Genomic DNA, 266948 nt, shown 5'->3' with positions numbered 1-266948 from the left:
GCTGAGTGGTGGATAGGGTGTCAGAAGGGGTGGCGTCCCCTCCACAGCTGGGACACTGTGCCACCCTCTGGACCGGGGCAGGGGACAGGCAGAGGCACCCATGTAGCAGATCTGTAAATGGAAAAGCCAAGTTGCAGCCCTGAATATGGGCCAGCACTGCATTCCTCTTGCAAGTGAGACAGTCGCAGGCTGGGCCGCATGAGGAGGAGTACGGCCAGCACATCAGGGAAGGTCTTCATCATCACCAGGGAGGCCACGTCTGGATACTTCAAGGCCAACTCCATGGTTGGGGCAGGGGTCAGCGTGCCCTTTGATCACATCCAGTACAGTCCCATGCTCACGGGAACGTAGGACTGGGGTGGTCCTGAGCCCCACACCACCTCACCACCCAGCAACCTTCACAAGTGCCACCTCCTCTCACCTGAACATTTTCCCCAAGGAGAAGCTCCAGGACACCAGAGGATTACGGACTTCCTTTTCCACATCAGATTATTCATGGCCAGTTAACATTCATTTCTTCCTGTGCCAAGACCAGCCATGTCCTCAGGCAGCTTTCATCCACGGCCACCTTCCCTCCCTCTGGCCTCTAAAGCCAGGCCAGTTTTCCCTGGCCGTCACTCCACTGCCCCTTCCACCTGCTGCCACGCCATGTGGTCCCTGTCCTCCTGCATCACTCTCAGGATGGGAACTATCACCTTTATGTCCAATAGGAGCTGGTTTTTGTCACAGCTTGTCTCCGTTGTTTCTTCTTCTTTTGCTGTGCACCTCTGAGGAAAGTCTGGCTTTATCTCTTCAACTCCTTCGGGGGACTCAGTCTCACTGCACCGTCTTTGGTCAATTTAGTGGTCATGCCATTGCAGCCTCCCCAGCCTGAGGCTCACCAGGCTGAAGAAGCCAGGCTCTGGTTTCCATTGCTCAGACGGGCTCCCCACTATGTCTGGTCCTCACAGCTTCTCTGTGTATCCTCGGTGCACAATTAGGCTGTGCCCCGCTTTACAGAGGTGTCAAAGCCAGGTATAGCGGCATTAACGCTCCTGTATCTGCTGGAAGATCTTCCTCAGCATAATTTGGGATTACTCACGCCTCTCCCAGAGGCACCTTGTGATCACCCTATGAGCAATGAATGCCTCTCCATCCCAATCTTTGTGTTTCACACTCTACTAGCAAGCAATGGAGAACACCCCAGTCTTGAGCAGTCATCACTTCCCTGTCACGGTGGGAACATGACACAAGCAAGGAACCAGGTCTGGGGCCCATCCAAGGAGTCCCATTAAGAGCAAAAGGAGACAGGGCTGGAGACATGGCTACAACATAAGCCAGCACCAAGGTCCATCCAGGAGACAGGGCTGGAGGCAAGCTGTTTACCACACAGGTCCAGGATCCCAGGAGATAGAGCAGGACACAAGCACACCCACAACACTACACAGAAAGACTGAATGCCCAGGGCTGAGCTTAAATGGTGCTCCTGGGCCATGGGCAGGGGTGTGGATGGGGCCCAGGTGAGGCTGGTCAGGGCAATTAAGGTCTATTAGTGCCCTCAGGCCCCTGACACCCTCCAGACACAACCAGGAGTGATGGTAGTAGGAGAAAGCTGCTCTGAGTGGGCTACAAAAATGGAGGCTGAAGAAGACCTCAGGCAGCATCTGCTTTTGCAAAGCTGCTTCTTGGCCTGAGATTTTGGGCTCCCATGTCGTTTGCACCAGGGCATGGTGTGAGGGCTTCATCCGTGCCATGCAGGACAAGCCACACACTGTCTTGGCTTGGGCTGCAGGAGAAATGCTGCATGTGCCCCCTCTGTGGGGTTCAGGGAATAACCCAAGGCGCTTGGACATCTGCAAGTGCAGGCTGGCACCATCAATTGGACGTCACCTTTGCCAGGGACATAAATCCCTTGGTGGAAGGAGTAAAGCCAAGTGCTTGCACCTCCAGGAAGTGGTGGGGAAGCAGTGGTCCTGTCTAAGATGCCGGAGCCAGCAACTTCCCTGGGCACATCTGAGAGCTGCGATGGGTGTCTGGGGAAGGGGCGCACAGCTGGGTGCTGGGAGAGCCCAGGGGAGTCTGGCTGGCAGCAACACACTGAGTTCAAGGCTCTGCCAGCACTCTTGCTTGAGAAAACCCTGTGCCGCGCAGTACTGCGAGCAGGCTGAGCATGTCATCCTGACCGCGGCAGAGGCCAGCTTTTCCCAGATGTGCGCTGGGTTATGCCTCAGCATCCAGAAGGAGCTGCGAGGCTGAGCCCACCCTTCAGCTGGCACTCCAAAACCCCAAATCTAGGGGTGCATCAGGTCCAAGCACTGTCCTCCCTTGCTCATCCCCATCCTCCAGGCTGCCACCTGCATCTGGGTGCCTTTCCCGGTCCTGCCAGCCCCTTTGCTCCCAGCTGGGCTGTACGGATCACGTCTTTGCTGGCTCGGTTCCCCTGCCTGCCTACTCCCCCTCTGCCCCTCGCCCCCAGTCCGCAGGAGCCCACCTTGTCCTGCCTCTCCTCACCCCTGCCCCAGGGCTTGCAGCCCCCCACCGAATGGAGATCGTGAGTCCATCACCCCAAACCATCCACTCTTGGAGGAGGATGAGCTCATGTTTTCTGGTCAGCTGTTTGAGGACAGAGGCTGGCTCCTGTCAAGCCTCCCAGATTTATGGTGGAGGTGATTTTGGCCCCCGCAGCAAGAGCTTGTGCTGGCCGACCCCGTGGGGATGCGAATGCATGGAAGCACCTGAGGTGCTGCCTTGTGCAGCCCCAGTGGGGCAGCAAGGCCCCCAGTCCACAGCCCAGCCTCTCGCCATGTGCCCCCAGCCCCGCTCCAGATCTGCCCTCCCGCAGCCCCACAGCAGGGCTCTCTGCTCCAGCCCCACAGCGGGCTGTCCCTTTCCTCCTCCAGTGCCCCAGGGATGTGGGGAGCGGGGCACATGGATGTCGCATTCCCACGTGGCAGCGGGGGTCTGTGACTCCTCCCCATGCCTCTCGCTGCTCCATTCACCCCACAGCACGGGCAGGGGACACCCCCAGGGTGTGCCACCACCCCTGCGACCATGTCCCTGACCCCTTTCCACCGCCCATGCCCAGCCCCACAGCACAGCCCTTCACCCGGCCACCACACATAGGAGGGGTGAGGTGTCCCCTCCACCTTCCCCGGTCCTTCACCGCTCTCAGTGTGGGACTCTCACAGGGCAACAGGGACATTGTGTTGTCCTGGCGTGGCGGCTGCCACTGGCTTGCAACCGGTATCCAAGGAAAGGAGCTGGGGAGCTCAGCCACCTCTGGGTATCCACTCCACAGAGTCCAGGATGCAACCCAGAGTTTCACCTTGGGATCCAGTCCTCTCCGGTCCCAGAGGACTGTCCCCTCCAACCAGGGAAGCAGGACATTTCCTTCTCCCTCTGCTCACCCCTGCATCTCCAGCACGGCGCAGCATCGCGACGCGTGGGATGCAGGGGCCAGGGAGGGCGTGCAGAGCGGCGGAAGCCACGCTGTGCCCGGCGGCCAGGACTCCACTCTCACCCCATCCCTCTTCCTCCGCTTGCATAACTGTGGTAAACAACTCCCCACATGAAAAAATGTGTGGGAAGCATGGGAAGAGAGGGGAGCTGTTTCCAATTCTGGGCCTCTTAAAACTTGTCCTTCCTGGAATGAGGAGAAAAATACGGTCTTGATCCTGGAGATAAGGCCAGCAACAGTCAACATGTGAGATGTCTGCAAGGATTTTGTGCCATCCTGGTCACTGAAGAGGAGTGAGGATGTCGCTAGCGCAACCTGCGTAGATCAACCAGCAGCTCAGATGCTGTGACGGGTGCTCAGGGTGGCATCTGCTCCTCTCCAGGGTTGCAACGGAAAGGTGACGGGGTGGCAACCTTCTTCAAGAAGTAGAGAAATTTGAGCATGGGGGAAGAGGCCTGAAGGTGTCTCTCAGTGGAGAGTTTGTTCTGTGCTGCCAAGAGGTGCCAAGCTCTCCTCTGGCAATGCCAGAGGTCTCTCTCAGAGCCTGTGTCTATAAATTGAACAAGCACTGAGCAGAGCAAGCATGATGACCGTTTCTTTCCTTCTTCTTCCAAGGCGGGAGCATCTTCAGAAACCCTGTCTCCAGGCTGCCGGCTGGGGGAACTTAAAAAGGAGAAGACACTCCAGACATCCTAGAGCCAGAGGCTCTGATGCTCCTCCCAAGCAGCAGCCCATCACGCTGCAGAGGGAGCAGACCACTTGCTGTCCTGGCTTCATCCAACACAGAGACACTTCTACAGTGTCTCACAGCAGTTTGGGGTGTTCTCCAGTGCTGGCACAATCACACCCTAAAGTGTAGGGAACAAAGAGCAGTCTTTCTCCATCCATGGCTCTGCCAACCTGTTCAAGGCTGTGTTATAGGCTGAGAAATGTGATTTTCCTTGATCTTCCTCTATCAGAAAACCATAGGATCAGAGAATAACTTCGTTTGGGAGAAACGTATGAAGTCTTTAGTCCAGTTGTGCTCAGAGCAGGGCTAACTCCAAAGTCAAATCCACTTGCTCAGGGCATTGTCCATGAGCAACCTGATCTGGCCCCTGTGCCAGGGCTGCACAACACATTTTTTCTTGTGTCCAGTGGTACCTTCCTTGCTTGGAACTTCTGCTTGTTGCCCATTTTCCCCTTATCGTTCATGTCTGAGAAGAGTCTGGCTCTGTCTTCTCTACAGCTCCCCTTTAGGCAGAGCAAGTTGCAATCAGATCCCCCTTTCGACCTCTCTTCTCCAGGCTGAACGACCCCAGCTCCCTCAGCCTCTTCTCATACATCTTCCCTCCAGATGTTGGCTATACTCTTGCTAACACAGCACACCAGTTGGCTTTCATCGCTAGAGAAGCGCACTGCTGATTCATGGTCAACTTGTTCACCCAGTCCCCATGTCCTTTGCTGCAGAGCTAATGCACCCAAGCTGGTTGGTCCCCAGCGTGTCCTGACACATGGGGTTGCTCCATCCCAGACACAGGACACGGTATTTGTCTCTGTTGAACTTCACGAGGTTCCTATTGTCCCATCCATCCAGCTTGTCAACAAGACAGAGGGACCTCAAGGTTCCCCCGACTGGCTTTATCTGAACCTCAATGACTGCTTCCTTCCAGCGCATTTTCCTGAACGAAGAGCTGCCAGACTATTCCCAGGAACATTGCTGCTGCCGTTTTTGCAGACCAATACAACATTTGCTTCACTCCAGACTTCTGGAAAGCAGTAGCTTTAATGTTAAATTGCCTGCTTCAGTTGACAGAGCAGCTGCTACATTCTTTGTCTCCCTGAGCACTCTCAGCTCTACCATGTGGATCTGGTGTTTTCTTTTTTAACGTATCATTTTGTTCCAGCACTTTTTCTTCAGCTAGCTCAGGACTAAGATATACGTTTGCTTTGCAAACATCTGGGATGGGTTAAGAACGTATTTCTCCCTGCTCATAGGATGGATGATGGAAGCACTCTATATCTGCTTCAGTGCAAAGTCACCCAAGTTAAGTTGAACTGTCAAAAGGAAATAGTCGGGTTTCCAGATGCCTCTGCTGCCCTAAAGCAAATCTAGGGGTGTTCACGTGTCCTTTTCTACTGCTGAAGCCATTGACAGGATCCTCCAGTGGAACAAGAAAGGAGACAGAGGCAGATTTCACCTAGATCTGATTTCATTTCAGTCCTGGCAAGTGTTCAACACTCCCTCTCGAGTTAAACTATTCCTCCTGCCCCAGGACCCTGGAGACACTGGTTTCTCACCAGTGCAGCCTGCCTAGAGGTGCTGGGAGTTTTCAGAGGGGATCAGACCCTCCTGTGAGTCCAAGCAATGCCTCTGCTGCAAGGAGGCATCTCGGGCTCACACTAGTTCCAGGAGGCTTGTGGTCTCCCCTTGGAGGCACTGAGGTCTCCCCTTGACTACTGGTGCCTTTCCCTGCTCCTCTAGTCCCTGGGTTGGGGACTTCAGTCAAAGTCAAGATGTTTCTGGATTTCCACCAATATCTTCTTTTCCCTTCGCCTGCTCATGGTTTCACAGCCTTTTCCCTCCTGACAGACTTAAAGTGATTTTTGTTCCTGCCCTCTTTCTTCACTCAAATTTTGTGAGCCCTTAGTGACTTGTATGGATGCTGAAGCAGCCTCTACATTCAGCTGAAGGACTTTAACTTAATTCCTTTTGTGCTTAGGGCATTTTTATCAGCTTCCTGATTCTCTTGAAAATTCCCCGTCTCCTACTCAGAATGATCCTTCTCATTTTTCCCATGGTTTCTCCACAAAACATTGACACTATGTTGGAGTCTCTGTTACTGGCAACTCAGTTTTCGTTGCTATAGCATTTTGTCTGTAGTTACTTGAATGTCATTCCTTGAACAAATGCCCCGTAGTTAAGAATCAGCACTTGGATGGACTTCCCTTGGTTTCTGTAGGTGCTGGATCAGGAATGAAGTCCCAGCCACGGCCAGGCGTTCAGGTATTTAATTGCTCTTCAGTCCAGGAAGAGGTGAGCACCCAAGTATCTTGGAGACCCTCACTCCTGTGGAGCACACCATGGGGGTGAACATTGCCTCTTCATCCCTTCATCCAAGAGTAAGTCCCACGAGCACATGGATCTGCTGGGTCAAGGCATCACCTCTACGCTGGCTTGGTGTGAATTCTTAAAACTTGGATGACAGTCTTCTCCAGTCTTGGATTTCAAGGATATTTCTGTATTCACCTCCAACAGCTCTGTCCCAAAGATGCTGGCACAAAGCCTTCCCAACGTCTGCCTCCTCCACCTCACCAAGGACTGGGCTTCCTTCTGCAGTGCCCATCACCAATAACTTCTCTGCACCTGGGCACGATCCTGGGGTGAAAGAGTCTCTCCAAGATTGTGAGCTCTTCTCCCTCACTTCTCCTCTCCTGAAAACACAATCCACCAACCAACGAGCATGGGCACAGCACAAAAAAAGCAGGGAGCAGCTACAGAGCAACCTGTGAGCTCTCATGGAGCTGGTAGGTGGGCAGTGAGACACACACAGCCCCTGTTAGACCACTGACCCAAGATCCCTCCTCTTACTGCGTGGTCTGTGCAACAGCACAGCGCTTACCTCCCCTTTCCACAAATGCTTCTGGCTCTTTTCCACATCCTTGTTCAATATCTATTTATTGAACCCTCAGCTGGCACTGGCCAACCCCTTCTTGCCGAGCACTCTCAGAAGGTGCCTGGCTGTGCTCCCCTGCCCCTGGAGACCACCTTTAAGGATGTCGAGCACCACAAGTAAGAGCTGTAGTCCTTTCTGGTTTCCTCGCTCCCTGAGGAGGTCTTGTCCAGCTGATGAACGGGTTGGTCCCTCATTGAGAGCCAGGCATGGTCTAAGAACAACACTTCCAAATCATGAAGCTGATTTTGAGCTATCTGACAGCTAGCGAGGATGAGAAAAATATCTGAAAAGAGGAAAACATATTTATTCTGATGCTTACATAACACAGAAACAGCTGAACGGATTTTGTTCAAACCATCCCCAAATAATTCTTCAGTTTTTTGGGCTGAGATCAAGCATGAACAAATTCAATCCAAAAGGATATTTTTTGAGCGATGTATAAACAACTGAAAATAGGGGTTTCGGCTGGAATGTGTGTCTCAGCCGTAACTCGAGTGTTGCAAGAGCGGTTCGTGTGTGCTTCTCCAGGGAGTGTGGTTTGGCGGCAACGTGCAGGATTTAGCTCTCCAGTCTCGCATCCTCCCCTATTGGAGAGGGCTCCTTTACTCTAAACTTAGAAGTATCTTATGGGATCTGTTCCACTCGTGATGGGGCCTCACTGGCAAGCAGCTCCAGTGTGTAATTGTCCCGTCTGGTAGAAATGTTCCCTATGTTTGACTTCAGACTGGCCCCTGCTTCATGCCAGCACGTTGCTGCGATACTGTCTGCAGCCACCCCGTCATCAGTGCCCGGCTGCATCCTTGCTGCTCTCCTTTTTCGCACGCCGACTTCAGATCTCCCTTCATCCTCTCCCCTCATCGGACGGTATCCAGGTCCTGGCTCGTCCCGCTCCCAGAGTCTCTGCTCCTCTGTGGTGATGCTGAAGCGGGCGGACGGGCCACATTAGAGGGGCAGCTGTCTCCCAGGGGGGTGGGCTGCCTGGTTCCTTGCAGCCAGCCTGCTGCCCTCCTGCCCCCAGCACCGCTGCAAGGAGAGGCTTTTGGTATCATGGACAGGGCTGATGTGGGATGGAGGATGTCCCAAGCTGCGGCCCCCTCCGAAATGTCCACCAGCTCACGGTTGGCCATGAGCTAGCCCAGAGAGCCTCTGATGGCTAGGAGGTCACAGCATTGCCTCCCCAAGTCCTTCTTCATCTCACTGGGGCAATGTACCACAAACCCTGCCCTCCACTCTGTCCAAGCAGATTCCTCTGCCCCTTCCCCAGAACAAGCGCAGAACGGTCCCGGCCACAATATTTTGCCTGGCATGGACATGCTCTAGACGAAAATGCTTGTTATTTCTGTCTGCTCATCCTGACTTTGTAATGGTGACTAATGCTTTTTCTGGCTGGAAGAAGGTTTAGGGGCATGTTAGCAAAGTGATTGCAAGGAAACAGGCAGCTCCTCTGATCCCCCATCACTGGCGACACCACTTGTCCCATTTATCCAGGCAGGAGTTGTCTGGTTGTTGGTCTCATTGCTGGGACCTACAGAGACCATGCTCCGGGCAGAGACCATGCTCTGGGGGCCAGCCGGGGACATGGCACCCCCCGAGCTGGCAGCCGGTCCGGTGTGGGGCAGCCTGCCCTCGGCAGCATGTCTGGGCAAACACTTTATTCCTGCGTCTGGAATCTTTCCGATGCATCCAAAGACACCGAGCATGGTCTCAGTCCAGTGCCGAGACCATGCTGGAGCCCACGGGCTGAACACAAGGGACGTACAATTAACGTTTCCAAGGAGAAACTCAAGTCACGGTGCTGGAAACCTGTGAAGCTCTCGGAGCCGCCTCCAAGCCCCGTGGAGGCAGCAAACCCTGGCACAAGGTGGGGAGGTGGGGAGGACGGGGAGCCAAGAGGCAGCATGGCCGAGCGTGTCCTCCTCCTGTGTTCCTGCCCTGAGCCCTGCTCTCTCAGACAGGCTCACGTCGGAAATGAGCGGTGCATCTGGGACAAGGAGAAAAGGCTGATCCCAGCAGAAAGGATCTGGCGGAGGGGGGTGTACAGCTATCAGTAGGTGTCCTGTCATGAGCAGGCATCCCGTCATGGTGGAGAGATCAGATTTTATTTCCCGTTTCCTTCTGTGAGCAACTTTTTTTGCTTCCAAACCTTGTAACCATTCCCATTCACAACTTGGGCTGAAACAGCGATGAATAAACATGACCTTTTTTCACTCAGAAGACTGCCCAGCACCACAGGACAAGGTGAATTCAGATGAAATCCAGGAGCTGGGGTTCATTGCCCCCTTGGACAGCGGGACGTCCAAGGTGCTCCAAGATGAAGCAGAGGAGGTGGAGTGCTGGGGTGCCTTGGTGGGGTCAGTGACTGCCCGCTTTCGAACCAAGGCTTCTCCAGCAAGCAGAGAGACATCGTTTTCCTGCATGGAGGACAAGACAGATTTGTCTCGTGTTTGCAAGGGTACATTTGCAGGCAAATGCCATGGTACGAGTGTTTTTGGACCCATCCACAGCCCGAAGCTTTCCCCAGCCCTTGCTGGCTGGAGGACCCTCAACCGTTGCTGCAAGAGCTGGATCAGGAAAAGCCAGCAAGAGCAGATGTTTCTGTATCGTCTGCCAGGATCCTAAAGTCTGGACAGGGGTCCGAGAGTGACAGAGGCACAGTTGTCCTTGGGCTACAATCAGTCAGAAAGCGAAGCTGCCAGCCACAGCCGTCCAGGTGCCGCCGGTGAAATCGCCTCTCCGGTGGCCGTCCTAGCACACCGGTGGCCAGCTCGCAGCCTGGTTTGGATGGTTTCTGCCTCCAATGCGTCTGAGGTTGCTCTGCTGTTGGTGTGGCCTCCACTGGCTCTGGATTGCTGCTTCCATTCCCAACTCCTTCTCCACAGAGGCCCACGCTGAACAAAGCCCTTGGCTCAGCGGCCACTTTGGGCTGTCAAGAGGTACACTCCAGGTCGTAAGGACACAGAGGTCAGGATCTGCACTGCTGCCTGATTGCCAGGGGTTTTGTCCAGGAAAGCAGCAGCCCTGTGCATGTCACCATCCAGGACAAGCTGGGAGTCCTGCAGCCCCCTCATCCAGCCAACTCATGCTGGTCTGTGCACCTCTGACCCAAAACCTGTGGGTGGTGATGTCCATCCCTGCTGCTGGAGACAAGCCCGCGCCCATCCCTGCCATCTTCTCCTCCTGAGAGCTCTCCTCTCCATCTCCCCTCCATCACGGCACATCACCTCGGAGCCAACACTCAGCTGGGCTGTTAGCACCTCTCTCCTCCCTGCAAAACAGGCTTGTTCCTGGCCAGCTTCTCTTCTTCTTATCTGCAGCATCCCTCCCCTCCCGCCCCTCCCAGGGTCCCCCGCTGCGAGGACCTCGGAGGCAGCCACAACCAGACCGAGCACATCCCTCCTGGTACGCTCTCAAACGAGCCCCACGGTGCTCACCGCTGTCATGCAAGGCCTTCACACCCACAAAAACTGGTTCGAGTTATTCCCTGCTCTCTTCACCAGTTCCCTTTTGGCACCTCCAGATTTATTCCTCCCATTGCAGAAGTGTTTGGGATTCCTCTTATCTCTGAACATGGACTGCATTCGTACGCAGGGGATGTCATTTGATTACATCCGACCCAAACTTTAATCCGTCTGTATAAAGTCTCTGTTGTGCTCAGTCTGTACTGTTTGCCTATGTTAGGATCTTTTCTGAATTTCATTAGAGGAAAGACTTGCTTAAATAATTTGGGAGACAATTTGGAAATAGTTTTACTTATAAAAGCAGTGAGTTCAGTGCGCTGTCAGTCGTGGATTTATATCGCCTTTGTTTGTGAACATCCAGATGGTATTCTCTGACTATTAAATTGCTTTTCATTATGTTCACAATGATTATTCACTTAGAAATTCCCACAGGAAGCTGACAACCCACAATTTGTCAGTCTCCTGCTTGAAAAGCCTCAGCCAGTCCGACGAGGGGCTGAAACCATCCCAGCCCACCAGGTGACACAACTCCTCTCGCCCGGTGGGGACACCTCGCAGGGTCAGCGCTGGGGAGCATCCCGTCGGCACCAGGCACCGGGCAGGCGTTTCGGAGAAGAGCCGAGCAGGTCAGGCACTCGGTTCCCCCGCGAGTCTATCCAAACACGTCTCCCGGGAGCCCCAGCCAGCCCCGTTGCAAGCCTGGCCGCTGTGGCGGCTCCAAATGGGAGCTGGCTTTTCGGAAAGCCTGGCCCCGGCTGTGGTGCCAAGCGCTGGGAAACCTGGCACTGAGCTCCTCTGAAATCTGGCTCTTGACACTTAATGACTTTCTCTCATACGACGTGCTCTGTTATTTAACTAGGAATAAAAGTCGGATGTTGATTGCCAGACGCTCCATCCTTCGCTGTTTCTGAAGCTGCTCTGCATCAGCATCCCTCCCACGTTCTGCTGCTTTCGCCATTGCTCATGATTTTACACAAGTGCAGCAATCAGCTCCTCAGGCAGTTTCTGTTCTCCTCCGATGCCTGTCCCTGGCCTTGCTGAGCTGCACTGGGATGGATCGTCCACCATCTGCCAGGTTTGCTCTCTGGCAGCCTGCCCGTTGTCCGAGCCAGGAGGAGGACAGCTCAATGCCACCTGGATCTTGTTGGGAAGCACAGAAGATGCCACATTGTGCAACAGCCCCGTGCCCCCTCCTGAGCCAGGCACAAGGAGCTGGTGGGTCCCCTGATTGCTCCTGCCAGGGCAGGGTTTGCTCCTGCTGACGAGTCACCCCTCCTTGTCTATACCAGGTGCCAAGCCCCTGCTGTGTCCCTGTGCTGTCAACCTGTCGTGGCCCCAAAGAAGCTGGTGGTCCCCGTGCTGCACAATTGGTGCTGATACCTCGGGATTTGCTTACCGTGCCCCAAACCCGGGGAGCGGGGGGACTTTGACCCCACTGCCTTTCTGCAGCACGCAGGAGAGGTGGGAGGCTTTTTCCAGGGTTATTCAGGTGCATCTCTGCCTCCTCTCCCGCCCTCTCCCCTTGCCTTCCCTCAGCCTCTCTCCTCGCCTGGGCTTGGGATGGCTGAACTTTCGCCAGCGCTGGAAAGCGGCTTCACCGCCACGGAGACAGCGTTTCCTCCTCTCCAAAGTGCTATAAAGCCGGCTGCGAGCCGGCCGCTCAATTCCCAGACTGGCCGTTTCTGTCCAAGACCCATGCATCCCCAGGCGCGGCGCGGAGATGCCCTACGCGTCGCCTCCCCGCCCTTCATCTCACTCCAAGCATCCCTGGACCGTCCAGCCAGCCCACCGGACCGCCCTTCCTTCCTCCTCGGGGGGAAAGCGAACAGCCCAGCGACCGCGCATTTATGAAGCGAGGCCTCGGATGCCTCGTTTTTCTGTCAGCTTGGCGGGGCTGGGAATTGGCTCCAGGTGTTTTCGCTCGGGTCTCGCGTGCAGAAAGGGTGCTGTGGAGGGAGAGGCTGTCTGCTGGGCTCAGCCACGGCCACCGGCCTGCAAAACATCGCACTTCATCAGCTCCCTGGGGAGTGCAGCGCGGTGGGGGGGCGGCAGGGGAGCGCCTTCCCCCCTTCACACATCCCGGTCAGGGTCAGCTCGGCGGAGGGAGGAATCAGGGACCACCGTCCTAGGAACGGCAGCCGCATGGGGAAAATGGTTTTCAGCCCCAAATGCGCCTCTGAAATGAGAACGGGTCCCGCAGCGGGCTGGCCGCGCAGCAGGCGCGCTTTGCCATGCGAAGGCGCGCGCACACATGGGCGGTGCTCGCGTGCACGAGCATCCCCGCGTTGCTAAACACATGCCCCGTTATACAAACAGCGCGCGGCCAGCCAGGGAACGCAGCACCACCAGCCACGGCATGCCAGAATGAACACACACATCGCCGAGTGCACCTCATTTACAAAACGCCACCAGACACACACTCTAAACACAAACCACATGTCGGCTGGCGCGCACGCCCTCCCCACACAGACCAGCACAACAACGCCCGCCGCCAGAGACGCGCATCGGCACATGCGCGCGCACATCCCGCCAGGCACATGCTGCCTGATGCGCTCCCCGCGAGCACACGCTGTGTCCCCGCGTGCCTCGTCCCCCCTGGAAGCATGCGCACCTCCAGCCAGCCCCACGCTGATGGTGGACCTGCCTTCTGCGTGGGGACAACGTCTCCTCCTGTCCTGTCCAGCTCCCCCATGATGGCAGTGCCAAAGGCTGGGGCTGGGAGGTGCCCTCGGAGGGTCCTGGGAGATCTCCTGCTCCCTGGTGTAGTTGGTGTGGCAGGGATCACCCATCCTTGGAGTGAGGGGCACCTGCTCCAACAGCCTCCAGGCATCAGGGCACCCTGCCCTGCTATGCTGCCCATGCCAGGAGTGACAACAGGGGTGAAGGACATCTCTGAAGAAGCAGCAGGAGCTTGAGGACCATTAGAACCTCAAGCAGAGGAGGAGGACCTCAGCAGAGGAGGAAACCCCAAGTCCCCCTGATGTGGATGCAGAGAAGCTGCCCCTGCAGTGGAAGGTTGGGAGCAGGTCTACACCCTCCACCAGAGAAGACCCCAGCACCAAGAGCTGGGGCTTGTCTTGCTGTGGACAGGACGTCTTGCCCTCCACACATCCAACACGCCTCAAGGTTGGGTCTTATCTGCTGCTGGGCATCACCTCAGCTCTCTTGGGTCATACGCATACACACACTGAGCCCAACCTCGGGGCTTCTCAGGCTTCTGGTCCATGCAGTCCTCCACTGCAAGAAGGGCTCCTTGACTCATGAGGCACACACGCCATGCTCCTCTCACGTCCATTTAGGGCTCCTCAGGCAGTCCAGCACTGGTGGGATTCTCCTGAGGCTCATCAGACCCCAGGTGGAGGGTCTGGACCTGGGCTGAGACAGCACAGTCACACCTACAGCATCCCTAGCTAGGGCTGTGTGTTTGAAGAGGTTTTTTCCCTTCAGAAACACAGCCAGGAGGAAAAGTGAGAAAGCCGCCGCACGAGAGTTGGTCAGAAACATTTAGACAAGACATTTCTCCATTGGAATGTGCTGGCTCATCGTGATGTTTTGTGGAGACGGTTTGATTGCAGTCGAACTGTGCCAAGAAACTGCCAGACCTGCTGCCTGGCAATCCTCCGCCTCCCCCTGCTCCTGAGCAGCTGCCCTGGGGCATGGGCAGCAACCCAAGAGCCTAGAGAGTCTGCAAGCCCCAGGTCTCCACTCACTGCTCCATGAGAAGCTCAGCTCTCATGGCTGGCCTGGGCTTTGGCTGGAGGACAGAGCAGCAAGAGGAGTAGCATGAAGTCAGCGTTCCCAGGAATTCCCTGGGCTTGGGCGTCAGGGCAGCCAGCTTCGGATCCAAGCCCCCCGCCCCTGAAAAAAAATTTGTCGACTGGAGAAGCTCTGTGTCTTGGGTTCATTCTATGTCCAAACAAAACCAAATTTCCAAATGTCAGATTTTTTTGGGAAACCAGACTTGCTACTCTCCCCGGACCCAGCTGCCATGAGTGCCGTGTCGGTACCAGGCTCCAGCAGCTCCAGGACCCTGGAGCAGCGGTGAGGGGCTCCGTCCCCAGGGAGAAGTGTAGGGACCCGATAGGAGAAAGCTGCCCCCCCCCCCCCGTGTCTGTCTGCCGAAGGAATGACAGTCCTCCCCAGGCAGGTTCAGAGACAAATTTTGGGGAAAAGGTGGGGAAAAGCTGTGCTAAGCATCAGTTATGTGCATAGATCCTTCTGACATGAAGAGGTGAAGTATATATGTTGTGGCAATGAAACAGGGACTGGATCCCCGACCAAAACTACTTCGCAGCACAGGAGAAAGATTTCTCTGCTCTTGGTAGAAAAGCAGAGACCATGCATTTTGTGGCCAAGATCTGTGGTATTTTTTCCTGTGCCCGAGATGCAATGTCGGCTCTTGGGAAGGATCCCAGTGTGGGGACAAGCAAAAGAGGTGGGGGATCTCCAACCTTGGAGGCTTTCAGGCTTCAGGTAGACAAAGCCACAGCCACCCTGACCTCGTGTTGGGGACGGTCCTGCTGTGAGTCAGAGACTGGATTAGAGCCTTCCAGAGCCCCGGTCCCACCAAACCTTGGGGGTTTCTGGGAGAACCACCCCAAGGGGATGCTTTCAAAGGCACTTTCCTGCCAGGAGATCCAGGTGCTCTGCACGCCGGCTGAGGACCATGTTTCATATGGCTCTTTCTCCACAGTCACACTCCTGCCAGCCTGACTCCGGTCACGGGCAGCCACAGACCAGGAAAAGAGACCATGTTTCGTTAGACATGTGTGGACGGCTGACAGCCTAGCAGCCGCTCTGCAATTACGGGTGAGGGATCGCCTCCAGCGAACACAAGGGCTCTGCGAGGTAATTCTAGAGGCAGTAGTTGTGTCAACGCTGTGCGTTGTTGTGGGACAGGTAATTCAATCTAGCCCCAGATTTCAATTAGAGACTAAACAATATAAAAGCCACTTGGCATACGTGAAATGTAATTGAACGCTGGCTGGCTGTCAGCCCTCAGAAGCAGCTGAGATGAGGCCCATCACTTGCGAGTGAGTTCCTGCAGTCCCAGTCCTCCGCTATTTAACGTGGAGACAACATGATTAATGTTATAAGTGACTGATGGATGAAAATCATGATTAATATTGCCTGCAGATGGCATGGGCTGTGGTGGGAGACAGCAACCACTATGCCCTGTGAGAAGCAGTGCATTTCTAGCCACATGTGAAGCCACTCCGGCAGGAGCAAAGCACGGACCAGGGGCTCTGGCCCCGTATCTGCAGACCGAGGGTCCTGACCCCCATTCCCACGGGTGGGGGGCTCCCTCCCAGGAGGCAGCTTGGGGGTCTGGCAGTTAATTTGTGATCACGCTTCCCAAAGCAGTGACACGGGGGAGCTAGAGCAGAAGTGGGAAGGCTGTGAGTGTCCTGGTGTGCCCCCACCGGGTGAGGCTGGCTGGAGGAAAGGTCAGGGAAGAGTCACAGAAATCATTATAGAGAAGAAAGCAGGCGGCATCAGGAGCCACTGAGCTACAGGGGACACTTTATGATGTCCACAAAGACGTTGTGATGGGCGGTATATGGGGGCTCCATGTCTTTATTCACAGAGTCGTGCTTGCAATCCTTTAAGAGACTGACTGCATTAAGCAGCCCCTCTTGAAGAAGAGGTCAAAACTATGTCCCTGGGGAGTGACAGGGAGGGAAGGTGCCAGGTACAGCAGGGTGGGCAGGAGCCTGTGTCCCAGCAGGGAGCCCGGAAGGGACCGCTCACCATGGTCAGCTGTCGGTGCTGAAACCCTCACGAGGTAAAGGGGAGAGAGATCATGGAAAACCTTGGGAAGGACCAGCAGGACAAGGATTCAGAGAGCAACGTCTGTTGTGTGAAACGCAACACCCTTTTCACCCAACAGTGCTTCAAGGGCTGAAAACAGGCAACCCCTCTTGGGAGCACTGGGTAGGTCCTGGTGCCCTGCGAGCGGTCCCAGCAAGGGAACTGGCCCAGCACCCAGGGCAGCGGAGGTTCCTGGGCTCTGGGAAGGACCCCGCATCTCTCGTTGGAGCAGAGAGCCCTGTGGGCTGGGGGGCAGGGGGACACCCCAGCAGTCGTGCTTTGCTCCCCCGGGAGCGAATGGGACCATCTCAGGTCCACCCGACTCCAGCAGTGACCGTTCCCCCGGAAGGTGGCCGGGGGGATTAGCAGCACATACCAGTCGTGAGCGACCACTGCGTCACCGTGGCGTGCATCAGCGGGGCTTTACCGGCTGCCCCTCAGGCATTATCATGACTCAGTGGCACACTTTAATACACAAATATTTTTCCCTGCAGAAATGGCGAGCTCGGCCAAGTCATGCCACAGGGAAGGTTGGCGGGGGGGGATGCCCCAGGGGGAATGCGCAGCTGCCTGGAGGTGGATGGCTCCCCCTCCCCGGGTGCCACCGGGACCTGCAGGAAGCAATCGTGTCACTGGTCCCCGAGGCCCCACAGCTCCTGGGGGACGACGGGGCTGCCGGCGGCCAGGGGAAGCAGACATGCGTGTGCGGGGAGGAATGTTTGCTCCGAGCAGGTCCAGCTCCTGCGCTATTTCTGATCCCAAGAGGCCCTGAGGGAGGGCTGTTTATCAGGGATAGACTGTACCAGATTGACTTGGCATCTTTAAAAAAAAAAATAAAGCTCATTTTTGGAGTTTTTTGGGGGTTTTTTTTCAGACAAGAGGTAATTACGAGGAAGGCTAGAGGAGAAGGAGGGTGACACGGGATCATTTGAGCTATAAGGGTGAGGATGGGGTGTGCTGGAGAGCCAGGCACAGCAGCTAGCAGAGCTCCTTACAATGCATTTTTGGAGCCAGGTCATCAGCATCCCTGAAGGACAAAAGGCAGAGCAAGGAATACAGTGGGTCAGGAGGCTTCAGGAGAGCAGCGAATGGGTGACATTGAGAACTGGCGTAAGAGAAAACGGGCATGGCGTGATGCTGCAAGAAGTTTTTGCGCTTAGAGCCATCCGTGGGAGCTGTGCCCTAAGAGGTGACTTTGTCTGGTGGAAGCCCCTGAGGCAAAGCCTGGCTGCAGATGTCAACCCTAAGCCAGCAATGTGAGCTGGCTGTGTCAAGAGGATCAAAGGGTCAAAAGAATCCTGGGGTCACCGAGGCTGGGGTCCTGGAATCAAGAAGACGGGATCCTGAGGGATGGGATCTGCCACCTCTGTGCTGCTGCTTGTCCACCATGTGCCCTTGTCCTCTCCCTCTCCTGGGAAGCACAGACCCACGGTGGAGCTGTGCACAGGCCTCCATGCAGTTCCCCGAGGTCCTGGAGGCTGCCCACTGTCTCATGACTATCTCCTGTCCAGCCACATGCTGGACTGGTTGCTGATGCTGTTGGTGGGGGGATCTGGACCACTCAGAGGAGGGGACAGAAGTACTGCGTGGTCTTGGCTCGCTGAAGGGACCTGATGGTTGGGGTTTCATCAGAGCTTCCAAGGAAACGGGACCTTGGCCACTGCCAAGGGATGTCTCAGATGGGGAGTAGGCACCTTTCAAGTGTCCGTGTGGGACTGGAGGTGTCTCTGGCCCATGGGATGGGCTCCTGGAGGATGCACACTGGTCAGCCCAAGCCCAAGCCCCTGGTGGGGCCAGGACAGGCTGGACTGCTCCCAAGTCGTGGGGAGACTAAAACAGAAGGAGACACCTACCTTTATCCCACTCAGAAGGAAGGTTGTGAAGACCCACCTTGCTGCTGGAAGCCCAAGAGAGCGCAAGGCATGAGAAGGAGCTAAAGGGCTATGAGCTAAGGGGCATTATCAGCCACAGGACATCCTGGCTGGCAGGTACCCGAGCCTGCGCCTGGGGCCGTCTCCCAGCCAGGGAACGGGGCCAGCAGAGGCACAAGGCTGGGGACGGGGACGGGGATGGCGATGTCGGTGGTTCTTGACCACACGTCTGCCAGGGCAAAGCCCGAGCACAAAGTCAGTTTCCTTTGGGAGGCAAGCTTGTGGCAGAGATCGTGGTGCTGGCTGCGCGCACACCACCTGCCCACGGGAGCAAGTGGGGACGCATGGGGAGAGCAGCCGTCCCCGCCAGGGCAGCCCACGGCGGGGCAAGATCTGGCATGGGGCGACTCTTTTCAGGAAGGCTCACCCATGCAGCTCTCCAGGACTCGCTCTCTGGCACCGGGAGCCAACTTTCAGGAACTCCTGGCTGCCTGGGAAAGCCTCGGCCGCCTGCACGTCTCCAGCCTTTTAAGGAGCTTGTTCTCCACAGCTGAACTCTGCCTGCCTTCTCTGAGCATCCCAGATGGCACGGTGCAGGCATGGCGGGCTGCACTCCAGCATGCCGTGCACCCCCAAACAGACAGCCCCTGCCATGGGGACTGGCTGCCTGCACTGCCAGGCACAGGCAGGATGATCCGGGGACCCTGCAGCACTTGGGCTTCAGAGGCAGCGGAGGGGACTACAGGATGGGAAAGAGCCTGGGCAGGGATTTGAGGGCTCTCCAGACCTGAGCCTGGCAGAAGGTGTTGAGGTGTATCACCGTGACACCTCCACTGAGCACCATAGTGTGCATAGGTAGAGCGTACGGCTGCTGGGTTGGGGCTGTGTGTCTACACAGGGGCAAACGCACTGGGCGGCATAGCAGGAGGGCATCCGTGGCTGTGTGTAAGCACACGCATGCACACACGCATGCACCGCTGCACCTCCTTCTCTGCACACATGCGTGTGTGTGGACATAGTCCCGTTGGTGCATGCTTGCCTGGGTGCTCCCGTGCACAGCTCTGCTTTGCGTCTGTGTCCTGAGACATGTGCACCACTCCTATCTGTCGTAACAAGCACGGCCCCCGTCTTCTTGTGTTGTGTTCCTGTGTGCATGCAGTCCTGCCGTGGCCAGGTGTGCGCAAGCAGGTACGTGCGTGCAGACGTGCACGTGTGGCTCTGCCATCGCCGCATGAAGCTGGTGCAGGCAGGTTTGTGGGGGCCCCCGCAGCAAGCACAGGGTGCTCGCTGGCTGCATGCATGTGTGCCCTGCAGTGTGTGCGCCCACCTGCCCACCGTGTCTGAACACCCCAGCAGGTGCAGGGGTCCGGGCAGGGGGCTGCCCCTGCAGTGGGGCAGGGGCGGGCACAGCTCCTGCTGTGCTTGTTGGGACTGTGCCAGTCCCCGTGTGCGGCGTCATCCCCTGCCAGCTCTCCCGGCAGTTGTCACTTCCAGAAGAAATCTCAGGGTTTGCCGAAGGACACGGCTTCCTCCAATTGTCCCCCCTAGCAGCGGTGCCGGGCTGGGCACGGGGCTGTGATTAGCCCATGGCCTTGGCACTGGGGACACCAGGGCCAGCACCGTGCTAGGTGGGACAGCGAGATAAGGGGCCCAGACACAAATAACAGCAAAGCCAAGGCTGCCAAGGCACCGGGACGGGAGATTTCAAGACATGCAGCTTCTGGACGGACACCTTGTCCTTAACAGGGAGGTCATGGCCAGGGGAGATCCCCACCCATGCCCTAGTGCTGTTGGAGGCACCGGGGCACCTTGCTGCAGTGTTCCCTGTGTTCTGCTGGTGCTGTGGGCTGCAAAGCAGCATTAGTGAGTGGCAGAGGACAGGGGAGCTGAGAAGCAAGGAGAGGCCATTGCTGCTGGCCTCTGCCTCCCAGCTTGCGGCACAGACATAGACCCCAGGGCTTGGCCACCTCTCCCAGCTCCTTGCAGCAAGAGACCTGGAGTAACCTGAGGTTTGAGCAAGCGCGTTGCAGCTGGACGGGAGCCTCCTGTGCCAGCAGAGCTGCCTGGGGCTTGCAACAGGCAGCGTGCCTAGGTGAGAGGCTCAGCCCCTGGAAAGCAGCACGGGACCCCTCTGAGCACAGCACAGGCTGGGTGGCTCCGCACCGTCCCAGCAGACCGAGGACCCTGGGTGCAAGGCTGCGGGGCAGCCCCCAGCATCAAGGGGGGTTTGGAGGAGGGAGAAAGCACTGGGTGGGCTGAGTCCTCTCCAGCCATGGGAGCACTGGAGCCACGAGGAAAATCCAGGATAGGGCCAGGTGCAGGGAACCCAGCCAGCACAGACCACATCTTCCCCAGGGCCGTGCCTGTTTAGAGGCACATCTCATGGAAAAAGTGACCTGTGAGGCTCCAGGTTTAATCTCTCACCACACATCTTGTACATTTTTCAACGTTACTTTGGTTTTTCATCAGCAGTTCGGAAAAAAGCTACTGAAAACTGTTTCATTGAAAACTGTTTATTTTGCATCACTCTATAACTGAGCATCTGGGTCCTCAGACTTACTCGTGACTCTCTCCATCTGACAACAGTTTGCTGGAAGTCACTGTGAGGTCTCTCTCTGGTTCTCCCGCTGGGATTTTCCGCGACCATGAGCAGAAGCCCAAGAGCAGCAGCAGCTCTCCAGGTACTGCCTTGCAGCACCAATTTGGCAGTGGCCAGGGATCCAAACGCTGTGCTGCCCCATCCCCGGGCAGCTGGGTCCAGACACATCCCTCAGAGCCTTGACACAGTATTTTCCAGCCTTTCCAGCTACTCGTTCCCTTTCAGCATCAGGAACATGTCCTTTAGCACCAGCTCCTGCCTCAGCCCAACCTCTGCTTGCTGCCAGGGGCATCTTAGGGGGCTGGAGGTGACCTGACAGTGCTAGGTCCTTCTGGCACACTTTGGGCATCCCATCCCATCTCATCCCATCCCAGCTCTGCTTCCTCTTAACGCTGCCCATCCCATCCCATCTGGCAGCCACTGCTGGACAATTTCTCATCCAGAAACAACTCCTGATAGTCAGGGAGACTTCTGGGCAGGGATAGCTTCCTGTACAGCCCTCAAAAGGCATTTTGGCCAGCCAAGGGGCCGTGGGAAAGCAGAAAGCCTGGAAAGACCCATCCTCTTCCAGTTGTGTCTCCAAGGCTGCTGTCCCCCGAGGTGCCCTCATGCAGACAATGGCCTCTTCATCCTGTTGCCCAGCCCTGCTGCCCCAAAACCACCAAAAGCTTGTTGAGAGGGTCAAGGTCGTGGTTCTGCCTGTCACGTGTCTGCAGGGTGGATGAACAGCCCCAGTGCAAAGGAAAGGTCTAGAGCAGGGCAGGGCGGGTTTGGACACAGGCTGCAGGGCCACCTGGGGAAGGAGAAGACCCTCAGAAAGGAGGAGGAAAGGCCAAGGGGTCCCCAGTGGGGGCACGGGACTGTTTGGCCTCCGGGACATTGGCACGTGCCTGTCCTGGCACTGCTCATTGGGGCTGAGTGTGCCAAGCCCATCGATGCGGTTTGGAGGTGCCCATGGGGCACAAGCCAGGACGAAGAGAGGCTGGGTCCGTGCAAGGTGTCCCCTGCACCCAGAAAAGCCCGTGCCAGGCTGGTTTTGCCCCCCCATGCATCTGCGAGGGGGAGCAAGCACTGGCGGTGCCCAGGCAGTGCCGGCCAGACTCCTGTGCTTCAAGCAGCCCCCAGCAGCACTGCCACAGCATTGCAGCAAGCACAGGGATTGCTCTGGTGCTTTATCATGCCTCTGGGAGAAGCTATTTGGAGGCATTTCCCATGTTGCCTAAGCATGGCTGTCCATTGCCCAGATGCCTGGACCCCCTCGAGCCCAGGGCATCCGTTCCCCATGGGCTTGCACGCTGCCGAAGAAGCCAGGGTGGACAGCAGGTTGCATGCTGACATGGTGAGCAGCCAGGAGCCGGCAGTGCCCGGGCAGAGCGGGCAGGTGGGTTGCGGGCAGCCTGCCACATTCTCTGTCCCAGTCCGACCTGGCGGAGGGCCCAGGCGGGCAAGGGGGGAAGGCTGCAGGAACTTGATAAAGGGTGCGGAGGGTGGGGACGTGGGGCTGGCTCCGGGCTGCCCAAGGAGAGCCGTGGTAGCAGCCGGGATCCCATGGTTGGCAGCAGCTGAGGGATGCTGAGGGGCCTGAGGAGTCTGGCCGGGGGGTGTCGAAGCACCACGGGGTGAAGGATGGGGATAGGCACAAGCCCGCCTGGCCCTGGCAGGGAGGGGCCGCGGTGTCCTCACCAAGCAGGGAAGGGGTCCCTGCAGCCTGAGTTGGCTCAGATGCACCTGCCTTGCTCGGCGAGCCAGGGCAGCACCAGCACTCGGGTCCCCTGAGCAGGCTGTGCACAAGAGACATGAAGATACCAGAGCAGAGCAGTCATGTTCTGCTTGGGCACCACCTGCACATTTGTTCTGTCCTCCCTCCCTGCTCACAGGACCCCTGTGTTTTGTCGCTGCGAGGGGCTTTGGCTGGAGCTCAGTGGTCTCTGGGTGGTCTAGGACACCGGAGTCCAAGGCTTCCTCCTGGGCTCCTCTGAACATGCCCCCAAGATCATCCCCACCCTGGCACCGTGCTGCCCGTGGCCGACTAGTCCACCAATAGTTGGGTGTGCTCAGCCCCTCACTCCACAGGCAAAGGGATGGTCTGACACCATCACAGTGGTGCTGTGTGCCTCAGTTTCCCCCGCCATCCTAGACAGGGGCAGATGGGACACCAGGGCTTGAATACAGCTTGTGTGGCCCAAGCAGAGCAGGACTGGGGGGGATGGCGGTCTGAGACCCACAGGGCACCGCAGTGAGACCGCAGCCAAGGTGGGAACCTGCTGGCGCTTGCCCCAGGGGCTTCCCAGCAGGATGATATTGGATGGTGCCGAAGCCGTGGGTCAGGGAGCCGAGGGGCAGTGCAGAGGGCAGCCCCATGCTGCTGCCGTGCCCGGCCTGCCCCTGGCAGCTGGGGTCCTGCCCCTCTGCTCTCCATGCTCTCATCCACTGGTCGGACCACAGGCTGGTTTGCTCCTCCTGCCATGTCCCAGTACCTTGCGTTTCCCTATAGCCCATCTCGGAGGGATGCCCTCCCCATGGCGCCCTGGGGGTCCAGCTCCCTGCTGCCAGACGGGGGCTGCTTGGGCTGCTGCTGCCTGCCAGGACGTGCCTGCTGCTGCACTGCATCACCTCTCATCTCCGCTCCGGCAACCAAAACAGCCGGCGCTCTCGGAGCCTGCCCAGCCCCTCGTGTGACCCAGACAGGCCCTGCTGCGAGAGAACAGGGGGTCAAGGGCCACGCAAACATCTGGAGGGAGGCGCAGTCCACCCTGCATCCGTGCAGAGGGGCTCCCCGCGGACAGGAAGCGCTTGGGGGTCAGGGAGGTCCCCAGGGGCTGTGCCCCCAGCCCCCTGTGTCGGGGTTGGGGGCGGAGGGGCTTGCCGGCAGCATGCCTCATACACAGCCAGTCTGAGGACTCCCGGCAGCAGCACACAGCTGGCTTGCTGGCCGCCAGCACATCTGGAGCTGCTCAGGCAGGTCCAGGCAGCTGCCCACGGAGCGCACGGCAGCGAGGGCAGGGCTGCGTGTTACCGTTCTGCCAGGAGGCAGGTCAGGCTTGGGGCAACGGGGGTGCCACCGCACCCCACTAGAGCCACACCAGGGCATGCTGCTGTCCCCCACTCACTCCCCTGCCCCATCCCTGGTGGATCTCATCCCTTGTCCCTGGCACTGGGACGGCACGCAAGGGCTGGGCTGCAGGGACTGGCTGAGCAGCAGAGCTGGGGCAGGGTGCCATACGGCTGCCGTGCCAGCCGCCCCGTCCAGGATGGATGGGCTGCTCTGCGAGCACCCCCTCGCTGCCCACGGGTGTCTCCTGGAGGGACAGAGAGGATGGATGGACCAGAACAAAGGACACAGCAGACTGCAGAGCGAGGATGGCAGCAAGGCATGGGCACGGCTGGTTGGGGAGGGTCAGCCAGAGCAGCCCAGCTGCCCCTTGTCTCGTTGGACCTGGGCATTAGTATCAGCTGTCCCTATGGACCTTGGGGTCTTCCTCACAGGCAGCCTGTGTCCTTTGCCTGGGATTCCTGTGTGCTCCCAAGCAAGGAGCCAGGAAGATCTCAGGCAGGCTTTGGAGCATCTCCTGGAGATGGTCACCCCATGGTGAGGGGACATGTGGGTGAGTGGGGCCACCAGCACAAGGAAAACATGTCCCAGACTGACTCCTGCCTAACAACTCCACCAGCAGCCTAGTGGAGAGCCCCAGCACGGCCCTCCTACCCCACCATCCCTCTTTAGGTAACCTGCCTCTCCCTCTGGCCAAGACCCCCGGCCAGTCGGGGTCCTCCCATACCAGCTTCCACCAGGGGATGATGCAGCCCCCCAGAGCAGATGATACCTGGGTGTCCTCCTGAGGGCTGGAGGCTGGGTCTGTCAGCTCTTATTATCAGTGCCATGAGCATCACTTCTGCGTAAAACAGGCAAAAGTGCTAGTTACATAGAAATGGGGCACAGATCCAGAGGTAAAAATCCATCCTCTCTCCTGGCCTTGCTGCCGAGCAAGCCCAGATCAGCCTGTTCTGCCTCTTGAGCAGATGAGCCACGTGCCTGTGGTGCCTCCATGCATTTCCCTGTCAGGCACCACCAAGCGCTGGCCCAGAGGACAGCTCGGCACAGCCGGTCCACCAGCACCCCGCTCCCCACCACCAGTCCTCAGCTCTGGTGAACACAGCAGAGCATGGCCACCTGAAAAGGATGTTTCCCCCCACGCACCCTGTCCAAGGCATTGCTTTAGAGCAAAGGGGCTCCATCCATGTGGTTTCTCCATGCCGGTTTGGCCAATTTCTACCAACCTACCGGCCCAGGGAGGCTCTTGCCTGTGCATGTGGTGGAGTCTGTGCTGCCTGCTGCAGCAGCTGGACCACCTCCAGAGCATCTGCTGAGCACCAGCCCTTCTCCAGACGGGGAGGACCCACTGCTGCCCACCAACAAGCTGGCAAGGGAAGGGGAGAGAGGGAGCAGTGTCCCAGTGCCGGAGTAGAAAACATCATTAACGAAACATCAGTAGCTCATCAGGGGAAAGAAAGGCTATTCTCAATTAGTTCAGATCTAGATTAGGCAAGAGAAGTGAGTAACAACATGGGCTGGACCCATGTAAAGTTACTGGCTCAAACAGACTAAAAAATAAACTAAAAAAAAAAAAAGGAAAAAAGAAGAAATACCATATTCAGGTCTGATTTGTTTATTCAGAAATAGACAAAATTAAAACATAAGAACTAGGACAAAATATGCCAGCTCTAAATTCTGCCTGAGATGATGATTTTATTAGCAAAGAATCTGGATCTCAAGTTATGTCTCAAAACAACACAAAACCAGATGCAGAGGTCAATACTCTCATGCCTAATAACAATGCTTTCAGTGACATCCTTAAGGAAGAGATGGACTCATCGGTATTGCAAGAGACTTTTCAAACAAATTTGGACAGCAAAGAAGACAGCAAGATTTTGCTGTTAGAATCTGCAGTTTAAGTTGAGACAGAGCATAATGAAAGGTCTGTTCCAAATGCAATCCCATGACATCACTAAGACTCAACAATTAACATCAGCTGCTTCCCAAGTAGTTTGAAAAATGGAAATAAAGTTATAACTCAACAGCTAAAGTCATCCCATAAGAAAAATCAGCGGTATCCTGAAAAAAAAGGGGGCTTGAAGTCTCAACCTAAAGCCATTTCCAAAGGGAATAACAGCAAAACTAGTAGGAAATAAAAAGTATGTGAAAGTCATGCAAATTGAAATGTTCACGATAGAACTAAGACAAATGCCCAAAAAATAAAATTCTTGCAGAAGAATCCAGTCCTATGGACATCTCCACTACCAACCAAAGAAAAGACATCTTGAAGGTGAGCAGGAACAGATCCCAACTTTCCAGGTTTGGAAGAGACTACCCAGTTCCAGAGAATAATTTGGGCATGACAACAGTGTTGTCCACATTAAAAATGCTTAAGAAGATATTCAAAAAACAAAACCTAAAGATTGTCACAGAAATGGTTAAGAGATCCTGCAATAAAAACAAGTATTGGGGGAACAGAGACCAGATGGCATCTGTTATTTGTCTTAAAATCTTCTCTTCATTGCACTCAAGACAGGCAAAACTTTCCAAGCAGTCCTATAAGGGGGGGTTGCAAAGTGACACAGGGGAGGTGAGAGCTAACGATGAAGAATGAAGGTTTGGACAGCAACGTGTCTGGCTAACTAGATGTCTCCCAGCTATTTGAAAAGTTAGGATCGATCGGATGAGAGCTATGACCACTTTGGCAGACACAGGTGTCTCCCACGGGAACAAAAATGGGGACAGATGAATGAGACACTCTGCAGATCGACTCTTGGTTGCCCATCGAGTGCAATGGCTCTGCACGGATATGACCCGAGTATCTCCTCCAGCTCCACTCCTATGGATGCGAGAGGCACTGCAAGTGCTGTCAGTGGTATCACAGCTTGCTTTCAGCAAGCCAGATCTCTAATCCAAAGCTGCAATCTAGACAGGGCTCATGTCTGGCAGAGAGTCTCCCAAGAGGACTTCTTGGCTTTGCTTGCTGCTATCTGTCCTGGAGGAAAAGTTGATGAGGCTCCACCACAAAAAATGCCACTATCAGTCCCTGCTCATTACTGGCATTTAAGATCCCATAGCAACATGCCAGCATTGGAGACGATATTAAGACCTTTTGCAGTTTGGAATAGACAAATATGGTGCTGCAACCATTATAAAGGCGCCCAGCGGGGGTGGGAACGGAGTCTCCAATACCATGGGGAACCCTCTCTTATCTTTAAAGATAGCTACAAATACATGGCATTTGGTGTTTTAGAGCGTGTTTATCAGCGACGCTGATGGTAAAAAGAAGATCCAGTAACTCTTGAAAGCCAAACAGTGAAAAAACCCTGTTTCAGACACTTTGTATTTACGGTCATGTCTTATGGTCTCGGTATGGGAAGATGAATCACTGAGATGGTTGGACGGGATGACCAAGAAATAAGCCATCATGACCTGAGGGCAGGTGCTTGCAGCATGTTTGCACCTAAGCAAGTAAAGCACAGAAAAGCACCGAATGCTTCAAGTTTAGCAAATCTCAGAGAAGGTACAAGGCTGATCTCAGAGGAGTGGAAAGCAGAAAAGAAGAGGAAACTGAAGGACGCGGAGGTGAAGGCTGCCCCTCTGCACTCATTCAGCTCCTGGGAGCAGAGAGCCACTCACACGCTGCACAGTCCCCTCCGTGGGTTACTGTGGATGCTGCTTGAGCCCCCTGGTCCCCCGAAAGCTGCTGCTCCGGCAGCTTGTGCTCTCCTGGCTCTGGCTCACCATCGTTTCAGGTGGCCAGAGGAAAGCACGCGTGGTGCAGCCACGGGGCAGGCTCCTTTCCCTGCTGAGTCACACTCCTAATTGTGGGTTTGGTCTATGGTTTTGGTTTCCTCTCTCATCCTGGGCCTGCGTGTCTGCAGATGGGCGCTTCCAGCAGCTCTGCACAGTGAGGAGGGTCCAGCCCCCATGAGACCCTGACCCGGCTCTTGCTGCCCATGGATCCCCAGAGGAGTGACCGCAGGTTTCTAGAGAAAACCAAATCCCCGTCGAGGTTTGGTTCCTGTCTGGTGGCCTGCCCTGAGTGACTCAAACACAGAGGTGAAGGCTGCGGTTAGAAAATATTGTGGCTTTTACGGTGGTGCCTGCAGCTTGGCAATGAGGGAAGAGCTCATCCGACTGGGGACACAGTCTCTCAGCATTCGGTCCAGGTCCACAGACTCACTGCTCTCCCACTTCCAGCCCATGTCCCAGGGGCCTGGCTCTGACCATGCCCTATCTAACAGGAATATAAAGCCCACAGGAACCTTTCCCCACCTTAAAAATACCCACATTTTGCCTGGGGAGGCAAAGAGAGCACAGAAGGTATGAGATGGCCACTGATCTGTTTGCTTGACTGCCTGGAGGCAACCGGGCGGCTGATGAGCGTCATTGAGCAGGAGCCAGCAGCGGGCACTGTTACCGTGCTTGCGGTCTTTCAGATGCACCGAATTTATGGCCATGAGGCCATAAATATGACTTGAACATCAGAGGCCTGACAACGTTTCCCTGTGACCATTGAGACCAGGAACTATCTTTTGGCTTAAGATCCTCTGCCGGAAAGGCAGCCAGTCCGCACGTGAAGATATTGAGGAGAATTCAACCTCTGCCCTCTGCAATTAGTTCCAGTCATGGCCACTGTTGAAATACGTGCTAGTCCACATTTGAGCAGGTCTAGCTTTAACTCCCAGCCTTTGGGTCTCGTTATATTAATTTCTCTGCTAAATAAAAGAGCTCCCGAGTACTTACTTCGTGTTTTGATTTTGTAAGGAAGCAAGCCTCACGCAAACATGTGTCTGTTCCTCATACCTTCCTGATGCGTGAAGCAAATTCAGGCAAATTTGACAGACAGCTAGTGGCCTTAGGAAGTACCTTTTAAGGATTTTTTAAAATCAGGCAAACGTGTGGGAGGAGAGAAGCTCTGCTGGTTTCTCTCCCTCCCTGCAAAATTCCTCCAGGGAAGAATGTGGAAAAAGCTTTTGTTGGTGTCCACATCTTTCTAGAGTAGATGATCTGGGAGGGGATCTGTTACTCAGACCTCCATTATCTCAGTTAAAATATTGACCCACCAGGAGACAGCCCCTTGGAAACGTTGTGCGTGGAACAGGACATCCACCCCACGAGCTCCTTATTGCTGGTAACGAACTATCCTGCATTCTCCCATCCAGCCCAGCAGCCCGAGCTCCGGCTGCTGGCTCCTGCTCCTCGGTGCGTGGTCCCTTGAGCCTTGCTATCACGGGAGGCACTTGCACCCCGGGGTATCGGTGCCTGGGGATGAGCGGAGACCTCGGAGACAGTCTTTCCGCCTGCACAGCGCTCAGATGCTCCCCCCTCCTTCCAGATCTGTGCATGCATCACCGGATTTTGCAAAGGGGGTTTTCCAGGATAAACAGTTGAAATGAACTCATGGAAATCTGTGGCTTGTTAACTCTCGTTAACGGCCACTGGCAGGAGCCCGGGGACTTGGAGTCCCCGCGAGAGGCAGCCTGGCTCTTTTAGGGAGAGCTGCTGGGTATGAGGGGCTGCTCAGGTGACCGTGGTGGTGGGGCTGGTGGGGCTGGACATCCTGTTCTCCAGTCTCTCAGCCCAATTAACATCATCTCGGAGAATGAGGTCATCGTAGCGGCCAGACAGTCTGGGAAAACACTTTCACAGCTCCAGGAGGATTTCCTTTTTCCTCTTTTCAATTGTTCCTCTGTGCTGCCTCCCTCCACTCTCCTCCCCCCCATCCATGTCCTCAGGCCTCCTTTGCACTTGGGCAGAGGCAGGCTCCTGGATGCTGCGCTCACACTATTCCTTCGGGGAGGCAGGAGAGGCAGCCGCAGCCTGCAGAAGGGCTTCATGGGTGCTGGGGGAGACCCCGGCTGCTGCAGTGGATTCTGCTCTGCCTGTGCTGTCACGTGGCCGTGGGAAGGAGGTGGCTGCAGAGCTGCTCCCGGCTGCCTCTGGTCAGCCCCAACAAGCACATCCCATCCCTGGGAGTGATGGGGAGTGACAGGGCCAGTAGCTCTGTCCTTATCCTCCTCTTGGTCACCTATTTGGGACAGTGGTGTCTGCTCAGCGTGACAGGCAGGAGGACCTCTATATTTTGTCACCAAGAATATGGAAGTCCTTGAAGATGGAAGTCTTCAGAGTGAATATTTATCCAAAACTTGTCTTGCACCAGCATTTGCCAGGATTGCAATGAGGCTCCCTTTGCTTCCTCACTGCAGCTCTCAGACCTAGAGATGCAAAAGTCTGGAGATATCCCCCAAGGTCCATCCATGGGCCCCTCTGAAGTCGTTCCTGTGGGGCTCCTCCAGAAGCCCTGTGACCGCAGCTGCCATTGCCCTCCAGGACCATGCTCAGCCATCCGGCTCTCTGCACTTGCTGATGCTCCCCCTCCTCTGACACCCCTTCCAGCCCCAGCACATGGCTGCACAGCCTCAAGTCCTCCCTGGTTCACCAGAGACTCCTTGGCAGGACCTAAGAGTTACTGTCACGTTTAACAGTGACCACCACGTCCTCCCTCCACACGGTGCTGGGTGTGCATGGGCAGGATGGGTCCCTGCCCTGTGCAGGTGATGGGCAATGCAGGACCAACCTGCAAGGAAAGTCCCTTGTGGGCTGGGAGCTAAAGTGGGGCATGGGAAGGAGGGAGGGAGGGACAGGGTGTGAGAGAAGGACTGGGTTGCACTGGCCAAGCTCTTGTGCAATACAGCAAGGCTGCCCTGGGGGTCCCAAGGAAACCTCCCTCTGCCCCAGTAGGCCGGGATTGGGCACTTGAAAAGGATCTGCCTGCCCCCCCGCCCCCCCGTAACGCCATTACCATAAAGATAACGGGGATCTGCTTGGTCTGTCCAGGTGTCAGGTCCTGCCTGCGGAGCACTCAAGGCTGCTTCAAGGGAGGTAACCCCAACCGAGGAGGATCCCATGAGGCAGCGCCCAGGCAGGCAGGGCTGGCAGCACCTGCACGGGGATCCCTGCCTGTGCTGAGATGGACCCTGTTCCCCTCCCCAAACCCCACTGGTGAGCTCAGCCACTGCCCACAGGAGACCCCGCAGCCGACTTCGGTGGTTTGAACCCACCCGTGCCTGGGGGTGCAGAGCCCAGGGACTGCACTGGGTGCTGGGTTTGGCTATGTCACCCACAGTTTTCCTAAAATGTTTGCGCACGTCGCTGTCTCACCCCTTTTATCACAACCCAGCAGGACCCAAGGATTTTGCAGCTGTCTCCACATTAGTTGGCTCCCGATTTCCTTGCCTCCAAATTCATCCAACATGGACAGCCATAAGCTTTCTTGGGAAGTAGACGGCATTTTGGGGGCACTAACAGCAGTTTGGCGAGGGACTGGCTCAGATACAGCAAGGTTTAGCCATGCCAGAGTAGGGATCACTGGTTCACCGTCCACAGCAACATCCTCCAAGTGCTCCCCGGTATCCCCATCACCCCTGCCAGCTGCCCAGCTCATCACGCTGCCAACCTACGTCCAGTCCACTGCTCGTGAACGCCCTAAGGCCTCGCACTGAAGGGCAGTAGGAGCGTGCGGGCAGCAGCTGTCGCTGAATCACGTGGCATCCATTCAGCAGCATCGCTCTCCCAACTGCTGATGGTTTGTCTTGTGCATCTTGTTCTGAACTCCTCAGCTTCACATCCCCAGGACCCTGGTCCCTGAGCTGCTCAGGTGCTGCGTGGTCACGGTGGTACTTGAGAACCCAAGCAAATGAAGAAGTGGTGCATGACAGAGGACCCACACCGCATGGAGCAGCTGGTTTGGGGCATGTGAAGGACAGTCTTTGGAGAGCTCGTGTGCCCATGGCTTTCCAAGGGATCAGACTCTCGCTTTGGGGCACCTCTTCATTCAGATGTTGAAGGGGAACATCCAACGTGGCCAAGACACCAAGTAAAAGGGACCCTCAGGACTTGGTGTCCTGGCATTCGTCTGTGGGCAGAGAAGGTCCTGACGCTCCTGGGTCAGGCTGGCCTCGGAGGGGAGATGTGCCTGCAGAAAAGACTGCATCCCACAGCCATCATCTGATGCTCCACGAAGCATCCAGGGAAAGGAGATCTGCAAATTCACTCTTCCAAAGGAGCTGCCAGGCTTGTCCATGGCTCCACCATGGCCCCGGGCTTTTGTACTCACAAGCCACTGCTGTCTTATCCTTTCTGCACCGCAATGTTTATTTCCATCAGCACCCACCACCTCTCCTCACCTCGAAAGTGTTCCCATATGCAGCATCACTCTCCCCTCGAGCTCACCGCCTGCGAGAGTTTGCCAGGCTGCCATTAGACGTGACCTCAGGCCAGCGTGCAACATGCTCCAGAGGTGCCTGTTTTCCTCTGGGGGGAATCCGCAGAACAGCTCAGATACAGGGATACACAAACCCGTCTGATATGTTCAAAGAATTACTGAGCATCTGCAAGGAGACGGAAAGAAAAACAAACACGCGGATGAAAGGATTCCTGGAACATGACAAAAAGGAAAGAAAAGGAGACAGGGATGAATAAGACCACCCAGACAGGTCCCAGGCTTTTCTGGGAGCCCACCATCCCCTTGAGGAGAGGTACCTCAGCACCTGCTCGGTGGCCAGACTGTCACCACCTGCCTGTCCCCTCTGTTCCTCCTCTCTGAACCATGCAGTCAGACAAGCCATTTGGTGCAACTTCATCGGTGAAGAGCTCCTTTCTGCAAGGCAAGGACATTGTTCCTTAACTCCGTGACCTCTGCCCTGACTGCTTGGAGCAGCTAATGGTTCTGCAGCTATTAAATGAGCCTCATATCTCATCCTGTCCCTTTTGCATCCTCCCCAAGGAACTCTGCTTTCTTTGCATGAAACATGCAGCCCAGGGTAGACTTTCCTTACTGTCCCTGGCACCACTCATATCAGACACATCCATCCATCTTCCAGGGCTCGCTCCATTGACATTCAGAAGCCTCCCAGATACTGTTCCACAGCTCCTTTTCCTGCCCTGATATCAAGCACATGGTTTCATCCATTAAAAAAAAAAAAATTAGGGCAATCTGTGGTCTTCCAGAATAACCAGAGGAGCCACAGCTCTAGCTGTACCCAAGGAGACCATTGGCGAAGGAGGTTGAGAGTAGTTCACATCCCTCAGGAGATGCTCAAGACTGGTCTACAAACTCCACGCTGCAGCGCTGAGTTCCCAGGCGGGGATGATCCTCCAGTTCCTGTGCTGTGGAAGCCCCCGCGGTCCCCAGCAAGGAGCAGGGAAGGGGCTGCAGATCTCTAGGAAAGCCACCTTTGGCAGCCTGAAGTCCTGCCTGCCCTGATGGACCTCCCATCTGCAGCTCTCCCTTTCCCCACAGAGCCCAAACCTGCTGAGGCAGGGATGGGTCTACTTGGTGTCACCTACTCTCCAGTGTCCTTAGCCCTGGGATTTGAGGTCACTGCATTGCTTCGAAGCTCAGAACTGCTGTTCACTGCTGTGAGGATCAGGCTCAGCGTGAGAGATGTCTGGCTCACAAAAAAGAGGGATGAGGGAGGATTACCCCCTTGGTCCCCACGTGCAGGCAGCAGTGCTGCAGCCAGGCACTGACCACGGGGACAGAAGCAGGTCCGCACTGCCCATAGCCAACGCTGCCTTTGTGGAGAGAAGCAGTGCATGGGCACAGCTCGCTCACCTGCAATACACAGACCTCTGCTGCATTAAGGACGCTATTTTAAAGCGCTGTCAACCTCTTAATGACTAGCTGCTGCTGCATGGGACAGTCCTGCTCCTGCTGTGCTGAGCCGAATCGTGGAGCTGAACCAGCATGAAGCTGTTTGCTCTCAGGACTGGTTTTCACCCTCCACTGTCTCAGCCTGTGAACAGACAAGGAGGTGCAGGTGGATGGGAAGCAGCGGGGGAACAGAGTTCTCCAGCAAGGGAGGGAGACAGACCCTTTTAGTGGCTTTAGCCTTTGGATAGACTTTGCTGGCTCATAAAACAAATCCGAATGGGCTTAAGAGACCTGTCAGTTTGGGACCAGTGCTACCTGAGAGATCCGATGGGAGACTGGCTCACAGGATCACAGCATCAGCACGGTGAGGGAAAAGAGCCAGGATGGGACCAGCACCAGCCTGGTCCTGAGGAGCCAGAGGCTCTGGGGCATGTGGAGAGCTCAGAGGCACATGGACAGCTCTCCACCACTCCATGTGCAACCCCAGGGCTAACTCCAGCTCCAGGTCCAAGTCCAGGTCTAGGTCCAGCTACTGCTCAATGCACAGCTGGACAGCAGGTGCCACTTGAAAAGGGGCACAGGGCAGAGCATGGCCTCAGAGGCTGGCTAACATGGGGACAGGAGGACGATCTTGACAGGGAACCTGTCCCCACTACCCCTTGCCCACGTCCTCTCTGCAGGGGCCTCCCAAGTGCTCCTGTCCTTATCTGCTCCCTCCCCACAGGACCCAGCCCCTGCCCCTCGTCTTTCTCCCACCATGACCGTCTCCCCTGGTGCATCAGTCCAGCAATGAGCTGGTCTCCAAAGGAAGCTGTGTGGCTGCAAAGCCTTTTTGCAGCTGTTTTTGTTGGGTGCTGTTTGACCCTGTAAAGGCGAGACCTTCTGGGGTCCTCCCCCGGCAGCGATGGGGAGGAATCATGGCTTGATGTGGTGTGCAATGGCAGTATCAGCCCGTGCCAGCACAAGGCAGCCTGAGCACACCAGCTTGTAGGGACAGCACTGGGAGAAAGCAGGGCACGGCCAGCACGAGGCACGGACTGAAGCTCAGCGGCTCTTTCTGGGCTGCACAAACGTTAGTGCTCCTAGGTCCCAGGCTTAGCTGTTGAGTCAGCGAGCGCCAGGACCATTAATAGTGCAGTGACAGTGTTTAAATTGGAGCTGCCACCACCGCAGACACAATAACTCCTCGTGCCCGAGGAACTGATTAGCAATGGCCCTGTGCTGCATTTTCCATCACCCTCTGCAGAGCGAGCGAAGGATGTGGCTGGAAGGGAAAGGGTGCAAAGCGGACCTCTGGGGCTATGGTCCATCCTGCCATCACCAGGTCCTTCCCTGCAGCTGTGCCCCGTACCCTCTCCCTCGTGTCCGGCCACTGGAGCCCCTTCTGCAGAGCTTCAGGGCTGCGCTGTGACTTATTGTCGAGTGTTTACTGTCATTGCCGGGGAGACATTAGTTCAGATTATGTCAAAACAAAGTTATTCCAAGCTCAATCCTAGAGAAAAATATTATTGTAAGCAGTGATTGGCGAGGGGTGGTGTGTCCACCGCCAGCAATCCCAAAGCCCAGGGGGTGGGGGGAGATAGGATCTTTGTTTTCAAGCCAGGCTCCCAGCCAAGAGCAGCCAAAGCCGAGGTAGAAGGGAGATTTTGTGAGGCAGCCAGCAATTCAGGTCAAAGCTTCATTTTCCTCAGGAAAAAAAAAAAAAATCCTTTAAACTGTAAAAAGAAAGTCCTGTTCCAGCCCCAGCCTTAGCCAGAGAGCATATGTGCCATAGTGTCCAGGAATTGAATGTAAGGAATCCAGATATGCCATGTTATCCAAGAATCACATGTAGGAAATCCAGGAGTGACTTGTTATCTAGGAATCACATGCTGGGAAGCCAGACACAGCCTGTTAGACGGGGATTGTATGCAAGGAATCCAGATGTGGCACATCAGATGGGGGCTGGATGCAAGGAATCCAGATGTGCTGCATTATTCCGGAGCTGCAGGGAGGGATGAGAAACAGGCAAACACGTGCAGGCTGCACCTAGCCTGAAAGTGCAGGTACCCAGCTGGCTCCATCCTTAGCTCGGAAACAGATGAAAAGCAAAAAGCGGCCTCAAATCCAGGGGCTGCGGGCAGGGCCAGGCCAGGCACGAGCTAGTAGGGTGGGGGACCCAGCGGCCAGCTTGCAGCAGGGCAGAGGCGAACTGGCTGAGGGTGGAGGCAGCTCTGTGGGTTCAGAGACTGGCCCTGGAGATGAGGGTCAGCAGGGAGAGGTGATGGTCCTTCTCACTGGTGCTGGACAGTGGCCCCAGGGCCACCAAAAGAGGTCCAGGAGCAAGAGGGGCCTCGAGGGCAGCTGGCGGAGGGAAGGAGATGCGCCGAGGAGAAGAGGAGGCGATGCAAGGGTATAAACGAGCCTAAAGAGGTACAAATAAGGACAGCAAAATGCAGGCAAAGTCTCAGGAGAAATTCCCAGACAGTGAGATAGAGCGGGCAGTGGACACCTCTCCCCGGGGCTGGAAGGGGATGGGTGGGAGCTGCAGAGCTGGGTCCCCAGAGAGGACAAGAGGACGGAGCCTAGAGCAGCCTGGCTGGGCAGGGCGCCCAGCGGTGGGAGCCACCTGGCCCAAGCCCCGGGGAGCTGCACGGGGACATCTCAGCAGGGTGGTCACTGAGACCACCCCAGGTCCCATCCCAGGCCGAGCGGCAGGTCGGGGGGAGCAGAGCCCGCTCAGCCGGGGACACAGGCACAGCAGGAGGCTGCGTCCGCACAGGCGAGCTGGCACGGATGCTACCACCACCCCAGCACCCCGGGAGCCCTTTCACAACCCTGGGCAGCACTAGGGGAAAGGAGACCTTCCCCAACACATGTCCCCTGGGACCACCACCTAGTTCGGCTGGAGGGAGAGACCTCTGCAGAGTCACAGTCTCACTCCCAGCCCTTCCTGTGCTGCCAGGACATCTTCCCAGGAGCTGGGCAGAGCTTCAAAGCAGCTGGTACCATCCCCTGGCAGTCAAGGCTCATCTGGTCCCGTCCCCGAGGGAGACTGGGAATGGGTCCTATCGCCCCACTGCTGGGGCGATTCAGTGCCAGCTAGAGATCCAGTGCTGTGAGCTTCCTGTAACAGTGCCCTACGGGGCTCAGGTGCGCTGCTCTGACCACATCCCCTCCCCTTCAGGATGTGGTTTCTCATCTGCTTCTTCCCTCAGCATCTATTTTCATCGCTCCCTCCCGCCCGTTGAACGAGTGCCACAGAAATAAAGCACTGGGCAGCTCTGGGGACTGGCCAAAGCACGAGCTGTGCAAATGGCATCAGGCAAAATGCCCGGTATTATTCTGGCACTGAAACAGGCTCTTGAGAGACTGGCCAGAGCCCTCCCCTTCCCCAGAGCTCCTGGAGGAAGGGGCACCCACAGGGTGGAGGTAATTGTGCCCCAGCCGCAGCGATGCACAGAATCAGCAAATCCTCCCTTGCTTTTTGAGGTCAGGATGTAAGACGGAGCAGAGGAGGAGGGAGCAGGCAGGGGTGGGACAGCAAGGATGCCCCCAGGCAGATGGGCAACACCGCAGCAAGCATCTGAGCGTCTCGGTGGATGTTCTGGGAAAAAAGCCGCACCCAGTGCCTGATCCTGCCCGTGCCATCTTCTGGGCACCTCTGCTGGGTGATGACAGGCAGATGGGACACCGTTTCTCAGACTAAGCGAGCTACTTTTGCAAACACACAGGTGGGTGTCAGCACCACTGGCTGTACCCTTGTCCCCAGCATTGTCTGCGTTATCACGTTTGGTGGCTTATACCTCTATCCCATAGCAGCCTCCATTCCTCCGCACCGTCTTGTCCGTCTCCTGTATCATTTCCAATGTCCACCACCATCCTGGTTTCATGGTCCTCTGTGGGTGGCCTGTGGCCCAAGCAGCTCTTTGCTGCTGGACCTGGACCCGGACCCACTCTCCTGCGAGCACTCTGACCCTTTGCTTAGCTGGATACCCCCCGCCAAAGGGTAAAGCCCTTTTTCCACCATTAAAACTGCTCTGTCCCCTCTCGGCAGCCTGTCCTCACCAGGAAGGAAGGGGACACAAGCAGGCACTTGCTCCTGCTCTGGGAATCTCCTCCATGCATGGTCTTGCTGGTCCTGTTGGACAGCCTGGAGTGGCTCTCAGCAATGTGATGGTGCTGTGGCTTGTGAGCAGACACCATGCCTCCCTCTCCTCTGCAGCTTGCGGCCTTGCACTACCTGGCCGAGGCACTCCCATCCTCTTCCAGTTCCCAACTCGGGTACCAGAGCTGGCACCCTTCAGCTCATGTGCCTGCAACGGCCTTGCATGTGAACCATGACAGCGGAGAGGTGACAACCTATGTCCCATCCTTTCATGGACCTGGGTCACAGTAGGTGTCCTCCCAGCTGTGGGAGCTGCAATGTGGTCCCTGATCCTCCGGTTCAATCACAACACTTGTCTCCATGTCTTCCACCCTGGTGCTGCCTGGAGCCCTGAGGTTGATCAGAAACCTTCCTTTAACAAGAAGCCGTGCACACCGTGAGCACACCAGCCGGTTCCCCACAAGGGCCGTGAAGGAACAGGATGAACACCATGATTTGATCCTCGTCAGCAAAGGTTACCTGGAGAATTTCTCCTACAAGCTGGCCCAAAGCCTGGCTTGCAAGAAGACATTGTGCTGCAGCGCCAAAGCTCCAGGCAACGGTGAATCCTTCCAGCATCCAAAAATCTCCTCCAGTGCCTGGTGACCCTCGAGGAGTGGGAAACTGCAGCTTGTTTCAAGGCTGAATTTGTCTAAATTAGGTTTCCAGCCAGTGGACCGTAGCATGCATTTGTCAATGCTCCCGAAAGCCTCCCCCACCAGGAAACATCTTTATGTGCAAGTACCTATAAAAATGATCACGTCACCTCCCAGGCTTCTCTGAGTGAGTGAGTGGGATAAACCGAGCCTCACATCCTGCAGTTCATTTCCCAGCCCATGGGACCAGGGGTCCGTGATGAGTGGACACCACGTCTGGTTGCACGTCCCCCTTCCTGGGCCATCAAGCCCTGGCTCCTGGCTGGTCTCCAAGCCCTCGGTATTGTCCTGTCTTTCCAAGGCTTGTTCAGTGTCAGTGTCAGCATTTCAGGGACTCTTCCAGCAGCTCATTCCCGGCTCGAGGGTGTAAGTTAACCGGGCCTGTTGGTCTGCAGTTGCACAGCCTCCTCCATTACAGATGTCAATTTCTTAACCCCCCCAGGATTGAACGCGTCTCTATGCTTTGACCCAAGCACGGGCTGGAGTCGTCTATTGAATACTTACGGTTTTGCTTGTTACAATTTGACTCCATTTGTTTTGCGCAGGGCTGGGATTGGGGGTTGGCTTGCTTCGGTTGTCCTAAATGTGTGTTTTTGAAGATTTCTCACCGCCATTAGCCAGCGAGAGCTTACTGACTTCTTTGGCTTCCCCTTCTACCACCTGCACACTTAAACCAGCAGTTCTTTACGTCGCTGCAGCCCTCCCTTTTCCCCATCCTCCCTGGAGTGCTCCAGCTTCTCCAGCCTATGGGTCAGACCTTGGTTTTCGACACATCCTAGGCTCTTGGCATGCAACAGGAGATGTCTCCTGCCTGCTCTGCACAAGAGGTGCACAGATGGGAGCATCCCACGGACCAGACGGACTCTGCTTGAAATGCTAACCCTGGGTATTTCATTGCCGCACCTACAACCTTCTCCTGGGCCGCAGCAGAGCTGTGTCCAATTTTCAGGCATCTTGAGAAACTGAATTGCACCATTTTGGTGCTCAGTAGCAACCGATGGGAGTAACAGCCCCTGTGTCTGTCCACAGCCAGCCTGCCAGAGCCCTACCCAAGGTGGACAAGAGCTTGAGCCACGGCTCTCCTTGTCCGATCACACCTCTCTGGTGGGACGGAGCAGCCCAGCCAGGAGGTTGGTTGCTCTGCTGGGTCTAAGGGCGGACCCTTTCCGAGGTCTTCACCAGCTGCCATCGTCCTGCGGTCCCAGGAGATGCCACCAAGGTCTCTTTTCTCGTCCGATGGCCATTCTGCTCCACACCACCAGCCTTCCCATCATCTGACTCTGGCTGCTCAGCATGAGTCACCCCTCCAAACTGCATGTTCGAAGCAGAAGAAAGAGGATGAGGAAGAGGGGAAGGCACGCTGCCCTCTCTGGGGCAGCGAAACAGAGTAAACACTTCAGCCTTCATCCAGCTTCCTTCCCTCTACCCCAGATGCCAGCCAGGCTCCCACCTGGTTCCCACCTGCTGCATCACTCAGGGCAGAGTGGTCCTCCCCCTCCGGCTGCAGGCCACCACGCTTACATGTCCAAACCGACTCTGACAGCTTCTTCCCTGGGAGAATTATTTTGGTCTATGAAATCATGGCTTTTGGGGCACTGTTGGGATGTCCTTGAACAAGTCCCAGTTTTTGCTAACACCTCCCACTCTAAATTTACAGTCCCAGCCGGTCACGCCAGCGATTGTTTCGCATTTTAGCAAATTGACCTTTCAGATGTCCAAATAAACACTCTGTTCATTGACGTCCAAGGCGAGTGCAGCCACACCGCTCTCCGGTGCCTACAGATCCCCCGCGCCTGAGCCCGGCAATTAGCCTGTCGTTAGCAGAGCAGAGCCCGCTCGCTCGTTACCCTGACAGTGTCCAGAGCTTTCCGTAATGACCGTCTCTTATCTGTGATCTTTAGAAACTCTCGAGAAGTTACGACGCACAAGACATCCGTTAAGCCTCTACCAGGCATCTCCAGGGAAAGAGCTCTTTCCCTCCGCAAGCCTTTCCTGTAAGCTGCAATCACGTTTCCCCTAAACAACCCCGTCTCTAATTAAAGCAGCTCGGCTGTCTGCGGGGCTGCATGCGGATGCCAGAGCTATCGGTGACGGTGTCTGTTCCTCTCCTGCCCCCGGGTTGAGTCAGTGCATCGCCCCGCAGCCGCTGCGTGCCCGGGGTCACGGTGCTCATCAAGCCTTTTTATCAGCTGTTCCAGTGCTTGAACAACCCCTCCTGGCAACAGTGCTTCATTCATTCCTCATCCCATTTTTCCCTCCCTGTGAGGCAGTAAAATACTTCACCTTTGGGGTTGGTTTTTTTCATTATTCGCCACAGACAGCTCTGCAAACGCCCTGAGTTTGGACTAGTCCTTTGCCACGTTTTTGGCAGCCCAGGGACTGAGTCCCTCCCAGCCGCCTTCGTTCCTAAGAGCCGTAACTTGCACTATTTCTGGCGACAGTTTCACTAGACTGACTGCTGCCACTATATTTGTATCGTGTGTTGGGCAATAGCATGAGGAGACTTCATGTTTCTAAAACCGGCTATTTTTGGGACACGTGTGTAGCGATGCTGCAGCCATCCAGCCACTCGCACACGCCAACCTCCTGGAGACTCCTCTACCCTGTCTCACCTTGTGGGACGTGCTCTGACACCCAGGTGCCCCAAACCTGTGCCAAAGGGCTCAGCTCATCAGCGCAGGTCACTCACAGTGGGGACCATCCAGCAGCAGCCAACCCGGGGTCCTGTGCCCACCAGGCTCCCCCCACTCACACATACGGTCCACACCAAGCTCCCAGGGCCTCCTTGATCTCCCAGGTGGTGGGATCACTTGCAGGAGGAAAGTTGGCAAGGTTTGGTTGCCAAGTTTATGAGGTCTCCGCATGCGGTTGGGCACTGGGCACACTATTCTAGGCATTGGAGATGATGTGGGTAGTGCTTGCTTGTTGGTCACCCCAAGAACCACTGCTCCAGGAGGTGCCCATCCAGCACTGCCTGCTGTCTCCCACCCCCATGTTATCCAACAGCACATGTGACTGGTCCATCAGCAGTGGTGTGAACCTGGCTCCATGCACGCTGCATGGACCATTCCCTGCCAACGCACCTCCCGTGGTGTCCAGATGCCTCTGTGGGGATCAGCCAGGGCAGGGGTAGGGTCACCTGCTCCCCCATGGAGCCACATCTCCAGCATGAGGGTCTACATCAGGCCAAGCCTTCTGCACCATGTGGGGGAGGGCCAGATCCCACCACACCAAGATGGGCACTGCTGACAGATGTTCCCACAGGTGGAAGGACAGAGGCCATAGCATCCCTTGGATCTCCTTGCCACCCAGACAGAGGGGATGGGAAAGGCCGTCGGCTGCAGCACGATGCTGGTCTCCTCCAGGAGAGCCCTTGTCCCATGGGACAGACCCTTCACCTTGAAGATCTGCAGCGTGTCGTGCTGTCAAACTTGGGGCCCTGGAAGGAAGACCCAGGTCCAGAGGACAAGGTGGCAAGGGCTGTCCAGGCTGCTGCTGGTAGCTGACAGGTGTCCAGGGGGGCTCATCGATCCCCACGGACACTGATGCCCACCTGAGCTCCCCATGGGTGTGGAGCAGCTCTGCTCTGGGTGCCCACGGCACATCCGACATGGAGCAGCCCCTGGGCCACCACGCGGGGTTTTGGAGGCGCCATCAGCAGCAGCACAGGCGTCGGGTGACTCATGGAGTGAGAACAGGCAGTTCTACGGGACCGGGGAGCCCGGGGAGACAACAACAGTCTGAGATTTATTCCACAAAGCAGCCTGAAAACAAAACCAAGGAATGTTTATTATTTTTCCTATGTGGCAGGGAAATAAAGCACGATTGTCTCTCGCCTGGAAATGCTGGCATCCCCACACACGGCTCCTCCGCTGAGATAGCGTCCGCAGCTGGACACTCCCAGCCTTGAGTCAGGGCTGCCTCTCCGTGGTCCGCGCCGCGGAGGAAGGGAGATTTATGGAGTGACTGAATCCCTGGGACGGAGCCCACTGGGAAAGGTCATCCCGAGCCACAGGAGCACCTGCCACAGACATGGCCGCTTGGGTTTTCTTTCCCTCCGGCACAGCCCCTAGGCTAAGAGTGATGGATATGCATCAAGGAGGGATGGCATCACCCCTTCCCCCAGAGCTGTTTCCCCACTGACCGGGGGAATGCATTGGCGGCACGAGAGGGCTGGGACCTGCTGTGGGGCTGCTACATCAGGATGCTTGTGTTGAGTCCACACCTTGCACGCCGGCTGCACCCTCCCTTGGCATCCTCCCAGCCCACAGCCCCACTCCCTCCCCTCCCCGGCCCCCCACTCCCCTCCTGGCTCCAGCAAAGGCCAAGCAAGGTAACACTTGGGACATCATTGGTCAAACAGCGCCCACCCCAGCCCAGATCCTCTGTAATGCGTGCTGGAGTCGCTGGGCAAGATGTTAGAGACTATGCAGACTAGGGCATATCCAGCACTAGTGCCCAGACACCCCACAGACAGCACAGATTCACCCCAAAACCCAGCTGGTCTCACCCTACGCCACATCCCACCCAGATGCTCTGTTCAGCTCTGGTAACACACAGCTTCCAAGAGAGGCAAACCTTTGCATCCCTTCCTTGGGGTGCCATTCCCCAAAGGTACCAGGGCTGTACCCTCCTGGGGTGCCATTCCCTAAAGCTGCGTCCTCCCTTTCCCGGGATCAGGAATAGCAGCGCTGAGACTGGTACGAACGGGGTGTGCGTGGGGATGGAGAGCAAACACTGCGGGGAGAAGGGCCCTGGGAAGGGAAGTTGTTGGCAGCACTTGGATTAGCAGCTCATCAAGATGCTAACACATCTTAGTGCAGCCTCACTGGGCACCCAGGCTGGAAAAACAAAGGACAGGCTGCTCCAAAGGGTGGATTGAAGCCACTAAAAGTCGATGTCAGGAAGATGAGGAACAGACTGGACTCGTAAAACTCCCAGGTGAGGAGACAGAGACCATCAGCCCATCAGCAGCGCCGCCACCTCATGATTTCCAGAAGTGGGCAAGGATGGAGAGAGGAAAGACCGTGGGCACTGCTAGCCTATACACACCGACTGCAGCCGCCCCTAGCTCGTGTTTTCCACACGCCGCCATCCCCTTGACAAGCCAGCCCGCAAGCCAGGCTCCCGCTGGCTGGGGGCCTTCTCTGCGATGTGGTCTTGCAAGTTTTTCCAGCTTTGACCTCAGTCCTGCTGCAGTACACGCAGCCGCGGCAGGCTTGGGAGGGCTGGAGCTGGTCCCGCTCCCTGCCCTGTCTCGCAGGGCCCAGCCCTTCACAAATCAAGAATGTTTATTTAAAATAATTAAAAAAAACCCCTCACGTAGAGCTAGGGAAGCCCTGAGACAACAAACGAACATGAGTGTGATACTAAGCTTCAAAAGGGCAGGCAGAACTGGTCTGTGCCTCATAAAATAATGAGTAAGTATTAGGGAAAGATCCTTAAATACCACAGATAAAAAAAGCAAAAGCATCTGGCACAGACCGTTTGCAAAGAACATCTCTTGCCTGAGAAACTTAATTGTTTTGTCAGGAAGAATTACTGGACAGGGCCAATTAGAGCTGGATTTTGGTTCGGTGCCTGGTCTGATGGCCCCAAAGATTAGCACCCACACGCATCTCAGTGTCCCGAGCAGTGTCGCACCAGCTCTGGCCCAGCATATGGAACAATGCTTGGGAACTGCCAGGGGCACAAAGCTGTGTCCTGGTTTATGTGGCCACCAGCCACTCTAGGAGAGGGTGCAGGGTCTGTTCCTGAGCCCTGGGGACACGGGGACCAGAGGGGCTGGATTGCTGTTGCACAGGGAGATGTGAAAGCAGCGAAGCAAAGCCCTTGACCCTTGGGATCCCACAGCTGGTCCATGGGGGGCATCCTCTGAAGGGTCTGGGAAACTGAACTGTGGAAAGTGGTCCTGAAACCTGGAGCGGGCAGTGAGGAAAGACAAGTTTGCACTGTGATGGGGAAGCAGGATCATCCCCAGAGTGCAGGTGGGTGCTCCCAGGCACCGTGTCCGGGAGCAGCCCATCATGACCTGCTCTGGTACCTGGGGGAGGATGTGCAGCTCCATCAGCAGAGCGATGCTGGCGGGTTGGGACCATCCTGGCATCGGGTCGGGTGCTGGAGGCAGAAGGAGGGTCACATCCCAGACAAGCATGCTGGAAAATCAGCTTTAAACAGAGGCTGTAATGAACAGCCCAGGGTTTGGTAAACAAGGTCAGGGTCCCAGGACACACTCATCCCCCACCCTGCATCTTCTCCACCCCTTTTCTGCAAACCTCCTTCGTGGTTTGCCCCTTCTTTGACAGCTGCCGGTTGGTGCCATATCTCAGTGCCTTCAGCCCCTCAGGCACAACTGTCACCTCGCTGGGCAAGCTTCCCTGTGCGCTATCAGAAAATTACGGAGTAACTGAGGTTGGAGGGGGCTTGTGGAGGTGTCTGGTCCAGCCCTGCTCCCCCCAGCACAGCAGGTCCAATGTTATCAGGTTGGCTGGGGTTGTGTCCAGTCAAGTCCTGAACATCTCCAAGAGCGGACGTCCCACCACCTCTCTGAACCCTCGTTCCTGTGTTTGACCACCCTCACGGGGGAAAAAAAATTCCATCAGGAAAAATTCTGACGATTCCCTGTGTTGCAAATGCTGCCCATCACCTCTGGTCCTCCTGCTGCACCCCAGCAAGCCGAGGCTACCAAACTGTGCGGGGCAGGGAACGGTGCAGCCCCCAGCACCCCCTCCCTGCTGCTCCCCTCCTCCTCCTCACCCCCATGGTGCTGCTACATCGCCCTGGCCAGTCTCCTGGCCAAAACGGACCCGTGCCCTGCTGAGGGGATGGGTGGCTGGTGGGAGCACTTGCCCTCGAGGTAGGTCCAGGCTTGCAGGTGCCGTGCTTCCCGGGAGCCTTTGCCCTGCAGCACTGCAGGGGCTTCGGGCTCAGGGCCGAGGGGAGCGTGGAGGTCTGCGAGGGCAGTGCAGGAAGGGGAAAAGGGCAGAGACAGGGAAAGCTTTGGAACAGCCCTTGCTAAGGGAAACATCCATTCACGGCAGACAGCAGCCCAAAGCATGAGTGAAACCAGACCCTGGCGGAGAGATAACAGAATAATTACAGTGAAACTGGAATTCAAACCGTGGCTTGCTTGCTCTCAGCCGGGAAAAGAGCAGACAAAATAACAAAAGACCTACCACACGCACACGGCCCCGGGCACTGGCCCCTGCCTGCTGGGCACTGCCCCAGAGAGCTCACCCTCAGCAGGAGCCAGGGCGGGGGGTCGTGCCCACGGTTGGATGGGGCTGGTGGCACCCAGGGATGCTTTCATGGGGCTCCTTATAGTATCCAACCTCTGCGGAGCACTGTCAGCCGGGGGGCCGGGTGAGCAGGGCTGCCCAGGACCTCACTTATTTAATTAATGGCTGGGATTTTTTTTGCAAAACTGGCTGCAATCGTGGAGTCTGAGCCCTGGCAAGACACATCCCTGGTGCTTCACAGCTCTGGCCACGGGGGGTGACCCGAGGCAATTCCCTCTTCCAGGTTGCACCCCATAATTGTAGAAATCGCTGCTCCTCCTTCTGCACAAACGGGAGGCTGAGGGCCAAGCAGGGGAGAGCCAGGGCGCTGGGCCCCCCATCAGCAAGGAGCAAGCAGGAGCAAGGGGGCGAGCAGCTGGGGGCTGGCGGGGTGGGAGCCGGCGGCACATGGAGGAGAGACCCTGTCCTCCACCCTGACCTCAAGCACCCAGGGACGCAGCCCTGAGCTCAAGCCCGTCTTGGCCTTCCTGTTGCCTCCAGCCGGGATGGATGTCTGACAGGGCCATGGGGAAACAGGCTGCTCCCACCCAAAGCCCCATCAGAGAGCTCAAAATAGCAGCAAGGCTGGTGGCCATCAGGTATCCAGGTCTTGCTCCCCACTGCAGTCCCGCTGCCGTGTCCCATCACTAACCCATTCCCCCACCAATACCAGTCACCCTTGCAGAGGGCAATCAGGGACAAGCCCGGGGACAGCAAACCTACTCACTGACTTTGCTCCGAGAAGAGCAGAGCATCTGCTGTGGATGCATTGCCCTGAGCTGTACGTCACCGGTGTTTTTAGGCTCGTATGACACCATTCAGGGCCGTGCATCCGCGCCCACCAGCTCCACACCCCAGCACAGCACCCACATAGCAAAAGTACTGGAGCAAAACGCACCCTTGCACAGCCTGTCACCCCCGTCCTGGCAGTGAGAGCGCCCCACAGAGAGCTGCACTTCAGTGGTGGGTTTCCCTGCCTGGGCAGGTTTCTGGGCTAGGAAGCACCCGTCACACCAGCCTGGGAACAGGGCAGCAAGGGGGCTGAAAATTTGGGATTATGGGGTGTAATCCTGGGACATCGGACCCTTGGCGCTCTCATCATGGGACAGAAAACATAAAATAGTCCCTGGGAAAATACATTGCGGAGGGAGGTCTCTCGTCACCGCTGACCCCCCAGGCTCCCAGGATTGGTAGGAGGCTGCCCCTCTCTGCCCGCGAGCCCCTGCAAGGGGACGGGGCAGCTCCACGGGGCACCATCAGCCCCAGACGGCCACGAGCTCCCCTCTCTCCGCTCAGTGCAGAAGCACACCGTCCCAGGATGTGCTTGTCAGGAGGAGGAAAGCAGACCATAAATCACTCCAGCTGTGATGGGAGCTGGGTCCGGGCCATGACCGTGGCAGCCCCTTCGGCTCCCCTTGCCAAAGGGAACAAGCAGGGCACGGGGGTGCTGGCTGTGCTGCCGCGAGACGCAATCCGTCTGCAATGCTGCTTGTCCAGCCAGGGGGCTGGGTGGCTGCAGTGTGTATTTATATCAAACAGGGGGAAGGGTGGTATTATTTAATTAATTTTTTTTTTGCAGTACAGCAGGAAATAGCTGGGATGGTTACATACCTGGCGAGATGGCCGAGGAACCAGGGGCCAAGAAACATAGAAGATCTGGCATCACCCGGAGCATCTGTGCTGCACACAGCTTGCGAGCATCCGGGGCTGCGTATCTGCAAGCATGACAGGGGGGCAATGGGTCACAGCGAGGACCCCCACGTATGGCAAACGCTTCAGGAACCGGTGGTGAGTGGCCAGCACGCACAGGGTGGCTTGAGGTGAAGCACTGAGCTCCATCCACCCCGCAGTGAAGCACGGCTCTCCAGCGAGCTGCAAGCAAGCACACAGAGCCCAGCCACCTTCCCACCTTGGGGCCAGGTTCAGACACCCCCTCATGTCCCCATAACCTGGTTTATCTGCTGATCCACAGCCCAGGAAGGGACCAGGCTCCTCCACAGCACTTGGGGACCGTAGGAGAGAAGTTGAAAGCAGGAGCTGCTGAGCCCTTGTGCTTCCCCCCATCCCAGCCAGGAGCCGGGACACTGCTGCAGAGCAGTTCACTGCTCCTGTGTTTTGGGGGGCTGCCCACAGACCACCGAGCCCCAGCACAGGACTGGGTATTGGGCTGGTCTCTGGTGACGGCAGTAGTAGAGGTTGGACTAGGGACCTCCTGAGGTCTCCTCCACCCAGCCCTGCCGTCTCAGAGCCAAAGCACATTAAGCTCTGCCGTCCATCCCGCACACCCCGTGGTGAACTCCAGGCCAGACACCCTCCTCCAAGGCCCGCAGTGCCAGCCAGAGACTCACTGCTTGCAGACCAGACCTGGTGAAGGTCACCTGGCTGTGGCACCAAGGGGTGACCTCCCTGCTTCAGCCTCGTGGCAGGACAGCTCCAGGGGAGAGCAGACATGAGTACGGCTTGGTCTGGAAGAGGAAGGCTCTCCTCCGTTTGGCCGAGCACATGATGTCAAGTGGGCTGCAAGACACCAGCCCTCAAAGGCGGGGGTGGGATGAAGCTGGAGAGACTTTCCTAGGGCTTTGGGCACAGGAGTCTCCTCCAGCACTGGTACTTCACTGCTGCCCCCAAATCCTAGTCCTACCAGCAGAGCAATTGTCCTTCCCTTGCTGAGGCCAAACAGACCAGCTCCCTCCTGACCCTGCTCTCCAGCCCCCACGATGCTCCTCCAGCCCCACTCCTTCCCAGCCTGGTCAGCCTGAGAGTTTCCTTTTATAGCATGTCCCTTAATGAGGTGGGCTGTGGGGCGTTTTAAAAATAAGATAATTTCTTCGACGTCAGGCTAATTTTGAACTCTGAATTGGTCCTTCAAGGCTTCTCGCAGGGCTGTGGAGTCTGCAAATGAGACCAGCATGGTCTTCATCCAAGGGCGTTGAGGATTGCTCTTTGGGAACCACATCTGCACACAGGTTATACTAGTCCCAGGTGATTCGTGCTCCCTGCTGACCAGTGTGAAACAGCACCAGACGCCTTTCTGCAGTCAAGGATCGGACGTGTGCCTTTTCCACCTGCCTTTTCACTTGCTGCAGAAGGAGGTTCATTGCCTTCCCCCTGCGCTGAAAGGTGGGTGCAGTGCCCCAAGGCTCCATGCATCCCCTTACATCGCCACCAGCAGAGGTGAACAGCAGAAACACAGGACCCACACAGGGTGACACATCCTCAAATACTTTCCCAGCTTACAGCAGTCTGCAGTTCATGGACCTCCTGAGGCAGAGCTGAGCCTTTTTTATGTGATAATCCCTGGTGGATTTTTCTTCCATGAACTTCAGCTGAACCCACCCTTTGAACCCACGTGAGCTCCTACTTTATTTGTTCTCAAAGATAATCCACAGACGAGATTTCTTCAGCTGGTGTTCGAAGTGCCATAAGACAAAAGCCCATCAGGCTTTTGAAAATACAGGGTTTATCCAAACGCCCTTTACCCAGACCTCCAGCCCACCCTAGTCCTGCCAGGAGGACATCGGCTGCGCTCCCCACCCAATGTCAAAGCAGAAAAGGGAAGTAACCAACCAGCCATCCCAGAGCCAGCCGTGGTCACACCTCCCCAGGACCACTGGGACCAGCAGGGACCACCTTCACCTTCCCTGTAGACCTTTGAAATTGTATCAGCCACCTCCGCCAGGTCATGCTACATCTGCCCGTGCACTCATGTTACCTTGTCTCTAAATGATTTAATGTCGTTTCCACTGTCTGGGCCCCTCCTCCTTGTTCTTGAGATAATTGCAGAGATTTCCATTTTGCCAGATTCCCAGCCTCTCTCTGAACTTACTCCCTTAAAGCCGTTTCTGAAGGACGAGGCAGCTGCCCTGCAGTATCCTCCCTCACACATGCTTTCTGGGAATTATTACGTAGCAGTTCTTAGTCCGTAGTCTTCGTTTTGCTGCTCTCCCTCCTTCGTTTTCCAAGACATTAATTGCACATCCTCTTCCAGCTGCTGAGTTAGGATAGACCCACCACTAGAGTGCCTAACCAGGTCATTTGGATCAACACGGTTGGAGAGCATTCAGACAAGCAGCTCAAGCCAGGAAATCCAAAGATGCAATTCTTCGGCAAATTCCTCCAAAGCTGAAATCCTCCGGCAAAGGGAGGGCAAGACTCAACAGCCAGGAGTGCTTGGTTGACGTGGTTTTAACCACAGAAGAACGTGCCATCAAGCTCTAGGAAGGATGAACTCAGTCCATGGTCACCATCACCCAAACTCTTGTCACTGTCTCAGCCCATTCCTCTCTGCTGGTCGAACCCAGACTCAAAGCCACTTCTTTCTCTACCTTCTGTGCATGCTTTCCCTAAATGTGTTACACGGTCCATGCCTGGTGATTTGGTTCCAGTTGGAGGTGGCAAAGCTCAGCTCAGGTTCAGCTCAATTCAAGAAAAAAATAACGGTTTGACCTATTTGGCTCCACTCCCCAAGGGAACCCCACAATCCCTATTTGGGCAGGATGGGCAGGGGGTGAAGCAACCAAGGGATCTTCCATCCCTCCTACCAAAGGCAAGCTGCTGGGCTCACAGCAGAGCTGGGATTCACAGATGACCCTGCAAAAGGAAGGCCTGGGCTCCAGGAGATAATGCAAGAGCCTGAGGATAAAATATAAGAATAGGGGCAATTGGGTGCAGCAGCCCATCCTCCCTCCTGAATATCTGTGGAGTTGGGTGCTGGCGGAGGGAATTACAAATTGCTTTTTAGATTCAGATCCCTAAATGCCACCTGAGTCCCAGTGTAGACAGAGCTGAGGTGGTTTGGCCTCACCACATGTCCGGAATTGCTTTAGGATCACCAAGATGGTCATCAAGATCATCAAGATAAGGTCCAGACTACCCAGGGCTAACCACACTATCTGCTTGGGCTACACCCAGCCTCACCGAAAGCACTGAGTCATCTCCTACAAGTCACAAGAAATCCTTTGTTTATATATGGCCACTAATCCACTCATTAATTCCTGGTCCAGTGAAAGTTTGCACCTTATTACTGAGCTGAACTTTATTGACTCCAGCTCCCACCCCCTGGATCTCATCCAGCCTGTCCCTGACGCTTCCCAGGAGGTGGCAGTCACTTCCCGGGATACACAGGCAAACCAGGGGAGTCTCGGGGACGAGATCGTGGAGTTGGGCTGAGTCTCACGGGTGCAATCTGCGCAGTCGGGCTGATGGCAGGGGAGGTGGTCAGGACATTCGCACCCAGCCATGGGGATGTGGTCTGCAGCCTTCCCTGGAGTCCCAGGGACGCGCTCCAAGATTTACACCGAGTGGCAGGGACGTGATCAGCAAGTCACGCTGCAACTCGAGGCGCGAACGGGAGGTGTGCCCGGGGAGGGATGCCAAGTCACGAGGGTGCTGTCCCACGAAGGACACTGAGTCACGGGGCTGAGGTCTGCCGAGGTGTTCATGTTGCAATGGCACTGCCTGTGGGCGTGGGAGCAGGGAGGCGGCGGCGTGGGGTGCCTGGCTGCAGGAAGGGCTGCGAGGGAGGGAAAACGGGTACCGGACATGATGGGTTGTGACAGAGCAGGCAGGGGATGTATGGGTGTGGGTGGGAGCTGAGCTGAGGGAGCAAGCTCTCAAGGTGTGTTGGACGTGGCCAGGGTGGGAAGTGGAAGTCCCTGGTCAGGGGAAGAGAGCAAGGTGGCAATGGGGACAACGAGAGGGAGCAAGGGGGAAGGGGGAAAGTGCAGCTGGAAACATGGGGTGGGCACGGGAGTGGGGTCCATTGCGAGGACACGGTCTGTGTGGGGCTGCTCAGTGGTGAGGAGGAGGTTGAGCCGGGCAGCGGGTGCTCAGGCGAGAGCTGCAGAAAGGGCGCACGTTGCGAGCAGAGCTGCTGGTGTTTGGGGACAGCAGCAAATGGGAATGTCACCAGTGTGGGAGCACTGTGCCCCCGTGACTTACGGACGTGGGACTGCTGTGCCCTGGGGGTGCAGGAGGGATGGGAGCACCATACGTTGTGGGTGCAGGGGTCTTGGAGCACCATGCGCTGGGGATGCAGGAGGGGTGGAAGCATCGTGCATCGGGGGTGTATAAGGGGTGGAAGCACTGCGCATTGGGGGGGCAGGAGGGGTGGGATCACCAGGTCTTGCGGGCGCAGGGAGGATGGGATGCAGGTGACACACGTACAGAGCCTGGGGCTGATGTGGGAGCGCCGTGGTCTGGGGATGTGCTTGGCGTGGCACAGAAGTCCTCCTGCGCACGGGCCCTGGGGAGCAGCTGTGGTCAGAGCCCAACAGGGTGGCAGGCCACAGCCGGGAACCAGATCAGGTCCCCGGGGGCAGCGTGGCTCGCTGGCAGGAGGACAACCCTTCCCAGCCATGCGAGCAGTCATGAATCAGCTATGTGAGCTGCTCCCCCAGTCTGCCTGCCTGCTCCGCCGGTCTGATCTCCGGCCAGCTCTGCGCCATGCCGCGCTGATTTATATCTCAGCCTCTTCTTGCTACCTGGTCATGAGCCATGTGGGCGTTAGGGGCCGGTGCAGATGGTTTAGTGACAGCAGCCCTGGCCGCCATCAATCACAGCAACGCTTGGATTTACGAACTGAGAAGTCGGGCAGAAGCCCAGCGATCCGGGGGGGCTCGTGGTGCTGAGTGGTGTGTGTTAGGGGGCAAAATCCACTTGTCCCTGGACACCAAAGGGCTGGGGCTTAGGGAAGGACTGGACAGTTAAGGGGCTGATGGACTCCGGCCACGTTTGGATGCTGGGAAAGGAAAACGCTGCGTCCTCCAAGCACACAAGCGCAGAGCCGTCCCAGCCCACGGCAGCGCTGATGTGTGACACCCCACCAGCCACCCTGTCCGTCCTGCTGTCTGCTGCCTCCTCAGCCATGGGGAGATGCCCCCTCCTGCCTCTGCCTCCCCACAGGGGCTCTCCAGGTCCCACCTGGCTGGCACCCCATGGGGTTTTCCTGCCCTGTCCTGCTCGTGGCCCAACTCTGCGCCATGGGGCAAGCCACAGAGCACCCCACTTCATCAGGACAAATCCTACATCGTGTGGGGCTCAAGTGCCCCAGGGGATGTGTAGCAGAGAGCTCAGAGTACCATCAGGGGTCCCTTCCCAGAGCTGTGCCTGCCTTGGGGTGCCCTGAGGACATTCCCTGGCCCTGGTATCCTCCCCACACCGCAAAGGAGGTGGAGAAAGGAGAGGGTACGGAGATGAAACATGCAGCCCATGACCCTGACACCCTTTGGTGACAGCCACCATGGTCTCGGTGGACTGAAGTCCCCTGGTCCAGAAGCTGCCAAGTCCCCAGCTTGGCGCCATCAAGCATCTGTCCTCCTGCCCAACCCCAGGGAACACGTCCATCCCACAGTTGGACCTAGGGGCTGGAAAACACCCAAGTGCCAGGCTCCGAGCACCCGTGAGTGCAAATATTTGGGACCAGAGAAACATGTGCAAACCCCCCGCGCAGCACGGAGCTGCTCTGGGGGGGGGGTCTTTTGGCCATCATGGTACCCCGGACCTGCAGGGCCCTTGTCCCACAGGGCTGTGTGGGGCAGAGCACCTCCAGGGCAGGGCGATGCATCGGGCTGTGGTGCTGGGGTGGGGGAAAGCAGAGGGGGGGCACCTGGGAGGGCTGGCAAAGTATGAGCTGAAGGGGTTTGGTTGCTCCATAAACTGGAGATTGATGTGGGTGTCAAGGCAGCCCTGGCAGGGCAGCGGCTGGGCTCAGGCTGGCGTGCCTGCGGCTCCTGTGAGCTCCCAGCAGCCGATGCCGGCAGGAGCCGCTTGGAGCAGAAGCAGGACGCACAGGGCGCTAACAGGAACGCTCACTACAGCCTCCAGCCTGCGTCCCATCCCTCACCCCACCAGCACAGCCATCGTGGCTGCTGACGGCCCGGGACACAGGGCCATGTGTGTGACTGCGCTCCCTCCGCTGCAGCAGTCCTTTGCCATCCCTGGGCCCAAACCACCATGCGGGTCCCCACCAGCCTCAAGCTCTCAGCTGGGCACTGACGGGTATCACCTCAAACCACCTGGACCTGTTGGGGTGCCCACAAAAACACAGGCCTTGCGCACACGCCTTCCTCTGTGCTCTTGCCGGGGACCGTCTGTCCATCACTAATTGATGCCACTGGGCTCATGCACGGCCGTGTGGGCAACCCAGCAAGCCTCTGGGGTATTGCGCAGCTGTGGCACCAGGCATCCCACAGCTCCACCCTGATGGAGAGGCTTAGGGACTTCCCTCCAGTGTCAGTTTGTCCAGGGGACAGGGTTAGTCCCACCCCGAGGGCCAAGGCCATGGCAGGGATGCTCTGCACAAGCCCTGGGAAATGCAAGCCCACCTGCCCGGTGTACCAGCTGCCACCGCACACATTACCCAGGGGTCCGGGACCAGCTCGGATGTGTGACCTGCAGGCAGGTTAGGGGCAGATGACATTGCTAGAGCTAGCAGAGCCCAACCTGGAGATGCCTGGCCCCACAGAGGATCCAAACCCAGCTCAGACTTCATCTTTGCCATCACCTGTCCCAGCTCAGTGGCAGGTTCGAGGGACCCACCGAAGCTGCCCTTCCACTCCTGCACCACCTTCTTGGTGAGGGAGGGCAGGCGAGGTCATGCCAGAGGTCTGTGGGCTCGGGGTGGCCAGCCAAGCCCCTGCTTCAAGGATGTGCATCCCCCCAGCCTCCCCGTTGAGGGGTGATGGGGACACCCCACCGCAGTGGCTGCACTGAGCTGGCCCAGCCCCAGCTTCCAGGGTCCCAGCAGGACGGGGTGATGCACCCCACACAGCCGGCACAGCCAGGGCACAGCCAGATCCCCTGTCCCCAGGCAGAGGACAAGGACAGCACCCCAAGGAACTGCACCGCGGCAGCAGGACAGCACGTGCCCGAGTGGGAGCCCTCCAGCGCCAGGCCACGTGCCGGGACAAAGTCCAGCCTCAGCACCTGCACCGGCCACGGGGAAGCTCCAGCCTGCCACAACCTGCTGCCACCCCTCGTGGGGGTCCCCACTGTCCCGTCGCCAGTCTCTTGGGGGACAGTCCGGGTCCTCCGACGTTGGCACCGGGTCCGGTCCAAACCCCAGCTGGCCAGTGCTGGGTCCAACCCAGCCCAAAGCCGCCGTGACGCGGGGCGAAGCTGTTTGCACAGCTGTGTGTGGCACGGAGGAGCGAGCCAGCCCCGGGAAGGCAGTGTTTGGAAAAGCACTGGCTAACTTGGGGCTGGATCCGTGCAGGTCGAGGCTCGGGGAAGGCACGACCCAGCTGCAGCTTGGAGGGCAGTGGAGCCGGGGGGAGGGGGGGCAATGCTGGCGTCGTACCCTGCCTCTGGTTTATCTTGTAAATGAAGGTCAGGCTTCAATTAGTGGTGGAAACCATGTCGGGAGTGCGAAAGCTGCTATCAGAGGCCCGGCCACAAAGCCGTCCGGTGGTCACTGCAGCGCCGGGGAAGGAGGTGCTGAGCACGGTGGGCAGGATTGGACCCGTGCCGGCAGCTGCAGAGGGGACGAAGCTCCTGCGTGCGGTGGCAGGAGCTGTCGCAGGGCTGCAGCCCCCCGCGGACCCCGTCCAGGAGCCGTCCGTGTGTCCTGGGCCGCGGGTGGGGAAGAGCCCTGCTCTTGTGGGTCTGACCCCTTCGCCGCCCGCCCCAGCCCCGCGCGTCCCCTCTGCCACCCCCACCCCCCCCGAGGGATGCTCCGAGGATGTCACCGGCGGTGACACCGGGCTGCTGCTCGCCGGGAGCCAGCGCGGCGGTCGGGGCTGAGCCCGCCGGGGGTGCCGGGGGTCCCGGCGGGCGCGGGGCAGTGCCACGCCGGCGGTGGCCGAGCGCAGGCGGAGGGCTCCCTCTCGAGGTCCCCGGCCAGCACTGCCCGGCCGAGGGGCAGAGCCAGCCCCCACGCGTGACCGCGGCTGGGTCCCCACGGGGCTGCCGGACCCGGAGCAGCTGGATGGAGGAGAAGCAGCCACCGCCGGAGCGGTGGCCAGGAGGACCCGGGGACAATGGAGGAGCATCATCAAGCTGCCCGAGCTGCCGAGCAGGAGGTGTGTTCAGTTTTGGGCCCCTCACTACAAGAAGGACGTCGAGGTGCTGGAGCGTGTCCAGAGAAGGGCAACGAGGCTGGTGAGGGGTCTGGAGAACAAGTCTGATGAGGAGCGGCTGAGGGAACTGGGGTTGTTTAGCCTGGAGAAAAGGAGGCTGAGGGGAGACCTCATCGCTCTCTACAACTCCCTGAAAGGAGGTTGTAGCGAGGTGGGGTCGGTCTCTTCTCCCAAGTAACAAGCGATAGGACGAGAGGAAACGGCCTCAAGTTGCGCCAGGGGAGGTTTAGATTGGACGTGAGGAAAAATGTCTTTACTGAAAGAGTGGTGAAACATTGGAACAGGCTGCCCAGGGAAGTGGTTGAGTCACCATCCCTGGAGGTATTTAAAAGACGAGTAGATGCGGCACTTAGGGACATGGTTTAGTGGGCATGGTGGTGTTGGGTTGACGGTTGGACTCGATGATCTTAGAGCTCTTTTCCAACCTCAATGATTCTATGATTCTATGAGAGCCACCAGCGCGGCCTTGGGGCAGCCACCAGCTCCTTCAGGGCGCCCTCATTTTCTTTCCGTCGTTAATTAGCAGCTGGATTTGCCTGGTTCGCTCCTGGAAAAAGCCAGAAGCCAAGCAATGGGCCACAACAGTTGAGGGTGGTCCCACAAGCCAGAGCTTGTCTCACGTCCTCCACTACCAACATCAAAGGTTGGTTCAGCAGAAGACAGAGTCACTCCCAACGCAGCGGAGACTCACCGAGCACCGAGCGTGCGACCTCCCATGGAGAGCACCTCCAGCTGGGGTCCTATCTACCCAAGAGCTAACGAACGTGTCTCGTTAATCAGCTGGATGTGGTACGTTACGAATGCTGGGCACCTGATCAAGCGAGAAGGCACCTCACCACCTCCTTGCGTGTCGTGTTGGCACTCAGTCACGTTTCTTGTCCTGCTTCTTGTGAGCAAAACCCAAACTTGATATAGCCAAGATGTTCTTCCTCCTTCAGAGCCACGCTCCTGTCCCCTGTCCCCAAGCTCTGCCTGCTGCTGCACACCTCGTCCATGGGCAAGGGGCAGCGCAGAATGACCACCCCATGGGCGCGGCTGGGCGGCTGGAGATGGGTGGACATGGCGGGACGTGAAGGATCTGCCCCGGCGGTGGGTGCCCTCTTCCCCGGGGGCTGGGAGAGCTGCTCTGCGTCAGGATGTCACCCTTGCACGTGGTGGGACAGGGCGGGTTCAGGAGGTGGCAGAGGAGCGTGGTCACCACCCGCTCACCAGTGGGTGATGGGTCTGAGTGGCAGAAGGAGATGCGGACGCAGGCGTGGAGGTGACAGCGCAGCATCAGGGCCGTGTGGGGCTGGGACAAGGGGCCGGGCAGGAGGCGACCTGTCCCGGGAGCAGTCACCGTGCCCGGGACACGAGTGACGCGAGGGAGGACTGACCCCTGCGAGTGACAGAGCAGCAGACCTTCAGCAGCAGCGGGCTGGGACGGGGCCGGAGGGCACTGCAGGGAGAGAGCGGTGGCCCTGGGGCACTTGGTGTCACCTCCCGCGGGCGTTTGCTGTCACCCCCCCGGGGCACTTCATGTCACCGTCGCTGGATACTTGGTCACCCCCCCAGGACACTTGGTCGCGCCCCCCCGAGGCACTTGCTCACACCCGGCCCACTTGGTCCTCCCCCCCCCCCCCCCCCCCGGCGCACTTGGTCGCGCCCGACTCGCCGTTTCCCCTAACGGAGCGGGTCGGAGGCGGTGGCGGCGCAGTCCCGGCGGCCAATGGGGCGTTGGGGGGCGTGTCCGGGGCGGGAGCGCGGAGCCAATAGAGCGCGGCGGGGGGCGTGTCCGGGGCGGGGGGGGGCGCGGAGCCAGTAGAGCGCGGCGGGGGGCGCGTCCGGGGCGGGGGCGCGGAACCAACGGGGCGCAAGGGGGCGTGTCCGCGGCGGGGGCGCGGAGCCAACTGGGCGCGGGGGGGCGCGTCCGGGGCGGGGGCGCGGAGCCAACGGGGCGCGGGGGGCGTGTCCGGGGCGGGGGCGCGGAGCCAATAGAGCGCGGGGGGGCGTGTCCGGGGCGGGGGCGCGGAGCTAACGGGGCGCGGGGGGGCGTGGCCGGGGCGTGGCCGGGCCGCGGCGCGGCGGGGGATGCGGCTGCCGGCGGGGGTGCGGGAGCGGGTGGCGGCGGTGCACGGCGGCGCGGCGCTGCCCGAGCGCCTGCGGCTGTACGACGGCTGGGCCGCCCGCTACGAGCAGGTACCGGGGCCGGGGGGACCGGGGCCGTTCCGCTCTCCTCTCCTCCCCTCCCCGGCGCCGCTGACCGCCGTGTCCCCGCAGGATGTGGCGGCGCTGGAGTACCGGGCACCGCAGCTGGCCGCCGCTTCGCTCGCCTTCGCCTTCCCCGCGCCGCCCGCCGAGGCGCGGCTGCTCGACGTGGCCTGTGGCACCGGGCTGGTAGCACGGGAGGTACCGGGCGGGGCTGGGCGGGGCGGGGCGGGGAGCTAACGGTGCCGTGTGTCCGTCTGTCCGTCTGTCCCCGCAGCTCCACCGCCGCGGCTTCCGCTGTCTGGACGGCGTGGACGGCAGCGCGGGGATGCTGGAGCGGGCGCGGAGCACCGGCCTCTACCGGCAGCTGCGGCCGTGCGTCCTGGGCCGGGAGCCCCTGCCCGCGCCCGCAGGTAACGGGCCGGCACCGGGGGGGCGGGGGGATGCTGCCCCGGAGGGTGTTGTGTCCCCCCCCCGGTGACGCCATGCGTGTCCCCACAGAGCACTACGACGCCGTGACGGTGGTGGGGGCCCTGGGCGAGGGGCAGGTGCCGAGCGCGGCCGTGCCGGAGCTGCTCCGTGTCACCAAACCGGGTGAGGGGGTGTCCCCCGCTGTCCCCTCCCTGCCGGGACCCCCGGGGTGGCAGGACGGGGACACCGGGTCCCGGCGGACGTGGGTCCCCGGCTGGGCGCTGGCCCGGTGGCACAGCCAGGAGGTGGCCTTGTCCCTGCTGCCAGGTACAGGCAGGGACGTGCGAGGGGACCCCGGTCCCTGGCCCCCGCCTGCCGGCAGGGTTCAGGCAGGGGGACGCGGCGGGAGCTGGCGGTGGCACTCCTGATGCACGACAGCCTGTGCTCAGGTGTGACGGCCTGCCCGTCCCCTGCCCGCTGGCCTGCCCGTCCCCTGCCCGTCCCCTGCCCGCTGGCCTTCCCGTCCCCTGCCCGTCCCCTGCCCGCTAGCCTGCCCGTCCCCTGCCCGCTGGCCTGCCCGTCCCCTGCCCGTCCCCTGCCCGCTGGCCTGCCCGTCCCCTGCCCGCTGGCCTGCCCATCCCCTGCCCGTCCCCTGCCCGCTGGCCTGCCCGCTGGCCTTCCCGTCCCCTGCCCACTGGCCTTCCCGTCCCCTGCCTGTCCCCTGCCCGCTGGCCTTCCCGTCCCCTGCCTGCTGGCCTTCCCGTCCCCTGCCTGTCCCCTGCCCGCTGGCCTTCCCGTCCCCTGCCCGCTGGCCTGCGGGATGACACCCAGCAGGGTCTCACTGCCTCCCCTTGCCCCCCTCTTTCCGAGGGGATGCCATCCCCGGCGGGGGACACCGGCCGTCGGCGTCACCCGTCCCCTCTCCCGGCAGGAGGTTTCCTCTGCCTGACGACGAGGAGCAACCCCTCGAACCTGCGGTACAAGGCGGAGCTGGAGGCAACGCTGGAGGGGCTGGAGAGGCAGGGAGCCTGGCGGAAGGTGCTGGCCCAGGAGGTGGAGCGCTGGGAGAGGGCCACCTCCGAGGAGGAGAGCACCCAGGGCACCGGCTACATCTCCGGGGTGGTCTACGTCTATCGGAAATGCCCCGTGCCCCCCCTCGAGGAGGGCTGAGAGCCGACGCGGCTCTGGGGAGGGGGGGGCTGAGCGCTTGGCCCCTTGTAAAACCCAGCCCAGCGACCCCCTCCTGGAGCAGGGCGGCTGCTGCGGGGTGACAACGTTTTTGGGGAGCGTCCCCGTTCCCTTCCCCGGCTCCTTCCCCCCGAGGTCTGGGCCCTTGGGGATCTTGCCTGCTCCTCAGTGTGGGGAGGGTCTCCTGGGAACCACCCGTAGCTCTGACATTTGGGTACTGTCCCTGACGCCTCTGTCTTCGCCATGACATCTCGCAGACCCACCTGGCTGTTCAGAGCCATCTCCTGTCCGGGATGTCTTCTCCCCGCCATGCCCACCTCTCAGACCTCATGGTCAAAATTTGGATCCTCCTTCATCTTCTCCACCCCAGACTCCCATGATCTTTACCTGGGGACTGTTGGAGGTGGGTCCCCATCGCCACGTCCTATGGTCCTCCTCCTTATCCTCCCCAGGAGCCCTCCCAAGTGGCCATGGTCAAAATCTAGATCCATTTTCATCTTCCCCACCCCAGACCCCCGTGGTCTTTACCAGGGGTCCCCATTGCCACATCCTGCGGTCCCCCGTCCTCGTTCTCCCCAGGAGTTAACCCAGCGCGCCCTGAGGTGCAGGAGACCAAACCAGGAGCAGCTGTGCCAACGCGACGCCCAGCCCGGGTGGGCTTTCCGAGCGCCACATCGGCCTTTCATCCCGCAACAGCTGCTTAAGTCTCTCATTTTCCTACAGCTTTGTAGTTAATGGTCTGGGGGGGAAATGAGGCCAGAAGGGACTTGAGGAGCCGGTGGCTGCTCCCCACCCAGGAGCCGCCTGGCATTGCCTGCCCAGCCTGTTCCCCAAGCCCCTTGCCATGCTGCCTCCACCCCTCCTCCTCCACTGCTCCCTTGGGAAGTTTTTTACCCAAATCTCTTGCTGGGATATTTCTTTTTTTCCTTTTCCCCCAGACCTCTTCCTGCTCGTCCGGTTCCCATGGCCCTGGGGAGCAGGTTACTTACCTCCCCTCGGGAGCCCTTCCCTGGCAGGAGGTGGTGGCTGTGTCTCTCCCCCCGTCCCCGTCCCCCACCCCGGGGCATCCCACGTCTCCCACACTCGCCCTCCCCGTGGCTCTTGTCACCCCTCTGCATTGTTCCCCCTGGTCTTGGGGTCCCTGCGCCCATTGTGGGCAGCTGCCCTGCTCCCTTCTCCCCCTGTTTGTCCCCAGCACTGTCCCCTGGGCAGCTGGGGGTCGTGGTTGTCCCCATCCCTGCACTTGGCTGTTGAATAAACCCCCTGCCTCCGCTGCCTGCCTGCCTGCCGTATGTCGTTCCCGGAGTAGTGGGGGCCATGGGCAGGGGAGGGCAGCCAGGAGCCAGGGGGGGATTTGGCCTTTCTCTGGGGTCCCCTCCCAGCCCCTGAGGGCTCAAAGGGCTGAGCTGTGGGAGCCTGGTGTCCCCCCGTGCCCCTCTTGGTTCTTAGCACCCTCTCCCTGCCTCAGTTTCCCTGCTGGGGGATGCGTGGGGAGCGCCATGGCTGACCACTGCCGCATCCTCGTGGGGACATGGGGACGTGTCAGGCGCTGGGGCAGCAGCCCCTGGGCTGGCAGCAGGCTGGCAGGGTGCGACACCCGTAGGACACGTCACCGTCCTCCCCCCACCGCGCCCCTTCGAAATGAGCCCAGGCAGCCTCGGTGGCACCAAGATGTTTATAGTCCATTGCGAGCGCAGCCCCCGCGCACCGGGGAAGGACACAGGAGGGAGGACCATGCCGGGGGTGCAGCCAGCGGGGGGACAGGCAGCGCATGGGCAGGGGGGGGTGGCATGTGGAGGCAGGACAGGGACAGTGGTGCTCTCCCTTGGGCTGGCGCCCGGGTGCGGTCGCTCACACGTAGTCTTTCATGGCGTAGCTCATCGGGCTGCAGCTCTTCACCGCTCTGTACTTCTTGGGGTAGGGGTCCTGCTGGGACGGGGGTCCCGAGCAGCACAGGAGGCCCCCACCAAAGAGCTGGAGGGCACTGGAGGCCCAACCAATGTAGAGGGCAGCCCCCAGCTCCCTCTTGAGGGCCTCGGGCACCATGGGGTTGTAGAAGTTGCTGACAATGCTGTTAGCAGACCAGGAGACAGGGATGAGCAGCATGATGCTGGCCAGCACGAAAATGACACCTGCCATGGTGGAGATCCTGGTCTTGGTGCTCTTGTCATCCACGCAGCGGGTGCAGTCTGCGCCCGAGATGGCGGTGAGGAAGGCGAAGAAGGCCACGAAGATGGAGGTGATCACCAAGGCGCGAGCCACTTGCAGGTCAGAAGTGAGCTCCAGCAGGGAGTCATAGACCTTGCACTGCATCTGCCCCGTGCTCTCGTACACGCAGTTCATCCACAGCCCTTCCCAGAAGACCTGGGCCACCACGATGTTGGAGCCAATGAAGGCCGTCACCTTCCACATGGGCAGCGCGCAGGTGAGGATGGAGCCCAGCCAGCCCAGCACGGCCAGTATCAGCCCACCCAGCTGCATCGTCATCGTTGCCATCGACAGCACCTGCAGGGACAGGGCACAGCTGTCACGGACACGGCCCCAGAGCCAGGGGCCTTTCTGAAGAGCGTGGCCTTCATGCTGGGTGCATCCTGTCGCCATCTGGATGGGAAGGGCTGCAGACCAGCATGGGGACACGTGTGGCATGGGGCGTTGCTGCAGGACAGCATGGGGACATGTGTGGCACGGGGCATTGCTGCAGGACAGCATGGGGACACGTGTGGCACGGGGCATTGCTGCAGGACAACATGGGGACCTGTGGCACAGGGCATTGCTGCAGGACAGCATGGGGACACGTGTGGCATGGAGCGTTGCTGCAGGACAGCATGGGGACACGTGTGGCATGGAGCGTTGCTGCAGGACAGCATGGGGACACGTGGCATGGAGTATTGCTGCAGGACAGCATGGGGACACGTGTGGCATGGGGCATTGCTGCAGGACGGCATGGGGACACGTGGCACAGGGCATTGCTGCAGGACGGCATGGGGACACGTGTGGCACTGAACACCCAGGTCCCAAGGAGGCCAAGGTGCAGGAGCCCCCGTGTGTCATGTTAGCCCCTACAATGTCCCCACGGCACAGGGCAGTCCCCCGCCATCACCTCATCCCAGCTGGGCCAAGCGCACGGCAAGTGTTAGGGAGGGGATGGCTTTCAGGGAGCAGGATAAGGGGCTCGCCGTGCCCATCCCAGCACGCTCCAAAGTGCAGACCGCACCCCACCCCCCCCCCTACACTCACCCCGCGTCCTGCCATGGCAGCCATCCCACAGCGCCCACCCCATGCCCTGCTCCATTGCTGGTGCTTCAGCCTCCTTGGCCACGAGCATCACACGGCGGGGCACGGACAGGCGAGGCAGCCCCCTGCCCTCACCACGGCACCGTCTGCTCCCCGTTCAAGGGCAGGTTTTGCTTTGCCCTTGGCAGCTGCGCTGCAGTGCCCTTTGGACCCGGGATTTCCTCTCTGGGGCGCTGGAAATGGGTCAGAGCTCAGGTCTGCCTCCGATCCTGGCTGTGGTGCTCAGCACTTTCAGCGATACCCGCTCTTCCTTCGCACCGGGAGCAGCACCGAGAGGGCAAACCCCCAGCGAGGGGCTACGGAGCCTGGGGTCACAGCAGGCTTCACCCCTGTAAGAGGGGTGGCCAGTACGGGGGGACACGCCAGACATGCCAATGGCTCCACCACGGTCACACACGGCCACCGTGGCCCTCAGCTCAGTCCAAATCGCTGCTCAGCCCTGCGCAAAGCAGAGCCCCCGTACCGCCATGGGGCAGGGTGCACCCATGGGTGCTTTCACCCGTGCTCAGCAGCCGGGACCAGCTGAGTTTTTATGAGCCCCGAGCAGCAGCGGGGTATCGGCTGTGCCCGGCACACCCCGCGGCACTTGCAGGAGGTTTCGTCGTGATTTCTCCTGTCCCGGTTTCAGTTTCTCCGGCCTCTCCTCCCCCATTGCGTCCCCACTCCTTCCCCAGCACCTTTCATCCCTTGGCATCTTGACAGACGCCCGGTGCTGGGACTTTGCCTCCCCTGGTCCATGAAAGCCCCTTTGGGCCAAAAATAGTGTCTCTCTCTCCCAGAGGAAGGGAGATCAGCCTCCCGGGAGGTCAGGGGGGCAGGATGATGAGAAGCCATCCCAGGCACCCTTCCCCAGCCAGTGGGACCTGGACCACAAGGGACACCCAAAACAGGGCACAATGCCCGCAGTGGGGACGAGCGGTGGCCCTGTGGATCCCGGCAGGGATGCTCACCGGAGCGTCGCGCTCACATTTCCACCCGGCCACCGGCACCACGGGGCCATGGGAGCATTTTCCAACATTCCCACTCCCAGCGAAGGGATGGGGGAGCTGGAAGCCCTCGAGCCCCCAGACCCAGATGAGACACCCACAGCCTCGCGTTCGCCAGGCAGCCGGCATCACCCGTTGTCCCCACGCACCCCGAGGCACAAGAGCAGGACGTTCCCATGCTGGTGGAGCGCTGGCTGCGCCCCCACGCAGCTTGCCGTGCTGGAAGCGAGATAGGCAAAACACCCAGCGTTGCCCACGCCGGCCCCGGGGTGTTCCCAGCCGGGGCTGTCAGGTGGCCCCAGGGCCAGCGCGCCCAGACCCGCCCTCGCCGGCGCCCGTCACCTTCTTCCTGCTCAGGTGGGAAGATCGTGCCGGGACAGGCGTGGGGCAGCCCCGACACCGCGTCCGGTGCTGCCAGGGCATCATGCCACAGAGGCACCCGTTGTCACCCCCCAGGGAGCAGGGGCCCAGGGTGGCCCGGGGAGGGGAGCGATGGGTGATGCCAGAGCTGGAGCAGGGGTCAGGGGGCGGCTGGGATCATGGGAGGCTCTGGAGAGCAGATTTGGGGGATCTCAGGGGGATGGGGGTCCGCGGCACAGGAGCACCGGGCTGTCCCGCCACCGAGGCGGGTGTTGGAGAGGGTAAAGAAAACGAAGCACAGCGGGGTCTGAGCAGCTGCCATTTAATGCGGGAAGGCTGCGATGTGGGGACAGACAGCAGCACAGCTGGGGGGGCACCGCAAGCCACCCCCTCCTGCCCCCGTCCCGGCCACCCCAGTCGGGGGATGCCGAGGGGGGACCATGGGGCTGGGTACACCCCATGGGACGGGGTCAGGTCCGTGCGGGTGCACAGCCCCGCTCCACTCCCGCCTCCCCGACCGGTTCTCCCAGCCCGGCCGCTGCCTTCCCACTCCCAGGATAATGATGCCCCCACCCCGGGGAGCTGCCACAAGAAATCACACCTCTGTACAGCCGCTCCGAGCCCCAAAAGTAGGTCAAAGTCAAAATTCAGGGTACAGGCAGGCAAGAGCCCCCATCGCCCCTCGAGACCCTGCCAGGGTTTGCAAAGCCGCCGCGTCCCCATGACCACGTGGGACAGGTTTGCTGTCCCCACCGACACCGCCACCCATGCTGAGAGACGCGTCCTGGGGGGGTTTACCAGGCAAGAGCCCTGTGCCACCCGCGGGACGGGCCCCCAGGAGCGCTGGGAGCTGCATCACTGCACGGCACACCCCGATACCAGGAGCCAGGAGATGATCCGGGAGGGGAACGGGTGGTGTCTCGGAGAAGATGCCGCGGCTGGGTGCTCCGTGGGGAGCGGGATGCCCGCCGGGGGGGGCAGCCAGGACAGGATCTCCCTGTTCCCCGTCTCTACCGAGATTAAAGAACCAGCTCCAATCCCCGGGTGAACAAAGGCAGCTCTGTCTGCCCTCCCTCGTACCGCCCCGGCACCTGGCCCTCCCCGCCCCAGCACCCGGCCAGCCCCCAGCCTGGCCAGGGGGTTCTGCAGGCCAGGGGTGCCCTGGGAGGTCCCGGCTCCCTGGTGAGGCTGGGGGGGGTCCAGGCAGGCGCAGCAGCTCCTAGACGTAGTTGCTGGCTGGCAGCGAGCGAGCAGCCGTGAACTTGGCGGAGTAGGGCTTCTCGCCCCGGGGGGGGCAGGTGCAGCAGAGGATCCCCCCCCCCAGCAGCAGGAGCGCGGAGGCTGCCCAGCCCACGTAGAGGGACGACCCCAGGTCCCGCTTCTGGGAGTCAGTGACCATCGGGTTGTAGAAGTCCCGGATGACGGTGTTGGCTGACCAGGAGATGGGGATGAGGATGAGGACGCCGGCGACAATGAAGATGACGCCGGAGAGGATCATGACCTTGGCTTTGGCGGTGTCGTCCTCCACGCAGTTGGTGCACTTGCCGCCGGCGACGGCGAGCAGGGTGCCCAGGATGGCCAAGACGATGGCCACCACCACCATGGCGCGGGCGGCTTGTAGGTCCTGCGGCAGGGCCAGCAGGGAGTCGTAGACCTTGCACTGCATCTGCCCCGTGCTCTGCACCACGCAGTTCATCCACAGCCCTTCCCAGATGATCTGGGCCACCACGATGTTGTTGCCGACGAAGGCCGTCTCCCGCCACATGGGCAACGCACAGCAGAGGATGGAGGCCAACCAGCCGATGACAGAGAGGGCAATGCCCAGCACCTGCAGCCCCATGGAGGCCATCGCTCACTGCCTGCACCCCTGCCAGCCTCCCGCAGTGCAGTGCCGGCTGCCGGGACCATGGCAGGCATTATATGCCTTTGCCGAGGGAGGAGCGCCGGCCGCCGCCGCCGTCCTGCCGCCGGCACCGGACGGAGGGGTAAAACCAGTTTCCCGGGATTCCTCCGCTTGCATTTCTCCCCGCAGCGACGACACTTAATATCCTGGCTGCTCCCACGGAGGAGGACGCAGGGGACAGAGATCAGGCCACCCAGGCGCGGGAGTGCATCCCACCGCTGCCCGTGGGCAGGCAGGAGATGCCAAGGGCAGCCACCGGGGCTCAGCCTGGGCTGCTGAAGGGGAAGAGCCGGTGTCTGGGCATCGGGATGTCTCTGCCGCTGCTGTCAGCGCCTCCTGTTCCATCACCCGGATGGGGTCCCTCCTTGCTTTCGTGCCTCAGTTTCTCCCCAGCTCGTGGGGTGGCTGCTCCAGCAGCCTCCGGCTCACCGCAGCCCTGTGCCAGGGGAGCAGCATGCCGTCCCTGCCCCGCTGCTGGGCTCCGTGCCCGACAGGACACAAGCGGCTCTTGTTTGTTCCTTGGCATCCGCACCAGCTCTTCCCAACCCTCCATCAGGCCTCGGGCGAGAGGTGTCACCGCCCAGACCCACAAACCGGTTGGAGCGGCTGCCGGCTCCCCACGGAGGAGAGACAACGCTGCCTGGGGCAAGGGGGGGGCAGACCCCAAAACCCACCCCACCTTGTGCTCCGCCACCGAGCCAGCGTTCACACGGCAGCTCTCGGTCCCAGCCCTGCCGACGTCCCGCTGCCTGTGCTGCCGGCGCTGCCTGCACTGCTGGCCAGGCTTGGTGGGTCAGGGCTGCATGGGGCAGAGGCGGCCCCGAGGTGTCCCAGTGCCGCCACTGCCCCAGTGGGGACCAGGGTGCCAGGCACAGGCAGGGCAGCGGGGCCGGCAGGGCCACGTGGTGCTGGCAGCACTTTGGCATAACCGGCTGTACCCGCTGCCCAGGCTGTGCCGATACCAATGCCGACGCCGATGCCAACACTGATGCTGATGCTTTGGGTTCTGCCCAACCTCTCCTCCTTTAATCCACGAGCCCCCCTGCACACATCCCCTCCCCACTCCCTCCAAAGTCCCTCCAGCATCCGCGCAGGTGCAGCACGAGGCCAGACAGACCGCAAGGACGGACAGATGGACATTGCACCGTTCCCCCACCCCGGCTTAATCCTGGGCCTCTGGAAAAGATAACAGGGCCTGAGATAATCTCAGTTTTTCTAAGTTTGTCTAAGTTTTTCACTGGGGTTACCGATACGATCCAATCACTCGTGCTAATTGTTCGGTGCGACAGGCTCTAGAGCCGTCACTGCCCACGCCGGGACGTCCCCAGGCATCGTGCCCTAATGCAGTGGGATGAGCCGGGTGGTCCATGCACTGTGGTGCCACGAGGATGCCAACGGCACCTGGGCTGGGGATGCCGGTGCCCAGCGCAGCAGGAGCTGGCAGGGCAGAGCCCAGGCACTCGGGGACTCAGGTCTTGCTGCAGACCCTGACCTGCGGGGACGAGCCAGGGTCCTGCCTGCCTGACCTGCACCAGAGGAGCCACCCAGGCGCCCGGCTGCGCTGTGATGCTCTGTCTGTCCGTCTGTCCTGCTGGAGCGCCCGCATTGCTCACATACCAGCGTGCCCACCCCGGGGCCGGAACCTTGTGGTCAAGGGCTCCCTTTAATCTGCGGGGCTCCGGAGCATCCCTGCCGGGGCCGGACTCTGCCTGAGGCTGAGCGTGGCTTTCACCTCCCAGCCGGCTGCTGCAACCACCAAATTATTTGGGGTTGGAGAGAGGCATGCACCCACGTGTGTGTGCGCACCTCGCATGGGCCGTGTCCCTGCAGGCACGTGGGGACATGCCTCTGAGCCAGGGACAAATGGCAAGGTAGGGACAGGGACTCCCCCGCGCGTGGAGCATCCAAACAGCCGAGCCACTCACGCTCCCCCTCGGAGCCAGAGCAGGCGCCAGCACAGCCCTCCGACAGCCAATTACTGTAATTAAAGCCGGAACGTGACATCTATTCAAACTGACGGCTGCCACTCAGAAACAGCCCCCATGCCCCCTCCCCACGTCCCCCAGCAGCGCGCTGCCAGCCAGCACAGCCAGCCCCGTGTCCCTGGCACTGCCGGCCGGCAGGGCAGATGGACGCGGGCTCGGCGGGGAGCGGAGGAGCAACCGATGACCCTCGGGGCAGCACCCTGTCACCAACACGCACTGAGCCAGAGGATGCTGGTGCAGCACGGGCGGGACCACGGCACCGCCGAGCGCCTCGGCACGCGCCGTTTGGGGCCATCACCGCATGGACACCAGCCCCACAGCCCCATCCCAGCTGCCCAAGCCCGGACGCATTCCGCAGGACCTCAGCCCCAGCTTCGTCCTGATGCCACCTGCAAGGGGACATGGTGCAGGGACATGCCGCGGTGGGACCACAGCCCACCCGCTCAACAGGGAGCTCCTCCACCCCAAAATGGAGTGCTCGTCCCATCCTGAGCTGTCACCCCCTGGCACCTGCCCCAGCACCCAGCCGGGTGTGGGAGCCCTGCCCCGAATCCAGCGGGATTTGCAGGACGGGGGGAGACCCATCTGGTCCCTGCTCCATCGCACGCTAACAGGGTTGGCGAGGGCAGAGCTCCCATCCCGGCACATCGGCCACCGGCCCTTCGTGGCTCAGGAGACGCCCTCCACCGATTGTCTCTGCTTCATCGGGATGGGGACGTGCCGCAGCCCCACCGCTGGGCAGCGGGGCCATCCCCAGGCAGGGAGGCGGCATTAAACCCGGTGTCACCGCGATGCCGGGCACCGCTAGGTGCACGGAGGAGGCTGCACTGCCCTGACCTTGCACAGGGCAGAGGACACCCTGCGGGGAGAGGGCTCGGGGCACGAACCCTCCGCCAAAGGGTTCGGGGACATCCCCACCCGGGACACGGGTGACATACCCGCCTCACTCACACACCCAGCACCGGCTCAGCCCCGCGCCGCCGAGCTGAGAGCCCCTCATCGCCCAGCACCCGCGCACGAATACAACGCCCCGGCTACCTCGAGGTCCCAAAAAAGCAGGTGAGACTTGTTGGCAAGCGGTGATCTGCCGGGATCTCCGGCTTTACATGCGCCGAGCGAGGCACGGCCGCCAGCCCTCCCGCTCAGCCGGCACGGAGCTGGGCAGCCTCTCCCTGCCGGTGGCCGGGTGTTAGTTACCGGCAGGCCAGAGACTGAATGTTCCCAAAAAAAAGTCCTTGCCCAACATAAAACCCCCCCGACCAGCTCAAATATGCAGAGTCAGGTTGTTTCCCGCTATGGGAAAGCAAAGTCTTATCGGCTCGGCAGGAGAGGAGCCATGCGCCGGGAGCGGTGGGGTCCCCAGGGGGACGCAGCCGCCGGGCAGCAAGAGCTGCTGCGAGAAACGGGACCCTCAGCCTGAAGTCACTCCAAAAATAAAAGCCCTGCCCAATTTGCTGAGCAACAAGGGGCTCTGAACGAGGAAAATATGTCCAAGTGCTGCCGAGGTGGTTGTCGAAGGGATGGGGGAGACGACGGCCACGGCTCAGGAAGGGGGATGCGAGTGGCGCAGTGGGGGTCCCCCCGCGGGCGATGCTCGGAGGAAGTGGGATGCTGCGGCAAAGCCCCAGGGAAGCTGATCCGAAGCCGTCGGGGTGGGGATGCCCCGGACATGCTGAGGTTTCGGGCGTCCCGGCATCCCCCCGGGCAAGCTGCTAGCCCCTTGCCAGGTCCCGCTGGACCATGCCCCCTGCCGCCCCCCCCCCAGCTCCCCATGTGCCGGCTGGGCGCCGGCGCTGCCGGCACCTCCATCCCCGCCCCACCGGCAGACAGAGCTACCATTGATGCTCAGAGCCGCCTTACCTGCTCTCCGCCGCTGCCGAAGGGGCTTCAACAATGGGCTGCCTGTGTGCCCTGGCCAGGGCAGAGCCAGCAGCCCCACGCCTGAAATATAAGCAGCCGAGGCAGCATTTACCGCCCCGGCCCAGCTCCCCCGGGGGGGGGAAACACGTCGTCACTCCTGAGACCGCAGGGGAGAGGGAACACCCCAAGCCCTGCGCCGGCTACTGGGTGCACATGAGCGGGACGCGGCCCCGCAGCGCCTGGGGCGGTTTCTGCTGTCACCTCCTGCTCACCCCCCGGGGGTGCCGGGTACACAGTGGGGATCGGGGGGATGTCTGCAGTGGGTGTCGTCGTGTGTCCCCCCCGCCAGCGCAGGTGTCCTTCCCGCAGCGTGGGCCACCAAACCAGAGATGCTCCCGTGACCTTTGGGTCTGACCTTTGTCCAGGGTCACCACGTCACGGGGGCGCGGGGGGGGGGGGCCAAACCTATCCCCATGTCACCAGTGGCTCCATGCGGCCACCCCACCTTGTCCCCATGCTGGGGGACCTGCTGCAGGTGATGCTCCCCATCCCTTCCCAGCTGCAGGAGGAGAGCAGAGGGGCTTCATCAGGGTGGGGGACGCAGCAGCAGGAGGGATGGGGATGCTCCCAGGACCCCTGGCCCCGCTTGGCTGTTTTCGGTAAGCACCGGCAAGCCGGTTTGCTCGCCACAAGAACGCGTCCTGAAGCACACAGTGGCGGCCAGCACCCCGAAACCCCGGTGATTTGCCCCTTCCTCCGTCGTGAGTCAGGCGGCAGCGGCTGCCCCAGGCCGGCACGGCACCACGCGCAGCCTGTACTTTGGGCAATTTGGGATGACGAAGCGGGGAGGCGGCGTGTGGGGCTCTGATTGCAGGGTTGGGGGCTGCAGTGCTTCGCCTGCCCCGTCTCACCCCATCCCTGCCGCAGTAGTGCCTACTCCAGGGGTATCCCCACTGCCCCATGCACCTGCCTGGGGTATCCCCCTCTTCCTCTGCCCCACATCCCTACCTGGGGGTATCTCCCCCTGCCCCACACCCCTATCTCGGGTATCCCCATTGCCCCACAGCCCTACCCGGCGTGTCCCCCTGCCCCACACCCCTGCATGGGGTATCCCCATTGCCCCACGCCCCTGCCTGCGGTATCCTCCTGCCCCACATCCCTGCCTGTGGAATAACCCTGCCCCTACCCCTGCCCCACAGCGCTGCCCGGTGTACCTCCCTGCCCCACAGCCCCTGCAGCCGTGTGTGTCTGTGCTGTGGGTGCACGTGCTGGTGTATCTGCAGCCGTGTGTGCGCTCTGAGGTGTGCGTGTGTGCACCCGTACCACCATCGTGTGCCTGTTCGCCTCCGTCTGTGTGCATGTGTCTGTCTGTGTGTCTGTCTGTCTGCGCGTGCAGCTGCATGTCCGGGTGTCCCTGCCGGCAGAGGGGGGTGTGAGTTTGTGTGTGTGTGCGCGCGCACGTGCATCTGTGCGCCTGTGCGCACCCGCACCCCAGGGCCGCTGGCACAGCCCTGCCTGAGGTGTGCACTGCCGGCACCCCTGCCTGCGGACCTGGGGGGCCCTCGGCCAGCCCAGACCCCGCTCTGTTTGGGGGTGGCAGTGTAGTGCCAGCGGCACCCCGGCAGGCCTGGCCCTGTACCCACCGTCACCTGCCGGCAGCACTGGCATCATGGGCACCCCAAGGTGCCCCCGAGGGCCAGGACACCCAGCACCCCCCAGCAGCAAGGGCACAAGTCCCTGGGGTGCTGCTTGCATGGGCTCCCCCTCAGCAGCACGTACGGGGTCACCCCTGGATACCCCCACAGCCACCGACCCTGGCTGGCTGTGGGGGGGCTTGGGGTGCCCTTGGGGGGGGTGATCAGGGTACAATGGGGTGGCAGAAGCCCACCTGGCCAGACACAGGGTATTTTGGGGATGCCACGGGTTGGCAGAGGCTAACCTGGCTGGATACGGGGCGTCACAGGGTGGTGGAGGTCAGATACAGGGTGCTGCAAGGGGCTGGAGGCCAACCCGGGTGGATACACAGGTGACACAGGGTGACAACAGCTGGCCCAGCCAGATATGGGGTGTCAGGGTGCTGTGGGGTGGCAGAGGCTGACCCCACTGGCTATGGAGGTTCAGGGTGCTGCAGGGCAGCAGAAGCTGACCCAGCCAGATACGGGGTTTCGGGGCACTGTGGGACATCCGAAGCCGATGGCTCTGGCTATGGGGTGTCGGGGTGCTGCGGGGTACAGCCAAGCAGACGCGGGGCTCCCCGCCTCGGGTGCCCAAGCAGGGAGGGATCTCTCCGCAGCACCGGCTGCCAGCATCCTGCCGCGCTCTTGAGTAGTTAATAAGTTGTAAGGGAGATTTCGGCACAGGCAGGGAACAGGCAGGAGCAAGCCTGTGTCCGGCGGGGACCGGCGACCGCATTCCTGGGGTGGGGGGGTGTGCTGGAAATGCCAGCACCGCCACCGGCATGCAAGGTTGGGGGGGACGGTTGATGGGGGACACACGTGCACCCCACAGCCGTGGGGGCTGCCGCTGCCGGGTCCGAGCATGAAATCCGGCAGCCTGCCTGCACCTGCCTTGTTTGTTTTTTTTTTTCCCTTCACCGGCTGCCCGCTCGGGTTGACGAGGTGACGCTGCCGGGGCGGTTACACACATTATCTGCTTCCTTCAAGGCCAAAATACTTGAGCAGGATGAGTACAGATATTTATCATCCGGTCAGGGGATCCCCGCCGGCGCACCCTGCCCGGCAGGGTGGGAGCAGGAGGGGGCCGGGCGGGGGGGGGAGACCCCCCCGCCCGGCCCCCTCCTGCTCCCACCCTGCCGGGCAGGGAGTGCCCATGGGTCCCCTGGGACGGCGGTGCCAGAGCAAAAAGCATCACCGCATGGCGAAAGGGGTTGCACTTTGCACGGCAACGCAAAGGTGCCCGGCGTTCGCCGAACCCTGGTTAAACGTGAGCACTGATAAGGCGCTCCAGAAATAAACCAAACCCTGACCCGCTGGCACCTCTGGGGGGGAATGGTGAAGCCGAGGGTTTTCCAGGTCCCCAAGGGGGTTCGGTGGGTCCGAATGAGCATGGTGGCCATGCTTCCCGGCACTCATCGCCCCGAAACCAAGGGGATGGCCGTGGCAGGTGGCGTCTCTCTCCCTCCCGCCCTTCTCCGGTAACCCGGCGCCATCTCTGCAAACAAAGGGGAGGGTGTGGGACGCGGGTGACGGTGACGGAGGAGCGGAGAGGAGCGTCCAGCAGCGAAACCCCACCCCGGGCGGGCGCTTGAGCTGGCCCCGCCAGCCCTTATAAGCGCAGGTGCACCCAGGTGTAAGCCGATCCCCCAAGGGCTGCAAGCGGCGACAGGTGACGGCGACGGTTTCGGTCCGTGGGTTCTTCTCCGCCATCGTCCGGAGCGCGGCAGCGAACCAGCCACCATGTCGATGGGGCTGGAGATCGGCGGGGTGGCCTTGTCGGTGCTGGGTTGGTTGTGCTGCATCCTCTGCTGCGCGTTGCCCATGTGGAGGGTGACGGCCTTCATCGGTAACAACATCGTGACGGCCCAGATCATCTGGGAAGGGCTGTGGATGAACTGCGTGGTGCAGAGCACGGGGCAGATGCAGTGCAAGGTCTACGACTCCCTGCTGGCCCTGCCGCAGGACCTGCAAGCCGCCCGCGCCCTCCTGGTGGTGGCCATCGTCTTGGCCGTCCTGGGTTTACTGGTGGCCATCGTGGGCGCCCAGTGCACCCGCTGCGTGGAGGACGAGAGCACCAAAGCCAAGATCACCATCGTCTCCGGCGTCATCTTCCTCCTCTCCGGCGTCATGACCCTCATCCCCGTCTCCTGGTCGGCCAACACCATCATCCGGGATTTCTACAACCCGCTGGTGCTCGACGCGCAGAAGCGGGAGCTGGGCACCTCGCTCTACGTGGGCTGGGCGGCCTCCGCCCTCCTGCTGCTGGGGGGGGCCCTGCTCTGCTGCTCCTGCCCCCCCAAAGACGACAGGTACCCCACCGGCAAGGTGGCCTACTCCGCCCCACGCTCCGCCGTCACCAGCTACGACAAGAAGAACTATGTCTGAGCCCCCCCCGGCACCCCCCCGGCACCCCCTGACATCCCACACCCCCACCCCGGGACCCTCATCACCCCCCACGGGGACCGGGGACGGCGGCACCGGAGCGGGGAGGGGGGCGCGAAGGAGGGGACGGGGACGGCCGCGGGGTCAGGGCCGGGCTGTGTAAATAGAGACGGTTTCGGTTAAACAAGAGGCGGTTTCGGGTCGGCGGGAGAAGCGGCGCCCGGCGTGCCCCTGTCCACGCCGAAGGGACAGGATGGGGACGGGGACGGGGACGGTGCCCCCCTCCCCGGTGCTCCCCCCCCCCCACCATCGCCGCCGGCCGGGCACCGTCTGTCCCTGTTACGCGTGGTCTGTACCGGTTACATTTGTCAATAAACGTGTCCTGTTTTGGTAGCCCCGAGTATCCTTGGAGCGGGGGGGGGGGGGGGGGGGGGGGCAGGATCCCAGCGGGTAGGGGGAGCCGGGGCTACGCCCCCCCCCACCCCCCGGAGCCACCCCACACCCTCCGCTACGGCAGCACCCCGGCGGCGCCGGGTTTGGGGACGGGGGCGGGCGTGTGTCTCATGCCGCAGCCCCTCTCCCCCCCCTCCACGCCCAAACCCCGGGGGTCTCTGCTGGGGGAGGGCCGGTCGCCCCCCTCCCCTTTCGGGGGCAGCTTTTCGGCAGCCGGCGGGGCGGCAGGCAGCGGGGCAGCCGCCGAAATCCGGCGGCGGCACTCCCTGCCTGCCCGGTCCAAAGTCTGGCTCGGCGGAGGGGAGCACGGGGCGCTGCCCCCCTCCTCCAGAGCAGCGGCTGGGGCGAGGCCGCCTCGCACAACCGCTCCCACCGCCTCGGCTCGGCTCGGCACGGCCCGCCGGCCCGGCCGGGCACGGCACCCGCCTTCCCCGCCACGCTCCAGCGGGCAGGGACAAAGGGGGAAGGAGCCGCTGCGGGCGCACGGCCAGATGCCGCGCTGCCCCGGGGCCGAGCGGGCAGCGGGGGCTGAGCGGGCTCCCCAGCGGCCTTGCAGCCCGCCCGGGGGGCGGGGGGTGCCGCCTGCCCCGCTGCCCGCCCGGGGGCCTGGGGCAGCTTTCGGGACAGCGCTGCCCGCGGGCAGGCGGCAGCGGCAGGGTTCTGTCGCCCGCGGCCCTGGATGCACCTGCGGGCGGCGGCGGCGGCGGCGGCGGCGGGCGGCTGGAGCCCGCCTGGCCCCCCCCCCCGCCGCCCCGCTCGCAGTCAGCCGATCCGCCCGGCTCAAATTCCCCCCGGCCCTGCCTCCCCCCCCCCGCTCCCCGCCGCGCCCGGCCGCCCGCTGGCTGCCGCGATAAGGATCGGCGGCCCGTCGGCGGGGCGGTCCCGCCCGGCTCTGCCCGGCCCGGGGGGCGGCAGGCGGGGCCCGGGCTCCGCGGGCGGGCGCTGACCTTGCCGCCGAGGGACCCGACACCCGCCGGTAGGGGGCCCGCCCTCCCGCCGCCAGGGGGAGCCCGCCGGCGGCGGCGGCGGGGCGGGGCGGGGCGGGGCCGCCCGCGCGCACTGCGTCACGGCCCGCGCCCCGCCGCCGCCGCTGCCGCCGCCGCCGCCGCCATCATGCTCCGCCGACCGCCCCGCGCCCCCGCCCCCGCCCCGCCAGGGCGGCTGCGCCCCCGCCCGCCGCCCGCCGCCGCCGCCGCCGCCCGCTCTGTGGTGACGTAAGGGCCCGGCCGCGCGCGAGCGGGGGCGGCGGGAGGGGTCCCGAGAGGAGGGGCGGGGCCGTTACCCGGGGTTGGGCCCCGCCCCCCCGGCGTTAACCCCTCCCCTGTGCCGTTGTTCCCCCCCCACGGGGGGCCGGCCTCGCCTGCGGGGCCGAGACGCCGGCCCCGCCCCCTGGCCGTGGCCACGCCCTCATCCCCCCGCCACCCCGCCCTCTTTGCCAGCAGGGCAGCCCTTGGCCCCACCCCCAGCCCTGTCCAGCCCCTCGCCCCGCCCCTCGCCCCGCCCCGATGCCCCGCCCCTGCGCCCTGGCCACGCCCCCATACGACCCTCTCCCCGGCAGCGCGGTGCCGCTGTCCCACGTGGAGGCGGGGGGCCGCGGGGACCGGCCGCCCCTGGTGCTGCTCCACGGGCTCTTCGGCAGCCGCGGCAACTTCCAGACGGTGGCCAAGGCGCTGGTGCGCCGCGGCAGCGGCAAGGTGAGGCCCCGGGTGGGGGGAGGCCGCGGCGCCCCAAGGAGGGGGGTCACGGGCGGGTGGTGCCCGGGCCTGGGGTGACACGGTGCCCCTGCCCAGGCAGGTGCTGACGCTGGACGCCCGGAACCACGGCGGCAGCCCCCACAGCCCGCTGATGACCTACGAAGCGATGAGCCTGGATGTGCAGCACCTCCTGACCCGCCTGGGCATCACCAAGTGCATCCTCCTGGGACACAGCATGGGGGGCAAGACGGCCATGACGCTGGCCTTGCAGCGGGTCGGCAGGCGCAGGGCTCCCGGGGCTGGTGGGGGGGAGCGGGCTCGGGGGGGCGGTCCTGGAGCAGGAGGCTGTAGGAAGGGGGGTGGTACCAGTGGGGGCTGTTCACCGGCGCCAGCCTTGCCCACAGCCCCGCAGGGGGTGGCTTTTCTCCGTCAGGGTCGGGGGTGCTGTCCCGCTCAGAGCTGTAAGCCAGGCTGCGGGAGCAGGAGCAAGTCTCTGTCCACCAGCCCACGCTCTGCCCTGTCCCTCCGGCACTGATCGCAAGGGAGCTTGGGGATCTCCTGCGCCAAGACACGGGGAGACGGGAACTCGGGGAAGGGCACGTGGAGCTTCCTACTGAGGCAGGAGGGAGCTAAAAGCCTCCAGGGAGTCTGGGTGGGAGCGGAGCCCTGTGCCCGGTCCCGCTTGGGGCGATCTCAGCTGGCGTCCATCTGCCCTGCTTGTGTCCCCAGCCAGACCTGGTGGAGCGCCTCATCTCCGTAGACGTTAGTCCCGTCTCAACCGCACCCGTCTCCGAATTCTCTGCCTACGTCTCTGCCATGAAGTCGGTGAAGATCCCGGATGGTCTGTCCCGCTCTGCGGCCCGCCAGCTGGCTGACGACCAGCTGCGTCCGGTGGTCCAGGTAGGAAATCCCACTCCTTGGACGGAGCTTCTGCTCCCAGCCTGTGCCTGGGACCGGAGCGCAGGGCTTCAGGGCCACGAGACTCTTTCCACCCCTGCTCACTCGCCGCTGTCCTGGGCAGCTGGAGGACATCTCACCAGGGCTGCAGAGGTGATGGCGAGTGTGACAGCGTGGGAGACGGGCAGAAGGGGGTGGAGGGGAGGACGGAGGGTGCCGGGACATCATGAGGGCTTGTTGCTCTTACTGAAGAGTGTACAATCTCCTTTCGTGGCAGCTCCCGCAGCTGAGACAGTTCCTCCTCACCAACCTGGTGGAGATGGAGGGCCGCTACGTCTGGCGGGTGAACCTGGAGGCTATTTCCAACCACTTGGCAGATATCATGAACTTCCCCGTCTTCCACAAGCCGTATCCTGGCCCTGCGCTCTTCTTGGGAGGATCCAACTCGCCCTATATCAGGTGGGACTGGAGAGAAGCGGTTCGAAGTCTGCGGTTTGACCCCTTGTGCTCTTCTGCAGCTGCCGAGGGTGGGAAGAAGCCCCCGAGATGGGGAAGGTCCTGGAGCGAGCTCTGTGCCTCCAGCAGCCGGTGACACCAACGCGCTGGAGAGCGAGGGGGAACCTGGGGGCAGGGCCGGGCTTTCCCAGCAGGGACGGGGACGTGGTCAGACCTGGGATCCCCCTCTGCCTGGGGAGGCTGAGGGAAGACACCTGGGTAGACCTCTGACCACGCTTCCCATGGTGTGTGTGTTCCCTTGTCCTGCAGCTCCAAAGACTACCCGGAGATCCAGCGCCTCTTCCCCAAGGCGGATGTCCAGTACATTGAAGGTGCAGGCCACATAGTCCATCAGGATAAATTTGAAGAATTCATCGCTGCTGTCCTCAATTTCCTGCCACCACCGTAGCGTTGGGGACCAGGGTTTCTGCAAGCACCGCGTGGGACCTGAGGAGCTCCGGGCAGTGACGCAGGGCTCTGGGCTCTGTGAGGAGGGGCTCAGCCTGGACCAGCTGCCCACTTTGCAGTCCGATCCTGCCTGCGAGGCCTTCTCCCACCCCAGGTCGCCTGGAGCCGGAGCGGAGAGGCACCTCCATCCCGCTGAGCCCTCCTGCCACCTCGCAGGGACGCGGGGTGGCGCCGGCCCAGGACACTGCCCTTCCTGCACAGCCTGTCCCGCCTGCGCTGGAGTGTCTCGGACGCTAGGAGGGGGCAGGAGAGCCCCCTCGTTTTCCTGCTGCCAGACCACCTGGTTGTGGATCTGGCTGCGACTTCGCAGAACGTGCAATAAAGCTGAATCCATGCCAAGGCAGAAAATGGTTTGGATGTGGCTGTGGAGGACAGGGAGGGCGGTGGTGGGCACGGGAAGGGGCTCTTGCTTACCAGCGGGGATGCTGGTGGGGGGTGACAACTGGGCTGGGCCCGTGACGTGCCGCGCTGTGGGAGCAGTGCGCGTAAGACACAGGTTTGAGGATCTTTCTTGGCTCCCGGGGGAATCGCGTCCTACCTCCACCTCAGGGGCAGCGGGAGGATCGGGGAGTGGGGGAAGCTGCCTCCTGAGCAAGGAGATGCTGCGAGCCTGCAAGGGGGAGGCATGGAAATCCCCCTGGAGCACGTCTGCCCAGCCTGCCCCGAAGGCGGGCGTCCCCTCCTCCCTGAGCTCCCTCTCATTTCTCACCTCCCGCTCACTCGGCGTCTCCCGAGAAGGCAACGTAACGGCAGCTACTGCCGGCCGAAACGACCATCCACCCACCGCGGGCTAAAGGCAGAGGAGCGGCGCCGTTTGCTGTGAAAATCCCTTTATTAGATGACGGGTAAAGCCAGAGACGGGGCGGAAGCGGCTCTGGGGGTGACGGATCATCTCTGTCACAACTGGGGACAGGCTGCCTGGGGACAGTTAAGAGAGACATTAACCAGCTTTGCATTTGGTGCTCCAGAGCCAGGTGTCTCTGCTGCTCCCTGGGAGGAATTTGCTCAGTTTGGGGTTGTTTGGAGGCCACAAAAGGGAGGGAGGACCCAAGACCAAGGACTATTTTATTCCAGGTCTGTTTGTAATTGCCTAGCAGAGGGGGAGATAGATTGACTGTGTTTCTGCAGAGCTGTTCTTGGCTTTTCCTCTTGTCCTTTCCTTTTCTGAAGAAGCGCATCTCTGGAGCGGGGCTGCGTTCGGCTTCAGCTTGAGCTTTCTGCTGCGTTACTCCCAAATTCAAACACTTTTGCTGTGTATTATTTTTTCACCTGTGAAGAACGTTAGACCGAGAAGCTCCTGAGACACAGGCTACTGAAATGAGTTCCTTGAGCGCCTGTCTCTCCTACGGCCAGCTGGGACATGGGGATGGAGTCAGGCCACTGCCCAGCCCTGGCTACCAGCGCACAAGTCCTTTGGATATCCCGTCCGAGCCGCGAGGTCTGGAGCCCAGGAGCAGTGGGGAATTTCTCCCCGCTCCTCCTCGCTGGCCGGGTACCGGGTTTGGGGCAGGGACAAAAGGCTGCTGCAGAGGTGCCAGGTGAAGAGACTCACCGTGGGCAGGAGATCAGTGGCCTGGGAAGAGGTAGAACTTCCTGAGCATCGTAGTCCGTTCTTGTGATGGCAACTGCCGAGGGAATTTTCCAAAGGAATGTTGGACCTGGGGTGAGAGAGACAGCGGGGAGAAATGAGAGCAGCTCCGTTCCCAGCATGGGAAGGGTGCAGGGAGTCAGGAGGCATCCCCAGGGGCATCCCCAGGCATGTGTCTGGTGGCACAAGGGATGCCACGGGCTGCGCCAACACGGCGGGCTCTTGCGTGCCCACCACACGGCAGGGTGCTGATGCCCCCAGAGATCCAGCTGACTTCCCAGGCCAAACCAGACCCCTTTTTGACAGAGCCTGCTCCCGAGGGGCCTGCCAAGAAATGGCCTGCCCTTGCCCGAGCTCTGCTCCGAGCAGTATTGCTGACCATTGGCATGGCCGCATCTGCCGGCACACCTGCAGTTAACTACAAAGCCTCACCTTTCGGAAGATCTCCTGTAAGTCGCTGTTACAGGCGTGGTTTCGAAACTGCTCTATCAGGTGCTGGATGAAAAGGGAGCCTGTTACTGAGCTTCTCCAGGAGACAGTATCTGGGGAGACAGAAGATGCCAACGTGTGATTTCACTGGTGTCCCTCACTGCAACAGTGATTAATGCTGGGTGCCGGAGCAGGAGACTGGGGCACCTTCTCTGAGATCAATTATATTTGGCCCATCCAACCCACAGCACGGGAAAAGGACAGGGCATCCCAGGGAAGACAGAAGTGACGTGAATATTTTCTTCAAGCCTCTCTGCTCTCCCATGCTCCCAGCCGTGCCGGCTGCCAGGCTGGCACAGCCTGGAGCCGTCTGTGACCCAGCAGGAGAAGACAATTTCCCCTGGCCAGCCACTGCGGTGAGATAAATCAGCTGGGGAAGGAGTGCAGGCAGAGCCGGTGGGGAGGGCTGGAGCTGGGGCAAGGGAAGGCAGCTGGGCAGGGACACAAAGCTCTGGCCCTGGTGCCGCTAAGAGGGACCTGTGTGTGTCCTGGAGCAGCCTTGTACCCTGGCATCGGGGGACACTGCCTTCTCCAGAGGCTGTTGGAGCAATGCCCAAGTGGTCACCAGATGGAGGGGACCCCCAGCAACCCGCCCCGAGGAGGAGGAGGAGGTGTGGAGGAGAGCCATGGCAGCAGGAATGGGTGTCCTGTCGGCCTTGCCTGCCCTCAGGCAGGGCAACTGTCTCCAGGAACTGCTTACCAGGCGTGGAGGAATGTAAAGTGCCAAAATCACTCTCCAGGTGGACTTCACAGATTGCATCATCTTCCAGCCCTTCAGGGATCGCGTGAGCCGAGCCGGGAGTGGGCATGGCAGGGTCTGCGGAGTCGCTCACCATCACCGACCCTACCTTGCCTAGGAAGGCAGGGCCAGCCATCAGCAATGATGGGGTGTCCCGTCCCCACCTCATGCTCAGGGCTCACATGCCCTGGGAGAGCCCGGCCGGCTCGCTCGCCTCGTAGGCACCTCGTAGCGGGGACTCACCTCCACGGCAGGACTGGATAATGACCACTTTGGGTTTGCCCAGCAGCGCCCGGCAGCACTTGTTGTTGAATTTCTCATAGATGGTGTCGACGGAAAGGATGTCTGTGGTCTCGCCTTTGCTCTTGGTCCCGCAGAGCCCAGCCCTGACCCCATGGGACATGAAGACCAGGAAGGTGCTGTCAGAGGTCCAGTGCTCTTTGCGATTCGCAAAATCCTTCATGACCGTAGCCATCCCCTACAAACCAGCACCAGGAAGGAACATCAGCCACCTGTGACCAGCTGTGTGGAGACCCAGCCTCCAGCTGCGGGCAGGAGCCAGTGCCATTGGGGACAGGGGTGTCCCTGTGGTGCCTGAGCCCCCCATCAGCAACGCACACAAGGAGCGTCTCTGCACCGCTCCCGGGGCCGGTGGCAGCTGCTTTGTGCAGTCCTTTACCTGGGAAGTTAAGTTGCGATGGACGTCCACCACATAGCCCAGCCCTTCCAGCAGCTTCATCATCCCCTCCACATCCACTTCAGCCCCGTGCCGCCGGCTCAAGTGCTCAAACTCAATGTTGCAGATGAGCAGAGCCCTACGGGTTCGCGTCTCCCGCGGTAGATGGATGGGATAGATCTGTGAGGACGAAGGGGGGCAGCGCTCAGCGGTGGGTGGGTGCAGGGGGCTTTTCTTGGGAGGCAGCTAATAGCAGAGAAGGCCCATGGGTGCAGCAACCACATCTCTCTGTCCCTGGGACATCTCCCCACATCTTCTGCCCTGCTCCTGGGTCAGCGAAGACCCTGGCTCCCCTCAGCAAGCCCCTGCCCACTCCAGCAGGGCAGCCAGGCCATGCTCCAGCCCTCCTCTCATCTCCTCTACCCACAGCACCTGGTCTCCCTCTGTGTCCCTGATGCGCTGGTACTCGCTCAGAGAGCACTGCTGGATCCACTGCTGGCCCTGGATGCTGATGGGGGGCCCAGTGGGGGCCTCGGTGTCGGGGGAGGCCAGCTGCACACCAGGGGACCCTGCAAGCAGAAAGCCCCACAGTTGCACTGGGAAGCGCCTGCAGCCAGAGGGGACTGTTGCAGGGCACGGACAGACAAGCGGAGCTGGGCTCTGCCCCTTGGGGGTCCCTGTTCAGCCCTGCGGGGGACAGCCACCCCTGAGAGTCCTGTCGTCGCTGCATGGCAAGGGGGATTCAGTGCCACAGAGCAGTGACACCGGGGACGCCCAACTGCCTCTTGCCTTCAGGCCTCGGACACTCACCAGGGCCAGGCCCCACTCCAGCACCCCACCGGAGGTGCCGGGAGCCCCAGCATGGCCGGGGGCAGACCACGGCCCCGCATCTCTCACCCGATTCAGCGGTCAGACCCAGCTGCTCAGCCAAGGTGCCATCACGCTTCCTGAGGCTGTTGATGAAGATCTGGCTGGCCCTGGGGCCCTTCAGGCGCACGCTGTCGATGAGGCAGCGGGCCTTGTCGGCACGCACCATGTATCTATCTTGCACCTCGTCCACCTCCTCGAGGTTCAGCACCCCTTGGGCCAGCAGCTCGTCCAGCAGCCCAGAGATCACCGGCTTGCTCACACGCTCCACAAAGGCTGTCCGCACATTCAGGAGCAGCTTGTCTGCAGGGTGGCCTCGTCAGTGCCCGGAGCCCCCACGCCATGGCTCCTGTTGCCACACCACCCACTCCAGGTGCTTCCTCTTCCCCATCGCCTCCCCTGGGTGCTGATCCCTTCCCCATCACCCCTCTAACTGCTCCCCCTTCCCCATAGCCTCCCCTGGGTGCTGCCCCCTTCCCTATTGCCCCCCCCAGCTGCTGATCCCTCCCCCACCATCCACCCTGGGTGCTCCCCCTCTCCCATTGCCCACCCAGGGTGCCGCTCCACCCAGGGCGCTTCATTGCCCACCCCGAGGGCTTCCCCTGCTATCACCCACCCCCCCCTTTTCCCACACACCCACAGAAAGTGCCCCAGGGGACGCATTTGCAAGGAGCAGGGCTCCAGCTACTCAAGGATGCAGTGTCCCGGGCCCCAGCCTGCATGCTGCGCTGTGTCCCTGTGCATCGGGCCGGCCAGGGCGAGCAGGACCCGGGCAGGACCCAGGCAGGTCCCCATCCCACCACCGAGCCCCAGCACCGCTGGTCGTACTCACCCGCCATCACCCCTCAGTCCCCAGCCTGCCAAAGGATCCGCGAAGTCTATTTCTGCTGCGGGGGGGGAAAACGAAAGCTTATGTTCACAAAAGAAAAAAAAAGTCACAGCTTTACTTCCTGTCTCCCCGCTCGGGCCCTACTGCTGGGCTGTTGACATACCCTGCCCAAGCCCCTACAGTCACCTATAGCCCAGCACACGCCTGCGAGCCCGCCGGGTGTGGGGCCAGAGCCCCTGCGCCCTTTGCAGCCATGCTCGGATTTCCTCCTGGGGGTGCTCAGCACATCCCTGTGACAGTGGGGCATCATGAACGCATGTAACTGGCCCCAGCGCTGCAACACCCAGCACCCACGGGGCGAGGAGGAGGCACATCTCAGAGCCAGGCACGGGGCAGCTCTGCTCCCAGCTCGCAGCCCCAGGGCCTTGCAGAGGCGGCCATCCTCTGCCAAGCACCAACATCCCCTTTGTCCCCACACCCCCAAATCTTCCAAACCTGTCTGGGGCTGACCTCGGCTCATCCCTTCCTCGCGCTGCCCTGTCCAGGCGCTGGCAGGCAGACACCGCCTCGGGCAGCAGCATCCTCAATCCACCCAAGGTTTCACCAGCCCCGTCTCCATCCCGCAGGCGCTGGAGGGAAGGGGAGCCTGCCTGAAACGTAAAATCTGGACTGTAAGAAAGCCTGAGGTTGCCCCGTAACTATATTAGTAGGGCTGTTTTGCAGGGCAGGTTGAGTGCAGGGTGAGATCTGGGTTGGAATGGCAGAAGTAACACCAACGATGGGGAAACGCAGGGATGAGCCGTGGGGAAGAAGGACATCCAGCCCCTTGGGAGGTAGAGGCAAGCAGCGGCTGAGCTGTGGAGCGCAGCAGCTGCTGAAGGCTGAGCAGGGCGATAAAACAGGGAGGCCTTAAGATCTTTTTACCGTCCCAAAGGCTTCCGCAGGCCCGTTGGGGAGGCCTGCCACACCGCAGATCCGAGGTGCCCCAACCCTGTGACAAGACCCCGGCGCCATCCTGCCCTGGCCAGGACACGGCTCGTGGGAGGCGGCGCCGCCCGTCAGGGGCCCGGGCTCCTCCGGCGTCTGCCCACACCACGGCCCTCGGCGGGTGGCTGCTGCCCGCGGAGTTGGACGGTGTGGGGCACGTACCCCCGGGGGGCTGCTTGGGGGCGTGTGGGGGTGCCTCTGCCCCCAGGCCCCCGGCCGCCCCCTCGGGCCGCCTCCCTCCCACGGGCCCCACCGCGGCCTGTTCCCCGCTGCCCGCGGGCGCAGGAGCGGCGGGCCGGGGGGGGCTGCGGGCAGGCGGGGGGGATGAGGGGGGGCCCGGTTACCGGGCGGTCACGTGCGGGGGCGCCCCCTCCCCGGTACTGGCGTGTTCCCCCCCCGTTATTGCCCCCCCCCCCCGGTTATTCTCGCCCCCCCGCGACGCCCCGGTGACCGCCCGCCCTTTTCTGACGGGAAGGGTTGACCGGCCGCGGATTGGCTGCGATGGGACGCGCTGTGATTTCTCATTGGGCGCCGGGCGCCGGGTCCCGCCCAGCGCCGCGCGCCGCGCCGGGTCACGGGATAGGCTTGCGGGCGAGGAGAAGGGCGTGCTCCGGCGGCCGGTGGCGCTGGGCGGGGACGCGTTCGCTCTGTTCATTGGCCCGCCGTGCCGGCGGCGCCGGGCGCTGATTGGCTGCGCCGCGCGGGTCGGTGGGGGGCGCAGGGCGGGGAGCTGCACGCGGCAGAGGCGGGAGCGGCGCGGACGGAGCCAGGTGAGACCCCCGCCGGTTCCCCCCTCCCCTCCCGCCGCGGCCCTGCCCCCGGCCCTGCCGCGCTCCTCAGCGCTCCTCAGGCTTCTCGCCGCCGCCCGGCCGGGCCCCGCTCCTTCCTCCTCGCCGCCCGCTGAGCGGGGCCTCCCCCGGGCCTGTCTGCGAGGGGCGGCTGCCGGTCCGGTGGCGGCAGCGCTGAGGCGGCACCGCCGCCGGGTGGCGGGCCCGCGGCCCGGTCCCGGTGGGGCGGGCGGCGGCGGCGGGCCCGGGCCGGCCTGCGCTGCTGTCCGCTGCGGCGCGGGGTGGCCGGTGACCGCGGGGGGCGGCCGCGAGGTGCCGCCGGGGGGTAACGGCTGGTTCACGTTAAGAAGAAGGAACGAGACGCGGGGCTTCCGCCGGGTCAGGCCCGGGGCGGCGGCAGCCTGCCCGCTGCCGGCCCTGCCGCTCGGTCCGGCGGCTCTGCGGGGCTTCCGTCCCGCCGTACCGGGAGCGGCGGCCCTTCCCCAGCCCCGCAGCGGGCGGCCTCGGTGAGTCGTGCCCGCCGGCGGGAGACCTCGGCAGCGGAGCGGAGGCTGCGGGCCCGGCTCGCCTCCCCCGGCCCCGGGAGGGAGCGCCTCCACTGCCCTCCTGCCAAGGGCCGTCCCTGCCTCCCACCCGGGCGGGGGCCGTGGAGATCCCGCCTGGAAGCACCTCGCGGGTGGGAGATCCTTGTGCCGCACCGTCGGCGGTAACGGCACGGAGCTGGTTATTCCGCCGGAGACTCCTCTCGCCTGCATCCCACCTGGTAGGGTTTGCCCGGTGCCCCCCCCCCCCGGCGTGCGGTCAGACGTTGCTGTTTTTTGGAGAAAGTGCCTCCCCTCCTTGTTGGGTAGAAGCCGGCGAAGCTTTCTGCGCTGGTTTGAAACTGCTGGTGGCTGAAGTTTGGTGTGGAGACAGTGGTGTTGCAGCTTTGTCATTTATTAAGAAAAACCCCAAACAACTATGTGTTGTAAACATAGGTTTCCCTAAAGCATTTGATACGATGCCTTCGGGTTTTCCTGCTGAATTAACTGAAGGGGGATGAGCTCAAAATAACCCATGTTAAATTGGTGGCTCCCAGAACATTATTGGGGATGCTACGTTAACGGTCTCGTAAGGATCCTACTGCTGATCTTGTCAATGACCTGAAGAAAGTTTGCAGCTAAAAGCTGATGGAGTGCACGAGCAGCTTGGAGTGCTGAGCGGAGAATAAGAGGTTAGGATCCGATACAGTGGTCTGGTTAGTTTGGCACTGTACTTTTGGCAAGGCCACACATCTGTTACCAGAGAAAGCAAACTGCTCAGGAATAGTCTGTTACACCAGCAGAGAAGCGAGGGGGGAAGGAGTGAGGCCTGTCCCAGGCAGCAGTAGTTTTGCATGGGTTCATGACTCTGTTGAACACGGAGCGGGGCTGGAGTCAGGCAGGCGGAGGGGATCTTTGGTACCTCACCACGGCTGTCGAGAAGGAGGAGAGGGTGCGTTAGCTCAGCTTTCACTGGTGCAAACGCTTCTGCACCGCTGCGCCCAGGCTTGGTGCCCGTGTGTGGTGCAAAGGCTGGTGGAAAGCAGGGCAGAGTCCAGAGACGATGTATGAGGGTGGGATTAAAGGTGAAAAAAGCTGCCATGCGGTGACGAGAACTCCATCTGCTTCATTCAACGAGAAGATTTGGTCAGTCTGTGTGTACTTGCAGAGGACAGAAGTCGGACTGTGGGAATTCAGTATGGCTGGTGGTGGTATACGAGTGTGTGCATAGAAACCAGAGCATGTATTTTTAAGTGATAGACAATCAAGCATGAGAATAAACTTCCCAAAGTCAATGATGACTTTGTATTTGCTGGCAACTTTTACATCAAGCCTCAATAGTTTTCTTTTTTTAATAAAAGCAACGGCAAGTATTGCAGCTTGGCTAACAGCCTGGAAGTTCTGTGGTGTGCTCTGCTCGGGAGTTTGTAAGGTGGCTGTAATGTCTTTCAGGGTGTTCGCTGGAAGACGAGTATCTAAGTAAACAAACTGAGACGAAGACTGGGAAATAAATTTAAGAGTTTTACTTATAGTTATTAATTTCTAGGAACATCTGGTTTCCCCTTTCCTTAGCTGTGTTCGCGGAAGTCTGTTTACGCTGGCAGCGACAGTTACTTGATTCTTCTGAGAGAGCCCGAACAGGGAAGTTTCCTCAGATGTATCACTGCTGTTAGTTTTGTGGCAATGTCTTTCCAGCCCTTCTGTCTTGCCGACAGTGTCACTTAGCAGTCAGATTCATCTGTAGCAAGCTAAAAGGAAAAAAAAAAAACCCTAACAAAATCAAAGGAAGCTTTAGGGCTAGATCTTACCATGATACGGAGGCTTTGGAGAATGCCGCTGTGCCAGCTTTTATTGTTATCTCGATCTGCCAAAATATGCGCTGGCTTGCTTTTGTTTTTTGTTCACGTGGGGCTTTTCAAAGTCGCCCTTGTCCTGGCTCTGGTGGGAGCGAAGGGGATGATGTGTGCAGCGATTTCCCCCTCCTGGTGGCCTGCATCTCGCTGAGCTTTGCTCACCTGAAGGCAGGCACCAGACCTGGATGGCTCTTGTCCGCCCCATTTGTGAGGATTGCTCTGGGAGCTGGGCCTCCTCCTCCAAGAGACGGTGCTTTAATCTGTGCTTTTTGAGACAGAGCTAGTTCCACTCCTATTGTGTATCGTCAGCTTGTCTTTAGAGGCTGCTGTCATCTGAGGGAGAGAGTTGTTCTCAGTAATAAGTTGGTAAGTGAAAAAAAAATAGAGAGGCTAGGGAGAAAATGAGATTGTTTCTCGGGGTGTGTGTGGTTGCATTGAAAGAGCGTGTGCGGTTGCGTTGGAAATGACTGAGCATTGTTTTACAAGAAAATCAAGCAGTATAATCTGACCCAGAGTATTTTTATCAGGGAGAAGGATGAACAGGAGAAAAAAAACCTAGTGCTGTATACTTGCACATCACGCTCAACTTCCCAGGACAACAATGTTCCCCCAGGAATTAATAACTAGCAAGCAATTGTGAAAGTTCATACCTTTCTCTCTTCCATCCTTCCTTGCCCACCCTCCAAGGTAGCTCCATCCAGCCACAGTTTTCTGCTTGTTGGCGTTTCTGGATTTCGATGCGGGCTTTTATCGTGAGACTCCTCTATCGCTGCTTGCAGGAAAATGTCAACATTTGCAGAACTAGATCAGAGCCCTTTTTAGATAACAATGAATGGAGAAGAGAGCTATTTAAAAAATTACTTTGCTCTTAGCAAATTAGCATAACAGATTAATCCCTGCTCGTAATCCCTGGCTTGCTCTCCAGGAGGATGCCTGCGCTGTTACGGAGCAGGGAGGAATTTTGTCCGGGCACTCTGAGTGCACTCCTCGATGATATAATTGCTTCCCTTCTGTTCCTCCCTAGCAGTCCTGTGGAGACTGCAGTTACATGCGCTCTCAACAGCCCGAAAGGATAGGATTTCCATTAGGAGGGATCAGATGATTAGCTTATAAATAGTAAATGCCTGTTCAGGCCTACTTTCGAGTATGTGTTGTTTGGTTGCTGTCTTGCTCTCTGCCTTTGCAACAAGCACAACCGCATCCACACCTCGCGGCCCAGAACCAAATCCAAGGAAATCGGGCATACTTTCCGTTGGAGATGATGAATTTTTGCTGGAGGAAACTGCCCTGGTGCGAGGTGCTTCAGCTTTGCAGCCGGAGCTTTAGACGTCGTGATTGATTTGAAAGGCTCCGGTAGCAGTAATGCACTGTGCTGCTGTGTACACTGAGGTGGTGCCTGGTCCCTTGCCTGCGCAGGAAAATCAGCTCTTTTAACTGGGAACGTGAGCTGAAATGAAACTGAAACACATTCAGTGGTTGAATCCCGTTTGAAATGAGCCCGTTTTCCTGCCAGAGAAGATGTGCTGGTACCAGGGAGCCCTTCTCTCTAAGCCTGAGCTCTTGGGGTCCTTTTTGGGCCGCACACACACGTCCCCCTTACCTGCCATTTATTTCCCTCCAGCTTTGCTTCATTTTTCTCTGGTTTGGTCAGTCTTACGGCTGCTGAGAGGGTTTGGCGCACGTGGAGGTTTAGGGTCTATCAAGACTCCTTCCGACACAGCTCCCCGACAGCTCTCCCGCCGTGCTTATGCTCGGCCTTCCTCGCACTGAGGTTTTGGCCTCCATTCACTCTGATGTTTCTGGGTTTGCCTCTGGGCTGGAGGAGCTCCTTGCCCTTCTCCAGGGCACTGCGCTTCGCTGGGGATGGGGATCGAATCATGGGAATAGTTTTGCATGGGATTTGTTTTGCAGCATCTTTCTGCAGACCTGAGTGATCTGTGTACGGTAGATTTGAAAGCAGTGTCTTGCCTTTCCTAGGGGAGATAACGTTAATGGGGCATAGCAACGACAAAACTAAACAGATGGTTCCTGCTCTTAGCAGTGGTAATGACTTTGTTGTTACTTATTATTTTGACTTTGCTCTTTCTCAGTTGAGAGATGCCCTCAAATTTCTTCTTCAAGAGGGAGAAGCCTGCCCAGGGCTTATCCCAAGAGAGGAGAGTTACGTGTCTGTATATTCTGTTTCAACGCATATCAAGTTACTGGCCTCGGAGGCTTCCTTTTATGTTGTGTGCATTTGTAGGTGCCTTATTCCTTTTAGTCTCTGATTTAGAGCAATACCAATCTTCCTTCCCTCATGGATCGTATTGCTTATCTTCTAGTGGAGTGTTTGCTCAACAGCGTGTTTGATACAGCTGATCCCATGCACTATAAACCCCGTGAAGGTCAGCTGTCCTGGGCATGCACAACAGAATTTTACTTTTGCCAATATTTCTTTTCCTGGGGGAAAGAAATACCATGCTGTCTCTTGCAAAGGTGCGGATCTGATCGCACTGTGGAGGACAGGCACAGTATTCACGGGAGGGATGGCGATGAGGACTGAGATTTACCGAAGCCTTGGGAATGGCGTTAGCTAGGAATAAAGTGGATGGGACTGTTCTGATTGCAAAGTACAGGCTATATATTGGGCGCCTCTGTCCGAGAACTAGCAAGAAGCCAAATCTGTTGACTTTTGCTGAGGCTGCTAACTGCTGTCAGCTCCACCCCTCTTTGGAGGAGTCTTTCCTGGCAGCAGAGACATAGGTAGACACGGCTCACAACTTATCTGCTCGGGGGCAAAGTCTTGTATCTGAACTTAAGCCCACATTCACGGCAGGGTACTCTCTAGAGCTCAGCTTTCTTCCATTTCATGGCTCAGACAGCACTGACTGGAAAGCGGAGTAGTTGTTCCTTTTCCAACCTGACCAGTTCTTCACTGCAAAATGAAATTGTGGAATTGTTCGCTCTGGCAGAACGTGCTTGGACATGGTACTGCTTGTGAGTGACAGCTGTATGGTAAGGACCCCCAAAGCATTTCTACTTTACAGTCAGTTCAACTGCTTAGACTCTGCCAGTCTTTCTCTGATGGTCTCTGTTGAAACTGAGGACTGCTCCGAGCGAGGGGTGCAGTTTGCATTGTTCTTTCTGGAAGCTTCAGTGGGTTTTGTTGTTTTGTTTTATTCTAGAAACTTGTTGAAGTAGCCAGCTTTCTCCGAGTGGATGAGTGCCTTGTGGCGATCCAGCATTAATCTATTCAGTTGTCTCTCTTATTTCAACTGTACTGCCTGGATTCACAATAAAATTTTTTTAAAACCTTTCAAAGTAATTGGTGGAAGTGCACTTTATTGCTGGAGCATGACTGGCACGTAGCACTCGGTACCACCAGCGCACAGCATGACAGAGCCAGGTGGAACTCTGTCTCACTATTTTAATGTGGACGAGAGAAGCCGTTGTCCTGTTTATCTCTTTTTATGAGGCACCTACACCCAGTTTTGAGAACATCTCACCAAGGGTACTCGGGGAGAGCGTGGCTGGCTGCCAGCCCAGAGCTCGGGTCGGTGCCTGTGCTTCCTACAGCACGGCTTGCCTGCTGGTATCATCACCCGATGGGCTCCTCGTGACCCGGGGTGTTCAGGTGTAGGTTTAGGAGGATGGAAGGAGCCCTGGAGTCATTGCTTGCCACCCCAGACAGCATCGTTTGGGCTTGCACTTGCTTCTGCTTTCTGGCCAGACTGCACAGCCCCCTTCTTGCCTCCCACCAGGTTGGGGCTGCAGCTGCCCCAGTGCCAAAGGCACTTCTGCCTTCCTTCCCTAACGGTTGACTGAATTTCCCAAAGGCTAAAATGCTCTAATCTTGCTGAAATCTTTGGAGCAAGCCCATGGTACCTGGGTGCAAACTAAAAAGCCTGTGCTGCCCTGAAGGTCAGACTTGGGTAGGTGGAAGTCAGTCTCTTCAGGCAGGAGGCTCGGGGAAGCTGAAGTCAGCCGTGAAACAGAGCAGCCTGTGTGGGGTGAGGCAGAGCCTGTGTCTGGATGGGGGAAGTACAGCTGTGGTGTACTGGGGGGTCGGTGGGAAGAGGCACAGTGAAGTGGGATTTGGTGAGCTCCTCTGGAAGCATCAGAGTTGTTTGTTTTGTTTTTTTTTAAAAGATGCTTTATGTACCACTGAGGATGCTGTGCCCACTCTGTTACCAGTGACCTGGGGTGTTAAATTTTCCCTCTGGCTGTGCTGAAGTACAGTTCTTGTTTTGGAGTCCTGTTGTCAACTTTCCTGTGCCCTTAGGTAGGTCTGGGCCCTTGTCAGCCCCTCATTCCCTCTCCAATGCTCCTCCAATGTGATGAGTGGTGTGACTCCAGGGTTTGTCACAGCCTGATACTTTTATGTCCTCTGTATGTGGGAGTTACTTCCTTTGATGCTATAGTTCAATGCTGCTTTTTTTTTTTTTAAAGCTGAGATCCTTGTGACTTGGGGAACTGCTGCTGAGTTCTGGTGTGATGAGTATCTGCCTGCCTCTGTGTCTGCTGTGCTGCTGGGCAGCCATTTCCCTACAGTCCCAATAGGTTAGAGAGTGTAATGGCTGGGATCCCTGCAGGGCGATTAATTTTGTCTCCTCTTTCTGGGGTATCAGCTTTTCTTTCTGTGTATTTGAATCCTTTGTGCTTCTAGACAATGTGCCTGGTTCTTCTCAGTCCTCTGCAAACATCTCTCTCACCTGCACAAGGCTGTTCATCACCTGCCTGCTATGTAGGGGGAGATCTGCTTCTAGAAAGTGCCAACACTTAATATTTCTCCGTCAGTGGAGCTACTGGCTTGCGTGTCTCATATCCACGCCCTTTACAAGCAGCTGACAAGAGGCAACTACTCTAGGAAAGGGAGGCTCCCAGTGGTCCCTGTTTCTGTGCACCTTCTCCGGCGACCTGGTGATATCAGGAGGCCACGGATACGTGTGCAAACCCAGCAAGTAGCTGTGGATATAGAGAGAGGGAGTCTGGGCAAAGAGAAATCTCATCTTGCTTGCAGCAAGGCAACTCCTCCGTCTGTGGACCTGGTTTCCACAAGGTGCCCAGGGGCTCTGCGCACTGCCTCTTTCCCTTTTGCAGGAAGAGGGAATAACACCGTGTCCAGGGAGAGGGACAGAGCTGAGGTCAGCAGTGGCTCTTCACGTAAAGGTTGTAGCCTAGCTGAGCTGATAGTCTGTTAACCAAGTGGCCGTGAATTTTGGTACCAATGCTGGCTCTGACACTGCTAGGCTCGGATTGGTAATAGAGCTCGTGCGGTACAGTGCCTTTATAAAGTAATTTTATTACTAGATTTAGGGAGTTTTATCATCCCTGGGATAACCCAGTGCTGTGTATCCTTTCCATTCCTGCTCCAGCTCCCACACTGCCGCCCTGCTCAGGGCCTTGTTGCCTCTAACTCAGGCAGGTGGAAAGTATATTGGGCTCTGAATGTCTGTTATTGATGTATGCTGGGCTTTCATGTTTGGATTTAGCTGCCTATGGGGAAGAGAAAGTACCTTGAATTCAAAGGAGAAGTGCTTGTTTAAGCTGTGAAGTCCCTATTTTTCAGGGGGTTTTGAGCCTGTAGTGCGTCATCCTAGCGGCAGTTGTAACGAAAAGGCACATAACAGCAAGAATACACAATCTTTTTGTCAGAAGTCCTGTGGTAGGGGAAGGGGCCGTGGTGGGAGACTCCCAGGTATTGGAGGTATGTGCAGAAATCCCTGAGGGGGGACCTAAGAGCAAGTCCTGGACTTTCCCTGTAGCTTTGCCAGATCGCACCATCTTACAGGGCAGTGTCAGGTGCCCCTCTGCCTGGAGTGGAAACGGTACCTTGAGCAAAGTTGTTGTTGGAGCAGCTTTGCTCTGATCCTTCTGCTGCTGTTGGCCCGACGGCTGTGACAGCTTCATTTCTGTGCCTCAGCCTGGCAGTTGTGATCCTTCAAGTGGGCGTCTGCAGTGGCTGGTGAGAATACCGAGTGGGAGCTTTGGGGAGGCAGTGTCTTTCAGAGAGGTGACCTGGGCAAAATTAATCTTTGCCTTAAACATTAAGCGATGACGTTGACTGTGCGTTCCTGTATAATGTTGTGATACTGTGAGTTATCAGGGTGCCAACCCTGGAAGAGCAGATGCTTTCTTTTTGTAGCACGGCAGGTTGGTAGCATGAAGAACCGTGTTGGAGAGGAGCTTTTCTGCTTGCTGAAGGTGAGGGATGAGACTTGGTGCAGGAAGCAGTAATTAGTGGTGTTGCCTCAGGCTGAGATTTGATGGACTTAGAGAGGAGCAGGGCCTGCAGGGAAGCCCCTGCAGTACTTTAAGACGAACAAATGATCCGCAGAAATGAATGAACGGGCATGCTTTTGTCTGAAGAATTGGTAATGTCCTTTCTTGTGCCTGTGGCTGACTCGCACCACTGACTGTTCCCATTAGGAGAGCCGGTAGCTTCTAGCATCTAAGGTACTGTGCTCATTATAGAGCGGCCTGGAGACATATTGCAGGCAGCTGCCGGAGGGAATGCCACGTTACCGGCAGGCAGCCAGCACGAACTGGATGCAGATCCACAGGGGGAGTGGATGCCAGGACTGGTATGTGCCAGCAAGCGACTCATACCCCTCCCTCCTGTCCTTTGCACTTCCTTGGACTGGCACGAGATCATGTCTTACCTACTCTGTTCTTTGCTCTTTCCCCTTTCTGTAATTTTAAAAGTTAATATATTCAGTCTGCTAGCGCTGCTCTCTGGGGAGTGTCACCCCTCCTGGCATGCCAGCGGGCAGATGGATACCTTTCTACTGCCTGCTCTCTGCGTTTCCATTGGAAAGAGGGTAGCCAAGCACCTTTGGATGCTGGATAAGATGATCCTAGACAGAGCCTGTTTTGTTCAGCAAGGAGAGTAAATGGAGATTATTTTTTAATATAAACCTGTTGCATGCAGAGGTTCTGTGCAGATCTTTTAACTGCCTCGCTAGGAAACAGTGTGCAGAGCTTTCATTGCCATTGCTAAATGAGGCAAAAGAGGAAGCAAAAGTGTTTTCTTCCTGTAAAGTGGACTAACAGTTTTGTTTTATAATAAAACACAGACTTGATAAAAAGTGAAACCCCCTCCCTTTCTCTCTCTTCTACCGCATCTTTCCTTCTTCAGTAGGTGTTTTTACTAGAGGAATTTCCAGAAGTATGAGAGAAACTGTTCCTCCTGTGGGCTTGCCTTCTTTTATCGAAATACAAGAGGAAGTTACTTAGACTTCTCAGAAAAGGTTCAATAGGTCTTGTAGCAGAGGAAGTCACATTTTCAGCGTGTTTTACTAATGATGAAGCAGTCAAAATCGAAGCTTGAACGAGCAGCCGGTTCATCTGTTGGAGTTCCCTGGGGAGCAGGGAGCCCAGCAGGCAGGATCCCACTGCACTTGTGCTGCGGATAGCTGCACTAGGCTGCTCCTGCTTCCTCCTACCCCCCAAAACTCGCAGAGCAAAGGGCTGTTACTGGAGCGACAGAAGACGGGAAGCGGGACGCCTCCTCGAGTGCCGCAACTCCAGCTTCTTTCAAAGACGCAGCTTTCCGCTCCGCCTGTTCTCCATTACTGCCGGCACCCAGAGCTGTTGTGCTGTAGCCCTGGGTGCTGGCTTGCGTTGCAGAACGTGTGCTGAAACGAATACTCAGTGCTGGGGAAAATCTGGCTTCAGCTGAAATTGCTGATAGATCTGCCGCAGGTTTCAGCGGCCATGGGATTTCAGCTGTGCGTGTCAGTGATGTGCTGACTGGAGGAAGGTGACTATCTCATATTTGAGCAAAGATGATAAAAATCCCCTTGTGTGCTGAGATTTGTCTTTGTGTTTAGATATAGTAAGTCTGATGCATATCATTTTTGTCCTAAACCTTTTAGAGGCATGAATTTGATCCTTAATGAGTTTTAATAATCAGTTATTAAAGGTAAGAAATCCCAGGCTCTGTTCCTAGCACTAAAAATATTTGTGTGAATTGCAGCAGTTGAGTATAAATCCTCAGGCTCCTTTCAGTACCGAGCTTGTCATGTGGCCGTCTTCATGCCCTGTCCTGGTGGCAGCTGGCAGCAGGGAAGGGACAGTGCGTGTGAATTCGTGCAGCTTTTACTGGTAGATAGGCAGGGGACTTGCTATATATATCGAGTTGCCTTCTCTTTTTCCTTTTATTGATTGGCTGGGGATTTCCCTTTCCAAGAGTGCCTTTCGAGAGGACGTCATGGCCAGCACTGTTGTTAGAAACAGTTAAGGTCATGGTAGAGAGCAGAGATGGCAGCAATTAAGCTCACCTGAACTTGCTGTCCTGCCCATGTTGTTTGAGGTGAGTTTATTAATGAAAGCAGGTCAGTGTGCAAGGCAGTCCCTTCGCATGATTTTTCCACTGCAAAAGTGCAAAACACTTTTGAAGGCTCCAGATACCTAGAAATTAAAGACCGGAGGCTCCAGTTTAACCTTCTTAAACCAGAGATTTCGGGGGCTTGGGGTGGGAAAGGGGAATTGTTAAAGGCCAGGTTAGGTATTGCTTGGTATTGGGAGGGAGCAGTGTGATACCACCCCCAGAAAAAGCCTCATGAGGTGCAGGTTTCTGAGTTCATTGCTGTACGTGCCTGGTTGGGAAGAGCAGCGGTGACAACACGAAGCCCTGAGAGGGCTCCTCTCCACGGTGGCACAGGGAAGGAGGATGTCCAGGCTGTCGTCATAACGTACCATCCGGAGAAGCTGCCCGCAAACCCGCCGCTTCTGCAGGAGCTGACAGCTTTGACCATTGGATGACCGTGCTCAGCAAAAAGCAAGAAATTTCATGCTGAACATGTAATCGAAAGTGAGCTCTTAACTTATTAATAACAACTCTCAAGGGTTTTCCTCTCATCTTGTGGTCATCTGTCTTCCTGTAGCTCGATGGTAGAAACCCCGAGCAGATGTTCATTGCTCTGTTTTAGAGCGTTCTTCCTGTGGAAGGTGGAGTTGTGTACTTAATTTGATAATGGTGCAATTATTGCAAGTTTTAGAGAGGAACTAGGTTTCCACCAGGAGCGGGGAGGAGCGTTCAGCAGAGACGTGTGTTCCCAGCCACTTTTCAAGGGGTTGGATGTCGCTGTCAGTGCTGCAGACCCTGGCACAGGATCCTCCTCTTCTTGTTGGTGCAGCTGGTTGTGGGGAGCTGGTTGTGAGGAGGCTGCCAGGGAAACTGGGCTTGGTTTGGGTGACTTGGTTTGGGTGAGTCAAGAGAAGAAATCTCCATGCTCTGTTGTCCTCTCAGACCTGCTCTAGTTTCGGTTGTAGCTTTTTCATGTACCTGTTTATGCAGGTAACTAAAAAATGGTTCATTTTTCTTCCTATGGAGGAAAATTACCCTTGGAGAAAACAGGCTCTCCTAGAAATTTTGTGTGTGAATGATGGTGCGTGGGTTCTGGCCTGGGCTCTGCCTCTGGCCAGCAGCACATGCGGAACAAGCCTGGGGGTTTCAGTGCTGAGGTGACACAGCTGGAGCTGGAAGTGTGACAATCTCGGGGCTGTCAAACTCAGTAGTGTTGCAGGACTGTTATAGGCCATATGATCACCTGGAATAACAGCAATGCTTTTTGAATTGAAATTATTTTAAAGTACCCAGACGATGAGTACAAGCACATTGCAGCTGGGTGCTCCGAAGAGCTGTGAGCTTGGCCGGGGAAAGTTGGGGTGGGGTGGAGAGGGGGAGCGGCCCATTTCAGGACTCTTATCTTTTGATTTCTGAGCCTTCTGGTGCATTTGGGTCACACATCTCAGGCTTGCTTCTGCAGTCACAAAGACTGCCTTTCAAAGAAAACCGCGGCTGTCAAAGACTCCACAAGTTGACGGGAGTTAAAAGGCGAATTCTCCTGATGCATAAGAAGAACTGAGTGTTTGCACAGAGGCCAGTTCAGACGGTGCTTCTCCAGCCTGGAGACTTGGGTTGTGACCTCAGCAGCGCAGGCACCGTTTCCTTGAAGTTGTTGCTGTTTCCTTCCTGAGATTGAGTTAAAACCTGAGCATGGCGCGGTGTGGAGAGAGGTGACGGGGCTGCCAGCGGCAGAGTGAGAGGGAGCCCAGCGCCCACGCGTCTCTCCAGGGCTACAGGCAGAGGACCGGGAGCAGGCGGGAGCCTGGATTGCAGCTGGGGTGGGTCCATCTGCGCTGCTTTGGGTAGGGACCAGGCAATTGTTTGTACTTGAATAAAGGCTTAATTGTGACTCGAAATGTCCCAACTGCTTTTTTTAAAGAAACGCAAACAAAACTGGAGAACAACGGGCTGGAGTTACAGGGGGCTTTGGAAACGCTTGCCAAAGCTGTGCTTCCTGTCTCCGTTAGGCCGGTGGTTATGAAGTTCAGCTTGGAGCCTTGGCTTCGAATCCCTTCTCTGCTGGCTCGGGATGAAAGGCCTGGAGGGTGGGGATGGCACGGGGGCAGTGGGGGCTCTTTAGGTCCATGGATCCTCCATATGCCGCTGAAATGAATGAGGGGGCCTGTCTTGCTCTCTGCTGGTGTCTCAGCTTCTCGCTGGCTGCGATGGGAAATGAATCAGCACAGCAATGGCAGCGCGTGTGGCATGGCGCAGAGCCTTTGCCGGTCCCTGCTCTCTGCCAGTTCGTTAGGAAGATGGAGGAGGCAGGGGCTGACCTGGCAGGGGAGCATCCCTGGTGTGCTGCTGCCACCTGGTGCCACCGGCTGCCCCCAGCCCCTTGGCTGCTTCGCCTGCAGGGCAAGGTATTTCGCTGCCACAGCCTTGGTAAGAGAAAGGAGACGATCTTGAGTAACGCACACTAATGGTCCTTGCTCTGCAGTATGTGGGGCTTCCTTCGCAGTTACTGGTTTCCCCTTGAAACTCTGATTTTAACTCTGTTGTTAATGTAAAGAGTGGAGTCAGCTGGCAGGCAGGCAGGCTGCTGAAATTAATTATGCTTAAAATCATTGCAGTGATGGATAGCAGTGCTTGTTAGGCGTCTGGCAAAGGGCTCTTTTCTCTTCCCTCATAATCCTGCACACCTTGATGACATCTGGGTGGCACTGCTGGACTCTTCTTGCTGGCGGCATCCTCTGAGCTGGAGTCTATCAGAGTCTGTCTGCCCGTGCACCGCCATCTTGTACATGGTGTGAACTGTCTCCTGGCTCCTCTGTGTATCCCTCTCTCCTGACTCCTGGCTGAGCGAGGCACGGCAGAGGAAAGGATGGGACAGACAAAATGGTGGCTGGAGAAGTGGTCCTGCGGCTTGGATGCACCATAAGGATCTCCCCCTCCCCTCTTTCTTCACTCTTCCGCAAAACAAGTTGTCACTAGACCGCTTTGATATCCCCAGGCTAAGCTATTCCCTGGGCCTGAAGCGCAGAGATGGGTGCCAAGTCTGCACTACATGCGGGTCTCTGGCCCAGCCTATCAGGTTAGGCATTTTTCAAGTTCTGGTGGTATTTTCCTCCCCTGACCTCTAGTCTTGTTTGCCCGTTTCCCCCTCCAGCTCTCTCCACACCTTCTTCTACATTCCTGCATCTTTCCTTCCGCAGCTTCCGCTTTCACTGTTTCTTCCACCCTCAGCAGTCCTCACTTCTACACCGTTCACCAGCACGAACCCCAAAACTGCCTGCGTCCTGCTGCCGCTCCCATCCCGGCGTCCTCACCACAGCTCAGCTCGAGCAGGGACCCCTGTTGCCACCAGCCTCTCTGCCCTTGGGGTCCGCGTTGCTCTTCCCAAGCTCTGCGATCTCCAGCTCGTCTCTCATGTATTTACTTTTCCAAAACTTCTCACGTTCATTTTCACTTTTGGCAGCGGCGCATCCATTGCAGCACTCCGGGGCCAGGCCTGCCTGCAGCGTTGCGGGCTCAAGGCTCATGTCAGATCTGCTCTGGTCTTCGCTAAACAAGAGCTTTGCTTTTGTCGGGCATTAAGCCCGTGGCTGCTCCGGGCACACCTCTGACTTCTCCAGTCTTCTTTCCCCTTCGTTTTTACTGCAGAGGACCTTGTTTCTTTGGAGGGTAGAAGACAAAATACTGTGTCAGCGTCCCCTCCTGCCTCTCTGCATTTCTCATGGCACTCTTCTTTCCCTGCAGCAGGCACAAGTTCTCTGGTTTGTCCTCTTGCCTCTGACCCCGTGCTGTCTATTCCTCCCTGTTGTGCCATTCCCCTTCCTCCTTATTCTCAATTTCTCACCTGCTTCTGAATCCTTCCCCATGCTGTGTAGTTTCTCCCTTGTTAAAGGCAAAGCTCACCTCTGCTCCCGCTCACCTCCTGTGGCTGATTTTTTCCCCACTTTCATGGTAAGTCCCATGTACGTAGCCCATTCAGACTGAAGCCCCTCGGCTCCTCAACCTGCCTTACCTGCTGTACTAGAACTGCTGGTGTAAAAACCTTGAGCTTGGCAAAATCTCCAAATTATTCTCACCCCCTTCACCATTCGGGAGGTTTGACTCCATGGCAGTGGTGCTCCCAAAATCCCTTCCCTAAACTTGCTCTGCCCGTTTTCTCCCTTGCTCTGCCGCTCCTTCAGCACTCCCTTAGGGATTTGCTCTCCCAGCGTGGTTCTGGTTTCCCCTCTCCTGTTGCTCTGCGCTCTCTGTAATCTTATCCACGTGCACGTGTTCAACTACCCTCCTTTGCAGCTGGCACATGCATATACTGTTTCTCTCCTCCTTGATGCCTAGCTATCAGTCAAGCAGGGCTGGATAATCTGCCCCGATGTTACCCGCGTGACTCTGTGACCGATAACGGCGCTGGCTCAGAGGATGGCCTCTGGCATCATCACTGTACGGCTGTATAAACTTGGTCTGAGAATGTGCATGAGGACTAGCAAAGCACTAGCCAAATCTGCCTATGTTTTTGAGGGCCAAAAGGTGAATTTCTCCTGTAGGATGGCGCTGTGTAGTCAGGAGCGTTTCTGGCTACAGCAGCTTTCCCCTCATCTCTCTGCGGTCATGCAAAGAGCTGCTTTATGTGTCCTGGTCTGATCTCTCGGGTGCAATCCCGTGTTTGAAACCTAGATATTCCTGCTTCGAATGCAAGAGGAGCCTAATCAGTCTTCAGAGAGGTCCTGATCATTTTTTAAATATGAAGGAAAACACTTTCAGGGCATTTTAATCATGAACTGACTCTTAGATTGGACGGCTAGGAAGGGTTTGCAAGCTGTTACCCTCTCCCAGCTGCCGCGGTGTCTGTGGGTAAGCCAGGGTGGTTTAGCTCTCGGGCAGTACGTGGTTCTGTGCCGTGGGCTGAGCGAGATGATGGCCGTGTCTTGCTCCTTGTTGGTCTGAGACTGTACCCCGCTACTCGGGATGGGTAATGCGTGTGCAGCGCTGCAGTGCCATGGCAGGTACCCCCTCCCCTGGGAGAACATCTCTTACCCTCCCCACATCTCGCAGGTAGGTTGACCTTGAACGTGAGATTCGGTCTGTAATCCTGAGTCACCGATCTCCTCGTGAAGAGCAGCCAGAGGTGGGTGTGCAGAGGGCATCGCGGGCAGCTCTGCTTACTCGGGAGGCCTGTGGGGATTCACATATGCAGACCTGGACAAAAAAAAGTATCTGATCCGGTTTAAGCACTCTAAGCAGTAAAAAGGACAGCTTTTTTCATAAGCCTGATGGAATTTATCCAATTCTGAAACTTCATCTACCAGTAATTGGATTGAGTTATATCCTTGTCAGCAGAGTTGCCCAGAGCTGACTATACTTTGCATAAATACTTAAACATATCGAACAAGTCTTCTCGTTATTTTTTTTTTTTTAAGCTGCATATGTGAGCTTGTTTTGCTTTGGATCACTGGATGGGTTTTATCTTTCTGCTTCAAACTTGCTGTCTGAGCTCTGGCCACCTGGAGGCAGTTGCAGCCATGGCCCCAGCACTGCTGGGGGCAGAAACGCCATCGCTTTGCTGCCTTTGCCGTTTACTACTTTTATTATATACTATTGCAGTAGACTTTTTGACTGCTCCGTGTCCAGCAGCTCACGCGGAGGTGACTGTGGGGTCCTCTAAGGTACACGACCTGGAAAACAGCAGCCCTTCGTCTTGTGGGTGATTCTGGATCTCTGAGTTCAGACCTTGCCTCTGGTTATACCCGTATGTGGTTAAACTATGATCGCTTAGCGTTGCAGAGCAATCTGAATACTTCGGCAACTTGTCATCGTCATCTAGTATATACTGTGACGTTCCTGAGCTCTGGTAGCCCAATCTTTTCTTTTTAATAGTTATTCATCAGTAAAAGTTTTTTGTTGTTGAAGTCCAGCTGGTAGCGGCCTTCACTAGAAACAGCCCTTGGACCTGTAATTTTGCTTAAAATAACAAAGACCGTCCCATACAATCTGCTTTGCATGAAACTATGTGGTCTGACAATTATATTTTTAGCCTCTAATTAGTTGAGAGGCTTGAGATGGCTGTTCTGTTTCATTTGGGATCAAAATAAGGCTGATAGGGTTCCTTGTTGTTTCTTCTAACATCCCCTGTTTAATATTGGGACTTGTTTTTCCCCATTAAGTGCATCAGGACTAACTCTACCATTTTAGCTGAAATTAAAACAAAATCTCTGCCTGGGGCAGGCGCTGAGTGCAGAGAGCTTCGCTCCAACTGCAAACAATTGGCGAAGTTTTATAAGCAATTAAAAATGAGTCTCATAGCGGGAAGCGTGGAGCTGCCAGAGGGGCCACCCACCTCGCCTGGGGCGCGCACAGAAAACTGCGTTGCAGCAGCGCTAACGAGGCTGGAAGCCGTAATCGGCTCTTGCTGCGTTTCCCACCTTTCCAAAGCTCCACGTGTGCATCTGAAATACCCCTGTGCGCCCCGATGGGCATCCTTCCTCCCTCCCGAAGGACCTCTGCTCCCCGCGGAGTGCCAACGGCAGGTGATCGCAGGGAGCGGCAGTGCCGTTCCTTATTATTCAGTGTTTCCTAAGCCTGGCTCGCTGTTGTTAATCAAGCTGTGCTGAAGGCAGGGCTATGAAGCTTTTCACAAGCTTTTCTGTGAGGCTTCTGTAAATACACAGTGGTGAAGCGGTGATATGCTTTCGTGGCACCTCCGTGAGACGTGGAGAGGCAGAGAGTAAATGTTTCTTCTGATTTTTTTGACAGCCTAATTGTTTGCTTGGAGAGTCAGGTTTTCCAGCGCACGTACAGTTTGTATCGCACCTTGACTTGGCTTGCAGCTGGATGGCAACCTGGGTGTTTGAGTCCAGAGCTGCAATCCAGAAAATGGAGAATAGTCACGGATCATCTGTGAAATGTCTGGCTTGGGGTGGTGGCTGAGCATCCCGGAGGAGGACAATGGGTCCAGCTCTGCAGGCAGAGCTCGGTCCTTCTGTCCAGGCTCTCTTCTCGCAGCCCCGCATCTCTTCTGGCATCTGCAGCAAACGGGGGCAGAGGTTTCAAGACAGCCGCTGCTTCGGTCGCCGCCGCTCTGTTTCACACTGGGAGAGGCAAAGACCCTGGAGGAAATAACGCGGTTGCGTAAGGAAGCGTACAATAGCACGCCTGAGTCACATGGGCAAGAGGCTGTGGGGAGAGCAAGTTAAGATTTTTACGAGTGTTCTCAACTCTGACACTTCCTTATTATCTGAGGGTTTGGCTCAGAGGTTAATAGTTCCAGGGTGGGATACAGGCTATAAAAATGCTCAAGTGAAGTGAGTTATTTTCTCTACTTCCTCCAACCCAGGTGTGTCAGGCAGCATCGCCCCGCCAACCTCATCAGCAGGACCGGCACCACTAGTGCTGTCCTGCGCCTCCCTCCAGCCGAGCAATGGGGAGGGCAGCGGGCTGCTGGCTTTGCCGGCCTCTGGCCGTGGGGTGCGAGCCCTGTGCTCTGCCCGTGATTGCACAGCAGCAGAACAGCGTGAGGCTCTGGGCTGTGGTTTCCATTCGTGTGTGAAAGGGCATCGTGCTCTTTTATCTTCTCTCCAGCTTCATCCCATGTCTTTCTCCCTTGTTTCTGGTCCCCTCTTCATTTAATTCAGCAGTGTCAGCCTCTGCCTTGGCTGGACGTAGCAGGCAGCCGTGTCCAGCCAGCCCATCCCCTGTGACTGAGATTTTTAGGGGAGCTTCTGACCTGGATTTTGGGGGAATCCAATCTCCTGCGTGGGAAACCGCTGCTTGTGTGGCTGCAAAAACTGCATGCGTGACTTCCAAAGGAGAGGTGGTAGGTGCCAGCCCAGAGAGGTGTTGGGCAGCTGCCATCCTCCCTCCCAAGGGCTGGAAGCCACAGTGGCAGAGCCGGGAGCTAGTCGAACACAGCAGCCTTTGAAAGGAGGAGGACCGCAGCCAGCCCTGAAACAGGGGGATGCATTTGGGATGCCAGTGGAGGAGCACGTGGAGCTGCACAAGTGCACGAGCGAAGTTGCCTGCAGATGGGTGGACTGGGCCAGGTGTAATTCGGGTAGTGCTGGAGGCCCAAGGCTTTCCTTGGTGGTACATGCAGCACTTGGGTTTTTGTGGTATCTCCTGGCTTCCATCGCCCCATAAATCCTCAGGAGCCCTTTCAGCTTCGTCCCTGCTCTGGCCAGGACGAGGAAGCCCTCGGGGGCGGAGGAGCGGCGGCATTCCTGCGGGCTGAGCTAATGCAGCTGCGGGAGTCCCGGCTGCAGTGAACTGCCTTCCTCTTGGGCAACTGGCTTTCAAGAATAGCTTGGGGGATGGGAGCGAGGAGGAACATCCTCAAACATGACGTAGCCAGAGAATCGCAGTTTCTAGCGATTACCGACTTCTCCTACAAGGAGGAAGTGAGAAACTGAAGCAGGCATTAGCAATGATTTAATAAATTGGTACAAAGCGTACTGCAGGAAAAGTACTCGTGTGTCATTTGGTGTTATCAATAATTGAGGTATCTTCAGATTAGTGAACAAAGCATATTTAACACGTTACTTCCCTCACTAATTGTGCTTTTCACCTAATTTGTAAGTCACCAGTTGGCAGTGACTCTTCCTGGTGGCATGGTAAGCTACTACTAGATTTTTTTCTCTGTATGAAGTCTGATGTGTGTGGTCATTTTGCCGATTAGTGGGGAAAAAGGTTTTTATAGTTGAAAAGAGACGGGCTGGATCTGGGTTTGAAGGGGGATATTGCAGTATTTGGCTTTTTCTGTTTTCCTAGGAAAAAAGTTGATTCCCATTGTGAGTTTTTTCATGTTTTCCTGAAACTTGATCTGCTTTCAAATGTAAGGTAATGTGAGTGCACAAGTTTTTAATCCTTTCTGAACTGCCATTCCTTTCTCCTGTCCTTTCTCCTGACGGCACTGCTGGAGCAGGGTGGGAGCTCCCTCCCGCATAGCGCAGCTGTGCTGAAGGACTTGTGTGCCGCTTGCTCGTGATGAAGATTACATTTTAAAAATGACTCCTTAGTGCTGGCTTTCAGCTTGGCCTTCTGACGTGTGGGTGTCAAACCTCACTTAATTCTGGGCTGGGAAAGAAATCTCCGAGGAAAGCCCTGAGTAGGTATTCAGAAACTCTTCTGGAGCCGACCCGATTCCTCGATGGCGGAAGGAGGAGTAATTCTCAGCCGGGGTACGTTGTGCGAGATGTTTAGACACTTTCCAGTTCCACACTTGTTGACGTTTGTATTTCATCTAAGGAGGAAAACCTTTACAACAAATGGCAGCAAAACTTACCAAAGGCACTGAGGATTCCTGGAGCTTTGGTGCGCTACAGGGTGCTGGTACCTGGCAGAAATCGGGTTTGGTTGATGAGCTTTAAGCCATGTTCGGGCTAGGCTTGAATACTGAACATCCTCACTTAAAATGCTGTTATTTCAAAAAACTGTTGGGACGCATGTGTGCAGATTTCCACGCTACTTGTGCGCACAGTGAAGGGGCTGCGCAGCCGGGCGAGTGGCACGGGGGCTCTCGACCTGTTTCCGACTGCAGTGTTTAATTGTGTCTAATTCAGTCCCCTGTGTCGGGCTGAAAGAGCAGAACGGAGGGCAGGATTTGGACAGGTGAGAGAGATGCTGGTGATCAAATGATCCCATATCGGTGTCTTTTCCTCTGTGGAAATCCCAGGATCACCTGTGGGACCGCCTGGTGCCATTGGAAAGGGTCTTCTCGGAGCAGGACCTTGCTCAAGTTTTGCTTCTTGGCTTTTGCCCACCCCCCTTCCAAGCACCTCCTGTGACCGGTCCTGCTGCTCACGGGGAAGCTGGCAGAAGGGCCGCTAGTTTGTGTGTGGCACTTTGAGCTCTTGCATCCTGCCCTACCTCCTAGGCAGCCAAGATGTGATTTTTAGAGGCAATTTTCCCCCAAGACAACAGCAATCTTCTCTAAGCACCCAAGTTTTGTATGAAGAAGGATCCTCCCCAGGTCCTTGAACCATAATGACCAAGTCTTTCTTCCTTCAGCTCTCCCCTGTGCTGCCCCGAGGTGTATTTTTTGTACCTCTGGGGTACTGGCCAGTGTGTGCTGATGGGTAACAAGTCCTGCATGCTGTGTGTAGCAGCTGACCGAAAGGATTTGGTGTCTCCCCTGTGATGCTGAATCTGATTTCCAGCAGCTCTTGAAAAGGGCACTAAATAGAGGTTGGCAATGATAGGTGCAGGGCGCTGGGCTCCTGGGCTTTTGTTTTTTCCCCTCTGTGTTCATACTGAAGAATCATTACTGTTGATCTAAACTTCTGCTCTGGGTTGTCTCTTCTTTGCTGCAGGTGAGACTAGTGGAAGAACAAGAAGAGACTGAGCTGTGATTGAACCAGGAGATTTTGGACGGTGTCTGAGGATGGTGAGTATGTATTCTAGTCTGCCTCTGTCCTGTGTGGGTGGTTTTGTTTGTTCTTTGTGTGTCCAAATCTTGTACTGCTGCTAAATGGATGAGAATAAATACAAGAATGGGAAAGAAGAATGCTATAGTATTGAGTATTATATATAGTAATATAATATAGAGAGTATATGTATTTTTATATATATATATAATTATATATAGTAATATAATATAGAGAGTATTACTGTGGCCAAGATGCGATTGGTAGGATAAGTTTACCACTAAACTTGTTATTGGAATGTACTGGAAATCAAAGTAAATAAGACTGGAACCCCCTTCTGCCTCCTTGAACTACTGACATAGTCATCCAGTTTTTGTGGCTTACTGATTTATTTTTACTTTAAAACTTAATGCTGGGCTTTCTCATTCTGTTCCTCTGACACCTCTCAATGAAGGTTTAACACCATGTTAATAATGTGCTCTGGTGCCACCAAAGTAGCAGAAATTTCACAATAATTAGTCACAGAAAAATATGGTATAAAAGAATCTGGAGAGACTGAAACACAGCCAAACCAGCCAGATTGCTGATAAACTCGGATAAAATGCCTCTAATGCCTACAGCAAGAAATAACCCAAAATACATTCAATCAGATGAGGGGAAGAAGGCTCGGGACCAGGAATGTTGAAAGACGCTGGAAGTGTCGTTAGGGCGGTAGTTTGAATAGGGGTTTGAAGGCGACATGGTGATCTGCATATTCAGCTGTGGGTGGGCAGTGAGCCTGAGCGTTGCTGCAGTAACACGGTATTATCATCAGCTTCGTGCTCGCCGCTGCCAGAAGCGTATTATTAGGTTGGAAGGAGTGCAGAGAAGAACGGCAGAAACAGTCAAAGGGCTGGAAATTCAAATTGAGGACATGAAAATTTAGGTTAAACATGTTAAAAAAAAAAAAAAAAAATCTGGCAGACTGCTCGAGGAAATAGTGACATCTGCTATGGGACTGTTCCCCATGTGATCTATTAACAACTGGAATAGAAAAGGAAATGTGCTCTCTGCATTAATTGAACTGTCAGCTCTAGTAGTCACGCACAGCATTTTTGGTGTAGTCCCTATACTCGCTCCCTGGTCTAGCTTCAAGATCTCTTCTGCTTTCTGTTGGAAGAGCTTCTTGCCGTGCTTCAGGTTGAAGAGCTTGCTCCGGGGTGGAGAGATGAAAGTATGCCCTTGTGGTAACCTGATAGTGTCTTACACTTCAGGTTGGAATTGCCCTGGTGTCAGACTGGAGGTGTAAAAGACCCAACAGCTTCTCTGTGTGGGGTTGAGACGAGACTGATGCAGATGTATCCAGATATGAATGAAAAAAAAAAAGTGAATAAACACATGGAAAATGCATCAAAACCCCCTCCAGGTAACATGGAAAAGGCCAGGCTGGGTCCACTGAAGGCCTGGCTAGTCAGATACCCCACTGACAGGGGGCCACCGGTGAATGCTGCAGGGAGAGCCTGGGGGGAGTATCTCTGGTGTATGCCCTCACCTGTCGGGATCTGCAGCTCAGGGACTTGGTAATCCAGAAACAATTTATTGATGTTCTATGAGCCCTTGGTAGATTTTTCTTCCGTGAATTCATCTAGCTGCTTTTCAAAACCAAGTGAAGATTTGCAGTTGCGACACGTTGCGGCAAAGAGCTGCGCTGCCGAGTTGTGCGGAGTAGCCCCTCTTGCTTTGTTTTTGAACCTGCCCCGTGCCGTTCCGGTTGATGGGCCCCAGTTCTTGTATTGGGAGTAACTGTGAAATGTGGTGCTGCCTGAAAGCATCTCCACGGGATTTTGTAGATCTCTGACACATTCCCCTTAGACGTCTGAAGAGCTCTAGTCTTTTAAATTCTTCTCTGTAGAGAAGCCGTCTTTAACCCTTGTCACCCCTCTCTGGACCTGTATTCTTTTTGGGGTGCGTAGACTGGAACTTTGGACTTACTAAAACATGGAAGCTTTTGCTTTTCACCGTGCTCCTTTCCTGTGTCTTGACAGATACTTATCCTGACCTGGCCCTGGCCCGCCCTTAGCTGTAACCACGGACGGTTTGGTTTCTTCTAGACAAGAGGGTCTTGTGCTCCTTATGAATACCTGCAGATGACTTTACAGTTTCAAAGGACCTTCTGAAAAGGATTTATGAGTTTTTCATATTTTATTAAAATGTTCCTTTGATTTTTTTAAATTATCTTTTCCTTTGGGGGGGGGGGGGGGCGACCACAAAAAACCCACAAACTAACCAACAAAAAAACCCCACTCCCCTCACCCACTGTTTTGGGAGGAGAGTATAGGCTTTTTGTCTCCCATGGCAAGGGAGAGAAAGCAGCTTATAATTGTGAGCTGTAGAAATAAGCACTTGCCTCCACCTACTTCCCTGAGCTTCTGTCAGCAGTTGAAGTGGAGAGCTGATGTATTCTCTTGACAACCTCCTTTGAGTCCTTTTGTGACCTCTCAGGAGGGTTGTGACTTCTGGGTTAAACGCAGGTCTGCAGGGAGGGATGGAGGTCGGTTGCTGGTTAATGGATGCTCCACAGGGTTGTCTGCTAACCCTTGGGCGCTTCGGGGCTGGGCTGCTTCAGCCAGCTGCTGGGAGGGTGGGTTGGAAACCCAGTTCCCTGCAGGCATGCTGAGCGCTTGGTTAATTACCCGTGATCTCTGCAGTCAGAGGGTACAGCACCAATGCCCTCTGGGTTAGCAAGGGCATGTCCAAAAGCTTCTACCTTACTCAGCAGCACCCCAAATATGGATCACCAGCTCCTCTCCCCTTTCTGCTGCTACAAATGCTTGGTCTAGTGTCGGTTAAGAGCTTTATTTGCTTTGATTGTAAGACTCTCCTCATTTCTTCCCCAAAGACTAGCTGCTGATGAAAATGACCTTGAAGACAGCACTAGTGGTGGTTTAATCCTTAACTCTGGCTAATGGAAGTCCTAACGAGCACCCAGTACCTTAATACATTACTTAAAACTGACCTGGGGGGTAAGTTAGTGCAAGCTGCTGTGCTGCTCTGCCGGCAGCTCAGGGCTCAGCTCTTACTGCACGCCGTACAACTCCCACGGCAGCATTCCTTCTTCTTACTGCTGGGGATACCGGGACTGTAGGCATCTGGATTTCCATGATCGTTCATACACTTTGGAGGGGACCATGACTGTTAGTCTAGGTGGGGTTTTGCAGGTTAGCCATCCCTCGTCCCCTCTTGCTGGCGTACGGGGTTGGTAGCCCTTGACTTCTGTCCTTTCGTCCCTCTTCTCAAAGGCTTCTTGCTTCCTATTTCTGTTATGTGCTCACCCCTGGGCAGCTTTCTGAACAAATATTAAATGCAGTATTACAGATCTGTAACCTCTTCTGTCATCCTGTAAAGATGAAAAGATGGCACTCGCCATCCCGGTCCTGATTTACGGGGTATAAAATAGTAACTTCTCTTCACACAAGTTTCGGGGTTTATTTCTGGCTGGCCACCTCAGTGGCTCAGCAGCTTTTCAGTTCACCCAAGGACCTCCTTAGGCTTTGAGGAAATGAAATATTTTTGTAGAGGGACGTGAAACAAAGATGCCCTTCGTGCAACAAAAGTAGAGAAGGCAGAACAAGAAGTCCCTTTGGCCACAGCTAGTCAGCTCTCTGCATCAGCTTATGTAGATCCCCTGCCTAGGCAGTGGAGAGAAATAGAAATAGTGTCTGAGTGCAGTCCATTTCACCCCGATGTAGGTATCTGCTAAGCAGAAAGAGGATAAATTTTAACTTTTAGGGTGAGACGAATGATACAAGTTTCTCCCTTCTCCTCCTTACCTGTAAAAAGATCTAAATAACTAGTTCCTACCTTGATCTTCATCAAAAATATTCAGACCTGGCCAGATATAAACTAGAGTACCCTGATAACACCTCTGCTGCTGGGAGCATCTCAGCCCGCAGCCGCCAGCGAAGGCTCGGTGAGTGCCAGAGCCCCAGGCTGTCAGGCAGAGCTGCTCTGGCTCCCGTCGATTTGCTTCTGATGTCCTGGGAGTGCCTGCCCAGGACAGTTACCTCCTTCTGCCAATTTTTCTGTGTGTTTTCTCCAGCTGGAGGCAGATTAGGGCAGTCTGTTTAATGGGATGTGCTCCCAGGGACAGCGCTGAGGATTCAGATCTCTGCCATCCATGGCCATAGCCCCTTGCTTTCCCTCCTCTCCGTCTGCAGGGTGATGCATCATGCTGTGGTGATGAAAAGCCCACCCTTAATATGTAGAAGGGATGGAAGTGGTGCCCTCTGCCTAATGAAAGAGTATTTACAGTAATTTTATTTGTGGTGCCGAAAACAAATGGAGGATAAAGGTATGTCAGGGTTGGGAAGGGTATACCTGTACTCAGAAGTCTGAGTCCAGTGTGCTGGCGGTGGCACCTCCCTGCAGTGGACAGGACCAGTTTTCCTCTTCTCACCCTTTGGCTGCTTGGTTCCACCTTTCTGTGAGTGAGAGACTCTGCCGGCACCTGTATTTCACAAGGGGTTTGGGCTCCTCCAGTACCTCTATGTGTCATTCAAGCTCTTTGAGGCACTTGCAGATCTTTGCTTGGGTGGATTGTCATTTTTGAAGGGGAGAGATTGAGCTGCCGACCCACGAAGAGGAATCAGCGGTGACCCGGCAGGGTGGGTGTTAGCTGTTCTTTGAACCACCCTTTCCCTGTCTGGCAGAAAGCTGGGCTTAGCTGTTCACAAAAAGATGCAGTTCAGGGTGTTGACTGGCTCCAGGCCACGAGAGAGATTTCGGCGTCTCAGCGGCTGTCCCGTGCTCCCAGTACGGATTCCCTGGGCCTGTGGGACCAGATGGCAGCTCACCCCCGTGAACCCCCATGCTGCAGGCTGGGCTCCTGGTGCATGTAGGCACGTCTTCGTAGGGAATATCATCTCCCTTGGAGGCTGCAGGATGGCCCCTTGAGTGCCAGTCCAATCTTTGCCAAGAACTGTGCTATCTCAGAGCCTCCAAATCCCTTTTGGGACCTTAAAGAGAGGTTGCAAGCTGTTCACCTGCAGTGTGCAAGCAGAGGCGTACGGAGGGGTGGGGGGAGCAGCGCAGGAGAGAGACACTCGCAGCATAAACAGCGTGCATTGCTAGCGGGAGGAAAAAGGGTTAATTATTGCCAACTGGCCTTAAGAACATGCTGCCCATGTTGTATTCAGCTCCTCTCTTCCTCAGAGTACGTGAAACCTTTAGGATTGTCGTGGTTGGGAGAAAATGAGGGAGGTTTCTCTCTCCCCCTGCATGAATGTGCATATGCATGACGCTCAGAGGAGCCCAGTTATGTGAAAATAACCTTGTCTTCCTTGTTTGGTCTGGTGGTAGGTAGTGATAACAGAGCGAATACCAGCTGTTCAGCCAGGGAGGCATCTGAGGTGGCATTTAGGAAATCCCTCTAGCTAAGCCAGCTAAATGAGGCTGCGAGCACTCGGTGTTCCTGTGCCTGGCCACCCAGGCTACCTGGCACCGGGCAGTCTCACTGCCACCGCTCCTGTCCTCCTCTGGTTGATTGCAAGGAAATGAGAGCAGGTATTTTGTGAACTGTTGGAGGAAGAGGTGAAAGTGGTGAAGTTTGAATCTGGTTCCTCCTGAAACTCTGTGAGCCTCTGAGACGCTGCTGAACTTCAGGGCAAGGTCTACTTCTGCTCTGCACCACGCTCAGCTCTTGGGCAGAAGTTTCTAAGCCATGTGTGAGTCTTTTTCTAGTGCTAAAAGTGCAAAAATATTTCAGTGAATGCGGGAGAAGATCTATTTGTGGATGTTCAGGTCAGCTTAGGTTGGAAATTCAAAGTAGTGGTCTGATGAGCAACCTCTTAACTCTGCGCAGCTGCAGCTTAGGGTTACAAAGGTCCTTCTGCAACTCGAGCTGGAAACAGTCCCCATGCCGGGCCCTGAACCAAGTGCTGGTCCTAAAAATCTTACCGTGGGTCGGAGCGGACCTTTTACCTGCCTTGTCCATGTTTTTGTATGTTATAAACACTGGTCATGTGTTGTATACACTTAATACGTTAAATAGCGATGTATGCTCTGACTCTACCTAAGAGACTTCTGTGCTTCAGCTGTTATCGACAGACGTGCTTTGTTGCTTTTCTCCTGATACATCAGGAAAAAAACACATTGGTTTTACAGTTTTTATAGCTACACTTTCTTTCCAGTATAAAAGGTTCCTTCCACCTTTTGCTGCTCTGGTTTCTCAGCAGACCTCTGGCATTCACCCCAGAGGAGAAGCTGCGAGGAGCGGGGCGCCTCTCCTGCCGCTCAGATTTGGCCAAGACAAATCCGCAACCTCATCCATAACCCTCTGCTCTCGTTATGCGTTGACTTTGTGTGTAACACAAATGCGTTTTGGTTTGTGGGTACCAGCTGGAGGCGGGTGCCCCCGAGGCTGGGCAACGCCTGACGTTCGCCCACCGTGCACCACGTAAATGGTGGAGCGGGACGGAGCTGAGGTGGTAATGGGATTTCATGGCTTATCTCCAGGCATGGTCGCATTTTCTTCTAGGGCTTTTATCCTGAATAGTGAAGCCCGCGTGACCGTGGCCTGTGGGGTAGTCTGTGTCTTTTGGTTTCTCAGCAAGGGAGTTCATTGAACGGCTTTTTGGCTGGGCACTGCTGCCCCGCAGTGATAAAGGGCAACAGGTCTGGGCGTTGCAAAGCTGTCCCTTTGTTGAAGCAGCTCAGAATAATCTAACCCTTAACAATTTTGCAGAGAAATGCTCAAATCTTTTATCTGACTTGAGAAAAACCTTTTGAGATGCTGTTGGTATTGCTAGGTAGAGCTGTCTGTGGTTGCTTTGGGGCAGCCACATCTAAGAGGAGCTTAATGGCTACAGGCTGTGCTCTGTTTTGATGGTCCAGGAGCAAAAAAAGCTGGTATGATTTGAGCAAAATAGTTGGGCCTGGGCCTTGGAGGATTAATGAAGGGCTGGGTTTTAATTTTGCATCTTAAGAAAGAGACTCTTATTCTGACTCAGTGGTGGGAGGTGGAGGGGCCGAGTGGCAGCTGGTGATAGAAATGGGGATGGCATTGCCCAGGAGGCTGCTGTCCTGTGGCTTCTGGGACGGGCTGTGACCTGGGCAGCTTGCTGTTTGCTCGTGGACTTGATGAACAACAGGTAGTAAAAGTCAGCCCCTGGGGGCCGGGGCAGGGAGCTGGGTGTTCAACCCACAGCGTTTCCTGCACCCGAGGCATTTCCCCGATGCCTGCAACCGTTGCTAACCAGAGTTGGTGAAACTTCCCGCGGGAGCTAACTGTCCAGGCGGTCAGCGAGGGGAGCGGTGGCCCTGCGGAGCCTCATCCACACCAGGGACCAAGCTCCAGCACATGGGTGCTGGTGGGAGCCAGAGACATCCAGCTACTCCCTGCACGTACAGGAGCTCCTGGGAAGGAGGACTGAAAGGCTCAGGAGTATTCAGCAGTAAGGAAGCAGCAGGGCACCCCTTTGTCCTCTCCTCCCTGACCAGGCAGAGAAGACTATGGGCAGTTGCCGGGCTGGCAGGACGATCACAGGCAAAGGTTTGCAGCAGGGGGCTCCTGGCCAAGCATCCAAAAGCATCAGCCAGGGCGGAGGGCTCGGTGCTGGGGCGCAAAGCCTCCTCTCCGCTATTGTTCCTGGTGCTCCCACACACGCCATCAGTGCGGCACGAGGCAGGTGCCGGCGCAGAGGAGCGCCGCGGGCCGGGACTGCATCTCCCAGCAAGCCGCTCCGCTCGGCCGGCGGCTTGGCAAGGAAGGGGATGTGTCGCTGGCATCCGCCCGTCGGCAGGGTGATGGCTCTGCGTATGGGGACGGGAGGGGGAGAGGAGGGGTGATCCCTCCGTCGGTCTCTCCATTTTCTGTCTCGCCTGTCAGGGAGACACTTAGATGGCAGAGCCGTGCTCAGCGGCCTTTGGAGGTAGGTGGAGTCTGGCCGTCCTCCGCCCTCCCTCCCTCCATTGTCAGCGGCAGCGAGCGGTGGCGGCGGGCACCTGCTCCAGCCGCCGGCGGCAGGGATGCTCCTGCCCTTCGCGGCGGAGTGGGGAGGCTGCGGCAATCCCGGCGCGACCGTTTCGGAGCCGCTGCCAGCAGCAGCAGAGGGCTGGAGGAAGGAGATGCTGCTTGCGTGTGCCCGGCCCAGCTGCCGCCTCGGGAAATGAACATGAGTCTACCAGGCCGCGTCTCCTGCTCCGTGCTCAACTGCTTTGTAAGTGCTGCCTTTTTATCCCCCTCCTCTCCTCCATGCAAACGGGGCTGTAAGCCAGCTTCTCTCTCCAGCTCCCATGCTGAGTCGGCTGCCCCAGATCAGGCCTGTCCTTGAGGCCGGGCTGTGTGCGGATCCTCCTGCCCTGGATCTGCCTGGCCTGGCGTGCCGCCCCCCCTGCAAATGGGGATCCCCTTCTCCTCCCTCCCACGTGCCGCCGGAAGATGCCGTGGCCCCTGTCGCTGCTGCGCTGCTGCCCTGCCTGGGCCCAAGGGCATAGCAGTGCCCGGCACCGTGGGTTGAGTCAGGTGGAAGGCCCCGGCAAGTGTGCCGTGCCACGCAGGCTCTGGCCGGTCCTTTCCTGGAGCTGGAAAATTGCCGTGTGAGAGCAGCCAACCCCAGGGGAGAGCTCTGCGCTCCTGCCATGGCTGTGGCGTGCAAGGCAGGGGTGTGCAAGACCCCCTCCTGTGCTGACGCTGCCAGGATGGTGGTGTAGTGGGGGGGGTTCTGAGCTCTGCATCTTTTATACCTTTGGGGAAAGGAGTTTTCTTGCTGAGAGATCTGATGCCCCTTCCTGCAGAAAGGTGTCCCCCCCCCCGAAAGACTCGTGGGCAAATGGGCTCTGAGGGCTTCAGGAGATGGCTGGCTTGTGAAGAGAGCAGGGTCCTGAGCCCCCCGCCCTGCCGATACCTCGGGACGGGGCTGTGGCAGGAGGAGGTGCTCAGCCTCCCGCCCGTCCCGTGCTGCAGGCGAGGAGGAACTCAAGGACACCCAGGCTGGTGGAAAGCTCGGGCTGCTGTTCCAGTTCCTGCTGCTCACTGGGATTTCTTTGCGAGCTGCAAAGTGGTGATGGGAGAGGATCTCTGCTCCCCAGCTGCCGCACCGGCACGCAGGCATGCACCTTTTCTTTGTGCTCTCCTGGGCTAGCGCCTCAGCATCAGAGCGAGCCGCTGGCGGGAGAGGCCCCCGAGCCCCCTCTGCTCTCCAGTAACCGGCGGCTGCTGGAGCAGGTGCTGCGCCCTGTGTCCCTCGCAGCCTCACGCAGGGACCTGGTGAGTGGGTGAGGAGGGGCAGTGCCTTTGCCTCCAGCTGGGGTTGATGCCGAGTTTTATGCTAGCTACAAGCAGCGTGTGCACAGGTACTCGGGCTGTGTGGGGTCTGGCTGCCCCAGTCTGAGGTCCAGGGTGCGCTTCAGGCCGGGCTGTACTTGTGGGTGCTGAGGCTTGGGCGGCTGTCGGCAACACAAGGGGATTCAGCATCATTTTAAATATAACGGAGCCAAAAGGGTTGGGATCTTGTTTCTTCAGATTGAAATTCAGGGTTCTGGCTTGGGTGACTTACCCAGAAAGATATTTCATCTTAAAATGTTATTTAGTGCTTACAGAACAGAGTATTTCCTAATAAATGCTGGACCCTAGAGGAGCTATAGTTAGCGAGCAAGAGGCATTCTGAAGAAAACGTTCCCACACCAAATACATGTGGAATTAACACTGTCCTGGGCTCCCAGCAGCGAGCATCCTCGGCTGAGTGTCTGGATGCTGCTCATTCATACAGCAAGCCGGTGGTTTGACAGAGCGTGGGGGGAGGGTTGGTGAGAACTGGGACCGAGATTTCACGAGTGACTGAAGATTCACAGGTCCCAAACTGAGACATTCTCTCCGCTTTTCCAAGGTTGGCGTGTCCAGGCTCTGTGTGCCCTCTCAGACCACTTCTCTGAGGCCTCCGTGGGCTTTCCAGGGTGTCTGTCTGAGCAGGTTAGACACGTTCAGCTGCCCTGAGGAAGAATGCCCTGCTTGGGTGCTGTCACCAGTCAGTAATGCCTGTAGTGAATTGGGTGCACTTAGATGCAGTTGTTACAGGGTTATGTTTCACACTTGCGTATTCTCCTCGAAAAGCTTCAGGCTTTTCCCAGATTTCTTTGGGCTAAGAGTGAAAATGAAAACTCCCAAAAGACAGCAGTCCCTATGAACATAAGAGGAGGAAGAGTAGGTCGAAGCTGGACTGTAGATGGAAACCCTCTGCGTTACGGTGTTTCTGCTGTGGTGCCATAGTGAAGGTAATGGGGTGACATTTGACATGACAAATTACTATCACATCAGTCCAAGATCCAGTGTGTGGTTAAGGTGTATCTGCTTGGCTTTCCAAATACCACATGGCTGGAAGAGATGGGACATGGAGACCTGCTTCAGTCTTTCACTGTGCTGTGGGTATTCTGCAACAGCCAGAGGAACTGCTGGGGTCCTGCAATGCAGAGAGTGTGGTCTGGAGGCAGAACGGGCGTTTCCATGCACAGGTCCACGGGATCCCCAAGGTATTGGGGTGCCAAGAGTATCCAGCAGCTTCGATTCTTGGCTTTTGATAACACGTGCTGGCTGGGGCCTGTCTCAATGTGTGTTTTGTTTGCAATGCAGGGTGAGGAAGGCCCTCCCAGTTTGGAGTATATCCAGGCCAAGGACTTGTTCCCCCCAAAAGAGCTTGTGAAGGAGGAAGAGTCATTGCAGGTAAGGAAGTAAGAAAACCGAAGCAGGCTCGACACTGGTAGTGTGAAACCTGAGAGCAGTTCTCCAGCCCAGGACGTGTTCTGGAGGCCGCGGGTTGGCCGGTGCTGTAGGCCACATTCAGACCGGTGGGTCCTTCCACGTGCATGGAGGCTGCCGACAGCAGGTCTGTACGCCCTGGCCCTGCCTTCCCAGCCCTGCCAAGATGCTGCGATTGTACAGCATCGCGTCTGCCGGCTTGGAAATACGGCTGGAGCACGATGCAATACAGAGCTGTCCTGGGTATTCCCTGTCCTCTGCCTGTGCTGACAGTGAGAAATTGTGACGCTGCCTGCGTAGCTCTCTGCAGCAGGTAGACGCTCTCTGGGACAGGTTGAATATCAGGGCTAGGCTGTGCTCTGTGTAGCTATAGCGTGCAATTGCAGTGGCTGATCTGGCCCTAATACACGTTGCTCCTGGCATTTTCCCGCTACAGAGCTGTTGGAAAAAGAAACCTCCATATGGTGCCAGCCTCCTGCTGCAAAAGGCCCTTGAAAGAGACCCGGGCACTGTGGCTGCTGTGCAGCAAGGGGGGTATTCTGAACAGTGGGAGCCAAAGCCTCCTGGTGTTTGTTGCTTCCTTTAACGTAGTCCACTGCCACCTTGTCCCAGTGCTCATCCTCCTCCTCCTAAGGCTGGAGCCAGGCTCACATTGTATGTTCTCACTGCTGCTGCGGTGTTTGCGTTGGCTCTGTGATTGGCACCGTCTTGGTAAACGGTGCTGATAAAAGCAAGGACTGAAATGTGGCAACAGGAGGATTGATTTGAAGGAGCAAACACGGGCTGAGGAGGTGCATGGGGTCAAGGCCACAGGTCTGCGGCCTTCGGGAGGTGAAGCCGCTGAGACGACTCTGAGCTGAGACTGCCTGGAGAAGAGCAGAACCTGCTTTAGTCTTCTGCGTGGAGGACCGTAAAGTTCACCCCTCCCCAAGGGTAATTTGCCTTCAGTAAATTGTTTTTCTCTTAATGTAGAATGAAGTCTAAAAGGACGCCATCGGCTTGATAACAAGCTGTATTCAGGCACCTGTCGGTTTATTCCAGGATTTCCCTCTGTCAGTTCTTGCAGTTTTACCATCCCGTTTCTAATCTGTCTCCCTTCTGTTGCTGTGTGAAAGAGCCACGTAAGCAGAAGAAACACATGCCAACTAAAAACAGCTCCGGCAAGCATGCATAAATAAACTGCAGAAATGAAGAGAGTATATTCTCTTAATGTCAAATAATTAACATTCTTAAAGAGTTTTCAGACAGGTGCCAGTCTAAGGTTGTTATTTTTGTACAATAACTTAAGAAGGGAGAAGTTGTTAGTAAAATTGTCACTTGCACATGAGGTCTGAAATCCAGGAAATTCAATTTTTAGGCAGCATATACCCAAGCCATAGAAACAGCTTAGAAATAAAGACAAGGTGGTCTGACTTGTACTAATTACAGTGTAATGACTTGTTTCATCAGATGCCCTGTCTGGCAAGGAAAGGGCTCTGGCTGAAATGATAAATCTTCATGACATATTTGCATAATTGGTTACCAGCATCACCTGGTGTAGGTGGCATCCAGGGAACAATGAGGAGTCTACTTAGCTGAGGAAAAAGGAGCCTGATGAGCTTTAGGCTGGTCCCTCTTTTTTTTTTTTTTTTTTTTAATGCAAGAAAAGTCAAACTTGGCCATCTGCCAGGATCCCCTGTTTTAAAAATAGCTACGGCATGTCCGGGCTGATAGGCCAAACCAGAAAGACTCTGGATTATCTGGATTTTTAAAAAAAAAATTCTAATACAGGTAACTTCATCACAATTTCCTCAGTCGTACAAATAACTACGTAGTTTCCCTCACAGCCTTGTCAGCAGAAATTGGGCAGAACTTTGATTCATTTACTTACCTGGATTGGTACCAGTGAGTCTCGTAGCACTGCTAAGCACCCCCTTCGTTTAAATGACGCAGCAGGATCAGGTGTGTGACACTCTGCCTTGGGGCAGGGGACTCTGATTGTATCAGGCTCTGCCGGGAGCTGTGCAGAGCACTCCCCAACTCGTGTCTGAGCTGTGCCCGAGGTGGTGTCCTTTATCATGCCACTTGCACCAGGGCTGCCTTTACCCTCTTGGAAAAGCAGGGACCGTAAAGCCCTCTGCCCCCGTTGCAACACCCTCGCTGCCAGATGCCCACGGTTGGTGTACATAGCATTTGTGCTCACACCTCTCCTCCACAAGTAATTATCCGTCAGGAGGTGCTCAGTGGCTCCTGAGGCACCCTCGGAAGAAGATCCATCACGTGGGGCTGGGCAGTGGCTACCAGTGCTGTTTTGTGCTGTTGCCTGCTCTCAGTGCACGAAGAGCACGTTGCTGTGAATGACTTCCCGCAGGAGATGCACCGCGGAGGCGGTAGGAAGAGTGGCTCTTGGTGTTTATGGTGCACAAAGTACTATGCATGTGTGTTGAATTAGTGATGTCTCCCTTCCAGGTCCCATTCACTGTGTTGCAGGGCGAGGGAGTGGAGTATCTTGGCCATGCAAACGACGCTGTGATCGCCATCTCCAACTACCGGCTTCATATCAAATTCAAGGATTCTGTGATCAATGTAAGCCTGGATCTGCCTGTTCCTGCTGCCTGAACCATAATTTCTCGCAGTATTTCGGGGGGGCAAAAGCCTTTTCTGTGGCGTGGGAGCTGTGCCTCTTGAAGGATGCCAAGCCTGATGCTGTCTCTTGTTAATGCTGGTCGCACAGTTGCTCTTCTGCTGCTGCATTTTGCCGTGTAGATGGGGTTCTGTGTTGGATAATAATTAGGTCTTTCCCTCGCTGTTCTTTTTAAATTCAAGTATTAAACTCGGTGGTTTTAAGACTGTTAAGGTCTCTTGCAGGCCAGTTTTAATGAGACTTCTCCTACCTGGAGACCAGCAACCGAGAATCAGACAGTGGGAGCCTGAGGTTTTCTCTCGCTGTCTTGACTTGCCATCTTTTATTGCAGCTTTTGTTTGGCTGGGTTACCTGTGCTTGTCTGGATGCGATTTAGTCAGTAACTGGCCCCAGGTGGGAGACTACCCAGGGACAGAATAGAAATTGTAGTAGTAATTGCTGAAGGAGGCTTTACGCTGGGTCATGAAGCTTTATAAACCCGGGAGCGGGTTTGTAGTTTGAACTAGAAGCTCATGATTGTTGATAGAGCCATGACCATGCGTGATGGGCCTACAGGCAAGGCTGCTGTGTCTGCTATGTTATGTGGTATGTCTTCTCATGCCCTACCTCTGCCCCTCGCAGGTGCCTTTGAGGATGATGGAAAGTGTGGAGTGCCGGGATATGTTCCAGCTTCACATCGTCTGCAAGGACTCCAAAGTGATCAGGTATCCGTTTCATTGCTATATTGTAGGTGGCACTGCAGGCCAGTTGCCGTGATCAGCTCTGGTGTCTCCCTCTGCGCTACCACTAGAATTGAGCTGTTTATGGCCAAGGTTACTTGGTTTTTCTAAGACTTGGTGCTTTGTTCCTTTTCCTTGGTAAGTGGAGCAGAGCTCCCTGTCTGCGCCTCTCGGCTGGATGAACGTACTCGCTGAGGATGATTTGCATTTGGGTTCGCAGGTGCCATTTTTCCACCTTTAAGCAGTGCCAGGAGTGGCTAAAGAGGCTAACCCGAGCCATTGCCCGCCCTGCTAAGCCTGAGGACCTCTTTGCGTTTGCCTACCATGCGTGGTGCTTAGGAGTCTGTGTTGATGAGGAGGATCAACATGCACATCTCTGCCGTCCAGGTAAGCTCCTGGTCTGTCCCCTTCCTGCTCTTCTGTCCAGAAGCACAGCAATGCAATCTGAACTGCGGTTCATAAACTGATGTCTGGCTGTGTCTTACATTCTGCTGTAGCCGTAGCCCAAGTTCATCTTGTTGAGGGGCACCCCGTACCTGGCCTATAGATCCAGCTTAGATGTCCAGATGCGGCTGGACAACAAGCACAGTAAAAGGAATAATAGTAGTAAGCACAATAAGGAGCATTCTGAGCCAGCAACACATAAGCTGCCTCTCCCTTTCTCCTTGTGAATGAAGAAAACATCCCAAACTTTAGTACTCTCATCGTGATGATAGTGAGCTCAAGCAGTTTTGTCCCTGGATGGTCAACATCATCAGCTTTGAGGCAGCATCATTAATATGAGTCCATCTGCATCTCTTCTCCAACACCTAGAAATGCCACGACGTTCTGGTGATCAGGTCTGTGGAGATGTCTGGCTCATTCTTACACAGGCGCAAATAAAATCTTTGAGTCCATAAAGAGAAAACCAGAGCTGTGATGGTGCCCTCGTGTGGATCGTTCCCTTCTCTGGGAACACAAAGTTCACTTGCAGTTGTTTTGTCTTTAAACAGCTTCAGCATGAATAAAAGGGGATTAAAATGAGTGTCAAACCTGGCTTTAGACTTAAAAATGTGCTGGTATTAGAGGAGAGAAGCAGTAGCCTGAATGAAATGAACATGCACAGGTTGGGATGGAGGGATGGGGTTGAATACTATAGCCGAAAGAGATACCAAAAAGAAGCTGGTAGAGAAAAGGTAAACTACGTGTTCTTACCCTGTCCCAAACACCAGCAATTAGGAGATATATGCTGTCTCTCCTTTAGAGAAAGTATTATTCTCTAGTATAAATAAACTTACCTGTGGAAATTGTTGCTGCAGGATATGAATGAAGTTAAGAGCTTTGCAGTATTTATTTATTAACAACATTTGACACTCGAGCAACAGAGACATCCAGGATTTGTAAGGTGAAGCTAAAACCTAAGAGAGCAAACCCTGAGTCAGCCTCTGAGAGAGCAGTCTGGAAGAAGGAACCGCCTGGGGTGGGTGCTCAGTACTCCTCTGCCATGGGGTTCCTGACATCCATTTTGGAAGCCATCTGTGTCAGAAGGGTAGAAGTGGATTAAATTAACCCCCCTCACTCCACATTGATGTGGGAAGGCTATTTCCATGCCGCTGTGTGCCCTGAGACTGAGAGGTGGTCTGACTTGACAAAGTAGAGGAACCCCCGTGAGGGACACATCTTTTTGGCTTCTGAAGCGAGATCCCTGCCATCCAGCTGTCCTGTAGTTTCTCTTCAGCCTATGATAGTTGCTATGGAGCTGCCACTAACATGTTTAGATTTCATCAGTTCTGCTTAGCTGTCAGTAAATACCCTGTGCTCTGCTCTTCTAGGAGACCATGTGAGATACCGATTTGAGATGGAGCTGGTGAGGATGGGCTTTGACTTGCAGAACGTCTGGCGCGTCTCTGACATCAACAACAATTACAAGTGAGTGTTTCACCACCAGGCTCTCCCCACTCTCCTCTTTCCTTACCTTCTTCCCTTTGCAATCCCCGTGCAGAGCAGCGGATGAGTCAGACTCCAGCTAACCCTCCTTCCTGGCCTTGATAGCCCTCAGGCAGATCAGCGTATGAGCCAGATCCCCTTTCCTTTCTGCCTTTCACGCTGTGGAACTGAAGAAGGAATACAGCCCAAACATCAGAACTAGCAGCAATTGTAATTGCTGACTCAGGTAGTTTATAATGTGGTGGCCATAATTCATTCTTGAAGACATTCTGGAGTCTCGGAGGAATCGTCCCGTCGTAGGGTTGCCTTTCTGGTCAGTCGTTCTCTCTAAAATGCTTGCGCTGTTTGAAATGAAAAATACAAAGTTTTCATGAAGTCGGGCAGCTATTCAGCTCTGTTGAGAAGCTGGGGGCGAGCCAGTGGAGGGCTGTCGGGATGCTCGGAAGTCTGGGGAACGAGCGAGGCTTGTTCAGCCTGGTGCAGAAGAGGCTGAAGGGTGATCTGCTGGCAGCCTACAGCTGCTGGAAGGGCAGTTACAAAGGTGATGGAGTGAAACTCTTCTGACAGTGGCAGATAACTGAACGAGAGGCGATGGCCACAAGGTGCAGCTTGGGAGGTTTGGACTGGACATGGGAGGAAAATAAAAATCATTCCCCCGGAGTGTGGTGCTGTGCTGGGGCAAATCCCCAGAGAGGTGGGAGCTCTCCGTCATCAGAGCGTTTCAAGTCTCAGGTGATCTAGTGTTGGAGGTGGTCCCCTGTGAGCGGGTGGTTGGAGTGGAGATCTCTAGAAGGTCTTTCCCACCTGCGTGTCGGTGATTCCAGCCTGTCTTCTACTCCTGGAGAAGAGCACGGAGCTCTTGGAGAAGCGCTTCTGCATTCTTTGCAGCAGGTGGCATTAAGCCAACAGGATTTTATTAAGCTTTGACAGACGTATTCATTTCTGCATTCCCTATAATCCTTTTCTTAAAACGACTGGTATCGCTCAGTCTTTTCTCTACGTCTCGGCCAGTAAAGGTGTCCCCATCACCTACATATCGGACAGTTCCAGCTCACTGGTTTCTTGTGGAGACCATGAGAAGCCTTGGGCGTGCTGGCCTGGGGAAATCCCGGTGGAGTTTTGCAGTTTGCTGCCTGTTCTCTCTTCCTTAGGAATCCAGGCAGCAAGCACTAGTTTTGGGGTTTGATTTACAGTTTCCACTTGGCCATGCTGACCACGTGGTTGCTTTTGAACTGTTAACATGACTTGGATGGCATTTACACGGTTTCTCCAAGGATGTCAAATAAAAAATTGTTTTCCTGAACTGCTCGGTTTTGGAGTGCACGATCTGTAGGTCCTTGCCCTAGGTCGAGTCTCTGCCTCTCTTTGAGAGCAGTCAGGCTTTTTCCTGCTGCTAGATTTTTGGGATGTGGTTCCTTCTGACTATTTCAGAAAGTTCAACTTAGATTGACCACCTGTGGTTTGCTTCCTGCCCAGTAATACACAGCAATTAGCCAACTTCTCTAAAGACAGATGTTTTATTTTCAACCAAACCAGGGAAGGAGGAACTTGAAACAAACTTCAGCAAGCTGGATGCAGGCCTGGTTTTGCTTTCCTCCATCTGCTGAGTTCCTACCTGGGGATCCTGGCAGGTCGCAGCTTCCTGCAGACATCCTGAGATCTTAAAGGTGGTGTAATTTGCTTGTGCAACTCAGAAACGAGTTCTCTCTTGCTGCTTTGGGGAGTGTGTCTTTAAATCCTGCCTTGGCTTTTGATCATTACCACCTGCCTCTATTCACAGGAATCGGGTTACTTTTTAACTGTTTATAGTTCTTTTATCTTTTATTTCCCAGCATTGGCAAAACAGTGTTGTTAGAGACAGGATACTCCAAGGTAAGGGCTTTGTTCATTGTCTTTCAAGTCTGTTCCGAGATGTCCTTATCTGGAAACTATTATCTTCTTCCTGGCGACAGCCATCGTAAAATTAGAGCAATACAAGCATATAATAACCACTCCTTCGGTCTTGATAAAAGTATACTATTTCAGCATGCAATGATAATAAAATTATTACATGATCTCTCTGTGGTGCTCACATCTTCAGTGATCTGTATAGCCAGAGAAATGGACACGTTCTGGCATTCCCCATCTGGTGCACCCATGCTGTCTGAGATAGGCGTCGTTTCGTATCGGCCTTAATGCTGCTGGGTTCGGTGCACGCGTAGTTCCTTCAAAAAGGAAGAAAAACATTTGCCTTTCCTTCGGTGTGGATGCTCGTTTCCAGCTTTGATCTCTTTACAATTGTGGTTTTATTTATTTTTTACTTTATGAGGAAAAAGCTGTCTGGAGTTCTGCGTTAGACAGCTGATGTTTTCTACTTGTTTCTGTGAGTGCTCTTAATTCATATTTTGTCTTATTTTGTTACGATTCTCTACAAATTTTAATACAATCCTTCGCTTTTATTGGAAAAGTGATAATTAGTGTTCTTGCTTGTATTTGCCTTATGAATGTGTAGACAGTAAGTCTGCAAGGACCGTTAGCGATGAAGCGTGTGTTTTTGCACTCTGCGAAGGAAGATGTCTCTCGCTGGACTGGCTGTTACCTTGGTGGTAAGAAGACGCTTCGTCGGCCCTTGTCCGTAGGCGTGGCTTGTGCCGATTTATGCGTTTGTGATACAGACACCTTTTTCTGGGATCAAACCTCAGGGTTTTGAAAACGTCTCATCCTCTGTTCTGGCTCAGCGTGGTCCCAGGGGTGTTTCAGGCCACTCCTCCGTGACCCACGTTGCTTCGCTGTTGGTCTCTCTTCCACATGACACGTGAGCGTATTGTACTACGCAGGGACAAGCATGGTTCCCCTTAGGATTCCCTTCGTTGTGAAAAATGACCATTGAAGTTCTGCACCATTTCTTATCTTTTCAAGAGCTACTGTTTCGTAAGAGGAGCTTCCTCCAAGTCTTTGGTGAGCCACCTGTTAAAAAAAAAACCACACACACACAAAATTTACAAAAAAACCCTTCTGAAAATCCAAAGCGACTGTCAGCCACGTGAGCTGTATCTGCTCTCTCGGTGATGTTTCCAGCAAACTCTACATACGTGAGGTGCGACCTCCCTCCACAAAAGCCGTGTTGACTCTTCCCAAGTGCACCGTATTTACCCTTGCACCAACTGTGACAGTCAGTTGCTTTGTACAGAAGTCAGACTCCAGTGGTTTCCCACGTTCGCCCCAGAGACCTTTTTACAAAATTGCCACCTTTCATTCCTCTGGCACCCAAGCCAATGTAAGCAATGGCTCACACATCTTGGTTAATCATTCATCTGGCGCGCACCTGGGTTGCTGTAGAAATGTTGAGCATTATCTAGTCCTGGTGATTAGTTACTCCTCGTTCCTAGCAGGTTGTTCTAAAACTTCCCCTGCAGAAGTTTCCACGTTAATCTCTTCTTGTGCCTTGTCCCTTGTGAAACGGGGTTAGGTCTGGCAACTTCTCTGTGGGCTCTTCTGCTGAACGCCAAGGCAACGGTTTTGATTTTCTGCTGTGATCGTGCTGATCTATCAGACCTTCAACTTCGGTAGCAGGCTGATACCTCCGAGATGTTTGAAAAAGGTCTTCAGAGTTTTAATCTTAACGGGTCATTTCTCACAAACTGCACAACGTGTCTCATTTTTACTGTTTTTTAATTCAGGTGCACATTTGGCTCCTCTCATGTCCTTTGGAAACGTTTCCCCTCTTTGAAGGATGTCCTTTTATTTCTAAAATCCTTCTTTTGTTCGCTGTTTAACTCTGCCAGCTCCTTCTGAACTTTTTTGATTCATTTTATATTGCCATTGAGTAGCATTGAATAACCATCACATCATCTGCAAGCTTCCCCCCCCACACCTTTTCTGAAACTGATTGTTACTGTCACGGGAGGCTTGTCCCCTCTAAAAATATTGTTGAATTCTACTGCGTGATGAATACTGTAACAAAGTGATTTTTCAGTTATTCTATTTTGGAGCAGCTTAGGACCAAAGGAAGAGTTATGTACTTTTGTATTATTTGGCTGGTAGGCCAAATAGCTGCTTCCACCAGGAAGCAGCTGATGGCGTCTAAAAATGCCGCCTTTGTCTCATGTCGTATCGTGATGCTTATGCGTTTTATGTGGAAGCAGCACAAGTCTCCCATGGCAATTTCTGCCCTCGCAGCCTTTCTGAATCTCTTCCAGCCTCTCATGGATGTCATTGCTGTCGCTCCAGTGGTTGGTAGTGTAGCCTCAATGCTGTCCTGGTTCTCTTTAGGCTTGGGATTTGAGTCCATGCACATTCTGCATTGCTCGTTGATGCTGGTAACTTAGCCCCACACTTTTACCTTCACATTTTCCTGGAACATACCGTGCTTTGTTCACTAGCTCCGGTCTTCCTACAAAGCTTGTACTCTGAAATTCAGGGTACCACTAATAACCTTCCTTGTATCAAGTTTATAAGATGCTGTTAAACCAACATACTCATTTATCCTGGCTTTTAAGTTCCTCTGCTTTATTTTTTGGAATTCTAGCCTGGAAGCACAGGTCTGTGTGTCTTGACCTCATTGCCTGTTTTTATGCGCCCTGCTTAAACTTGGCTTAACTTCTTGAGGCTATCCTGTTTCCTACCTGAATTTTACTGAATTCTGTCTTACTGTTTTCCTAAGGCTATAGAGTTTTAGTGACTTAACTCCTGGAAGATATGCTCCTGAACCTCTCCTGTATTGACTCTCCCCAATTTTTAGTTCAAGACATCTCCTGTAATGTTTCATCCGAAGAGCCAGGGAACAGATTCTGTTTTCATTTTGATGAAGTCCATTCCTGTATAGACTCAGCTGTTCCAAAAGTTACTCCAGATCTTAATAGGTGCTAACCCTCTTCCACATACCTTTATTCTCAGTCACACTTCAGTGCTTCTTTAATTTCCTGACCAACTTTACACACGGAATCTGAGGCATTTCAGAGATGTCCAAGCCTAGACATCCTACCACAGACATCCTGGTCTTCAGCTTTTTTTTTTTTTTTTTTTTTTTACCTGACAGCTTTAATTTTGCCTCCTGGATTCCTCTTCCTCACCCTGTTGTTTTTATCCCATAGACCAACCTTGCTTTCTGCCTGGGGCTTTCCGAGAAGCTGTCTAGACACTGTGTGAAGTGCCATCTTCTAACGTGGCAGGCAGTTCCTCGCTAGTATCACAAACTAAATAATACTGAGCGCTGTATCGTGCCTATTGCCATCAGTTGGGATAGCCTGGACTCCGGGGAACAGCCGGCCACCCTCTGGAGCTTACCAGCTGGATAGTTTCACCCCCCTCGGTTTGCTTCCCATCTGCCCTGAAACATTCCTTCTAAACGATGTGGGTTATAGCCTAGAGCTAGAGCTGCTCTTTGATGTTCCTTGCCACGTACGGCTTTGTCTGCCTGGGCTGCTGGAGCTCAGCTGGTCCAGCATCCAGGCAGTGCTTTGTCCCTGAAGGCTGCGACCTGCCCTGCCTGCCCTGCGTGCAGCCGTGTGCTGCGAGCGGCAGGGGCAGGATAGTAGCTGCAGGAACCAGGAAGCCCCTGCGCTCCTGGATATTTACGTGCGCTTCATTCTACTTGTATTGCTCTCTCCCCTTCTCCTCAGCACTCTGTTTGGCTGTCCCCCTCTTTCCCCTGGCTCCCCCCTTGCCCTGCTGATAATGTCCTTGCAGTTGGGTCTTTTAACATTTTTCTTGGGACTTAAGCATTTGCAATCCTGTTGCCTCTTCTCCTCTCCCCCACCCTCCCCGGCTGAATTTCCATTTCAGCCAAACTGCTTTACACTTCAGGTTCGTTCAGATGCGGGGCTCCTCTGGCGCTGCAGCTCTGCTCGTTGGAGTTGGGTGCCCCCTGCTATTAGCTGGGCACGCTGTGAGTTTCTTCCCCAGGGGACCGGATTGGTAGGGACTTGTCCATTCCTCTCACCGCTGGCATGTGTTCAGATGTGTGTTAGGAATCTGATTTCTGGCACCCCACCAAACAAGATATTCTTTTAGATCTCCCTCATGTCATTTTATTATAGCATGCACCAAATCACCATTGCCATCTTTCTGGGCAGAGTTATGTCTTCCTTGCAGAGAAATGTGTAAAGCTTATCAGTGGTGACCTGTTTTCTGCAAGGCAGATCATCATTTACCAGAAGCTGTGTGTGTTTCTGGGTTTGCAAGTGCTGCAAGAAAACCAAAGCCCCACATAAATTAATGACTGTTCCCCTAAACCCTCATGAATTCTTAAATCCAGAGGATGTTCCAAAGGCATCCTTGGGAAGTACTGGGCCCAGAGGTGAGGCCTGAGGTGAAAGGAGGTTGTCTTCACTCAGCTCATTCCTGACAGCATTTTTTGGGTCACTTTTCCCACGTTGAGACTGTCCTGAGACAAATAGGAAGAGGAAGAGCCAAAGTCCCGCATGCTGCGTTTGGGGAAATGTGAGCTGCTCCTGCCCTCTCTCTGCACAGCTTCTCTGGTGCAGATTTTTGATTGCCGAGTCCTCATCTTGCCTTTGTGCTTTCTTTTTTCCAGGCTTTGTTCCAGTTATCCCCAGAAGCTGCTGGTCCCTGTCTGGATCACCGATAAGGAGCTAGAGAACGTGGCTTCGTTTAGGTCGTGGAAGAGGATTCCTGTGGTGGTGTACAGGTAAACGCAAAACCAAGGCAGGGCTCTTCCCCAAACCCAGGACAGCTGCCCTTTTCCTCGTAGTCTTGTGCAGGGCGTTGTGAAGGTTAGCGGAGCATGCGTACGGGGCTGTGGAGCAAGGCGTGACAGCGATAGCTGCATCCTGGTCCTCACGCTGTGTATTCCTTTTGCCTCCTACCTGAAAACGTGCTGCGCTCTGGACTCCTTCTCCCAGCACACATACCGGCCTCTCTAGGCAAGCAGTCTGCGACAGTAGCGCAGGGTATTCTCCAGAAGGGAGAAACAACGTTCCAGTAACTGTTGCTTCCTTCCTGCTTTCGGCGAGATCTGAAGATGTGGGTGACTTTAGTCCTATGGGAGATGCAGCGAGAACACTGTGTCAAATTAAGGTTCTCTTTCTTTGAGTTTCAAAACTTTTTCACAGATTGGTACATGCCTCGCTGCTACTTTGAAAAGAAATCTTGGCCAGAATAAGCTTGCTGTATGGCCCTGCTCTCAACTAGGTGTTCAGGCCTGGACATACCTTTTAATACCCAAGTGCAAATTGCTTCTGTTTTGTCCGAGTTCGGAGAGTTTGACAACATTTAGGTAACAGAAGGAAATGGTTGCATGTGGCTGAACTTTGTTGATTCGATAGCTTGTAAACATACAGAGTACCTATTCCCTGGTCAGCCTTCCAAAAATAATCTATGCATGGGGATGCAGGAGGCTAGGCAGCAAATAAAGCGGGGCTTTTCAGGGTGGGGGGTGGTTTCTCATCGAAAATGTCTGCTTAGGAGACTGACGTGTTTGAAACTAACAGGGGACGGGTTGAATAGGTGCACCCAGTCAGTGTGCATGTTTTAACGTACATTATGGTTTCTAGCCTTAGACTCTGTGTTAGCAATTACTAAATCCACATATAAAAAGCTTTGAAAATACAGAGCTACACAACAAAGGACAACCCTGGGAAGTACAAAAGCCAGGAAACAAAACCAGTGAATTTACATGTACCTTAACTCTACATCTTCATGTTACGTGGTTTGCTGTTAGATGCTGGCAAAACACAGCGTATTACTTCTAGAAGAACTAAATTCTACGGCAGAGTAATAATGAGTGCTGCTTATGGTGTGGAGCCTTTCCCTCTTTGTAGCCAAGTCAGCTAAGAAGTTAATTGTATTTGTGATTACTTTTGCTAAAAATGGCCTGGCGCGGGAGACTGTCCCAGTGTGCCTCCCTACCCGAGGGCAAACCCGTGTCTTTTTGCTACTCTAACAATTATTTTCATCCTCGCTTTGTAATATCACTGTAATGGTACCCAGTAATTTACAAGCTGAGCTGCAACCCTTTGCAGCCTGGGATTAGATTAGGAGATGCTGACAAGTGATGTTACAAGATGGGACAAGTGCTTGCACATATGTGTATCTCATTTTCATCCACTCTTTCACCTTTGCCCTCAAGATTGAAGTCATTTGGCCAGGAGGGTCCGCGAGGGCCATGGCTGTTTCTGGAGTGCCTTGTGCTGTATGGAAGGGGAAAGGAAGAAATGAAAAGCCTCACACTCAGCTCCTCCTCATCACTCATAGTTCAGGAGAGAGTGGACAAGTGGGCTCGGGTGTGTGCATCCCAGGGACTTGGTAACCACAGGACTGTTTGGTAGGCTTCGGAGCTTTTGGAGAACAAGGCTGAATTCATTGGGTCACGGTCACAGATCTGTAAAACATGACACCAAAAGTATCACGTTATCAGTTTTCTTTAAAAAAGTATAATTTATCTGTTAAGCAAAGCAGAAATTCAGGTCTCCATCTCTGAGCCCTTAGTGGAGATGCACAGTAGAGATGCAGGAGCCTCCAGGCACAATTCGCTTTTAAAACAATGCAAAGCATGCAATTAATTATTTAGCTGACTGCAGAGGCAGACGGGCATTGTATGCCAGCCGCTCCTCGCTATTACTCCGTCTACACAGCCACCTTCAGAAGACCTTGGGACTATGTTAGCAAGAGAGCTCCTCACAGACGCTCAGCATCACCTTTGCCCGTGTTCGTGCTGCAGCGTGACAGCGGCTGTCAGGGAAGCTGCGGGCAAACAGCGGACGTTGCTCCAGCCCCATGGCCGAGCGCTTGGTCTCAGGCTTTCAGATCATGCCGGAGCGAGCCAGGAGTTTAACCCAGAGACTCAGGAAATGAAAGCACTCACATACACGCATCTCAGTTGGGAACCTTTAGGTGACAGCTCTGCAAACCCTCTCTCAGGTCTTTCTTGTGTTTTAAGCTAAGCTGCTTGGGTTGCATAGCGGATGAGCACTCTTATGGCCAGAAAATAACAGAGAGGGGACTTGAGAGATATTAGTTGATGCTTTCTGGATGATTGTTATGGGTTAAATGGCATGTACTGACAATATCAGATGTGCTCTAGCCTTGTGCTCTGAATGAATCTGGGAGTAAAAGCTCAACTGATAAACTACAAAGGCACCTCATACTCCAGCTTTGGATTCTGAAAGGGTCTCGAGTCATTAAAACTAAACTGAGGATCCCTAAAGAATAATTTTGTCCACATAAGTTAAAACACTGTGGCACCTTATGCCATTCCAGTTTCAAGAAAGGAGCTTTTTTCTTTGAGGAAAACCCTCAAAAAAAATCCCCAGTAAGAAAAGAACTGAAATGCTTCATATGCTCGTGCTGGGGAGATTAGCAAGAGAACGCAGAGTCAAGCTAGGTATGGGTGCTCCCCTGACCTGGGAAGCTCATTGCAAGCTCAGTTGTGGTTTTGATTCGTCCGCTGGCACCTGCTACACTTTCTGCTTGCTGATGGACTAATGCTCATCGATACTGGCCGTATTTCCTTGTGTTTGTTGGCATGTCACTATGTCTCTTGAAACTGGCTACCTCAAGGCCAACCTCTGCCCAGCGTTTGTTGCGGTGCTGAGAAGCCTGCGCTACCAAGAAGTTTTCTGAATTTAATATGACTTTTTGGCAGTGTTTGTAGTATTGCATTAAGCAGGCTACCTCTGACTTCAAGTGGCCTACACAGCTAAACTCTTTTTCTACCCTCTGCGCCCCAAAACAGTGCCATCGCATCCAAACAGCCTGTTGGGAGCAGTCCCTGGCACAGCACCTGCGTTTCCCAAAAACGTGCTCAGGCGCTGTCTGGGAAAGCGCCGATTGGCACAAACTGTGGGTGTGCTAACAAACAAGCCTGGATGATCACAGGCTGGCGCTTAAGTCCACGCCTTGGCTCTGTTTCATTTACTAGTATAAACAAAGCCTTTGCTGCTGTATTAACCATCCTTGAGTGATCCTGAAGACAAGAATAGATCTCCTGGGAGTGACTGCTCTGTAAGTCACCTTGCAGAACAAAACAGCAGCAGAGGAGGGCACCGAAAGAAAAAGGACGTCACAGTATCTTGACTTAGCTGAACATGTGGAAGTCTTTAGTTTAAAGTCTTCATCAGTATTATCTATGAGATGTCATTAACAATAATACATTTTCTGCATTTATTGGTAAGTTGCCTCAGGAGAATAAGGGGCCCTTGTCTTTGAGAAGCAAAATCGTTCCTGCAAACTGCAGTAGCTGCTGGTGAGATACTGTGCGCCACTGTTAGGAGTTCAAAGCCTCGATGCATTTTTCTTGGTGTTCTGCCTTACGGCAAATAACATGAACGGCCACTGTCATCCTCTGGAACAGCAGAGCCCCTCATAGCGGGGTGGCATGAGCAAAAGAGAGACCTTCAAGAGGGCTTTTAATAGCCGTCACTGGCAGCTAAACGGCCTTTGGGTGATGGGTTGAGGCTTGTGCTAGTGCGCTTTAGGATCTAGTGCTATGTCCCCCACTTTGCCACCAGTGCAACTTTTTCAGAGGTGTTGACCTACAAACAAAAAAATAATACTTGGATGTGGTTTGTCAGGTGCTTTATCTACATCTTTGTTCTCACTCCAGCTCACCTTCAGAGAGGTGCTGCGTGAGGGGTGGTGGGATAGGGAGGGGCAAGCACTGTTGTTGTGAAGAACTGAGGTGCGGGGCTGTCCAGTTTATTACCCTGTCTCCAGGAAGGGCCAGGCACCAGGATTAGCGTCTCGGGGAAGTGTAACAAACGGGACAGGCATGCAGGCATTCCTTCCTGGTGCATCTTTGGAGCAGCCGGTATCTTAGATTTCCTACAACAGATATTCAGGAGAATGTGTGATTGTGTTTCATGGTCACTTGGTGGACCCACCTTCCATGACTTTAATGTATTTTGGAACGAATTTATACTTCCACATTGCGCTGTGGCAGTGAGTCCACTGTCTGTTTTGTTTGTTGTCCAAAATATCCTTCTTGTTTTTCTTAAACGTATGGCGTGACCATTCCAGTGCTTGTTTGTGTTTCTATTGGGAAAAACAAGACTAATCTTCCAAGCTCACTTTTTTGTATCTTTCATGACCTTTTATGCCTCTCATCCATACTTGTCCTTCGCTCGTGGTGGGGAGTTGTTTCCTACTTAAGTTGTCCCTGTAGCGAAGCTCTTCTGTACCTCTGATTGTCCTTACCACCCTTCTCTGGAGGTTTGAGTGCTACGTTATCCTTTTTGAGATGGATCAGTGAGAAATTTGTGTCATTTTGAAGATGCGTAAGATGTGATGCCATGATATTTTCTGTCTTATTCTTTTCCAAATAACTGCTAGCACATTCTTAACCTTTTTGCTTCTCTTGAGCCTTGAGCTGAGGGTTTTTGAGAGCTCCACAGTGACTTCGAAGTCTTTGAGATTTGGCCGCTGATTTGTACCGAACTGCCCTGTGTCATAGCTGGGGTTACATTTTGCTCATCTGTAAATACTTTTCATTTATTAATACTAAATTTCATACTCTATCACCCAGTATCACGAGATCCTTCGCAACTTTTTCCAGACAGCCATAGACTCTCCTGGATAATCCTGTATCACCAGCAACTTTGTCACCTAATGGTCCCTTCCCTTTTCCAGGCCATTTGTGAATGACTCGGCTAGCGTGTTCATGTGAAATATGAACACTTCTTCCTACTTCAGGCCTTCTGCCAGGCGTCAGTAAGCAACAGCCAGGGTAGGGTTCACATTTTGGGGGTTGTTAATAAACAGGCTCAGGCCTCCACCCAGAAAGTAACCAGTCTGATGCTGAGCAAGCTAGTCTTTCTGACTTCCAAGTGATAAGTGAAATGGTTTAACAACCGGTACATACTTTAAGGGAAGGGAAAAAAAGAAAGAATAGGAGAACAGAACAGTATTAAAATAAGTAACTATTACTTTCCCAAAGTACAACCATAATTATTTAAAGTTCTCCTCTCTGGTTTAATATATAAATATTTGCCTATCTATATACAATAATACATACTTCATATATTATATATTTATAGATAATAATATATATTTATATGTTATTGTAAATAAAAATAGTTTAGTAGAGTAATGGCTAGAACAGCTGGCAGCTTCCCCCTTGCTGCAGAAACTCCCCACTTGTCTCAGTGGTAGTCGAGTCCCAGGGCGCAGCCGTCGATCCTCGAGGTGAGGCCCTACGAGCTGCAGCTGACCCCGGAGCTGCCGCCGTCCCCTGGCACCGGTTGTTCCCGACAGCCGCTCCTGCAGGCACCGCAGTGACCTGCTCCTCTGCAATCTCGTTTTGCCAGCCGTTCCAGCTCCATTAGCTGCTCCTGCGCTACTCACAGCCATCTTCTGTTCCTCGCCGTTGTGATGCGAGTGACAGCCTCCGTGTCACTGCTTTTGTTATGAATAATGGTTATTTGAAATGCCCTGCCCCGCTGTTTCACTGCGTGAATGCAAGAATCGATGCAGTAGACAAAGCAGCGAGGAGGGTTGCACAGGTGCTGACTGTATGTAGGTGACATTTGCTGGGGTTGTTCCCCACCTTTCCGGGGGCTTCATTAGGCTCTCGCTTCCTTTCCAGACATGTGCGCAATGGGGCGGTGATTGCACGCTGCAGCCAGCCCGAAATCAGCTGGTGGGGCTGGCGAAATGCCGACGACGAGTATCTTGTGACATCTATTGCCAAAGCCTGTGCCTTGAACCCTGGAGTGAAGGTGTCTGGTGGCATGCCGCACAATGGGAGCAGCGACGGCAGCGAGGCCTGCGATGCCGACTTCGGTGAGACAGCTCGCTCCCTTCCACTCTCTCCTAAACCTGTGAATTATTTAGTGCTTCCTACACCTAACTGTTGCTGTTGCTGCTCACGGGGCTGTTACAATGCAAGGTCTAAACCCGATATCCAGATGGGCCCTGTCACGCCGTGACTGCAGTGTGTGGGACGGGTCTCTGGGCTCCTTCATGGCCAGTGTTGGGTGGCACTGGAGGCCTGTCGTAGGAGGGAGGGAGGTGCCGAGAGCTCAGTCCGTGCTGTCTCTGCAGACTCGTCCCTGACCGCGTGTTCAGGTGTGGAGAACGCAGGAACTCCTCAGAAGCTGCTGATTCTTGATGCCAGGTCCTACACTGCAGCTGTGGCCAACAGAGCGAAGGGAGGCGGCTGCGAATGTGAAGGTACAGAGGGCTAAGCACATCCCAGAACGTCTTCCCCTTGGACCTGCCTTGTTGAGTGGGTCCCAGAGCGCAGCTGGGGGCTGGGTCAGCATTTTGGTGCTCAGTCTCTGGGAGCACGTTCCCCTTCTCACTCGTGCAAAGTCCATTATTCCAGATACATCACTGCTGGCCCGCAAGGCTTTTGTAGAAAAACTGCCTACCTGGAGACCAGAAATGGTGCTGTGAGGGGACAGCTAAACCAAGTGTATGGAGGCAGTTGCTGCGGTGGCAGCAGCTCTCTCTGAATGTTCCTGTCTCTGTTGTGTTCAGAGTATTACCCAAACTGTGAAGTCGTGTTCATGGGCATGGCCAACATCCACTCCATCCGGAACAGTTTCCAGTATCTGCGTGCTGTCTGCAGTCAGGTGCCAGACCCCAGCAAGTAAGTGACTGTTCTCTAGCTGAGTTTGACGCCATATCTGTCAATGTCCTGGGGGTTTTTCCCCTCCCTTTTCCTTTTTCCTATCCCAGGTTTCTGCCTCAGAAAATGGAGAGATAGGAAGGTGCGCACAGTGCTTGAATGCTGCTTGTTTTGATCCCTGGTAATCCAGAAGGGATTGCAGCACTCCCTCAGTGTTGCTTGGTTGTGTGTGTCCTCTGAGGGTTTCTAAAACGTGGCTGTATCTGGGAAGTATTGAAATTAAGGGTTGGATTCTTTGCACTTATTCTCAGGCTGGCTGGCTCCTCTTGAACGTGTTTTAGAAAAGACTGATTTTCATTGAGAACTCCAAAAAGACTTAGCTTAAAATATATCTTCCCCCCCCCCCCCCACTGGAGAGCTAAGCAACCATTTTCTTGCTTTTTGCACACCTTCTAGCTGGCTTTCAGCCCTGGAGAGTACCAAGTGGCTGCAGCACCTTTCTGTCATGCTGAAGGCAGCAGTGCTGGTCTCCAGTGCGGTTGACAGAGAAGGGCGCCCAGTGCTGGTTCACTGCTCAGACGGCTGGGACAGGACTCCACAGATTGTAGCACTGGCAAAGATTCTTCTGGACCCTTACTACAGGACCATGGAGGTATGAGTTGTGCTATGCTGCTGTTTCGTGTCTGTTAAAAGGCAGCTTTTGTCTCGGAGTCTCTGGAGAAAGGAGCAGGATCGCGTTTGGCAATAAGCTTAGTGGCATTTCAGAGCTACTGTTGTGGGTGTTGGGTTTTTCCATGTTCTCTTCCTGCCCGTTTTCGGTGAACGGTGCCTTGCTGCTCTGCCCGGCTTGGTGAAGTACTGTGGTAAATAACCCCTTGTGTTCAAGGTTCAGCTGCTTTCCTACTCTTAATTGTGCATATTCTCCAAGCTGTTAGTTTGTGTTTGGAAACCTCTGACGTTCAGGTAGCTTTGCTCCCAAACCAAGCACCGGTGCAGCCTCCTTTCCAGCCCTTCAGAAGTCCTGAGTTTGCCTGGCACTGCTGGCAGACGGGGCTTGCCTTGTCCTGCTGCGTGCCTACAGCAAAGTGTCTGCAGTTAGTTTGGTTTCTTTTCTTTTATTCACAGGGCTTCCAGGTGCTTGTTGAGTCAGATTGGCTGGATTTTGGTCACAAGTTTGGTGATCGCTGTGGTCACCAGGAGAAGGTGGAAGATCAGAACGAGCAGTGCCCAGTTTTTCTCCAGTGGCTGGATGCTGTTCATCAACTTCTGAAGCAATTTCCTTGCCTCTTTGAATTTAACGAAGCTTTTTTGGTAAGAATACGCGTGCAAACATCTCTTTATCCCTTCCCAGATGTGAGCAGAGGCAGAGGGAAGGCCATGGCATTTTGCAGTGTTGTAGTTGAAAGAAAACAAAAATTGAATTCTGTAAAAATGGCAAAGTGTCTGGGTAGTGCTCGGGCGCTCTGCTGGCATTCCTGACATACCTTCACTGTGTGGGTCCAGCCTTGCCCTTCAGCTGCGGTATTTTGACCTGGTTCTGTGTGTGTGTGATGCTTCTGCCGGCCTCTGTTTAGCTGCTTGCAATTTCCTCCTCCTCCCAGTGGGTACGGCAGGCTCAGAGTACCTAGCAGATTGCACAGTGATGAAAGGTTTATGTTCTCTGGTTTCTTTGAATCACTTCTTCTCCGGGTCCCTTTCTAGCCCAGTGAATTCAGATACCATCAGCAGCACTATTTTGATTAAAAGCCTGATTTCCATATCTCAGAGCAATAGGAGTCTGAAACATTTAAAAAAAAAAAAAAAATTAGGGGAACGATAGCTATTAATCTCTGTCTTATCAAATAGGGTTATAGAGGGATGGGTGTGGCATCAGTTGACTGTTGCTTTCACTTGAAGTGGTCCCCGTTGCTCTCCCCTCTGTCCTGCCCTGTGTGGCAGACAGGACAGCAGTAGTGTCGCCGGCTGGGTAGGAAGCGCGTGAGCCATCCCGGAGGAGTGGAAGACGTTTCCCCTGCAGACAGGAGACACCGTTTCCCAATGGCCCTGACAATTGTTCCCCTTCTGATGCTGCAGGTGAAGCTGGTGCAGCACACGTATTCCTGCCTCTATGGGACCTTCCTTGGGAACAGCCCCTGCGAGCGAGAGATGCACAACATCTACAAGCGTACCTGCTCCGTGTGGTCCCTCCTGCGGGCTGGCAATAAGAACTTCCACAATCTTCTCTATATGCCAGGGTCCGAGCAGGTCAGTAGAGCTCCTGGCCCAGCTTTCCAGGCTCTCCGCCTGCCGGGCACCAGGGACTGTGTGGGGAGAGGTTGGAGGGGTTTCCTTTTGCGTTCATCTCTGATTGTAAGTGGTTGCTGCAGGTGCTACATCCAGTGTGCCACGTGCGAGCGCTGCATGTCTGGACAGCAGTGTATCTCCCAGCTTCCTCGCCGCACCCTCTGGGACAGGATGACATGGACATTTACCCACCCCCTGGATCTCAGAGTCAGGAGTTCAGCGGCAGATGTTTGGACAGGTAAGAGCCTAGATCCCCAGGCCCAGGTTGCCTCCTGCCCACCAGGCCTTCTTTCCCTCCTTGCTCGTCGTAGTTCCTCTGTTTTACCTGTTGTTCACATCTTTCCTGTGGAGAGTAAGAGCTCTGTAGCATTGTCCCAGCCACTTGGAGAAGAATGTGTACAGCTCCCTGCTGCACCTAAAAAGGCAGGCTGCGGAGGCCACGCTAGTGCTGTGCATTTCAGCTCGTGTTGCTGCAACGCCCCTCCCCACCCACCCCATGATCTGTAATTGGGAACATTTCCCTTCCCTCATCTCAGTTTTGACTGAAATGAGGGAAGTTTCAGGAGTTCTGTTGCGAGACTCGCTTTGGTTTTGGGTTCTAGATTACCAAAGACAAGATCTATGGATGACCTGCTCTCAGCCTGCGACTCCAGCAGCCCGCTGACCCGCACGTCTAGTGATCCAAACCTGAATAACCACTGTCAGGAAGTCCGGGTGGGCCTGGAAGCCCGGCATGCCACCGCTGAGGGAGCCGAGCTGCACTTGGGCGAAGGCAGTGCGGTGGGTGCAGGAGAGGCACGGCAGGTGGAGGAGCAAGAGGAGAACGCTCCCCTGCAAGCCAACAGCGCTTGTAGCAGCCGTGCTGAGCACGAAGGGCATAGCAAGCAACTGAGCAGCTGGGCTTCTGTGTCAGCAAGCAGTGTCTCTCCGGAGGCAGAAAAGGGAAACGGAACATACACGGAGGAACTGGATAGCACGTGTCCAGCTCCAAATCCTTCCAGACAGGAAAATGTTGACAGGGTTTCCACCAGTTCCGGAAAGCAGTTAGAAACCGGTCCCCAGGAACCTTTGAAGGCTACTGGCATGGTGTCCAGTGGAGGAGGCTGCCCCAAGAGAAACACCGCCTGCCAAGACATTCCCAGCCAGGAGCCCCTGGCACCAAGCACCCCTTGTCAGGACATCCCAGGCCCTGCCCCAGGCGTCCCCTGCCAGGATGAAGACAACGGCAAAGGCGATGCTGGAAGGAGCGTGCCCTGCAAGGAGCCTGGCTGGTTGGGGAGAGTCCCGCTGGAGCAATGGCGCAAGCCCATTTCCCAGAGCCAAAGCAGCGAGTTCTCCTTCCTGGGGTCCAACTGGGACAGTTTTCAAGGAATGGTGACATCGCTCCCCAACGGGGAGCCTGCACCCAGACACCTCCTCTCCTATGGCTGCTGTAGCAAGAGGTTGAGCAGCAAACCTCTGCGGGCACCATGCCTATGCCTCAGTGGCCAGTGGTCTGCCAGAGAAGGTGCGAAACCGTCACTCTGCGCTGGCCACGTCGGCACGCATTTTGCAGGTGTCGCAGGGAAGCCCAGCCGTTTGTGGCTACCCTGCCACCTGAAACAAGCGTCTGGTCCCAAGCACGTGCCGCCAAAATGTCCTTCCCCTGTGCCTCCTCTCTACCTGGACGATGACGGGCTCCCCTTCCCCACGGATGTGATTCAGCACAGGCTGCGGCAGATCGAGGCCAGCTACAAGCAGGAGGTGGAGCAGCTGCGCAGGCAGGTGCGAGAGCTGCAGCTGCGCCTGGACATCCGCCACTTCTGCGCCCCTCCGGCCGAGCCTCCGATGGACTACGAGGATGACTTTGTAAGTAACTGCCTCTAACACCCCAAACTCTGGCAGTGTGGCTCCTGGCCAGCGGTGGTCCCTGCACCCCCATTCGCACTGCCCTCTCCAACCCACAGTTCGCACTCTTGGAGTGGATAGTTAAGATTGTTCCTATGTTTCATAGAATCATTAAGGTTGGAAAAGACCTCTAAGATCATTGAGTCCAATCGTCAACCCAATACCACCATGCCCACTAAACCATGTCCCTAAGCGAAACATGTCCCTGTTTCCTCAGTCCTGTTCCACTCCTGTCCATGTGGTGTGTCCTCATGCCACCCAGAGGTCTCTCTGCTTCCTGAGGGCTAAGCAATGGCTCCTACACAGTCATGAATGTTTTACATCCTTGTATGGGGAGCTGTGGAGCCACCCCCATGCCCCTCACAAGCACTGAGTGTGGCTGGAGCAGGGAGTGCCCTTGACTCTGCGATTGAGGCAGCTGAGGGGATTTGTGACTTTGTCTCTTTTTGCAGACATGTCTGAAGGAATCGGATGGCAGCGACACTGAGGATTTCTGTTCCGATCATAGTGAAGACTGTTTGTCGGAAGCGAGCTGGGAGCCTGTTGATAAGAAGGAGACTGAGGTATGTGTCCTGTTACAGCAGCAGGAGAGAATGTTTCTTTCCTGGCAGCTAACTTTGGTGGTTACAGCAGCAGAGAGTGGGCTGGAAGCAAGGCAGAGAGCAGCCACCCTTGCCCTTTAACGCATCCTCTGCTGCTGCAGTGTCCGAGAGAAGGGGACCTGTGGGATGGGCTCGCTCTGGGCTAGCCTGTTGTGGCCCCAAACCTGTGCTGGGGTCCTGAGGGCCTGGTCTGTGTGGTGTTACAAACTGAAAGCTGATGAGGGCTGGTGTTTGCCCTAGGTCACGCGGTGGGTTCCAGACCACATGGCCTCGCATTGTTTTAACTGCGATTGTGAATTCTGGCTGGCCAAACGGAGGCATCACTGCAGGTAAGTGATATTATCGCTGTAGTTCCACTCTTCTTCTCAGCCTGTTTCTCGTGAACCTCACAAAATGCTTGTCTGCGATGTTCGTTCATTCCCTCCAGCTCCCAGGAGAAAGTTTTAGGTCTTTCCTTTATTTGCCAGGCCTCATAAATTCCCTGCAGATTTCCATTCTACATTGTTCTTGTTTCTGTTTTTCCAGGGCCTTTGATCTTTCTCTTGGGTAGTAATGCCCGTTAGTTCCTTTTTAGTGCTAGCCACTTAGCTTGCCCTGGAGACCACAGTACACGTTTTAAGAAATATGTTGACAAGTCATAAGTAAGGCTGGTACTTTGCCCCTGAACTGGATCCTTTGCGCTTGCTGAAGTTTTGCGGTGGTGTTCCCAGCTCTCTCTTCACTGCTTTTCTTGCTCCTTGACAGGAACTGTGGGAACGTGTTTTGTGCTGGTTGCTGCCATCTGAAGTTGCCCATCCCTGATCAGCAGTTGTACGACCCTGTCCTCGTGTGTAACTCCTGTTATGACCACATCCAAGTGTCTCGTGCCAGGGAGCTCATGAGCCAACATCTGAAGAAACCCATCGCCACAGCTTCCAGCTGAATGCCAGACAAGGGACCTGTCTACGCCCAGCCTTTTCTCTCATGGGTTTGAAGGGTGACTCTGCCTCCACTGTAATTGTGAAGGCCGTTGGTGCCACACTTGAACACCAAGCTTGAATGCACTGTCTTCAGCAGTCTTGCTATCAGCGTGGAGCAGAGGAGCTCAGATTAGAGAGTATGGTGTGTGTCCCCACTCTGGTACCGGTGGGCCCGTACGTTGTAGTCTGACGACCCAGGGCTAAAGAGGGGATTGCAACCTCTTTCTTTTGTGGGCTGGAGAGCGATGTTTTCACAGATATTGCCTGTGCAAAGTACCCCCAAAGCAATAGAAAGGCATGTTTAGAACCAACCCCCCCTAAAGGCAGGCTGCTGTACGAGAAGAAAGAGGGCAGACTCCAGGTGGTACCGTGTGCTTTGGAAGGGCCTCAGCCTGGAGCAGTTCTGTAGATTCTCTTTCCATGAGTGTGATTTGCGATCAGCTTGGTGAACAAGACTCACTAGCCATCACTAATTGACTTTCTCTTATGCGTTGAAGAGAAATTCATTCTGGCTGAAAACGGGCCGAGCAGATCTTGCCCGTTTTCACGCTCCGCTAGGATTGGTGAACGCACTTGACTTTGCCCCTGCCCCCCAACACTGCGGGGAGACGGGAGATTGGCTTTTTCACTTCTGCTCTGCCCGTCTGCTTTGTCTGCGGTCGTGTCACAGCCTGGTGCTAACACAGGAGTGGCACCCTGATCCTCTCCTGGCATGGAAACAGAACTCGTGTTCCTGTGTTGCTCCTCCTCCCCTTTTCTGCCCTCAGCTCTCCACTTCCTACTGCTCTTTATCCTGAAAACTTGATACCTTGAGGGTATAGGCCATAATGTGTTGTTTTACCTCCTGGAATGTGCTGTCTGGTGTATGTGAGGGTTTCAGTCCAAATGCTGCTATATATTTCTGTGCACTTAATGTAACCCGAAGAAGGGAGAACGAAGCATCGATACCAAAATGGGGGTGGGGAAGGACACTGGCTGACATAGACACTACAGTCTGTGCTTTTCACTTTAGGATGTACAGCCGAGCTACAGTGATAAACACGACGTGTGGCATCTGTTCAGTGGTGGAAACAATCTCTCTGACTTGCCCCAGCGCTACCTAAAATGCCTCTTGAATTTGACTTCTTTTTTGTCTCCTGTACAGTGGTCAAAGTTCAGAGTTGCCAACTTGTAATTGCCTCTCTACTTCTTCTTTAAACTAGAGAGCAGGAATCCCAATTCATTCTAAGGAAAAGGAACTGGGTTTAGAAAGAAAGAAAGGTTTAGAAAGAAAGTGGGCTTCAGGTGGGCTTTTAATCCCTAGACCCCTCGGGGAGTATCCATCCTGCCTCCTTTCTAAGAAATCTGTGGATGTTAATGAGGAAGAAGAGTTTGAAAGTGGGGCATTTCTTTGCAGAAGTGCAGGTTTTCTTTCCAGCTAAATGAAAATGTCCGATATATTCTGCACCTCATGAGCTGAGACTTTGTATGTGGGGGGAAGGACCGGTGAGGACATTTGGCCTACTAACAAGGCAAAGTACTTTACGCTGTTGCGGTCTCCCAAGTTTTTTGCTAATGGTTTGTCATCTCCGTCGGAGGGAATGGAATAATGACCCTTTCCTGCACTTTGATATGTCAGCCTCTGGTTTTGTAAATCCCAATAGTGCAAGCAAAGCTAGCATCATCTGAAGACCCTGTACTTACTTGGACTCTGCTTCTTTTCCGTACTGGGAACAACCAATATGGCTTTGGGAAGAGAAGGCACCTTGCTTCAGATTCTCCCCTGCCTTCTACCTTGCAGTCATTGCCAGACATGGAAGAGTGACCGCTGGGCTGGCAGAAGAAACTGGATTTGCTCCTGTTCTGCACGTGTTGGAATGGCTGCAAGCAATAAGGAAGCCAGTAACTAGGTACTCCTGGCCCTTCCGTTCAGGCCATTAGTCCAAACTGCTTTTAGCTCGTGTGAGTTTCAGCGTCACAATGTGCTGGCCAAAAACTCTAAAATCAGTTCAATAGCATTGTGACAAACAAAATGTGCTGTACAACTCAATACAGTCGAAATAAAATCTCTATATTAGTGCTGCTGTGTTTGGACCCATTCTTTAGTTTGTGGTGAATTCTTCTTGTACAGGGCTCTGCAGGCGGCTGTTACTTGCTACCTTTTCCCTTGATTTAAGGTACGTTAGGAATTTAATATCCCCTCTCACAAGTAAGAATCAAGGGTAGGACACAAAGCACCCTGTGCTATGGTCTTCTACCCCGAGGCCCTCTGCTCTCTCCCGAACAAACCTGCAGCTGCCCAGGATACCAGCCCCTTCCAGCCTCTCCCATAATGACTCGGTGAGGGATTTTTCTTTTCCAAAGAGCAGCTGTGAGGCAGGAGTCGCTAGCTTTTCACCAACACATTTATACCACTTTTTGCCTGGTAGGCTGTGTGGATGTGTTCCTCTATGCAGGATGACGGATGGGGACTGTTGTGCTGGTGTGCCAAGGGTGATGCAGGTAAGTTTGTGGTGGAGCTGGAGAGAATCTTTCAGAAAGCCTGTCCTCAATTTAAAGCATCCAGGGATCTTAAAATTGAGCAGATCCCTGGTAAACTACTCCCATAGTTCGGGTCAGTGTTCGTGTCAGACAGGTAGTACCTAAACGCTTTGTAGTATTAGAAATGTTAGGAGCAAGAGAGCTTGTCGCATTTAAAAATTAACCATTGCTCCTGAAACGCTCACACAGAAGAAGGTCATCTTTGGAGGCAGTGTTGCTGAATATTAATCATGAACGATGCTTTTACAAGAAAGGACAGTCTACTGATTAACTTCCAGGCTCTCTGGTCTTAACAGTTCCAATGTCATCCTGATGGGCAGTGGAAGGCTGGCTGCTGGACTGTTGCATGACCCTTTGGCTTCTCCTCACCAGCTGGGACAATGCTTCAGCAGAATTTCCCCCTGTGCATTCAAAGCTGAATTCAAAGGCATTTTGCTTGAGACACTCATGACTTGTAATGTCAGGCTGGCCACGCCAGCAAAGGGCACTGAACGCTCATGATTATTGAGCACAGAACAAAGCATTATCACTTAAAGAATATAAAGCCATAATTTGCCAACACGTTCACCCTGAGGTAATCTATACGTGCGCTGAAATGTGTCTAAACCTGGCACAAACAGCGAGATCAAAGCCTTCCCCTATCAGTGCACTAACTGCCGTGAATTCTTAGCAAATTAACAACCGGAACTGCTTATGATGTACTATAATATCTCATCAGCCACCGAACAAAACATAGATTTAGGTGTAGCGAGAAGCCAGGTCAAGCTTGTGATGGTTGGTATTATTCAGCTGCTAAGCCATTAATAGATAATGCTAAAACTGCAGGGGATGTGAAGAGACACGTTAAGCCTTGGTTATGAAAGAAGAAAAGAGGAACAAGATGCGTGGCCGCCTTGTGAACCCTGCGAGTGCTGAGCGGGAAACAGTTTAAAGTGAGAGAGACAGACAAGGATGCAGGCTTTCTGAGGGTGCGTTTGGTGTGTTTCCGTCCATTCAGTTTTCAGTGTAAGCGATAAATAGTAGTACGTTTCTCTCCCAAAATGTTAGGCTTCTGTGAAAGTGAACTTTGGGCACTGGCGTTTATTTATGGTACCTTGGGTGTCTCTAGATCTCCTAAGTTAAAACTAATACAGATGTCAAATTGTCCTTAGGTAAAAGATGCTGCATGCAGTCTCCAGTATGTTAAAAATCGTAATAATTTAAAAAAAAAAAACAACAAACCAGTCACCCAAAGCAGCACACAACTTCAGTCTCACAAAGTTTAGGCCAGTCATGCAACTCTGCTCTCCCACGTAAGCGTCGTTTTTACTGACGCGTTCGTATGCAATTCTTTCTCACTGAACGCCCAGTCAGTTCTGAGTCCCTGTGTCAACCTCTGCGTTGAAAACCCGGGTGCGGTGCCACCCTGCTGGGCTGGCCCGTGCCAAGGGGAGTGCTCCGGCGAGATGACAGGGGCCTAAGGGTAAGCCTCGGTTGGGGGGTATTTACAAGCTTTAGATGTCCCGGGACAAAATATTCATCATTGCAAGTGCCACTGCTCTTTTGTGACTGTAGACTGACTTCGCAGTCAGACAGCAAAGTGCTCCCTGCCACATTCTAAGTAGTCATATTGTTCAAAAACGAGCTAGAAAATTTGCTATAGTGGCAAAGAACAATGTATCTTCACTTGTGGTTGGAAAAAAATTGCAGGTTTCATTTAGATTTGCAGAAAGACAAAATTTTTGTTGTGGTTTTTTTTTTTCAATGGCTGCAAAGGCACTTGCCAAAGGAAAGTATTTGGCGTGGCTGTGTCAGAAATAAAGACTGACGTGTGTGGCTCAACAGATTCAGGATATACGCTGTGCAGAGCATCTTCCTTTCAAATGCACGGTAAGCAAACTATTTGCTAAAATAGTTTACTTCAGTGGTATTGAAAGAAGGGAGGCATGCAGCATCACAGACTTGTAACAGGTGAGCATCTAAAGAGGAGCAGATCCAACAGAGTCCACAAAGCCAGAAGGGGGGACAATCCTTGCAATGAATTCCTGTGTGGAACCCCAGCTCCCAGTTAGTGATTGAATTATGGAGGCAGCAGTGGTGCTACCAACCCACAGCTGTGTGTGAAGGAAACTCGGGCGCCGGGGAGGAGAGAACTGTGCTGCCGGGTGGGTTGCGCTCCTCACCCTTCTCTTCAGAGCCAGAGCATTGTAGTTTGGGGAAGAAAGAGTGAATACTGTAGGTCAGGCTGGAAGGGTGACAAGGCAGGTGTTGAGTGAAGGCTGGAGGGGGAGATAAAAGCGTCCATGAAAAGAGAGGTAGAGAGGAAGCAGCAGTAAGGCTGGCTGAAAAGGCTGGGCGCTGTTGTCAGCTGACAATGTTACCTGTAAATCCTGTGCAGTCGAACGGCTTTTGACTGAGCTACTACATTTCTCACTAAAAAGCATTTCATTATTATTGATCCGTTCCAAGCGAGAGGAAACTTCCAGTGTTCCCCAGAAGAAGTTGTTCTGGGGAGTCCCTGCATTAAGTCTAAGGCACGAAGGGTTCAGAGGCCGATCTACGGAGAGTGCTAAAGGGACCGTTACCTCTCTTCTCATCATCAGGCTTGCTTGGCGAGTCAAGTGCATTCGCTGCCAGAGAGCTACGAAGCTGTTTCCTTCGTGCTGTACCTCCTGCCGCACCTGCTGTAAGACGATGTCTCGTGTGACCTGGCGTGAGTAGTGAGGCACTGAAAGGTGCAAGCCACGGCTGTGCTGGGAGCATGCAGCGCTCTGGATGCTGATGAAAACCACCATTCTGTCTTTAAAAAGTCATCTGTTTTGCAGCTACGGGCTCAGCTTCAAAGTACTGAAGGAAACGCTTAAAAGGGACCTATGTTTCTGGGCTTTAGTTTCAGGGGCTTTGTAGTTTTAGGGACTCGGTCTCTGCATTTCAGTTACGGACTACATGCTGCTGGCTCTGACCTGAGTTACGGATGATACAATGAAAACCCCACCTATCCCACCGTCAGGTAGTCGTAGTCTTCTTGCACTCCTGCTGCACAGGGAGAGAGGAGAAGCCTTAAATTGTTTAATTGAAGTAATGCAAAAGACAATCTCAGGAATGCTGAGAAAATGTTTTTGTGAAGGGGACTTTTTTCTTGATTTCTTTTTCAGGTTTGCGTTCAGTACGCTTTACTGAAGTTTTGGCTGTTTACACTGAGCAACCATTACATAATTCTTAAAAGAGTAAGTTATTACTGAGGAAATAAAAACACAAAGCCTCTTGGGAAGACGGCGGCATGAGTTCCCTAGAATTGTAGGCCATTAATCCCTGGGGTAAAGCGACATCCTTCTATGGTGCAGGATTTTAGCTTTGATGACAACGCTGACAAAAGTTCTGCTCCTTCCTGCTGTTGCTACTGACTCAGAATAATGATAAATGTGCTAAATCTGCCAAAGGCAGGCAGAGACTGAGAGAAATAATCAGCCAGTCTGCTGAAAAAGAGGCAAAAATAATCTCTTCTAATCTCTCCTTATCATAATTTTTCCTTGTCCTGTTTCCTGTTTTACCTGTCTGCTTTAATTTGAAGTGGGGAACTCTGTTAGCAACCCCACCCAAAATATTTAAGCTAGTCAGTCTAACATCTTTTTCCTCGCTTCAGCTACGCGGAAGAGCAGAGTGATTTTGCTTTCGGTTTACAAATAGGAACGGTTTCCCATCAGTTTATTCAATTTTGTCCCCTTTCCAAAACTTATTTCACTTTCACTTGCCTTGGTGGTTTGGGGCTGTGCTGTAAACCAAAGCAATAAGGATGATTTCAGTTACAGAAGGGGTTTGGTTTTGTACCTTCTTGCCAAGAAATCTTATGACAACTCTAAGGTAATGTATTTAAGGCCACGAAATATGCAGGTGCTCAATCTTCTCACTGCTTTCTTGCTCTGAGGGCAGCCAAGATAGAGGAATATAATTTTCTTCTTCTGTCACTGCTGGTGACCCAGGGACAGGATGCAAGCAGAGAGGGATTACCATACTCTTCCTTTCCCAGCTCCTTGCTCTTCTTCCCCTTTTGGTTCATAGCAGATTCTTGTTCTAAAACTGTAAGAATGGTTATGCTAGGCTAGGGAAAAAAAAAGTCCATGTAGTCTGCCTCCAGTCATAGCTAACAGCGGAACCCAGGTACATCTCGGGTATGAACTCTGAACTTCCACTAGTGCACAGTTCGAGGGCTAGCAGTGACAAAGGTGCCACCTTTAAGAGCTATATTCTTTGTGAATATAGCTAATCTCTGCCCCCCCCCCCCCCCCCCCCCCCCCATAGCATTTTGGTACCCAAAACATCCCACGGCAATTAGTTCCCCAGTTTCCCTGTGATTAAGTACCTGATTTGATTTCTTCTATTTGACCTCCTTCATTAGTCATGCTCACCTCCTTTATACTACCTACAATTTTACTACCTACCTCTTTATATAATAAAACCCCCTCTGAAGATTTCTTCTTCAGCATTTCCTTCTGTTGAAGCTAGTTCATATCCTTGACGCTGATTTTCTGTATCCCATTTTAACTCTACCCAATCTGTTCTGGAGCGGGGGAGATCAGAACTGCACACGTTTGGGTTTTTTTAGGGTAAATGTGACACTTCTAATTCCTGCTTTGTTCTGTATTCCTCTTCCAATCCCGTCTAAACTCGTTTTCTTTGCCCTTTTGTGAACTGCCAGTGAACTTAGAGCAGAGGTTTGAAAGCGTCAGCTTAAACTTAATTGTTTCTTTCATGAGTGGTAATCATCAGTTCAAACGTCATCACCGTGTATGTATAGTTAGGATTATCTATCACATGTTTATCAGCACTGCATTTCCCCGATGTGCAGTGCTTTCCCCAGCCCGTAAGTACCAGGAGGTAGATCTGCAGTCCGTCACGGTGCTGTTGTCCTGAAGAAGTTAGGACGATCAGCAGAAATCGCCACCTTGTTCACCACCCTCTTCTCCATATTACTACTCTGTGGGACTCAATTCAATTCCTTTCGTGAAACCCGGCCCTTCAGCACCGCTCTTCATTCCTACCGTTTGACCCCAGACCCCAGGAGCAGCCCTGGCCGCGGCCTCCCCCAGCGCAGTCCTCCTCCATCCACAGCGTGTGAGGCCGGGGTCCTCATGAGGACACACTTTCCCCACTCTACCACCTTTTTAACCTCTTTCCGCGGGTCCGGGCTGGTGGCAGGGCGTCCACCCACGCTTTGGTTCGGGGACCTCCAGCCTCCCCCCGGGATGCCTCTGGGCTGGCGGCGGGGCCGTTCCGAGCAGCAGGGTTCACCCCCGGGTCTCAGCCGCCCACTCCCTCACGGGACCGATGTGAGCTGCCGGTGGCACCGGGGCTGAGGGGGACGGCGGGGCTGAAGTGACCGAGGAGCCGCTGAAAGGACGGCGGGGCTGAGGGGGACTGGGGGCCGCTGAGGGTACGGCGCGGCTGAGGGGACCGGCAGGCCTGAAGGCGATGGCGACGCTGAGGGTTCGGTGGGGCTGAGGGGGGCGGAGAGGAGGCGGGGGCGGGGAGGCTGAGGGGATGGCGGAACTGAGGGGACTGCGGGGGCTGAGGGGGATGGCGGAGCTGAGGGGACTGCGGGAGCTGAGGGGGATGGCGGAGCTGAGGGGACTGCGGGAGCTGAGGGGGATGGCGGGGCTGAGGGGACTGCGAGGACTGAGGGGGATGGCGGGGCTGAAGGGACTGGGGGAGCTTAGGGGGATGGCGGGGCTTGAGGGGACTGGGGCAGCTGAGGGGGATGGCGGGGCTTGAGGGGACGGTGGGGCTGAGGGGGGCTGAGAGGAGGCGGCGGCGCTGCGGGGATGGGGAGACTGAGGCGATGGCGGGGCTGAGGGGACTGCGGGGGCTGAGGGGGATGGGGGGGCTGAGCGCACTGGGGGAGCTGAGGGGGATGGGGGAGCTGAGGGGACTGGGGGGGGCTGAGGGGTGCTGCGGGGATGGCGGGGCTGAGGAGACTTGGGGGAGCTGAGGGGACTTGGGGGAGCTGAAGGAGATAGCGGGGCTGCGGGGGATAGCGGGGCTGGGGGACTGGGGGGGCTGAGGGGGACGGCGGGGCTGAGGGGGCTAGCGGGGCTGAGGGGGCTGGGGGTGCTGCGGGGGGTGGCGGGGCTGAGGGGGATAGCGAGGCTGAGGGGGGTGGCGGGGCTGAGGGGACTGGGGGGCTGAGGGGAATGGCGGGGCTGAGGGGACTGGGGGGGCTGTGGAGGATGGCGGGGCTGAAGGGACTGCGGGGGCTGAGGGGAATGGCGGGGCTGAGGGGACTGGGGGGGCTGAGGGGGATGGCGGGGCTGAGGGGACTGGAGGAGCTGAGGGGGATGGCGGGGCTGGGGGGGATGGCGGGGCTGCGGGTGTGCCGAGGGGATGGCGGGGCTGAGGGGGGGCACCGGCGCTGAGGGGACGATGGGACTGAGGGGATGGGGGGGACCGGCACCGGCCCGGCGGGGCCGAGCGGGGCGGCGGGCAGCGCGTCGTGAGCCGGGCACGTGCCGGGCGCCGCGCGGGCCCGCCCCGGCGCTGGGGAGGGGGGAGCGGCCCTCGCGCGGCGGCCGTTGGAGCGCGAGCGACCGCCGCGTCCGTCCCTCCCCGCCGCCATGGAGGAGCCGCGGCTGCCCGCCTCCATCAACCCCAACAACTTCCCGGCCAAGCTGTGGCGGCTGGTGAACAGCCCGCGCTTCCGCTCCATCCGCTGGGACGCCCGCGGTGAGGGGCTGCTCATCGACCAGCCGCTCTTCGAGTGCGAGCTGCTGGGCGCAGGGCCGGGGTGCGCCGCGGGGCCGGCCGGCGATGGAACGGCAGGAGCCACCGACCTCTTCAAGACCAAGAACTTCACCAGCTTCATCCGACAGCTCAACCTCTACGGCTTCCGCAAGGTGGTGATGGGGCCGGCGGGCAGCGTGGCAGTGCCCGGGCCTGGGCTGGGCCCAGGGGGTGGCGATGGTGAAGGTGATGGTGGCAGCTCCGCCAGGCCCCTGCACCACTTCCACAGCCCCCACTTTCGCCGCGACCGCCCTGACCTCCTCGTCCGCCTGAAGCGCCTGACAAGCGCCAACAAGGCGAAGCTGGCGGCTGGCCTGGAGGTGACCAGCCGCCCGCCCAACCGCTTCCAGCGGCTGCTTGGCATGTCACTGCACGGGGACCCGCTGCTGCCGCCCTCGACGCTCGGCGACGCTGACAGGCCCGGTGAGGCGGGGTGGGCCATGTGGGGCCGTGGTGGGTTTGAGAAGCGCTGGGTGGCATGGGGTTTGAAAATCGGCACTCCCCTGAGGGAGGAGGTTTACCTGTCCTTGCTGGTGGCTGCTCAGTTCACCCGGTGTAGGAAAACGGTTGTTCTTCATGCAGGTAGATCTGCTGCCAGTAAGCATGGGTAACATGGTTTGCATGTGTTTCAGTCTGCCTGTAGAGTACAATCCAGTCCCTGTTGTGGACTACACTGAGAACACCCTCACGCGATCTCTGTGGAGCTGGCACAGCTTTACCAGATGAATGTTACTCCTCCTTGCCCGTCAGTAGGGATGCTTAATAAGATCTCATTAAATCTGTGTGAAATGATGGGTCATGTGAAATGACAACTAGACCATCCTGTCAGTTTTGTACAAAGGAGAAAAGACCTGGCAGTAAGATTTCTGATGGTTGTCTCCTGAAAAAGAATTGCAAGCTAGATAGTTTTTAAAGAGGATTGAATGAGTAGGTGAGAGCTAAATAGAAAATAATATTGTTGAAGAGCCCCAGAACATGTTTTCTTTCTTTCTAACCCTCCTTGAGAGGATCTGAGTTTTCCAAGACAAGTCTGAGCTCTCAGAGGATTATTCCACAAATTCCATATAAGCTTGAGTGCACTGTAGTTGATGCGGTGTAAGGAAGATGTGAATATCTTGTTTTGCAAAGCTCTTAGTCTGATCGAACGGTGGGCTGCTACCAGAAGAGCAGCCCTACTTCCCATTCCCTCGGTCACCTGTTAACCATCATCTTCCTTGCAGCAACTGTGTTGGTTCAGCACAATGATCTGAGGAGAAGACTTGAGCGGCCTTTTTGCGGCTGGCTCTGGGGCCAGGGTGATGCACCACGTGGGTGCAGAGCTGTACGGCTCGGTGCGGGAGAAGTGGCAGGACTGTGCGACCAGGAGAAGGGGAGAAGCAGTTGGTGGTACTGCTTCCTGCAGCACCAGCCCGCATTTAGAACAGAGTAGGATATCACAGTACTTATTCTTGGTTACTGTTTCAGAGTAGGAATTGTCATCGAATTCATGTGGTGTTTTCTATGATGTGTGTGGAACTACACCTGTAATACCAAGAAAACAAAATGAAGCATTTGAGAAGGGAAGGAACTTATTTCAATACCGAGGCTAGGAAGCATTTAAATTAAAGATTTGGTGTTAACATTGTTAAGACTGAGATAAGTCATTACAGACTTCTTCAATGAAATCTGGTCTGACTGATGTAATGCAGGCCATTGGTAGATTAAATGCTAAGAAAGATACAGCCTTTTAATTTTTTTGCCTCTGTTTTTATGGGTGCAGTTTTAGAGAGCTTTCGCTCTGGGAGTCAGTTTCTAGAAAGACAGAAGGAACAAGGAGAACATGGGGTTTTATATGCAGTCGAGTTCTGACAGGCTGTGCGCTCTGTACTGACTATTTAGGGGCATGTCTTTGCTGTAAATGTGAGGTGATTTGACAGATAAAAGATATTATTGTTTGCAAAGCGTCATCTGTTCCAAATGTCTTGCAACATGTAACTCTGTGTTAAACATCCAGGAACAATTCCTGTAAAGCAACTGGGGCTTTGTAACTTGTCATCCTGTGGTGTCTTATGTGTTAAAACTAGATAGTCTTAATTTCCCTATCCAAAGGTAAAATATAGACAAAGGAATTCTCATACCTCTGCTCATTCTCTGTTTATATACAGTAAAAATACTGAACTGGAAATAAACAGTCCTATACATTAACTCTTAATAAATTTTCAGGGCCAGGTGGTATTTATTTAGCAATTCCTAATGATTTAATATGGACTTGCAGAATAATGACTGTATGTTACCCATTTCTTGAATTAGTTCCCATCAGAGGAGTGAAAGAGGTAAATGTGAGGCTATTTTTTTAAAAAGTCCTTTAGAGTGAGAATTGGGAACTACAGGTCTGAGAAAGCCTGGCTTCTAGATAAACCCTGCTGACGTAAACTATCTTGAAACTTGTAATTAGCATGGCTATATACAACACTGCAGAAAAGTCACAAATGCAGTAGTTCTTTTAGGAATTTGATGAGCACAGGTGTTTTCGGTGCTACTGTCAGTGTTTCAACAAAGTCACCAAAACCTCTAACAGAAATAGAGCTGTCATGGTATAGGAGCAAATACCACTTCATGAAATAATAACTGACTAAGAGAGGAAACTAAGAGAAGAATAAAAGGAATATCTAGGAAATAACAAAATGGCAAAGTTTGGGATATTTTAGTCTAAACTGAACTAGTTGAGGTGACTGGAAAAAATTTGGCTTTGATTTTTTTTTTCTTGACAATGACTTGTCATAAAGTACTTTCAAAGTCACTTGGAGGATTTTGACACTGTCTATGAGCTGTCAGCATTGGAGTTTGGTAAAGTCTTGCTTTATGATTTCCCTTTTTTTTTTTATAACATATTGTCTGATTTAAGACATTACTTTCTAAATTACTTTGGTTTGGTTTGGTTTGGTAAGTTACTACGCATTTTGATTTATAGCACATTTCTAAATACTGATAACTTGTTACTGTAAGTTTAAGGAGATTGAATGCTACATAGACAGCTGTGTGTTGGCACTGCACTAATATGCCACTGCAGCAGTTACTGTCTGTTTCTGGATTAAGTACATTGGAGCAAAGGTATGTGGGTATTATCCCAAATAATGTTGTAGAGCCTTGGCTCCTCATGTTGCCTTTCATTGCCTGTGAAAACTCTTTTCCTTAACACTTGTTTCACTTTATTTTGTACCCACTGCAGGATTGCTGAGTGTAGGACAGTTTCATCAACCTTATCATCGAGACAGTTTCTTTCCTTACTCCTACGTACCGACCTCATCCCAGAACCATGGCACTTTACCAACGGAAGGTTTAGATCGGACTCCAGTCCCGGATTCCAGAGCATGGCAGGGTTCTCTTGGGTTGCTTCCAGGGCATGAGGCTTCCTCAACTTTTCCAAATAAAAGGGTTGCCTTTCCGGTACTCCAGAGGTTTCCAACAGAGGTCACATACACACTCCAGCCTGTTGCCTCTCTTCTGCCGCTTCAGCAAGGGTCTCAAACCATTGCCACTTCCCTTCCAAAATACAGCAGCTATGCATCTTCAGCGCAGTACTCGCAGGCCTACTATCCAACAGGTACGAAAAAAATTTCTGCACTTGCTTTTCAAAAAGATATTTAAAAGTGATACTTTTAAATATTTTTCTGCAATGTTCTGTCATGTGTATATCTCAAGTGAGAATTAGATAGAAAGTGTAAAGTCTAAAAAGAAGAGAGAGACCTTTAAAGCAAAAAGATTTTCTGTTTGGTATTCCTGTCCTTCCTCCAGATTTTGAGCGTCCCCTGGTGATTTTCCAGATAGCCTCTCTGTTGAGGTTAAAGGGAGAGGAGAAAAACATTTGTCCCCAACTAGTCAGTGTTAGGCTAACTTTCATATTCTTTTTAATTAAGCAAAACTAGGACAATGATACTAAAGCACTGAGAACTTGTTGAAAAGTAGTATACTAGTCCTTGGTCTCATGTTTTCCCAGGTTAAGTTTTTAAAGTCAAAGATCAGTCAAAATATTGTGTAGAATATTTCATTCTGCTCATACTATTTTCATATGTTATTTTTTTTCTTGCTTAGCTTCTTTACGTTGTATTTTTTTATGCACTGAAGACTAGAAAGTACAGAAGTCCTGACTCCTTTCTTTTGTCTAAAATGTTTCTGCTAAAATTTTCAGCCTTACTTAAGTGTTTTTATTCTTCAGAACAGAATTTGAAGCAAATTATTGTTCTTTTCCTTGCTCTTACCTTGAATTGGAAAAATCACGTGATAGGTTATTTTTTGGGGGCTGGTGGTGTGTTTGTTTTTTTTTTTTTTTTAATTTCCCTAAAACTTCTGAAACTCAGAACATAGTGACTCTTTCCACGAACAAACTAAAGCTCAGTTATTATTCTTTCCTTCTGCCTGTTCCTCCCTTGGCAGCTGCACCTTCACTAAGATAGATATCCCTGTTCAGAAATCCTACATGTGATGGCTGCTGTCTTTCTCCAAGTACACAGTGAAGTCTTCACATCTTTTGTGCGTGTCTTCTGAGACCTCCGCTGAGAACGTTTTGGACAATAATCACTAGTTTCCATAATATCATTTTGTCAAGGAAGGATTCTGAGGAGCTAGGTGTTTCTGTGGACACTCTTAAATGTTTAAGAGATAGGCAGCTTTTGCCATATGCTCCTTGCCCCGTGCTACTTACAAAGATCACTGCGGTGGTTGGAGCCTGCATTACCAGCTGCAAACTATTAAGTCTCCTCCCACGAGCAGGGTGTCCTGAGAATCATAGAATCACAGAATGGTTTGGGTTGGAAGGGACCTTAATGATCATGTAATTCCAACCCCGCTGCCATGGGCAGGGACACCTTCCACTAGATCAGGTTGCTCAAAGCCTCATCCAGAATACCTGCTTAAGGTGGGACATGGTCCCCGCTTCATGTTTCTATCGGTTACAGAGCATAGGCAGAAATTCATCATAATGAATTTTAGATGTCTATATCTCAACTAGTCCCCCAGACCTCTTCTCTAGTCAAGGGAAGGAAATGGGCATCTCTAGGGTGCGATTCATATAGCCTGGTTTAGAGTTCGTCTTGGGGTGAGATTACTCATGTCCTGAAGTGCCTGTTTTGCAGTACTGACTGTAGAGGAGTTGAGGGATACTAGCGTAGATTTAGACATGAATATGTAGATCTCTGTAACTGCATGATGCTCGTTTCTTTCACTGGAGTTATAAAAGTTTAAAGAACAAATTGGCTATGTTATACAGGTAAAATCTTCCAGGGCAGGAGGTGGGGGGGAGAGCATGATGAAAGCATACCAAATTTTGCAAGGTGCAAAAATTAAGGTGTAATTCAAACTAAAATAGAGAAACTTATGGAATCTGAGGCTTTTGAAAATTCCAATGAATTCATTAGTACTTCTGAGAAGATAAGTTCAACATTTCACTAGAGAGTATTATAAATCTTGTAACTTTCACTGTCACTTAGGACTGTCTCAGTGTTTTTACTTCTGTTCCTGTGTATCTCTTAATCTTGTGCACCCTCACAATTGTGAGACTGTGAGTTGGATTGAGTGCACCCTCAGTCAGTTTGCAGACGACACCAAGTTGGGCGGGAGTGTTGATCTGCTCGAGGGTAGGAAGGCTCTGCAGAGGGACCTGGGCGGGCTGGATCGATGGGCCAAGGCCAACTGTATGAGGTTCAACAAGGCCAAGTGCCGGGTCCTGCACTTCGGCCACAACAACCCCATGCAGCGCTACAGGCTTGGGAAGAGTGGCTGGAAAGCTGCCTGTCGGAAAAGGACCTGGGGGTGCTGGTCGACAGCCGGCTGAACATGAGCCGGCAGTGTGCCCAGGCGGCCAAGAAGGCCAATGGCATCCTGGCCTGTATCAGAAATAGTGTGGCCAGCAGGAGCAGGGAAGTGATCGTGCCCCTGTACTCGGCCCTGGTGAGGCCGCACCTCGAATACTGTGTTCAGTTTTGGGCCCCTCACTACAAGAAGGACGTTGAGGTGCTGGAGCGTGTCCAGAGAAGGGCAACGAGGCTGGTGAAGGGTCTGGAGAACAAGTCTGATGAGGAGCGGCTGAAGGACCTGGGCTTGTTTAGCCTGGAGAAAAGGAGGCTGAGGGGAGACCTCATCGCTCTCTACAACCACCTGAAAGGAGGTTGTAGCGAGGTGGGTGTTGGTCTCTTCTCCCAAGTAACAAGCGATAGGACGAGAGGAAATGGCCTCAAGTTGCGCCAGGGGAGGTTTAGATTGGACATGAGGAAAAATTTCTTCACTGAAAGAGTGGTTAAACCTTGGACCAGGCTGCCCAGGGAAATGGTTGAGTCCCCATCCCTGGAAGTATTTACAAGATGTGTAGATGCAGCACTTAGGGACATGGTTTAGTGGACATGGTGGTGTTGGGTTGACAGTTGGACTCGATGATCTTAGAGGTCTTTTCCAACCTTAATGATTCTGTGATTCTATGATCTCTCCGCTACCTTTCTTCTGTGTATTATAACATAGAGAATGCTGAAAGCTTATTTCTTCATGTGTCCACATGAAAAAGTCTGCTTTCCTTCATCTTGAGAGCACAGCACCGAGATTAGCTTATGTGGAAAGTGATAGTTAATCTTAAAATATGTATTTCATAAGTGAGGGGACTAAAGAATATATGTTCAGTCTTATTCTTGACTCTTTTCATTTCACTTTTGAAGTCCCATTAAATTAAATCAAAGTAGAATTTTGCCAAAAGATTTATTTATATTCAAACTTGTTTGTTAACTTCAGCGACAAAAAGATTTCCCTGGTTTTTCATTATGATTCTTATTGAAAGGGCAGTAAAATAAAAGATGCTCATCTGGATCTTTTTTCCTGCTAGCATTAGACCATAATCATTTTAAGGATTTAGTTCTGTTTGCTTTCAACTATCTGCAAAACCTTTGATAGTAGTAGGATTGTATCAAATAAATGCAGTGAAGCTTTATTATCAGAGAGTATCCTAATAATGAAAAATCAGTCAAGGAGACTATGTGAGAAATGTTAGTTATTGGTGCCACCTGACATTGCAAGTCCAGTCATGCCTTTTGAATACCTCTGTGGCTGTAGGGTTCATTTACATATGATAACCTTTCTGGTGAGTGGTAGCTTAGGATTAGTCATGTTATTCTGAATGATACACCCTCTGTTAAGATAAATAATTTTCTTTGTATGTAAGGCTTAAAATTCACATGGTCAGAAGGGGATTCTTAAATGAGCAGCTGAAAACATCTGTTTTAACACAGCACGAATAACACCATATTTTCCCTTGAGAAAAGCAGACTAGATGCATTAGTAATGCACTTGTAAAACTAGTTGTAGGATTCATCTTGCCTAAGATTCATCTGAATGTATAATAGTTAGTTGTATATGCCTGGGCTTGTCATCTGGATTACATATATAGTCAGTAGAGAGAAACAGGCACCTCCCAGAGGTTGAGTCATTCCAACTTTCTTAGACGTATGCCTTTGGAAGACAATTCATTTCTTTCTGATGAGCCTATTTGTTCATTGACTGTGCGGAGAGTCGACAACTGCTAGACATCTGAGTCTGTGTAACAGTAAGGCAATTAATCCCACCAAAATGTCTAAGTTCAAAGAACATTGTCTTGCCCATTTTCCCTTATTGAAGAGACCTTGGGTATCATCTTCATTTTGGTTGGTAAAGGATCGGAGCTTGCATAGTTTTTGTATCCAGGCCCATTCCGATGTGTTCATTGACCTGGCAGGAACAGGCACAGCTGCATTCCCTAATTTTCTGCACAGCTTTGAGTACTGTTGACCCAGTTGTCTGATGAGTTACTAGCTTCTCCTAGGCATAACTTATGGACCTGACATGATAAGTTCACACTGAAAGGATGATCTTAAGGTTCTTCCTTGGTATTTCCCATGTAGTGCATGCTCGAGTGGAATGGAAGATGCTGGAGTGTCAGCCTCATGCCCTTTGGCCCAGCTGAGCTGATAATAACCCTTATTAATGTCTGTTGCTGTCTTGAATGCATAGAGATGATACATGTGTTCCTTCAATTTCCAGCAGACCTTTGGAGAAACTATGATGGTTGTTCAAGCCTGGAAAAGTTCTGCTGCTGGTCGTATTTGGTTTGCATTTATTTTTGGGCTTCCAGCTTTCCTGAGCTTGCATGTAGTATTGGAACCTGTAAAAAGCATGCAGTACAAATGTGTACACATCAAACTGTAAGCATGGAGCTTTTTGATGTTCTTAGATTTTATTTATATTTAGGTTCTAACTGCCAGATACATTTGGCAAGATATATCTTTGCTAAAATCATGGCTGAGCTCAAGCATAGCTGTCTGTGTCTATGCTACTGTATTAGACTTTGCCAGGATGTCTAGATCAGTTCTATCATTAGATTGTTAGCCTGGTTAGCACTCTCCCCCAGAAAGTGCTGTGCTTAGTTCAGCGGTTGGCGTGGGCTTGGGACCATTCCCAACAGGCTCTTTGGATGTGGCTGTTTTGACTTGGAAGAGTAAGAGATTTTAATAGTATTAACAGACTCTGTGCCAGAGAATGGGTCTGGATGCGTTTAGTTTACTGGTAGAGCTGTAGCCTTTGTATCTTCAGCAAAGATTATGATTGCTTTGTTCTTCTCTATTGAAACATTGAGAGCCCACAAAATAATACTGTCTCAAGAGGAGGAAGACGTATATAAGAATGCGATGTTAATATTGTCATCTCCCCAGCTAAATTCCACGTGCTTATTTTCATACAATTCATCCAGTTTTTCCACTGTTGAGAAAATAGGATTTAGTGAATGCCTCAATAATTCTCTAATGAGTAGTTCTCTGCTTTGGAGATAAGAACACTAGCCTTGATCAGACCAAATGTCCATATAGCTCATCATTTCCTCTGACAGTAATGCCCAAGGAGGAGTGCAGGAGTAGAGCAAGCATGGACTGATGCTTTTCCTAAACACTCCAACAGTGTGGGCTCCGGGAATTAATAAACCGTAACACGAGTTGTATTTAATAGCCCTCAGTGGATTTCGCTTCCATGAACTTGTCTGTTTCTCCCAACCAATGTAGACTTGTGGCATATATAACATCTGTGACAAGGACTTCATTTCACAGCTTAACTGCATTTTGTGCAAAGAGCCACCTTCTCTTGTCTCTTTTGACACTACTGCATATTCATTAAATCTCCATTTGGTTTTTGTGTGAATGTGTCTATATCCTTATCCCTCTCACTGCACCATTCGTGATTTTAAATACTTCTATCTTAGTTCCTTCAGTTGCATTTTCTCTAGAATGGAGAGTCCTGCCCCACTTAGCTGTTCCTTCAGGAAAGTGTTCTGTACACCATCCGTGTCGCCTTCCCTGTAACCTGTTCTGTTCTTATTGAGATGTAGAGTCCAAAAATGTACACGGTGGTCAAGGTATGGGTGCATCATGGATTTACACAATGGAGTAATAATGTCCCTGTTTAATTCTCTGTTCCCTTTTGTATTATTTCCGAACAATCTGATTGTTTCATTTGTGACTTTGGAGGTCTTTTTGACAGCTGCTGAGTGTCAAGCTGATATCTTCCTGAAACTATCTACTATAATACCAAGACCTAGTTCCTGATTATTGATTGACAGCTAAGAACCCATCATTTTCTGTGTGAAATTAGTTTATTTTTCCTAAGTGCAGAGCTTTATCTGGTGGGTGGTGGCTTTGGGAAACCCATAAGGAGTTCTTTTTTCACATCTTCATAGTTGACTGCTCTTTTCTGACATGAATAACTTGGTATTGTCAGCAAGCATCACCTCACTACTCACTCACTCAATTTTTAAAGTACTTTATTAAAATGATGAGCAGCATGAGTTCCAGTGCAGGTCCTTGGGGACCTTCACTGGTGACCTCACTTACCTGTGAAAAGTGACTATTTATTCCCATATTCTGTGTTGTATCTTTAAAACAGGTTATTTTTTAAATGTACAGCCTTCCCTCTCGTGCTGTTGTTGCTCATTTTTCGTAAGAGTTTCTGATGATGACTTTGGTAAAAGCTTTTTGGAAATCTACGTATCATATCAGCAAGATCACAGTTATCCATGTTTGTTTACCTACTGGTAGTGTTTACCTACTTACCTTCTTTCAAGAGGGCAATGAAGGGTGACTTCTCTTAAACAAAAAGAAGTCTTGTTGACTCCTGCCCATTATATATTATCCAGTGTCAACTAATTCTCTATTCCATTGTATTTCCTTCTAATTATTCTTATTCAACTGTCAGATTTATAACTTGTATTTGCTTATAAATTTTTTGTTAACAAACTTCTAAATAACTTCCTTTAAAAGTATTGATTTCTTTGCCTGATTTCTTTGCAACCTCTTTGGATATCCAAAGGTATTTTCAGTATGTTTGAAATACGGTCATTCGACTTCTGTGCAAGAATATTTGTGATGCAGAGCGCTCAGTCCTTTCCTTGTTCTGTGAACTGTGCTCTTCATTGATCTCCGCTTGTTGTCAGGGTTCCGTTGCTGGGTTGGTTACAGCCCCGCTGACAGCAGTTCCATTTTCATAAATCAGCGCTCATATCCCGCATATTGTGTCCTAAAGAGCGTGTGAAATTTTCCATCCATAGCTTGTATGGGCAGAAGTATGTCTCTTTTTTGGCAGAAGCCAAATCTATTTTAAGGCTGATCCATCTTGTTTCATGGAAGGGGCTGTATCTTTTTCTTAATTTACTCAGTAAATATTCATTTATTCCGTAAGATGCCATTCATCCCTGTCTCCTTAGTATTCAAATGAGATCCGTGTTCACTGTCAGTTATTTCATAACAGCTGGTGACAGAATGTGCTTTAGCTGGTAATTTCTTCTGGGCATCACTAGATTAACTATATCTTGGACAAAACAGCTTAGAAATTTCTTCTCTCCAATTAACAGGGTAGGACAAAAGCATGTGAGTGAAGCAGGTATGTTTGTTGAATCTTGATTCAATTTGAAGACTTGAAGTGTTATAAATGAATCGACACTTTCACCTTTGATAACGCTGCCTGTCAGTAAATGCTTTCTTCAGTGTTATTTAAAAAGTTGTTGGGCTATATGGTGACTCTCCTTTTGCGACTATGGGTGATCAGTGGTACTTATCTAAAATTGGTCTCCATCTTACGGTGGATTTGCTTCTTAACTGACTACCGTTAAGACTACGTTCGTGTCTCCCATGATACTTCCACAGATACAGTTTTTCCTGCTATTAGATCAGTCACTGCCATAGCCTATAAGCTGGCAAAAAGAAGTTCTTGTGAGTGCAAACCATTCTTTTTATGCAACGTTCTGCGTTTCAGAACCATTCAGAATCGGTCATCAGTCTAGTCTTCTACACATTTATTTTTGTTCTGCTCACTTTGATTTACAAACATAACAATTCGTTTGATTAATGAGTTGCTTTTGCTGTAAGCTCTACTAACTGTAAGAATACTGTAATTTATATTGTACTTGTAGCTTTTTATAGCATATGATCTGGACTTAATGTTTTACACTTAGCTACTGTTTCATGAGCACTTTTACTCTTCAGGTCCTTCCTTTTCTTTTCTTAGAAAATAGGTTCTTTGCAATATGTGTTTGTTTTTCCTTAGAATCACTCTAGCAGATTACAAGAAATTTCTCCTTTGTCATTGCTGACTTGTGTTTTTACAATAGCCCTTCAAAAGTTTTCTTTGGTGGTTTTCTTGGGTTTGTAAACATACTTTAGAGTTTCCAGTGAGTGAAACCCAGATATCATGTAGGTTTTTGGCAATATCCAGAATTGTAATATGTTCACAGGTCGTAGAATGTTCTTACGAAAGATGTCCAGATTTCATCATAATGTTGCTTAGAATTAGCTTTTGAAGTAACATGAGTCATACACATCTCATGCTTCTTTAGGAGGATGTCCACTAGCTCTCTCTGTGTTGTTTAGCTCCCGTGTTTGTGGCTCCAAATTGCACAAAAATTCAGCAACATCATATTAAAAAGGGCAATAGGTATAGGTATTAAAAAACGATACTGGTTTTCGTAGCAACTGTCTCATGTGAAATCCCATGTAAGTGTCAAGCATTGCAAATAAATTGATCTGATCTGTTTGCCGTCTCAAGTTATACTCGTTACATTTACTTACTATGAACATAGGACTAAATCTGATTTCATCAAGGATTTCTCTCTCTCTCAGAGTGATTGCAGATTTTAAAGATTACCTGTCCTGCAAATAATGCCTTTACTTTTAAATTATCTCTGCATGTCACCAAAAAACAATACCTGCAGAATACTGCCTCATCTACAAAGCTGCTTTTTAGAATAAAATCACTGTTTAATTTCAGAGTGTGTGTATGAACATCTAGGCTCTTCCTATGTGAATCCACTTTCTGTGGTATGTTGTGATGAGAAAGTCAAGCAGCCAAATCAAAAAGGTGATATTAAGATACAAAAGACTGTGATTATGAAGTTTCTCTGTGTGTGTATATCAATTTTACAATATATGTTTTTAATATATGTACACATATATTAGAATAAATATTTTTTAAGGTGAAGAAGTCAGTCTTAAAATCGCTTGGGAGGTAATAATACATTTCTGGAACTTAGTTTACTGTGTGATGATTGAAACGGTTAATCAAAGTAAGCAATAGAACTCTGCATACCAAACACAAATTCTGGAAGTCTGATCGCTGTGTTTGAATTCTTGCAGCTGCACTGCAGTGTTGTTCACCACCTGCCCCCGTAGATCCTCTGACTGGCTGTGCTAGTCCTGCAGCTTCGACGTACACCCACTGCAGCTTTTTCCAGGTGAGTGTAGCATACTGAAATCAGGTGAAAGCGGAGGAGACTGTATGAATGAACTGTAGGTTTATGGACTGCTGGAGTGAAGGGTATAAATTTGAAAATTGATCTGCTTGAGAAAGTGAAAGTAGTGTGGTTTACGAATATCTACTTCAAAGAACCACTGAACATGAAACGGGTAGTTTTGTAATTCAAGTTAGGTTTCAGGGTAGTGGGTGTCCTCATCAGTGGAGTGTTTTTTTCCATATAAGTTTTTTGCCTGACTTCACCAGAATTCATTTTAGTTAACGAATCTACGTTTATCTTTGAAGAATGTCCTTGCCTGGACAAAAAGAGTTTCTTTAACATTATGAAAATACTGGGAAACAGCTCCACTTTTTTGTCCCAGACAGCTTTCTGCCGTCCTAAGTTTCATTTGATGAATGAGAGAAACTAAGGTGACTTTTGGAATTGGCCCCACCTCAGAGATGTCTTATTAAAGATAACTACCGTACTTACTGTTAATGCTTTATATAATTCCGGTGGAAACTGCACCTTATTTGGAGGGCCTGGCTTATCAAATATCAAAAGATCTGAAGTAAAAAATGCAAGGGCTTCCTTTTCTATTACAGCATAATGGATATACTTTTTTTTTCCCTCACAGAGGACAAGCAAAGCAAGTTATGCTTATGTATGTTGAAAAAGGGTTGACATACCCAAGCTTGATCATCCAGTTTCCTGTCTTGCAAATATCAACCTTTGTCTTTTATTCATGATTTTTTTTTATATAAACTTATCCAAGATGGCCAGGTTATGGCCAGGATAACATGTTGGTGTAAGGATATAAATAGCCACTGGCCAATCATGCCATTGATACTCTAGTATTTATTTTTCACACAGTGCATCTCTGTCCTCTCACTTTCATCATGAGCTTCTTTTTTATCCAGGACATGAGGATAAGTCTCAGTGATGGGAAGTCACAATCAAATAACTTCTTATCTCAGAAGGCTGAGATCAATGTTTGGGATAGCAAATCATTCCAAAGGAGTCATCAAGGGTGGTGGTGTGGCTAGATTGAAAGATAATATAAACACACTGGCCAAATTGGAGAAGCAAGTCCATGGGCAGTGGTGGAGTCAAAACAGATGTAGACCACTTACTAGCGGATGCTTTGGTAACACAACTCTAACTGCGGAACTCCCAGCCAAAAGCTGCTGGTACACCTGGGCAGAGATTGCTGGAAGGTAATCCTCTGTGTGAGCAGCCCAAAGGCAAGCAGTGGCATAAATCAGTTCTACCAGCTCAGTAACTGGCTGTCTCTGAGCAGAATAACACAAATATCACACAGAATGGATCAACAGGACTTCCCGAGATTTCTGAGTCTAGATCTAGCATAGATAATTTTTCCTGGAACAGGGTGACAGGAGCTGTGCAGATCGTACAGAAGACAGCAGTTTGCCTGGGGTTCTCACTGAGCTGTGGGGAATAATCAGTTTACCTTTTGTGTGCTCTGGGGTAGCTACTTCCCCAAACTTCTGCTGAGGGATGCAGCCAGCCAGCTACAATATTGATCATCCTGCCCTGCTTGTGTATTGATCATCAGTAACCACTTGCACAAATCCTCAAAAGCAGTAAAATTAATCAACCCTGGCTGACTAAGCATTTTTATTGTTCTTCAGAAAAAACAGAACTTTTGCATTGTATCGTTCCACTCAATATCTTCCACCAGTTGCAGGAATTCAGTGCAATGCTGTTGAAGGGTGGTTTGCAGGGCATTTTAGGCTGTTTGATCACGCTGTAGCCTGCTAGATACCACTGGCAAAGTCTATACAAAACTGCCGGACCAGTCCAGAAGACAGTGAGCCACATCAGCACACTGGCAGTCAGCAAGGTGATTATCAGCCCTGTTTGTGTTGGATCCAGACAGTGCTTTGTGGTCTCAGAAGGAAAACCAGGCACTGTTGGACAAGTAAGCCAAAACCTTGTGCTAGTCCTTACCGAGTCTTGCAGAGAGCATCACTTTTAAGTTTAGGAGAGATTAAGACAGGTGCAGTTTCTTGGGGCTTGGAGGCCAGCTGCTGGGTTTGTACAGTACACACCGGACCTGCTGCAACTGTTAGGTGACCCTGACTGGAACATGGGCAGGCAAGACCAGTAAGTAAATGTCTGTCTGCCTGCGGTTTGCTCTCCAGAAAAAGCTACAGAGAACTACCGCGTGGAACGGCAAGGGGATACAGATGATTATACCCAGACATAGTGGCTGATTAGGGTATATCTCTTCTTGTCAGGTTTCTGAAATCAAGGTTTCAGAGATTTGTATTACACTCTCATCACAATTGGTTACAAAACTGGGAGCTCAGGTACAGCTTCATACTCTGTTTCATTTGGGTTCTCCTGAAGCGGAGTGTGGATCAGTGTGATGAATCGGTATCCTTGGATAGGAATGAGTCTTGCAAGAGAAAACTCCTGCTGTCTTCTGCAACAGCAGTTCTGGCAACTCACAACCATTACTGCAGTATTTCCCTGCTGCTTTATCATAGGTGTGAACCGAGTCTACATACTGGATTTTAGTGACTTTTTAAATTATTATTATTTTTTCCTTTTTTTAACTAGCAGCCCCGCTATTTGATTGTTGCTATTAGCATTGTTATTAAACTGTCAGTATTTCCTTGTGGAACTGAAGCAAGAGGTAACTGGAAATGGAAGAAATAAATGTGGGAGAAAAAAGAAGAAGAAAAGCTTTCCTGACCTTAAAAGCAGTCCTAAGTAGTTTGCTTTTATTTGTAATAAGAATGATAATCAGCCATGTTATTTCAAAATGAGATCGAATCTGAACTACTTCTGAATGATTGCCCAAGCACTCAAGCCAGATTGTTTTAGTCCTAGCAGTCCCTGAAAAGGTGTCCTTGTGCTTTACTTCCTGTGTACACTATGCTAATCTTAGAAGTAAAATGCCTGGCTTCCCTTTCACTTTTGCTAAATTAGACCATTTTCCTCTTGAGCTCAAATGACCAGCAAACTATTAGTCTTTTGAGTCCTGACTTCTCAATCTTTTATCACTTTTCATCGCTTCATTGCTGCCTCCCTCCCATCCTTGTCTGTCACATCTCCAGTAGATAAACTAAAAGGATTTAAATTGCATCTTTGTGTGGGCACTTTCTCCTATTGGAAACGCGTACGAGATCCTGTAGTGCATCCAAGAAGGTGATACGTGTTAAAACAGCTTCAAGCTGAGGTTCCCTAAGAAGAGGCAGAAGAATTTTCAGTGTGGGTTTGTTTGCTGGTTTGTTTGCTTGTTTGTTTTTGGCAGGGATGATCTCATCCCTGGACAGTTGACTTGGTAACCCAGATCTTACTTAAAATCCTGTCTACTTAAGGCAATAAACAAGCAATGCAACAAAAGTGAAACACCTTGTTAATATTCTAAAAAATGCAACTGAAAAAAATATTAAATGAAAGGAACTATGTTTAAACCTATATAATAAAAATATAAAGGTGGCTTGCCTTTAATGAAAAGAGTTTGCTTAACTTACTTAACCTAAATTTCTCAAATTCCAGGTTTTATCTTCCCCTCCTTCCCCCACCCTCCAAAGTTTATGGCTATCTGCAGACTGGCACATCTACATGAATCCTCAACAGGACTTGACTTCATACAGCCGGAGGAAGGGATCTCATCTCTTTGTGGTATTTCCTTCAGGGACTTCTGATGTTCATGCTGCTGAGAGACCAAATCCTTCACTGGCATTTGATCTGATATGGCTTTCCTAGTAGGTGATCCTGTGGCTTCCTGTTCTTTAATTTATTCATCTATGGAAGTAGCTTTTTATTAACCATTACCTCAGCTAGAAGGTCTGAGGATAATCGGGCACTAAGGACTAATCCTTCATACTAGATCTCTTCCAAAATAAGATTGTGTTTTAAATATACCTGAGTTTCTGTTCAACATCATTATATGACTCGCATTTGTCAGAAGAAATTACCCCAGTGTCCTTTAACTCTGAGTCATCTCCAGAAGAAATAGCAGTACAGACACTGGCTGTTAAAATGTGATTTTTCATTTAACTTGGGTAGGACTTGCTGCTTTTGAAAAACTCTTCATTGTCTTCTTTCTGCTTTAAATGTTCTTTGATTTAAATGAATTCTACTAAAAAAATTATCATTGGATTGCTGACTGTGTCCTGTCATCTTCTGATGTCATTGCAGTGACAATAAAAAATATTTATTTTAGTAGCGTTCAGACCTGCTCTGTGGTGGCAAAGGCAGCCTCTACAGGTTCTCCAAGAAGTGTTTCTGACCTGAAGATCTATAGGGCTTTTATATAGATTTATGTAGGCTTTGAGTCGTGTGTCTCCTGTGTCGTGACAGGAGTGTCCAGATGTGAGGCTGTGACAGACAGGGCAGTTCTACAGTATTTGTTTTCATAGGTATCTGAACTCCCGTTCATTTTGGGACTGGAGCATCCCTGGGAATCACCCCTTGTGTGGGTGCATATATGGACAATCACTTGAAGAGGAAAAAGATGTTATTGGTAAGTAACTGAGTTCCTCAAGTTGTGTTGTCCATATGCACGTTTACAGCATACGTACCTTTTTCTCTTGCTTAAAAATCTTGTGGCTTGTGCTGGTTTTGTACACAACAGGAATGCTTGAGCTTTAGAAGAACTGAAGGCAGGTAGATTTGCTCTATCATTTTCTATCACGTAGCTGGCATGTGAAGGGGGTTCTAATGTACCTCCACAGGTCCTACTAAGACTAGAAGTCTCTGGTTTGAATGCTTGGGTATACTTATACCTGCAATGCAAAGGGTATGCAGACAATGCATCTGAAGGAGTACACAGTTACCGGTAAGTAACCTTCGTTTCTCTCCAGGGTAGGCAGTGAATAGAAGAAAGCAAGTATGGCCAGAGTAAGGTGGTTAATGAAAAACAAGACAAAGTAGTAGCCTTTTTTTTTTTCCATTAAATCTGCTGTTTTAACTGAAAATAACAGACAATCTTTCGAGCTTTTGGATAAACGAACACTTCAGTTGATTGCTCAGGTTCATTTCCAAAGCCTTACAGAACCAATACACATCCTGTCACTGTAACTTTTTGATATAGGAGTTCACTGTATTTTGTTTCTTCCAGAGTCCTCCAGTGCAGTCACCTTATGCAGCTGAATTTCTGCCCTCTAACTGGCCTTGTAATACATCTGATGAAAACAAGAAGACGGAAGTAAATCTTGAAGCTGTGTTTCAGATTGTTGATGAGATGCATTCATCACCCAAAGCTGAAATGGTGAAAGTGGAGCCTGTGGAGAGCCCGTGTTCAACCCCTCAGTCTAACAGAGGTCAACCACTGCTGGTTAATAGTGAGAATAGTGATACACCTTCTTCAACTGAGGAAAGCCAACTGGAATCTCTTACTCCTGTAGCTTCAGACACATCATTTGTGATGGGAGCAGATCAAGCAGTAACTTGTTCTCCATCACAGCCTTTTGAATTTCTTTGTGCTACCCATACCACTGCATCTGTAGAAAGTGCTGTTGCTGAAATAGTGCAAGAATCTGTGACCACACAGGAAGCATGTGAAAAACTGAGAGAACAACCAGGTCACTGCCCAACTCAATCCTCCATAATGTTTGTTCAGGAAGGACCATTCAGTCCAGAGCAGGTAAGGGGTAAAGGGAGATAAACCAATATCTTTTCTGAGACAACTGTATTCAATAGTAATGCTAGGGTCTGGACTGATAGCTTTTTAATATTCTTGCCTGCTTAAGAACTAAAGGCTTCTTTAATTAAGCTTTTAATGGACAGTGAAGGCTTTGCTTGGTGAAGCAAGATTTAAAAAAGAAGAGGGAATGGAAAAGTATCCCACGTTAATGAGCATGAGATGCGTTAGCCTGTGTTGGCCAAGTTAGGGTGCTCATTTGCATGGGAAAAATACATAGTGCAGGTGTATTCATGGTGATGAAGTGGCAGCTTTTTTAGGTTATAACATACTATCTTTGATCTTAAATAAAAAAGAATATTTTGAGAATTGCCACTGAAGGCAAACATTTTTGTTTAAAATTTAGATAAATGGTTAGATTGTTTCTGATAAACAGTTATTAAGTTTCTGTTTTCTGTGGAAAATATAATTTATTGACATTTGAATGGTATAAAGCATCTTCATTTGTTTATACTTTGTGGTGTCTGACAAGCTGTGATTGTACTTTGGTTTACCTGTGCCTGGTCTTCCCTGTATACAAAACTCTAAGTCTCATGTGCAGTGAGGGGCATTCGAGATGTTACTCTGTTAAGGCAGCAAATGCATGCTCTGCTTTTTTTGTTTTGAAAACAAAGTAAAAGCAAGAGATTGACTGCATCTGTTTGTGCTGCATGAGACCTGCCTTGCATGTAGGCACTCAAAATTGCATTTTTGTGTATGTGTTGAAGCTACTGTTCTGTTGTGCTATCAGTATCTTGATGACTTCAGTAAAGTTTATAGCTTGGAAACCCTCAGCTGGTGCAAACGTGATTGTTCTTAGTCATCTTCCTCTTGGGTGTCTTTGTAGAAAGAGATGTATATTCTGATCAAGTTTCTGCAAAGCTCAAGCCTAGACTAGACTGTTCTGCTCAGTACTGTGTAGAGAAGAGCACGTCCTTGTGCTAGTGCCTGCAGAGTTGGCAGTACTCCTTTATGAGTGTCCACTCATTATCTTAAGTGTTGACTGCACTTTAACGTTGTCAGTTTTGACAACTTTTGAAGTGCGTTTTTAGCAGTATATTTTTCCATTGTTGAAGGCCTTTGGAGTTTGTGCTCCAAACTCCCCTGTTAAGAACTGAGGGATTAAGTGTGTGAACCACAAAGTTGTTTGGGGGGGAGGTGTTTTGGTTTTGAGGCCCCTTTGCTTGTGTAATTGGTGAGAATCCTGATGTTGGTCCCGGTCTGTTTATCTGGACATTAACTGGTTAAATAACTGGGGCTTATTCTGTGTTGAAGAGTAATTCAGGGTCTATTAGACCTTTTGTTTGACAGATTCCCTCTTTTTGACAGAAATATTCCTTCTTTTACTAGTCTCCTCTTCCCAAACTCAAGAGAGGTAAGGTTAACTTAACCCCGCAGCTGCCTCTGTCTAGTGGTGTTTCCAGAGCCTGGGATCATGGCAGGTGCAGAACTCTCCAGAGAAGGCTTTTGTGCCTGTACTCCCATCAGGCTCCTAAATAGTTTGCTGTCTTCCTTATCCCTGAATCTGGAAGCCTCCTGAGGCTTTCAGTAGCTGTCAGTTCCATGTAATTCAGAGCAAGCTTATGACAGAATAGTGGCCGTGCACAGAAGACAGTTTTATTCCTCTGTGTAGCAGCCCAGGAGGAGCAAATTACTCCAGTGTTAATACAAGAACATCAAAACAGCTCTGCTGGGTCAGATGAAAGGTCCATCTTGCCCAGTGTCAAGTCTCGGGACAATGGCTGTAATCTGATACATAGGGAATCATAGAATCATAGAATAGTTTGGGTTGGAAGGGACCTCTAAAGGTCATCTAGTCCAACCCCCTGCCGTGAGCAGGGACATCTTCCACTAGATCAGGTTGCTCAGAGCCCCGTCCAACCTGACCTGGAATGTTTCCAGGGATGGGGCATCCACCACCTCTCTGGGCAACCTGTGCCAGTGCTTCACCACCCTCAACATAAAAAATTTCTTCCTTATCTCTAGTCTAAAGCTACCCCCCTTTAGTTTAAAGCCATTCCCCCTTGTCCTGTCGCAACAGGCCCTGCTAAAAAGTTTGCCGCCATCTTTTTTATAAGCCCCCTTTAAGTACTGAAAGGCTGCAGTAAGGTCTCCCCGAAGCCTTCTCTTCTCCAGGCTGAACAACCCCAACTCTCTCAGCCTTTCTCCATAGCAGAGGTGTTCCATCCCCCTGATCATTTTCGTGGCCCTCCTCTGGACCTGCTCCAACAGGTCCGTGTCCTTCTTGTGCTGAGGGCTCTAGAGCTGGAGGCAGTGCTCCAGGTGGGGTCTCACCAGAGCGGAGTGGAGGGGCAGAATCCCCTCCCTCGCCCTGCTGGCCACGCTTCTTGTGATGCAGCCCAGGATACGATTGGCCTTCTGGGCTGCGAGCGCACATTGCTGGCTCATGTCCAGCTTTTCATCCACCAGTACCCCCAAGTCCTTCTTGGCAGGGCTGCTCTCCATCCCTTCACCCCCCAGCCTGTATTGATACCGGGGCTTGCCCCGACCCAGGTGCAGGACCTTGCACTTGGCCTTGTTGAACCTCACGAGGTTCACACGGGCCCACTTCTCCAGCTTGTCCAGGTCCCTCTGGATGGCATCCCGTCCCTCTGGCGTGTCAATGGCACCACTCAGCTTGGTGTCATCTGCAAACTTGCTGAGGGTGCACTCGATCCCACTGTCTATGGCATTGATGAAGATATTAAACAGTACCGGTCCCAATATGGACCCCTGCGGGACGCCACTCGTCACCAATCTCCATCTGGACATTGAGCCGTTGACCACTACCCTCTGGATGCGACCATCTAACCAATTCCTCACCCACTGGACAGTCCACCCATCAAATCCATACCTCTCCAGTTTAGAGAGAAGGATGTTGTGGGGGACCATGTCAAAGGCCTTACAGAGGTCCAGATAGACGACATCTGTAGCCCTTCCCGTGTCCACTGATGTAGTCACTCCATCATAGAAGGCCCCTAGATTGGTCAGGCAGAACTTGCCCTTGGTGAAGCCATGCTGACTGTCTCGCATCACCTCCCTGTCCTCCATGTGCCTTAGCATAGCTTCCAGGAGGATCTGCTCCATGATCTTCCCAGGCACAGAGGTGAGACTGACTGGCCTGTAGTTCCCCGGGTCTTCCTTTTTTCCCTTTTTAAAAATGGGGGTTATGTTGCCCCTTTTCCAGTCAGTGGGAACTTCCCCAGACTGCCACGACTTCTCAAATACGATGGATAGTGGCTTAGCAACTTCATCCGCCAGTTCCTTCAGGACCCGCAGATGGATCTCATCGGGTCCCATGGTCTTGTGCACCTTCATGTGCCTTAGATGGTCTCGCACCTGATGTTCCCCACAGTGGGCAGCTCTTCATTCTCCCAGTCCTCGTCTTTGCCTTCTGTGGCTTGGGCGGTGAGGCTTGAGCATTTGCCAGTGAAGACCGAGGCAAAAAAATCATTGAGTACCTCCGCCTTCTCCATATCCTGAGTAACCAGGTCTCCCATTTCATTCCGGAGTGGGCCCACATTTTCCCTTGTCTTCCTTTTATCCCCGACGTACCTATAGAATCTTTTCTTGTTGCCCTTGACGTCCCTGGCCAGATTTAATTCTATCAGGGCTGACCCCTGGCTGCTCGGACAATTTCTCTGTATTCCTCCCAGGCTACCTGTCCTTGCTTCCAATTCAAGAGCAATTCTTTACATGAAAAGAGTTAGTACATTCAATAGTTCAGATCCAGCATTGTCCTCTTAGCCACAGTGAATTCCTGTCCTAGACTTCTACAGGTTTTGGCCTTTAATGGGCATATTTTATTGCACTCCTACTCATTAGAAATATTTTATTTTCTTCTTAAAGTGGAAATAAAACATTTCTGTAATGCTTGATCAAGAGGAATTTGCCTCCTATTTTGTTCAGTCTCCTTGGCAGTATTCCAATCTGAAGGTTAAAACTCTGCCTTTCTTTGGTGAAGGTTAATCCAGCAAACCCCATTCATGTGAGTTGTTCATTTTAGTGCCTTAGCTTCTCATCATGGTTCCAGCTGGATATAGGTATAGTCCAGCCTCTGTCTTGTAAGTCATGTAACCAGTGAGATGCAACAGATTTGGCATTTTTCAATAATTGAAGTGAAAAGGCAAAACTTTCATATCCGTCAGCTTTGGTAGCTTTGTTTGATTCTCTGCCAAACAATGTTTGGGACTCTGAAACTGCAGGAGTACTAGGCCTGAGTGAAGAGTCTGTCCACAGATGGGGTAAATCCATGGCCAGAAGCATATTCACTTAAAAAAAGAAACAATAAAAAAAAGAGATAACTTGGGAACCAGATTAGTGTGGGCTAAGCTGATGCTATTAGGATGAAAATCTTATTATTGCCTTTTTTATATTAGAGTACTAAAGAGTTGGTGTGTAAGATCCTATAAACACAGTGACAAAAAGGAATCTGAAAGGGGTACTCTGCAGTATCATCGCTCTTCCGTTTCCACACACACAACTGTAAGGCTTAAAATTGGATGCAGTGTTGCAAGTACAGGTTCACCAGTGAAGGCGAAATGAAGTTCCCTCAATTTGCTGGCCACGCGCGTCCCCCTGCAGCTCAAGGTGTCATTAGCCTTCCTGGGCACTGCAGCATCCCCAAGTCCTTTGTAGAAGAACTGCTAGTCAGAATTTCTAGACTTCTTTCAGCATGTAGGCTAGTAATAATTTCTTAATAATGGTTATCCCAATATGCATTTGTTTTTTGTTTGTCAAACAATGCAGTTTGATTTCTACATCCCCTGGTCTGATATTGCTCTTCAGTTCGTAGTGTTTCTATTTTTCTCTTTTTTTTAAATAATGGAGTTTGCAGAATTGTTTCTAGAACACTTGTCCTGTGGAGTATCCAAATTAGGACGCTTACTTGAGAAATCTTCCCTTCTCTCACCAGTTGGTTGAGGCTGCTTGCTCATTTTTCTAGAACTCACTTATTATGTAAATGTCATCAGGAGTGGGGAGGTTTAGGTCATCACTCGTGAAATTTGGACTCTAGCTGGTGAAGGTAGTGAACTACAGTCCTCCTTCCTTCTCTTTGTTTTTATGCCTAGGAAGGAGTTGTGGTTCAGATGTTAGACAAAAGGCATTGCTAGCCAAATGGTTTTCACATGGCCCGGTTAATAGTACTAATGCAATTCATACAGACAACACATTTCAAAGAACAAATACTACAGTAAAGTGGGTATCCAGCAAGTGCAGGAGGCGTGTTGTGGGGAACTAGCTCTCCCTGGAGTATTCCGTTACTGTATTCGCGCAGGCCTTTTTGAATATTATTATACAACTTTGTCAAAGAATGTATATGTATTTCTATTAATATGCATACGCATTGCCTTTTATATATTTAACATTGAGTAACGACAGACTCAGGGTGGAGAGTGTGTTTTTTGGAATTACTAATATCTTATTACCAAGTGTGATGACCTTTTGTCTTCTGTAAACTCACACATACCAGTTTTCAAAAGCTTTTTTTTCCTTAATAGAAGGAAACGTTGCAGGCTCTGAACAATCATTCATCTTTAGGATATTGATTGATAGGATATTTGCAGAGGAGATGAATATTCTAGAACAGGTGATAGCGAGAACATCTTTCTGTCTAAAGGTAAACTCCAAGTGCTTAACTTTGGGCCTTTACTTCCTCAGTGGAATAGAAACATAACTTGGTTGTTTGGTTTTAACCTGCGGATTTTTGCCACATGATCATGGAAATATACCAGTTCAGTAAATGGTTGCCTGCAAAATACATATGGAACAGCAGCAGAGGGCTCCAAAAAGCAAGCAACACATTATAATTTAATGTCTTAACAATTTGGTGGGATGGGGTGAAATTTCCAACCAGAAACGTGCGGCTTGCATGTGTAATTCTGCATCACACAGCTCTTTCAAATTGTTTGAGCTAGATCTGTCATTACTAATACAGGTGTTGGTAACAACGAGTGCACCTGGATTTCTTCTAGCTTATTTCTTATAGCTAGTTTGATAACTGAGGGCAAAGCTCAGACTGTGAGGACATGCACCCTAACTTTGTGTGTTCTAGTTTTCTGATTTCATGTTTTGCTTAATATGACATTTTGTAAGAGCTTGAGTTTCAATTTGGCAACCTTAATTCTGAGTTAAAAATGCTTATTACATAAACCATCTAGGCAGTGTTCAACACTTGTGAGATGTCCTTTTGGAGTGGAGAAGAATAGTTATTATTCTGTCCCTAAAGTGATTACAAGAAAATATTGAGTGATCTTTGGTTTTATTTCTTTTTTTGTTTGTTTTATTTTAAGGAGAATACTAGTGTTAAATGTGAATCCAGTATGTCAGAGACAGAAGAGAGACAATTCACTTCAGGAACTGAGCCTGTGAACAAACCTGTAGAAGAGATTGACTCATCTGTAAAACCCAGGTGCAGGAAAAGAAGACACAGTTCACACGAGGGCAAGTCCCCTGGTAAGAAGAGATTCTACATTTTTTTAGAGATTACCGAGGCAGCTACTCTGAAACTAACTATTACAGAAAGGGGAGATAGAATAGTTCAGTTATTGTCTGCAGTGTAAGTACTTAATTGTGCCTTCAGCTTGTACAACCTCTTAGTATACTTACCAACATGCTTCTATAGATATGCTTACGCTAATTACTCTTATGCGGAAAAGGGTATAAATTATATCAGTAAATAAAACCTGAAGTTCTGGGAGTTGTGTCAGAATCTTGGATGTCACAATATTGAGATGAAGTCCATAGATATGTTTGCTGGAGGGTGACAGTGCTATGAAGGAAACGCAGAGTAATGAGGTGACTGTAGAAGCAACAGGGAAAAAATCCACCAAACTGATGAAGTTAGTGTAGAAGTCCAAATCTTTTGTCTCAGATCACTAATTAAATTTTGTACCAGTCTGCTGACATGTATGCTGAAATACATGAGAAAAACAAGCAGCAGAACGTCTGAGGCCAAACAATTGACAAATGTAGTAACTAAAGGAAAAACCTAAATGTCCACAGTTCAGAGAGACATAAGAGGACACAAAGAGTAGTTTGGATCCCTTCTAGAGGAAAAGTTGGTGCAGCCTGCAAGTCTCGCAAGAAGCTATTTCCCTCACAGCTGTTCATCAAAGACCTGATTGTAGAGTTTGAAGAGCTGTTGCTCACTTCAAAGGGTAGTTTCTAGATTTCAGATAATGATGCTAGTTAATAATTCAGCTTGTAACGCTCATCAGTTTCAAACATTTAAGTAAGGAATAAAGTCTTCTTGACAGGAAGCTGAGAAAAAAGGTTGGATGCCATCTTGAAAGAAGACAGGCTTTTGTTTAAAACAGAATTGAGAGTTCTTGTTCAATTACTTCCTGGTATCATGGATAATTAGCAAACTTCTCAGCTTTCATATCTGAAGCAAAACATTTGCTTAATATACCAGTTGTAAAGTTACATACAGGAACATTTTGGAAAGCATTTCCATGGGATTGTTCCACAGAGATGAAACACTGTTACGCGAATGCTAACTAGCAACAATTAGCATAGAGTCTACTCTTTGGGAAATGTGATAGTCATCCAGGTCTACGTTTCCACTGTTGTACCTTTTAGTCTTGGTGTACATGTGGAGGGTAGAGACAGACAGCACACCTGAGCCAAACATGATCAGGCTCAAGTTGGCCCAAAATAAATTGGGTACATGATACAAGCCTCGAAGCTGGCATAGCCCATCTCCTGCAGTTCAACTGTAGGCCTGAAGCAGACGGGTTTAAATATAAGCTGACTTCTGTTGCTCTGACTGCATGTTTTTCCTCCTTTGAGAACAACTTCTTCCTTACTCTTTCTGTGCTAAAATACTGCATCATGAAAATTCCCAGGTGTTTCTTCACAACTTATCCTCTGAAAGTGATTGAGTCCTGTCTGTCTTCCTCTTGTCCTTTGGGCACTCATTTGCAAGTTTTCTGAGCCCGCACTTTGATACGTATCCTGCTATAGAGAAGGCTTTTGTTCCATCTATTTCAGTAGGCTGCTGATATGATTCACTTTTCTTTGTCATGTTGTGATGCCAAGTTCTAGATATCACACAGCAAGAGCCAACATAATGTGGTACCAAAGGCCACTGCAATGGTGGGAGGCTGCAAAGGCCACAAGATGGGAGGAAAAGTCACTTCCGTGACTGGGAGCAGCTCTGGGCCGAAACCAAGGTGATAATGTGTACAAATGAGCCAAGAATCAAACCCTCCCTTGTGGAGAAGGCATTATGTTCCTTTGAAGAACAAGACCAGATTTCTTTGCCTTTTTGCAGCTATCCTGTAGCAAGAGAGACAGCTGTTGTCTCACTAAAATGCAGTCCTCAGGATTTCCCTTCATAGCTGCCAGCCCATCTCTGCAGCACCATAAATCACTGAAATAGGTTATCTGTTTTCTTCAAATGAAAAACAATATACTTATCCAACTTTCTCAGCTAAATTCTAGTTTACCAGTTTGAAGAACCTCCTGCCAACCAGGGTCAAGATGAAAGGTCTCTCTAGTCCATTGTCCTGTCTCCTACAGTATCTTTGGCATTTTTGTACTGCTAAGTAGAAAAGGCCTCAGTAAACCTTTCTTCAATTAATTTTTCTAGTCACTTTTTGAAGCCATGCAAACATTTAGCATCCACTGTGTTTTTTTGTAGGTTAATGTCATTAACATAGGTTAATTACACAGCGGGTGAAGAACCCTCCTCTTTGTTTGTTTTGAATGCAAGTGTTTGCTTTAACCGTATCTTTACTCCTCCTGCACTAATTGTCTTTGTACCTGACAATTTGGCAGAGGGAGCCCGTTTTCTTTAGTAGCAGCAGGAGAAGAAGAACTACTTGTAAGTCCTCCCGGGAGTCGGAGGCTGCAACAGAGGGTGCGGAACTTAATTCAGCACTAAGATACATCATTGCAAATGAGTGTAGGCTGTGTCATCTGTTCCCTTCCCACTCTTCTTCCTGAGAGACAGTGGGTATGGCTCTCTAGTTCCTGGCATGTTTATCACATTGAGGTGTGAGGGACAGTTCACCTTTCAGGGACTGCTTTTTTCAGCCCCAGGCTCGCTCTTAGGACATAGATTTGAAGGTGCTGATGATGCATCTTCTTCCTCTGCTAGTTTCTAGTCGAGCTCATTTATAAAATGGGATTTTTGGAATAAATCTGTCTATGTTGGCAGCATCCACACTTGCAACAGGAGTGCTTTTGGACTTCATGAATGATTGATAGGAATTCTGTAAATTCTTCACATATCCTTCCCCATCTCCTCTGCACTGTACTCCACAGGTACACTCAGCTAGTGAACATAGTTGTACTGGACCTAATACCTGTGGTTTGTGCTTCCTCTTCTAAAAGAATACGTAAGAAGGACAGATTCTGATTGGAGAAATTTTTATTGGCAGCCCTTCTTTCTGGAAATAGGGATCTCAGAGTGGAGCAGGTGGGATTTGTTACTTCTGGATTTAAGCATTTAAGCTGATACTGATACATTAAGGAAAAAGCTTTCTTTCTCAATGGCTGGCCATTTATTTTTTGTGAGTCATCTAGTCCTTCAAATAATCTGGCAACTTCCTCTAATTTTTTTTGCTACAAGAACACAGACATAATACTGAGATGCTACTGACTCGTATGAGTCCATCGTTATCATGCTGCAAGGTGCCCTAGACATTTGCCACCCACTCCCATGCCACTACAGGTGTCACTATGCATTCCCTCTCATTCACTGCAAGGTAAATAGATTTATAGGTGCAATTGCTAAGGGCAAATCTTCATTCAGGCAAGGTCTCCCATGCTATCATATGTTCACTTGAGCTGTTTCCTATGCCTTCCAGACAAAAATAATTTAATTTAGTTCAGTAGTGTTCCTAATAGGTCACAGTGAGATCTCCTACAAAGGTGTTAAGAGTCAATGTGGGGACAGGCCTGGCCCCGAACTCTTCAACATCTCCTGTCCGAAGCCCAAAGTGAAGTTGTTCTCAGGAATTTGAACTGCAGCTTCTTGCTCCAGCTCAGTTGCCATTACCTTCTCTTCATTCTATATTCAGTGGAGGACTTTCAAATTACCTGTCCCGGCAGTCTGCGATTTTGGATGAGTGGATGTTAGATGCTGTCTCCTAACGTCATGTAATTCAGAGTTGCATTGTTACTAGCCCCCTCATTTCTCCATCCCTATGCATTTTCAAGATTTGTTCCCAACAGAGTCTGCTTTGGCAGGAGGCGAATGTCAGAAAGTGCAGAACTGGTGCCTATTGGGCAGGAACTTTGTAGTATAGAAAAAGAACAAGAGCTGGAGTACTTTTCCTAAGATGTGAATGTGTCTGTTTAGAGATTAAAGTTCACACGGGTGACGTTTGCAGTGGTACTGCTGTTGTGACTTTATCAGGGTACTTGTCCACTTTCTCGACCTGCAAGATCTGGCCATGCATTGGAAGTATCTCCAGTTTGCTGTGGATCAAGGTAATTTTCAAAAAAGGAGTCTCTTGTTTGTCCTGTCTGTGACACCACAAGTTTTCTCTAGGATCTTGGCACCAGCTATGGTGTACTTCGAGGCAATTGTGCCTTTTATGGATAAATGAAGGTATATGTCACAAGCAGAGCGGGCATTTCTGTAGATCCTGCCAGGGTTTTATAGTAATTAACATTTGGCAGTTGGTATCCGTGGTAGTGAGTGCACATATAAATAATGTATCTTATGGGAGCACTTGTCTTATAATTTGTTTTTTTGTTGTTTTATATTTAAAGTTTTGCAAAATTAGAATTCCTGTTCTTTAAACAGTAGGCCTCAAATTCTCAAGTTACAGTCTGCCTTTCAGGCCATATTTTATAGTACCTGATAGAAGTACAATTGCTATGTATGCTGCCAATTGAAACATATACAAGGACTGATATTTACTCAGTATTCCCTTTTCTTCCTAGATCTCCATCTGCTGGTAGATGTAGCTTGCAAGCAGGGGTGCTTTCCGCAGGAAGAAACAAGAGAGTGAGAAGTGGGTGACAAGTATGTGAAAATGTGCAGCAGCCGCCAGCTGGGTTCCCTTGTCAGACTCCAGCGGCAGTGCTTTGCACACAACAGGCACTTTGGATCATTTCAACTGTGTTCTTTTTTAAAAAAACCTCTATTTTTTGCTTTCATTTTAACTTTGTAGGGTATTAGTCTCTCCGTTTTTTACACCTCTTCCACTACATTTTCTACCTGTCAAGTTACAAAGCATCTAGTGGTCAGAGTATTTAATATGAAGTAATTACTTAGCTGCTTGTATTCTTTAGATATGGAAAGGCTGAACTTTTTGTAAACAGGAAGCCTTAAAAACTTTCTCAAAACTTTCTTACTGGGAAGCAAATTGTTTTTAGTCCTGTCTTTGGAATCTTTTTATTTAACATTGTTGGAAGCTACAGTATACTCGGCATAGATGGTGTTTGGTGCTCTCACTGTCTTTGCTTGAAGTCATACTGTGGCCCTTTACTGGGAATTGTGTATGAAACAAAAGCGTAGGAAAGTCACAAGATTCTAGGCCTGAATGGGTCAGGGATTTCAGGAGAGCAGCTATGGGAAAGACAAGCTAATTTTCTGAGTGATTAACTAGGAAATGCTCTTCCTTCCTAAACCAATGCTCTGTTTCAGCAGCAAGTGTCTCCTTTCTGGTGGGTATCTATTACATATGACAGCTGCTGATCTTTTACATTAATGGGGAATTCTTCCGTTTTAATAATTTTCTTTTGATTCTAATGGTATCTGTAATGATAAGTTATTTGTTGTTTTAGTACTTTGTTTTACATAGGTCTTCAAAATAAATTTTTAACTTTTAAAATATGATTGTATTTATATTGATAGTAGATCTTAAGTTTTTAATAGCTATGCATTTGTATTTATGTTAAAATAGTTGAAGGATAGAGGGGGCACATTCTATATTTGTGTTGTTAGGGAAATACACGTGGAAGAGCACTTAAAACATAAATTTAATTGCTTCATGCATGTTCATACTTCTTTTATAATTAATTAGAGCCAGCCCTGAGCAAAACGCACAAGAAAGGAGCAGAGGGAATTTATCAGGACCACCTCAGTTGTGCCCTCCAGAGCTTTGTGTAGCTTCTAGCTGTGGTCAGGATGTCCGAAGTGAACACTGAGCGGCAGGATGAACTGAGGCGAAACCTTTGATTATTCACCAACAGTCCAAACTAGACAAATGCAATCTGAGGATGCTTTTAGGTAGGGCAAGTGGGAGTGTTACCATACTGATTGTCCTCGGATTTGTTACCCCTTATCATATGTTGCATATGTGCAGTGCAGTTCCAGTTGACGTGAATAGTGGAAGGCTAGGTGCTTACGTTCAAATCCTCCTCCTCAAATGAAACAATGTGGAAAGTGTTTCTAAACAAATGAGAGTATTCAGGTAGTTAAAAGGAAAAGGCGTTTGATAACATTGCTGCAGCTTTGTCACCTGAGTTTGGTTTTGTGCTCCCCAGCTGACGTGGCTCGAGACCCTTGGATAATATGCCGTGGAAGTAGTGGACGCTCTGTATGTCCTGCGGTAGTTTGTGCCATTCATAGTGACAGGGTTTGAGAGCATCGGTCTAGCCCTCCCGGTTTCAAGGTGTAAGGAGGTGGAGATCACAGGAATTCAGCCTTACCAAACTGGAGCTGCTACCTCTTTAACGCAAGTAAAATACAAAGGGAACTTCTTAGCTTACCTTTCTTGCTCCTGTTTACCACCAAAAGATCTGACACTTTCGGAGATTTAAGTTAGGGGAGCCTTAGTGTCTTAATGCTCTATGATTCTAAAGAGAAATGATGAAATCTTAGTATTAAAATTTTTTTAATATGCTGATTTTAAGAGGTTGTGGAGCTGGATCTCCTGCAGTACAGCACGTTCAGAATACACGTGCGTGTAAACTCTATTTATCCTTAACCAACTCACCAACGTACTGCGAGAGAGCACAGGAGAAAGGGCACTCGCTGCTTTAGGAAATCAGTGTAATATTGCACAAGGCCTCACAAGTCTCAGGTAACTCTAGATTGAATGTCTAGCATTTCAGCACCTTAACGTGGATGTAGTTCAGTCAGTAAATAATAAGTAACTTCTGTAACAAGACATTTTTAACTATATTCTTGTTAATGGGGACAGAGTGGGATTTGGTTTATCTCGAGGATGTTCTTTTATACCCCTGCTTAGGCAGCATGGTTGCAGCAATCTGCAATAAATTAAACTTTTAAACTGAAATGGGTGTCGCATTTATATTTTCTCTGCGTTTTAAATTACAAATGATAGAATAGCATAGTCGAAAAAAATGCTTCCGTAGTTCTTGCTGGCACTTTAGATAACCATTACCACACGGACAAGTTTAAAAAAAAGTGGACCAACTCTTTGTTTGCGTAATTTATACTAATTTCTGTGGAGTGACTCCAGGGACTAGTTTGGTTGCATGTGTAACAAAAAGCCCCTCATTAATCCGTTCGCTTTCCTGAACGCGCTTTTCCATGAGCACGGGGAGCGATAGCGAACGACTCCCAGAACGGCTGGATGGATCAGATGCTTTCTGCGCGCGGTGCATTGTTTTTGCATTAATTTCTGAGTGCCCTCTTGAAGCGCCACTCCGTCACATGCCGATTTACAGATTTCCAGTTGCAACCTTACTGGGAGGTTATAGGTCTGACCTATCGTATTATTCACCTCTCAGTGATGTCAGAGGAGAATAACAGTTGAATTCCAGACCTCTGACATCAGCCTGACCTGAAACCTCCTCGCGGTAGCAACTCGAAAAGGGCTACTGAATCTAAATTAGCCAGGGGCGAAGAAAGGCCGGAGCCCTTCCCAGGGCCGCAGTAGATCGGGACGCCCCGCCGCGGGGAGCAGCTCGGGACGCCGGCCGGCTGGCCGGCCGGCCGCCCTCCGCGGGGCGCCGGCCGCCCGGGCTGGCGCTGGGCCTTTCCCCGCTGGGCGCTCGGTGCCATGCCGGTGTGCCCTCCACCCTCGCCGGGCCCGGGCACCGGGAGCCGCCGCCGGGCCGCGCTGCAGGCGGGCGGCGGGGCGGGAGGGGGAGCCCGCGGTCCCGGCCCCGCGGGGGGGCGGTGGCTCCGGCTGCTCCACCCTCACTTTGTGTCAGCAGGTAGGAGAGCGCCGGCCGTCCCGGGGAGGACACGGCCAGCCGCAGCCTGCCTTCCCCGGCGGTCGAGCTGAAGTATTTATTCGTAGCTTTATTTTTTCTGGGAGAAGGGCTTTTCCGCGGAAGCTCTGGGGGCTGTCCGGCGGCTGGCAGCCCCTGCGCCGGCTGGAGGGATTTGCCTACCCGATAATGGTCAGGCAGCCTGCCGGGCTTCGCTGCCGGGTCGCTGCTGATGTTCCAGGTTTTATTTTCCTTCGCGCTCCCCGCGTTTAGAGCCGATAGTTGCGTTTGCTGTAGCGAGAGGAGAGACTTTGGTATTTTAAAGGAGTTTTTCCGGAGTGTTTTTGGGTTCTTTCTCAGGTCTGTAGATTACATGCGGACACTTCACTTTCAGCCATGCCTGCCCCAGGAGCTTTCTGTCTGCAGTAATTTTCTCCCTTTGATCTTGCTGCATTCCCTTTCGGGCTGTGGAGCTCCACTCACACCTACCTGCCTGCTGCATGTGCGCGAGAGAGAGTTCCTTCTCTTTTTTTAATATTTTTTTATTATAAACACCAAATTTTTAATTTTTTTTTTAAAAGACCAAAACCAAACATCATCAGACCCACACAGTTTTCTTAAGCTACTGGAAATAACTTTTGCCTAGGATTTACAGCAGCATTTCCATCTGTCCCGGCCCCTGCGGACTCCAGCAGGCACACTGCCTAACAGGTTTGCAGATCTTTTTTCTTGGTTTTTTTTTAAAATCACTTTTTCTCTTCATGGCTGTGTGATCACTGTAACTTTGGTTTTAATTGAAAATATCCTCTGTCTAAATTCTCCCAGTTATGAAGACTCCTCGATACATTTCATGTGACCTTTGGGCAGACCATGGAACTTTATATTTTATTTTGTGGGGCCTTTAGCCGGGATCTTCTTAATGTGTGCTTGGAAGTGGTCATACAGGAACTGAGGCGTGCACAGAAATAGCGCGAGAGAAACCAGATATGCTGTAACTTTTTGCTTGATACCTGTTTGGCTTGGTATCTAAACTTTTAAAGCGTTTTGGGGCCTTTTTATTTCCTGGGAACTTGAAACTATGAAGAGAAGCTCCGTGCTTTATTAATTATCCTCGAGAACTGCACCCGGAGTCAGACTCTGAACGTGGATTGCTAGAAAAGTAAAGTTGATCTCCGAACTTGGATGAAGCACTTCTGGCACGAGAAGGATGGAAGGGATCAACTCAATTTGGAAGAGAACGGTACAGAAGCAAACTTTCTTTTCACCATAAATTCAGGAAATACCTCCTGCATAATTTCTGAGAAGGATACCGACAATTGCAGATAACGTTCAAGGTGAAGAGCTTGAGCTTATCTTGTGGGAAATGCTGGCAAGAAGGTGAGGTGTCTCTCGAGGGTATTTGAGATGGATGTTCTGAACCTGTGGATCTTCCTAACTCTTGGGCAGGAGACACGAGGACACCACGTCCATGGGGAGATCTCCCTGTGCCTCATCTCTGTGGGACTGACGAGTTCCTAATGCTCCCCGGTGTTTCTGTATAGCTGAACTGATTTCTTGCTTGCAACCTGTTTTGCTGATCTTTCTGGATTTATCTGCTGGAGGAGGGACTCATAATTTAGGATATTTTTTTTTAGTTTGTTGGTTTAAAATATGCCTTTGAGCTCCCAGCGGCCTTTGAGCACGTGGCACCAAGGAAGAGAAACGGTGATGGCGAGAACCGGAGAAGTTGTCTGGTAAGCAGCGCTGGCGGTGACTGAGCCCCTCGCTCCTCTTCCTCCCGCCTCCCTGTCACTGGGACCGCGCGCTCGGAAACCCAACGAGCTTTGCCGACGGCTGGAGCCCACCGCAGGGTGAGGACGCGTTCCTGAGCGGTATGTGTGGCCGGAGCCCGCTGCTGCAGCTGGTAGCATGAGTGCTGGCCCCCAGCTGCAGCTGGCTGTCCTCTGGCCTTGGCTGCTCATGGCGACCCTGCAGGCAGGACTTGGCCATACAGGGCTGGCGCTGGCGGCGGCGGTCGAGTCGGAGAGGTCGGCGGCGCAGAAAGCCATCATTAGGGTGATCCCCCTGAAAGTGGAGCCAATCATACTGGAAGGGGAGTTTGCAAACGTTGCTGAGGTGACTCCAGCCGAAGGAAAACTGCTCCAGGTAAGAGCAGCTTTATTTTATCCAACTCCATCTGCCTTGCCTTCCCGTTCCTATGCTTTTCCCCCTTTTGTCTCCTTGCTGCTTCAGCTCCCAGCGCACCGCATTTGATTTTGTTTCCCGACTGCAGATTTACAACCGAAGCAATAAGGCATTTTTTATGTGAGCTGTCCACCTGTGTGTTTTGTTCCTTTGTGTTCGTGCTCCCCAGCCCTGCACACTGTTTTGAGGCAGAAGGGATCGTGCAAATGGTTGATTCTTCGTTTGGTCATGATCTGTAGCTGTGCTTGTATTAATGTTGAATTTTGGATGTGGTCGGTTGATCCCATGAAGATTATTGCGTATCTTAATTGATGTTATAAAGCTGAGTGTGTCGAGTCACATGTTGGGACGCTAAACATCTGACAGAAAACATGATTTTTTTTTTTTTTGTGAAATCCATAAGGTTTTCTACACACTTCTGCTGATAGCTGGGGTTCTGTTGCAGCTGAAGTAACACATCCAGGCTTTGCCCACCAGAATTACCGACCCTGCTAGTTGTTGTCTTGTGTATGGCCTGTACCTGAAAGTTGAATTTCACCCATACAGTGGTTCCTGTGGTGTCACCACCATGGATTTTTATAAGTGAAATTAATGCCGGTTTCTAACGTTAACTAAGGAGGGAGCATCTGAACATCTCGCCATGAGGCGTAGATGCTGCTAAGGGACAGAGCTGAGCTATTCGGTGAACAGACCCATCTCCTGCATATGCTAAGTTTTGAGCTCGGTTTCGTGAGACCTGGTGTGTACTCTCTCGTTTCTGTTGGTAGTTTGCTTGGCAGTCACGTGCTTTATTCTCGAAAACAAAAAATGACAAAATAGCCTGCATTAATATTAAATCTTAATTTTTGCATGGCTTTTTCCAGTCTTGACTTTCCAAATGTGGTACGTTGTAATCTTAATTAAATTTGTAGCTTGGAAATTTAAATTAAAGTAATAAATTTTGTATAGTCTTAGAAGAGAAGAAATACAGTTGAGCCAGCTTTTGAACATGGTCACCTGCCTGAAAATGAAAATGGGCAATTTGTGACATTTATAAAGCCTGTTTTTCCATGCCTTTTGAACTACTCAGAACGAAAGCTATGCTATAAAATTATATTACCAGGCTAAAAAAATATCTTAGACAAATGTACTCAAGGTCCTGTTCTGTCGTGAGGCAATGTCCAGGAAAGTCAATATTTATTCCTTACAAAAACTACACCGGTGTTGCAACTGAGCACAAAGTATAGAGTGTGGACCTTTTCGAAATGAGAAGATGATAACCTCTATTGTGTGATGTGTGGATGTTTTTAACCAAATCCAGTGATACAAAGTGGGATTTTTGTATCGCCTGCCGTCCCAGCAGCGCGAACGAGACGTTTTGAATACTAAGCCGTGAATAGTGTCAGATTTACAAATGGACTTCGTCCTTTAAAATCATCCTCAAAATGGAGAGCGTTGGGGAAACACTAATCTAATCTGTTGAGTTTGTGTACACAGATACTGACCTGCACTGTATATGTTTTTAGGCCTTGATTCCGCCACTATGTGTGCGCAGGTGATCGTTCCTATTCCCTATCCCGCTGAATCCAGTGCGGAAAATCATCCGGGTCTGGTTTCAGATGGCAATGTTGGGATCGGGGGGTCAGACTGTGCCTTCTGCAGCAGGATGTTTGCCCGGTGCCAGGCACCGTGCTCTGGCAAAGCTTAGTCAAGTGTACCTATGACCTCTCATGTATATCTTATGGTGTAGTTTCTAATTCTGCCACTACATATCGAAACTCAGAATTTAAAATGCCATTTAAAATTGTTTGGATCCTGATCCTGCAGTAGGTTCCTGCCTCTGGAAAGACAAAATGGGAAACGGAGCCATAGCTGTTAAGGTACAAAATAAGTAAGAAATTAATGGGAGGAACTATTTTTAGTTCGCATTTAGATAGTCGGATAGTACGTACACCTGAATTAGGCTTTATTGGGACATCTCATTTTACATGTGATTGTCAACATCCCAATCATGCAAAAACGTTAGGTCACGTGCTTAACTTTGATGTCATTGGAACTCTTATTTAAATAAATAAATAAATAAACTTAAGGCTATTCACACATACCTGCACAATTGGTTCTTTATATGTAATTTAGGTACATAACATGATTATCTTTACAGTTAATGAGTTAAGAAGACTAATTTTTACACCATTTTTGGATAGGTCTTCTTACAGGTCAGACCCTGTAAGATGCAGTCAGCCCTCATGCCCATCGCAGGAGAATACAAATGGCAGAGCTTAGCTTGGATGAAGAGTGGATGGCCCAGTCCTGTTTTCAAAGGAATGCTCTCTTAGTTCAGTGGTATAATAAGATTGCTTAAGGATAAGTGGTGCAGAGTTAGCCCTGTATTCAAGTAAAGTTCTCCTTAACTTACAATTATCTTCATACTGTTCTGGTCAATATATTTTTAGAAATACATTCTTAATTTAATATAGAAAATCCTGCATGTAAGTGGTGGAGCCTCACCAAATGTACTTCTACCAGAACATTTTTATGGTTTCATTTCTCCCTGCCATATTCTCTAGGGTCATCTACAGAAACAGACTTTGATCATAGTGTGCTACATTCTTAAAGCTAACTTTAAAAATACCTTCTTTACCTAATAAAATAACCCCAATGTCAAATTCTTCCTCACACCCCTTGCCCCTGTGACCGGTTCTTCTGGGAAATCTCTGGATTTTCAGTTTTGCGGGTCACTGAACAGTGGTGGGTGAGCGCGTAGATGCCAGGCAGCTGCCCGGGACCTGCCTGCTGTCCGCACCTTTCAGTTTAACCCAGGCAGTGTTACCTCTGGCACTCCGCACGATGCAGTATGATGCAAAGGGACAGGAATTTCTCAAGTACGCAGAGCCACTTAAGACTTTATAGGTCAAAAAACCAACACCTTAGACTTGTTACAGAAATCATCTTCAAGCTTGTTCAGAGCTCAAGCTTGTTCAGATAGCACATGCTCTAAGCATTAACTATTGCTTCACACAGGAGAAGTAGTGTTGTGAAGTAGTTTGCAGTTTCCAAATGGCTGGAAGTTTAGATCTCTGTTGAGCTTACTGCGGTAGCCTGAACTTCTTCTGAAAAGTCCCAAACAATGATATTTAAAAAGAGATAAGTAAACTCAAACTACTGTATTTGCTATAGAGAAGGCAAAGCAATCATTAATCACCAATCACCTTACATGCCTACACGTAGAAAAAACATGTAGATATGCAGAACAGTGGAACAGTCTTCTTATTTAGCAGGCAAAAGTATATAATCAGTTTTCCCAACATGCATTATTTTATTGCAAGTCTCACAATACTTTGTTACATTTCCATATAATCTTAGCAGTCACATAATTAGGTGATTGTAGGAGAAAGCCAACTTTCATTTACCCACTGAGCACATTGTTTTAAATTATGACTGCAGGAAAAAACCTTGAGAACACAGAACAAGCTCCCTAAAGGCTCTGAACCCCAAAAGCAAGGATTATCCCCCCAAAGAAATAAATTATTTTAAAAACATTGTTTTACAATCTTCTATTTAGGGTGGAATGAGTGAGAATTAGAGGAGGATCCTGAATCATCATTTTTTAGGTGTTGTGTACAGTTCAGAAGCTGAAAACCAAACATAGATATATTCAGAAAAGAAGCGTGGTGCGTGTTCATAACAGCCATGATAATTAACCCTTGAAATCGCTGCAGTGAACCCAACGTGATCATCCTGGAAATGGAGAGTGTTTCCAGTGTTGCAATACATAGTGCTGTTGGAGAATTATAATCACCTACTTAACTGCTTATAGAGGGTTACTCTCCCCACCCATAAGAAAGTAAATATATTAGTAGTCTTCTATACTACTAGCTCCTGGATCAACAAAAGGATGTTGAGTGCATAATGTTGACAGAGATCAAAGAAGTGGGAAAGTCTAACCAAATGATAATGGGGACTTAAATTACCTGTGAACAAACTGGTCAGATAGCACAATAAGAGTAAGTTCAAAGAAGCAATTTCTGCCTCTTGGAACAGCTAGTACTAGAGTACACAGAAAGGTATTCTTGACTTAGTGTTAAGTAATGTGCAAGAACTGACTCAAAAGCTAGCAATAATTGAGCCACTTGTATTGACTGCGGCATAATAAAATTCATTGCCTAAGTACCAAAAAGTGGAACTCTGACACTGGCCTTTAGAATGGCAAATTGCACTAAAGTGAAACAGTGAGATGAATGGCTCTTACGGCTTAAAAAAAATATCTTTAGATGTGACATAGATACTGCTCAGGAAAGTAGAAGCAGTCTTGGGAAACGTACAAAGCATTGAATCAAAAAGGCAGTAGTAACCCAATACAAATACATTGGTAGTGTTCAAGAAACCATTTGGGCCAAACAGATCTTTTAAAAAGTGGACGTATAGTATTAGCATGGGATTGGCATAGTATATAGTATAACCTGCAGTGTAGATTAGTATGGTATTAGTATTCATATAGGATTTAAGCGTATCTGAAAGGTGAGCCATTAAAATCCAGACGCAGAGTAGGGAGTCTCAGCTAGAGTTAGCTGCTAGAAAAAGCTGAGCTTAGAGGCTGTTTCTGAACTTCCATCCCTCTCTTGAGCATATGCAGAGGCTGAGTTGGAGCTTTGCATGGTGTGTCTTCTTTCCTGATCCAGAAAACATGTGGTGGGAAACTGTTCTCTGTTTAAGAAGGAGTTTGAAGGACTTTAAACCTGAATCTTCCAGCTCCCCAGTGCACCATCTGGTGCTGGTCATAGTCCCAGTAGAATTATTTATGACACATGTAGGTGTAGACCCATCCCGAATTGAAGACTTTCAGCACTAAAAAGGTCACGGATCTGGAGGCCCAAGTAATTACATGGGGCAGGCATAAATAGGAGAAACAAACCCAACTGCAGCAGAGCAAAGATACGTGGTCAGAAGGCTAAACCAACAGGGCTGGAGTGAGTGACAGTCAACACAGGACTTCTGGCCACGCACACCCGTCCTGGAATATATCCAAGGAGAAAGTGGACATTTCCCAAAGATAAGCTGGCAGAGGGGTGAGATTACAGGAGAAGGGAAACGGGCCTCAGTCATTCCTGTTGGCTGTAGCCAGGATTTTTGGGCTGAACAGTTCTGAACCATTAGGGAAATTACTTTTTGTTCTGTGCCTCCATAAAGCTAAAGGTTTGGTAGGCATTTCGTGCAGATTATGGAAGGCTATTCTGAATTGCATATGAATTCATTATTTTTAAATGAAAACTTTCAGAATTATCAAAATAATAGAAATGTCACAAACTTTGTATGATCAAAGGGAGCTCTGTTGTATTAGACTTTATTTTGAACAAAAATTGGCATGCATTTTTATATATTATACCTCTATTTTTCCATGCATAGAGCTCTCAAACATGCCTAAAAGCTTTCTGTGGACTTTCCCCAAAAGTCTGTCTTACTCTGAAAACAAACAAGTTTTGACCTAAAAGGAAAAAAAGTAACAAGTGCATGCAATGGGAAACGTGTAGTGTAGTTTGATCTTCAGGTCTGTCTATCTTCAGTATAAAAATCTGTGCTACAGGGATTTCCAAGAGTCAAATATATGAAATTCTGGTTTGCAAACAAAGCAGAGTTGTAAGCTGAACCTCGGTACAGGGATATATATCACACTTGAGCAATGCACATTCATATTTTATCACCCTTTTGGGCCTCCCTCCATTCTAGGTCTTGAGATTAGCTATAGACAGGAGGACAGGGTATAAAGTAGGCATAAGTGGCGTGGATGGTCGTGGTGGTCTCTTCTGTCTTTGAGTTCTGTGATTTATTTTTTTAAATATCTGTTTATTTTTCCCTTATTTCAGTGGCTGTAAAGAACAGGAAGCGTTGCACTGCCCTTCATTTGCCCATAGCACTTTCAGTCTGCATTAAGGAATCGTAATCATGTCTCATGCTCCGGAGCTTCAGGCTTGCTGCCAGCACGGGTCAGGCGGGAGTTGGCCAAGAGTCCTCTTGGGACCTTTTCACCTTTTCTTTAGGAGCATCAGGGATTGGCCTTACCTCGAAACAAGGCGCTAAAACATATGGGTCAGTGTTCAAAAGTACTAGAGAGGATATTGTTTTACAAGTGCTTAGGTTGTATGGGTGCACAAGATGGAACAGATCGCCAGATTTAAGTGGAAGACTCTCTTCCCCCCTGCAGCCACCCCGTTCAAATTGTCAGAAATTTTGGGTGTGTATCCTCTTCCTCTGCAGCTTGAGACATGAATCATCTGCCTAGATCAACGGATGTATTCTCACCTCGTCACTTCCCTAACCCTAAAGGGGCTAGTTAAGGGCATTAGTGGCCCTTTGATCTCTCTTTTGTTCTCCATCTCAGTAATTTGGGTTAATCTAATGCATATTACTGTGCTCAGTATCAGGATAGTGGCAGAAATGTAATGGTTTGTCATATACAGAAATTCTGACTACATAGCTGAATTAATTCCTCTGGCCATAAACTCTATGAAACAGATTAAAAGTTTTTGTACCAAACTCATTTATGATATGTGTTCATTTCAAATGTAAGTAAAGCAGTTTGGGGATTAAATTTGCTATTGTTTTGACAAATGGTATGTGAATTCTAGTTCAAAATTACATGAAAGAACAGAATGTAGACTTCCTACTTCTAAAGCACTTCAGCAACTGTTGTTCCATGGGGTCTTTGTTCAGCTAGGTAGATTTGCTCAAGACTGCCGGTGCGTCGCTGTAGAAGGGATACATACACTGCAGAAACTTGGAGAGAAAGGCATTGGGATTGAATTGGATCCAGATATAAAAGATGAATAGCAGTCCAGTCCTGTTACAGACGTGAAGCAATTTTCCTTACCAAGGCCAAAAAGCCCAATAATAGAGCAAAGCAGGTGCAGTGAAGACAGTGGCTGAAAAAGGATTTGGGGACGTTGCCACATGGTAGAAGAGAAGAGACAACTTGAGGAGATATTCTAGGTAGTGAATGGAGAAGGTTGGTTCTTCCATTAGTTGAATTTTGTGCAGGATCTTGGGCGAAATGTTGATATTGCTTTTGGATTATTTAAATATAGGAAACAACTTTAAGGATATGAAAGTCAAATAGCAGAGTGCACTGTGGCAGTTCCTGTGGCTTTGAATTAGAAGTTAGTGCTTAGCAAGTTAGTCTCTTTAGACCACCATGCAGCGTAGAAATACAGCTTCAGAAACCCTATGTTGACTATGTTTTAAAGTAGCAAGAGAGCTGACATATGTATATCTGTTATTGCTTCAGTCTTGAATCATGTTACTTGCAAAATTATCTTAATAACTTCTATTTACTGAGACAGTTTTATTCCAAAATAAGTGGAACCTCACAAAGATCCTGAAGAGATAAGAAAGAGTTCCCCCTCTTCTACTTGTCATGCTGTGCCTCAGTTATTCTTTCATTCCATAAATGTCTTATTTGAATGGTAGTCCTCATTTGCAGCCGTGCTGTGGGTGCACATATATCCCTGAATGTCAATGCCAGAGACTTTTGTTTAAACATTTCCCTAGGGCCACAAAACTCCTGTCTCTGTCCTCCCCATTACCCTCTATTTCATCTGGTCTCATTCATATAAGCTTAAAGACACCCCAGGTCATATAGTTCCCCTCAGCTACTTTTTTGTACTCATCTACTCTCCCAAGTTTCTTTTATCTTTGCCCCTTACATTTTCATCTTACTTTTTCTCAGAACAATGTTTATTCTTGTTATTTTTCTATATGTGGTCTTCTTGGTCACTACTGGTGCACAAAATGGTTTAGGCTGTTGCCTGGCATCATTTGCCTCCAATACTTTGCCCTCCTCCATTCTTCTCTGTGACCATCTGGTCTTTCTGTTATCTCCTTCAGAGTAGCTCTGACATATGTTTTGTCACTAAAGAGGAAGACGGCTGTACAAAGAGCTGTTGTTTGTAAACTTTGTACAAAGTATGTACCTCCATGAGAGATGCGGATATCTGATTTGTTTGGGTGATGGACGAATCCCATGTACTTGTACAACATGCAGGTCCTATAAGCCCTATGTTTGAAAAGATCATCAAAATAATTTATGCAGGTTCTTGGTTGAGAAATCACCGTGTGCCATTTCTGACAGTAGCACCTAGTTGTGGCCTGAGTTGGTGCCAGCCCGTGTCGTCGTGCTCCATCGCTGACTACCTCTTTCATTGTTGCTTTCTCTGTAAAGCACTTTTCTTCCCTGAGAAAACCAGCCATAGCTTTCTCTTGCTGAAGACACCCGAGTGGAACATCTTGGGTCCACATGACACTGCAGAGCCTTCAACTGGCCGGTAACTTCTTGTGGGCAGAGGGAGATCAAGGGGCAGGAGGTGCAGCGGTTATGGGAAGCTTCAACTACATCCATTACACTTCAGTGAGCTGCTGGACAGGGGACCAAGAAGGGGAGAAGCAATGCTGGCCGTGGCCTTTTCCAGGATCTCATTCAAGATCTTGCTTTTGAAAAGCTGCTCTGTAACAGTGACAGTAACATCCTTGCAGTTGGCATGAAGGTATTTAAGGACACTACCGTAGGAATTAAGATCAAATGTACCTCTCAAGAAATACTTGAAAAATGATAAAAGGATATCAGCATACCTAAACATAAGGGTAAGAAAGTATATGAAAGCATCCTGAAAAAGCAAAAATTTTGGTAAAATGAGAAAAAGAGGAACAAGCTAAAAACACAGTGAAAAGAGGAAACCAGAAATAGCTTGCAAATGATAAAGTAACTAATACTAGATTCTTTTCAGTCACATCAGAAGCAGAAAGCTTGCCTGACAATCTCTAGGACCTATACAAAATTTAAATATAAAAGATACACTTAGGGCAGCTAAATCAATAGCAGGAAAATGAATGCTATTATTTTTGTGCTTTCATCTGTCTCAAGCTGAAATGTCTGTAGGTGAGATGGTGATGTAGTTAGACAAAACTAATATTATCGGTCACCGGGATCAGATGGTATTCACCCAAGAGTTGTGGAGGATGAAATCGCTGAACTATTAACTGTGTACATGAACTCTTATTTAAAATCACTGGAAGGTGGCTGATGTGATACCAGTTTTTCTACGGGCTCCAAGTCATCCAGAAAAGCCCAGACCAGTATGCTGTAAAGTCTGTATGGAGTAAGTTGGTAGAAACTATAATGCAGAGTATAATAAGTGGATTGAAGGAATCAACAAACCTACCAGTTGGAAAGGTCCAGCTGAATTTCCAAAATGCCTAAGTCCCTCAGCAAAGGCTTTTAAGGAAACTAAGACATGGAATAAGAAGGAGGCTCCTGGATAAATAATTATTAGAAGATAAGCAGATGGTAGGAATAACTGGTAGATTTTCACAGTGGAAGAAGCTGATGACTAGTTCTGCAGGCCTGTGTGCTGGTAGCCATGCTGTCCTGTATGTTTAATAAGCACATGGAAACTGAGTGCTTGGAAATGTTTTAGAGCTTTCCAATACATTAACTAATTTGAAGTGATGAAGACAAGGATCAGCTATGAAGCATTGCAGAAGAACCTTATGAGACTAAATACCATAAGGAGATGCACATGGAAAATCAGCCATTTCTTTACATTAAGGTGATGGGCTCTAATTTGTCCATTACCACTTAGAAACTCTATCTTGTGATTATAATATTGTTCCATGCAAGTGTCAGCTTAGTACTTGGTGGTTGTCATGAAGACAAAGAGAACATTAGGAATGAAAAAGAAAGAGAATAAAACAGAGAATATCTTTAAGCTCCTGCAGACGTCCGGGATACATCCACATGTTGAATACCGTGTGAAGTTCCGTTCCCTACACCTCTAAAAAAGATGTAGCACTATTGGAAGAGGTTTGGAGAAGAACATGAGGATAAGAAAAAGTATAAGATGTGTTTCATACAAGGAACAACTAACTGGACTAAAACTCTTCTGGCTGGAAAAGAAGCAGCCAAAGGGTGATGTGAAAAAGATCTAGAGAGTCATGAATAGGGATTGACTGTTAGTCTCTTAAATAATGGGGCATCACATGAAGCTACTAGCAGCCAGGTTCAAAAGGAAGTGCTCTTCATACACTGTACAATTAACCTCTGAAATTCCTTGCTGCAGGAACTGCTATGGATGCTAAAAGTTTACAGCTGAAAAAACACTGGAACTAATGAATGGCAGTAGACTCCATCACTGGCTATTAAATAACTGGTCCCAGTTTTGCCTCAGGAATTCTATAAAATGCAGCTTGTTGGAGGCTTGGAGAGTGTCCTGGGGAGAAGCCCTACATGCTTGTGCTGTTCTTACTTCTCCTTCAGAAATCCATTGTTGGCAACTGTCAAAGCAAAGATCATGGGCTAGATGGACCTTTGGTCTGAATCCACACTACTGTTCTTGTATTCTTATCTTCTACAGAACACCTTTTCAGCCGTTAGGCCCACCACCGTCAGCACCAGCCCTTCCAGACCACCTCTGCTCTGTTTGGGCAAGTCTCTGTGGAAAAACTGCAATAAGTACATCCTTCACCATCCATTACCGACTCGGACCTCAGCTATTCATTCACCTAGAAGGCACCATACAGTTCCTTGGCATCCATTATCGTGAATCTCCTCAACATGTAGCCCTCAACTGGTGCTGTGAACCAGCATTTGATGCCCTTGACACTTTGGCTTTCATATCTCCCTGGGTGTACCATTTTTATCCCTCGTCACCCTCAATCTGCGTGATCCCATCAACTGTGCTCTTTTGATGGGATAGTAACCATTGTAATTTAGTCATGTATGCCCCCTGCCTTTGTCTGTTCTTTAATGCAGTATTACTCACCTAATGAAGTATCAACCCAAATGTTGCTATAGGTTCTTATTTTTCAGAGCAATGCCTGCTCCTCAGAATGGCTCGAGTTACTCTGTGTGTTCTGACTTGCACTTGTCCATCTTTGTATCCAGCCATGCCCTGCTCACTTACAGCCTGAAATGCATAAGTAATGCAGGAGAAAAGCCTGTATTCCTTGAGAAATAGCATCGTAACTTCAACCCCAGGGGCAACAGAGGCAGACAGTCCCATATGTGAATAGGGCCAGGCTGGCTGTATCTTATGAACATAGGACGAGATGTGGAAGTTCTTGGTCATAAACCTTCACTACTAATTCTCATCTTTAATAGCTTCATAGCTACATTTGGCCTTTTCATGATGGTCATCCTCCATAAATTTGTTGTGCCCCTTTGGAATAAAGCCTATCTTCCTGTCTGGCAGGCGTACCAAGGTGACTTTAGGATTTCTCAAGATCTTATCATAGAATCATAGAATCATAAACGTTGGAAAGGACCTCTAAGATCATCGAGTCCAACTGTCAACCCAACGCCACCATGCCCACTAAACCATGTCCCTAAGCACCTCATCTACACGTCTTTTAAATACCTCCAGGGGTGGGGACTCAACCACTTCCCTGGGCAGCCTGTTCCAAGGTTTAACCACTCTTTCAGTAAAGAAATTTTTCCTCACGTCCAATCTAAACCTCCCCTGGCGCAACTTGAGGCCGTTTCCTCTCATCCTATCGCTTGTTACTTGGGAGAAGAGACTGACACCCCCCTCGCTACAACCTCCTTTCAGGTAGTTGTAGAGAGTGATGAGGTCTCCCCTCAGCCTCCTTTTCTCCAGGCTAAACAACCCCATCTTGTTAACAAACAAACAAACACTCAATTTTTGTGAGTATTTTGCCCTTTTAATTGCAGAATGGACAACCATTATGCTTCTGAATTATGCTACCCCAGCTTGGATACTCCTGTTTTGGCAAAGTTCAGAGTTTGGGCAACCAACTTCTAGCAGGCTGGATAAGTAATATTAATTGAATTATTTTATTGAATTTTGTTTGCTGCATGCTCTCCATCTGTGATTAGATTAGGTGTATATTGAGTATATTTCTCCTAATACTGGGATGACATTGTCCCGAACTCTAAATAGCCTTCAAGAATAGCAAGAATGGTTCTGCAGGCAACACTAGATGTGTCTCTTGTGACTCCTGACTTGGTATATCCAGTGTGCCTTTAGAAGTCTAGTCTTCCTAAAGAGGTAGATGTCTTTATGGAAGACTTTCTTCAAGGGTGTAGACTTCAAGGGTGTAGACTAGTACGATGCACCATGTCTTTAACTCATGGAAGAACTCATGTGCTGCTTATGTTCTTTAGGAATATATCTTTGGTACTGTCAGAAAGACCCCAATATCGGGTGCATTCACCAGGAATATCGTTCCTCTCCAACATTAGCCAACGTTGAATTCTAGAACCTGTGACAAAACCATTAGCAGTTCTGTACATCTAAACCTTCGAGTGCACTTTGCAACATCCTGCTCCTGTGCACCAGATCTCAGGATATAACCAAGAGATCTGACTTCTTCCACCTGTTTCTGCCATTTCTGTCCTCCCTCTTCCCCCATTTTGGGCACAGACTAGGCGCCTAGCTGGGGCCAATGCCACAGCACCCAATCAGTGCTAGGGAGCAAGAATCGGATGTATACTGTTCAATTTTGGAGCTTGCTGACCTTTTCAAGGACCTCTATCACAAGATACCATTGTGGCGGGAGACTCCTTACTAGCACTGAATGTATTCATCCATCCTCACGTTCCCAATGTGTATTGTACATTGTAGGCAACAGAGCCTGCATCTTTGACACATACCAGTGTTAGAGTACATGCTCTTGGGAGTTAGCTTCTCTTTATAATAACCGTATCTCAATAACAGTCAGATATTCCTGTGGTTGAAATAAAAGCCTCTCTACATATTAGGGAATATTTTTTTTTTACAGGTCTGTTGGCATATATACCTCTCTCCTTGCCTAGGGAGTGAATCACGGTAACCTGGGAACATCAGGTATTTGATCACCAAGACGACCAGTTGATGTGTTAAGTCAGAAATAGTTTCAAACCATTGCCAACCATACCATTTGCATCTTAAGGTCTTCATATTCAGGTAATGTCAAACAAGATATTCTGAGGCCGCATCCTTTCTGTCGGAAGCCATGGAGCCGGGGAATCCAGTGTGCCTGGTGGGAACCCAGCAACGGGAATGCTGAATGTATCAGTGGTAGAAAGTTGTTTTAGCTGACAGACTACAAATGAGAAATGTGGGCTAATGTCTGAGGGGACAGTTTGCAGAAGCTAGGGGTTTTGCAAAATTGACTTCCTCAGATGCCAACAAGTACTGGCTCCATTGCCTATAGGCCAGCCTGTTTCTTGGATTCCTAGTAAACACATTCTTGGTTCTGTAGTCTGAAGGATTAATTGATATCTGTCTTGATAATCCTTCTTCCCCTGAAAGCCTACTGCAAGATAAGGCAAGATGCATTAGTGGCAATCCTGCAGACTTCAGTCTGGCTGGGACAGGCTGAGGAAACTCTGAAGCCAGAGTTATCAGAGAAGCTGGCCCATCCTCCTAGATCAACTCACACAGAAGTCAAGACATCTGCTCCAGTCCGTCCTCTGAACTGCTACCTCTAGATTTTGATGCTAGATAATGGTATTAGAACAAGCCTGTCTGATCTTAGACCTCTTGTCCGTACATAGACCTGTGTTTCAGTGATTCTGGATTGTTCACTGGGACTAATGAGCAGTAATGTATAGATTACATCAGTGCAGACACCTGAACAACTATTTCTGTCTATCTGAGGGATTTACAATTTTCTTTGACCCCGTGGTCCTAAAATTCTGTATGGAGCTTTGGTAAAAGAGTGTTGACCTCTGTCCCAGCATGGGATGTTAAGCAGAGCCTCACCATCCAGACAGCACAATAACATGAGCCTGTGGCAGCTTGTTTATTATTCTAACCATGTTTTTAAATGCGACTTTCCTGGTAGCAAGAAGTTCTCCCAGAGGGCGAGAAAGACCCGCTGCTAAATGTCTAACATCCAGTGTCTTTATTCCCCCTTCCCAGATAAGGTTTCTTATACTCTTTCCTGAGGTCATATCTAAGCTTCACTGGAGCCAGAAAATAGCCCTTCTTTTCCCCCCAGCGAACCCCAGACCTTTGTGGACAAAGTGGTATGTCTCCTCAGACATTTGATGTCAAGCAGATCATCTTCTTCCTGTCTGCACAGAACCAAACCCGTCAGGTGGCCTCTGTTCATTTGTATCATGAACTGGGAGATAAAGAGGTGCAGTGATACTGGTAATTGCATAACATATTGTATCAGGAGATGTTATGATACTGTCTAAGTGTTTGTGCCTCTGGCCATCAGTAAATTCCGTCAAAGGTCAAGTTGTACAATAGCCTCTCCAGAGGATGTCTCCATTCTTGACATCTGCAGAGCTGGCATGTGGAGTTCCATTAAACTCTATACCATTGCAGATGCTTCCAGGAATGATGCCAAATTAGGCAGATTGTGGTTTGCAGGCTACTCTAAAATGCTTGAGACGTCCCTCCCCGCTTACCTGTGGGGAGAGACAGAGAGGGAATGACTGCTTGGAGTTACTCACTTTCTGAATATGTATGTGGATTGTCATTTGAAGAAGAAAAGAAGATAACGTGATAGTAATTGGGCTGTTTTGAGATGTATAGTACAAATCCACATTAACTGCTCTCTCCACTTCCACTGAAGTCTTGTGGTTGGGCTGAGCTGCAGGCCCGCAATGAAGAGTATATCCATGCTTACCGTACTGAATACGTACATATTGAATATGTGCATCTCAAAGAAGACTGCTTAATGATGGTGAACTCTTTTTCATCTTCCAACGGCAGTAATCTGACCCTTGTGCCATGATTTATGAAGTGAGGGAAAAAAAGTGAAATGAAACCAGTGGTATTTATGGGTGGACGTACTGCTTTGAGTAAACAAGATGAATGCTGGTATTGAGAAGCCTGATGTTTCCATGAAGGCAAACTTCCTTATGTTTATTTAATTCTGTTGACCACGTTAAGAACTTTGAGAGATTTTTAATAGCTTATAAACTCTGGTTAAGCATCTATATAAACATGGATTTAAGTAGGTGGGCTGAAGAATTGTAGATGTTTTGTGAATATTCCTGTGCTTCTCTAAAGTTTATGTAGGACTTGCAAAGTCCGGTAGAACCCAGGTGAAAGCTGCTAACTGACACTTAAGATCTTTTGGGATGTGTTTATGTTAGCACAGGTTTGAAGGAGATTTAGGAAGATTTTATGTTGGATTTTAGGTTGTCTGTGTCCTGGTGGAGAAATCACGTCGTCTGGAGAGGTTAGTGACAGTCTGGCTGCCTCTTGGCTGTGCAAACCAGTCCATGGTTTGGGCATATGTTAAGGATTTCCTTTGATCCAGTGTGGCGATTCTTGTGATCTTCAGTCTCCTCAGTCTAAACTGTACTCAGAGGATCACATTGGACCTTTTGACCATGATATCACACTGGCAGCATATGTTCATTTGTTATTTCGACATGATACCGTCCTTTCATCGACCTTTGGTTGTTTTCAGAGTCGGTGCTTTCAAGGGTACAAGTCCCTCATCCTTTGAGTATTTTCTGAGCTCTTTGTTCTCGTATTATATTGGTGTCTGTGACTATATCTGGACATACTAAAATGTCCGTTGTTCCCATGTGGCTAAGACACCAGAGCTGGTTGCAAGCCTTGTTTTTGACATTATTTATGATGGTGCAGGACTTTGTGTTATCTACAGCAAGATTGCCAGAAAGAAGTAATCTAAGTTTCTCCATTTGATTGACTTTTCCAGTTAAATAGGGAGTTCTTAAATTACGTCATTTCAGTTCAATTTAAATGATTAAACTTAAGTGATTAGAGCAGGGTGAAGAAAACAGAATGGTGTATTGAACACCGTTCTGATTTATTCTGCACCTTATGCCTCACCTGTGGATACTTAAGTGTTTTGAGTCTTGTCCATATAAGTGTTTCAAGGCTGGCTGTTACGCATACCTGAATTGTTCATTAAGAAAGTGCATCTCTACCAAATTTCCCATTTCTCTTCAGTTGAGAAATGGGAAATACTGGTGTAAAAAACTAACTGAAATAGCGTGTTTATCGAATATTTTTGTAGAAGTTATTCTTTTTGTTATGTTCAGTTGATGCAAAGCCCAGCTGAGTGATGTGTTCACCCAGCTTTGAAGGAATCTGTCGTTTTGTCTGTAACTGCTACAATGACGAAGACTTGCAATATAGAAATCATACAGTTTTTAAAACAAAAATGTCATCTAGTAGGAAAAAAGATAGCTTGTTTGAATTGGTTGAGTCGAGTGCTGATTTCTGCACAGAAGACATCTGTGAGCACTGGCAGAGGGGGACAACTTTGAGTTTCAAAGTGATTTCTCTTTCATCTTTAAATTTTGATACTCAGTTGTATTTTGCCAGAGCCCAGAGTCAATTCAGGAATTCAGCTGTCTTTCAGATACATTTACAGGGAAAATATATCTCATTTCCACTCAGGCTGCACCTGTAAGCTGATATCCTTGGGTTTCTCTTAGTTTCACTGCTTTGTTTTGCTTTGTTTTCCACCATGTTTTAACAAGATAAGCATCTCTCAGTGTATTTCCCATTCATTTCAGTAATTGCCTTCTGTAGTGACTGATTTCCTGTGCTCTTCTGTTCATTTATTACAAGGCCCCGGTGTACAGCCCACATACACCAGTGCACAGAGCCCTCACTTAATCATATTATCATCTCAGGTAATTCATTAAGAGCTCCTCAGAGCATCAAATGGAAAAAAAAAGCACTAATTTCTCTGAACTCACTCCCCGAAGACACAACCTGTGTAAACAGACATGCTTACCAGATGCCTGGAAATTTGACTTCATCAAACACTGAGGTGGGAATTGAGTTTCTTTCAGGTTTTCAAAGTTCTTTCACTGAAAACATTTAGCCCCTTGAAAATTTAATCCAGGTGTTATAAACTCAGTGTTTGCCACTGTTCTGACTTGCTGCAGAGCAACACAGAAAAAGAAATAGGTATGGGTATATATAAGATTCAAACCATAAAGGAATTTATGACTAAAACACAATAATTAAAGTTCTACATTAAATAAACTAGGAAACAATTTTGTCCCTTGAAGCCAGATGTGATACGCTTTCTTAAAATGAGCTAAGCAAGTATTCAGCTGTATTCTGTGTCCTCAGAGCTCACTGTAGTGATCTTTTCTGACAAAAAATTACCTAGATAACTGCGATGCAATCTCATCAAGAAGCGAGGAGATGGCTACCTTGTAGTAACATAAGAATGCAATGTACTTTTGCCCGTTATTGACTGGAAGTTCAGGATTAAATGAGAAACCAAGGTTGTAAATTTGGATAACTGAACAAAAGTCAAGTTGATAATGCCTCTTCTCTTTCTTCTTATTGCCTGGTAATACCGTTTCAGCCTTACTTGGACAGTGTTCAGTCAATGTTTATATAGGCATGATACTGTCTGGAGCCAACCAAATACAGGTTATTGTATTGCATCTTCACTCTTCCAAGGTCTCCAGTGACCTTGCAAACGTGCTGAAAAGGGAGGTTGACAAGAATGAGCTAAACCAGTCTGAGGACTGCAGGAGAGCGACTGTGCTGCACCTCTTCTAGGGCCTCCCACAAAGATACCAATGATAACCCCAGCCTTGCTAAACTGCGTGATTGGTTTAATTATTTGACATCAAAGCCTGGAGCCAGATTTAAAGGAAGTATGAAAGCCTGAGTCAAGAGTTTAATTCTGTGTAGGCTCTTCTACTTTGTTTATTAGTGTAGGAGATAGTGTTGAACCTCTTCCATCAGCACACTGAGCAGCATGGGTACCTACGTTCATAAATTGCTTGTTTTGTCATCATCTCCTTAGCGTAAAAAATTTTGTGTAGAAGAGTGACTTGCTTTGCTCGTTTTAAAAGAATAGTTTTCTTACATTTATTGGAGAACATGAAGTCAAAGGTGTCTTCACCTAGAAGTGAAAAATAAGATCTGCGATGATGCTTATTTCTTCAGGGAATCCAGTCCATACTGTTAGATTTGGTCCCTCCAAAAGGTTGTCTTGTGTGCAGACGAGTTTTACTCCTTTTGTGGAAAGTGACTGGAAAGCACTGGGACTTCTTGGGGTCAACTGATCTAACACAGCGTAGGCATCTACCACAGGGCAAATGAACCATGTATGATAAGGGCAGAGTGTTTTCTGGGTTTGTCTCTAAAGGGAGGTGAGGCAACTAGCTCAGCAGTGCATGGGCTACATACATAGGTATACGTGGAGCATGCTTGAAGTTAGGAGAAAAAGCCCAGTAGGAGAAAAAGATCAGGGTGGGTATGTCCCCCCAGATGTCAGCAGTCAGTGGCTTTGGGGGCACCCTGGCTGGAAATGACAGACAGGACACTTGGATTGTTAGCCGGAATGGATCTTGCCCCCATGGCTTTCTGGATCTTTTACACCTCCACATCACCTTTCATCAGGGAATGTAACTCTGGGCCTGTGAAAAGAATTATTTTTGTCTTTTGTTTGACTGTTTGACTTTAAACTTTTTACTTGGCAGTGGTTTGAGGTGCCCCCTTCATCCTTGCATTATGACGAGTAGTGAATAATTATATTTGTATTATTTACAATGTTCATGATTTTACAAGACTCTGTCCTCTTCTGGGTGGAGCATCCTAGGCTCTTCTTATACACAAGCCATTCCACACCTTGTTGCTACCTGTCTACTTTTGCTACCTGTCTACTTTTTTATATTTTTGCATTTTGAGATAGGGTGACCATTACCGAATGGACTGTCTGGCTATAAGTGTACCACAGACGGTATTTCCCGGTCCTCTCTTCTCGTACATTCCTAACTTTGTTTGCTTTTTTGGATAGTGCAGAAATATACATAGAAAAAAATATATATACAGTGCACACAAATAGTGTGAAGTTTTCAGAAAGTGTTCTAGAATGATTCCAGGATCTTCTCCGAATTTAATTAGCTATTCTAAAGCCTATCATTTTGTCCTTACAATTAGAAAGATTGTTTCCCAGGCACATCCCTTTGCACTCACCGATACTGAATTTCACCTGTCATTTTATTGCATAGCCATTCAAGCTGCAGTTACATGTGCAGCTGATCCCAGCTGATGGCTCCTTGCCGCTGAAAGGAAGAAGACTTGCTCTTCTCTCTTCTTTTCCCTAATTACTGCTTTCCCCCACCCCTACTTTCCATGTCATAGCTCATCCCTCACTTGCTGTGGCCCTGGTCCTTGCGAGACCCTTTCCCAAACCCGTCCAACTCATTAAAACTGCAGAAAATGCTCAACTTCATTTGCTAGGTTCATTTTCTGATGTTTTCATGAGCTAAATGAGCTCATGGAGAAGTCAAGGACGGGGTGAGCAGTGGGGAACGTGTGGCCAGGAGCATGGGAGGAGGTGGGAGCTATTGGCATCCTGTCGCTCATTAAACCATACGCCGAGTGGCCTGAGATCCTTCATGCAAGTCTTCACAATCAGCTTGAGATTGGATAATTCAAAAAAATACTGTTTCATCTGCAAATTTTGTCACCTCATTGATTTACCCTTTCCCAAGTAATTTATGAACATGCTGAAACGCTCTGCATGGGAACTTCCTGACTTCCTCTGTAGTGAACCATGATGCAAACAATTCATTTACCTTTTTTTGCAAATATTTTTTGAGTGCATCTTTCATTCCCTGTGTTATTTGTTAGCCACAGAAACTCACTAATAGGCTTCCTGCTTCTGATGTGTTGAAAAAGGCTTTATTGTTCGTATGTAAGCCCCTACAACGTTTTTCTCTTTTGACCAGTCTCCTTAACTTGCCAGGATTACAGTCTTTTCTGCTGTCATCATTTGGATGCAAGTTCCACTTTTCAAAGGTTGCCTTTTCCTTCTGGTAGTCTCCTTTCTTTTATTGTTCACTGTTGGGCTTTTGGGGTCCAGCTGGGGTCCTTTGCTCGATGGCATAGGTTTACTCCGAGCCTCTAGCAGGAGATCTCTAAACAATTTCTGTATCACCCGGAAACATTTTACCTTCTCATTTGTTTTCTGAACTGTTTTTCTAACTACTTTCCTTATTCTTAGGATGTTTTATGGTTTGAGGGTTTTGTTTTATTTATTTATTTATTTTTATTTTCCTTTCCTACAAATAAGGGAATTTGACTATATTATGGTCACTATTACAGAAATAATCTGTCTTCAACCAAAACCCCTGTGTACTATGCAGGATTGCATCTACGTTGGAGGTTTCTCCAAATTGCTCCATAAAGAAGTCAATAAAGATACCCAAAGCTGTCTTTTGGTCAGACCTCAGTACAACATTTGCCCTGCCTGTGTGGCGATGATTGAAGTCACCCATTAACACTGTGCTTTTCCACTTTTGTAACCAACTTCCCTTAGCCTTTCCTGGTCTCTGGCATCACCACGCATAGGTGGCCGGTTGGTAGCTTTAATACTTTTTTTTTCCATACAGGCATGGAATTTCAACCCACAGATCTTTGGAACTCTTTCATACAGTTAAATATATATTAGTACAGTCTACTGTATTATTCCTGTATCTCTATTATTACCGCATCCTCTGGATTAACTTCCTTACCTTGAATTTCCAGATGCTTATGAAATTAATATTGTAATTTAAAAGTAGGCATTTTGTTTTACCCATCTTAACTTCAGGCTTGGATTTTGTGTTTGCAAGATAAATAGATAGATATTTATATATATACACACACAGATGTATAGATCTGTATATATATCTATATAGATATATACACACACACATACAAATTTAGTGATACACGTAGCATTCTTGTATGGTGGATACCAGCAATATCCCATTTTTTAGGTGCAGGAATTAAGAGACAAATTTTATATCCAGATTCCAGCTACGAATGCATAAAGCCTGACATACAAAATTACTTTTGGAATCTAAAAGAGCAGTGTGGTGTGGTGGGTGCTGCTTGAGAGGGGAGTGCCAAGTGCTCTGCATTGCCTTCTGAAAGTGCAGTGAATTGGAAAACGCTCACTTAAGTCGCTAGTCCAGAGCGAGGCAGAGGCAGAGCTTGAATCGGGTACAGACGAAGGCACCGATCGAACGTCTGCAGTACTTAATCTCTGCAAATGTTAATAAAAGTATTAGGCAGGCAACATGTTTCCTCTTGTTTTGTTATGGTTGAATTTCATATGCAGACAGCATGCCACGAACCTCATTTTCCCTTGCCATCCCTTCACACCAGCAGCAGCTTTCCCGAGCCTCAGGCACCGCAAGCTCTGACTCATTTACTTAATATTCCTCTAATGAAACTGCCCAGAGCTCTGGACCTATTCTCCTCCAAAACAATCTTTCTCCTCCCTATTTTTCCACACCCTACACTTTCTTCTCGGCTCCCGTCACATTCCTAATCAGACTTTAGCTGAGGTTCCTTGAGCAGACCTTCCTTTACTGCCAGCCCTTCCATTCCCTGCCCAGTTGCCTCCCCCTCCTGCCAGCCCATCTGCGGCAGACAGGCTGCGAGGACCAGCCCGCAAGTCGAGGCTGGTGGTGTGAGATGACAATGGAGGTACCAGACGGCCTTTGTAGTGAAGCCAGGAGGGCGAGAAACAAGCAGGAGCGTTTCTTCAGCTGCGGTGCGATGGGGAGAAGGGGACAGCCATCGCGGTCTCCTCCCCACCTTGACTTTCTAGCAGGACCCAGGGTAGCTTGAAGCTGCGCTAATTTGTAGGGCATCCTTTGCGAGAGGACCGCGGGGGCTGCGGCAGGGGAGCTGGAACGAGCACAGAGTGTTCCTTGCAGAAAGGATGGGAACGGCAGAACTGGCCTGTGGAGCCGGGGCTCTCTGTAGTGCCTTGGTGGGCTGGAGGGTACTGGGATGAGCAGAGCCCCAACCCAGGGGGCTGCCACCAGAAATAACCAGAGAGCAGCTGTGGTAACTCTTGCCCAGCTTTGATGAGGACCACATTACCACCTGAAATCCACAGGTGACGAGGGGGCAAAGGGAACTGCAGATGTTCAGCACACGTTGCAATGCTGGGGTCCAGAAATGGGGACTTTCAGCTCCTTCCCCCTGCCCCAGGGCCATTGGCTTTGCTTTCTCCTTGCTCAGAGGCTGGAACTGAACATTGTGAGCAGCAGAACAGCTGGGATGCAGCTATTAGTTTATATATTATATATATATTATTATATTAGCTAGTAGCACTGCATGAGAGACTGTGAAACCTGACAGCAAAGCTGTGTGGTGGGGGTAGAGGGAGAAAGAAAACACGTTTAGGGGCAACCAGCACACCTGTGAGTTTTCCTGGATGGGGGGCACAAATGATGCTGGAATGGGTCTGACCTGAACTGGACTGCTCGGGACGGCGTGGCTGCGTCAAGAGATGCTGGTGGGCTAGTGGTGTTACCGTTACTCACGATGTAGAGATCTTCAGGGGGAATTTCAAACCCATTCTTAAAGATTTCTGCATTGTTGATGTTTTTTTGTCTGTATTTGTTATTTTACTGAAATGTACAGTCCCACTTTGAAGGACTTTGGTCCTCATGGGAAGAAGATGGGGCTGATCCAGAGCAGGGCTGGCTGCCCAAGGCTGCGAATGGCAGCAGCCATTATGAAAAATACAGGAATGATGCTTCTTCATAGGGCTGAAAAACACGAAACCTGTGAAGCTTGGCTTCTCAATCTCAGCGCTGATTAACAAATTACTTGCTCCTAAGGAACATGTTCTGCCCAGTTTGCAAAACGGTGGCGCTTTATGATCCTCAGGATTTCTTTTATAAGTATTGATTTAGACAGTCACAGATTATTCGGTGGCATCTGCAGAATCACTGCATCCAGTGCTTGCTGCAAGCGGCAGAGTGATTTGGTGGGGTATTGATATTTGATAGGCGGGTGGGTGTCCCTGACCAGGTTTCATGGTCAGTGGATGGAGGATTTCTTCCTCCTGAGCAGCTCTGGGAGGATGCACAGGTAGGTTTTGAGCAGTGGGAGAGAAGGATTTGTTTTTGGGTGGATGATCTGGCTGGCGAAGGGCGCGTGGGGGCAGGGAGGGAGGCAGGGGAGGAGGCTGCGCGGGGCAGGTGGGTTGGGAGATGCTGGGGAGGAGGTTTACCTCTGCAGAAGGGGATTAACCGGGTGAGGAGGACTAGGTCTGTCCAGGGGTGCAAACGGAAGGAATGAAGCCATTTTACATGCACGGTGCAGAAACTGCAGGCTGTTAATGAACCTCGCGCGTTGTGCTGGCAAGGGGAGGGCTGGTGTGTGTTATTGTCGGCATTGCACACACAAAGCTCTCCTGGGCCGGCTGCTCCTGCAGCCTGTACAGACAGGCCTGAGCTCCTCAAAGACGAGGGATCGGATTCTTGCCCTCCGGGGGTTTCCAGCCAGCTCACAGTTCAGAGGAGTCCTTTCTTTCTCCTCCTGTTCACGCCCTGCAAAGAATTTTCTATCAACAAAAGAAATTGTTTTATAATCAACTTGATGTTCATCCCCAGTCCTGGGGTATGAAAGGGGTTTTGAAGGACCAGGGAAATGGAGCCTGGAAGTTGTGGAAGCAGGGGACAGCAGCCAGTGGCACAGCCCGGCCAGGACGGGGCAAATGAATTTTGGGGGCACTCCAGAGTCAGTGAAGCTCTCGGGTGCAGCTCTAGGAGTGGGAGTAATTGGACAAAATGCCAGAAAAGGAACAGTCCCTAGAAAGAAACAGTGGGGGGATCCCTGGTACATGCTCTGGTAGGCTGAGAAGACTGTTACTCCTGCAGCTTCTGTGACTGGACTCTAATGTCTCTGATTGCTCCATCACATGAAGATGCTTGAAATGTTGATTGTAGCTCGGGCTGTACCTCAGCATCAATAGGACCGTGTCAAACTCAGAAGGATTTTCTTTGAACACTGTGGGTCACCATTCCAGGGAAAAACCAGTCTAGTTGAACCCTACTTGATGGCAGCCCTGTCATGAACCTTCTCTTCTGTGCAGAGGTGCAGAAGTGGGATGTCATGAGAGCCTGGGGAGGTCTTGTCAACATCAAGTTCAAGAGCTGTGTGACAACCTGGGGAAAGAAGGAAGTTTTCTCCTTGAAGAGAACACATACTGTGGGTTTTGCAGTGCACGGTTTTCAGAACTGCAGCACACAGATGTGGATGACCAACAGATTTTAGTTTGTCCCTGCCAGTGGAGGTACTGGACAGTGCTCATGGCACACAGCTGGCCGTGCAGCTGGGAAGGACAGACGCCGTTCCTCTCCTCAGGAGTGTTAAACACGTGCGATCAGCTTGCAGGCTGTACCAGCTCTGAAACACAGCTGCCATCAGCATCTCCTGGAGCAGTTACCCATCTGCCATCACTGTTACAAATGGTTTATGGTGGGAGATAGAGAACTTGCCATTTTTATCACAGAGAGATGCCCTGCAGTCTCCTCTTAAGTGATGGAAATATTAAATGTTTCCAAATCCTATGTCCACTATTTCTGTGCATGTTACAGCCTCGTTTGTAGCCCAGGTCTCATAGTCCTACCATGAAGCCAGTGACTGTTGTTCATTTCTTTGCCCGTTCAGGCTGCAATTACAGGTATGTTTTCTGCCTCTTAAAGCAAAAATTACTCAAAGCTCAGAAAAAGATGGGGCTCAGACAGCCCAACTGTGGTTTCAGGATGAAGACGGGGCAGGGTGGTGGGCAGGTTGCTGAGGAACATCGTCAGAAGGAAGGGCCTCCAGGTGAAGGCACAGCCTCCACTCTCAGGACACATGGAGTGGGGGGGCTGGCAACCTCAGGCTGGGCAGAAGAGCTGTTTTGAGTTATCTGACCATACTTCAGGCTTTTGTAAAGCAGCTGTTGCTTCCCTTTGCAGTACAAATGTCCCTGCCTTGGTCTGTGGTGGTGGAGTCAATATTTTTTAGAGAAAGATGGAAGTGTGGGCTCAGGAGCTGGACTCGGTTACCTGACTGGTTTTCTTGGCTTCCATGAATATGTCCAGAAGCTGGTGAGTTTGAAAAGGAATTTTTTTGTGCTTACAAAAGGCGGTTTTTAAATGTCAAAGTTGAAAGTACTTTTCCTTAGCAAAAAAATCACCACCAAGCCATCCAGAACCGGCTGGGCATGCAACCGTCTGAGCAGCTAGGCTGACTCCATGGCATTTTGTAGGAGATTTTTAGGGCTTTAAAGGCAGCCCCATCTTGATGTTGTGTCTCCTAGCCAGTAGCACGCACTGAACAACACACAACAGCCTTTGAGCTGTTTGTGTCAGAATTGTTTGCTTACTTAATTTTAAAACCACCACATCCACATAATCGGAGGGATTGCCACATCATGATGCTCTGAAAGTGTCCTTTGGCACTCGATTTACAACAGCTAAATAGCAATGGGGTCAGTGGCCAGCTGGCCACCGAAGCAGGAAACTGAATGACAACGAGAATAAATAGTGTTTCATGGAGCTGGAGTGTCTGACAGTGCTAGAAGCTGTGAGGACAGATCAGCCTCCAGAATATTAACCGCGGAGAGGGCTCTCGATGGTTGCTCAACTATCTGCCAGCAGTGATGGCCATGGGAGCAAACAGCATGTGGACTCATACCCCCTCCCCGCACACACATGTGCCCCTGCGGGAGCAGGAGCATTGCATTGCCCACTAAGGTGATGATTTTTGCTGGGGACGGAGGGAATGGTTGATACAGTTGTACAGAAGTGGTATCTCTGCAGGTTTCCAAAGAACGAGAAACAGCCATCCTTGGACAGATCTCTAGGAGAAGCAGCAGTGTTTGGGAATTCCCCAACCCCCGGTAGCAGAAGTGATTGATGCGAGCTGTGAGATTATAGGATTGGTAAATGAGAAATACTGTTTGGGCTGTCAGCCTGCCCACGCGGTGAGGGGTGCTCGTGATTAAGAGCACTGTCATTTCGTGTGTGCCACAAGAATGGCAGGCACTTTGCAGACATAAGGACTTGATCACAGATGCGGGAAGAAAGCTCAGGCCAAGAAGAGCAGGAAGGAGGGGCTGTGGCACTCTTCATGTCGATTAGATTCAGCAAGGAGGGTCACTTCCAGACTATTTTTTGGTATTAGAGGAGGATTTGAGTGCTTCTCCAGGAAAAGTGCCACCCCCACTACCCCACAGCAGTTTGTCCAAGTTGACCTCAGTGGTTTCCTGCCAAAAATACCTGTGAACAATAATGACTTGTTAATGATTTATCCCTGTGTTCTCAAGTGCTGCACTGATTCCTAATACAACAGAAACCATCGAAGCAGTGCTCTGCAGGCTTTAAGGTTTTGGCTACAGTGGCTTTTTGTCCTTACACAGTGACAATGATGCAGATTGCATGAGGAAACCAAGGGCTTGGTGTATTGGGCAGTGTAAATGCACATTGTTCAGTGTAACATTACGGAGTATTGGTGGGAAAATCAACTGAATTGTACTGGGGGAGAAATCAACTGAGCTGTAATGAAGGATTGTCCCTTCCAGAGTTTGCAGACAGTTGTGAACAGACACTTCAGCAGTTTCCACGTGGTAACGTCAATACCAGCGAGGCACAGCTATATGGGGAGTTTGCTTTCTGCAAAGAGAGCTGCAAATTCACGTTGCATGGGCCAGGCATGGCTCTGGCGATGGGGGCTGTGAGAACAAGCTCTCTCCTTCCCTGGGAGATGGGCACCTGCCATTTTCACAGGCCATCAGGGCTCCGTTATGGCATGGAATGATGAGATACAACATTAAAAAACTGTTCTATATGCTTCCAGCATGGCTGTGTAATAAACCCTTGATCAGACATCCTGCCTCAGTGAGGGGGAGCACGGCAAGATGAAAAGCAGCAGATACAGAGGGAGAATGTGTGATTGCAACAACCACCTCCACCCTTCAGAACCAGGAGAAAAGGCAATCAAGCCTAGGAACTGGAGTCTGCATGAGTCAACTCAAGGTGCAGATGGCTGATTTTACACAACGTAGTGTAGTTTTATCGCTGAGCAGCCATATCAGAAGTTCTAGCCAGTGCTAGACTCTCTTTTCCAGTGGTCTTTCTCCGGCAGGGACCAGCGTCGTTGTTAAGAAAAAAGCAGAAAAACAGCAGAATTGGCAGGTGTCAGGCTGGCAGCTCCATCCGTCATGTCTCCTAATCTGCAATAACCAGAGATGAGAGAGAGAGACTTCCCTCCTGTAAGCAGAAGGGCTTTTCTCCTTTCTGAACTTCTTTTAGTCCTAACTGCTGTGATTCCAGATGTCCTCGTTATCCCGGCACTCATCCTCCTTTTGGATCTCTGTCCCCTCTCGAGGAGACGCGGGTTGATGAGAGTTGGATCCTCCGGTGGAGGTGATGTCGCAACTAACCTACTTTCACTGCCTCAAACAAATGGTCTGTGAATGGCTCCCTTCCCATTTTGCGGAGTGAAAAAAGCTGTTAGAGCTCAGTCAGTCTGTACCATTTTAAAGTAACGTTTGGTCAAATTATTGGGTGGCCTTGAGTAAAGACAGTGGGTAGGGAATCTTCTACTGCATCACATTCTGTTGAGCAGGGAAGTTATTTAACTTTCTGCCCCTTTTGTCCTTGATCCTGTGTATTCGCAGCTCCGTGCTGCTCTGAACACTGCAGCAGAGGTGGCTGAAAACGGAAATTTCTTCACCTTTTTGGCCTCAGTTTCTTGAGTACTGGGCCAAGAGCTGTGTCATCCTCGTCCCTAAGAACCTCCGCGTGGAGACATGCCCTTTGGTGATGAATACTGGAGTCTTCAGAGGCTCCCAACAGGCTGAAACTAAGGGGAAGAGTTTTGTACTTACCTGCTTCAAGCTCCTTTCAGCGTGCCAGCCCAGCTCTTTGAATGTCTGTGGTATCTTCAGGGGCTGGACTCCCCAGGATGCAAGCTTGGTTACACACAGCGAGGATGGTAATAGTCAAAGGTGCGTCTGAGATCTAACAGAGATCACTCTTGGAAGTCTCCTGTGAGAATATCTTCAGTCAAAAAAAAATAGTTATTGACTTAGCTGAAATCCTTCATGGGGTTCATTTGCAGAGGATGTTGTGGAAGAAAGTATAAATGGGCAAAAGGGAATGAGGCGTGTTTGTGAAATCCTTCAGGCTGTTGACCACCCTACTCTGGGTACGTCCTCCAGATCAGTAACCTCAGTAATGCTGGAAAGGTATAGAAAGTGGAAGACCACTCTTTGAGTGGTCTCTGCTGGCTTGTGAGAGACGGGTCACAGGGTTACGTCAATTTTGGGTCCAACCCCGTGTGCCTGTGCTGAAATTCTCATTTCTGCTCAGCATCTGAAGACATGGGTGAAATAAATTTTCAAACAATTCCAACTTTGCTCTTCAGACTGGTGCAACCTTGTGTGACCATGTGTTGTGTGGTCTTAAAAGAGCACGTGCGTGTACATTGGAAGGGGAAGGCTGTAAATGAGCCAGGACTGCGACCCAGACACCCCATCTTTGGTGCCTCCTGTAGCAGTCGATGAGCTCAGCATCCCCAGGAGCCCGGAGCTGCATTCTCGGCATTCCTGCAGCTCCTTAGATGTCAGTGATGTCATCGATAGCAGCCAGGGAATTGCGGATCCCAGAGGGCCTGAACTCATGTCTTAGCAAGTAAGCGTAGGAGGAACCAATTTTTGTAGTGTATTGCACTGTACTAGCAAGTTTTATTGAATCAAATCACAGCAAATATATTTGCATCTACATTTCTGTCTCCTTGCAATACTACAACATCCAACAAGAGAGGTACTTGTGTCCTTCACCAGCCACTCTCTCATCCCTCTTTAAAAAAACTACATCTGAACAATAAAACAATGGGAAACCGGTATGGTATGTGGTTAAAAAGCAAGTAATTTATTCTTTTAGCTATTCAATCTTCACCCTTATGCCTGGGACCTGCTGACATACATCATATTTCAAGCACACGATTGGCACCACGTGAAGGCATCAGCCCTTCTCTGGAAAGCATCCCTTGGAAACTCCATCTCTTGTCAGCCTGCGAAAGAGACGCTTTTGCATTTTTTGTGCAGGACAAAGTGCCTTGTATTGGGAACACAGGAGCAAAATTTTAACATAAATTTTCATACTTTTATTATCTGGCCTTTTCTACAAAGAGTTTTTGGATGATGGCATACCAGCACTGCTGCAGCCTCCTGGTAGGCATGAGATGCATCAGTTCATGCTGCTGGCGTAGCTGGGAGTTTTAAACCCCGGGCGGGACTGAAGCGGAGGTTTTTTAACGATGGTCTGCGTATACCTTGAAGCCATGGTAGCTCAGTCTGCAGACATCATGTAGTGAACAGTGTTAAACAGCATTTTACAGCCTAAAGTTCGGTGGTAAGGGGGACTGATGGTCCATGAGGCATGTCTTTATCTGAAATGGAGATTTTAATTTTTTTTTTCTAGTTGTGTTTAGGAAGTTGCCTCTGACAGAAACTTCCAGGAGCAATGCACGGCACAGAGATTAGCTTCTGCTCTCACTGAACCTCCCCAGGTTTCTGTGGGTGCAGGACCATCGGTAGGATGGAGCCGTCCTCTGCAGCTGCAGTATTTCCTGCCTCGGAAGCAGTTTGCTCTGTAGCTTCAGTGCTGCTTGAATGTGGCTCTGTGTTACTCAGCTGTAATTAGAGCAGCTTGCCAGTCTTGATTTCATCCTGTCGTTTCAATGGGATTTCCAGACTTGGTGCAGTTTGCCCCAGAGAGCTGGGGCTTGTTTTCTAACCCAAATCTAGCCAGACCTTATACCTACACCTGCATTTTTCCAGCTACAAATAACAATGGAAGTGATTTTATCTAATCTCCCACCACCTGGTTTGTTCTTGTCCACACTCTTAGGCATGGGGGTGTTGAAAATGCTTTTGGCAGGAGTAGCTTTAAGCTGTGTAACCACCAGCATTAACACAACCACCCAGGCTACATGTAAAGAACGAGGTATGGACGGCAGCGACCTCGTGCAGGGAGGGAAACCTGGACAGCCAGAGCTCATGGGCTGCGTGGTGTCCTCTAATAAAGTCTGGAAGCCAGCACAGGCAAAGTCCTAGGTGATGTCCTGCAGGGAAGAGCCCACCCCGCATGGACCCATGGGGCACGAGGGGCTTTAGGAACCGCTCAGGCGTTCCCATGTCTCTATGTGACTTGGTGGCCAGTCCCCAGGACACCTCGCCAGAGCAGATCTGTGACTTTCTAGCTTGGGTTTCATGATCGAGTGCTGAAGGCCCCTCCTCTACACCGGCATTTCGGCGCTGTGCTTTGGAAGGACTCCAGGCCAGCAGTGAAGGGCTCTTTGATAATATCTGACGGGCGGGTAAGAATTTTGGGCAGCAGCCAAGGTACACATTGCCTGTAATCGTTAACTCGGTCTGTAAACAGTTCAAACGGCACTGAAGAGGCCGTCAGTTATTACATTAGAAAAAAGCCTTTCATCTCCCCGCTCAGAAGCCAGCCGTACAGTACCGGCCCCTGCTGAGCCGACTGTAGCTGCAGGTCTGCAGGCAGGGCAGGCAGTGCAGGCAGTGCTTGGTCATACAATGAGCGCCGCGCTGAATGGCTGACCTTCAAACCTTCGGCGCTGAAGCAATAACTAAATCATTAGTTTCCTTTTGTTCTGCACCTGGCTGAGGCGGTGGAGCCCAGGGATATTCAAGGGGGAGGGGATCAGGCAATGTTCCCCCCGGGGCACAGCGCCAGCGGGGAAGGCTCAGCAGGGGTGACTCCTCCACCCCATGCCCATCTCCTGCCTGCAGCTTTTCCCTGGTGAGCACAGGTTCACGTGCAATCATGACAAATGCCCATGTTTCACTTGTGCCCAGGTAAGGCTTCCCTGGACCATTGCTGGTTTCTCCGGAAACAGCCACAATTGGTTCAGGTCCACGTCAGGGCCCTGCAATCTTCAAGCAATGGTAGAGGCAACACTGCTGCTGAGCTTCATCTTCAGAAGAGTCCTAGAGGATTTGCCGGTCCACATCAACCTTGGGAGAGCCCTGTGGTCTCCTTCCAGGAGCAGTTCAGCCCTCCTGGAGATGTGTGAAGCTTCAGAAGAAATTATGGCATAATCTGCCCCAAGGAGAATTTCCTTGTCAGTCTTTGCTCTTCTAGATCTGTTATCTCCTTTCTCAAAGAGCAAGAATGCTCTTTCTGGCATCCACTTTCAAGGCTTTAACTTTGAAACCCATTGTAGAAACTTGCTCGTTGAGGAAACGTATTCCAGTCTCTGCAGTAAAGTGATCTGGGTTTGGGTGAGCCTTTGTATCTGGCCCATCACTGCAGAGTTGCTTCTAGGGTCAGACCTGTCTCCTATAAAGGTGCTTGACATGTCAGTAGTGAAGACCTCTTGTGCCTGTGCCACCCCTAAGTTGGTCCCAAGTGACAATACAGCTTTGTGCTTTGAGTGGTAGGAAGGATGCCACTGGGCTGCCACGCTGTCTGCACAGCTTGGGTTTTGCCAGTGCTTCGAGCTGTTGCTGAGGGGCAAGACTTGTGTGAGTTTTGTGAAATAGTTTTAACCTCCAAACCACTGTCAGCACAGTGCAGATGGTCGTTGTGTAAGAGGGCCTTGAAGTATGGAGACTGCCAGTGGCATTGTCCCCCAGAGTGGGGACAAGTTGAGCCCTCTAAGGTATATGAGATGAGCAGGTCAACATGGGTTGGATGCTGTTCATTAGGTTTTGAACCCAGACTGCTTGCAGTGTGCTTGGAGGCAGCAGGAGCGTGAGCTGTTCTCCCGTGACTTGGGCCAGCTTGCCTTTACTTTCATTTAGTGGTGTGAGTCAGGGCTGACTAGAGAACCTCCCTTTGCCTTTGATATTCCAAAATGGATGTGTGGACCAGGGAGAGAGAATTTAACCAGACATTGTGATGAAACTTTGCCAAAAATTTCCTTCTTGGCCCATACTATCATTGTGGTGGCTGTGCTAGAAGAAGTGACACTTGCTTCCCCTGTGTTGGACCTCTCTGTCCATAGGACAGCAAACTTCAGCAGCGCTGTCAGTAGGACAGTGAGGTGTGTAGCGAGAGTTTTCTCCAACACCATGGCTATGTTTGTGCAATTAGATGGAAAAGATCCAGGCTTAGTGACTCACCTAAACCATCTAATCCTACACATGAGATAATCAAATAAACGTCCCTCTTGGGGCTCAGCACTTCTCTTTGTTGCTCACCAGCGTTGTAATGAAAAGGAGAAGGAGATGCAGTTATTGATTAGGGACCAATTTGTTGTATCAAACCCCCGGGCACTGCTGACCCTTGAGACGGACCAAAGATAGCGAAGCTCATGAGCACGCGTAAGGGAACAAGCACAGGAGTATTGCATTGGCAGCTTGTAGATCCTTTGTCTCCTCTCCCACTTCTTGCCACTCCTTCAGGGGACTCGGATGGTTGTCTGAGCTATTCGCACGTTGAGGTAGGACCTGAGTCTCTCTAAGGATAATGCGTTTGTTATCAGTGAATGTGTTTGTCTGTGACTCACACGTGGGTAAGGTGTGTTTGCTGTTATAACAGCTCTTGAAACCTTATGCAGGTAAATTAAAAAGCCCCATATCCTGATGGCTAAGCTTCATGCCCAGGAGTCATGGAAGTTGCAGTTTTTCCTCGGGCCCCTTGAAACACTCTGCCATTCTCTTCCTTTTCCAACCAGCCATTTCCATCTTCTTCATGGTTAACATCCACTTACCTCCCTGCCTCATCCCTCCTCATTCTCCTTTGTCCTTCCAGCAGCATGCCACAGCACTTTTCAGCTCTGCTGTAGCTGCATGACGGCCTCCTGGCAGCATCTCCTGTACCTTTGGTAGCGTCCCCTCACTCCTGCTGCTGTGTCTGAGTAGAGTGACAGCTACATAGTGGAGTGATCTTGGTGTAAGAGGGGCTTCTGTGGTGCTGATAGAGCTGGAGGGTTAAGATAAACTGAGAAGAGCCTCTCTTACACAGGAATAAAGATGTTCACGCAGTGTGAGCGCTGGGGGAGACCAGGGGAAGAGGATCTGATGACTGGGGTGTCCCAGCAGGGCAGCGTAGCTGGCAGGAGCATTCCTCGGGCTTGCCCTGTGCCACGGGAGCACAGCACTGCCCCACATCGCAGACTGAGCCTGCTAAGGGCTGTCAGTGCTTCGGTGACGCGGCGTGTAACTGAGAAGACCGGGGAAGCCACGTGTCCTGTTCCACCGGGGCCGTGCAGAGGTCCCCAGAGGTTTCCCGGGTGCCAGCAGTTGTGACAGTGTCTGTGCTCTGACACTTCTGGGAGATGCACCGTGCAGGTGCTCATCTGGCTTTCAGAGCTGGTACATCTGCCCTGCTCCTTCCTGCGGCAATCCTATCGCAGGTTCCCCGTCTCCATCTCCTGATAGACCCCAGCAGAGGATCTTGCCCTATAATTCTCACAGCAAGGTCAGTGTTAGCAGCAAAGATGGGGAGGAGGGTAGTAGAGCACTTCTACTTGCGTTTTTGAAGTCTATGAAGGAATGTAAACCTATGAAGGAATATAATTTATTTAGCTCAGAGCCTCACTGACAGACTTCCAGAAGGGAAGAGGGTATATTGAGCCAGACATTGATATCCACAAATATAGAAATGTTCGCATTCTGCCCTCACGAGCTTGTGCTCTGTGACAGTGACATGGCACAGCTGGGTGAAGCAAGCAGGTCAGTGGGGAGTGAGCATCCCCAAACGACAAGCAGACATGGCACGGCGATGCCCGAGATGCTGCGTACCCTCAAAAGGCCACGCCGTTCACCGTGCCTTAGGCTCCTTGCTTATCTCCTCGCTGTTGCCAGGCTCCTTTCTGTTTTGTCGTGTAGCTCACCTGCGAAGGAGCTTTTCCAACAAGGCATTTCCATCCACTGCAGACTGCGGCACCAATGGCGCATGCAAAATGGTCCTGGCATGAGCTGCAGCAGCGGAAGGGCTTGCTGTCCTGAACAAAATCATTGCATGCTTCTCCTGGCTCTGCACGCTTGAGTATTCCCTCAACGTCTTGCGTGGGATTCAAGCTGCTGGCATGCCTGTGAGAGGGAGGGCAGGGGAACTGGTGCTGGGTCGCAGTCAGAAGTCGCACAGCTGTCCCCCATGGGTAAGGCAGCAGCTGGCTCTGCTGATGTTCTGCAGGAGCCCGCAGGGTGGGAGAAGCTCTCCCAGCCCTCTGGCACTGACCACGAATCTCAGCTTTATTCTAATATTTGGTTTCTAGCCCAAATATTTGTGGCAGAAGTCTTCCAGCGGGGACGTGAGCGTGCAGCATGGGGGTGCTGCCCACACGGGTGCACCAGACCCGAGGCAGAACCCCCATGTCTGCAGTACCCCTGTGCAGCCCCAAAATGTGCAGGGAACAGGCAAATACCACGTGATGCTCCTCTGCAGCTCCCCAGCTGCCGGCAAGCTGTGCTCAGAGACGGCCTGAGCTGGGGCTGGTGTCCGCATCTTTGCATTTAACAGCTCTTCATGGTCTTTTGTTCCATGAATTCTCCATATTTTTAATGATCTTATGTATCTCTAACATATCCCAACTAAGCTGAAGAATTCCTGTTTACTTAATTTCTTCTTGTACAGAAACAGTGCCCTCTAAGATGGAGTGAGCAGGACTTCTTGTAATATTCAAGGTGTTGACACACTGCAGCTTTATCTAGTCGATTTTCTTTTTTTAATTCATTTTTTACAGTAATGCCTAACAGTCTGTTTGCTTTTTGACAGTTGGGTGATTCAACAACACTTCCCATAAAACTCTCCGCAATGACTCCAAGATCTTTCCTGTTCATTAACAGTTAACCTAGAGCTCACCCCTGTGTAAAATAGCTAGACATATTTTTTCATATTTGCATTTTTTAACATCTTCTTTCAGTCTGTCACTCAGTATCACGAGATCCCTTTGCAGCCAGTTTTAATATTTACCAACTTGAATATTTATGTATTACTGAAAAACTCGGCCACTTCACCATCCCCTCATTTTCCAAGTCCTTTGTGAGTATTTGGACAACATAGTTTACTTCTGGGACTGTCCTGGTAAGTTCACGCCCTTGTAAAGGCTGACCTGCTTTTTTCCCTTCCTGGTTCTGGAGATGACCCTGGGTAGTACTGCATGACGTTCTGTCATCTTCCATAGCCTTGACCTTGTAGGAGAACAGAAGAGGAGATACCAGTGTACGGCATTAACTGAACTACCTTTATTCCCACACTTGCTGACTGCTTTGAGGAGCCCCGTGGGTCTGTGAAGCACCACCCTCCTTTTCCAAAGCGCTGTTAGTTCTTCCCTTCTCTTCATTATGCTGTCATTTACCAGTTTTTTTGGCAGGGAAGTCAGGATTATCGATCTGCCATTCCCTGCATCGCTCTCAGCTTCTTCAAATTCAGCTTGGTATTTGCTACCTGCGATTTTTCTGGTATTGTGTCAATTTAGTGATGAGTTATATGTTGGTGTTAACAGTTCACCAGTTTAGTCCATGATTTTTCTAGAGCCCTTTGGTGAACACTCTCTTGTCCTGTTCTCTTCCTCTCTTTTCCATGCCAACCTTACTGGTTGGTTATAAAATTTTTACTGCCACTTCAAATCAAATCAATCCTTTTGACTCATCCCCCATGAAGGAAGGGTGTGAAGTACTCTTGAGTTCCCTTACAGAGAAAACTGAGGCTGTCAGGGACTTTGCTTCCCCGAGTCCTTTTTCAGCCCTTGTCCCTAAAGACTCTTTTGTGAACAGAAAGGGGAACAGAAATGTTGAAATGGTTCTTGGGGAAAAAAAAGGCGAATAATCTCTTTTCCATGGGCATGGTTGATTCAGTGAGAATTAATAGGCTTAGACTGCAGCAAAACCGATGCAGATGAGGCATTAGAAAGTACTTTCCGGTGTCGAGGAGAAGGCAGCCCTGGAGTGGGTGAGGAGTCTCCCTTTTCGGAGGTCTCGAAAACAGGTTGAGCGAGTGTCTCTGAAGAATGTTTTAGGTCTGGCTGATCCTGCCTTCGGGCAGCAAAGTGGGCTAGATGACCTCTCAGGGTCATCTTTTTTTTCCTACTGTTTTATAAATGAAGCCCCCAAGTGAGAATCAAGCACCTCTCTATGCCTGGCTTTCCCCAGGACCTTTCCCCTGCGTTTCTGCAGGCGAGCTCCTGGCTGCTCGGTACAGCCTGTGAGTGGTGCTGGCACGGTGAGTCGGACAGGCTGGTGTGAAGATAGTGGGTCTAGTGGGAATAAAGTGGGAAAGATGGCAAGGGTAAGTTAGAAAAGAGAAATTCAGTATTTTAGGAGAGGTGGTGTGGACAGAAAAGGTAGAAAAGAAGGAGATGCCATAAGGTAAGGAAACAGGAAAAAAAAAGTGGTAGCAAGCACATAGGGATGCGGAGGAGCTCTGCATCCTGTTGAAGGGGTGACAGGAGGGACGTGGTGACAGGGGGAGATGGAGTGACAAAGCCAGGGGGTTCACAGGTCTGGTTGACAGTGTCTTATGTGCAGTGCCAGGGCCAGGGTATGGGCAGAGCTGGCAGGGCTGAATTGCCCAAGACCGGGTCCAAACCCTGTCAGGGAACTAGCTAATCCCAACCCCATCTCTGGGATCCCAGCAGCACAGAGCCAGGCAGGGATCGTCCTGGGAGAAGGGTCTGGCAGAGCATCGATGTGACTTCAAACAGGGAAGCCCCAGCTAGAGCAGCACTGCGGGATCCAGTGTAACGCCCATCGAGGTCCTTCTGCTGACCGGGAGCCCCCCGGGAGCGGGGAGTGCTTGTTCAGGACCGTGGTGGGATTTAGGCAACGTGCACGAGACCTCTTCAATTTTGGATATGAACATACCTCCTCTCGCCAGTGACTGGATTTTCCTTTGTCTGCTAGATCAGAGAGGCTTTCTGTAAGAAGAAGCGGCTTCTTGGTTGTGGCAGTCGGTGCTACAGAGGTGCCCAGCCCAGCAGCGTGAGGGATGCTCTGCCTGCAGAAACCCTTCGCTCCTGCCATCAGTGAGCCCGTCTGCAGCCACCTGTATGCACGGGTCTGGTTTCAGAGGGAGTGAAGGATCCTGACTCTCCAGCCAGGGCCACCTCTTGGGGCATGAGTCCTCTGCACTGAGGAATCTCATAATATTTGGTTTTCCGTGTCATCCTTAGATTATTTTTTGAGTCTACTCTTGTCCTGTGAGCACAATGTGCAGCCATAATAACTCACTTATAATGCAAGGGTCAGGGGCAGTGGCAGTGCCAAGAAATGCGGTTGTAGGATGTAGACAGTAAAAGCCAGGTCTTGCTGCTTTGCTGCTGCTTGAGGAGTTGCTGGTATAGCACCAAACAGGAGGAGAAGATGGTAGGAAGAGAGGGAAGAGGTGGTCTGGAGCAGAGACAAGTGGAGCATGTCGCTTGGGTGGATGAGGCGTGTGTCCCTTGCATGAAGAAGAATCCTCCCGAGCTGCCCCCTGGTCATCTTGTACAGAGTGCTGAGAAGGCACCTGGACCCTCAGCCTCCAGAGGTGATTAGTGTCTGATGAGGGACTCGTCACAGAATAACGAGGGGGCCAATAGTCTGCCTCAGCTCCACGGGCAGCTGCCCACGTGAGGAAGGGTCTCGGCTGGCAGGGATCCTGCGTGGCTGTTGCTCTCCTGGCGCTCTCGGCTGCCTGCCGTGCCCTTTGTGGCTGCAGTTGTGCCCCGGCAGGGATGCCCGAGGCAAAGGACCCTTGCTTGGCCAGGGAGGGTGGGTGTCCCAGAGGGAAGGAGGAAAGGAAAAGACCACAGTGCCCAGTCTTAATAGAAAATCAAAGGGAAGGTTTTGGTGCATTCATCAGCAGGTTTTCTCCAGATTTACTGACTGGGTCCCCCTTCCAGAACAGCTGCCAGCATTTTATAGATGCTCCTCACGCTCATTTGGAGCTGCAGAAGCTTAGCTCGTTGCTCTTATTCCCAGTGTTTAATGCTGTGATCAGGCCCAGCAATCCTCGTCACAGAGAGGCTGCTCCGTCCTCAGCACGCGGGACTGTCCCTTGCTCTGTAAAGTCACTGCCCCAGGAACGTCACAGCACCCCAAGTCATTCTCACCCAGGGTCGGACACAGCTCCAAGCAGTGCCAGGAGGTGCAACTTCTTCCCCAATGCCGGCGGCCTGGGCTCCTCCGGGCTCCGGGAGCAAGCCGGTGAAGGCTCAATAACGCTGGCAGGAGGGTTATCTCTGTATTATTAGAAATATCATGAGACACGCTCTTTGCGTTTCCTGTTTTGTGTTTTTCTGCGATTATTAAAATGATATATTAACCAAAAGCCAGAGAACTCCCGGTCAAGCAAACAGAGTACAAAAGTAATGACATTGCTTGGTAAAGGCAGCGGGATCACGGGCACTTCAATGCCGCGTTGGTCTTGGTGGGTGCAGCGCCTGCTCTTGCTTGAGTGAAGCAAGGGGTTATTTGGGAGCCTTCCCTGGGTGCTCCCAAGTTGTAACAGATTGGATTGCTTCCCTGGAAACCTGAATTTCTAGAGTTTATGATGCTTGGCTTGGTACAATTGAGTCTTTAAGTCTGAAGTCTAAATTATATAGCATTTTGACATTTTTCTTCTAATATCACTATGGATTAGAGAGGAAGACCCCAAGAGAAAGATGGATGCCAGTCAAAGGCACGCAGCAGTTCATCGGTGCCAAGCTACTCTGTGCAGTATTTTAAAGCGTAGCAGGTTATGTCTTAGCTCATACTTGTGGTGCCATCTCAGACCTTGGTCTCCGAGCTTCTGAAGGTTAGGTGAGGGTCTGGGGTTTGGTTTCTTTATGCCCTTGTGACTGTAGGTGTTACCTACCTCAAAATCTAGGCAATTTGCAAATGTCTGTGGTTGTGGGTTTGCTGTTTTTTTTTTAATCCTCAGCATTTTAACTCGCTTTTGTGGCTTTGTAAGACCTATTCTTGTTTTGTAGCCCAAGACTCAGTGCTACAAAATGTAGCATTGATTTTGTAACGCCTCCTGATTTTCCAGTGCCGGTGTGCACTCAGAATTGGTGCCGGGTTGTATCACAGCGCAGGCTGCACAAAAACACCCCCGTGACTGCCAGCAGCGGGCCTTGCACTTTTCTGATGGGTGTAACCGTGCCATCAAAGGGGCAAGCTCTGCAAATTACCCTCCCGGGGAAACCCCGATGCCTGCGGGGTCGGCGTAGGCGCAGGCGGGCAGCCAGCGCGGGGGGCTGCTCGGGCATGGGGGATAACGGAGCTGTGGTCTGCGGCAGGAGCCTCCGCCGGGCTCCAGCCGGGCTCCGGGGGGACCTTGGCGGCCGCAGCCGGGAGAAGAGCGGCCCCGGAGCGGCTCCCCCGTGGATGCCCCGCAGCCCCCCGGCGGGGCTCAGCCGGTGAGCTCGGCGGGGAGGGGCAGGATCCGGCCAAGAGCCCCACCAAGCGGTGGCGGCTCCTGCTGCAGCCCCGGGGGCTTTGCCGGAGCTGTTGGGGTGAAGACCGGCATCTCTTGACCCCGGGGATGGCGGGCTCTGAGCTGGTGGGGAGATGCAGGGTGGGATGCTCCAACCTGCACCTGGACCAGCTCCGAGCGTGCAGCCCCAGCCAATTTTAGCACTGTCCACCCTGACCTCTTCAGCCGCAGAGGCTCCAACAGGCAGAGCTCTCCTCTCCCCGTGCCCAGGAGGGCCAACGAGGACATTTTGCATCTCCGAGTGAGCGGAGGTGCTGCTTGTCTCCTTCGGCTTTTGAAGGCTTCCATACAGATGGCTGCATCCGAGCGAATCGCCTACACTCCTTTGTTGTCGGCAGCGAGAAATGGGCATGGTGCACCTCCTCCTGAAGGACGTGACTAAAAACAGCCCGGGTGAGTCGCGTTCCCTTGAACGACCTGTTCCTGCGACTCGCTCGGACATTAAAAGGCGACATCGGCACGTCTGAAGTTAGGCGAAATGAACCCTGTTCTCCCTCTCCCCCACAGCTGGATTTCTGCAATAAGCAGCTGGCAGGGAGGAGGAAACATCATCTGGCTGTTTCCCAGCCTGCCCCGTTCCCCAGCTCCCACCAGCCCCGTGCCGAGGGGTGAGCCCGCATCTCTGGGTGCCCTGGGTCCGTGCTGGGGTATGCAGCAGCCTGAGGATGGGAGCAACGTTGCCTTGCAGCCCCTGGGGCAGCATGGGCATGGCCAAGTGCAGATGGAGAGCGAGGGGTGTCCCTGGTCTGCTCTGACAATTCCTCCTTGTTTTTGAGTCTGCCAAGACAACAGCCCTTTTTTCACAGCACTGGGATGCTGTTGCAGGACTACCTGCAGGGTAGGCAAGCCTTCTGGGCATGCTTCTGGATGGACACCAGATACAAAGCCTGGCCCAATCCTCCTGGTTTATAACGTTGAGCTTTCTTGCTTGTTTCCTACACTTCCACACACCGATGCAGTAACAAAAGCTGTCCAGCAACCTTAGTATTTACAGGCTTTTCTGTACCATAACCTGTGTGCTTCATACTCCACAGTGTAGTCACACAGGAGGAAGCCAGATGGCTTTTATAGGAAGAGCTGGGGGTGCTCATGCAAGATGATGGGACTCCCAAGAGGGAGCCAACAAGCCGAATTGCAGTTTCCTTCAACCTCCTGCCATCCAGTGCGAGACCATTGTCCCTCCACCGCTAGACTGGACAATCAGAGGCAATTACACACTTTCCAGGCAGGGATCGGAGCAGCGCTCCGTGGATGTCATCATGATGGTGAATGCACAGGAGTGAGGCGCAGCCATGGGCAGCAGGCACTGCCCATCCGAGCTCTGCCCCGGCGGCAGGACAGCCTCACCTCCAGTGGACTTGATCACCGACACCCAAGCCGAGTGCCACTGACAGGAGTGAGCCCCACAGCTTGTGTCCCCATAACATGCTGGGGCACACCATATCCCCTTCTGTAGGGTGCTCTGCAGAGATGTGTACACAGACCTGGTGCCTCGACCCTGTCCCACCTCGGCTCCCCGCTGCCAGCGGTTTGGCTCAAGCTGATGAACGTTTTTCCAGGACTCACTGGGGATGTGGTTACTGGGATCTTTTCCTCCCCCTTCTCATTCCTGGTAATTCTCTACCTGCTTTCAGTTTTTTCACTCCTTCCTTTGGCTTCTCCTCTGCAAATTTATCATGAAGTTGTTGAGTTTGGTGGCTGAGAAACAAGAAGTGCTGACTCTCTGAAGGCACCAGAAGTTTGCTTTTGTTGTGGTCCCTTCGCCTTGCCCAGAGGGCTGGCAGGGAGCAAGCTGGCTGCAGGCAGAGTCCTGCGGCCCGAGGATGCTGGCAGTCCTTGCAGCACCAGGACCTGTGCTGCTGGGATGCTCTGTCCCAGAAGTCAAGGGCTGTGGTCTCACAGGCTGCCCTGGCTTTGCTATGACTGGGACAAAGTCAGACCTGAGTGCAGCCACCAGAAAGGTAGAAACTCCACCTTTCTCTGGGACATTTTCCTGATGGACCAAAACTTTGACAATGATTTTCTTCTTGTGGCGTTCAAAGCCTCACTAACACTCAGACAGGGCCATGGGATGTAGCAGCGGTGGTGATGCCCACCGCAGGGGTGTCCTACACCCTCTGGGCAGGTCCTTACGGCACAGAGTTTGTGGTGGGCTTGAGCCACCCTTTGCAGTGCTGAGCCCCAAGTTTTGAGTTTCCCTTTTGCTTTTGTCCCACAGTCCCACCCGCTGTCCCTGTGCAACACCAGCGAGGATGAACACACCGAATCGGGATTCATCACCATTGTCAAGCTTGAACAGCCGGATCGGGATCCCAACCCCTGCCTGTCGCTGGCTAACAAGGTAGGTGCAAAAATGCCCCCAATGGCACCAACCTGGGAAGTGAAACCCATGGTGCAGGAAAGAGTGAGAGCAGGAGGAGGCAGCAGGGTAGGAAAGAGCTGCTGGAAGGTGGAGAAAAGGACAAGGATAGAGCAGGGTCCTTGGCAGAAGCGGTCCTTTGGGAGAGACACTGTCAGCCATCCCCAATACCTATCCCTCCTTAGTTTTTGGACTGCCTGGCTTTGTAAAAGGTGTGGCGTTTTCCCTAACCTGACTGCTCAGGACAGCTCAGACCTTTCCCCAGCATCCCGTACGCTTTACTGCCTGGCAGCCTCGTGCCCCTCCTGTTTTGCAGCCTCCGCTTGCTTGCTGGCCTGTTGGGGGGGATTTGTGTTTCCCCGTGTCCTCTGTCCTGTGGGAAAACATGGACACAGAAAACATCTTCTGTGGTCCTGCCTTTAAAAATAATACTGTCATACTTCACTGGATGAGGCACGTGAAGAATCAGTGCTGAGCAATTCAGACAAGCGCAAACCAGAAGAACTAGTGGTGGGACGTGACTCTTTAACAGCGCGGGCCACCATCTGCCCTACAAAGGGATGGGAGATCTCAGAGGTCTTCAGATCAGGCCTCCTGTGAAAGAGGTACCTTAGTGAAACAGCAGCTACTGTGTCAAAAGCTGAGGTCACTGGTACATTCTCCGGTAATAAGGAAGTCAGGCAGGAACGAGGGTCATTTTAAGCCTTAAAATCTTTGTGTCTCTGATAAAGTTGCGTGGATAAGGCTAACATTAGCTTTTTCTTCAGTGGCTCACTGTGTCCTTTTATTGTCTCTGTACTAAATGTTGTGTTATTTTCCACAAGCACTGTACAAACATGAAAAAAACCTCGTTTGGCTCTTCTTGGCTTTATCTGGATTGCATTCAGGTGATGCCGCCCCTGTTGTCTGCTTTCCGCTGGTAGTGACGTGCTGAGGATGGGGTCAGGGTCCTTCTCTGTCCTCCCTGCAGCTCGGCTGAAGGGGGCAGGCAAAACTTGTACCAAGCAGTTGTTCCTGCACAGCAGTTTTTTTTGCAGAGGCTGTGGCAACAAAAGCAAGGGAAGGGATGTGATACTGTGATGGATTTTGCCACCTCGGGGCTGCTTCCCCCCCAGCTGCATGGGCGGCCAGGCAGCAATGCCTTTCCCTTTCCGGACCAGGGTGGAAGCCTAAGTTTGGTTTGCTGATGCCAGCTGTTAGCACAAGCCAGTGTGCTGAAGTTATCGACCTGCTATCAGTTACCCCACATCTGGAAAATGGCCTGGTCCCACCTGTGGGTGTTAGTGATGCACGAGGATGGTGGGATAAAGAGTGAACCCAAGGGCTCCCAGTGCAGCTTGCGATAGACATGAGAGCAAGGGCTCTGCAGGTGCCTTAGGGAGCACAGCTGGTTACTCCAACTCTCCCGTGTCCATCCAGACGTGACCATCGCGTTATAGTGGTCCCAGGCTGCCGCATCTCACAGGGGAGGATGCTGGGGGTGGGGGCAGCAATGGCTGGTTTGGTCAGTGAAGCTACTGTGGAGGATCTTGAACAGGAGGAAGGAGCAGCTTCAAAGGCTCATCTCCCACTTAAGAACCTAAAAGGCTTAAAAAGTGTTCTGCTAGTTTTGTCTTTAATCTTTGAGTCTCCGATCGCAGTACTGGAAGTACCGGTGTGTTACTGAGTCCAGGCATCAGCTGAGGAAGGTCTGCACAGGGAGGACAAGACATGGCGCATTGCTGCACTGTGGTCATCCTCACTAGCCTTGATCCCTTCTCCAGGACCACTGACCCTCCAAAGCAGATAAACCCCTCGGTTCATTGCCATGCTCGTGACTTGATAGAGTGACCGTTCACTGGCCTTTAGTCGTCACTGCTTTGTTACCAGGGCCGAATCCAACACTGGATTTTGAGATCCAGCTGAACATGACATCGGTTGCCATCCTGCCTGCAGCTGGCCTGCTCCAAGATCTCACCCAGAGAGGCTCACAGCTCTTCTCCCCCCAAACAGGACTAGTTTAGCCATGAAATACAGGCAGATGCTCCTTAAGCTGGCCACATCCCCGGGCCCTGCCTTGTACCTTGGTTCCTCCACCCCCCTGCAATTGCTGTCTGGCTGCTTCTCCATTCTGCTGACGCCTCCACCAAGCTCCTTCCCTCCAACATCATACAGACCTCTTCCTCAAAATCCCTGGACAATGCTTCTCCTCACGAACAGGGATGTAGCTGTGGGATGTGGCTGGTGCTCTCTGGAGCAGGAGCCTTGTTTTCCTGGCATGTGTTTCTTGCGGTAGAGCTTTGCATGTTGAATGGCAGCGCTATATCAATGATGATAAAAGTAGCCATGTGCAAAGTGTTATCATAACCTCTGCTTTAGCTGTCACCCAGCCAAGCAGTGCACACAGACAACCCCGTCCAGCCCAGCAGGAGGATAACTCCACCAGCCACCTGATGCACTTTTCTGCTTCTCCTCTCTTAAATTCTAGCACTGCTTCAGCATCCAAAGCTAAAACCAGTAGGGAAGGTGTTTGGTCTGCAAGGGGAGAGGAAGGCATGGAAAATACCTCTGGAATCAATTCAAAGTGATTTATTTTTCTTTCAGATGCATCATTTGTAATTTTTTTGGTGTATTTTTTTTTCTGAGTGAACCATTCATTGCAAGGCTGGTTGACAGACTGCTGAAACCCCCTACATCATCCTGTAAATACATATTTGCACCAAAATGTTTCAGTCCTCAAAGAGGGAGGCCAGCTGTGCCATGTGGCTGAAGATATCCGATGCAAAGACAGCAAGCGCTAAGAAAATGATCGCAGCAAGCAGGTTGTGAATAGCTTGAACAAAAGTTGTGTCCTTTGTAACAGGAGTCAGAAAGATGTTGGGAAGAGTCACTTGTCCAGTCTCAGTTGTTCGTTTCCCCATCGTCGGTGTCTTTAGCAGGATAAAATCTTTGTAGAGCTGTTCATTGTTCATCAAAGCTTGACTGGCTCCAACGAGTGGAAGTAACTACCTGAAAGTCCTGTTTCTTCTTCGGTGCTGGCAAACGCTGAGGCTCCTTTGATCCCAGGCAGGACCCCGGTCTCTGATCCCTGCTCCGAGCCTCTGATCCCACTTTTCCAGCTTCCCCATCTGGTATACCAAACCCAAGAGTGTCAAATCCTATCAGCAACTCAGAGCCTTCAGCCCTGCCTCTGTGGTCTTCCTGACCATCCGCGCCTCCATTCACATCCTCGTCCCTGTCCCCAGACCCAGGCATCCACCTCTGTCACCCAGCTTCTCCCCGACAAGGTGCGTGGAGGTGACCAGCACCTGCGAGCGAGGGATGGAGCTGAACCTGCTCTGCCGCTGCTTGCTGCGCTGGGAATGCCCCTTCCCTTCACTCAGCCGGCGCCTGGCGTTTGATATTGCAGCTGGGAAGCGGCAGCGCTGACCTCTGGCCCCTGAGCTGGGGTTTGGCAATGCAGTGGGTAAACTGCTGCAGCAGCTCCGGCAGCTCCCTGTTTGCACAGGCGCTCGGGGACGCGCAGATCAAAGGGCTCCGCATGAGTAACAGCAGCCCAGCCCTGCACTTTGTTCACGTTCCTGTCTCCCTTTCACAAGAGGCTGCCTCTGCCTGCCTGGAGGGCTCGAAGGGCTTGCTAGGAGGACGTGGGTGACCCTGCAAGGTCCCCCAGGCAGTGTGCTTTGACCTCAGCAGGGTGGCATGTATACTCATTTGGGTGGGTCTCAAGGCTGTCCTCCTCGGACTGCAGCAACCGGTGGGCTGTGAAAAGCCATCCCACTCCTAATCCTAGACCAAACCTGCAGCCCAGGCATCGCCTGAGCTTCTCCCTGATGAAAGTGGGGGACAGGGACCAGGGAGAGCAATGTGTACATGAGTCAGGCCCATAGACAGCCCACGGCCGGTGCAGCCACAGTGAGAAGTGGGGACCTGTAGAGGTTTCTGCTCTCCTGGGACGGGAGTGTTGCGTAGCGGTCAGCAAGGCTAATGGGGCTGCAGATCACCCCCCAGCAAATCCAGCTCTGAAGCAAAGGGGCACATGGCACAGACAGCTGAGGAATTTGGTGTGTAGGTTTATGGGTTGCTGTGACTGCAAGCCCACCAATTAATTTGCCTCCACAACTATAGGGAGAAACCATCCATGAACTGCAGAGCTCTAGCAAGAGCAGGCACTGCAGCTCAACGCAAGTACAGAAACCAAGTTGTAAACTGTTTTCTCAATCTAAGCAGCAGGTGCTTCTTTCTCCTGTGAAGAGCCAGGGAGGCAGATACATATCCAAGTGGTAGATGTTAATACAGATGTACAATACAAAATGTCCACTGAAGCTTCTATTCTTTTGGACAGGCAAAGCTGGCGGGGGAGCGTGGAGCGCGTGCAATCCTTTTTGACATTACCGATGATGAAAGCGCTGCTGATCAGGTACAAACCCCGTTGATATTATCAGCTAAACCACAGTGCCCCTGTCCCATCCCAAAATGTGCCCAGGTCAGGAGCCACCAGCCACCAACACGCAGTGGGAGGTCCCAGGAGGATACTGCAGGCTGGCTTTGAGCATTAGCTCTTACCCAGCTCATCCATGCACACAGACAGTGCTTTTCTCTTGTGCTCACTCCATGGCATGTCCAGGTCTCCACACAGCACAAGCAGGCCAGCAGCTTGCGAACAGCACCTTGCTGCTCTTAAAGGACATTGTCTGGTCAATCGAGCTTTTCTGCCAGGAGCTGGACGCTTCCTCTTGGGAAGTCACAGATTACCCGATCCCATCTAGTGCAGACAGCCCTGGTGTACCTTAGGGGAAAGATGATTTCTCGAGTTTTCAAGCCGAAGTCACAGCCACCCTGCTATGTTGTTGGTGATACTCCTGCTGCAAGTTTAACATTGGTTTAGAGACCTCCAGAGGTCCCTTCCACCAGCACTGCTGTCATCTCTGGAAAGGAATAGGTTCCCCGTGGAAATAATGAAGGGATAATGAAAAGCATCCAGCATTAGATAAGAGGACAGATAGGGGAGCTGGTGCCTGAGCTTATCAAAACTCTGGGCTGACTCCTGCTCACTGGATCCATCCCTCGTGGCTCTTTCATGCACTTACAACTTAATTTCTGATGCCAGAGAAATGCAGCAGCGAGTGCAGGCCCGTGAGGTGATGCTGAGGTTGCTCGGTAAGGGTATGGGAAGTGGTTAGTGGGTCAGATGGCCACCCTGATTCAGGTCAGTCTGGAGGAGAGGGCAGACTCGGACACTTGCTGAGCCAGCCCGTGCCAGGCTGCCTGGACCGTGGTGGAAAACTGCCGGTATGATCAGAAACAAACAGAATGTCCTGCAGATCACAGAGGGAGGAGGGGGAGCACTGATGGGTCTCACAGGAAGAGAAGAGGAAGCATTTCTGTAGCGAAGGCAGCACTCGGCAGTGTTGTTGGCAGTTACCACATGGAAGAGGAGAGACCAAGAACTTTTGCACGCAGGCTTGAAAGAGGAGCACAAGAGACACTGAGCAGTGTCCAGCTGTGTGTGAGGAGGCACCATCAGAGGAAATGAAGAAAGCCATGCTGAAGAGTTGGTAAAAGAGGAGGAGCTTCCATCTGATTTCATTATAGAGGGATAGTGCAAGTTTGAGGGAGCAGTCTCTAAAGTGTGTGCAAGAAGCACCGGGAGGAACCAAACGTGCCTGGGGGGCCAGGATAGTCCTTGTTTCAGGCTGTTCCGGACCATCTCTCACTGTGTTTGTTTCTTTACAGCTGAGAAAGCCCAGAGGTCTGAGTCAGCCTGTGGTTCTGATCAGGGGCCACGATGCTGAGCTTCTCATGGGCGTCGTGAACAAGAACAGAGAGGCCCACGTGAAGATAGAGGTCAAGGAGCCACCAGCTTGGGTGAGCGACACACCATTCCCACTGCCTTCTGTATCCTCCCTCCCAAGCTGCTGTGCCATGGAATAGGACTTTCCCAAAGATGCTGAGCTTTCCTCCCCAGGGACGAAGATCACAGCCCTTTGCAGGAGCTGCCCATCTGCAGCATTCGGATGACGTGCTGCAAATAAAGGCTCAAGAGCACTTTCAGTTTATTTAGTTTCTTTTGCTTAAATGTCACGAGTGAGGTGAGGGGATTCCCTGTCTCTTCAGGTGAGACCAAGCCTTGGTTTTCTCATCTTGTGCTACCTTAGACCATGGCCTCTAGGGAGCTGAGATGCTGCAAGACAAAGAAATTTCATTCCTGCTGGAATGTGCAGAAAAGACTGAACCCTTTTTCTTTTAGCTGTAAAGAGCAAGGAGGTAGAGCTTGGCCAAGGATCATGTATTCAAAGGCTGATGAGAGGAGGAGATCGGGATTCCCCTGCCTAGCCTCTAATTCCCACCCCTGCCACACAAGAGTAATTTCTTTCCTGTTTTATCCAACAGCCAGACTACGACGTGTGGATTCTTCTCACGGTGGTCAGCACTGTGGTCGTCATAATTTTGATTTTTGTTGTCCGCACAAAGTGCCAGCTGAACAGGACTCAGGTAGGAATCTCACGGAGCAGATGTATCTGAGCAAACAGAAATGCATGAAGGGCAGGAACAGACACAGTTTGGGAGGGGAAATGTGCCTCTGTGTGAACTGAAGATGTGGCCACATGAGGCAGGAGTGGCCCAGGGATGAGCGGAGTGATCCCGAGATGGGCTGGCAGCATCCCCTGTGGGGTGGGATGGGCCTTGCCCTCCTTCTGCCGTCCCACCAGCACTGCGGCCTGCAGTCCCAGCCCCTTTCAGAGCTTGTCCCAGCACCCAAAGCTGCAGAGCTGGCCCACAAGCTCTTGATTTTAACAGTATTGTCTGTATTGGTAGAGAGTAGAAGATTTAGTATTTTTAATAGAAACTAACAAATTAAATAATCGTCTTTCCAGAGTCAGATGTATTTCCAGATTTGAGAATACCCCATTTGTCCTACAGAAAGACAAGCCTTTGGGGCTCAAAATTTCAGCACTGCTGAGTGATTTTGAATGGCCAGTGCCAGATGTCTCCTGCTGGTGACAAAGCCTACTCTGGCTAAGTCAGGTTAGACGAAAAGTCACCTCTGGAAATAAGTATCACCCCTAAATTCCTGATAATCCCATTTTGAAAATGGAAGGGCAATGAGAAGTACGGCAGTGTAAGGCTGAGCCTCTCCTTAAAGCCTCCTTTCTCCCTGGCAGGACTCCTTGCAGCAGCAGACCATGCAGGCCATCGGGCAGCTGGCCACGCGCAAGTACCAGGCAAGGTGCCGGCAGGCGTCGCGGTGGGACTCGGCCAGCAGCTGCAGCTCAGCCCCGGTCTGTGCGATTTGCCTGGAGGAGTTCAGCGAGGGCCAGGTAGGCTGCGGGCACGGCTGCTGGTTAGCCACGGTGCTCAGCTTCCCGGCCGCAGTCAAGTGGGAGCTGCGGTGGGAGCTGAGCGGTCTGGCAGGGGCGGGAGGCCCTTGGGATGTTTCCTTCAGCAACTCCTGAGGGCTGGGAAAGGACCGGCATCGATGGAGGTCTGCCTGCCCCTTGGCCAAAAAAGCCCTGCCCCTGCTGAAGTCACTTGCCTGCAGATTCAGAGTCCCTGAAGACGGGTCTCCAGCTGTCGCTGTAGGGTAAAATGTCCATAATGCGTCCGTGTTGAACCAACGGGGCAAAAGTGGGGTTTGCTTCTCCAAAGCACTCAGCCTGAAACCCCCCTATTCCCGAGGGCTAGCACCTCTGTGAAGCCGAGGGCTTCACACCCCAGGGCTGGACACAGCGAGCAGAACCAGAGCTGCCAGGCTGCTGCACAGCCTCCACCATGCAAAGCTGGGTTGCAGATCGCTCGCCGTTAGACATCTTTCCATCCTACAAGGCTCACTTCCATCAAGAAGGACCCATGCAGGTCTTGGGACATGGTTCTCCTTGCTCACACTCCTCCTCTTCTCTCCGCCTCTCTCTAGGAACTGCGGATCATCTCGTGCTCCCATGAGTTTCACCGGGAGTGCGTTGACCCCTGGCTGCAGCAACACCACACGTGTCCGCTTTGCATGTTCAATATTCTTGGTAGGGCTCAGACACAGCTTTTCCCGGCCAGGGATGGGGTTGGGTGCCGGGGTTGTGCCCAGGAGCTCCATGTACCCTTGGGCGATGTATACAGTCAGTGCGTCAGCAGGAGCATGTGTCTCTGTGCGCGTGGGTGTACAGGGTGGTGTGTGCATGGAGAGGGGTCGCTGTGCGTGAGCCCCCCCAGTGTACAGCGAGGTGCTGGGCTTGGGCTGGGACCTGCGCCAAGAGGAGAGGTTTCCAGTCCTGGGACCTGTGGGGAAGGGAGGTGGGATCTGAGGGTCGGGGCAGCAGGGAGGGTGCTGAGTGTGAAGGACCATCAAGATGGTTTGGTGGTGGCAGTGAGGAGTTGCAGGGCACGGGTGGGACGTGGGACCGTAGTGGGAGTGCAGTGGAGGAGGCTCGCCAGTGCTGGGGCTACTGCAGCTGGGCTGTGGGACGTATGCTGGATGCTCCCTTCTCTCTCCATAGCCAGAGACTCGGTGGACCAGGCCACGGTCGCTGGCTCCAGGCTGGCCCCTCAGGACATGGAGCCCGGACGGCGACTCCACCTTTTCCGCCAGCACCCGGGACATGCCCTTTACCACCTCCCACACGCGTATCCTCAGAGGAACCTCAGGAGCTTTCCCCCAGAGCCAGCCCATGGCAACCCCTTCTTCCACTCTCCAGAGCTCTCCCAGCTAGATTTTGGCACCATCCACTACATGCCCTACAGGCCAGCCACCTCCCTGCTCGCCTGCGGCCACCCATCCCCTCTGGCCCCGGGCTTGCTGGGCCAGCAGCATCCCAACCCCTCGGTGTGCAGGCAGACGCTGCCACCCCACAGGACTTGTTCTCTCCAGCCCCAGCTCCCCTGCCTGGGGCTCAAGGCAGCCCTGGCACAGAAGCAGCACCGTGCACCCGCCCTGCGCCGGGGTGGCAGCCACGGGCACCAGCACAACAGCAGCGGCTCCGGGGAGAGTTATCTCACGGAGCACAGCGGGTACTTGGCAGATGGGCCGGGCAGTGACTCCAGCTCGGGGCCGTGCCACGGTTCCTCCAGTGACTCCATGTTGAACTGCACGGACGTCAGTCTGCAGGGCATCCACGGCAGCTGCTCCACTTTCCGCAGCTCCCTCAGCAGCGACTACGACCCCTTCGTGTACTGCAGCTCGGAGGGACCTGCCACGGACAACGGCCAGGAGCAACTGCGGCCGCCGAGGGAGACGCGGCCCAGGTCCTTGGACCTGATGGTGCCTGGGGGTGCTGCTCCGGCCAAGCCCCAGGTGCTCAGCCACGTCCACTACCACCACCACCAGCACCATCACTACAGAAGAGACGCAGAGTGTCCACCCGGGCGGGCCGGGCAGGGGCCTGGGCAGCGCAAATCCCGGTACTCTGGGGCCAAGGTTGGCTTCCACGGTGCTCGGACACAAAAGAGGACTGAGAAAAGCCATCAGTGTCAGCAGCCTCTGGAAAGCAGCGCTGTGCTACAGGAGGCATCTCCGGCAGGACAGCCAGCCTGTCCCCAGCAAGGCCAGGAGCCCCCTCATGCCCGCTCCGCTTCTCCAAACAGGTTGGACTTCGGTGTAGATGCCAACAGACAATTGGGAGCAGCTGGCACATCCCCTGTCCCACTGCCCCTGAGACACAGCTTACAGAGCCGTCATCACCGAAGGAAAAGAAAGTGTCCCCTGGAGCCCGACCCCACTCTCCTGCCCGAGGACTCAGCCTTGCCCAAAGCCTGCGATGCTCACGTTCCTCATGGCCATCCCGCTGGCTACCGCTGCTCGCCCGAAGTCCAGCCCCTGATCCCAAGCGCTCCCCTGCCCTGCGGCTCGGGCTCTCGGCCGCTCTGGAAGTGTTTAGTGCCGCAGTCTGTCTCAGAGCTGAAAAAACAGGAGGAGGGGTTGTCAGGACGGGAGGGAAACCGCACGGTTCCTGCTGATTTCTCAGGGACGGGCACCCCCAGACACAGTCTGAGTCTTCACCTTCACTGCCCGTCTCAGCAGGGTAGTCAGGGTAAGTCTGGTGTTTGCCTCCTCTTGCAGCAAGCAGGCGAATGAGGGTGGTTTGCTGAAGGTACTCTGACTGCCAGTAGACCTGGTACCTTCACGGTGGGCTTTCCTACAGGACCACTGACAACAGAAGCGATTCGGAGCTCACCTGTCTGGAGATGATGGCCTGAACAATTAGCAAGTCTGTTAATGAGTGCACCAAACCCTGCAGTCTCGTCCTAAAATAATACAAATGAGAAATAAGGGGGCTATTTTTAGCTAAACATCTCTAGCAGCTGGAATTCTCCCAAAGGAAGGGGTGGGACCACGTTTCTCAGTGTCCTTACATCAGTCTGGATGTCTTACTGGCAGAGCCATTATTGTTAAGGCTTATTGGGCTCTAGTTGTTTTAGCCAAACCCAGCTAACTGGAATCAATAAGGAAGGAAGTGTGCGTAGTAGAACAGACTAAATGAGTTTGTGGATTTGCACATCCCTCATTTCTCACCTGCCTCTGTTGCGTGGGAGTTGCTTTTTAGTGTCTTTTGGAAATCAGATGTAATTAAAGTTTGGCCTTTTGCCTAACCGCTGCCCATCTCTCACTGAGAGAGGGAAAATGCGTTTGAGACTGTTTGAAAGAACCTAACTGAGTTTAGCTCCCGGTCTTGCTCTCTCAGGCTTTTCTGAATACAGCAACCTGCGCGTCAGCATGGGCAGGTGCTGGCTCCGAGCAGAGCCTGGCTCCCTTCCTCACCCTGCCACTGACTCATTGTAGGTCCTCGGGCAAATCGTTTTGATTTAGGTACCAAATACAGATCTAGCTGCCTAATTTCTGTTAAAATGCTGGTCTTGAACTCGTGACTCACCGTGCCCATTGTGCCACGGAGATAATAACTTCCTCCCCATGCTCGTCTATCCAGCCCTACACCACACCCAGGCTCCTGGTGGTGGAGCGCCTGCCGAGGAGGCAGCAGGGAAGGGGGAGAGGCTGGATGGGGCACGGTGCTGGCTGCCTGCGGCGCTCCAGGCTCCCAGACTCCCAGGAACAGATTTTTTTTTCCCAGGCGCAGAAGTGCCTGACACTGCAGATAGGTGATACGGGAGGTTCTTCAAAGGGCCCGGAGGGATGCTGCCGTTTTGAGAGATAAGGGCAGAGATGTCTCTCTGGTTTGCAGGTACCTCTGAGTGCTGACGTCCCCTGAGTTGGAGGTGGTGGGCAGCGATATCCCCAGGGGACAGCCCTCCCAGGATCACGGCAGGGGACCTCCACATGGAGAGAGCCCTCCTGGCGTGAGGGCAGGCTGCTCAGGAGTTACTTTGAGCTCCCATTTCAAAATGAAACTGGGAGGACTCCCCAAGCCACCAGAACAGGAGTCTGTGCACCTAACGCAGGGTGCTGGGTGCTGCAGCGTCCAGGGCATTGCAAGGGTTCGTGCTGTGATGCCTCTGTCTCTTTGTAGACAGTCCCAGCAGCCCACATCTGTGTCCACCTCCTGATGGCGCGATGGGGGAAGGCTCTCTGACACCCACCCAGAGCCAGTGCCAGCGTGCTTTGCCAAGCACACACAGCCTTTGTTCCCTCTTACCGCCCTTCACCAGGAGCTAGAAGGACCAATGTGTTTGAAAGCAGTGTGAGTCTATGTCTATTTGACTGCAGTAGCTTCTGTGGATGCTTTCAGGACTAGCCAGAGAGTCAGAATCTCCTTGTAAGATTGAGAAAATACATAGAAAGGAAGGATTTAACTTTATGAGGAACTGAGGACAGTTGAAGACAGCGGAAGCTCATGCAGGGCTTATGCAGAAAAGCCATCAAGCTGAAAACACGTTGGTTGACATAACACAACCTCTGAGTTATAATCACATCGGTTCTTTATCTTAGAAAGGGACTGGACATAAACCAAGAGAGAACAAGTAAAAAGAGCAAAGAACAATCTCAACAGACAGTCCCATGTAAGCAGGACACAAAAAATAGACAAGGAGACCAAGGAGAAATGCATATATGCCTCTAGATAGATGTTGTAAGGCTAAAAATGTAAGCGGATGAATTAGAAAGCCCGGCTTTAAATTAAAGTTTTGACATAAACTTTTCAGAAACCCAGTTTAAAAAACCCCAAACAAACAGTGGGACCCTGTAATTCCCAGGTGAAATTACAGAGAGCAGAAGAGTGTGTCTCTTCTGGTGGCATGGGAGGGACACTATGCTTTAAGGAGAGTGTAAAGTCCAATGACAAGTAACACAAAAATCCCCAGTTGCGCCTAAGTAGGAGGAGTATTAGGGGCATAATACACTGCATTAGCACAGGCAGCAAAAGAGGAGCCGACATATACATGAGAACCTTCTTCAAATAATACTAAAAGAAGCAGTCAAAAGAATAAGATGCTTTTGGGCACATGGATCATTTAAAGCCCCAGAAAAGGGCTGGCCAAGCAGCAGAGCAATTAGAAGCAAGAAGCCGTTCTTCCAAAGCGAAGGTGTGCCTAGACCAAGAAATCAGAAAAGAGTTGGATGCAAAGCTAAGTGAGGCAGGCCAGGAAAGATTTTTATGAACAACTTGTGAAAAAAGAGAGGCTATTAATGCAAACGTTTTCAACTCCGTCAGAAGGAAGAAGGCTGCCAGAGGCTATGCAGGTCCAGGGAGTAACGCAGGTCTAAGAGGGATGTTCAAGGGCTGTAACTGCATAGCAGAAGAGCAAACTGCATTTATTGCATTAGTGATCAGCGTGGAAGTGCTTGAGGAGGTTCTCACCCTGGGACGTCTCTGTCCAGGGCATGGGGTAGAGGATCCCTCATAAATCAAATCATCAGTTTGAGCATTTCTGAAACGCATCAATAAAGTGGATAGTAACAAATTGCCAGGGCTACAGATCACTTACCCAGGCATTGTGCAGGGGCTCAAGCACAAAACTGCTAAATCACAAACGTGGACTGCAGTCTGTTACCCATGCCCAGAGCCAGAAGGAAGAGCTGAGGGCAATATCAGCTTGAAATAGCTGAAGCCACAGAACGATGAGCCTGACTTTCCTGCCAAGCAAATTGTTAAAAATTCAAACGCAGGGACTGACTTGTAGGCACATGGCTAAATGTGAAAACCAGGGGAGGAGGCAACACAACTTTTGCAGAGAGAGATAATGCCTCACAGATCTTTTAGGGGAATGAAGCTCTCAAAGGATAAAAGGGAAGGTGCTGTCATAGGTAAATAACTCGCTAAAAAATAGGAGACAAAGTGCAGATCAGTCTTAATGGAGGAAAGTTGGAGAAGGAGAAAAGTGGAGTTCTCCAACTGTCTGCACCTTTCAGCAAGCTCATAAATATCCTGGACAAGGGGAGGAGATAGCAAAGTTTATAAAAGACAAAATCCTTCAGGACTGTCAGCTTTAAAACTGGTCACAAAGCGTTACAGGAGGATCTCCTGTTGCTGAGTTATTGGGCAATAGAGTAGTGGATGAAATCCCATGTAAGTAGCACAAAATGCCACACATGAGCAGAACCGCTTCTAAGTAAAAATCTAATTATTATTAGGAGCTAGCTGGGAACAAATGTGGGACAAGCAGAAAGTGCCATTATGCAGCTGCGTAAGTCCGTGGTGCTTTCACAGCTAGCATCCACCACTGATCACCGCTTCTCAAAAAAGGATGTAGCAGACTTGGGAGAAGTGCACAAAGGTATCGAGTACAATCACAACGATGAGATTTTTCTGAGAAAACAGAAAGAATATGGAGACTTTCATGTGGGAAAAAGATGATTAGCAGAGGATATGAAAGAGAGGATATGAAATCAGGAGAGCAGGGGAGAAGGCAGATAAGAGAGACTCACTGGTGCTTATAACAAAATAAGTGCTGGCATCAAATGGGAACCAGAAGCTTTAAAACACCCAATAAGGTAACACGCGGTGTGTAGTGAAACTGGTGCTCATTGCCCAGAGGTCGTAGGTGCCAGAAGTAAAATGGGTTCGAGAGCCTAGATCAAGAGCTATGAAATGCAGAGATGCAAATACACTCTCTGGCTCAGGAAGTCCCTAAACCAGGGTTTCCAGAAGCTGACGGTGCTCCTGTGGGATGCAGCACCCTCCAGGTGTGTGCTTACCTCACCCAGCTGCAAGGTGAGGCTGAATCTTGGTCCACAGCCCCTGGAGAAACTCCGCTTGTGCAGGCAGTGCCATGCGCTGGCATCGCAGGGAATAACGCTGCCCGCAGCCATCGCCAGGGCACCGCAGATGATCCCAAAGATGCTTGCATGATCTTGGAGTTTATGCCACTTCCTTGAGCACCTCCACCAGCTTTTCTTGGTGGGGTTTGCATAAAGATACATCCCTGCCTCTCTTGCCTGGGAGACTATACCTGGGAGTTGTTTCACTGAAGAATCAATCCTCAAGCAATGCTGAATGGATCCTTTTAAGAGAAGTCAGACAACTAGCAGTGAATTACAGCTAGATGGCTTCCTAAACCACCCCAGCACGTATGGATCTCGTCCCAGAACAGCCAGATTACTCCCAGCGCAGGCTGATGAAATATCTTGATTTCTCTCTCTGGGAAATCTCACCTCCTGCAGCACGCTGTCAGCATCCTCCCCCTCTCCTCCATCTCCTGCTCATCCTCTTAGCCATTCCCTTTCATGTCATGTCTTTGATCTTTACTAGAGAGGGGGAAAGGGATTAGAGGGCAGAAAAAGCCCGCCGTTAAAACCTAATACCCAAAGAACAAGATTTCTGTTGTATCACCAAGGTGTGCCCCTTCAGGTCATTGCCCTGTGTGGGTCTCGATGGCCAGTTCAGCAGCTGAGGCTCTACCACCTCTCCCAATTCAAGACCTTTCTTTAACCTTCCTTTCTGTTTGTGTAACGGGACACTCACACAGGCACGGGTTTTCAGAAAATATTTTAATAATGTTATTTGAGACTCCGGGCATCTGACTGATCACAGAGTGATCAAAGCTGTACAGTCTCTTTTGCGTTGCACATAAGCTGGTGTACATGACAAGCAGTTGGCAATGACTTATTCAATGTACCGGTGACACAAATCACAAATGCCAGATACGCTCAAACTCTGTCTTCTGGTACTTTGGCCACGCGTGCACACATAGGTATATGTATAACACTGTGTCTGTGCATTAGTTTTCCCATGTCGGTTAGCTACATTTTCAAAGCAGAATCTCATTTGTTTGTTTTCTTCCCATATATTTAATTTTCAGAGGTCCTGTTCCTACAGCTGGTGATTTATAACAAACAAGAATTAGCTGTGACTGTTTTGAAGAGTTGTTTTGAATTGCTCTCTATGAATATACGGACATTTGTTTCCTTTTGATCTCAGGAACATTCAGGAAAAGGGAAGTGTGAAAAATAATGCATGTATGCCTTTCCTGGGCTATGCTGACCCTGCGTGAGAGCTCTGGGCAGACTCGAGAGACATCTGGGAAAGGAACCGTGGTGTGTGCATCAACGCTCAGGCACTTAAGAGAGAAAGGGACTATCTGAAGCAGTAACTCGGGGTGCACCATTTCTAGGCAGCCCTTATGTTGAATGTTTCAGAGTAAACTACTCAGCACTCGCCTGTCAATAATTCACCGGGCGGAAGGGGCTGGTGAAGAGCATGAGCTGCAGTCCTTGCTGGCCGGGCATGAGGGATTGGCGTTTGTGGCCAACCACTGCTCGTTGGGTTTGGCGTGTTTGGGACTCAGAAGCAATTTGTGCAACCTCTTGAACAACGTGAAACGCATGTGCCATCCCTTTCTTGCATGCACACATCACTTGCAGTCTGCTTTTGTTGTCTGGAGTTTCTGTTGTTGTTGTCCCCTGTCCCTGGAAGGTGCTGCCATGGATATGAATCGGTGTTATTTTCTGTTGCTAATAATTTTTAAAACGGCTGTACAGATTTTCCTCAAAGAGCAAACATCAAAAAGCCTCAAAAGCAAACATCTAGTAGCGATGTGAATCCTGGGGTGCACCATGCCCTTAGCCTGTATCTGCTGAAATATTTAAAGAGTAGCTTGACAGCTTATCTTTACGTTTTATTGTGCTTTAACTTAGAGGAATAAACTGATTGGGGAGGTGGCCAAAAAAGTCCCTCTAAAATACTGGGAGAACCTTAGTGGCTTTCACTGCAGCATCTGTTCTCTGTATTGCAGGGTCAAGGCCCCAGCAGCGGCAGAGTCCGGGAATTTTCAGCTAGTTGTAGCTGACACTTTTCTTTTTCCTTTTCTTTGAATGCAGGATCTGAAGAGGAGGTCCAGGATGTCCATGAACACTCAGTTTAATAAAACACTGGCCTGTTTGCTTACTGGAGAGTGGGAGTGGACAAAGATGTTCAGCGTACCAGCCGTAGAGGCGCTCACATCTTGCTCTCTGCACAGGCAACGTGTAATAACCAGCCCTGACCTGCATGGCCCACGCCAAGATGCAGACTGCAAATAAGCAATGTGACACTTGTGGTCTCCTCACATGTTCCCACGCTGCGATGGTCACACAAACACAGAGCCGTGTTCTCCAGGTCCCCTTCTCCTTTGAAGGCACAGGTAGCCCATCTTCATCCTGTGGCATCTGTCTGCGTGGGCTGGTTCGCTCAGAGACCGGTCTTGAGAGTCACCAGCTGGAGAGCTCGCGGAGTGAGTGCAAGCTGCTATTTTGGCATGTTCATGCCACAGAAAGTGTTGCTAAACACTTCAAAAATAAACAAGCCTTCGAGACCAAAAGCTGCAGAAATGACTTTCTGTGGCCTGGTAGCTCCTGACTTCATTTCCTCACTTAGGTCAAAAGCCAGACTTCTTCATTTAACTTTTCCACTCTTATTTCAGACACAGGAACAAGCTATCCTCCATCTCACCACTCACAGGTCTGCCCTGCAAGGTGCTTCTTCTGACTTCATTGGAAACCAACAGCTCTCACCACTTTTGATCACTTCATTGTCCCTCAGCTGACGCCATCTCGGCCATTTGCTGCGTTTTGCCAGCAGCAGGAGAGGTGAAGACACAGGGACAATGTCAGCATTTCTGGGAAGGAGCTGGGTCAGACCCTTTCCATTGCAAAGAATCCACCCTCTCATCTGGCAATGTGAACAAGTCTCTCACTCATCCTCTAACTCCTCCACCTACCCTCAGAATAGGTGTGATGGCCAGCCCTGTTAAGAGCAACTCATCTGTTGAGCATATTTCAAACCTGAGATGCCCCCATCAAAGGAGTCATGGAAAATCCTTGAGTTGACATGGCTCCTGCTTCTCTCCTTCCTCCCTTGCTGCCCCAAGGCACAGCAAAAATTCCCAGCAAAAGCATCCATAATAAATGCAGAGCAGAGCCCCATCCATCACCCAGCTTTATCTTCGTATTTCTGAGACACCTGAAATGATCCTGCAAAGGCATTTTTCAAAATGCCCTTCTGCCTTTTTTAACATCTTGATGATGGAGAGAGAAAACTTGAGAAATTGCTAGGCTCTTGGTTTATTACTTTTTTTTTTTCCTCCCTTTTGTGGTTTTTTTTTGGAATGTCACTAGTTCTTATTTCCTGCATCTTATAATTTGGGGACATTCAAGTAAAATAAAACCTGCCAAATTCAAAACATATAGAACCCAAACAGTTTTCATACAGCAGGAAATTAGACTGTCGAGTTCATTGCCCTAAATGATCATTCAGGCCAAAGAATTAGCCAGATTCCCACGTGAAGTGCACGTTTATATGGCACCACGTGTTTCCAGAGTTAATGCTACTGAAGCATTGGTGAGGATACAGGACTGGAGCTGACGGTAACTCCTGACAATTTGAAACCCGGTTTCAAAGGGACAGACTTCCCCCGTCTGCTCAGCGCTCAGTAAGCTTTCTGTGTCTTCCTTTGAAGCAGCAGCAGCTTCTCCAGTTCAAGAGAGCGCACTGGTTATGTAGTGACAGTTCAGGATAATCCTGCCTCTGCCTTCCTTCGTTAGTGAGGAAAGCTTTTTACGGGGTTTGCTGCCCTTAATCTTTAAAAAAGGCATCTTTGTCCCAGCTGCTAATCAGTCACTGACATTCAAGTGATGGTATTAAAAGTCAGCCAATAGCACTGTTTTAAACAAAACATTATTCCCTTGCTTGTGTTCATTTCTTGTCTCCTGTGACCGAGCCACTGCAGGACCTTTCAGTCTAGGGAAGAGCTGAATTTCTTTCATCAAAGAACCCAGCAGAATTTTATTTTAACTTTTCCAGGCTCCTCTTGCTTGTCCTACAGAGCAAGCAGAACACACGTGCTCAGATGTTTTCTCCCTTGCAGAGAAGTCAGTCTTAAGCGAGAGGAAAAAAACCCAGGAGCGGATCCAGATTCCCCCTGTTCAGGTTCTTGTGCACGTGGTCCATGGCTTGTCTCAACCAGCTCCCTACGTTCTTGACCATCCTGGAGGGCTCAGATGACTTTACAAAGGGGAGGGTCATGAAGTCCAGGTGCTCCCACTGGTTTCTTTAGGAGTCAAGAGAGCTGCGAACCTCCAGGGATGCATTTCACTGCCTCAAAGGAATGAGCATCTAGTTTGCAGCCTAAAAGTCCTCCTCTCTTTCCCTCCTTATCCTCAAAAAAAGGAGAGCTCTGAATCTGTGGCAAGCCCCAAGCTTCTTGGAGAAAGTGGTCAGCACTAACGCACCCTTTCCACTCCCTACTGCAGTATTACCAGGCTGCGCAGGGCAATGCCTGCTTTAAAGTGTTTTCCTTTCCTGATGTTATGCTGCTGCTCCTTTTCATCTAGAAAACGGCCATCCTAGACACTGGGCCCCCTCCCCGGGGCTTGCTGAGCTGAATGGGAGTGTGCAGGTCTGCCTCGGTGGGTTCTCAGGTGGGAGGAGAGGGGGGAACTCTCCGGGAAGGTGGTTTTTGAGATCCTCTTCTCAAAGTAGATGGACTACCCTCCTTGGCTGCCTGGAAGCGAAGAAGCAGTATCTGAGAAAATGGGGAACGGCTCCTCTCAGTTTCCTGCACCTCTCGCTTCTGGGCGATGCTTTTGAGTGCTCAGTACCCTTGGGCTCCGTCACCGAATTTCTTCCGCATCACTGCAATGAAGCGGACCTCGTTTTCCTTCATTGCGTCCGAAGTCTCAGCGGAAAACTGATGGAAGCCAGAGCATCCCGAACTCCCTCTATCCGAAACCGAAGCCCCAGCCATTCCCCAGGGACCACCGTCTTACTGAGATGAGCACCGTGGGCCGGGCTGGCTGGACCTCCTCCCTTCCCGCACAGAGCCTCTGCTCTCCCTTTTATAATGTTCAGATCCTTTTGAAATGTGAATATAGGTTTGTTTTTTGTGTTGTTGGGTTTTGTTTTGTTTTGTTTTCTGAGTCTGTCCTGGCTCTCGGGGCTTGGGAATAAATTATGACCCCAAAAAAAGGAAGAATACGTTTTATATATATGCAAAACTGTGTATTTATGTCCGATAGAAACAAAGATGTGTGAATATGCTGATGTGCTCAGAAATATATTTATTTACTAATATATTTATCCACGTACCCGGTCTGCTCGCCTGGTTTTGTTCATTGTACGGAGCCATCGGGGCTGTGCTGCCGAAGGCGCCTCCGACCAACGCCTCGGAAATAAATCGCTTGGATGGTGGCCCCGGCCCCGGCCCCGGCCCCGGCCCCGGCCCGGTGAGAGGCGCCGCGGCCCGGCGGCGGGCCCGGGCTCGGGCCCGCTCTGACGGCCGGCTCTGCCCGTGACTGGAGCCACGGGGCCCGCCCGGGCGGTGCCGCCCGCCCCCCGCCTCCCCTCGGCGGCTCTCTGCCGCCCTCCCCCGGGCACAGGCCCTGCGGGGCGGCGGGCAGACCCCAGCCGCCGCTGCCAGGCCCGGCCCCGCTCTGCGCCTGCGCGGCGGAACGCGGGCGGCGGCGGCGGCGGCGGCGGCGGCGGGATGGCGCTGGAGACCGTCCCCAAGGACCTGCGGCACCTCCGCGCCTGCCTGCTCTGCTCCCTCGTCAAGGTGCGACCGGCCCCGGGACCGCTGCCCGCCCGGCCCCTGCCCTCCTGCCCCGGCCCGGGCCTTCCTGCCCCGGCCCGGGCCCTTCTGCCCCCGCCTACCGCCCGCCTCGGGCCTCCCTCGGCCTCTGGGCGCTTCGCCGCCCGGACGGGCCTCACCCCCCTTCCCGGGGCTCCCTCCCTTCCCCCGGCGCAGGCCTCCCCGGCTCCCGCCGGCCCTGCCCGGCTCTCCCCTCCCTCCCCTGCGGCCGCCGCGCTCCCGGCTGGGCCCCGTCCCGCCTCCCCCGGCCCTGCGCTGACGCCTCTGTCCCCCTCAGACCATCGACCAGTTCGAGTACGACGGCTGCGACAACTGCGATGCCTACCTGCAGATGAAGGGCAACCGGGAGATGGTCTACGACTGCACCAGCTCCTCCTTCGACGGGTGAGTGGGGCCCGGGGCCGGGCCGGCCGCGTTCCCCGGGGGGCCTGGGGACGCCGTGCTGGCACTGCGGTGTCACCTGGCCGGGAAACGTCCCCTCACTCCCATCCCTCCCGCAGGATCATCGCGATGATGAGCCCTGAGGACAGCTGGGTCTCCAAGTGGCAGCGAATCAGTGAGTGGTTTTTCCCCAGCTGGTTTGGGACCCGGAGATCCCCTTTCCCCAGCAAACCCTTCTCTGGGACAATCGGGAGTTGCTGTTTGGGCTGCGGAGGGGGTTTCTGCTCCTGATGAGGGGCATCTGCGCAGGCGGAGGCTGGCAGGGATGCTTGCCCACCCGGCTGCTGCTGTGCGGGGTAACTCGGTGTTTTATTTCCCCCAGGTAACTTCAAGCCAGGTGTCTACGCAGTGTCTGTGACCGGCCGCCTGCCCCAAGGTAACGCTGCTGGTTTGTGTGAGGGGAAGCTCCTGCGTGGATGGCAGCTGAGGGATTATTCTGCGCATTAGGTGTTGGGGCTGTAGCCATCTCCGAGGTGACAAACTGGGCGGTGCATTGCGCTGTACCTGTGTGATGAAGTCGGGGGTTGGGGGTTCAGTGAACACTGTGTGTTGTGAACAGAGCACACGCCGTGTGGGTGAAGGGCTTAGCGAGGCGACTGCAAGGAGATGCTGAACGGGAGGGTGGTTTCAGGGTTCTGCAGACAGGTTTTCTACCTGCAGCCGTTCAGCACTATGCCTGCCAGAAGTTGATATTGAAGATGCTGCTGACTAAAACCTGCGTGATAGCAGGCAGGCTATCGGAGGGATAAACTGTGATTAAGGGCTGACTCCAGAAAGCGGGCGCATTTCAAACCGTTCAGCTACAGGGAAACACGAAGGTTTGTCCATAGAAAAGAGTTGAGCAGGACAGGGCGCTGTTACGGCAATCTCGGTGAGCAGGTGGATACCCCTTTCCATCATCACACTGCACTGAGGGCTTACATTAAGGTGGGATTTGTGCGTTTATAAATGGAGTGGAGGGCATAGAGGGTTGGCCTTATCTCTGTAACGCAGAAACTGCATCATCCATCTAGCTGAGGGCCCCTGCCCTGTACGTAGCCCCAGAGCGGACTCCTAACCTGTGCCCCTTCCCCGGAGCGCTGCAATCCCGTACCCCCAGGGTGAAAGCTGTGCTTGTGTCTGGAATCCCAGGCTCCTTATTTATGACCTGAGCTCCGCCGTCTGCCTTGGGAAGGAGCTGGAACATCACGAGGCTTGAAGCCAAGGCCTGCTGGCACAGCTTTGGGCGCATCCGAAATAACCGGAGTGCAGCAGATGATGGCGTGAGCTCGATGCAGCTGCAGGCAGGGAGCGCAGGGCAGCAGGCGGAGGGGGTACAGGTGGGAGATGCTGTCTTCGGCCTTGCCCAGCCCAGCCTCGCATCACGGGGAGGAGCGAGAGGACTGGGGAGCGCAGTAACCAGCAGGCTGCACTCGTGGGCCTTGCAAGCTGTCGTTTGGCTGTCCCTTGGTGCGTGGCGCTGGTGAGAGCCGTGCTGAACCCCATGGTGCTCTTCTGCTATCCCTGTTCTCGGGGGGTTACTGAGGAGGTGGGACATGCAGGCAGGTCACAGAAGTGACTGAAAGATTTAAGAAGTACCCTTAAGAGTTTGACCCGTTCAGTAGAGTCATAATATTCAAACATTTTCAGGTAGGAAATAATGTAAATAAAATCTCTACCTGGTTCTTTCCCAAGGCAAAACAAAGAGCTGATGTTTGGGAGCTCTATCTAGGCACTTAAACTAGAAGAGGGAACACTCTTAACAGTTCTGTTAGAAGAAATGAAGAAGGTGATTGTCCAGTTCTTGATCTCTGCAATGAAGGCTACATGACAGAGCAACCAGGTTTTTTCAGGGCTCCTCATCCCTAGAGAATACTGAAACGTGTTTGTCTCCTTGCTGCAGGGATCGTCCGAGAGCTGAAGAGCCGTGGCGTGGCTTACAAGTCCCGAGACACAGCTATAAAAACCTAAGGGGCTCTTGTGCTGCCTGGAGGATTCCCCGGTGCTGCGTTCGGAGAGGCAGCGGGCGCGCGGGGCACTGCTCCGAAACCTTTTAGCTTTAGCATGTGGGAAAGCGAGACTGGACTCGGAGCTTGCTGGCTCGGCTCCTCTCGCTCAATACCTCTGGACTCTGCCGTACCACGGTCTGCCCACGCAGACCACAGGCGTTTTTTTGAGCCTTGACAAGGGGGAGGGCGTGAGTAGGTCTGGGAAAGCGGTGTTTAATGGTGATGCACAAGATTTTTTACAGCTGGTGTGGAAAAGAGGAGAGCTGGGATGTAGCTGTGTAAATATTTCAATAAAACACACTGCCTGGTCAGAGTTGAGTCCATCTGTATACTCGGTCACTAGTTTCACCTGCTGCAGGGAGCGGATGGTGTGGTGAGGGGTTTTGCACGCAGCCCCCTGCCTGCCAGACTGTTTGGAGCCTACGATCGCCATCACTTCTTAGGCCATGGACCACATTCCTGCCTCGAGAGGGAGATCCTGCCCTGGCTGAACTGGGGTGTCCTTCGCTGTAGGAACAAGCAGACTAGCGATTCGTGCCTTACAGCTCACGGCTGGATGGAATAGGTAGGATGATGTTAAGTGTTTCATGTGGAGGAAGTTACCTGGAGGTCGCGGTGCCCTGGGCCTGCAGGGTCCTGTACGAGGGATGTGGAAGCAGGCTTGAAGGACCTTCGACTGGCCGTTGCTGGCCTCCAGGGCAGGCAGAACGAGGTGAGCCCATTGCTGGTGTGGTTGGGAGGCGGCACCAGGCCTTGCAGAGGGGAGGGGTGGACAAATGGGTGGGAACACCCATCCAGCCTCGTATTTGTAGAGGTCTGGCCGTTTCGAGTGTCAGCTTGGATGGTGTCTGCATTGCACCGGCCCCTGAGAGACTTGGTCTCCTTAGCTGATGGCTCTTGCTTAATTAGTTTTGTTCCAGTTCGGCAGCAGCCAACCAATCACAAAGGTGGCTTGTCCAAGGGCAGAGTCCTAGATCAGTAGCTCTGTGAAATAAGCATTTTGTTTTCTGAGATAATCCTGTAGCTGGAAAGCTCAGTTTTTGTTTTCTGTAGACAAACAGTGGAAAACCAATACAGCCCGAAAACTGCGTTTGATCTGGGATGAAAGCGGCTGCAGCGAAGGGAATGCGTCGCTGTTGGGGAGTGACGCTGCCGGGAGCGTGGAGGCGATGTGCTCTCTGTCCTGCTCTGTTTTGTAGAGCTGGCCCTGACAAAGAGTCCCAGGCGCTACAGGTCAGCCAGAGCATGGCTTCCTGCGGGGTTTTGGAGCAGATGTGTGTCTGGAGAAGACTGCCGTGAGCACGGGGGGCTGTGTGGGGGCCGCAGCGTTAGTCGAGACGAAACACTGCAGAGAAAGACATCTTAAACCACGTTTCTCTTGGGGACTTGCAGACGTGATGCTGAAGTCAAGAGTATTTGCTCAGTGCAGACCAGGACCAAGTCAAGTTGGTGGTGGGCTCTGGGCTCCAGCAGACGCCTCCAGGTGCAGATCGCCTTTTGTGGGAAGAGCTGAGAGTGCTTCAGCCCCTGGCCTGGGGGCTAGAGCCTCTTCTTGGGAAGATGGAGCGGCAGGTTCGTGTCCTCGGGCAGAGGAGGGAGTTGACCGTGATTTTCACACATCCCTGGTGAACGTCCAAAGCACTTGAGTTACCTGATAATTATCCTCCAGGCTTGCTTGGTTGCAGAGACTGGGCAGGAGATGTACCTTGGAAATACCCAGGTCAGGTCTGTGGGAGAGAGGTGCAACTGTCCCGGCAGCCCAGGGCATGACTCCGCAGGATGCTCTGGTTTAGACATTTTGGGCATGGACCTCTGGGCCCTGGAGGGCAATTTTGGACTGGCCGTGCCGTGAGAGGCACGGGGTGAGCTGGGATCCCCCCAGGGGGTGCGTTCATCCCCTGCAGAATGGTCCAGGAAAGCTGGAGCCAGCGCTGTCTGGGCAGCCGTGTGAGGTTGATGAGAGCTGACAAGGTTCAGAATGAAAGGGGTCAAGGAGGATGAGATGGGCAACTCTTTCTCCGGCTGGAGGGAGATGGGTCTGGGGAGTGAGGTTTTGGCTCCAGCCAGGCTGGAAGGATGTTGGGGATGACGGAGATCAACCACCCTGGCCGTGCCCAGCCCTCGAAGCCTCACCCTTCAAGTGCCACGGGGTGGCAGCACGGCTTTGTGGAGCGGGGCTGGAGCCTGGCGATGGCCTGGGGTGAAGCTGCTGGAGATGGACCTGAGCAAGAGACCTGAGGCACGTCTCCATTTTCCGCTGTCTTTCACAGCACCTTTCGCCCCCTACTAGCTTCCCAGGTTGTGTCCTCCTTCCCTGGCTCCAGGGATGGGGATGGCCATGCTGGAGCTGCTCCAATGCCGGAGGCACATCGGGACCCCTTCCCCAGTCCCAGGCCACCTTGTCCCCTGGCCCCACGGTGCAGAGGAGGTGACAAGAGGGCTCTGCACAGGACCCCAGGCAGGGTGGGCTTGTTTGGCTGGGCTCCGGGTGGGGGTCTGCAGGCACGGTGGTTCACGTCTCCCTTCCTGGGAAGCTGCAGTCTTGCAATAACACGTTCACTGCCCAGGGCTGGAAACTTTGCTTAGGAAATTGTCCCCAGGGAGCAGTGTGCGTTGTCACTGTGCCTCTCGGGGAAGGTGAGGAGGCTTGTAAACCCCACAGGGACCACACCCCTTGCTAGGAAGTGCAACCGTTCCAGGTTATATAGAGTTAAGGCCGGTGGGGGCTGCAGAGCAAGTGCAATGGAGCCAGAACAGCGAGGCAAATGGGCTGAACGCCAGTGGTCTTTCAGAGAGAGCTGCACCTCCTCTGCCTGCAGCAGCTCGCAGCACTTCCAAGAACCTGGTGCCTCTAATCAGGCTGGCTCGGTGAGCGTCTTTCCTGCAAGCTTGCTCGCTCGCCCACACATGCACCGCGTCTCCCAGCCCACGCCACCCAAGTGATTCATTGCTCCCAGGCTGCCGGAGCTGAGCGTTGGACCTCTGCAAAGCACCTGAAATGAGCATTTCGGTTAGACTTCAGCCCCGGAGCTGCCAGGGTTTTGTAGCAGCAAAAAGCAAACGGATACGGAGCTTTATTTACTGAGAAAAGGAGGGCAGGGAGCTCTCACGTTGAAGAAATTGGAGGAAAAATGTGTGGCAGCAGCCCGGGCTGTAATCGGGAGAGAAAGCATCAACCGGGCAGGGAGCTGTAGATCTGAGTCAATTTAAGACGGCTCCTCCCCCTGCACCAAATGACGCTAAAATATTTCAGCCAGGCCTGAAAATCTTGCAGGTTTGGCATCCAAAGGCAGCCTGGTGGCTCTCGGGCAGTGGGGGGGCCGGGGCAGCCCCCAGCAGTGCAGGCAGGAAGCACGAGCCAGCGGATTTCTTCGTGCGGGTTTTGAGAACCGATACCCCGGCTCTCCCTCCGGGTGAGAAAAGTGACTTTCCAAAACCGCAGAGCACACGGTGTTTCTACGTGAAGCAGCTGCCGGCGGTGCTGGGAAATGCCCAGCTGAGCTGTCCCCACCTGCGCGGGGGCCCCTCCGCACCTCGCCCCAGGGACAGGGACCTGCCCACACGCACCTCTCCCCACCGCCCAGGGATGAAAGCGGCTCGTGTTGGCCTTTGTCTTGTAGCTTGGGCGATCTGGGCTTCAGATGAAGGGGGACATGTGTTAGAGCGCGTTGTGCTCTGGCTAAGGGGGACTGTGGCTGAGGCGGGGTGAGCCCCCCCAGTTTTGCTCCCGTGGATGCTCTGCGCGCACCGTGGCATCCTCCCCCGTTGTCACCTCCGTGCTGGCGCGAAGGCCAGCAGGCAGAGGTGCTGCCTGGGGCCGTCTGCAGCAGCATCAGGCCTGCTTCACCCTGAACACGCTTTCACTTGCCGCCTCACTGCCTTCCGGCATGCAGACTTGGACTTTCCCAGGTGCCTCTCAACCGTCCCTGTGCGCCTGGGGGGGCTGGTTACCGCAGGGGTGTGGAGACCCTTGGTGGGAGGTGCTGGGGGGGGGGAACCCCAAACAAACCCCAGCTTAAAACTGTTTTCCTTGGAAACTGGCTGAGGAGACCTTGGCAGGGTGGAGGTGCAGGGGAAGATGACCTGGGTTGTCCTCCTGCTACCCATGCTGCCTGCCCAGGGCCGGGGTGAAACACTGCCGGAGTGAGGGTGGCAAAGCCACGGTGCATGCCGTTAACGGGTGGCCCATTCTGCCCATCACCTCTGCGTCAGGGCCCGTGGGCAGAAGTCACCGAGGCACCTGAGTGTGTCTGATGTGGTGGGGGGAGGAGGGGCCCACGGCCAGCTTTCAGCAGCAGCCATTTAGACGGGCTGCAGAGGGGATGGGTGCAGGTTTCGGAGGCGCAGGCAGCTACGAAAGCTTTCAAAGCGTGGCAGAAATGAGACACGGCTGCCACGTGCGCCGTCCCATGGGGTTCCTGGTGCACTGGCAATGGAGGCGGGTGGGCGAGGAACTGGGATGTGTTCCCTGCTGAGGGGATCTGCAGGGAGAACGGGGAGCTCTGGTGTTTGATGGGTCCTCTGGGTGTTTGCCCCTCAGGAATTGCAGCGGAAGGAGGAGGCTCTGCTTTGTGAAGGAGAGACAGGCTGGTGGGCCATCGGTTCCTGAAGTAGGCCTGTGAAGACGGTACTGCCACCCCTTGCAAGCTCAGTGCTGTCTGCAAAGAGGCCCTAAGCTGCTTCGTGGTGGACACCTCTAAACCCACTGGTCTGCCGACAGAGTTGGGGTGTTGGTGGCTGGGGGGACACAAGAAGCTGGTGGAGGGTCCCAAACCTCCTCTTGGCTGAGACCTCTCACCTCCCTGGTCTGCTCCTGCAGCTCTGCATCATGGGAAGGGGAGACGCCAAGGGTTGGTGGGGCAGGGTGGGGTCTCACCCTGATGGTGGAGGTCGCTGGGGGTGCTGAGGGCACGTTTCCTTAGGGCAAATGGCAAAGAGGGACCACAGCTGAAGTCACAGGAGGGATTTGAGAACCTGACGGTATCTACCCCGTCCCCAGCTCTCCCAGACCTCCTGCTGCATCCCGGCTGGCACTTGTCCTTCCTCCTCCTGGCCAGATGTGCATCACCCAGGCTCTGCCCAAAGCAGGTTCTGGGTTGGAAGGGGCTTTTTCCCCCCCCGAGGCAATGGTCCTCCTGCGTGGGCAGTTGCAGAAGAGCCACTGAGTGCCCAAACAGAGCCCTGGGACACATGCTGGGCGAGGACGCTGCACCTCCTCCGGTGGGTCCCCAAACAGCCCAGGTGCAGGGTACAGGGCAGGGTGTCAGCACGCCCCGGTGGCTGCAGGATCCAGCCCCTTGGCCAGGCTGAGGGCTTTGATACCGCTCTCCCAGCATCGCCTGGCCCGGACAGTCTGGAAAGGTGCCGTCAATGCCAGGTTTGGGGAGATGCTTCCTGGCAGCCCTGGGTGCCTGTCCCGCCCCCTCGGGGTCTCTGGACCTCGGAGATGTTCAGCTCTTCCCACGTCTTGTCCTGGGGGAGGCCAGGGACCGCTGGGAAAGGAGGGACTGTCACCACAGAGCTCAGCCCCGCATCTCCTGAGCCTGTCCTGCTCCGGGAGGTCCACAGCCCGGCGGGGCGGCTGTCATCCCTCCTTCCCTGTATCGCTGCTGGGCTCTGTCCCGGAGCATCCTCCATCCCAAAGGGGCCCACCCTGGCGCAGAGCTCCCCGGGAGGTTGCGCAACCCTTGGATTAAGGTGGGAGAGAGGAAAACAGGATTCGCCCATCTGTGCCGCCGCAGTGCAGCACCGGGTGCTGTGGGGTGCCTCTCTGGGGGCGCCGGGCCCCCTGACCCATGGCCTCCCCTTCCCCCACCTGCGAGGCCGGTTGCAGCAGGTGACATGGAAAATGACGGGGCACTTTGTGCCCCGCCGGCGCCAGCCCAACGGTCCCGCGCCCGTCATTGGCGCAGACGGGCCACGATTTGTCTATATATGGGCAAAGCGAGGCGCCCGCGTTAACCCGTGTGTCCCCCCGCTCCCGCCCCAGCGCGTCACTTCGGCTTTTTGAGGTTTCCCTTCGCGCTCTCATTTGCCTCCCGCTCGCTGCCTGTTTCACCCGGCAGTTTCTAGTTGACTCACTTTTAACGGCCTCGCTCCAACCCCGGCCCCGCTGGCAGCGGCGCTTCCCAGGGGGACAGGCAGGGTGCGGGCAGCAGGGTCAGGCTGGGAGCACGCGGAGAGCCCACCCCAGCATCCCGCCCAGCGCCGGCATCCTGGTGCCCGGTGGCGAAACGTGGCTCAGCCCGATGGGGCTCAGCCCGATGGGTCTCACGCCGAGCCCAGCCCTGCGGGCACAGCAGCCCCTCTCTTTTTGAGTGCAGAGGTGGGCGCTCGGCCATGCCACAGGTGCTGCAGTTCTTCCTTGTGCCCCGTTGTGCCTGGCAGGACGGTGGCAAACAATGCTCTGCCCATCCGAAAAGCTCTCAGGAGCTGTTTTGGCACCCCTGATTTTTTCGGTGCAGCAGCAGCCCTCCCTGCACTCTCCAGGAGCATTGTCAGGTCAGAGCCCTCTGTCCCAGGGGTCTTTTTTGAGGCCACCCCTTGTGCTGCAAAGCAGAGCGAGCTGTGCCCATCCCTGCGCCTCTGTCCCTTGTTCTCAGAGGGGATATGGTGGCTTGTGTTGGGAACGCAGTCATTAGGCTTCATTGTTAACAGTGACACGACTGAGGTGCTGTGGCTCTGTTGGGGTCTGGCAGAATGATGGCCAGGAGATGTGGCTGGCTGCGTCACTGGGGCTATGGACCCAGTGGCTAGCAGATCCCCTTTCCCACTGTCCCCAGGGCAGTGGAGGGGGCTCAGGGAGGCTTTGGGTCAGACTACCCGCTTCCTCCTCCTCCTCCAGCACAGCTCTCAGGCCCATGAGGTGCTGGATGGATGGGAGCCGCGTGGGCATGGCTGGGCAGCAGGCAGCTGCCTGCCCCCGGCACAGAGCTGGGTCCGCTGGCCGGGGCACCGGCAGGAGTTCGTCTCCTTTAAACACGGTGCGGGGCCGAAGGCAGTCGGCCTGGCCGCCACTTCCCCTGCGTGCAGCAAGTGCCACGACCGCAGGCGAGGAGGGGAAGTTGCTGCAAGGCACGATAAGAAATATCAGCGCTTTTGCAGCGCCTCGGCTGCACGGCCCAACAAGGGCCCTTCCCCCTGCCCGTGGGCCAGGGCCGGCGGCGCTGCTGCCCCCCGAGCCCCCAGCTCCTGCTCCCCTGCACTCGCCGATACTGGGAGAGTTACTGGAAAAGCAACAGCCCGTGTTCCGCAGGGCAACGGGGAGCCTGGGTCCTGGGGGGTGGCGGCGGCGATGCGCCCTTGGTGCTCAATACAGAGCAAAAACTGGGTGGCACCCCTGGGTGCACAGGGATGCTGCGGGTGTCCAACCCGCATCTGGGTGCCCCGAGACAAGGGCAGGGGAGGGCAGAGCCGGGGGAGTGGTGCCATGGTCAGAGACAGCTTGGGTTAGGGAGCCGTGGCGGGTCAGGGAGCTGCACCCCAGGGAGCAGCAGCACCCAGCCCCCTGGGGGTCCATCGGCAAGCCCCCGAGTGATGCCGAGCAGGTGGGCAGGGTGCGGAGAGGGGCCTCAGGAGCGCTGGGGACCGGATGCTCTCATGAGGTCCCCGGGGGAGGAAATGCAGCTGTTTCAGCTTCCCTCAACCCCAAAAAGCCTCTGTGCTCTCAGCCCTTTGGGAGCTATTTTAGCTGGGCATGCCAAGCGGAGCAGGACCAGCAATCCAGGGCCAAGGGCTGGGGTAGAAATTCCCGCAGCCTCATTTGCCGGTCAGTAAAATTAACCAATGGCCAGGGGACGTGGTAAGTTCATCATCAGTTGGAGACTTTCAGACCTCCTCATCTGAGCCCGAGGACCCAGATCTGCTGATTTCCTCCTTTCCGAGAGGCAGCGCAGGCAGCAGGTGGCTGCTGCTGGCAGAAGGAAACCAGTTCAGGACACCCAAAATGTCATGTCCCCCCTGTCAATGCTCGGCCAGGGAAAGAGGAAGCATCGCCTCCCCCCACTTCCCTGCCGGGAAGGCGCCTGTGGCCCTCCCGCATGGCTCCTCGGCACACCAGCACCCGGCTGGTTGCAGGCAGCAGCACGGGCAGGCGGTGGGCAGCGCTCTGCCGGAGAGCCCCATTTTGGGAGGGCACAGCTCCTTCCCCTCTGCGGTCCCCGCAGCGTCCCCTGGCACAGGCCACGTGCTTCGCCCCCCCCCGCTGACATCTTGCCCTCTGGCACGGTCTCTCCCAGCTGCCTCCTTTAGGAAACACGTCTTCATCTTGCTTTGCAACATGGTTAGCCTTAAATGGACCCTTTTTCGTGAGGGCCTGGCTTCTCACCTTCACCCCCTGCCTCCCAGCCCTCAGTATTTAGCAGAGGCCGGCTTGTTGTTGGAGCAAGGCACTCTGCAGGAAAGGTGGCCTCGACCCCAGAGCACAGGGGAAAGTCCCTCAGCAGCAGCTCTGGGACCGAAGCTCCCTCTGGCTGTCCCGAAAAAGGCTCCTTGGCTCTGCTGTAAGAGCATGGTTGCCTGTACCCCATGCAACTTTGCCCCCCCCCATGATGGCTCCCACCACCGCTGGGGACCTTCCCATGGCACCGAGGTGGCTGGCAGCGCTGGGTGCTGTCTCCAGGGGGGTCTCTGGGTTGGGAACAACCTGCTCACACACCCAAAATGATGTTCACACATTTCAGGTGTCCCCAGGAGGGCTAATTCAGGGAGCTCAGGAGGCACCTAGCCCAGCTCCGTGTGGGACCAGCTGTGCATGTGGTGGGCTCTGCTGCCGGTGAGGAGCTGCTCACCACATGCCTCTGGCGAGGCAGAGGGATGTTCTCCCGGGTCAGAGCTGTGTCGGCTGCCAAATGGACCCTGTGGAGACATCACTAATGGCTGCTTAGTTTTCCCTGTTGAATTTCTCACCGGTGCGGGGAGCACGATGTCCCCAGATCGGTGACCAAAAGGGATGGAGATGGGCACAGGGCCAGCAAAGGGTGGGAGACAGGGCAGCCCTCTGAGGGCCAGAGGTGCAGGGACGGGGCCGGCTGGGCAGGCAGTCGGGCTCGCTTCAGCCATTGCTGGTTTGTTTTTTTTTTTTCCCCAGTGAAATTCTTCCAGCAGTTCAACCTCAGTTTGGAAAGAGTTTCCCGACCAATTCCCTCTCCACCGAAGCCCCTTCTACCTGCTGTCTTTAGCGCACGTGCTGCTCAAGTCAAATCACTTCTGGTTGTGCCGCTGCTCGGTTATTTTTGACTTTGCTCTTCCCCTGCCTTCTGCAAACCTCGCCAGAAGGTTTTTTTTTACATTTCCGTCCAGATTATCAATGTAGAGAGTGAATCACGTTGGCCTAAAAAAGAGCCTTTTGCAGAGCTGCATGAAAACCATTGCACAGACCTTTTACAGTCACTTTTGGGGATTTAGCTCGTAGTTTTTAATCTAGTTTAATGGGCAGCTTCCCCCGGCACTGGGGCAGGGCGTGCTTCCGGCACGCAGCGCCATGCAAACTCCCCCTGCTCCGCGTCCCACGGCTGCTGCAGCCCCGCTGCTATCAGACAGTGACGGCCATTGCGACCCAGGCGTGCAAACCCTGCAAACCCGGCTTTTGGTTGTCTTCCCGGGGGCCTCGCATCCCCATCGGCCGTTACAGCTGCCCGGGGCTGGGGGAAGTCTGGTGTTGCAGAGCACCGAGCGAGTGAGAGGCTCCAGGAGATCTCTTGGGCAACACATTTCCTAAAGAGCAGGTTTAGGGCTTGCAGCCCACTGGCACCTGCATCCCCGCCTGCTTTGCCCATACCACCGGGCAGCACCCTGAATCCTGCAGACCCCGCCACGGGCTGCCGGCCACTCCATAAGCTCTCTCCATGCTCAGGAACATCTCGCTCCTGTGCAGGTCCCACCACCAGGATGGGGCGAGGGGACATGGTGGAGCCGCACGGCCGTCCTGGCCCCCACGCAGCCATGGCGGGGGGGTGGGGGGTGGATTTGGTTACTGTCACCCTGTGCAAACAACCTTTTTTTTTTTTCCCTTTTTTTTTTTTTTTTTTGCACAAACATGTTTGTCGCTCTCAGCAGCGAAGCCCAGGAGAGCGTAACGGGCTGCTCTGCAACGGCCCCCGGTGCTTCCGGCGCTTGGCAGCGGCCGCCCCTCGCCCCGCGGCTGGGCCGGCTGCGGTTGGGCTGTGGGGTGGCGCTGGGTGGGACCGTGCACCGTTATCTCCTCGGCAGCTACGGCTCTTCCTGTGGTCGGGGCCACGTGGGCAGGATGGGGTTAAAAGCAGCCCCGCTCCCCGCAGGGGCCCATTGCTCCCCGGCCACCACCATCACCCCATGCAGCACCCCGCTGCACCGGCACCCGGCATGCGCCACCGGCACCCAGCGTGGGCCACCGGCACCTGGCGTGCACCACCAGCACCCGGCGTGGGTCACCAGCACCCGGCATGGGCCATCGGCACCCAGCATGGGCCACCTGCGCCCCGACCCGGTAATGGGGGGACCCATACGAGGGCGCCCATGTGGCACTCGAGGAGCAGCATGGGGGTCTCTTGGGGTGCCGGCGGCCGCGGCCCTGATCCCGATGCAAGGTGGGGCAGTGGGTGCTGGGGGCCGATGGCGGGTAAGGGGGTGCCCCCCCCATTCCGGGGAGTGGGGCACAGCGGGGCGGTGCAGGGGGAGGAGGCGCCGCGCTGGCGGGCGGGCGTAGGCGGGAAGCGCCCGAAGCAGAAGTGCCACCCAGGGGGGTTTCGGTGGCAGCGGGGACGGGGACGGCTGGACTCGGAGGCTGGTGGGGCAGGTGAGGTGAGGCTGTCGGGGCTGGGGTCTGCGTGGCCTCGGGCGTGGGGACCTCCGGGTGACCCCCACCACATGGCCCGAAGGGCAATGGGGACATCGAAAGGGTCTCCATGTGGCTGGTAGATGGGGCAAGGTGGGGTCCCATGGGGAGCCCCAGGCCACGGAGCTCCTGTGGCCTCAGGGGCAGGGGGATGGGGCAAGGGGGTCTTTGGTAAAGGATAGGGGGATGAGGTGGGGTCCCCCATGGGGACATTTCAAGGGTGACAGGGATGGGGTTTGCCATAGGATCCCCACCATGGGGACAAGGTGAAAGAGTCCTCTGTGACCAGGGTGCCGTTTAGGTGGGGTCCCCTCATGGGGACATGGCAAGGGGAGTCTCTGTGACACAGATGGGATTTGAGGGACAATGATGGAGTTTGAGGTGGGTTCTCACCTTGGGATCCAGGTGAAGGGGTCCTCTGAGACCGGGATGGGGTTTGAAGGGCGACAATGGAGTTCAAGGTGGGATCTCCCCCATGGGGACAAGGCAAGGGGCTCCTCTGTGAATGTGATGGGGTAGGAGGTGAAGGTCCCCCATGGGGGCAAAGCAACCACATCCTCTGTGCCCAGGATGAGGTCTGAGAGGGGATGATGGGGTTTGAGGTGGGGTGCCCACCAGCAGGGACAAGGCAATTGGGTTCTCTGTGACCAGGATGGGGTCTGAGGTGGGGTCCCCCGCTTTGGGGACAAGTCAAAGTGGTCTCCTATGACCAGGATGGAGTATTAGGTGGAGTCCCGCCTTGAGGGACAAGTGAAAGCTTACTCCTATGACCAGGATAGGGTCTGAGGTGGGGTCCTTCCTTTGGGGACAAGTCAAAGCTGTCCCCTATGATGAGGATGGGGTATTAGGTGGCTTCCCCACTTTGGGGACAAGGTGAGGATGTCCTTTGTGTCCAGGATAGGGCTCAAGGTGGGACGATGGGGTATGAGGTAGGGTCTTGCCCATGGGGACAAGGTGGGGATGTCCCCTGTGCCCAGCATGGGGTTTTAGGGGAGACGAGGGAGCACAAGGCAGGATCTCCCCCATGGGGATGAGGATGTCCCCCATGCCCGGCACGGCTCCCCGAGGCTGGAGGTGACATTGGCAGAGGCTCTCTGTCCCCGGGGCAAGACCAGCCCTGCAATTTGCATTCCTGGCCATGCTGACACCGAAGGTGGCCCCATGGCTGGGCCACGTGGGGTGCGGGAGGCGGCCCCGCGCGGGCGGAAGCGAGCACTTCGCTGGACGAGAGCAACCACCGGACACCGACTGAGAGACAGTGCAGTCACCCATAAAGTAGAAAGCACTACTAAACAGCACTGCAGGGTGTAGTGTTTCCTACTTTATGGATGAGTGTACTGTGGGCTACGGAGAAGAGAGCACCGCCGCGACCCACGTGCCCATCACGAGTTGCGCGCGGTCCGAGAGCAGAGGACGGGCTGTGCCTGGCTCACGGGAGGGTGCCCGCGCTCGGCCGCCCGCCCCATGGGCACCGTCACCCTCCCTGGGCTGCGGATGCTCTACTTGTCCTCGCTGTCCCTCTGGCACCTGGGGACCGGCCACGTGGGGAACAGGGGCAGCATGGCCCGGTGCCCCACATGCGCAGCGGAGGGGTCTGTTGGGTCAGAGCGAGCACCATGCTGGGAGGCCAGGTAGGTAGCAAGGCCTCCAGTTCCCATTTCTTTCTTCTCCCACCTTCATTTTCCATGTGGTGAAGCCCTGGGAAGAGCTGGGTGGTGGTGGCCATGTGCAGTGGGGAGAGGCATGGGAGGCGGACAGGGGCTCCCGGATGGCTTTGTGCTGCCGAATGATTGCTGGGTGCAGCGGGGCGAGGGGCTGCTAAATAAAACTCTTTCGACATTGACTTGTGGACTTGTTTATTCTATTCTTGGGAAATGCAAAACCGGGAAAGAGACACTTGCAGTGTCCACGGCCACGGGCAGCGGGGTTGTCCCACAGAGGGAGGCACCGCGAGCTCACACGCTGCTGGAGACCATGTTCAAAGCCCTGGGGGAGCCTTGGTGGGACCATGGGTGGGGGTGGTGGAAATAGCTCAAGAGGAGCTGGCAAATCTCAGCCCATCGACACGGGGCTCTGGCCTTCAGTCCCCCAAGGCTCACCGGCAAAGCTGCCGTGTCCTGCGGCAGCCCCGGCCGTGGTCACAAGGCCACGCGGAGTGAAGAGACCCTCCTATGGTCCCTGTCTCCCTCCAGCCACACACCCCTGGCCCATCCTTCCTGGGGGGGGTCTAAAACCAACCCGGCTTCCAGGGATGCGGGAGGAGGGTCCCTGTTCCTCAAACATCAGCTCCCGAACCCCCCCAGGCATCTTCACCCTTGGCTTTGACTCCCCATCTCCTGCCCATGGGAGAGGGCATCTAAAAATAGTAGGGAAAAAAGTATTAAAATTACACCTTTTTTTCCTTTTTTGAGCCCAAATGCTAACGGAAAGTTTCCACATTTTGTAAAACTTCTTGTGCTGGTTTTGGGAGAGTTTGTGGGTGTTTTTGTTGAGTTTGGGGTATTTTTCTTTCACTTTGACCCCTCCCTGGGGTGGCCAGAAAGGATCGGGGTATTTTGCTTCTCTTTGCTGTCCCGGCTTTCCCACGTTCCCTGGCTTTGTGACTGCTTGAAGGGGATGTGGAAGGAAAAAAAAAATCAAATCAAAACTGTCGTCATGGTCACAAGGAGGCAAGTTTTTAAACAGTAAAAACGAAAAAGGGCTAAAAAAACCCCCACAAGCAGCCAGTGCAGACCGCCCTGAACAGCTTTTGTTTTGCTGCGCGCTGGAAAGGAAAAGCAAGTCCAAGTTTTTAACATGCAAAAGTTTTGAAAGTTTACCTCAGAATAATGAATATTCAAGTATTAGGAAGGATAAATACTGAATGTTTTTGATCGAGGACTATTGTGGTTGTAAATATTACAGCCACTCAGCGTTCACTGCCGGGAGAGACATTTGGAAACATGTTTCTTGCTGAGAGCGGCAAAACAGAAACTGCTACTTTTCTTTTTTTTAAAAGAAAACAAACCTCAATTTTTTAGTGCCCTCCCTCCGTACTGAATGCATTTTGGCAGGTTCCCCCAAGGAAACGTGTCCTCTCCCTACTGGGGTGAGCTCCTGGTCTCTGAAGGACCTCGGCTCGTTTATCCTTGCCCCTGTTTGATGCCGCAGAGGCGGGCAGGCTGCGCGGTCCCCGGTCCCTGCTGCTTTGCAGACCCAGAAATGCCCGGAGCGGCAGGGGCTGGGGCTGAGACCCCTCTGGGTGCTGCGGAGGGCGCAGATGCCTGTCCCAGCGCTGTCGGGGCGGCTTTGGGGAGCGCTACAGGCACCAACAGCCGCCCGGCCAGGCTCTGCCGGCAGCCGGGGTAAGAGCCAGCCTCTCCCACATCAGTCCCGGTGCACGTAATGGTGTTTCCATGCCGCGCTGTGACGGGCCACCACGTCTGGGGCTGCACTGTGACCCCTGGCAGGACCAGCCCATCACATCCCCTTTTTTTGCTAGGTTATTTTTAACTGGGGTTCAGTCCCCGCGCTGCTCCACGGCACGGTCCTGCCAGTGGCCGTGTGCCGCTGGGGGTGGCAGGATCAGGGGGAAGAGCGAGCATGGGCGACATGGCCACTCGCATCTCCTCCTTGGAGCTGCGCCAGGACATGTCAGAGCAACCCCCTGGCCACAGGCTGGGTGCACAGAGGTGGGAAGCCGGAGCTGAAGGACTCCGCTGGGAGAGCAGGCGCCCACTCGTGTCACTGCACGTTCCTGCAGTCACCAGCGTGAGCTCATGCACAGAGGCAGGAGGGGCCGTCTCGCTGGGGCCAGCCCCAGGGGTCTGCTGGAAAGAAGGTGGAAATGGGTTGGCACCCACCGCTCACCTCAGTCTGGAGGTGCCCGTGAGTCCTGATACATGTCACCATCCCCGCACCCATGCGCAGGTCCCCCAGGGCTGGCACGGCCCCAAGTGCTCATCCTCATGCTTCCTTCCCTAGCTAAGACCGCAGTGGAGCTCCCATGAACCCTGCCTGGTCCCTGCCAAATGCCAGCTCCCCAGAGGAGCTCGACAGGATCCGGCAGGCACTAATTGGTCTTAATTGCCCTGAGCAGCCTCCCCTGGGGCCCCACCCCGTGGACCTGCTGCCCCTGGGCCAGGAGCACTGTTTAAGCTCAGCCCTGGGTCTTCAGTCCTTGTTTGAGCTTTGATGTAGGTAAACTTCTGTTTGGTCTTGTCTCCCAGATGGCCCCTGGATCTATAGTGTAAGAAGCTTGTCTCCAGACATGTCTCCTGGATGGACCCTAGATCCATGTTGCAGGTAGCTTGTCTCTGGCCCTGCACCCCGAATGGACCCCACACCTATGCTGTAGCCTTGTCTGTAGTCCTGGCTCTGTCTCCTCTTGCTCCTGGCTGGGGTCCCTGGTCCTGGTTCATCTTATCTTGCCTGGGGCTGCCAAGGGACCCTGTTACTGGTGTCCTGTTCAAAAGCTGTGGGATGGCTCCCCGGTTTTTGAGGACCCTGCGTGTGCTGGGGTCACACTTGGCTTCTCGTTTGTTTCCCACTGTGGAGCAGCCTAATCCTTGCTGCTCCCTGACAGAAGAGGGCAGGAGGCCCTGGGGGACCACGCGCTGTACCCCAGTCCCTGCACCACCAGACGCAGGCCTGGCTCCTTGGAGGCTTTTGGAGAGCAGTGGGTGCTGCTGGAGGGCTCTTCTGGGATCCTTTTTCATCTCCCCAAATTTGAGCTGTTGATCTCGAGCTCTCCCATATCACCCATTTTTCATCGGTTGCTGTATTAATCACCTCTTTTCCCTGAGCCTGTGGTTTCCCCTGACCCGGGAGAGCTTCGAGGATCTTTCTGGGAAGTCCTTTGGCCCATCTCATCTACAGGGAGCACAGCCCCACAGCAGATCCCTGGGTAACTTGGAGGACCCATCCCCATAGCTCTCATGAAGACTTCATTGACTTGCAGCTCAGGGAGCTCCTGAGCCACTGAGTCTTTGTTTAATAGGCCAGATGAATTTCTCTCCTCTCCTTTCTAAGAATGGTCTGTAGCCATGACTTACCCAGCCAACTAAATAGCTGTAGGCTGGCCAAGGCATGAACAATCAACTCCAGCTTCCCAAGCTCAGGGCCCCAGGAGACATCCTCTCCCCAGGGTTGGTGGGGGGGGATGTGTGGACATCCCATCCAGGGCCTTCCCCTCGCCTAACTGGGGCCTTCAGTGAAGGCTGTGGGAGACCCAAAACTGAGCCTGGGTTGGCCCAGGGGGTTGTCCCTGGCCCCTCTTTCTTCAGGGCAGCAGGTCCTGGGAGTGCCATGGAGCCATGTGGGTCTGGCACTGGTGAGTGGGAGAACCAGAATGCTGCCCGGGGGCCGTGGTGGCAGCACGTCCCAGATGAGATGAGCAGAGACTGAGCAGCACATGGCAGTGGAAGTGTAAAACAAGACGTGTCAGAGCAGGGCTTCCAAGGAGGCTGCGCAGTGAGCAGCGTGCGTGCCACTCGCAACCATGCGATCTTATCAGTGGTGCATTTCCCTTCCCACTGCTGGCTCTCGCCTCCTGCTAATTAAACCAGCTTGTTCCGTCTTGTCAACGGGCTGTGCAGTGCCTGGGCCTTGTTCCACGCTTGTGCAGCACCCGGAGATCCTGCCTGGTGCCTCCCCCGGGGGGAAACAGTCACGGGCAGGGACCGGGGGGGATCCCAGCAGTGGGAGGGTGGTGGGACTCATCCTGAGCTGTTCCTGGAGGGGAAGTGGTCACTTAAGCTGGTGTTTTGAAGGTACACAAGTACCAGAAAACGCAAGAAGGTGGGATCAGTTGTCTGGAATCTTCCCTCTGGTCTGTTGGCTGCATTTGCTGCTCATCACCAGTTTGGTGCTTCCCCCCACCATGCACATGCACTCCTTAAAAACGGATGGCTCAGAGATCTGGGATACGGGTGGGAAGGCAGGCTCCTGCATGCTGCAAGATGTGAGACTGTTAGACCTGTTGGTAACTCCCCACAGCGCAGGACTCCATCTAAGTGGGTCATCTACACCCTTTGCAGTCAGCAGTGAGAAATAACTGTCGTAGTGGTGATTTGCCTGTGCTGTCTCTGCTCAGGCAGAGATGACGCATGGCCGATGGCATCCACTTCAAGAGCTGACACATCTGCACAGTACACATCTGGATGTGCTGATGAAGCTCTCAAAGGAGGTGTTCACAAAGTGGTGTCTGAAAGGGGCACCAAAGACCCCCTGCACAGTACCTCCCCTGGAGCACGAGGCCCAGAGCAGGCTCTCCTGGTGCAGGAGCCATGACCACAAAGGGAGCAACACGCTGTGAAATGCCAGTGCTGTCCCCACCCCGCAGCGGGGAGGCACCAGTGGTGGGACTGGGAGTTGTTGCCACACACAGGGACACGGGGAGGCAGGACCTGTCCCCAGCTGCTCAGCAGTAGTATGAGGTCTGTGCCACCCCTCTTGGTTTTGGGGTCATCAAACCTTGCTCTGCAGTGGGTCAAGCTTTGAACAGGTCTGGGGAGCAAGGACAGACATCCCCCAGGGTGGCCGGGTGCCTTTCCCCTGAGCATCGCTAACGCTGTGCAGCTTGATGAACGAGGTGATCTTCATCAAAGACGCAGCAAGGCAGGGAGTAGGCAGAGAGAGACAGAGCACGTGTCTACCTGCTCTGTGCGTGTGTGTGCTCAGAGATGGCAGTGCCCCACTTTGCTATAGCATCATGCTGCTAACTCCTGTCTCCCTGGATCACATCAACGCCCCACACCTCCCTCCCTGCTCACGCCACCCTCTGCCTCTTGCCCACCGCAGCCCCTACCCTGGGCACGCTGCAGGCAGGGCCCAGCCTGTGTTTTTGGCAGGGGGTTGTTTCCAGCACGCCGTGTCGGTGGGGGGCTGCGGATTTGCTCGCCCAGAGGGAAGGTGTGCGAGCATCCCTGGGGCAGAGCCGAGCTGCCCCTTCTTGTGCCCAGCGGTCATCAGAGCGGGAGGGAAGGGGACAAACCCGCTGGCTTTCCCAGGAGCAGACTTGCTCGCCCTGCGCAGGGTGCTGCGGGTCCCCAAAAGCCCCATCCCAGCGGGGTGCGGGGCTCTGAGGGACCCCGACCCCGGAGTGTGGAGGGGTGATGCGATGCGGGGGGCTGTGGGGGGCAGCCCGGCTGCTCCCCCCCCCCCCCCCCCGCTGCCGCATCACCCCCACTGTCTCATCAATAGGCAG

General features: G+C 52.7%; 10 protein-coding genes across 15 annotated transcripts; 7 read left to right on the top strand and 3 right to left on the bottom strand.

Annotated features, from left to right (window-relative positions):
• The first annotated feature begins 57731 nt into the window (after positions 1 to 57731).
• METTL27 (methyltransferase like 27) lies at positions 57732 to 60720 on the top strand. Its single transcript, XM_076354763.1, has 5 exons — positions 57732 to 57839; positions 57921 to 58049; positions 58126 to 58261; positions 58350 to 58442; positions 59191 to 60720. Exons 1-5 carry the CDS (start codon positions 57732 to 57734, stop codon positions 59427 to 59429), a joined length of 705 nt encoding a protein of 234 aa, XP_076210878.1. The 3' UTR covers positions 59430 to 60720.
• A 578-nt stretch (positions 60721 to 61298) lies between these two features.
• On the bottom strand, positions 61299 to 61943 carry LOC143168228 (claudin-4-like). Its single transcript, XM_076354444.1, has one exon. The coding sequence runs from the start codon at positions 61941 to 61943 to the stop codon at positions 61299 to 61301; it is 645 nt and encodes a 214-aa protein (XP_076210559.1).
• Positions 61944 to 64393: 2450 nt separating this feature from the next.
• On the bottom strand, positions 64394 to 66104 carry CLDN4 (claudin 4). Its single transcript, XM_076354366.1, has one exon. The coding sequence runs from the start codon at positions 65934 to 65936 to the stop codon at positions 65307 to 65309; it is 630 nt and encodes a 209-aa protein (XP_076210481.1). The 5' UTR covers positions 65937 to 66104; the 3' UTR covers positions 64394 to 65306.
• Positions 66105 to 73176: 7072 nt separating this feature from the next.
• Positions 73177 to 74286, top strand: CLDN3 (claudin 3). Its single transcript, XM_076354377.1, has one exon. It carries the CDS (start codon positions 73252 to 73254, stop codon positions 73894 to 73896), a length of 645 nt encoding a protein of 214 aa, XP_076210492.1. The 5' UTR covers positions 73177 to 73251; the 3' UTR covers positions 73897 to 74286.
• Positions 74287 to 75851: 1565 nt separating this feature from the next.
• ABHD11 (abhydrolase domain containing 11) lies at positions 75852 to 78248 on the top strand. Its single transcript, XM_076354898.1, has 5 exons — positions 75852 to 76040; positions 76141 to 76314; positions 76770 to 76940; positions 77215 to 77396; positions 77703 to 78248. Exons 1-5 carry the CDS (start codon positions 75852 to 75854, stop codon positions 77839 to 77841), a joined length of 855 nt encoding a protein of 284 aa, XP_076211013.1. The 3' UTR covers positions 77842 to 78248.
• Positions 78249 to 78722: 474 nt separating this feature from the next.
• Positions 78723 to 84429, bottom strand: LOC143168154 (caspase-1-like). Of its 3 annotated transcripts, none has more exons than XM_076354314.1 (11): positions 84420 to 84429; positions 83599 to 83738; positions 83092 to 83146; positions 82290 to 82562; positions 81825 to 81961; positions 81396 to 81572; positions 80960 to 81194; positions 80678 to 80830; positions 79921 to 80030; positions 79453 to 79558; positions 78723 to 79169 (listed from the first exon to the last, which is right to left on the bottom strand). In XM_076354314.1, the coding sequence occupies exons 3-10, from the start codon at positions 83096 to 83098 to the stop codon at positions 79466 to 79468; spliced, it is 1185 nt and encodes a 394-aa protein (XP_076210429.1). In that variant the 5' UTR covers positions 83099 to 83146; positions 83599 to 83738; positions 84420 to 84429; the 3' UTR covers positions 78723 to 79169; positions 79453 to 79465. The 3 variants fall into 3 exon arrangements, with proteins under 3 accessions (XP_076210429.1, XP_076210428.1, XP_076210430.1); XM_076354313.1 differs by lacking the exon at positions 84420 to 84429 and adding an exon at positions 84013 to 84087; XM_076354315.1 differs by lacking the exon at positions 84420 to 84429 and having other exon boundaries at positions 83599 to 83743.
• Positions 84430 to 84819: 390 nt separating this feature from the next.
• Positions 84820 to 143169, top strand: MTMR4 (myotubularin related protein 4). Of its 4 annotated transcripts, none has more exons than XM_076354309.1 (19): positions 84820 to 84845; positions 105823 to 105896; positions 116480 to 116569; positions 119054 to 119170; positions 119850 to 119932; positions 120168 to 120334; positions 121759 to 121855; positions 128388 to 128501; positions 134394 to 134590; positions 134852 to 134980; positions 135290 to 135401; positions 135837 to 136032; positions 136506 to 136691; positions 137454 to 137624; positions 137747 to 137901; positions 138266 to 139511; positions 140003 to 140113; positions 140393 to 140481; positions 140897 to 143169. In XM_076354309.1, the coding sequence occupies exons 2-19, from the start codon at positions 105894 to 105896 to the stop codon at positions 141072 to 141074; spliced, it is 3441 nt and encodes a 1146-aa protein (XP_076210424.1). In that variant the 5' UTR covers positions 84820 to 84845; positions 105823 to 105893; the 3' UTR covers positions 141075 to 143169. The 4 variants fall into 4 exon arrangements, with proteins under 4 accessions (XP_076210424.1, XP_076210425.1, XP_076210426.1 ...); XM_076354310.1 differs by lacking the exon at positions 84820 to 84845 and adding an exon at positions 90053 to 90231; XM_076354311.1 differs by lacking the exon at positions 84820 to 84845 and adding an exon at positions 104670 to 104691.
• Positions 143170 to 150218: 7049 nt separating this feature from the next.
• On the top strand, positions 150219 to 179773 carry HSF5 (heat shock transcription factor 5). Its single transcript, XM_076354871.1, has 6 exons — positions 150219 to 150807; positions 153593 to 153967; positions 163047 to 163144; positions 168243 to 168767; positions 175097 to 175259; positions 179706 to 179773. Exons 1-6 carry the CDS (start codon positions 150219 to 150221, stop codon positions 179771 to 179773), a joined length of 1818 nt encoding a protein of 605 aa, XP_076210986.1.
• Positions 179774 to 184561: 4788 nt separating this feature from the next.
• RNF43 (ring finger protein 43) lies at positions 184562 to 242865 on the top strand. The gene is made up of 9 exons (XM_076354724.1): positions 184562 to 185036; positions 226457 to 226579; positions 230922 to 230996; positions 232313 to 232444; positions 232970 to 233071; positions 233743 to 233898; positions 234492 to 234594; positions 235066 to 236595; positions 242775 to 242865. The coding sequence occupies exons 1-9, from the start codon at positions 184800 to 184802 to the stop codon at positions 242816 to 242818; spliced, it is 2502 nt and encodes an 833-aa protein (XP_076210839.1). The 5' UTR covers positions 184562 to 184799; the 3' UTR covers positions 242819 to 242865.
• Positions 242866 to 246381: 3516 nt separating this feature from the next.
• Positions 246382 to 249260, top strand: SUPT4H1 (SPT4 homolog, DSIF elongation factor subunit). The gene is made up of 5 exons (XM_076354708.1): positions 246382 to 246484; positions 246798 to 246904; positions 247021 to 247076; positions 247284 to 247337; positions 248844 to 249260. The coding sequence occupies exons 1-5, from the start codon at positions 246416 to 246418 to the stop codon at positions 248909 to 248911; spliced, it is 354 nt and encodes a 117-aa protein (XP_076210823.1). The 5' UTR covers positions 246382 to 246415; the 3' UTR covers positions 248912 to 249260.
• Positions 249261 to 266948: the final 17688 nt, after the last annotated feature.

The sequence above is a fragment of the Aptenodytes patagonicus genome, chromosome 17 (assembly GCF_965638725.1).
Source record: "Aptenodytes patagonicus chromosome 17, bAptPat1.pri.cur, whole genome shotgun sequence".
Classification (NCBI taxonomy): domain Eukaryota; kingdom Metazoa; phylum Chordata; class Aves; order Sphenisciformes; family Spheniscidae; genus Aptenodytes; species Aptenodytes patagonicus.
This window is presented reverse-complemented; position numbering and strand designations above follow the sequence as displayed.

What these genes read in the sequence shown, in the direction of transcription:
- METTL27 (XM_076354763.1), top strand. Translation starts at nt 57,732, where the DNA reads ATGCGGCTGCCGGCGGGGGTGCGGGAGCGGGTGGCGGCGGTGCACGGC. An exon ending in GGGCCGCCCGCTACGAGCAG is followed by an intron (nt 57,840 to 57,920) that starts GTACCGGGGCCG and finishes GTGTCCCCGCAG; the next exon opens with GATGTGGCGGCGCTGGAGTA. An exon ending in GCTCCGTGTCACCAAACCGG is followed by an intron (nt 58,443 to 59,190) that starts GTGAGGGGGTGT and finishes CTCTCCCGGCAG; the next exon opens with GAGGTTTCCTCTGCCTGACG.
- LOC143168228 (XM_076354444.1), bottom strand. Translation starts at nt 61,943, where the DNA reads ATGGCAACGATGACGATGCAGCTGGGTGGGCTGATACTGGCCGTGCTG.
- CLDN4 (XM_076354366.1), bottom strand. Translation starts at nt 65,936, where the DNA reads ATGGCCTCCATGGGGCTGCAGGTGCTGGGCATTGCCCTCTCTGTCATC.
- CLDN3 (XM_076354377.1), top strand. Translation starts at nt 73,252, where the DNA reads ATGTCGATGGGGCTGGAGATCGGCGGGGTGGCCTTGTCGGTGCTGGGT.
- ABHD11 (XM_076354898.1), top strand. Translation starts at nt 75,852, where the DNA reads ATGCCCCGCCCCTGCGCCCTGGCCACGCCCCCATACGACCCTCTCCCC. An exon ending in TGCGCCGCGGCAGCGGCAAG is followed by an intron (nt 76,041 to 76,140) that starts GTGAGGCCCCGG and finishes CTGCCCAGGCAG; the next exon opens with GTGCTGACGCTGGACGCCCG. An exon ending in TGACGCTGGCCTTGCAGCGG is followed by an intron (nt 76,315 to 76,769) that starts GTCGGCAGGCGC and finishes TTGTGTCCCCAG; the next exon opens with CCAGACCTGGTGGAGCGCCT.
- LOC143168154 (XM_076354314.1), bottom strand. An exon ending in GGGACACAGAGGGAGACCAG is followed by an intron (nt 81,573 to 81,824) that starts GTGCTGTGGGTA and finishes TCGTCCTCACAG; the next exon opens with ATCTATCCCATCCATCTACC. An exon ending in TACAGGAGATCTTCCGAAAG is followed by an intron (nt 79,559 to 79,920) that starts GTGAGGCTTTGT and finishes CTCTCACCCCAG; the next exon opens with GTCCAACATTCCTTTGGAAA.
- MTMR4 (XM_076354312.1), top strand. Translation starts at nt 114,021, where the DNA reads ATGAACATGAGTCTACCAGGCCGCGTCTCCTGCTCCGTGCTCAACTGC. An exon ending in TCAAGGATTCTGTGATCAAT is followed by an intron (nt 119,171 to 119,849) that starts GTAAGCCTGGAT and finishes TGCCCCTCGCAG; the next exon opens with GTGCCTTTGAGGATGATGGA. An exon ending in TGCACATCTCTGCCGTCCAG is followed by an intron (nt 120,335 to 121,758) that starts GTAAGCTCCTGG and finishes CTGCTCTTCTAG; the next exon opens with GAGACCATGTGAGATACCGA.
- HSF5 (XM_076354871.1), top strand. Translation starts at nt 150,219, where the DNA reads ATGGAGGAGCCGCGGCTGCCCGCCTCCATCAACCCCAACAACTTCCCG. An exon ending in GCAGGCCTACTATCCAACAG is followed by an intron (nt 153,968 to 163,046) that starts GTACGAAAAAAA and finishes GAATTCTTGCAG; the next exon opens with CTGCACTGCAGTGTTGTTCA. An exon ending in ACACGAGGGCAAGTCCCCTG is followed by an intron (nt 175,260 to 179,705) that starts GTAAGAAGAGAT and finishes TTTTCTTCCTAG; the next exon opens with ATCTCCATCTGCTGGTAGAT.
- RNF43 (XM_076354724.1), top strand. Translation starts at nt 184,800, where the DNA reads ATGAGTGCTGGCCCCCAGCTGCAGCTGGCTGTCCTCTGGCCTTGGCTG. An exon ending in TCAAGGAGCCACCAGCTTGG is followed by an intron (nt 232,445 to 232,969) that starts GTGAGCGACACA and finishes TTTATCCAACAG; the next exon opens with CCAGACTACGACGTGTGGAT. An exon ending in GTCTCAGCAGGGTAGTCAGG is followed by an intron (nt 236,596 to 242,774) that starts GTAAGTCTGGTG and finishes CTTTGAATGCAG; the next exon opens with GATCTGAAGAGGAGGTCCAG.
- SUPT4H1 (XM_076354708.1), top strand. Translation starts at nt 246,416, where the DNA reads ATGGCGCTGGAGACCGTCCCCAAGGACCTGCGGCACCTCCGCGCCTGC. An exon ending in TGCTCTGCTCCCTCGTCAAG is followed by an intron (nt 246,485 to 246,797) that starts GTGCGACCGGCC and finishes TGTCCCCCTCAG; the next exon opens with ACCATCGACCAGTTCGAGTA. An exon ending in GACCGGCCGCCTGCCCCAAG is followed by an intron (nt 247,338 to 248,843) that starts GTAACGCTGCTG and finishes TCCTTGCTGCAG; the next exon opens with GGATCGTCCGAGAGCTGAAG.